The 232,219-nt window shown below is 39.5% G+C and overlaps 1 protein-coding gene and 1 long non-coding RNA gene across 2 annotated transcripts; both read right to left on the bottom strand.

Annotated features, from left to right (window-relative positions):
* Positions 1–2,989: 2,989 nt before the first annotated feature.
* On the bottom strand, positions 2,990–7,037 carry LOC113998649. Its single transcript, XR_005565673.1, has 3 exons — positions 6,957–7,037; positions 4,150–4,272; positions 2,990–3,090 (listed from the first exon to the last, which is right to left on the bottom strand). It is a non-coding gene; the product is annotated as an uncharacterized LOC113998649 (long non-coding RNA).
* Positions 7,038–36,939: 29,902 nt separating this feature from the next.
* On the bottom strand, positions 36,940–215,764 carry LOC113991089 (phospholipid-transporting ATPase IB). Its single transcript, XM_027727165.2, has 28 exons — positions 215,645–215,764; positions 181,096–181,240; positions 168,487–168,586; positions 167,790–167,888; positions 166,890–166,935; positions 163,861–163,901; positions 162,039–162,112; positions 158,219–158,288; positions 156,846–156,973; positions 155,725–155,836; positions 155,068–155,233; positions 152,563–152,690; positions 151,323–151,400; positions 149,258–149,346; positions 148,466–148,510; positions 147,082–147,157; positions 139,413–139,518; positions 137,967–138,049; positions 136,262–136,311; positions 134,109–134,178; positions 132,279–132,363; positions 130,895–131,034; positions 127,510–127,648; positions 120,273–120,337; positions 95,282–95,454; positions 45,579–45,762; positions 41,376–41,486; positions 36,940–37,068 (listed from the first exon to the last, which is right to left on the bottom strand). The coding sequence occupies exons 1-28, from the start codon at positions 215,721–215,723 to the stop codon at positions 36,940–36,942; spliced, it is 2,811 nt and encodes a 936-aa protein (XP_027582966.2). The 5' UTR covers positions 215,724–215,764.
* Between the last annotated feature and the right edge of the window lie 16,455 nt (positions 215,765–232,219).

The raw sequence follows: 232,219 nt of genomic DNA, 5'->3' as shown, positions 1-232,219 counted from the left end.
GTATGTGTGTCAATTTTTCTGTCAGTCTGTTCTGTACTTCTTATTGTCACCTCTAATAAAACTCATTACTTGTGTGCTTGTGACAAAAAAGCCAGTAAAACACCAACTGATTTGTGGTGAAAGAGAGCTGAATTAAGAAGAAAACTTTTATCTGTAAAGGACACATGTAACATCGAAAATATCTCACTGGAGGTTAATTCAGTAACAGAGCAGTATTCAGCCTCCACATACCCTTTCTCTAGTCAAGTGTGCACAAGGGTAAATACACGTTAATCTATCACGTGCAAGTGCCAACCTTGGCAATACTTCAAATGTCATTTCGTCTTCCTTAGCCCTTGCGGAATAAAACCGGAACACCACGAAAACAAACTAGACTGCCACACTAATGCCAAGTGAACTTAAACTCACAGGAGTTCAAGCATTACTCAAGCATGATAAGTACTGCTATTTTCACAGGTTTTAAGGCAACTGCTGGAGAAATACAAGCACAGCAGGGACGAAAAACACTTAAGATAAAACCCTGGACCTATTCCTAAACACATACTGCCTAGTACAGTGTGCTTATATTTTGACAGTACCATTTTGTTAGTTTTATTTGCAAAACTGAATCTGACATTCTTAAAGAAGGGTCATGTACTCCAGGATCAGTAAATTTTTAAGCCTATAAAGAAGCGTTTCAGACACCCTGACCTCTGTAGTGAAGACTCTGCCCAGCTTACAGATAAAAAATCCTCTATATTTAGTATGTGTAGTTAACCCAAGCTACCTGTTTTGTTTTTCTTCTACCATGGCTGCACGTGGCTGTCTCCAAAGAATTGACAGGCTGTGAGCATTTTCCAGAAATTGCTAGTTCTGTATCCCTGCTTGCTTTTCTCTTTTGAATGTTAACTACTAAGAAACAGCAGCAGATAGACCAGTCACAAACATTGTAACAGGAGTAAAGCCTGAGACAGCTTGGTTAGGAACTGGTTTGGTTTCTAGCCACAGGCATCTCTATCATCCCAACTCCTCCTGCAGTACATGGTGTGGTGTCAGGCATTTCCCACATCATTCACAAGTATATGTCAAGTTTTAAAAATTGTCATTTTGCTCTTTCCTCTGGTGTCAATGGAAAAGGTGAAGAACACTACAGAATTCAGTCCTCCATGCCTGTTGAACTCTATTGATGCCAAAAGTCTCAGTTTATTAAGAAAAAGGCATGCCCAAATATGTATCAATTTTGATAGAATAACCTGACATAATGACTTGGCTGTGCTCTAGTGTAACATCACAGTGCACATTTAAGGAACTGAATAAATTTTGCCCTAAGTCTCAATTTTTTTAAGGTTACATTTTAATGCAGTAAGTTAACATCTTCCCCCCCCCCCCAGTGATTTGCATGACCTTTCACTTTAGGAGGCTATGCAGTCCTGAAAGGAATGATATTTCTGTTAATGAGAATAGCAGGACACTCAGTGAACATTCATTTCTGAAACTATACAAGTGCTCAATCATGGACTATATGTACTTCATATTCTAAGGAACCTGACAGGTTTAAAACGTCCCACTGTGAATGGTACATTTTTGTCTCTAGCACTGAAATCCCTTTTGCACTTGGAAATGCAAAGAAACTTGAAAATTCAATATTCATTCTTCTTTGGAAAGCAAGCTAACAAACCTATTCGAAGGAACTCAAAATTAGCCTTTGAGCTGGTATTTCAGTCTTGTAATTTTAATTCGTGAAATGAAAAGTACATTATCTATTTAGGAACTGGAAAATATCTACAGAAGAATAAAACAAAACTTGTAATTTTCCTTAGCTGTTACTACTACAGATGTCAACCTAAAATTTCTGAAGTTGGATTTTAAGAGGAGCTATTCAAGATTAACATTTCTCATAAAAACAGTGAAAGAGAACAATAAAACACCTCAAATCAAAACAAAAACCACTCAACCATAAAAACTCCTCTCCCACAAAACTCAACCTTCTCCCAGCCCACATACAGAGGAAAGGGAAGTCCCTTCTTTATAGGGTCCATCAGACAGCATGTGAAGCTCCCACTGAGGATACGATACTGACATTTTACTCAGTGAGATAGAGAAACATGAACCTGACTCCCACAAGTATCTTTACCATCATGCCTCTGATGTAAGCATTCATCTTCCTTCCCTTTCCATTTCTTTCAACTCCTCCCCAATTAATCCGTCCTGGAGCTGAGAAGTTTTTCTTGAAATCAGTGTTTTCCAGGAAAGAGTTTCACTTTTGAAAAAATTGTTTGTTATTTTAGATAAATACTATCCCCTTCATCATCACCCCTAAATTCCTCATCTGATCTAGTCCTACTTCTTACTACAGTAAAAGAACAGATTTCCCACAGTTCTTCCCTCCCACACAACTATATTGTTAGGTAGGAACCATGTGGGATTTACTGGTCCCTGAAATACCATGTAGTTGCATTACCCTTCATTAAAAGCAAGACTTAATAACACTAATTTGTACAACAAAAAGTCTCATTTCCCTAATATCTCTGGCTCTTGATCTGGTTTACTTCCATTTCAGCCAATTCATTTTTTCCCCCACAAGACTTAAATAGTAGTGAAATCTCTCTTTCATCCTACTTTTTACAGTACTGTGTTATTGAATAGGAAAGGCTCAACAAGATATAAAGCAAATGGTTGTCAGGCAGCTGCTGTAAGAACATTATGCAGCTAGAAGTTGAGGTATCAACCCACTACTAAAAAAAAAAAAAAAAGGCATTTTATAAGACATTATTCAGTATTTGGGTAAAACTTTCTGCAAAGCAACAGGTTCATTTTTCACATATTAAAGTCACTATATGAACAATAACTATGTTAAATTAGAATAATTTCTGAAAGCCATTAGGTAACTGGCAAAGTTCAGCAGCTACAGACTACTAACTGTCTGTCAGCATTATTTTCTTGAGACTTGTTAAGACCCCCTGTTCTGCAAACACACTGGCTCTATAACGCTGAACATCAGTTACTGACATAAGAAATAAAGAAGCCCTTACCATGCTCCAGCACTTTCAGTGGAAACCAGAAAAGAATGATGGAATGGATAAGGGCATTGATGCAGTGACCCCAGAAAACCTGAGGGAAAACAAACCAAGCCATCAGTAAAGTCCAAAACTCTTGACCTCTCTCTAACTCCTAACAAACACTTCATTGTGTAGTTTAGCATCGGACAATGTTTGTCCTGAAGTGAAATACCTAAACTTCTGCAGGATCTATTTCCTCCTATAATTTCTGGTTTTTCACAAGAAAAACACTGGTCCAGTTTTATCATTTTATTCTACCAACTTAAAAGATAATAGGCAAGCACACTTGCAATTTAACATCTTTATCAAAATACAGCAGATGGACAGAGTCAACCTTCTTTAATTACCTCAAAGAGTGATTTTAAAAGATCGATTCAGTTTTCTTTTAATGCACAAATACTTTGTGCCCCATAGTTTTTAACTTCAAGATAACAGCAGCTCTGTACAAACTAGAACTTTACGTACTCTACAATTTTGCCTTCAGATAAATCAAACGCACAGTTTCCTTGATTCAGAAGTAAATTTAGATGTGTTTGTTTCGGAATAAAGATGGAATACCAAATGTTGGCATTTTCCAGCATTTAAATAGCAAAATGAAGTAAAAAGCGTTCTTCAAAAGTCAGAAGACCAAATAAACCAATTCAAATTTTATTTTCCAAAAGAACTACTGGAATGGAGGTATAGTAAAGCTGTGAAAAAGCACCCTAGCAGAGAGCATTATGAAAACACGTATATTAAATAAAATCCAGGTAATGTCATCCAGTTCCTTTGGAAGTGGTAAACCCATGACTTATCAGCAGTTGTGAATTGAAAAATCATACTTTGATAGAAATCTTACTTTGAATCAAAGTTTATGGATATTTCAGGACCAGTTTCAGTTGAAGCCACAGTAAAAATCCCTTATTTATAATACAATATTATTTTAAAATTTAATTTAAAAATTCTTGAAAATTAAAATGTTCTTGAAAAGAACTAGGAGACAGAACAATCTTAATCTTAGTGGCTAGCATAAACCAGAAGTAACAGTGGAAAACAAGTTATTTTCTAACAAGAAAAATCTAGAAAATAAGAATGCCCATAGTTGTTCTTAAAGAAACAGGCTTTCCCTTACCCTTGTGTTGAAACCATCTGCATTTTGAGTAATTTTGTATAGCTGTGGAAATCTAAGCATGCTATCTTGAGTACATGATCTTTCAAAAATTCCCAGAGTAAAGGGTGGCAGTGCTGTGAAAATCTGCAAGGAAAGCAAATACTAATTAAAAGCAGTTATTAGTTTTAAGTGGATCTCAGATAATATTTCATTATCTAGAAAACAGCAAAGTTCCCAGACTTCAGTGAAGACTCACTACTACCTAACATGTTATTTGACAATTTTAAGCAGTCCAAACAAGTCCAAACATGAATTTCAGAAATTCATAACTCTCAAACATTGACTTATGAACAAAAGAAACATGAAATAAAATTAGTATATTTAACCAATAAGCTCAAACCCAAGAAGTCAAGCATCATTATTTTCTGATGTAGCAGCTAATCTAGCAAGGGTCAAACACATCAGACTGCAAAGGAAAGACAAGTATTTTTACAAAATAGCCATGAGAATGGGTTCCAATACAGCTGCAGTTGTTGCCATAATTAAATATGTAATATATTTAATCAGAGTTAAGTTTACAGACAAAGCAAATGCGGAAATCACATTTTAAAAAAAAATCTACTGAAAAACAAAGGCCATTCTGCATTATGGTATTCTGGAGATTCCCCTGGCAGGCATGAAACGATAGGAACAAATTAACTGCAGTATATGTCTGGCTGTGCTATGGGCAGACTCCTAGATGACCAAGCCTCGGAAGCTTTCCAAGAGAGGCAGCAGGACGCTTTGCCAGAAGCAGAGTAAATTAGCCTCCACTGACTTTGACATTGCTGCTCTTAAAGTGTTTCCAGGATCTGAGGCAGCTCATTTAAAGCCAACTTGGGTATCCGTGTTTCTTGCAGTCTGCAGTGCAGGCACAGACTGAAAATAACACCACCATAGAAGTCTGAATACTAAACTCCATTCAATTCCTTGTACATTAACAGTTTATGTCAGAAACATCAGTACTAATCTTATACATACATATATTTTTAACAGTTTGAGAAATATTCTTGAGGTTAAGAAACAGCTTGGAGTTATGAACTGTTTCAAGTGTGCATGCATATCTGCAGAAGTTGGGTCGTGGTTCCCACCAGGAGCGAGCTGGCAGTCAGGGACAAAGAACAACACAGAGGAAGAGAGACGAGTGAGAATCGGTAATTACAACCCTAGATCCAGAGGGAATTGTGTGTCTTTTGCTCATAAAGTGATAAACCAGATGGTGAAAATGGCAGCAGGCTGGGGGTAGGGAACTGAAACAAAGACCACTGGTCCAATATATTCCAAAGAAGGCCATGTTCTCATACAGTTTTAATGTATTTCGCCAGGTTTCCTATGCTTATTGGGGCATTTACGTTCTCACTTGAAGTAAATCTTCTAATGGTTCTGTTTATGAAGGCAAACCTCCAATGTGAACCAGTACAAAATCAGGAATTACAATGCTACTATGATTTCATACACTTCATATTTTAATGAGACTACTAATGAAATAAAGGGTTAATCTGCACAGAACAGAATGACAGATCTAAAAGCACTTCAAAATCTAACCCCTTCAAACTGTGGAAGTCCCTAATAACCTACTAGCACTTGATTCTTCACGAGTCCACACAACCAGTTCTAATTTTAGAAAATACTAAGCTTACAAAACAAGGTTTAATTTCTACTTCACTGGTTATAGAAGATGAGTTTCATCCAGAAGCTTTAGGTAGGGTAGGTAAATTCATCAAATGAGGTTTAAAGATAATAGATGCAAATATCTAAATACAAATGACAGAGACTGAGTAACAGTCAGGAAATTAGGGTGAAGAGAATCAAGGGAATGATAAATCCTTGAATAAATATCTTCCACTAAGAGTATCAAATTTTATGGAATATGAGGGTTTGTGTCATCATTTTTAAAATTAATGTGACAGAAGTTAAGTGTTTCCATTAATACTACTCAGTGATAATTTGCTGGCTTTTTCTGTATTATCATATATTTGGAATGAGTTTCCTTAAAGAAAAAAATTAAATTTCCTCCCTGCAAAGAGAAATCCAAAGGATTCTCCAACAGTGACAGCGTCCTAATGACTTATATATCCATGCAGCAGGCCACTCACCGGTAACATTACAAAGGTAACACTGTCAAACACCAACACAGGTCTATGCTATGGAACTTGGTTTCAGAGATCTTTCAGACTTTAATTATTGTGATTGATTAAATAATATTATTGATTAAAGTAATATAGTCATAAGTTACAGTGTAGCACTCTGCAGACCATGGCAAAAATCAGAAATCACTCACAAACTGACACATCCTGTCCTTGGTTCAAGTGAAAAATGCTGGTTACACAGTGATGCTACTTCTCTTTCTGTGCCTAATGTAGCATGAGTCAACCCAAAGCATCTGCATGACACTTATATGAGCATCTAACTCTTATGGAGTCTGAGAGAAAAAAAATTACTCAAAACTCAAAGATTAGGACATTTTGAACATGAACTATCAGCAAAATATTTGGTAGAAAAGACTGAAGATGCTTTGAAAGAGGAAATCAAGTTCTATCTAAAAATCTGCAGAGTTTTATGCAGGTTACATTAGGCTAATCATCTATTTTCAAGGCATTCTCCTAAATTTATTTTTGTGATAAAAGCATCATTTTAAATTACTTTTTTCTTACCTCAAAGTGGATTCAAAATGATTTTTACAAATGAACTCACCTTCCCTGATATATGTCTTTGACAGGTACCTGTGAAAAATGGGACACAACAAAATAATATACAAGTCCCCAGCATTACCAAGTCAAAACACTTACCACGTTATACAGACCAATGCACCATCGCTCAAATAAGATCTGCCCAGAAAATCCATTAACGAAAGCAAACCAAAGCTGAAAAAGAGACAAGTTACAAAAAGCTTTAGATTACTACTGGAGTACATGTTTCCATTTACAGTAGAGAAGGATGTGGAATACAGACCACCATCTGGAGACAGCTGCTTGTCATGCTCTAAAAACAATTATCAGGAGTGCAAAGCAGTTACTCTCAAGTCTTACATTTTAAATACTGAGTGAGTACTTCTTGTTTCAAATAAAATACTCAGGTGATGGAGCAATTTGCTTTACTTGCATCACTACACTAAAAAAATAGATGGCCTCAAACTATTTCAAAATCCTTAACACTGGTAAATTAACATGCTTGAAGCCAGAAACCAATCTCATTTCCATTGTGGTCAGCAAAGACTAGAATTTTCAAGGTGTGTTTTGATGGATGCGCTGCTTGTGTCCTATTTTTACAGTCCCAGAACTGCAGTGATATCTGCTTGTCGGTCACATTATCATGATTATATGACAATTTTATTGTCTAAATAACGCAAACATAATTATTTAATAAACCACCAACTTAACAATCAAAATTGGAAGAAATTGCACAAAGAGGCTGGGGAGTCTCTATCCTTTTACAAGTTTACAGAACTTGCCCAATTGGGCAAGCCCTGAGCAATCTGGTTTGCATTTAATGTTCACCCTACATTAAACAAGAGGTTGGACTATATGGACTCCAAGTTGCCTTCAAACAGATTCTGTAATGCCACGATCCCAGGAAACAGCTGTAAGCTTCAGTGCACAGGTAAACTTTTCTGAGTGCTTCCTTGGACCCAACTTCCTTGAGCCTACTAATCTTGCTTAAGCACCTTTTTTAAGCACGAACTGCTTTACTGGGTTGGAACAAAGTTTCTCAGTCAGTGGGCATTGAAAGAAGCTTAGGAAAGAATACAATAAGAAGGGAAAAAAATTATCTTTTTGCAAGTAAATTGGGAACTGGAAGAATAATAGCAGCATATCCTGTGACACATTTCATAGAATCATAGAATCATAGAATCAGCTGGGTTGGAAGGGACCTCCGAGATCATCAAGTCCAACCCTTGATCCACTACCACTGCGGTTACTAGACCATGGCACTAAATGCCACATCCAGTCTCTTCTTAAAAACCTCCAGGGACAGAGAATCCACTACTTCCCTGGGCAGCCCATTCCAATGTCTGACCACCCTCTCTGTAAAGAAATTCTTTCTAATATCTAACCTAAACCTCCCCTGGCACGACTTGAGACCATGCCCTCTTGTCTTGCTGATGGTTGCCTGGGAGAAGAGACCAACCCCCACCTGGCTACAACCTCCTTTCAGGGACTTGTAGAGAGTGATGAGGTCTCCCCTGAGCCTCCTCTTCTCCAGGTTGAACAGCCCCAGTTCCCTCAGCCTCTCCTCATAGGACTTGTGCTCGAGTCCCTTCACCAGCCTTGTTGCTCTTCTCTGGACCTGCTCCAGCACCTCAATATCCTTCCTGAACTGAGGGGCCCAGAACTGGACACAGTACTCCAGGTGTGGCCTAACAAGCACTGAGTACAGGGGAAGAATCACTTCCCTGGACCTGCTGGCCACACTGTTCCTGATACAGGCCAGGATGCCATTGGTCTTCTTGGCCACCTGGGCACACTGCTGGCTCACGTTCAGCTTCCTGTCAATCCAAACTCCCAGGTCCCTTTCTGCCTGGCTGCTCTCCAGTCACTCTGTCCCCAGCCTATAGTGCTGCATGGGGTTCTTGTGGCCGAAGTGCAGGACCCAGCACTTGGCCTTGTTGAACCTCATCCCGTTGGAATCAGCCCAACTCTCCAACCTATCCAGGTCCCTCTGCAGAGCCCTCCTGCCTTCCAGCTGATTGACACTCCCCCCCAACTTAGTGTCATCTGCAAATTTGCTGATGATGGACTCAATCCCCTCATCTAGATCATCAATAAAGATATTAAACAGAATTGGGCCCAATACTGATCCCTGGGGGACACCCCTAGTGACCAGCCGCCAACTGGATGCAGCACTGTTCCCCACCACTCTCTGGGCCTGGCCCTCCAACCAGTTCCTGACCCAGCATAGGGTGCCTCTGTCCAAGCCGTGGGCTGCCAGCTTTTTCAGGAGTATGTTGTGGGAGACGGCATCAAAGGCCTTGCTGAAGTCCAGGTAGACACATCCACAGCCTTCCCCTCATCCACCAGGCGGGTCACCTGATCATAAAAGGAGATCAGGTTGGTCAGACAGGACCTGCCCTTCCTAAACCCGTGCTGGCTGGTTCTGATCCCTTGTCCATCCTGTAGGTGCTGTGTGATTGCACTGAGGATGATCTGCTCCATAACCTTGCCAGGCACTGAGGTCAGGCTGACGGGCCTGTAGTTTCCTGGGTCCTCCTTCCGGCCCTTTTTGTGGATTGGCGTGACATTCACCAACTTCCAATCATCTGGGACCTCCCCAGTGAGCCAGGACTGTTGATAGATGATGGAGAGAGGCTTGGCAAGCTCTTCTGCCAGCTCCCTCATCACTCTAGGATGGATCCCATCTGGTCCCATAGACTTGTGGGGATCCAAGCAGCTCAGTAGGTCACTAACTGTTTCCTTCTGGATTACAAGGGGGCTGTTCAGATTCTTGTCTCTTTCTACAAGCTCCAGAAGCCAGTTGTCCTCAGGACAACCTGTCTTACTGTTGAAAACTGAGACAAAGAAGGTGTTAAATACTTCAGCCTTTTCCTCATCTTTGATAACTATATTCCTGCCCATATCCGGTAAAGAATGGAGGTTTTCCTTGCCCCTCCTTTTGCTATTGATGTATCTGTAGAAGGACTTTTTGTTATCCTTCACAGAGGTGGCGAGATTCAGTTCAAGTTGTGCCATCGTCCCTCTAATTTTCTTTCTACATGACCTAACTATATTCCTAAACTGTTCCTGAGTAGCCAGCCTTTTTTTCCATAATTGGTAGGCTCTCTTCTTTACCCTAATTTCTTTCAAAATCTCCCTGTTCAGTCAGATCGGTCGTCTTCCTCGCCGGCTCGCCTTTTGGTACACTGGGACAGCCTGCTCCTGTGCTTTCAAAACTTGCTTCTTGAAGTACATCCATCCCTCCTGGACCCCTTTGTTTTCAAGGGCTGTTTCCCAGGGTACACTTTGAACCAATCTTCTGAATAGACCGAAATCTGCCCTCTGGAAGTCCAATGTAGAGGTTTTATTGATGGCCCTCCTTGCATCCCTGAGTATTGAAAACTCTATTATTTCATGATCACTGTGCCCCAGACGTCCACTGAGCACCACATCTCCCACCAGCCCCTCTCTGTGAACAGGAGGTCTAGCGGGGCTCCATCCCTGGTAGGCTCATTTACCAGCTGGAGCAGGAAATTATCCTCTGTACACTCTAGGAATCTCCTAGACTGCCTCTTCTCCGCTCTGTGGAGTTCCCAGCAGACATCCGGCAGGTTAAAGTCACAAGTTCACATCGCATGGGATGCACTAAGTATTACAGAGCAGTGAAGTGACAACCACACTTATTCCCTTCTCGCTCCCTGAGAGCCCATGACACTTACTGCCAGGTATCTTTTCTGTCACCATTCTGTCGTTCATATGGCAGCACTCTCCTACCAGCATTGTTTGTTCTCTGGCTCACTTGTGCAGTACTAGTGTCCTAGGAAAACACCTCAGATAGCATTTACTTAACTGTACGTTATCTGACCTTTTCTCTACTCCCACCCAAAGTGGATATAGAATAATTAGGAAAGAAGACAAGAGAAGAAAATGAGACTGCATCAAGACCTACCACTGTTTTCATAGATGCAATATCTAAACAGACTAGGACTCTTTAGCATGGGACAGAGGCAACTTAATTGAAGATTAAAATATTTACAACACTGGTAAGAATAACAAATAGTTGTCCAAACAGGCACTGCTGCAAGACATGAAATTAGCAGGCTACACAAAAGGAAAAAGTGAAACGTTTTCACACGATACATGGTTGATCTATGGAAATGCCTGCTAAATGATGCTGTGGATGCAAAAGGCAATTAGAAAAATATCACAGAAGGAAAGCTGGACACCAGATGAGTATGCCAGAGAACTATCACTGTTCACAAATCAGAGACCGGGTTAATTGAGGTCTTATTCTGACCCTCTACAGCTGTTCTTACAGCTATTATATTGCCATTCTTTTTTAAAATTAATCAGTTCTAATGCACTCTCAGTGTTCAAGTAAGAAGCAATTACACTGATCCCAACTCATCTGTTTATAGCTATGCCTTGCACAGTCGGTCAGCTATTTTAACTTATTTCCTACAATTTTTTAAACCTTCATCCGCTCTTTCTAGTAGGGAGTTCCTATTTATTTCACAATATAGTATTCTGAAGTTTGCACTTCTCCATACCTGCAGTTTGTAGTTTACAGTGCCCTTGTAAGCATTCTTAAGGGTCACCAGCTTCACTCCATTACCACTTAGTTGAAATGCACCAGCCTAGTATATACTAGCAAAATATTTCTTAGGTTTCCTAAAAACAGTGCCTCTTTCTTTCACGTTGTCAAGTACGCATTAAATTAAATAAGCATTTAAGCATTCACCTCATTAGCGCTGTCCAGAAAAAGGACAGAAGACACACTCTACACCCCAACTTTTTATCATCACTTCTACTGTATTGAAACCTTGAACGAATACTCTCTTAATCTTCCTCTAAGGATGCAATTCATGGCCCAAAGTAGCACATTGACCAGTGCACTCTCGCCCTTGCAGTGTTTCAGTCAGTTGTATAAATCAGCTCTTCAAATGAAACATATGAAAGATCTTTGGTAGAAAGCCTGAGGTCCCAAAAAGAAACCACAATTAATTTGGGGCTGTCAAGTTAGGAACTGGAGGGTTTCTTCTAGGAAGAATCAGAGCTTTAAAAAAGTATACTCCCAGATATTTAGCAATAATGACCTAGGCATTTATCATCTCCAGGCTCCTTGCAATTAATTGCAACGATGAACGAGGGTAGCAATTTCTAGAAACCATAAATAGCTCACAAATCAGAAGCCTGTCTGGCTTAGTCGGCAACCTCAGACTGTGCTCAGTTTTCTAGATCCCACCGGGCAAAGCAAACTTCAAAGGTTTGGTAGCAAATGATGAGGCCTTTTATAACATTGGCTCATGCTCCTTAGGAAACAATTGCTTTCTGAAACCATAGCCTCCCACAACTAGTCCTCCAGCAACAGACATTGCTGATTTTCCATCAAGAGGGGAAAACAAAGCAGCCAGACTTTCTGTAGCTGGCCCATGGCTAGAAGACAGGCCCTAAACCAGGTAAATCTAATATCTTAGATTCACATTTCCCAACAAAAATATTAGCAATACTGATAGAATCACATAAAACTTGGGAAAATCATAGCTGTTAAGACACCTTACAAAGCAGCAGACTATCAAAGTACAAGTGAAAAATACCCATTCAACAGCCCAATTCCTTCTACTCGAAAGGTACTACCCTACGACAACTGTGATGGAGAATTCATTAAAGACCCTGCTAAAATGACCTTGAGATGAGTCAATTACCATAGGAGAATAGATGTGTCTGACTGGGGTAAACAGATATCTGGCGTCACTATTTTTAGTCTTCTGCAGCATCTTTCAACACTGAAAGATATTTTCTATAGAGACGTTTTCTTCTTATTTCAAGGCTGATAGAACTTGGCTAGGGAAGAATTGACATTTAGGAAGTTCAGTGTTCTGCCATTTCCACAGTCCAATTTGAATTCTTCTTCTTTTGGCAGGATCCATACAGGTGAAAATTAGAATCACGAACATTCCCAACACTTATGTATGTCTGTGTGCACCAGGCTCCAAACAGAAGGCAAAAGCTTGGTTTTGCCACAAATTCACATTATCGAATGCCAATTGACAGAAAGACTGTGGGATACTGTCTTATACTTCCTCAATATCTTAGTGTCAAGAGGAAATCAGATACTCTGCATAAAATATATATTTTAAATTTTAACACTAGCCATAAACTGTCATGCACGGTTTAAGGACCAGCTGTTTGTAAAGAGAGTATGGTACACTTTAAGGTCAGCGAAGGGAAAAAACCCCTCCACTTCAATGTTCCTGTTAACAAAATGTACTAAATATATTTGAAGTTGCAACAACCCATGCTTGACTCAGACTCGGTAAGCTGGTAGGAAAACTTGCCAAGTCTGGCTGGCTTGCCAAGCTCCAGGGGTTTGCAAGGCTCAGCTCCAGTACTGCTATGAACAAATGGGCCCAAAGTTATTAAACCTCTTTTCTGGCTGGAAAAAAGAAATCTTTTCACTTTAACTATTACCTAGCTGCCAAAAAGCTGGAAAAACTTATTTGTAACTCAGCTACAAAATATATATTTTTCTCCCAAGGAAAAAGAAGTCCAATTTAAAAGTAAAGAGATTCAGACCTAAGGCTGAAATCTGGGTCAATATATTGCTGCGCTTTATTACAGCAGATATTGCAAAGATGTGAAACCAGTAGGTACTGTGCAAAAAGAAACTGGAACATGTTGCAAACTGAAAACTAGCCCATGGTTCCTGCCTTGAAGTGTGGTTGCACTCTTTAAATAAGAAACCCCACTGCTGAGGCACTTGATGCCAGCTGTGATGTGGGCACTTTGCCACTAGAGAAAGAGGAGAGGGGAATAAATCAGAGGTCAGCAAAAGCCAACAGATGGTAATACTTGGTTAATATTGACTTCAGCTGCAGGCATGCCAAAAGATCTCAAGGTAGAACAGCCCCACACTGCTGTTTTGAGCCACTCAGCCCATCCACCTGCTCTAGAGTATATTTTGAGAAAAGATCAAGTATTATTTTCAAAAAATATTCCCACTCGAGCAAGTTGGAATGCAATTTTAATTGCATTATTGCTTCATGCATAATTACTGCAAAATTAATGCCTGAAATAGTAGGAACTAATTTATTTAAGTGCTCTAAGGCACTGGGATAGCAAATCATCTATTCTAAACGTGTATATTTATGAAGTCTTGATAATAGACAGCTTAACGAGTACGAGAAGTGTTTTTGCAATTCTGCTAGAGGGCACAGAAAGCTAATGTAGTCAGGGTATCAACAATTGCCACAGGCACCAATTACAGCCAGACTGGATGCCTTTATTATTCAGAAATTAGTTAAATTCTCAAAATATCCTCTCTCAGCACACACACATTTTGCATGTTCTCTACCAAACAGGCTCATTTACAGTTTGCCCAATAAAGCAGGTTTGTGTGTCTCCTGTGTAGTTGATTAATAATGTATCCTGATTTAAAATCTCTCATTACAGATGTCGCTCTCAATGCCAGGCTCTTATTCCTGCCCAAATGCTCACAGCCTTAAAATAATCCCTTCATTAGAGAATGTACAGAACCAATTTTATAATTCAGGTAAAGTGTCTTGGTAATAAGATTTGACAGGGTAGGCATGGCTGCCTGAGACTCAGTCTTCATTTGCTGAGGAATATTTCTCTCACTCCTTTTATTCCCCCCAGTGTTTATTAACTCTTTGCTGAAAAGAGATTGATATTTTACAACTGAAAAGCATTTGCTCTAGGCCTGTACACCCCAAACAAGCACTTATTCAAGGTTAAAAATCATCTCCAGTCTTGTCTGCCAGCATTAAAAATTATTTTCAAAGCTTCATGCTGCTTTTGTCTCGTTAAAAAAACCCCTATGCATTGACTGCAATGTTTTGTCAGGTAGATACTAAAGAAGCCAAGATAACAGAGATTTCCCAGCTTTAAACACTGATTTATTAAATAAGCCTAAACAGCTATTATTTCTTCTGTTGCTGACTTCGTATGGTTTATATAGGAGAGATTTTATCAGCTTTGTCCTTCTCTGCTTATAGAAGAAGCATACGTAGAAAATTGTATTCCTTCTTTATACAAGTTGTTTGAGTGCTCCTCTAACCAATATCCTTTCCCAAAGCACAGGTAACACTCAACAGGAGATGCAAGCACAGAGCAGAATAGAAAAGAGGAAGGGGGCAAGAGGAGCCTCACCCCACACTTAAACACACTCACAATTCTTAAAGTTTAAAATCCATGGAATAATTCTGAAGACTTAAAAATTAAATAAGAAATAGCAAAGTTCTGTTTTTTTCCCTCAGTAGTTAAAGAATAATCATGCTGCTTGTCCTGGGAGTTTTGAGCATTGTGGAAAGATACCACACCTGCAGAAGACTACGCAGTATACATCAAAGGATCCTGCCACTAAGACGTAAGAAGTTTGACTCTTCCAGTAACACTTGGCCCCAATATGCTGATTAATGTGTTTAAAAAAAATCAAAAAAACATAGCAGGCCGTGCAAACGCCTTTTGTTGGGTGGTGGTTTACTTTTTTGTGTCCCTTGAGTGACACAAACATCTGATCAGAATGCCAAATTATGCTTTTAATGTTTACGTCACTGGTAAAATGAATGTGCAACCCGTTAGAACAAATTTAACAGAGCTGTAATCTAACATTTTGGGTTTTTCTTAAACCTTATGAAACAAAGCAGAGAAAAGGCAAGCTATTTCTCCAGCTCTTTTTGTATGAAGTATTCCAGGGACTTAATATTTGCCTAGCACACTAATTGCTGCAGAAGCAAGCCTATGATAACATGATAAGAAATGGCCTGCCTTGCCAAAGGGCAGGTGTACTTTCCAGAAACTTTGGTTGAACTTAGGAATCCCACAGAACACTCCCCTTCAACAAATAGAGTCAGCTCTTCCCAGTTTGTTTTTCATCCTTCCTTAAGTTTTCTGGAGTATCAAGAAAGCTGAGATTGCTACACTAAGATTGTCTGATTTATAAGGCAACAATCTTGAACTCACAGGATTCACACAGTGACTTTCCAAAACTCAAATTATACAACAACATGGCTCCGGACAGTTCAGTCAAGCCCTGTCAGGATGCAGAGTTTCAACATATCTGCACAGTCAAAGGGATCTAAAACCACAGCTAGAGCAAGGCTACCAGGACCGATGATGCTGGGAAATTGCTGATCATTTTCCAGTGCCCTGCTCTGGCTGGGAGTCAGACTGAGACAGCTGGAAGGTACTAGCTGAGAGGAAACAAGGCAGGAGCTTGTTGGCTACATCCTCCTCCTATCCCTGCTTGGGGAGCAAGGTGGGCTCAGCTGCTTGGTTACTAAGCTGGAAACATCATGCCATGAACTCCCAGTACCATCAGCCTTTCTTTACAAAGCAAACACTACTTGTAACACTCCTTTATTTAACAGCAAGAAAGCAACTATAAAGAAAGGTTTCCACTGACATGGAAGATGCGCTTATGCACACGAGAGTGACTGCAGGGTTGGAGTCAATTCAGTAGTGATAATTTTTGGGGAAGGGTGGGGGTGGAGGGGGGTTGTTTGGGGGTTTTTTTGCCTCCCAGATTTGCCTGATGAAATTCTTTAGTTGCCCTTGAGTACTAGCATATAATTGTGGAACTGAGAAGTACAATATGACTATTAATAGCTTATGGTATCTCCTCAGCACATAATCATGCCAGACTGGTCTTGCTACAACTTTCACAACTGTGTAAATGACTCACTTCACAAAAGAGAGCTAAGTGGTATCTTTAACCAATGATAAAGTAATAGAAGTGCTTTAGGTTTATTATTCTTAATTTGTTCTATAGTGCTGAAATAAACAGATAAAAAAAGATACAAGTTTAACTATTTACATTAATAGGTGAGAAAACATCAACAGTTTCAGGTAACTTATCCACCCAACATTTTGCTAAGCGCTTGGAATCCATTAAGAAAAAATATGTCTGAAAGCAAAAAAGGCAGCATTTGAAATAGAAGATTAGGGAACTGCTGAAGAAAGGATGCTACTACTATAAGCCAAGTAAGGGCAATGGAAAGAAAGTACAGAAACAGCTACAAAAAACACCAACCAATCTGATATTGGACATACAAGCAGAAGGAAAGCCAACAAAACACACAGTGCTCCATGAGTGAAGCCTGATAATGCCACAAGTCCAAAGAGATGCTAAACGCACCAAGGTTCTTGATACCTGGGATGTATACTAGGGCTCACTGCAGCCTGAATAAAACACATCATCACAGACTGTAACAACAAAATATTTCAACACCTCTCATACCAAAGCAGGAAAATACAGAACACAAATCTGGCCCTAGAAAAAACTACAGATAATGCAAAAAGATCCCCAACCCACCCCCCAATATTGTGTGTATCTGGTAAGGGGAGAGTAGAAATCTCAAAAAGCAGTACATAAATACCCAAATTAGAACTGTCTATCTCTGTGGAACACTGGTAGAATACACCTGGGTCTGACTCCAGCTGGAACTGGTCTTACAGTACCACACATTCTGCCACATATACGCACACACGTGCGATGAAGTGACTAACAAGCAGCCTGTTTCTCTCAAGTCACAGCATAATGTTTTCACATCCTGTTAGGTGAAACACAACACAATCCCAACCCCAGACCTCATTCCTGTAGTAACCCGGGATAGCATCGCAAGAACATAGGAACATGTAGGTTTTTTTGAATCTAGAAGCATTAACCCTTTAGGTGTAGAGGTTACCAGGAAGGAGCAAGATAGGTGTTGAATTAGAGAAAGGACCATGTAGAATGGTGTAATTCATTAAGAAAACGGTACTACTTTTGCTCTTAAGTTTGCTTCTTCTCGTAGCATTGTGTGGCTGGCAGTTTCCATTTAATCTATATGTTGCTTAATGAAGTAGTTACCAATCCATGTCCAAATGCATTCATTTGTACCTGTATATGGCACAAACGTCACTAGGATAAAGACTAATATGGAAATCAATATTCATTTAATGTAGCTAAAATACAGTTGTGTATTCTTATTTCTTTGATATGAACCTAGGCAATGTCTTAGAGTAAAAGGGATTATTTTAAAATTTCCAAGGACCAGATGCAATCCCAGAACTGACTGAATAAAGCTGATGGTGACCAAGACCCTGTCACTATTCAGCTCCTATCTTATAGGACATTTTACTTCAATTCTTTCTCTTCTTACTTTTCTTTGCACAAGTCCCTTATGTTACTGTTATAAAAGCAGGTTCACAGACTTTGCTTTTCTTGTCACCACATAAAGGAATCCTTCTGCAGAGCTGCTGAATTAAGCGTAATAGGAGCAGTTCTGTAGCAAGGTCATTTTAGGTCTGGAACTGCAGTCCCCTTAGGATTCCCTGTTATGGCTACATGAAGTGCCAGGTTCCCCTTGCAAGTCTGTTTTTTCCCTCCTTTCTCCCTATGAAATAAAATTCAGTCTCTCTAAGACCTTGATTTAAGCTACTTTTATCCAGGAAGTTTATATGAAGTTTTCTGACAGCTTGGAACCCAAAGAAAATAGCAAAATTAGCAACAGAAAAAAGTCAAATCACTACAGAAACTGCAGCTCATCTTCTGTCATACCGACAAGAGTAAACCTTCACAGGGGTAATCCCAGGAGCAGCCCATGTTTCTCATTACCCACAACTCTATTAGCATTTCAGCACAGAGACAACATTCTAGCCCAAAATTACCAGGGCACAGGATGCAATCTAAAAAGCTTCCCAGTACTTTTATTGCATTTGTTCCATTTCTAGTAATACAACCATTTTCTTGGTCAGTGGGAGTCTTAAAACAGACAGGACTTAGCATTTGCCTTTTTACATGGCTGCTTTTAAACATGCTACTCCTTCTCTTAAGGCTCCAAGACTAGTTCACAAAAGGTCTGTCCCCTGCTCTCTTTGCCTCTCCTCTCATGTAGAAAATATATACAATATTGATAACTTAAGTCTAAATTTATTTCTTTACATGCTGGCAAAAGCTAAAAGAACTGGGTCCTAAACATCTTTTGCCAAAATACGCAGCACATTGTAAACATGTGCAATCACTTCACTGGTAAATTACTCATTGATGTACTTCTCACTAAAGAAATAACGTTTGAACTTCTTTTGGAAAGCAATTAGCTTGCTTTCACTGTGATACATACAAAGAAATTCTTGGTAAGCCTTTAGAGCATTTGCTGTATCTTCTCTTATAGCTGTGTACAAAGAAAAATCAAAGTAGCTAGGAAAATACCTTAGATGAGAAAATGGGAGGCAGGGACATAGGTACAGAAAGCATCCATACCACGATTCACTTGATCTAGCTGCTGTACACATCCCTTCTAGTTCTTCAACAGTAGTTGTACTTCAGAACTAGATTCAGGTGCATAAAAGCACCTGAAGAATGCAGGAGGGCATAAATAGATGTGTTCTATTTGCAAGCCAAATGAACTGAATGCTGGGGAGATGCATATTTACACCCTCTTAATGAATTCTTGGGACAGAGAACTCTTCCGAACACAGCAGAGGTTCCAAAAGACATTCTTCTGTATGAAAACCAACTATTACATGAAAATTTGCCCAACTAAATCATAGTTATGGTTTTCCCTCTCTTGCATTCTCCCCTCATTCTAGATAGGAACAGCATACATCTTTAGTAAAGTAACTCTTCCTGGTGCAGAATGTTGCCATTTAACATCTGAGTGAAGACACAGTAAGACCTTTAAATAAAATAAAAAAAGAACCATCACAGCATATTATGTAAACTGAAGGCCTAGAAAATAAGAGTAATCAGCTGTATGGGGAAACTTCTGTTCAAGTCATATATGTCACGGATTCTTTCCTCCCTGGAAGCATGTATCAGTGTTCCTAAGATCCTGGTTACTGGGAAAGGGCTCAGCTCCCTGAAGGAGCATCTCAATTCCACAAAGAACTGCAAATGCTAACTTTGCATAAGAGTATCAAGACAGTCATATCTATTCAAACAAATGGCTCATCCCACCTCGGTGCCTATTTTTAACAGTGCATGCATGCATGCCAAGCCCTAGAGCAGGCCATGAACCACACGGTTTCCAGGTAATCACCCAGTATCTGGAAATATCCAGCTTTATGGATATGCTACATGCCTTGCCTGTGTAGTTACCTGCAACAGCTCTATGCCTTTGTGGCTTTCCTGTTTCCTCTTTAGCCCCTGCAACACAACACCTTTTGACAAGGAGTTTTAGGTAGGGTTCAAAACAATGAGCTCAAGGTGCAAGCCTTGATATGAATCAGAAGATAGTGCAGCAGCTGACAGGTTTATTTTTTAGGACCTATCTGGCTAAGAAGGAAAAGGAACATTGAACAGGACACCAGTGAGTCAAGTGAACTTGATGGATTGTCTTGAAATTTGTGGAGAGGCATCGACCAGCTGGTTAATTAGTAATATCGAATACTTTGGTGTAACAACAGATTTTTACCAACTCTACCTAGAAACTAGGGCTAGTGACCAATATATCTGAAACAGAGTGGTAACCCAGATCACCAACACATTTTTCGGGGCCAGGATGGGGGAAAAAATATTTGTCCTAAACAATGCTTCTAAGAGGTAAAAGAAGTAGCCTTTTAATCTAGGCATTAGAAAGATTATCCATTGGCAAAAGCATTTAAGCTATGAAATGCCTTTCACTGCATATGGCCCACAGCTCGTCTGAAAACAGTCACCCTCAACACACGTAGTCCTTTAAGCTATCTTGGTAGGCTTAGTACCCTCAAATATCCTCTTATCTTGCCCTATATCCACAACACGAGACCTCACTAATGCTATAAACACAAATCTCATTCTTTCCAGCACTTCTAAGTGTTTTTAAAAAAAAACCCACACAGTTGGCCTACTCAGAACAAGCACAAAGGGCCACAAGACAGTGAGCCCTCCAGGTGCTAGCACTGAGCAGCGTGGACACAAGCCAGTCCACATCTATAAGCCTGGTAGTCAGCTCTCTGGAAAAACTGAAAAACACAGCATAGCTATCGCTTCCTCAAAAGACACCAGAGACCCATCTGGAATTAAACAAAGCAAGTCACCCTTGTATTGCATGGGGCTCTCCCAGCCTCCAGTCTCTCAGGAGCACTTTCTCAGAAACAGTCGTTTCAACTCCAAATGGAATATCACAACAGACAGCAACTTAATGTTTTATTTAATACTATCTACCATACTGCAGCACAACAATCAACTCAGTTTTAAATGCAGGTTTTAAGTCTGTGGAACAAACTATCCAGGCTATCATTTCAGTTTAAATCAGGCTTAGAGTGCTCACAGAACATTTGGAACCAATTTAAGTGGATTTACTATCACATTGCAGTTAAACCACTGTAACTTCCTTGTGTAGACAAGCCCATATGACAGGCAAGAGAACATTTGTTTATAGTTTGGATAACTATATGAGGAGAAGGAGGATGTCAGAAATAGCCTTTGCTTCACTGTGAGGGGATTTCAGCTCTGAAGGTTGAAAGGTGGGGAAAAAGCTTATTATTTTGCTTGCACTGTTCAAATATTAGAAGAAACTTTAAACCACTTTACACTGGGATCTGTCTCAGTCACTCAATTTTAACAACTGAGAATGTACCACTACATACATACCACTTCTGGAGAAATACATCCAGAATATACATGTCAGACTTTCTACTCTCAGTAAACTTGGCATTTTTCAGGTAAATTATAAATAAAAGTAATGCTTTTAAAACAAAAAATTTCTTTTAATCTTGCTTAATCCCCAGAAACACTATCCAATCCATTTTCACTGCTATAATGTCAGCTCTTCAGATCAATTTAAGATGGCAAGAGGTTACTTACATCAGTGATCTTGCCATTTAGAAGCTGCCATTCACAGCTGGGGATTTTTTTTCCCTATCAGTGCTGAAAATAAAACACAGACAAAAAGCCCCAGCCTCAGAACCGCTGTCTGTATGACACTTGTAATTCCCGGACTGCAGTAGGCTGGAGGTCCTTTGTAAGGGGCTGACACGCAAACATTTAGCCCTCAGTGCCTTCAGTCATTCCTGGGGAAATATCCTCCATCTTTGTCTTACTAGTATCAGGTTATAGCATGAACACATGCTCCTTTTGCTCAGATACTACAATGTCCTAATTGAAGACTACTGTATATTTTCTTTTAGAGAGGAAGGGAATTTGACAAGTTAAGAAATATTTCCTAAAGTAAAAACTACAGCAGCTTAGGTTTAATCATCTGAATTACCTCACAATCAACATGCCCTCTTTTGTGTCCAAGTATTATTCATGCTTCTGAAACAGAGCACAAGTTATTTCAATTTTCAGCTGAAATCACCACCCTGATCCCAGAACTACAGTGCAACATTTTACATGTTTCCAGACTTCAAGTTCAGATACCAAGAAACAGACCTCACACAAGAAAACATGTAATTAGATTCTACAGAAGCTTCTCCCTTCTTCCCACTGTTAGAGATATGTCCAGAGATTTAAGGAAGTGAGGAGTTGCCAGGGCTACTGTTGAGTCCTTTTTCATGTAACAGGGTGCTTCTCTGAAGAAACCAGTTTATATGACTACTTTTGTGCATTGGGAACTAAGAACAAAGCACCTACACAACAAATAAAGGACATTCATTTGATATGGCAAGTTCACAGTATGACATAAATATGCATACTACTGAACTGTAAAATCAACTCATTCTCATGGATAAATCTGCAGGATAAATCGTATTTCAAACAAGATACTGTACTCAAAACTGCTGTGTTAGTTTTCCCAAAAAATTACCAGAAAAGTGAATATTGGTAGTTTCAGGTTTTAATTCCACTCAGCGTCAAGGTCTCTCACAAGAGGTGTTAACATGCAACCCATAGAAAAGTTGTTTTGCTTTGTATAGAAATTTAAAAACCTTTCAAGGTTATTTCTAATACAGCACAATGCTTCTTCTAAACACAGCACTAAATTTAGAGTTATAACCAACAATTCCAATGTCTTCCAAAGATTAACCGTATGCACTGAACCAAATCCAGTACCGCAAAATAATTTACACCTTGGCTAATTTAAAAAAAGCATACACACAAGTATGGCAGTAAAGCATATTGCATGCAACTTCTCAAGACCGAAGTGTTCCTACTTGCCATAGCCATTGAAGACATATTTCTCTTAGCCTGCTCTGCATGCATTGCCATCAACTTGGCAAAATTACAGATATTACAATGAATTCATTAAATTCCAGTATTCCAAAAAGCCACAAAAGACATTTGAGTCACAACAAAGCAAGTAGCTCATCTTTTCACAATTACATTTTTAGTAATTCCTCTTACGCTTACACTAGATTAAGACAAAACACAACCTTTGTCAAAACTGGTAACACATGAAATGATAACATACTTGATAACATACTTGAGACTACAGTATAGTAATGACCACGTTACTCATATTTATGGAAATCTTAAAATAATCTCTCAACTACACACAGCTTAGCTGTTGGTATTTGAAGGCAAAACCAAACCTTGCTCATGAAGACCTTCATCTATAGCAGTAGTTAATTAGATCACCTTCCTTGCTATCAAGAATTTTTTTAATATTAAGCTTCTAAAGCATTACTAACATCACTACTTTACAGTCAGCATCAAAATACAAAGGACAAGGAAACAGCAGTGTCTTCATCTCTGAAAAGGTGTGGGTTTTCTCCACCCTGGCACCTGTATTGCACAGAAATTCACCTGAGACAAAGAAACCAAAGAGAAGGCACCTTACCAGAAAAATTAAAAGCAGAACATGGACTTGAGATGGGTACCCTGTGAGAATTTGTGGGAAGAAGTCAAAAATACATTTGAAAAGTATGAGGGGGGAAAAATGTTAATGTATTTCAAATGGAAAAGGGCCCTGTGGTTAGCAGTGGTTGCTGAAGAGTGAACAGAACCTTTTGGCTTTTTTTTCTCCTTTGTTTTGTTTTTTTTAAATAAAACTGACTTATAAGCCTTCTGTAAAGAGTTCTATAGTTTAATAATTTAGCCCATGGATGATGCTTTATTAACGGCATGCTTCAGACGTTATCACCGGAAAACTGGATAGAAGCCCAGATGTCTGGTTTAAGACCATTTTTATTTCCTACATTTTCAAAACATTGCATGGGGCTTTAGCTGCATGACTTAGATGAACTTAATGAGAGTCATGCAGCTACGCCTACATATGCTGCTTTGAAAACAGAGACGCACTGGTTTGGGTTCTGCTTTTCTGAAGCTCTCCCTGCAGTGATTTAAAGGTGTTTTTTTCCTCTCAGTCTTTTCTCTAAAGGTCTTCTACGCTTCACCTCACCATGTCTGACAGATAAAGAGCTGAAAACTTTGGACACTTCATTTTTTAAAGACTCCAGTATTCAGATCTTGTGCGGTATCAAGAAAACAAACAGTAAACAGCCAGGCAATCAAATTCAGCCAATTGTGTGTATGTGCTCAATTTAACTGCAATGGGTTACTTCAAATCAGAACAATGCTGTGGGCACTGAGCAGTTAGAACTTGGTATTAACATATGTCATTTATTATGATCGATTCCTACTTACTGTAAATCCCTTTAATACCCACACATGATCAAACTTAATATAGGTTATCAGGTTCAAATCAAAACTTCAGTATATATATTGTATTACACACCACACATCTCGATTGGAAAGCCATGCCATAAATCATCAATTAAGAAAAAAGCAAACCATATATGATAACTTACAATCTATTTAATAAAACCATTTTGCTATGTGTCTGTTGAAAAGCTATAAGAATAATTTTACTGCATTTTCATATTTTCAAATAATTGAAAATACAGCTTTGCTTATTTTCTTTTATTTTCTTTAAGTATGAGTGTTAATCCTTCCCTTTCCGAGCTTATGAATTGCCTGTTTGAACAAGGGCCCATCTCAGTCAGCTGGCAATTTGCAAATCTGTCTTCAGGTCTGAACAGATCAAGCCTGAGAAAGAATCAGGACTTCACTCTAACCTCTCGATTCTGCAGTGACATGGCAATCAAAAACTAACGGGTAATACAAAGACTCACTTTTACATTTTCAGTACTCATATTTTATAGAAACAAATTATACAAGACACCATGTAAATACTCAACAACGTTATAACAAGTTCTGAGTAAAAGATCAAGCAACACAAGCAGAAGCACTTCAGGGAAGCCTATCTAGACTGGAAAACACATAAATAATGTGATGAAAGAAACATTATCTGTGGTAGGCCAGCATGAATAACTAGAACACAAACAACTGCAGAACAAGGGTGACTTTCCTTCATATAGGAAAGACATATAGGAAGACATTTGTACATCAACGCCAATGATGCCTAAGCTACGCTTCTGAACTGTGGTCATAAACAGTGTAATTATTACAAAAGCCATGAGCCCCTAGGAAACACCTTCCAGAAGTTTAGAGATCCTCCTGATCATGACCAGCAGTAACACGACAGAGACTACCACACGCACAACAATGACCTTACTTCCCTGTCGGATTTAGCCAAGATGCCATTTTCTTCAAGTTTCCTGCATTTCCTAAGACCCCTGGGCTCTAGAGAGACTCATTCTTACTAAAAATCCACACACAGTGCATCTTGTATCATCCCTAGTGACAATCTGTCATCCTTCAGGCATTCCCCAGCTGTCAGTTTTGAACATTATTGATTAAGTCCTTTAGTGCACTGAAACATATTATGGAATAAGCTAATATATTCTTATATTCAGGCGTATTAGGCTTTTATATTCTTTGCTAGAGAGATTGGGTGTAGGTAAATGTCCAGAAATAGGGCAGAAAGACAGGCAGACAAGCTTTGAGAGATGTGTCACCAGTGCACAGCACGGGTAAAGAAAATGTAAAGCAGGTATCAACATAATGGAGAAGTGACCACAAATGACTTGTTGATGCAAAAGAAGTTCTCATTCTAGGAAAGAAGGAAATAGGGAGATGGCCTAATTTTTAACTGTTTCCTACACCAAGTAACAACATTTTACACTCATACCACAGAGCAAACTGATTTGGCTGCATCAGATTAATTTTCCTAAGGCTACAGATATTTTTTAGAAGATTCTATTCATATCACAAAGTTCACAAAGTAATTCTTGTTTCAGATCTTGGGAAACCACCACCTCAAATTCAAATACTCAAAATATTAATTGCAGTATCCTTGTTCTACTCTATTCCTTTTAAGTTTTCATTAGCAACTGATTTCTTTTAAAGATGAGGGATATTGGGAATTACCAAGTCTGACACACTGCAACTATTCAGTCTCCTGCTGTACATACAATGGGGATTTCAAAATAGTTTGGGAAACAGGTTTAGGCAAGAGTAATGCAAATATAGAAATAGCTCCTCTTTGAGAAATACATCAAGGATACAAAGAGACGTGCATCTAAGGGAGTCAGTTCAAAATGCTTTTCAGGAAATAGCTGAAATTCACTTATAATTAATAGATAAGCTATTAATTCTCAAACGGAACTGTGCTGGACTTCCAGCTGTTTGAAATACTAAAAAGAAACCTGTAAGTTGGTTTTCATTTTGGTACTACTACAACTTGTACCTTTTTTTTTTGCCCTGCTCCTCTTCCCCAACATAGTAGAATAGCTGTGACTGACAACTTCTATAAAGGTACCTTTCTGCTTTACAGCATACACTAAACATTTTTATGACTGGTAAAACAAGACACCTTCAGGTGGTGCACATGCAAACATGCACATTCAATTCAGAAGGAAGCCTTTCATGGACTGGAAGGAAAAAAACCTGAGTGCTACAGAACAACATGTGCATTTCTAAGAAAATGCCTTAAACCTCTAATTCTTCCCTGATATAGTTGCAATTAGTCTCAGATGTTGCAGCAGCAAGCAGCTGAACAATGCTGGTATTACCCCAAATTATTTTTCAGGTATGGAACTTCCTGGAACGGTTTAGCAAAAGCAGATAATTAATTATTTTGGGGAACTGCTACAGGACCTGGGCACCCAGTGGAGGAAGTGTCCAACTCAAAATTTACGCCAGCTCCAGAAGTGTTGACAAGACTTGCTAATACTTTTTAAATTTTACTTTTTACAGTGTTATCACACAAGACTGATCTCAGTACCAAACTGCACAAGCCAAGGCCAGGAGAACTTCATATCTGCAATGGAAGCAGGAGCTATTTAAATGCAACATGCCGTTTTCTTAGGATATCATTATCTGTACACTGCTAAGCAGGAAGTCATCTTTCAAAACTGCTTTCTGAAATGAGACACATACTCACTACAGGAGTTGATGTGACTGATGCCAGTGGGGGAAGGGGAAATAACTGAAGCCTGGTAGGTGAAAGTCTGTTTATCCCCATTTACTAGAATTAAATAGTAATTGCTTCTGTTCAAACAAAAGACAGCAGACATTTCCTGCCCACCAGAGTGGCTTCCAGCTATATCTCCAAATGGAGAAATATGATAATTAATATTTTATCTATCTTCATTATTTTTAATGTCACAGCAGTGAGTACTGCTAGACTTGATATTACAGGAGTGTATGTAGCACCAATTTTCCTTACAAATGAGAAGTTTAACTAAGGGCCTGAACCCCAAGTAGAGTTTGTTGTATCCAGAATTTGTATAATTTACTACTGCTTTGGGGCTGCAATGCAAATCTGTAGATTTGCATCTTCATAAGAAAGGAATAAGAAATTTACTAATCAATCTCAAGTGAATACTAGTGTGGGTAAAGAGAGCACCTGGAACATCTCATGAGCATGATTCCCCACTGACACTGCAGTAAAATAAGTAGGAAGACAGATTGAGTCAACACAACCAAAACACCCACCCAAGAAACAACAGTCACCAACACTCAGATTATGATGCAGTCAGCTACATGGAGAGACAGGCAATGACCAGAGGAACTGTGTTGAGGTTCTCAAGAACAGAGCTCTCAGGAGATCATAATTTACTGATCTGACATGTTCTATAGGGAACAGTCGGACTAAAAAATAAAAAATGAACATCAAGCTTTTGGGCAGACAGTCCTTCGTGCTCATGAGTAGTTCCCAGGGAGTGTGGCTATCCTGATAGCAAGCAGAACTAAGTCTCATTCATTAGAAACCACGTATGCACTCGCAATGTATATAGGTACCAAAATCAGCATGCTAAAAGTTGCATTAGTCTACGTGTTATCCTTTTTAAAATATAAACAAGGTAATGACTTCATCAATGAAGAGACAACAGACCTTCACCTCAGGAAGGGAGGTTAATTTAAAGGGGAGAGCTTTGTGCCTATCCAAATGGCACCTCCTTTCCCCCTACAGCCAAACTGGGCTTTATAAAGCCCACAGAGACCCTTCACAGACCACCAGCACACACTCCCCTTTCTTCAGCAAGTCCAAGAATGGAGGGCTTGCCAGGCTTACTTGTAACTTTTTACATTCCCAAAAGGCAAATATATACGGATTTCCAATCCTAAGCCATATTTTAAAGTGTTCCCGTTTTTCCCCTCACGCCTTCCCTAAAATTCTTCTCAGCAGTATCAGTCAACTTGAAGAGAATGGCAACTCTCATGTCTCATATCCCTTGAAGCACTATCCTGGTTTTAGGTAACATTCCTCCTTGTTCCCCTAGATTTACCGCTACCACTTTCTTATTTCAACTCAGCATTAGTTAGAATCTGCTTAAAAAATTGTAGTAACTGCTTCCAAAGAACTAAAGTCTGCCAGAACTTTCATTGCTATCATTTTATCGTCCTCCATTGCAGAAATACCTTGTATTTTAGCACAAGCCAGCTCCTCCTTGTTGCCCAGATGGCCTAACACACATTCTTTAAGACTTCCACACACCTACAACGCCACAAATCACACACCATAAAATCCAGTAATTGTGCATATATTTTGCTAAAATTATGGTCTCTAATGCATCCCAGTTTTTGAGATATCACAGCTTTGTTATGCACATGAACAACATGGGGGGCATAGAGAAAGGGTTTTTTGTTCAGATGTGCCTTTGGGATCAACTACCATTTCTCAGCTTCTTTCTCTCTTACCTAGGTCTGTGTTTGGGATATCTTTGAGTTACAGATACCCAGGCAGCCCAAAAGGGGAAAATTGCTTGATTATAAGTCCCCAAGCAGTTATGCCATGTGATTACTACGGATATCGTGAACACCAATTCATGTCCTTTATTTGCTCTATCTCACAAAAATTTTTGTCTTTTCTGCAGATATACACATGCAAAAGCTCCCACCTTAGCTTACTAAAATAACATGCACATTTAAGTCTGACAAAAGTCTATAACTCTATGAGAAGAGCTGGTCATTCCTCTTGTCCAAGGACTCCCATGTACATCAGGAAGGTGAATTCTAACCTTAAAGAGCCTATCCTGCAGCTGTGCAAGCACTAATGCCTTGGCAAAGAAGGAGGGGAAAGAACACACTCCCAGGGAGAAATGATGACCAGACTGCCCTTTTAAATGGCAGTGCGTGTTAATGTCAGATTAAAGCACAGCCCAGTTGTGAATTCAAGTGATGGCGAAAGCACAGCCCAGCGATAGGTACAGCAACATCCATGACACAGCTGGAGGGATTTAGACTTTCTTAGGGAATTGGCACCTTGAAGGTGAGCACTGCACAAAGCTTCCAGTGGAGAAAGCTGATGGACTTTGGTGGTACCACACTGCAACTGCACAGTGTGGTACCACCAAAGCAGACTGCAGCAGGCAAACAAGGATTAACAATGCCAATATGGAAGTCACAGCTTGAAATTTCCTAAATATCGAGCACTTACATATTCAATAACAACAACAAAAAAACTCCCAAACAAACAACAAAAAAACCCAGGGAAAAGTAGGGAAACTCAATAGTCTATCCATACACTGTCCATTAATCAGGATGTATTAATGGGCGTAAACACATTTCTGAATAGTACAGAACCACATGTCATTTTTAAGTCTAATGAATAACAGCTGACACAAAGCACAGGTTGACTGTCATATTGCTTAGCTGCTCCAGACACCTGTCACACCTTGGCTACAAAAGGGAGAAAAGGTTAAGACACTGTTAGCAAACCCAAAAGAGAGACTCACTTTTCTACCAAAATTGAACTTGACAGGAACCATCATCACAAATAATGCTGAGAGGTTCATGCGTTACTAGCTACTGACACCTTATGCTTCTGCTGTTATTGAGCTGCCTACATATTTTAATCAGTTAACAGTAACAAAATCAATCTGCATTGTCATTTATTAATAAAGATGGCATTATTTGGGTTTGGATGAGAAAGGACAGCATTAGATTTCTTTTCTAACACACACAATATTTATACAGTCCATACAAAAATATATATACTTTCAATGAATCCTGCAGAAGCTAGATACAGTTAAGACTAATATATTCCATCTTCTCACTTTCCAAATGCACTCATGCAAAAGTAATTAAGGAAAGAAATCCAGCAAGAAGAAAGAAAGCAAAATAACTGTCACATTTAAAAGCTGGCAGACCAAGTTTTGACCTCCTTCGCTCTTCTGAAAGTATGAAGCCACCAGTGGTTCTCCATGTCTTTGTCTTGGAACAGAAATGGATTGTAACATACACCTAAAAATGCACCAAGAACACTTTGCTCTTATTTTTCCACAGAATGTGCCCCTGTGCCTTTTGGGGTGTAGTTTTGGGGTTTTAGCTTAAGCTAAAATCAGTGATTACTGATGTTTATATTCCACGTTCAAGTATACCCACAAATGTGTGTTAAAATAATGGTGGCCTCAACCTTTAAGTATTGGTCCTGAATCTCCTCTCCCTTGCCTGACATAGATCTCATTACAGTGAGCTGTGAATCCTGGTTAAGAAATATCAAAAAAATCCATTGGACCAGGATGCCCTTATTTCACAGCAGTTACACTCAAATTGCAACGGCTCATGAAAAGAATCAGGTTCAAAATAGCAAGGAAGAGGGGAAGTAACAAACAACATTATGAATTGTCATTAGAATATCAGGGGCAGGAGCTGCAACAGACTCAACTAAAAAGATTGTGTTCATCATGGCTAGGCTTTGCGAACGAAGATTTGGGAAGGGCTCTACCCACGTTTGCTACAAGCGCGCTTGTGGCTAAAAAGGCCAATGTGAGATAGACAAGTCCAGCTGCAAAAGGCACACCAGAAAGACTCCTTAGGTGCTATATTCTGCAAGACACGATTCTCTCTGCGTTGTCTTTTCTCCTCGAGAGTGATCCTGCGTGCGTTCTCAAAAGCATCAGCAGCGTTATAGATGGTGTGTCTCCAGGCCTCCCGATTGGAGGCCAGAGTAGACCAGTTATGATGATCAGTATGGCCGAGGCTGAGATGTTGTTTCAGGGAGTCCTTGTATCTTCTCTTCGGGGTTCCTCTCTTGTGGCAGCCAGTGTAACTCAGAAGTAATACTATCAATAGCATAATTTGCTATTTCTAGTGAATTTTAACATGTAAATGGTTTTGTTGAAAAGAGCAAGGAGATATAACAAGCAATTACATGCTCTCTAGAGAACATAATTAATCAAAAGCATATAAATAGTCATAGCTATCTGCATTGACTCAACATCTCAACAGAGAATGAGAAGATAACCTGTTTTGGACAGATAACTCAAAGCTGTTACAAAGCTGTGTGCTGTCACACAGGCCAGCGCCTCCTAATGCCAATTCAATTAATTCCCCCGTAGAAGGGAGTCTCTCAAGGGCACTGAGTGATAACAACTCTTTTTTTTTTTTTTGCTTCCAGCCAGAGAGCTCTAGCTCCTTACAGGGCAGATATCCCTTGGGTGAAATACAGTCAAATCAGTGAAGTAATTTTACAACAGAAGAGGCTGTAAAAGCACGTTTCCAAGTAACACCTATGCTGCTGCAGATTTACACTGCGGAATGATCATGGAGGATATGGTATACTTTTTACCTCTGACCCTGCTCTAATAAAAAAATTTGGCTCAAGACCTTGAACTCAAGCAAACAAACACTCCAAACCTATACTTTGGATTTTTTCCTTGACAAACACAAGATACATTTTATTTTAAATTCTGTGCATGCATTTAAACTAGGTTACAGATGCCTTTTATGCATCCCAAGATAAAACAATCTCTAGTGGTTAATTAGTGAAACTGGATAGAGGTATTTTTATCATTAGTGCTCATCCAACTGAAATGGCAAAATTATTTTCTAGCAGCATTTAAAAGTAGAATCTGTATTCAGTTGAATTTGTTCTCTGTCCTAGCTTCTTTGGGTCATGAGCATAAAAACCCAAGAAACCTCAAAATAATTAGGACTGGCTCAGTTCACAACACAGATACTGGAAAGAAGTTTTATATTCCAAAAATTTGGTGACCCTACATTCCTGAGCTAGCATTCAGAAGGTTTTTGGAGTTGTCTATGAAGCAGCATTAAGACACCAAAGGCTATGAATTCATCAGTTGTATGCATCTGTGCTACAAGGACCCATGAAAAATTTGACCTTTAGAAACATATACTCCAGTGGTGCCTCTAAAGATGCCAGAGAAATGCCCTTACCAAAAATTACAAGGGAGAAGTCATCACTGACACTGCTGTAGCACAGAAGCTCAGGTAAGGCTAGCTTTTTTGCTGAACTTGTCAAGACCAAAGAGACAAAGCATGAATAAAATGCTTCAAGATTATAAAACTGAACACAAAACAGAATGTTTCAGTGTTATGTTCAAGTTACTCACGCTCGAGAAAAACTAAGCCATAAAGCCTTACTGTACCACAAGCGAGCAGTTGGCAGTCAGGCAGACTTCAGTTCAGTCAAGCAAAACACAGCCCATGCAGACCAGCACACTTCTTGTGTGCACACAACAAACAGTATCCTAGCACATGGCTTGGGACAAATAAACTCATTTTATTTCTAAAGAACTGGCAGAGAAGTGGAAAATGCAGTGACTTCAGTAGGACTGCTCACAGGCAAGCCACCACACATTTTCAAATGTGGGCTCCAAGCTAAGTTCCCCATTGTGAAATTGCACAAAAGCATGACTTGTGAATCAGTATTACACCTTGTCTGCAACACTTCCAAACTCTGTCACTACCTAAAAATGCTTTACACAGACCTGTGCAAAAAGAACTGCAGCAAACCCCTCTTCACACCTAGGCTGAGCAATGTCTTTAAATACCAGGATAACTTCTGAGTTTAACTGCGGCAGATACAGCTAACTGAGTAGAAGTAATTCTGCTTTTCTCTCCCCTGGAAGACTCAAGTCTTCCAAGTTGTATTAAGTCACAGAATATGCACGTTTACAGAGCCATTTTAACTTGAGCGCCTCAAAGCTACACCGAAGAATTCGATTCACTGTTCCAATTTGTCAGCAGTCATTGGTGACAGGGCAAGTCCCCTTCAGCCTCCTTTGTAAGCATGTGTATTACCGTTTTCAAAAACACTGATCTCTTCTCTCAGGTGTCCTGCAATAGGACTCAAGGGAATGGCATGAAGCTGTGTCAGGGGATGTTTAGGCTGGATATAAGGAAAAGGTTCTTCACCCAGAGGGTGGTTGAGCACTGGAACAGAGCCCCAAGGTAAGTGGACACAGCACCAAGCCTGAGAGAGTTCAAATGCTTGGACAATGCTCTTGGGCATATGGTGTTGTCCTGTGCAGGGCCAGGAATTAGGACTTCGATGATCCTTGTGGGTCCCTTCCAGCTCAGGATACTCTATGATTCAATGAAAAGCAAGTAAATTGTTGTAGAAATGCATTTTGAACATTGCTATTTTAAGCAATGAGGTACAAGCAAAAATGGAAAAACCCTCACACCCTCAGCACAAGAGCCCCATAGCTTGTTTAACAAAAAAGGAAAACAGACAAAAAACCCTGCTCCATACATGCAAGATGCATAGGACCTTACTCTGCTCTCAGTTATTCCTATGCAAATGAATAATGTCTCTACTAAAGGAAGTTTATTTATACAAGTATAGGCCAAATATAAAGAAAACCAGTGCAGGCCCAAAGGTTGTATTTGTGAATAGCTGTATTACAACATATGCATCTATGTATCTATGGTGTTGGATTTTAAAAAAACTGCCTCAAAATTGTTCCCTTCAGTGCAGCAGAGCATACATTGCTAAACTCAGCATGAATGTGCTAAGCACAGGTAATTCCCTGATGAGGTTTATTTGCACTTTTAACATCAATACAAAGTTGAAATTTAGCCTGCTCTGTACCTACAAGTAATACAACATGCACTGAATTAGTCTACGTGAAAGGAGGATTCATTTCCCTTTATTTTTATTAAAACAATGGGTTATCCAATAATGAGGCAGAGCAGCCAATGTTTTTCGTGTCAATGTTCAAAGCCATAAGAGGAGTTACATTTTATACGGAAACTTTTAGCTTTTGGAAAGAGAGTGGGGCTCAAATTAAGAACAATGAACACTTGAATTCCAAAGCTGGTTTTGCAATGAAAAAAATCTAGGTTTGAATTTTCCTACCTTTCATAATAAAGGTTTAGTTTCCCTAGTAAAAGTTTCCTCACATTAGGTTATCTCCCTTCTAAACATGAACTTGCATTTTTATTAGTGACATAGTTAAACTGAAAAAACATTTACTGATAACAGGATTCTGGCTTTGATGAACACATTGCTCATGACGAACACACTGACTACATGTTTTACATTTAATGCTCTCAAATTTAGAGAACAGCATTATCATTGCTTTGTTATAAGCCCACCAAATGTGAATCTAAGATCTTTCACACCAGATTAAGCATACATTTTACCAAGGGGAAAAAAAAAAAAATCACTGTGCCTTTCATATACCTCTTATGCATATAAATGTACACAGTAAATTGATCGAGGCACTCTCAAACGTATTATGTGTCCAATAAAATGTCACAGTAGATCTCTTCTTGAAGTAATCTACTGTAGTATGTATTGAACCTGATGGGTGTTTCACCCAGAGATTTTCAGACCATGCTAAGGTTTATCATTTGATAATCATGCTGATTATCATTTATAATATTTGGAGTGTTGAAAAATTCCAGGTTGCATTGGTTGTAGGGTGTAATTAAGGCAGCATTCATAAATTCAGAGCAATGCTGATAGTTTCCATAACTTTTAAAAATGGTTGGAAAAAATTCAAATCCAGACGTTACATAGCTGGGTCAGTTTAGTTTTCAGAGAAGATGGAGTGCTCTCCAGTGATTCACTGTGCAGTGCATAGCACTAAAAAAGAGAGGCAAATTAGCATGGATTTATCTTTTTTAGTGACTCCTTGGAAACTCTTGGGGTTAACATGGTCAATTATGAAGCCAAAACCAAGAAGTCAATCATGGATTAAAGTTGGTGAGACTATCCTATACATAATGCTGAATTTCTTCAGAAATACAGAATTGTCAGTGGTAGTGATACAAACCAGGTACTGTAAAAAGAATTAGGGTATATTTTTAAGAACAAAAAGAAAAGCACTATCTGGACAATTTTTGGCCAACTGTTTTTACAATATTCCAAGAACGTTGGCAGGCTATTCGTAGTATCTGTTTCCTGTAACTATTGCTACTAAAGAATGTTTTCTTGAATTGGAGACTATGATTGGCTTTTTTGGTAGGTGGGAAGGGGATAACATTCTATGCTGCCCTAGGTCTTCTGCATTGTAAACCTGTCTGATAAACAGTGCAAGAGAAAAATAGGTACACCTGTCAGACCTGTTTTTCCACAAATTATCAAGAGCCAGTGCTGAGTCTCACATGCTTTTCTCCTCACACTGCATCCATTACTGTGCTTTCCATGTCTCCAAGTTCTGTGCTGTACCCTCTGTAAATACTCTGCACTTTTTGAACTGAACAATTAACATTACCCAAGCTAAGAGATTTGGATTCCTTTCCTTTCACATGTTTCAAAAACAAATGAGCAATAAGAACAGAAAAAAAGATTCTTTCATTTTCTGGATAGGATTAAGCCACCTCAACATAGACCTCTTAATACTGGTGCTTCAGACAGGTGATGGTCATCAGCAGGTCCTGTGACATACCTGCCAGTCCCATACTGCCCTCCATGAGCCCAGAGCATCCATAAATGTAATCTACATACATTTCTCTCAGGCACCTAATTTATACCTGATACCAATCTTAAGGACACTGAATCCCACCTTCTGCCTACCTGAAAGCACCTGTCTATGGAGGTTAACTTACTTATTCAGGATACACGTGCATTTGTGAGAATCCAAAGGCTAGATTCCCAAATGATGTAAAATGGAAGTCACATACACATTCGTCCTTTGCGTCATCATAATTAGAGCATTGTGCTAAGCTTACCACATGAACTGAGTATATGAACACAGAAGTAATGATTATTAAATGCCTATAGGCATTGGAAGTACTTGAACAGGCAACTGAATAATTTGAATAAATAAGTATGACAAGACAGCTAGCTGCCTGTATTTTTGTTATCCTTGTTAGAAAATTTTGCAACCAGATGTTCTTATCCTTAATTTAACACTGGGGGGAAACACTGCTCTCATCTCTTAAGAAAGTTGCTTTATATGACAACAATTATTGAGCTTCAGTCCTCAACTTACTGCAAAAATCCCCATGCTTGGTTTTCTATTGCCTGGCTGCAACCTCAGAGCGGCAAAGTCAATTGGAAACAGAAAGTACAGAGATGTAGGCAGAAGTCAGATCACATAAATCAGGGATAAGCACACCAAAGCATAAGAGCTGTATATTTTTTAGTAACATATCAGATACACTCATTTCTGCATACCATTTGGATAACAGAGTTAAAATTCCCATGTCTGCTTTCCATATTTTTAAAAATACCTGTTGTGATTGACAGGAAACCATGAAAACAGAAAAAACGAATGAAAGGTCTCAAGCACCAACATTTCATGTGTGCTTTTGCAGCCTGTGCTGTGAGCTCATCTGAAGTGGTGACCACTAAGTGTGTGGAGCACTTAACAGCTCTCATTGCCAGACCTTGCTGACTCACTAAACCACCACTTCTTTAAAAGCATGTTTATCTATAAATTGCGTTTACTCAGAGTTTTTGAAACTCAAAAATTCAACTCTAGAAGAGAAATTATGATCCTGGTATTTTCTTCTTATCTTGTTTGTTTAACACCGCTCACATATTAAGATTTCCCTTTCAGGATCCACAAAGAAAAGCTTTCTAATATTGCCTTACAATTCATCTCTGGATTCTTAAGGCAGAAATTAGAATAATGCAGCATCAAGTGATGGACACTATATTCTCCCCTTCCCACTTGTCATCCATTTCTCTGCCATTTCTCTTGCCATTCTCTTGTCATCCATTTCTGGCCCTCCACTGCCAGACCTTGACACTGGACCACCTATTCCGACCCCCAACTCATTCTACAATATATAATACAAAAGCACTTCATATCAGGCACATTTCAAAAAACCAACATGTTGCAGTGAAGTACTGAGCACACTTTTCCCGCACACTGTGTTGGCCTGAAAGCTATCTTCCATGTTACTGTTTCCACAGAACCATTCCCAAAGGTCTTAAACTCTTACCTGATATTTCTGATCTCATCTTTGATCTTGCCGTGTTTTACTTCTCCAAGAATGACATGAAAGCAATATTCCTGTGTTCTTTTACATTTGAAATCAGCTATATTTCAAAGCTCTGATACCATCAGGACAACTTTATGTCATCTGCAGTGAAATATATCTGCTTGACAGATGTGAAACAGCTCTTTCATTTCACTAGTCAGTTTAAAGCCAGGTACATAAGTAATTGAATGAAATGGTATTTTGTAAGGATACCCAGGTACTTGCCTGTCAAATCTTCAAAAGCCAAAACCTTGTCACTGACCTTCTGCCTCAGGATGATGCTGAATGGTTTGCTTTCCTCAGAAATGGCTTTAGTGTACAGCGTTACTGCAGCCAGACACGGGAAATATAGGAATGGACATCAAAGAGAGGGTTTTATATTTGTATTTCATCCCAGCAGCCATACTGGTAGCTTTCCATGTAGGTTCCCTTGCAACCAGCATGGCCAGTCAAGAGTGGGAAAGCAGCAGCAATTAATGTATCAATCAGCTCTGTGGATGGAAAGGTTTGATTTTGCACCCCTCTTGGTAAGTGACTCCCTAAGCAAGGGAACCTCAACTTAATACCCTAAAGCACCTCAACAATAGTGATATGCAAGTGCTCAGGCTAAGAAGCACATCAAAAGGACTTGCATTTCCAGGACCTGCTGCTCTTTCTGCTTTTTGTTTGTATTTCAATGAGTTTTGTATTTTCAAAAATCAAGGGGAGAAATCAAGAGAACAGCAGAAGGACAACGATGAAGAAATGCTAAGGGAGAGATCAGCCAGAGAAAGGAATGGAACACAGCTGTTAAGCCAAGCCAAAAATCTTCTCAGACTTCGTTGAGCTTTATTACTCTGATGACTTAAAATTCACCTCTTGAAAAATATTAGGAGGGCCTTATCAAGCAAGAGGGGAAATATATTCACCTCTGTTTCCCCTGCAATCACTAAACCACAAGGCTTCTGTTATACTACCTCTCCAGCTATATGAAATTGTCCCAATATGGGTGCACATTTTAGTCATCAAAGCAGCTGAAAACAGTTCCTGGGCCTGTCTCTCCACAAACAACAAGCCACTGCATGAAGGTAAGCACCACCCTAAACCCCGCAGCGTCTCTCAGGAGTAAAGCCCATGATGGCAGTTACCTGAGTATCCTTCCCACAAAACCCCAAAATCCATATTTCAACCCAGAACCTGAAGAAAAGCTGATAAAATTTAATGTTTCAGAGATGCAACACTTTGGATACCCTGGGTATAAGAGTGACAGGTGTCAAGATGAACTTCTAAGTGTATGAGGGGTTTTAGTATACCAACATTGGGATGCTAGGAAAGGAGACAGCAATGTTCTTCTCAAGCATTTATCGTTGTTTAATTAACTTAAGTTAATTAATGCATTAATCTTAATGCATGCCTCTGCAAGTTGTGTCCAGATGTTCTGTATGCTAAGCTGGAGCACCACCTCTTCCTTCTGGTGTTTGGATAGTATCAGGGAATAAAAGTTATGAAGAGCCCCAGTGCCTCACTGCTGCAAAATCCATTTATGTAAGGCTTACAATATCTATTCCTCAGGTGTTAAAATTTCATTGAAATAAAACAGATACAGTAACAAAGGTATAACTGACAGTCATATTCACAATGCGCTTTTTGATTCAACTGTATAAATATTTACTCAGTACAATCTTTCAGAAGATACGCTTAGAAAGTAGTTCATGTTCAAATCCCTGTTTCATTATGATGCTAAAAGAATATTCTCCGTACACCACACATCCAAGCAGAAAGTAAAGGTAGATATTAAATTTGTCCAGTGCTCTGGGAAACAATCAGGAATGCACCATATGCACAACTGTGCAACAGTGCAGAAGTGCACTTAAATTGAAAGATTTATTCCCTTGTGGAGCTTCTCTTTCATGAGCATCACTCCATACCACAGACTGATCAGCACTCCTGAGCCTCACAGCAGAACAACAAAACAACTCATCTTTCTTTGTGCAAAGCTAAGGAGGGAATTAAAGATCTCTCCTCTCTCCCTTGCATCCCCAGGATACCAAAACTGGTATCTCTTCGGTTTCCAGGCAATTTGGCTGGTTTTATACAGTTTTGGAGGGGAAGTTCCTTAAAGCTGCTAGTAAAGCAAACTCACCAGGGAAACTAAAACCAAATTGAGCTCTTCCCACTGCTGCAGGACTACAAGATTACTTCTGTCATTTTACCTCCTCCTTAAGTCTTAAATTTGTTCCCAACTTCTATGCAGTATAAGCACAGAAGGGTAACTGAGGTACAGGGCTGCATCTTGTAACATATTTTTCAGTGCTCAGGTGTTGATGGAACTGATCTTAGTCATGGATATCAGGAGACACAAAAGCTCTTTTGCCTCAGTACAGCCTGCAGAAAGAACTGAACACGGACTAAGACGGCGAAGAGAATATCTGACCCCACATTCTCAGAGCAGACTTGCACTGTATGTATCATACAGAGATATCTGGCTAATAAAATTCCTCCCTATGGTAAAATGATTCAGCTATCTCTGGCCAGAGGTCCCAGAGATGTTCACTTGTCTTCAACCCCTTGCACAGCTGCTCAGTGGGAAAGCATAATTTAGCCATACATTTAATGCAGAACTTAATTTACCTGTCAGACTACAGTAAATGAAGCAAAGACAAACAGTGTTACAATGGGCTAGAAGCAGGACTTGCACACTAATTTTCAAATGGAGAAAAGAATCATAGAAGGTAATCGTGAAGCTGTTAAGCATTTTCTGAACAATTCAGGGAAACCCCCAGCAATTGCCACGCTCAATAAGAAACCCACTAGAAAAGTAATTTAAAAAATTATTTATATTCCTTTTGCACAGTAACGAATATTATTGTCATCTCCAACAGCATGTAAAAAACCTTCCTAAAAACATGATGTGTGGGATAACTCTTGCAGTAGAATAATCTGTACTGAAATTTTAACAACCAACAGCTAATTCAGAAACAGCACAGGAAAAATGGAACAAGTCAGTGGAAAGTATTTGTTCTCTAAGAGTCTAACATCATGCACAAAAGCTGATGAAACCCTGACAGAGCCAGATACACACACACACTGACCATTACAGGACTTACTTAATAGCAAAACATTACTTACCCACTGTCTCCTGTAACTGATATAACTATCTGCCTAATTCTAAATGTTGCAATTTTCCTATCTGTCAACCTCATTCATGGCTGCTAAACTGTAGAAAGAAATAGAAAACCTAATATATATATACACACACACACAGACTTATATTGATAAAAGCGATGAACACTGTGGAAATTGCTGTACCAGATGATTACTTGATACTCAACTGACCAAACCACTGAGTTCAAGTTCCTCACGTGCTTCTAAGCAACAGCACATGATAAAAATCCCTTCCTGATACTTCTTAAATTCAAGACTATATTCTGCAGCATGAGAACTACACTCCTGTCTAAGCAGGCTGAAATGCAATGTATTAATGGCAATAACAGTATTCAGCTCTCTCTAAAATCCAGTTTCACTACTTGACATCTTCAGGCAATTAATTTGCAAAAGACAGTTAGTTACCTTTTAATTATGAAATCAAATAACCTGACTGATTTTATCATTTCACTGGCACTGTAGGGCAAAATTATGTCTTCTCTTTCCAAAAAACAAGGCAAACTAATTTCAATTCCAGCTAATCTACACTTTGTAACTTGGAAACAACAGTTATAATTTTGCCTGGTTTACTATTTGTCTATAGAGTTTTTCCCAATTCTATCAAACTTTTCATTTAAATTAGCCCCAAATTCAAGTTTTTATAAATATAAGGTCTACTTGAAATGTTTCCATGAATACAAAGATGCTTTCAATAAGAATATTTGTACAGAAGAAATTAACTTTGTCCCTGACATCTCATATCCCAGGCTTCACTGTACTGAAACCTTCATTTTTCCTTTTACAAATGTTACAAGATTACAGTCAACTAAATGTGAGGAGAGAAACTGAATTTTAAGTTCTTAAATATGGAAGAAAAAACCCATCATTTTAGCTCAATCCATTTGGATGAGTTCTGCTTTTTATAAGAGAGAATTTGAGCAGTAAGCACCAGTAAGACCCATCCATTTAGTTACTCTTACCTCAATAATATACAAAACCACATTTTTGTAGAAGCAATACAGAATGCATTTGGTAACTCGATTGTAACTCCAAGCACCATGGACCAACAACAGCTTCTCCAAGTAGGCAAACTGAAAGACAGAAAAGAAGTATTCACATATACGAAGAATTGTTAAAAAAAAAATTGGAATAAAGTAAATCCCTGCCCTCAGGAAAAAAAATCCTCAAATCAGATATGAAAGCTATTCAAGTGCAAACTTAAATAGCTTAGCAGTACATGCAAAAAACAACACGTAAACAGGTAGCATCCTTTCTGTAAGAAAACTTCTGAATGTTTTAAAGTGTTCTTCACTGGCTTGTATCAGCAAAAAGTCTTCGACTGGTATTCCATTCCTATAGTTCAACGGCTTACAAGGTTCAGAATCTCTTCTCTGTGTTAAAAGAACAGTCTAATAATTAGAACTGTCTTGAAATGATATAAAGTGCACAAGGGGGAACAAAAGTGGAAAAAAGATGCATAGAGTCATTTACAGAGAATAGATATTTACATTAGCATTTTCAGCATACAAAATGTATGTGATCATGTGTTATAGAAAGCACCTAAAATATTGTATAAGGGGCATATATATATATATGTAGAAAGGGGCATTTGCCAAAAACGGCAAGTAAATAAGTCTTGTACAAATGTGTACCTTTTAATGCTAGTTTGAACTACAGATACAGTTCAAACTCAACCTTTTTGAAAATGGAACTTTTATAGAACCAGTCTCATAATCCAGCCTGGGAAATGTATAATTTTCTACTGATGGTTTTGTTAGTCAATTTTTTTATGGCCTGAAGCATTCCTCCTTTGTCCAGCTCCCCAGTTGAAACTGGTGACTGTGTTTATTGTTTAGCACGTGTGTACCTGAAGGCATCTGGGACACTAAGGTGGGACCATTATTTTGCTTTGCTTCCTTTTCCACAAAGTGACTTCACAGGAAAAACTTGTCTGCCTAAATTTAGATTCTATATCATTTATTTTAACTAAAACTTATTTGAAACTGAAAGCTAAAGTAATGAGTTAGGACTGTCAAGAGAGAGCTCTGGTCCCATGCTTTCCAGCACTGAAATCACTGAACCACAAATCCTGTAAGGGCAGCCCCTCTCCCATGCATCAGCAACTCAGATTTGTTAGGATATGCCAGTAAAGAAGGAGAGAAAACAAAAATGAACCAAGCTTCATGGTTCAGTCTCTGCCCAACTTGAGCCAGGGCTGAAACTGGGAGACTCACAAGGGAGCAGCTGACCCATTAGACATCTAATACCTCAAGTTAATATGCAGGACAGCAACAACTTTCCTCATCAAAATCACTAACAAAACACATCAGAGGTGATGGGAAACTTGCCACTATGTCTTTAAAAGTCACTCCAAACCTCTTGTAGAGAGTAGCTGGACACACCCTGAAAACTTGTCTCCGCTGAAACTAAGGATTGGCCATTTTGGATGTAGTCTTCTCTGGAGCTCTCATGAAAATGAGTGCACTGCAGAACACAGCAAGGAAGGTACTCACAGCCTAAATAACGTGCTGAGCTTGCTCACACTGGTGAAGAGTTCCACTACGACATGGCAAAGAATTAAATTTGTTTTGACACTGAAATTATGCAAATGCACAGCTACTGGCACAGAGCAACAGTACAGACAAGGGCTCTACTACAACACTGCCCTTGTTTGGACACTCCTGTATTTAGAGAGTTTTAAATCAGCAGGAAACATTACGACCATCTGGCCAGCCTTCCTGTGAAACAGTTTGTGTAAGCTTTCACAGTCATCTCTATATCGACCCTAGCATAACTTCTTTCATACAGAGATTATCTTCTAGAAAGATACCTCCATCTTGACTGAAGGGTGTGCTGATGGCATGCTGGGGGGGTTTAAGACAGTGAAAATGCATCCTCAATACAAGCCAATTTTTCCAAAGAAGAAAACTGAAACAAGAACATTTGTTGAAAAAGGCAGCTTTCCTAATTAAGAAAAGGGAACAGTCCCTAGACACCAGATGTTCTCTGGATTAAGATGATAAAGCTAGTTACTGAGGAAAAAAGTTATTAAAGTCTATTACCGTCTCACTAAACAGTTAGATCATTTGATTTGGGAATTCTCTAAATAGAGATCACTGGTACAATTTCATTTAAAGGGAAAAGGATGATTCAAACAGATGCTCCTTGCACCTGTGGAAGCTATTTGGAGCGGAGTCAGACCTAAGTTGGCTTTTTATTTTTGTTTGGTTTATGCTTTGATTCTCCCTGGAATCCCGAATGAGCCTATATAGAGACTTTCTCTTCTATAAGTGCCTACTTCTGGCACCACTGCATTTGAAATACCATTTGAACATGAGATGCTACATTAGAGTGGTCGTCTTAAATTACTCAATAAGAACATACTCTGCCTTCAAGGCATGCACATACAGTAACACTTTAGTGGGAGTTATATGTCTTTGCTGAAAGAAACATACTCCACGGAGATCGAGTTTTTCTTTTGAACACTTCTTTTTTTAAGCCCACATTACCATACAGTATTAGTCTCCCTTACAAGAGGGATTTCTTTATATGTTTTCTAATCAGCAAAGCACTTCTACACAATCACAGAAAATACAGTTCCACAGTGTTTTAGTGATTTTTGAAAGGTACAATTCTGTGCTGGTGGGACCAGTTTTTATTTCATATTGAACTAAAAAGATTAATTCCTATGTTCAGTATCTCACTAACTGGACTTTAAACCAAAAGCAACTTCCACATTCTAACACTAAACCAAAATACAGGGGTTTTTGTTAATGCAGAAGCAACACATGAACATGGAATTACTTCTCCAGATTTAATGCTACTGCAACACAAAAGTAATTCAGTGTGTAGGGTCTTCCATGGATAACTCTCACTGCTTATGCTTAGTTATTAAAATAAAAGTAATAAATTATCTGAGGAAGTCAAAGTAAAGAACTTTCAATTAAATTATACAGCAGAAGCAACATATAATCCTCAGAAATTAAAAATGAAAAAGTCATTACAAGATACCATGGACAATGATTTTGGCAGTCCCTATAATGCTATACATTTGAAATAGGCAACTCTTTATGACAGAGTAAGTACTTGACAGAACTGCCTAAAATTCTCAAGATAAATTTGGTGAAAGGTCTCAGTTATTCAAACCTGATACTGCGTGTGCTTCATCTGACTGCAGCACAGAGCAGCAATTCGAGAGTGTCACTTTGCTTCTCAGCAGGGTTAACACAATAAACAGTTATGTGTGCAAACAGCACTTATCCAAACCTTTTTAAAACATCACCTGCTACTGAAACTATCAAAAGATGGTAGTATTTCATGTCACTTGGTAGAACAAATCTGCCTACACCCTGCCAGAAGGGAATATTAGCTGAAGTTCACAGATCACTGAAGAGACAGTGGATTGATCTCTCTTCCATCAGCTCCATCTGTTTTTGCCCTTCATCAGTCTCAAACACATACACAGAGCACTTCAGCTGTAAATAGTATTAAGAGGATGTCCAGCAACTGAAGCATCTCCTTCCTTTCTTCTGGTTTTTTTTAAAGTCTTTATTCTACATCTTGGTTTTTCAGTAATACAATAAAAAAGGCAAAAAGGCTTTTAACTCTCCTTTTTAGCTCAAGTAATCAGTGCTGAATTGGATGGAATAGTTTGGGAGCACTCACTCAAATAACAATCAAAATAACATACGTAAAATGAAAACACTGTACAGCCCTCTAGAACTGTGACCAATTCTTGGATGCATCACAGGAGTGAGTGGAATAAAAATAAAGGAGGAGACACCTCTAAGAACTGCCAAACAGCCAAACTCTTACACACCTGGTTATAAGCCCTACTCGTAGTAAGAGAAAAGAGCTTGCAACAAGACAGATAAGTTACTTAAAAGCATATTAACACAAGCACCACAGAAAGTGCTTCCCCCAATTACTCAAGAACCAAGATACTGCACAGCTATTAGGAGGAAGCTAAAACTTTGAAGAGAGGTAGAGCTTTGCCCTGAAGAATGCAAACCAATAACAAATTCCCAAAATATACCCAAAATATGTTTTAGACAGGTGCCTGGAAAAGGAAACAAGCAGAGATGCTTCTAGTTCGAAGGGGAGAAGAAGCCATCAAGCTCTACATTGCTGCACAGTGCATTTCTGACAAGATGATATGGCAGTTGCTCTTTTTTGCATCTGACCTGTGCAATGGCATAATCCGAGCAATTGGTTGCCTGCATGCCCTCATTGCCACTGATCCCCACTCCAACGTGAGCTGTCTGGATCATTCCTACGTCATTGGCACCATCCCCAATGGCAAGTGTTATGGCATTGACGTGTTTCTTGACCATGTCTACTATTTCGGACTTCTGTAGAGGAGATACTCTGAAAAGGAAAGAAAAAGGTGTCAGTTTCTCACATGCTAAGCTATGTGCCTTTCCCAAAAGGACAGCTGTAATCTACATTAAGAAATAATCAAAGGGCAGTTGCTGGGAAGTTTCTTTATTCAACAACTAACTACGCTTCAGAACTCGTGCCAAACTATTTCAGAAGGAAAAAGTAGCTTTAAAATAGTTTCACATTCCACTTGCTCGTATTTGATGCAAAAGAGACCAAACTGATACTAAAGATTTCAAAGTTTTGTTTTCCTTCCACAGTACCTCCTAATACTCTTTGACATACACCAGTGATGCTATATTGCAACACTGGAGAAGTGAGTTTCATCTTCAGCTATGACAGTTTCCAGATTAACGGTGCAGGCTTCCCTGTCTGCTATCAGCACTGCATCACTATCCAGGAGAAGAAAGACTACTAATACATACAGAGACATTTTCAATGGTTTGGTGAAAGGTACCGCAGGCTTACCTTATTATTAAACCAGTTCTGTTTAATCTCTTTATCAGTGATCTCAGTAAGGGGATCGAGGACACCCTCAGTCAGTTTGCAGACAACACCAAGTTCGGTGAGAGTGTTGATCTACTCAAAGGCAGGAAGGCTCTGCAGAGGGTTCTGGACAGGTTGGATTGATGGGTTGAGGCCAATTGTATGAGGCTCAACAAGGTCAAGCACTTTGTCCTGCACTTGGGCCACAACACCCCCTGCAGTGCTGCAAGCTGGGGGAAGAGTGCTGGAAAGCTGTCCAGCAAAAAAGGACTGGGGGTATTGGTTGACAATGGCTGAATAGGAGCAGCAGTGTGTCCAAGGGGACAAGGAGGCCAATGGCATCCTGGTTTGTACCACCAATAGTGTGGCCAGCAGGACCAGGGCAGTGATGGTTTCCCTGTACCCACCACTGGTGAGGCCACACCTTGAGTCCTGTGTTCAGTTTTGGGCTCCTCACCATGAAGACATTGAGGTGCTGGATAAAGTCCAGAGAAGGGCAATGAAGCTGGTGAAGGGGCTGGAGCACAAGTCTTAGAAGGAGTAGCTGGGGGAGCTGTGGTTTTTCAGCCTGGAGAAAAGGAGGTTTGTGGCAGGGTAACACACCCTGTCACTCTCTACAGTCATCACCAAGATGGTAGCAAGGTGGAGGTCTCCTGCACCAGGTAAAAAGTGATAATGACAGGAGGAAATGGCCTCAAGTTGTGTCAGGGAAGGTTTAGTTTGGATATTAGGAAAAATTTCTTCAGGGAAAGGGTTGACAAGCAAATGGTGGAGTCACCATCCCTGGAAGTATTTAAAAAGCACGTAGATGTGGCACTTAGAGCCATGGCTTAGTGGTGGACTTGTCAGTGTTACGATGATCTTGAAGGTCTCTTCTAACCTAAATGATTCTATTCCCTCCTCCAGCTTAGCTTCCCATTTGCCAGGCCATCTTTCCAATCTCATACTATGCACACAGAATCTATCAGAAAGCATAAGGCCACCTCCTAATCTCACACAGGTCTTGTGTGCTGGTGCAACTCTGACTTCAGTGATGATGTTACTCAATTCCAACTCAAAAACAAAAGGCTGACTCCATGACATCTGAATATTCTTATCAAATTCATTGGCAGTTACTTTAACCTGATCCTTCTCTCATTTTATATCAGTTTCAAGTCAACAAAAATTCACGGAATTCAAAAGAGTTGAGCTAGTCTAAACCACGCAAAAGTGGAAAAATACTCAGGACTAGATTTCTAAATTAAATAAGACACCCAAAATGCCCTTTTGTCATGGACAAGGTGGATCAGGTTACCAAATCATGAGGTATCGTGGAAATACCTATGCATAGATTAAACATTTCCATTCTAACCCTATCTGTACAAACAACTCTAATTCCTTTCCCCATCACTTTTACTTATAGTTCCAAATCATTTTATATTTCCTTAAATAAAGCTTTAGACAAAACTTCTCCACATCTCAAGTCAGTCACATATCACTCCAGAAAAAGAATGTAACTGATATCTAAAAGCTTTACTATTAAAATAAGGGGAGAACGGGGAGCTTGGGGAATAGGGGAGACAGAGGGTTTTTTACACGGCATTTTTTCTAGAGGCTATTTCCTGTGCGAGCAACTTACACAGTCCTTTAATACACCCAACTGGATTACTGCTGATCAAAAAAAGCAGAGCTATCTTGTTTAGCATTATGTTTTATGGCCTTGATTTTGTTTAGTAAATACCTAAATACATATTTTATTAGTAAATCACTCTTAAAATAACTTGATGGGTAATTTGGGGAAAAAGAAATTTGCTGGGCTGAAACTTCATATGTGAATTAAACCACCTGAGAAGCCTAGCAGCTGTCCTGTTCCTAAAAGCCGAATACAGGAAAAAGTTGACTGAGCCATAAAATTCACTTAATACCATTGGATAGATTTAGGAAGAACTCTGCTACCTGGCAGTGAAAACACTACTGGGCACTATAGAGGCCCAGTTAAATTACTAACACAAAACCCCAACGCACTTACCAACCTAGGGTGCATGAAAGGTGTTGGTTTGTAATTATAAAGAGTTCTATCATCCACACACTCTCCTCCCTCTCCCCCCAGTATTCACACAATAAAATACTGAAGTATGGAGCAAGGAGTCAAAGGGACTTCGAGCCACAAAACGTGCACTCCAGAGGGACATGGAGCCAGTTCTGCAAGGTTTGGATTGATAAGCACACAGACCCTCCTTACCAGCCCCAGGGACACCTCCAGTGCACAGGACCATATACATTTGGCAGTCCCCTCTTGCAATTATTCTTCACAGCAGAGTATTACGCATATCTGCTAACATCCTTTTCAGACATACACATCTCTCGGAAGCTCAGTTTCTGTTCACTCCTCAGTTATGTAGCAACAGAAATAGCTAAGAAGCTCCCTAGTTTCAAAAATGCTTAAAGGAGCATGGGAAGGAAAAAGGAACATGAACAGAACGTGAACAGCATCTCTGATTCTGTAGTTTAAACAGACACTTCAGACATGACCAAAATATGGCAGAGATGCTGAAGCTTGTTCCAGTGCAGTTTAGCTGGGACAGGTCAAGCAAGCTAACACAGCCTGTATTCACTCCTGTGCCTGCACTGTAGTTTTTAAGTGAACTTTGCCATTAATGACAATTGTGACAATGATTACTTGGCAAGTCAATGGAATGTCTCTATAGAAATGCATTTATCAACTACTACATAATGTACACAGAGTATGCTTTAACTGTCTTGACCAAATTAAATTTAATTATACCCACAGTTATATAACACTCAGTTAATGTTTAACATCCCTATTTGCCTAGTAAGACTAAACAAACTACCAGAAACACTACATATGCATTTTAAATGCCACAAATATTTATGCACTTGGTTTAAGAAGATGAAATCTAAGACAAGACTTCAGCACAAAGTGTTACTTCATTATAGTTGTTTCTTCTAAAAAGCAGCTTTTGAGTAAGCATCCTCTTTGACACTTTCCCCATCAAATACAGCCCACAACTCCAGAGAATACATTAACTACAGAAGTTGCAAATTGAGATGGCTACTGATTTCCTGAGGGGTTTTACACCCCTCCTCCTTCAACTCACTCTCTCAGCCTCCAAACCTCTTCTGCTCCTAATAATCTGTTTGGTACCAACGCACTGCATTAGATAACATTAATCCCCTTAGCCAGATGATCAGAGCTGTGGTTCAATTCTCCACATTTGGTAAGTTGTCTACATGAATGACTGAAGATTATAGCACAGGATACTATTAAAGTGCAGCTTCCCCCAGGTGATATCTTGGAAGGGGAGGAGGAATAGCCAAGTTCACAAAGATTGCAGACAAATGTATAAGTTCAAAGTAAAAAGTGCACGAAAAGAACTAACTATTTGGAAAAAAAAATTCTGCAGTGACAGGCAACTATTGGTACTTATCATTTGATGGAACATCCCTGGTTTTCACAGCAGAGCTCACTGTAGCAATATCAGGATATATGCCTTGCCTTGATATACACTCAAGTATGAATTAAGCTGTGAATAAAACATCAGTTGCATTCAAATCATCTGCTTATTCATGTACTCATTCACTGATCAGACAGCAATGCTTCTTATAAAGGTTCTTCAAGTGCAACTCAAGAGTTCACTGGAAATATTTGTTTATACTGAAGTTATTTTTATTACCTCTGCTGAAAAATATGTTTCCCAACAGATACAATCGACTTCTTGTAGACTGGTTGTCTCTTTTACACATACTCCAGGGAAAAAAAAGTCAAGTTTCAAGAACCACAACTGTAGCTGCCAGATTGAGTCTTCAGATTCTTGCTCAAACTGCTTCCCTGACAATCTGAATTTAACCTACTCAGGCTGCAGAGAGCCTGAGCTCAAGACTTCACCTTTATAAAGCGTTTAGCATTCAACATCTAGCTTTGCAATATAAAGTGTTCACGGATGATGGAAGGGATATATGAAGCTAAGTGTCAGCCATACAACAGTTCTGGTCCTCGCCCACCTCTGGGACTTTCTTCCAGTAGCCTTGCTCTTGAAAGAGTAAAAGCTAATACAGAAAAATAGAAGGTTCTCTTTGGACTCAAACCTGCTTAGTCTTTATCAGCACCTTTAACAGATTAAGACAGAAAGGAGCTTCCATCCTGAAGGGATGACTAATGCCTTCATACCACATCGTTTCATCTGGAATGGGACAGGTGGAAGCAAGAGAGGGCACAAAGAAGTATACCTTGTGAAGAAACTGGGAAAGAAGTACAGCCCAGAGACGGGGATTCTCAGGAAGATATGGACCTAACTATCCTTAGATCACTTAAATTCATACGGAAACAGTGGAAGGCGGCAAGGGGGCAAGTACTTTTCAGATAACGAAGTACTATATTGTTACTCTCAGTAAATACTTAAACGTCCCTCTTGAACTTAGAGGAAGCTCATGAAGAAACAGCACAGGGCACAGCACAGAGCAGTAACACAGATGGTTTCCACAGAGGATGTTTTAAGTGGCTTCCCACTGACTTCTGCAGAGCAGCGCCAAATGGCTTTAAACATTTAGTCTGCATTTACTTCTTGAGTACAAATGTTTATGAGCAAACTTCTTACCTGATATGTTTTGCCTGTTCAGAACAATTCTACTTAGACGGTTTAGTCTTAGGTAGTCCTGTAAGGAGCAAGGAGCTGGACTCTATCATCGTTATGGGTCCCTTCAAACTTGAGATATTCTGTGATTTGACTCAGCATTTTGCTGGGAGGTTTGGTCAGCCTTACTTTATTTTTTTAAGAGAGTTTAAACAAGATGAAAATCTTCCAATTTTTTTCATCATGAATACTTTATGGGACAACCAGAGTAATTAATAAATTCGGTCATAATACAGTGAAAGATTTCACCAAGAAAAAAACCAAACAAACCAAAACAAAACCAACAGCCCACCCCCTAAACCAACAGTGAAGTGATATTTTAAAAATAAGTATCAAACATTCTATTTAGAAACTCATTTCGGTACCAAAATTTTTTGAAACCCAAAAAGTAAGTAGAAGCAAAACATGCAAACATCCATTTTAACCCAGCAAAGCAATGCAATAGAGCTTTAATTTTTAAAGTACTTCAACTGATTTAAAACAATCAACTCCTTTACCACATACTTTCTGCAATCTGGCAAGGCAGCTATCCCTCTTATTCCCAGACTATATCTAATACACCAAGACAGATGCAGTCACACACGAGATGGGAAGGATGCAATCAGCACAAATAGCCCTATATCACATTGGTCAGCTACACACCACATGATACTGTCAAGCAAGAAGTGATGAACAGTTTCTTAATTCTGTTCCTTTGTGTATCTGTATTTATTGCAGTTACAGACACATGACAGCAACTGAAAATAATACTTTTCACACAAGGTCCTTAAACTACAGCTGCTTAAACTGCAGACATTTTGAAGTATACAGAACTAAACCACAGATCAGAAATAGAAATGCAGTATTTTGGAAAATAATTAGTTTTATTTATTGCATTCAAGTCTAAAGGACCAAATGAAGACAGGGTTCTGATAAAGAACTAGCAACTGCAACTATCAACTCTTTATAAAAAGAGACATGATCAATAAAGAACAAAACAAGTGAACTCTATTAGAATCCTTTTATCCGTAAGATATAGGCACAAAAAAGAGTAGGTTATAAGAGATCAGTTTATATCTAGCCCATCTTACAAGGACCATGAAGAGACAAGCTCTTCCACACCTAAGCAAGGCACAGTTTGACACTTAGTCTCAGCCACGTCCTCTGTTCTGTCTACATGTATTGGTTTTTTGGGGGACTTGTTTGTGTCCTCTCCACAAAAAAAAAAAAAAGAGACTAAAACATTTCTGTTGAAGACTGCATACATTCAACACCCCCAATTCAATACAAAATTAAAAATTAAGACATTCTCACCCATATTTTAAATTTTTAATGTTTATTTGTGCAAAGAGGAAGGCAAAAAAGGAAGCTGTTTCAAGTGCTACCTTCTTCAGCTTCCATGCTGTAATAGGTACAAACAAAGGCATTAATGTCTTTAACATGAAACGTGAATTTGATACTCTACTTCCTTGAAATGCCTTGTTAATGCAACACAAAAGGCCCTTAAGAGTCTACTCTTTATTGCAGTGAACATGATTTTACCCTATTCCATCAACAAATACACTAGTACTTCAAAAAGCTCAGTGACCTCATCTTCAGAAAAGGCAGATAAGAGACAGCCCAGAAAGCTGACAGCTATCAATACTGTCGCATAAGTGTATGCATTGGTTCCCAGAAAAATAAGCAAGATAAATTAACACACCACGAACAGTAATGCTCAGAAAGAAAGAAATGTTACAATGGCATCACATTTAGCAGTTCTTAAATACAGTGATTTATCCTGACATACACCAGGATGCAGATCTCAACCATGTGTCATCCAAACAAGGGTTAGGCTTGAATTGCAGTCATCATGCTCTTCAGATATCTTGGATAGACTTCTGTGAAACCCACACAGAAGAAAAGTGAACAAAAGCACAAACACATCCCACTGACTCAAAATGTGCATCACATCGAATGCTTTATATTTACTAATTGCTCTGAAATTCCTTCCCCTGCTGACAGCTTTCACAGGGGGTGGCTCTGGTGCAGTACAGAGAGCCAGCACAACTCCGGAGACAGCACTGAGTGAAATGATGGATAATTTAACGTCCGTAAAAAAGCACCAAGGGCACTTGATGCATCCAACTACATTTATGTGTTTTCAATGGAGACATCTCTATCTTCACTTATCATGCCACTTTTTTTTTTAATAGTCAATGGAAAGAAACAGACAGTTCTAGAGTGCAATTCATCTGGCTTTACACATGTACTTTCAGGTTGTAGTTCATCTCCTCTTAAAAATGCCCTTTTCAATAACTCATTTGCCATTCACAGTTACCACTGAAATGATCTCCAGAGGGCAAGGGTTAGGAAATAGTCTCTTTATAAGCAGGATTCAATGTATTAAACAGTGTGATATAATACACAACACTTCAGTGAACACAAGGTTAAATTTCAAGTCAGCATCTTCTTCCTCTTTGATATCCCTCCCTGCATGTTTCTGTCTTGACTGCCCTTCCTCCAGCCTGCTTTACAGAGCAATGGTTAAATAGAGAAAATCTAGTTTGGAAAACAAGTTATTTGCAAAGTGATGAGTTGGCATAAGCACAGTGTTGAATGAGAGACTATTTTGCATTTTTAACTATAATGGTCACTAGTGGCAACACATATAATACATTTTTAAAGTGAAATTAACGTATCAAATTGATTTTGGGCTTCCGTCACCCCAAGCTGATTAGGGCACATTCATTTCCATGCTAATCAGCCTGAGCAGCTCTCACACAACACAGAAATTGGCCTTTTTCTAAAGACAGAGTAAAAAAATTTCAATCAGCAAAACATACATATTAGTGCCTTTATAACCTTGAAGGCATGCACAGAGAGCAAGCACACGTGTTTCACAGAGCAGAGCAGTTTACAGAATTTTGCAATACACGGTGAGATTAAGTGACAATTAACACTATGTCCATTAATAAGCACATCAGCCCATTTATCAAGGCTCTGCCCTGCAGTAAAGCCAAAAGACCCAATGGAATCATGCAGAGCGAAACTCTGCATGATTTATTTTTCACCCCTTCTATGAAATGTTTCCTGGAATTTAATGTAAGAATACATATAAGCGATCAACTTGCAATTACATGTTACTGTTAAAAAGCCTAGGATTTCTGAATTACATGCTCCTGGAACAGATAAACAGACACAATCTGGAGCAGGGTATCTTAGTCAGTAATTATGGTCACAGGGCTGCAATCATGTGGAGGACCCACTATTCAAAGTGAAAGTACCTCATTGGTAAAAACATGAAATTTTCAATTTCAGAGTTACCAGTATACCTGAAAAATCAGGGTCATCATGTATCAGGGAAGAAAGGTGGGGTCCCAAAATTTTCATTACAACAACACCAAAATGCAAGTTATTTCCCATCCTTCCCTGAAGTTCAGTCTATTTAACAAGAACAAAACGCCTACAAGCAAAGTCCCTAAATCATTAACACTTAAAAAAAACAAAACCCTGAACTTCTACTTTCCATAATCTCTCCACAGCTGGGGAAGCTGAGTACCAGGGTGTTCCTACTAAGATTAGAAATAAAAATTCAGAAACAATTTTTATATAAAAAAGACAATGACAACTGAAAGTCTGACTGGGATCAGTTCAGTCTTGGTCAACTATTAAATCTGTGCTCTGTCCAAAGCCAGGTTAGGTATTAACTTACAGGAGAACATTCACAGCATTCTCACAACTCCCAAACACAAGATGGAAAAAAAGGATCTTGACATTAACCTCTAACGTCAGATTCAATACAAGCAATACTGCTCTAGAATATTACTGCTTTCTTTTTCCTCCTTCCCCTCCTCATGTTTTTCTTAACTAAGTCAGTTATACACTAAGTTCATGATTAAATCAAAGCATTAAAGTACAGCATATAGGGGTAAGGGGGTGCTTTTGTACTCATCAGCCACCACCTCTACTATAAGTTAATATGACCAAATTTACATCAAGAAGATATATTAACAGTATCTCTGCACATAGCCAGCCACTAACATGGCCATATTCTAGGGCACCTGTAACCCTCAAACATGGTTCAACATATCCATATCTTGTTTGAGGTGTGGAAATGTCCTGTGGCTTATGAAAACAACTTTGATTAATAGTAGCTGCCTCTGTAAAACAGAGGCAAAACAGAAAAACAGCAGAGTGAACACAACTATATTGGTCCCCTGCACCTCTGTTTGTCAAGCACCTTTCAAGTGTGAGGACTCTGTTGCAGAGAAGAGCACATGAACTAAAGCCATATACGCTGTCACATGAAGCCTAAGTACACCACTTGCTGTAACAATGTTGGCAACTGTTGGGCAAGAAGAGGCCAACCTAGTCCGGTCTCACCTCTGCCAAGCTGCTTGAGCGGACTGTCCCCAGAAGTTTGTGCAAGCATTTTGGTGCAGTCCAGGTAGAGTCAGAGAGTACTTCAACAGCACAGTACTTACACACAGTCCAGTGTTCATGCTTGCTTCTTACTGCTCTTATTAACAGTGTATATATGCACAGCCTGAAGTGCCTTCCACACAAGGAGAAGCCTCACAAAACACAATTTCCTCTGTTTTCCCAAACTTTCACTGATTTTAGAATTATGCCTTGTCATAGTTTGAAATTGGCCCCCCCCCCGAGAGTTCAGGGGCTCAGAGGTGATTGGGTGCCAGGGCAGTGTTCCCTGGAGAGCCAATCGCCACTCATGTTGTTCGCTTCTGCTGAAAAATCATATATACACAGCACCAGAAGCTGCTGGCAGTGTTCTTTTTCTGTTGGTGTCTGCTGGGTGTAGGTGGAGAAGGCCAGGGGGTGGCTGGGCTCCTTCTTTCCCCCTTCAGGGGGGAAGGGGAGCCCTGCAGCCCCCAACTCTGCCCAGGCCAGAGTTAGAGGCAGCATTTAGAGTGTTTGTGAGGGACGCAACTCACAGCACCTGAGGTAAGAGGAGAGAGGCAGGCTTTGCAGCCAAGCCCTCTCCCCCCTCCTTTCTGCAGTTAAGCTGTGGAGGGGGGCTTCTTTTCTTTCCCTCCACTGTAAAGTGCAGGAGAGGCTCAGCATTGAAGCTGAGCCAAGAGACAGGTCGGAAGAGGAGGCCCGGCGCTCGGGAGAAGAATCCCAGGCAAAACTGGAGACAGGTCAAGAGCTTGGGAGTTGCCCTGCTGAAGCTGACCGGGGGCAGCCGAAAACTGGCTCAGAGGATGCTTGATAAGCTGCAGCAGCCTACGAGGTATGAGACTGAGAGAGATCACACAGCAGACCAAGGAGAAAGGACTCAAAGCTACTTTCTTGGACTTCATGAGGAGGAAAAACTGCAGCAAACAGCTGAAGATTGTTAGGGAGTGTTCAGGGGTCCAGAACACTCCCACGAGAGAAAGACTGCGTTACCCAGCAGCCTTGAAAGGCTCTTCCTGGACTAAAGTTAAAGGGAGGGGCTTAAAAAGACTGATAGAAATGTAATATATATATAGTTGCCTTTAGTTTGTGTAGTATTTATTTGTGTAAATAAATGTATATACTTCCCCTGTAGAAGCCTCTGGCCTGAACGTTTCTCTCCGGTGCTGGATAAATTGTGGGAAGGGGTGGGGGAAGCCTGGAAATTGGATTTTGGATTTTTGTGGTGGCTCAAACCACCACAGTTAAGAATACAGAACTAGGAGACAAGTCTTCAGAATGTCAGACATTTGCATCTTTACAGAAAGGATGCAAAATGCTGCAGTTCCGGTTTGATAACACACATGCCCATGTCTCACAGGACATGCTTAGTTAATACTAAGTAATTGCTGCCAGGATAGATCGTGCTTTCCACCACCCCTTCTATATAAGGGAATAAAGACAGACATATGAACAATTATACATAAGGAGCTTTGAAAGAGCATAGAGAAAATAGGTGCATTTAAGTTAATCTTTTCCTGAAAGCTAGCAGAAGGACATTGCCTAAAGGACCTTCTTTCCTGGAGAGAAAACCAGCTTTGAAACATTTCAGTGGGCATTATAACGAGCCCTTTCCTATTAACTAGTGGTCTTTTAAGGTGAACTGTTGGGCAAATGAGAGGCAGCATGAAGTACCAGTGCATTACCGGGGACAGAGAAGAGCAGATTTCTTCCACATACACTTCTGTACCATATATACTCTTAGAAGAGAAGTGTCCTCTCACTGCTACAATGATTTTTAAGCACTGGCCTGCTTCAGACCATTAGTGCCAAAGTAATGCTGAATTTGAGTATATCCAAGTCATTAGTGCCAAGGAAATTTGAAGTATCAGACAGAGCTACCTTATTATTGCTAATGTAACACTTAGATTACCCATAGCCTCGGCTACAACTGGAAGAGCTGAATGAGCCAGACCACATGAAACATCTCGTTAAAAAGATATCATGGAAATTGAGACAAAAAAGGAATTGCTAGAAGTCAAAGTGTATTCACTGACACTCTTCATGATTCAAACCAGATTAGAAGTAAAACACCTGGGAGGAAAAACAATGAGTTGCCCAGTGCTGAAAAACAGTCTCTAAAGGAAATATGAAAGCAGCTTTTTTGAGTTAGATAGGATACTCTCCACATGTACCAGAGCATATCAGTAAGGCTAAGTTGATGCTTTCCTTTTTAAACCCAGCCATGAAAAGCAAGACATTTTACAGTAATTTCTGTTTAGAGAAAGGCTTATAGCTGATGCATGCTCACCTGACTCCATAATACAGCTTTTATAGCAGCATGTAGTCAACTGTCAATTTACACAGTAAATTTTAGTCTATCTTTTTGTTACAAGCTAAGACTTGGAAGCTTAAGTTCACTTACATCTGTTTACTAGATATCAAAAGTTGATAATTTTATATATTTTACATACTGTCAAAATTCAAATAACAGCAATTCATTTTTAAATACAACACACCAAAAAATCCTATAGCCAAACAGGTATTGAGGTAAAAAGTGAATCTCACGTTCAAATATGAACTGGTAACTGGAAAGCAAGATCTTAAGACACACTGCAGAAGCTGAACACAGATGTGATAATGCGAAAAGCGCTCATGCTCAACAGACTCAGACATACAACAAATGCCTTCTACAAGCTAGTCTACACTGCAGGTTACAAGGTACATAGATACCATCTTCAAATAGACTGTGCCGGAGAGCCTGGGGGGGAAGAGATGGAGGCAATGCACAAGGGACTGATCTCAAGCCTCTTAAAATCAGATGTCCCAATTGTTTTAGTGACGGCAACTGTGTATGGGAATCCACCATAAGAGTTCTCATGGCACAGTTTGTACTCTAACCACCAAAGAAGCCATCAGCACACATCTTCTAGGCACTGTATTTTCTTAAACTAAGTTTTAAAAAGTGATTACACTTTGTATACATCTACACAGTTCTATACAGCCTATTTCTCCAAATAGGTTGGAGTAGCCTTGCCAGAAGTTTGCTGGCAGTGATGTGCAAGGTATAATCAAAGGTTTCTACCACAAGATTCCAGGAGGCCACAGCAACTGTAATCTAACTTGAAACTGTGCAAAACACTCATTTCATGAAGATGGAGAGAGATTTTATGAGCAACTCTCCCAGAAGTATAACAGAAAAACATCAAGATCACAAACTACTAATAGTCTTACACTCACACTTGATTGTGACTTAAAAATCAAAGCTAACAATTTCAATTACAAAAAAACTTCTATAAAAACAGACTAAATGCCAAAAGTAAATTACTAAATCTTCTGAATGTAAAAAAAATTCCGAACTATTTACATGAAACAAAATAACTGCTTACTCTCTCCATGCACTCAAGTATAATAGTACTGTAGAGACCCTGATATTTAGTTTTTAGGAGCACAGATTTTATTCATATTCACATTGTTCATATCCAGTACAAATAATACCCCAAACACAAGCCAACACGTTAAAGCAAGGCACAGCAATTAGCCCAAGTGAGGATCCAAACATTTTAACATATTTGAGACATAACTAATACAACATTCTTTGTACAGAATATAGTTCACAGGAACAAGGTCAAATATTCAGTGTCCAACTGGCAATGATCAGAGGTACCATGAGATTCCATCCTGCTCAACATCATCAGTAACCCAGATGCTGACAAAAGGGATATCCCTCAGCAAGTCCACAGATGATGCTGAACTAGGGGGACTAAATTACAAAAAATCAAAGGGCTTTTATTGAAAGGAACCTGCAGAAATTCAGGGACTGAGCCAACATCCTCATGGAGTTCAGACAGAGAAAGGCAAAGCTCAACATCTCAGAGAAGAATAACCCCATGTACCAGTGCAGGCTTGGAAATGGTCATCCCATAACGTGGTTATGGCGGGCATCAGGTTCAATGTGAGTCAAAAGTGCACAATTAGTGTGACTGAGAGACATCACATACTAGGTAGTGACTCAGGACACAAGAGTGACCAGGATAAAGATACAAGTTATTATCAGCCCTCTCCTCAGCACAGGTGAGGCAAAATCTATAGTACATCCAGGTTTTGAGCCCAAGTTGGAAAGAGGGGAGAGAAAGTTAGAGTCCAGCAGAGAATTCCTAAGATGGTCAGGGGTCTAAAATATATAACCTGTAAGAGGAGGTCGTGTCACTTGGGCTTGTGCTGTTAAGAGGCAGTTTAACAACAAGAGTTGCTAAACCACTACTGCATAACTACTGAAAAATCAGGGTCGTCGTGTATCAAGGAAGAAAGGTGAGTTACCTCAAGTCTCCTGTTGCATCAAAAATGAAACAAGGGCGAATGGCCACAGATTGCAAACAGGGACAGTTAGGAGGGATATTATGGATGTTTCATAAAGGTGTCGAGCAATGGAAAAGGTTTGCCAGAAAGGTTGCAGAACCTCTGTCCAAAAGCTCAACTACAAGAATTTATGGCAAACATGATTGTAGATGACAACCCTGCCTTGAGTGACAGGTTGGACTAGGTCTCCAGAGGTCTCTTCCACCTAGACTGTTCTACACCTGAAGTCTCAGTTTAATGGCAATGGAGGCACTTCCCTAGTAACAAATTGAAATGGTCCCTGAAGAGGGTTCCCATGTGGTTATGTCAACAGCAAGGCCTGGATTTCAAACAAGTACACTTAGCACACATGCTGCCTTGTGTGCTAAAGGTCTCCAGTGAGCCAGCATAACTGGGCACTGCAGTAGAGAAGTGACCTCATCTCCTTCCCCTACACGTAGTCATCATCCCATGTTATTGGAGTATCTTCCCCAGGTAAACAGTCCTCTCCTTCTAGCCTTGCCTTTTTCTCATCCATCAGCACTTCAAACTCTTCTCACCATCACATCATCCCCTTTCTTTTGCGCGAATAACCCACTGGTACTGAAGTTATATAAATAACCTTGTGCATAATTTCCTTACTTGAAATTTTTGTATTTTAACAGTGGATACATCAGACTTGGCAACTTTTAAGTTAACAGCTCTTTGGGTAGACACTATAAAATTTCTTGGTTATTTTTATGCCACAGACTTTTCAGTTAAAAAATACATCTGGCATAAAAGCCAATCCATCAAAAGAAATAAACATATCTCCTGAGAAAGCTAGACAGCCAGTGTAGACTCAACAGAAACTACTCTGATCCAGCAAAAAAGTTCCACGTGGGAAAGACTGCTTCCAAGAAGGTCAGCTCTCAAAGACTTAGATCTTTAGCTCTCCACGTTACTATTTCCAAATCCAGCAAAAATTAACATTTTCATCTCATTAGTTCATAATGTCTGATCATACCGTACTTCTCAGAGAAATACCCTGTAGTAATAGACATTTCTAGTTTCTTTCCCTCACCTTTGCTAGATAAAAAGAAAGTGAGACCTAGACCTAATTCTCCTAATTTAAGAAACTGAGCAGGAATAAGTAGTAGAACTGAAAACTGACCATTAGCCTGATTTCTCTAATACAGTTGCTATGAAAGTTAAACATATATATTAGAGTTGGAATCTTCCTAAATGCTATGTCACATATATTTGCAAAGAAGTTTGACCAAAGACAGAGGTTTTAAGAAAAACCTTTTTCAGCTGTACTGGACGATAATTATCACAGTCAATGCTAATTTCTACAATAAGATTTCCCAGCCTTTTATATCTGAGACACACTTTTATTCTTCTCTGTCCCTTCCTGAGCTTGACTACTTATCTGTGACATTTATAAAACAGCATAAGTAGGACATTAGGAAAGCCACAGATGGCTTTAAGTGGCTCTTTACCCAATTTAGTAGCTGACAGTAATTACTACAAACCCAGTCAAAAAATTAATCCTTCCATTGAATTTAATGAGGCTTGAATAAGGTCCGGATGATTAGTCAGAACTCAGTTCTCCCAGTAAGTTCACCTTAAAAAGTTTCCGAGGCACAAATTATGAATATTTAGCAACTGGCTTTGCATTACTACTCCCAGTACATCGTGAAGCAGTAAATAAAGAAATCAACTCTGTTGTGCATGCTAACAAATGAATGAATCAAGCAAACCACCACAAAAGCCACTGAGTCCTCTCCCCATCTGTAGCCTTCACACAGTTGCAAAAGACTAAACGAATTAAAATTTCAAAAAGAGGAGGGAAACTGGAATAATTGCTAGTACAAACAGGCTCGCTTTCAAATATATGTGGGTCAACAGCTCAAAGCAGCCACGGTCATACTGTTTACTCTCCTTTTGACATAAAAGCCTTTTCCTCGATGAACAGCTCTTAATACAGAAATATCTAAATGTATGCTAATGCCCAACAGAGCAGTAACTTCCTTTGATTGATTCAACAGTACCGAAAGTACCAGGAAAAAAGATCAAACCAAGTATTATACAAACAACCCATGTCTTCAATATGGTATGTGTCAGCATGAAAGCTGAAAGGAGTTGAACAAGCCAGCTACTAATGTCTTGCTTGGTTCTGAAAGTGGCAGCGTTCTTAAGTGCTTGCAGATAAAAGTGTTCTTCTCAAGTTGTGACATCAATTTACAGAGCTCTGTAATATAATGAAAGTGCTTTGATTTAACATGATTTATGAAGCAAAGGCACTTCTGGTGTCTTCAGAGAAAGCATAGGAATTTACAATAAACACAAGATAATTAACCAATTTTGCAGCCAGTTACTCTCCTGAAATCATAATTAGAGAAAACAAACATGACCTCTCTCTTCACTTTTTATGCTGCTTAAAATTCCTTCTTCTGTCTTCCATTTCACTAACTCACCTTTCCTTCAACATCCTTTCACCAGAGAGCTTCCAGTGACAAACTCCTCTGGCATAACTTTAGTGAAGACATTTTCAACTTTCCGCTAGTCCTAATACCCCGTTTCTTCACAAAGCTGCTGTAGTGTTTACAGAAGAACACTAAGACACACACAAAAATAAATCTGAACCAATGGTGTACGACTCTTTCAAGTGTGTCACAAGTAGTACAAACTCTGGCTACAATGCATTACGTTTTACCCTCCCAGGTTCAGCACAATCTCTTTTTTTTTCCCTCCTCTGTGATGGGTACTCTATAATTTGAAGTTATTTAACTGACCATGTCCCAGATGCATGAAAAACAAAAGATTAAACAAATTGTTTCTTTAGGTACTGACAGATGACTAAGTCTCCTTCTGTGGACAGGGATAAAGTTAGACAAGATGAAGACATTTACCTCTCCGAATAACTGGTGGAAGAAATAACAGGAACAGTGTTTAGAAACCAAGATCCACAGAAAGATATTAAAGCTCTTAGAGAGTATCCAAAAGAGGGCAACAAAGATGGTGAAGGGCCTTGAGGGGAAGCCGTATGAGGAGCAGCTGAGGTCACTGGGTCTGTTCAGCCTGGAGAAGAGGAGACTGAGGGGAGACCTCATTGCAGTCTACAACTTCCTTATGAGGGGAAGAAGAGGGACAGGCACTGATCTCTTCTCTCTGGTGACCAGTGACAGGACACAAGGGAATGGTCTGAAGTTGTGTCAGGGGAGGTTTAGGTTAGATACCAGAAAAAGGTTCTTTCCCCAGAGCATGGTTGGGTACTGGAACAGACTCCCCAGGGAAGTGGTCACAGCACAAAGCCTGACAGAGTTCAAGAAACATTTAGACAATGCTCTCAGGCACATGGTGTGACTCTTGGGGATGGTCCTGTGAAGGGCTAAGAGTTGGACTCAATCCTTGTGGGTCCCTTCCAACTCAGCATACTTTCTGACCGTGTGATTCTTCAAGTGGCACAGCAGGAGATGGGTGGTATACCTTACCTAAACCTGATCTCAGGGGCAAAAAAACAGCTATGGTTTTAAACTCCCACAGTCTAAAGAGGACACTTAGCTCTTCATGTGGTACTTTCAATATACATACCAAAGCTAGTCCCTAAAAGAATTTACACATATGGAGGCCTGTTTCATGCATCTCAGACAAATTCAGGCATGATAGCTACTCATCTGTCTCAGTCCTGGCCTTACGTTGGACGTGACTATCTAGAAGCCATATGTTTACATACCTTCAACACATCAATAAGGAAATTGCTCAGCTGTGTCCAAAAAGGCAACAACTTTATAAATCCACAAAATATAAACAACAACACTCCCCATTATGCAAACACATAAATCCACTGCATATCAACATTTTTGGCAGGCAGCTCTTCTCTCTCAATCACATAAAAAGAAGTCAAAAAAAAAACCAAACAGGAGGCAGGGAAGAAAAAAAATGTTAAAGTCCTTTCAAACAAGGACCCTCTATCTGAAAAAGGCAACTAAAGGTCGATATCCTGGAGGCGTACTTGATGGGGAGGAAGGGGAGAAGAAAAGTAGCCAGGGTATGATTATCCATAATGTCTTCAAATGCAGAACTTGATGGCATCCAAAGAAATTACCGGGCAGATTTAAAAGCAAAAGGAAATATTTCCTCTGCACAGTTCATAACACATTCTGCCCAGCTTGAGATTATAGACAAATATCTAATTGAGATTAGAGTTTAAACACACTCAGAAAGAAAGATTTAAAAATTATGAACAAAAAACAGTTGATGAAGAATTATGAAAACAAGATGAAGACACAGCTGCTGGCAACAGAAGTTTCATTCACTACCTATACACACATTCCCAAGGCAGTGACTACTGGTCACTGTTTGAAATAAACTGGGTTAGACTGGGTCTGGTCCAAGACTGACCACTGCAATTAATAAAGGAAAACAGGTTTAAGATCATTAGCTGACAACTAGAGCAAATATAAGTTTCTATATGGTTTTACCACTAGTCAAAGAACAGTTATCATGGCTGGGCTTCGCGAACGAAGATTTGGGAAAGAACAGTTATACTGCATTATTATCCATTAAGTTTGGAGATAGCCTACTAAAAACCTCTTGGAAAAGAAAAGCTATGATCCAGTTCACCTAATTCTAGAACTGCCGTGAACTGGATAACAATTTGTGCAGTGAAACATAATACACTGTCATGAACAGCCTGCCTTTCTACAAGTTTTTCACCACTGACAGCATATAAAAATTTGAAAAAATTGCAGAATAGTTCAGACATCCAAGAAATTCTGAAAAGTTTCAGTATTTATGACCATTGAGAATTCAAGTTTATTTTTCTACTCTCATTGCCTATGTCTTTCTGAGAAGGGAGGTGTTCACAAAAGAGAAAAGCCAACCTTTTAATGAACATTATGGATTCATCTGCTATGATCTTACCCCAGATTTTGCCTTTTCTGTATCTGGCAGAGTCTAAGTGAGTCATTACACTTCTGTAATAACAGACTTCGTGTTGCAGGGTCCCTTTCACTATTGTTCTGTTCTAGGTTTAAGTAACTCTTCAGTTTTTGTAAATGGCATACCTGAAGGCTGCAGCAACCTTTAAGAATCAAATCTTACGACAGGATAATACAGATCTTCACAAAAATATCCCAAGATAACAATTTCTAATTGAATAATCAGTTGCAAAGAAAATGAAAGGATCTAATTTCATTTCAGTGTGTGCATACCACAGTTTCTTCTTTACTTTACCTGTGAGAGACAAAAAGAACATGCAACAGCAATGGCATGTTTTAGAATATTCAGCTTTTAACACACTTTAATCATTAGTACTGAGGAAATCCTCTACAGATATGAGAAGCACAGGAAAAAAATAAGAAAGCACAGCTACTACTGTTCCTAAAATGTCAGACAGCTAACAAGGAGAATCAACTTTTTCCACACACTTCAGTATTTACTGATATATCTGTTCCTTTGCTTCTTTGGTGGCAGTTGTCTTAAATGCCTAATTGAGCTAATGCACTTTGAGAAGGCAAAGCAAACAGGAAACACAAAGGGATAGAGAGGTCCCAAGGAGCTCTCACCAGGAAAGGATAACAAAGATCTAATTACATCAAGATTCCCCCTCCCCACACAAGGACTCAGACACCATGTACACGCAAGTAGACACTCAGTATTTCTCCTTAACCATTCTTGAGTCATCCTTTAAGATAAAAAGCCATCTCAAAATCGGCAAAAACATTAAACCAGTATTTTTCCAAAGTATATTCATCTCAGCTAATGTCTTTATACTTACTTGAAGTGAACGTGAACAGCAAATGCATGTGCTCACATGATCAGATGGAGAGGAGTCACCACTTACAGGAAAGAAGAATGAGAGGGCAGAAGTTTTGGTACTACAAAGCAGAGGATAATCAGAACACGTGGCCCTGCAAGTGTCTCAATATTAACTGTACTACAGGTGTTTTATAACAAAATGTTGGGCACCACTGCAGAACTGAAAGACTCTGAGATCAGTCTAGCTACACTGGTTTGGGTGATTGCATCCACTCATCACTCTGTTTGAATAGATGTCAAAGGGCTCTTCAATCCATAGAGGATACAACAAAATTTGCATCAGACAAACTAGCTTTTCCTCCTTTGCTAGTGTTTTGCTTGACGGAAGGTCCTCAGCCTTATTACCAACGTTCTAAACAGAGAATACTTGCTGGAAACAACCAATTATTCAATTGAAGGATATTTTTCTTATGCTACACATATTTACTAAAAGGCAAAAGAACCTGAGAGAAGCTTTGTTTTCAACACAGCACTACAAAAGGCAGCCAAAGTTTACTGCTTCCCAAACATAGGAAATAAATACTCTTCTCAGTGTTCCAGAATCCCAAGGAAGCCTCCAGCTGTGAAATAAGGCAACTTGATGAGTTCTGCAAGAAATGTACCAATTAACACACATTTCATCAAGTACAACATTAACATGTTGAGGATCAGTTTTGTCCAGATAATTTTTCTCCTGTTCCTGAAAGAGATCTCTGAAGTTTCCTCAAACCAAGCTGTCAGCACAAAAGAAGACCTTCTAAAAGGGCAATACATCTAATGCCACAGCAAGCCTATAAACTGCTTTGGCACATCCATGTTCCAGTGACGTTTGATGTCTCCTGAAATCCCATTCCACTCCCACTACAAGTTCTTACTATTGAAAACAAAGAAATTGATAGAAATCAAAGTTTCTCTCAAAGTTTAAGTAAAGGAAACCACACCAGTCTCAAAGGGATTAAAATATGGAGAAGTCAGTTTGATCCAGAGAATGGAATGATCACAAAAGAAAGTGATTATTCCCACTGTAAAGTTTACACCAGATTTTGGCTGGATTCCTGCTCACATTTCTTTAATTATGCCTGTATAAACAGAACTATTACACATCCAAATCAGTATCATCTATAATTTAGGAAAAAGATGTCTGGAAAAAAAAAAATTTCTCGTTAATGAAACAGTATTTTACAAAGGGTCACTGAAAGAATGCAAAGTCATCTCCACCAAGCAGCTGAACCTCACAGAGCTGCAGGGTTCGGTGAGAATGACCTAAGCTCCAAGCACGTTAATACAGAGTCAGTTTCCTTCTCAGCATCCTGTCAATACCACCAGGGGCTGGTCTTATTTCATTTACATATGCCATAAAAATCTTTCCTGGAAAAGAATATTATATTACCGCATGTAGATTTTTAACCAGGAAGCTGAACTTGAGGACAGCACTCATGAGACTCAGCTCTTTAAAAAAAAACAACAAACCCCCCCCCCCCAAAAAAAAAAAAAAAAAAAAAAACCCAGACCAAAAAAGGATATCTTCCAGGGAAGGAAAAAGGAATAAAGCAGCCATTAAGTTAGCAGACATTTCTTCTGCACTTTTTTTTTTAAAACATTTTCTGTTCATAAAGACAGTAAATATCTGCACCAAGGGGAAAGAAAATATGCATTAGTGTAGCAGTGCCATCTGTTTATTCTGGTACATGAATGAATAAGTTAACACCAGCATTCCTTACTGCACCAGTGTCCTGTCAGACAGCTGCTCTGCCAGGAGCCTCCACTCTCAATGTCTGCAAAAGCTAAGCATGATATCCCAGCCAGTTTAGTCCTTGGGCCCCTCCTGGAAGATCCTGTTAATTATGCCAAGGTCTGTTAAAGTTATGTACAGAGTTCTCTTAATACGTGTCTACTCAGCCAAGACTACTAGCCCTCCAATACTTTTGGTTTGTCAGGTCTCCAAATGAAACAAATGAAAACCACTGGAGAGATACCAAGTGTCCCCACACTCCTTCAGGAATGGATTTAACACTACTGAATTACCCAACAAAATGCTGTAAAGAAATATAGGCTTTCTGTTTCCTAATGCACAGTATGACTGGATGCCCATAATGCCTGTTTGGACACAATTACTCTCCCATATGCTCTTGACACTACCATCTACAACAGTGATTTATGCAGTTGGTGTCAAGAAGTTCATTATCTCCACAGATGGAGCAGCAGGCTTTCAGACTACTAGAAGCCTATGCCCCAGGGCTGAAGCGGACACAAGAAGCTGAAGAGTTGAGAAAAGTACAGCATGATATGAAAGGAAAAGGAAAGCAAAGGGAAAGGCCAAAGAAGGTGAGAAAGTAGGCACTGGAAGCCTCTAAGATACACATACCCAAAGCAGGAACTGAAACATCTACAGTTCCCACTGTTCAGGAAAAACTCAAAGACAAGCTGAGGGGCCTTTGTGAGAAGGAAAAGAAGAAAAAACAGGGAAAGGGGGAGAAAAGGAACAAACTACTAAAAGGTCATGACATGAGACATTGCAGGATTTAAACACAGACTGAAGCTATTTCCTGTTTTAAAACCAAGAGAAAGTATTGATTAGTATCAAGGAGACTGATTTAGGATAACATAAATCACACTTCGCAAGAGCTGAAATGTCAAGAATCTTGTAGCTTTTAGAAAAGGATGGGGTTTTGGTTTTTTGGTGTGTATCCCCCCTCAGTAATAGCTAACTAATTTAGACTAATGCAGTAGCAGAAAACAACGTGTAGGTTGTTTTTTTTCCCCATGAGAAAGAACATGGGATCTTGGTAGCAAAGATAATTTAAGAGAGACTTTTGGATCACAGTGAGTGCAAAGTCAGTTTTCAGTGAAATGGAAAAAAAAACAACCCCAAAACACACATCTTTTCCAGGCAAGAAGTGCCTCCATTTTACATGTTTGGGTTTTTTTTTAATTTAGATCCATTTTTATGTGAAAAAAAATTAAACACAAATGGCTTTGCATTGAAAGTTTTTAACACTTGTTTTTATCCCTGAGTTCATATGGTTGTTTGCTTTGTGTTCCTTTCCCTGAGTTTTCGAAAGAACATGCTACCTATTGTCCACCTTTCATCTCTTCCAGTCCTGTCCATAAAACAATGCTAGTGCCCACTTACTCCAGCATAATTAATTTCTTCTGACTTAAGAGCACTGAAGTACTTATAAAGACTTTCCTTAATCACTCTAAGTCACCACCACACATTTAACAACTGCATCCTTTCAGTCCCATGTATTTGCCACATCATCCTTACGCATACACGTAGAGATAGATGAGTTTTGTCTACTATGACTACCCCTCATCAATTTAAGAAGAATTTGATCACTATCTGCTACTATGGAGTTACAGAAACAAACAACTGAAATGGCCCAAAGTAGTCACAGATTTGAGCAATATCTAGTGCTCCAAGAGAATAAAACAAAGCTGTACTTGCACATTCTAGCTTGGTCTCCAGTCTGATACATGACAGCAGTTAGGTCTCCTCAGACAAGTCCTTCCTCTGTTATTTACACTGTGCAAAACACTGGCCTTGAGCCAGTGTGTTCACAGGCTTCCTTGCAGCTGACTGAAGTGTCTTTTATTCACTCCAGTTCATGGCCTGACACACACCACTTCCATCAATGCATCTGTGATTATCTCACTGTTTTTATCTTTCAGTGCTTCAATATTACACACCTTATTAAGCTGTTACACTCTACCAGCTAACACAGACTATCAAACTGTACTCCAGGTAATGGGCTTTAACACAGTCTGTATGAACTCCCCTAGTCTCACAAATAGAGGGATCTTCCTGAAGGAGTTCTGCTTTCCCTTAACATTACATAGTTTTGATAAGCCAAGTGACATTTATGAACACACTTGACAAGAACCCTGTTCACACACACAGCTCCACAGCTCCTTCCTTTAATCACTGCCATGCATCCAACCCACTCATGTTGCCTTCTGATCTACTGTGCCTATAAACATCTTTTGTCTTCACTTTGTAGCAGAAATGAGGTGTGGGTGTGTCGCAAAGATCTAGTTGTAGAAGCATGCTCCTGTGCTGCGTGCTTACCCCCACACTATAAACCCTACTATACCCCCTACTATAAACCTACGAAATGTGGAGGTCTGACCTGCACATCACCTCTTAAGCCCTGCGGTCTGCTTTTCCTTCTCATTTGCCTCTAATACTTTGCCTAAAAACTTGAGTTCAACAAGCTTTTCAGACTCAAGTCAAGCCACAGGTGAACACCCATAACTTACAGACACCGTGAATCCACACATCTTAAAGCAGTGTGGAGAGAATGCTGCAATTTGCAGATTAGGTGGAGTTGGGAGAAGGACAAGAGTTACATTAGACCAGGGAGATTTAAGTTGGATGGAAGTTCTCTTAGAACAGAAACATTACAAAGAGATCTGGAGATCTAAAAAGGGCAAGTTTCCAATTCCTTAAGTACTTCGGTTCCAGAAGTCTTCATACCTTCATTTTCTATTCCAGAAAGCAAAAAGTTCTGGTAAAGCAATGCTTGTTCCTTGCAATAGGATATTCTTGGTTCTTAACTAACAAAAACCCAACCAACCAAACAAAAAAACCCCAATCCAAACAAAATCCAAAAAACAACCAACCAAAAGCTTCAAAGTACTTATGATCCCTGCTTTCCCCACTGACAACCTTCTTACGTTTTTTCAAGAATTAAAACCCTTAAAACAGATTCACTTTGTTCTCCACTTCTCATGCAGATATTTTTCACACTCATTTGAATGTGCGGCTCTCTTAATATTTCAACTAGTCCTTCTGTTCTTCTGACTAATGGACTTTTGTTGTAAAAAAAAAAATAATTTGAAATCTCTATTAGAAATCTTTAGACAATTTCAAGGTCATGTAAGTGTCCTTACATAATCTTTCAGCATGATGACCATCTTTCATTTTTATACAAATACAATAGAGAATCCAAAGCAACTGCTCCACTGAAACACTGCCTGGTTCAAAGTCTAAAGTTTCATCCAGCCCATCAGCCAGGCTCGATGCCCTTAAACTGTAGCATACCAAATATACTTTTTTCCCTGCCTTGTGATGATTATTTTGTTTTAATTTCTTTTATTGACTTGTCTGCTTCACAACTTTTCATCTCCACCTTTATGCAAGGGTTTGATGCACCAGTTATAAGGAACACTTCCCCAGTGGCCTGAAATACATCTCTTTATTTGCAGTATTTCTGCTCAGTTGCATAAATTCTTATCAGCAGCATTTAAACCTTCAAAACAGCTTGAAAGAGCCACCTGATAGCATCTACCTGCAGCTACTGGGCCTTTCATGAAGCAGTCTTTCAAAAAGCATGTTGGACGGCTACCCAGTCCAACCTCGCACTATCCCAAAACACCAAAGAGCACAGCAGAATCATCTGGTCAAGCCACATCTATGTTAAGACTCACCCAAGCAGGACTGGAGAAAGAAATGGTGAAGACTTGGTAGAGGCCCACTTCACTGCCTGCACACACAACCTCCCTCCAAATCCCACCTGTTACATGTGATAGGAAGAAATTCATTAAACTAGAAAGTGCTGGGAAACGTATTCTAAAAGTGGTCCTATGCTGTAAAACTGTGATCAGGGCTGGGTCCATGGAGCACCCTGCTAGACTTCCTTCCATCTCCAATGAGACAATTCAAAGGACCAAGACACGTAGACTAATTTCTAATGCCTCCTCGCCTCAGAAGAATATTATCTTTTAACTGTTTACGGACCTGTCTTGATCTTCATTGACTAACTCAATCTAATTATCACATAATTAGATAAAGCATAAAGCAAAATAGGAACTTATTATTTTCTAAAACCTAAGAAAAAAACCACCCACAGTTATTCCAAAAGCTGGTAAACATTTCGGCCAGAAGGGGAAGTAATGGGGTGGGGGGGGGGGGGACACACACGACAGATATTGTAATTAACCAAGAGCAAAACCTTCATAAGCAGAGCAATTTCACAGTATAGGTACCAGAAGACTCAATGGAGTAACCAAAGACTCACGTTTACCCGTACAATTAATTAGAAAAGTATTAGGAAGAAAACAGTAGCCAGCTTAGCATGGGCTGTCTTTTGCTTGTGCTTTCAAACCTGCTATCCATATTTGTAGCCAGCTGTTACTATACCATAACATTCCCCTGCTAAATCTCAGAGAGGACTGCTTTGCATGTCACCGTTTGAGAATTGTCTCAGACAGGTGTCAGTTCTCACATTTCTCAACATCTGAAGCTGGCACTGAGCATCTCTCCGCCTTGCCTGGGCCACCTCCTCTCCCCTTGCTGGTGGGACCTTCTCTGTCTGAGAATGCAAGTGTCACATTAAGGCCAAAAGATGCATTAAACTGATTTGTGCAAATTGCTCAAATTAGGAGAGAAGACACATCTGCTGAGGGCTATTTTCCTCAAGATAACAGAACAGTGTTTACTCTCTGGTAATAATCTAATTCCATCTTAGCCATCTCTTAAGCACAGATGCTGTTTTGCTTTTGCTATTTAACTCAAGACTGCAGTGCTGGATGGGAGGAAGGTGTCTTTTGGGGGTTGGATTTTGGCAGGCCTAAGGACAGTGGAAGTAAGGGAGGCTGGAACTGCAGCTTGTGCTTCAATTTCACTGTTTTCACTGCAAATTGCAATTTTTAGGTGAAAGAAAACCATCTGCCCGCTATTCCTTGTCATTGCTACAATAAAATTCAAGCGAGTGTTCTGCATTTCATTCTGCAGCGTACAGCTGCCCCTGCTGCATGTAAAGGGGATTCAGTGTCTTACCAAAAAAATCCATGCAGACTTGACGATTCTTTCTCCTTGCAGGTAAAAGAAAAGCCATATGCTTTTTCATTATACTATAAGCAAAGATATTTTCACTATCCTGAATGAACAGGTAAAAGCACAGTTGCTTACAAAGAACTGTGAATAACTTGTAGAAAGATTTTCTATAACCCTCCTGTAACTCAATACAACAGGACAGTCAATTTCAGTAATACGTAGGAATAGTAGGAAGGCAGAAATTTTATGTCACATTCTGTTTTATTAGTTTACACAGGTTTTCATTACAAAAATATTAATTTGCTATGAATAAAGTTGCACCAAACAAAAATTATTCCATTATTAGAACCCACAATGCAAAATCATCTTTGGCAGCTCTCAAAGCACTTGTATACAAACAATTTCAGGAACTCAGCCAATACTACAATAGAACATGATGAATTCATCATCATCCATTGGAAGATAACATGAAGCCCTTAAGGTCCACTTACACTGAAAAAAACCCCTAGATCCATTTATTTTAATTCCCAGACATAATGGAATAGTAGTACAGTTAAATCCAAAAAACACACAATGTAACTTTGGAAATAAATATCATGCAAACAGCAAGTATTCTCAAAGATGACACTTTCTTGCAGTTTTTCCTTTGAAAAGCTATTAAGTGAACTATTATCTTTCAAATGGATGAGCACTAAATAAAGTCTCTAAGATCGTTCAAGATGGTTAAAGCAGTCAATTGTCTATTACAAAGATTGTAGTTGTGCCCAATCATTAGCACAGAAACAGGCTCAAGCCTGAAGATAATAAGCATCCCAAAAACAAGTTCCCTTGGTTTTAGAGGAGTGTTCCAAAGGCATCAAGTATCATGCTGAATCTGACCTCAGAGATAAAATGTCATCACCATCTGAAGGTATTCCTGCTTTCAATGCTTATGTTTCAATTGTTGCCTTAAATTTTCTTCAATAAAGCACAAACTTAATTTAAAATCCTAATCCTACACTGCATCAAGCACTCATCATCTAACAGGCAGCATTTAGCACCTCACAGAAGCCAATTGCAAATAGAATTTTATTAGGGAGTCTTTAAACCACATGTACAGCCAAACTTATAACCCCAGATGGCACAATTTTGCACTTGGCAGAAAAAGGAGAACGAAGTGGAAAACACTGAAAAATACTGGGAAGAACAAGGAAGGGCAAAAGAACAACACATACCCACCAGGCAATTTCTGCTTTTTCCTTCCTTCTTCTGCTGACATGGCTTAAAACAGGAAGGGGTTTTACTGCTCTATAATAGCTCAAGTCCCTTGTTAAGACAACCATTCAGGCAGCCTTTTCCCCAGCACATTACCGCACAAACTGAGCACTACCCCCATGTCATCAAGTGAAAGCAAGTGAGAGGCAGAGCCTCAGATGTTTCTAGCAGCTTTATAATTGCAAAGATCAAGGAAATTTGAAACATTCCCATGGAGGACACAACTGCCCTTTCTGAGCCGACATTCCACTCTGATTTGTAGTAGTGGAGCAGTAGAAAAACAAATGTTCGCTTACTCCTCATATTTGTGTGATATCAGTTACCTTTAGGGAACCACCTTAATCAGTGTCCTCTAGACCCTGGCATCTGTCAGTAGTATCTGCAAATCCGTGTCTGAGTTTATGTATCAGTGGCTGCATTCACACTGGAGTGCAAGCTCGTTCTTGAGTTTATGAAAAACTGCCCATCTCTACCGTATCTTAAAGCTACATATGGCAAAGACAAACCTTAATAAAGCAACAGTTCCTTTACAATCTTTTAAATCACTTCGGTAAGTCACAGCTTTCTGACATCAAACCTCTTGGAAAACAGCTTTATAAAACTTCTAAAACTGAGTAGGTGCTCCTGTTCAAATATGTTTGGAAAATACAGCTGGATTGCTAGCATTAAACAAGAAAACACACAAGCAACCTGATGTTTTAAGTGATTATTCATCAGGGTTGATTTCAAGGAAGATTTGCATTTGTTTCTTCTACAAAGAAGCTATTTAGTACATAATTATTTGGAAAGACATGGCACTTCAGGGAAAAAATTATCAGTTCAGCTCAGAGATCCTAAGAAAACAAATGAATAAAAGCCAGTACATGGTCAGTAGGAAGGGAGAGTCTAATGCTCACCTGTAAAACCATTTTCAGATAAATACTATGTCTGGCAATTCAGTATATATGTTGAGGCTGCCATCCTCAGAGAATCAGGGAGCTATTGCAGCTGACTTCCAGAGAGGATTTATGCCAGGAGCTCCAGGGAATAATTCATGTAAATTAATTCCTCAAGAACTGGCTAATAAGACAAATATTAGGATACTTTAAATTGTCTTCAATGTTATCTTCCTTAACCGCACTCATTCCCAAATGTTAAGACTAAAACAGGGTCATTCAAGCCTTCTACTCATAGTGCTGTACTGAAAATTTTCTAGTATACTTCATAACAAAAAGTTTCCTTAACATGTTGTCTGACAGCTATGCACACCACTCAACTAGCAGTACAATTGAGGAAGAAATGACAGCTTCTTAACTTTTAAAGGGTTACTTAATTATTTCTCTTCCGACTGTCACAGACAGTAGCAGCATAATTTGATCCTATCAGGGTCTAAATGTTACATGTAAGTTGTGAGACAGTACACAGGAAATAAGACCATTCCAGCCATTTTTCATTTTTTGTCAGGACTTGGGAGTAGCCTTCTCAGAAAAAACACTCCTTCTCTTGACTTCTAACTACTCATCCAGCTCCTTACAGAACAGAGCTCCTCTCCCCAAAGGCACTCTGGTACAAGCTGTGAACAGTACTTGCAATCTTCTAGTAGCAATTTCATGCCCAGTTCCAACATTTCCTCTTTTACATGAGACATTATTTTTTTTCTAAACTGACTATTCCACATGTAGTATATCCTTCACCCTAAAGGTTCTTTGCATTAGGTTTTTTTTCAATTGAACTTCTGTAGTTTTTCAATTCCGTATACAGGGATAGCCTCTACACCACTTAAATTATTGCTCCTTTTGGTACAAGAGAGGGAACACAGAGACACCATGAAACTTAATTTTAAAATTCTGTTATGCTACTTTTCTTCCATGCTGCACAAGTAGCATGAAGACTGTAAAAAACACATAAAGAAAGCAAAACTCCTTAAATAAGTTGCTTAAAAGAAAAAAAGACGTGCTCCCACGCATTAGCAGTAGACTGGCTGTTCAGGAGCATTCAACTTTCCTAATTCCAGACAGCGATACCATTTGTTAGAGAGAAGTGGTTAGGGAAATCAAGTTTAAAAAGGCATTCACCAGTGGATTGCTGCCAAATGCCTATCAAAAGCTAATCAATTTAATCAATGATAGGTCTGGGTTAAATGAATTTACAAGTTAGTTCAGATTGTCTAAGTGAAATGTTACTATAAAAAGAGCTTTTTCCCTACCTGTGATAAGTTCTGAAGCTACTGATACTCAAAATTATCTACTAACACACCAAAATTCCAGTCATCACCAAAACAAACACAGTTCTCAATTTACAACTTGTGATTTATTAGTCAGCAAAACCCAGCCAACAGATCAGATTGTAATCACAAAACTGATAATCCATTTACTACAGACAGAGTATTTATTCTGCATCAAGCCCTGAAAAGGTGTCTGTTGTGCTAATAGGAATTAACAGTTCAGAGGAAAATGCACACATCACAGCAGAGGTGAGTCTGCAGAGAACTTTCCTTACAGTGAGATATTTGAGGAGTTTAGTAATTTTAAAGCATCAAAGTCCAGTCAGTTAACAGTCTTTATATAATGGGACAAGTTCTCTTTGCTATGGTATAAGGTGACTGTTTTTTTTTCTTGACTAGCAAAAGTCACAGGAGAGTCACTAGTTGGTAAAGTTGGGTAAGATTTGTTCTTTCTAGGAACAGTAAATATAAGAAGTTACTAGAAAGACTCATTTAAGGCTGCGGTAGATCCACTATTTAAAAGTATATTCTATCCAAGAGGTTTTCCCATTCAGTTATCCAATTCAGTAATTACTCGTCACCTCAATATTGTGCATAAAAAGAATGAACAATATTTTGACAATAAACCCATGTTTAAACCTCACTTATTTTTTCCCTTCAACTTCACAGGAAGATTTTTATTGGGCCAAAAATCTCATTCTACAAGTCAAGGAAAATGGTGTTGTCTGTTCTCCATGTCTCAGAGAAACGCTGTCTACTATACAACCCACACTTCATGTTTCCCCTGTTGCTTCCATCACAGGAAGTGCAAGTACATCCACGACAGACCTCAGACTGTAGAAACTAGACCTCCCATATAGATCTCCCATATACTCCACACTGCTGTACGAGATTGTTCCAATCTTTTTTTTAAACTCTTGCCCACTTGAATAGTGTATAAGCCACATACAGAACTGTGAAAGCCTTTGCAAGAACTGCTTGTTTGCTCATCATGAAGAGGTTACTAAGCTGTAGCCTGGGATACTCCAGTTCAAATCTACTCTGCATTCTCAAGATGAATCCATACTTCATGCCTGCACATCTGAAAACGAAACAGGAGCCTCTACTCCAACCCTCATCATCTTCCATCAGCTACTGCAATTATTTTTACTTTTACAAATCCCCCTTTCTCACACAACAATATAAAATGCTGCTTCCAAGAGATCAGCATTCACCATCAAACTCTGATCTCCATTAAGTCTTAATTTCCAGTGTTCTTCCAGGCTTGCCTAATATATATCTTAAAAGCCAAGTGGCCTATCCTTTACTTCAGCAGTTCACCACTCATCTCTTAAGTTCCCCAAATACCACTTTTTCTGAGCTTACTCTCTTTTTGCTCTCTGTATTTGCCATAAGCATCTCTGTAGGCATTCCATCCTCCAGATTTTCCCTTTCAGTGCAACAACCCCTCTGTGACAAAATACACAGAAAATATTAATGATTAAGCATCCAGTAACTAGGGTTCACAATGACAATCGGAGTCATCCTGTGACAACTACAAGCAGCACAAAACCCATCATATATACTGCTGTTTTTTCAAGGACTGGCTTCTTGGCAGTTTATGAACTGCCTGATGCAAGATTTCCTCTGCTGGAGCCCACTCAAGTTCCACCCTTTGCTAGCTGAAAGTTTTTTCCCTTCTTCAGTACTGGCAAAACTCAGTATCGCAGCATTTCTGAAAATTATTGGACAGTTTTTCAAATGCAAGACATGATGAGATACTCAGAGCCAATGGTAAGGCACACTGATGACATTAGGACTTAACTCAAACCAGGAATTTGAAAGGTTTAATAGGAATAAATCCTCAAAATACTTGAATGATTTGACAGAGAAAGTGGAAGGCTTTGGAAAAAATCCATATAAAGTCATTTTTCGAAAGAGTAATAGCAAATGTTAAGTACTTTGTGTCCTGTTTGTCTGTCTTAATTATCTACATTAAATCAAGCAGAATATATCAGTGGACATTTTGGAGAAAACTGTCAAATGTTTTCTATTAGGGAGTTTAAACCTACCTTTACAATGAGCACGACTAATTGTAAAATGGCTAACATTGGATTTCCTCAGTATTACATGTTTTATTTATGTCACTTATAAAACAATGCATTTCCCAAGTTGTAATAATATCAAGCATCAGTTACAACAGCAACTAGTAAAATGTTTTTGGCAAGACTGACAAATATAGCACTAGTAGATCCAGAACTGCTCTGTTCCCTGAAAGCTAATGAAGTTCTGAATCAGGATCTATTGAAAATATATCAGTGCTCTTGACTCCACACAGCAGTGCACAGAAAACAACACTGAAAACCTACTTCTTGCCTACACAGCTAAAGTGTGTTATAATGTAAAAATACACTGGAGATCATTCATCTGCTTCTCTGAAATAACCCCCAGGCACTGTACACACACATACACAGACTAGGGAAGGCGGAACAATTGGCCTTTCCCCACTCCTCCAGTGAGTGCCCTACAAACAGAATAGGAGAAAAAGAACTTGGTTCATTGAGCCATTGAATATTTTGAAACAGTAGTTTGCATAAACGCTGAGTAACAATAGGCTCAACCGCAGCTTAGCTCAGAGTATAAACTGTGATAACTACGTCTTTGTGAAAGAAACTTTTAAAAATGAGTTTGGTTTCTGAAGTATTAAATGCCCTCATTTGTTTTGAATCCTAAGGGATGTGGCCCCTCAGCATCTTTGCAGAATCAGGCTGCCGTTTAGAGAAGCCCGGTCTTATGAACAATAGCCTCTGATTTGTTACAGTATTTATGACCTAATTTTAATTTCTACCCATAGTCTTTGGTATTAATCAAAATTCAACACTAATTACAGCTGCCAAAGCACGTCTCTTAACTCGTACAGCCGAGCCAGGTAAAACATGCTGAACAAATTTCTCCCACATAAAAAAAGATGCCAGCTCTCTTTCTTCACTAAAACACGCAAGATATTTTAGCCTGTTTTTATACTGTCTTCTAAGACTTAACCACTCCATACTTTGTACTCCATGTTTTCTTTCCATCTGAACTTGCAAAAAATCCCCATTTAATATCAAATGCTGATTTTAACTGATGAGCTATTTCACCTTCTCCTTTAAATCACTAAGACACTCGCTCTAACTGAGCCTGATACTTATCCTACAAACACTGCTCTCTGTCTTTCAGCTCAAATTACTGCCACATCTACTATTTCTGCTTCAGCAAGTTTCTAGTCAATGCAATATTTAGGCCAATGAAGTTGGGGATTTTTTCCCAAGTTTTACAAGGAATTGCTTCCAAATGGCTTCCTGAAATATTCGTCACATTAAGTATTTCTCTACCTGCAAAACAATACTGTAATTTAATTTTTTTAGGAGGAGATAGTATGCTTTTTCATTTACAGAGACCAGCAGTTCACCTGTCACAGCTCTATTATTTTCAAGTCTACTACAGATGTACCTTCCAGTGCTGGTGTTAATATTTTATGTAAGGATGGGTGCAGAATTAACCCTGAGGACTCTTACTGTAAGTCAATATACGTACAGGGAGCCAATTTATTCGCAGCAGACATTGGCGATAGCCACAGCCTGGTTACAGAAGCCTAGACTTCACACTATGCAGTTCATCCTGTTGAAGAAGCTGGTGGCAGTTGCAGATCAACTACTTTCAGCACCTAAGCCATCTAGATATTTTATTAATTTCACAGTCAAACAACAGTTTGTTCCTGTACTTTAAGATATGGGTGCTGCGTTTGTTTTTCCTATCTGTTGCCATCATCAGCCTTTCAAAACCCACTTGTTAATTTTGTAAATTGGGTAGCTATATTTGAAAATAAAGTTACTCTTAATTTACAGATGTCCTTTCATTATTATGGTGGAATACAAATTCCCACCTACGTATCTGCAGCATCAATCCATTGCCTGAATCCATCCTGTAACAAACAACATGTTAATACAGCCTCTCACTGTGCAAATCCTGTAGAACAGGCATCATCACACACATAACTCTGATTTCACAAAGAGCTGAGGAAGGTTAGGTGTCTCAAGTCTCCATAGCAAACTGGGAGCACAAATCATGTATTCAGACTTCCAAAACAAGCACTACAGATGCAGAGCCATCCCGTTACTTCTACTGGTGAAAGGCAAGAAGCTGAAACAGATTCTCAGCTCACTGTCTCCTTCCTGAGAAGGCATTTCTGCCTCTGTATTCCCTGCTTCTGCAACCTGTCAACTTCAGCATTGCAACTTGACTTTCATATCATTGTTGAGATGCTTTTTTTAATTATGGTGTGACTAAGCCACATGCAGACAACACCCTGTGTTAAATTGGAAGAGACATGACAATTTAAATTGACTTAAGAGTCAAATCCATGTGATCCATAGGCCTATATAATGCATTACACTATATAATGTATATACAGCCTTCATGCTACTAGCACTTAATGTTTGACATTCCAACAGGATCTTCTCATATCACCAGGAGATATAGTCCCAAAGCTTAGATTTCACTGCTAAAGAGTCCCAGGTAAGACATTCGTGTCACTGTCGCCACTGCATGAAAGCTCACAGTATAGGAATTCCTAACAAATCATACTAGAGACCATCTTTGGAAGAGTTACTTAGCGCTAATACCTCTTCCTATCCTCTCCCTGCCTTACATTTGAAAGAGACGAGAGAGGAATTATCAACAGTTTGTAGGCAAACAGTTCGTACGTTTCTTTAAAACCACTAGAACGCAGAGGAACAGAAGTCCTCTTCTGTTCAGAAGCTTTCCACTCAATAAAATTCCCCATTTGTCTTTCCTTTTCTAGACTTCTTTCCTCTTGCTAATCAGTGCCAGCCTCCAATTAGAACTGACAATAGAAGAAAGTCTTTTTACGATCTTCAGTCATCACTACATAAAACACCATACTGGACTCCATTCTGCACTCAGTTCCTTCTTTTTCTCAAAAAGAAAACTTAAAGTAAGTTTACTGGTTTTAATCCTTTTCTTGTTCTCAGGCCAAAACCAAAATTCTTTCCAACCCATTCTGGACCTGGAGTGAGAATACTGAGCATGAGCTGGGCTTGTTTGCTGCACCTTCAGCTAAATTACTGCTGCCACCACTGTTCCTGCTCCCTACCATCTCGTAAAATATTGGCTTCTGCTGTACATATCCAATAAAGAAAAAAAAATTAATTTTCCCCTAAACACAGCAAACTGGCAACAAGATCACAGATCAGCCTGTCTGCCTGGTATGCAAGACTAAAATCCAAAAATGAACTGAAGGCCCAATGTAAAGAAGGTGAAAGGCATATGGGGAAAAAGGAAATGCAAACAGTGGTTGTAGAAGAGGAAAATCAGATATGAAAAGGAGACCATGATTGTGAAAGATGTGGTTTCTAAAAATCTAGATACTGCTGTCTTGTTACACTGCTGTATACGTATAAAATGGCTGCACACCTTAAAACATCAGCACAAATTAGAGAACCCATGCCAGAATACCACGATAAAAATGCCCCTGTTCTTTAAACACAAAAACACAGGCAAACTAGTAGGGAGGAATCAGGTGTCACACATTAAACAAATAGATTTGGAACAGTATAAAAACTCCAGTGTAAGCTGACAGTATCCCTTTCCCTCTTGCACTGTCTACTCTCCAAGCTCCTTGCTGTGACCCCAGCAGCTTATATTTTTCAGCAAAGCTCTTCAGGCTCACTGCAATTCCCTCTATGTTAAGAGGGCCCAGGAAAATTCACACTGCTGTGAAGAAACTGAAATGACAGACCTGCCTCCATCACACCATGGGACACCTAGGACTGAGAGAAAACCTCTTTTCTGTTTTCACAAACTCCATCTAACCCTAGCATGCCAAGGAACCGAAAATGTTGCTGCCAGTCACTGAAAGAGCAACAAGTCTGACCCCTTGTACCACTGTGGGTGCTCCACATGACCGATCTTTTAAGTGAAGGACTGCAGAGACCAAGAACTGGCTTTACCCCAAGAGATGCCTACAAAAAAGCCAGAAGTCTGGAACATTTCTTCCCCTTCTCAGCACAGCTGTGAACTGCACACTGGGAGCCAACCTTTGATAAGAGGCACAAATACCACTAAAAAAGAGCTCTGAATCAGTGGAGCTTTTTATATACTGTAATAGATCCCAACTGTATCAAAAGATTAATATTGACCTCTCAGGACTAAGGATATGGTATTGGGTCCAGGATATATGCTTTTAAAAGGTCCCTAAATGCTTATTCATCTAATAAACCACAAAAGCTCTAAAGAAGCTGCTGCCATCTGTTTACTGGACTTGGACATTTCTATATGATCCTCTCCCTCCCCCCACCAACTGGATACAAAAGAAGAAACTAAAACCAGAAAAATTAAAACTAGGACTGCATTCTTTAGTCACAAGATTTCTCTTGAGTACTGAAAAGATCTCCAAAACTTTGCAATGTGTGGTACAACAAGTTGCATTGTGGGCAGATTTGAAGCTTTAACTCTACATTTCCTTAATTCTGTCACGTAAATCAGACTCAATTTCTTTTGCATATAGTTCTTTTCAGTTTAATGTGAATTCATTTACTATTTGCAATTTGAAATAAAAATATTTGTTTTAACCCAACAATTCGAAAGTAGTGGTTGAGGAGGAAAGAATAGTTAAATGACAGCTTTCCTTTGATCCTCAGGTCTTCACAGTTAAGACGGGGAGGGACCCACTAACCACATCACAGATTAGGTACTGAACACATTTTGTCCACATCATAGAAAATATTAGTCTTTTGGATAAGCAAAGCAACTAATTTAATGATACCAACAGTAACTAGAACAGGTTTATAAGAAATCAAATAATTGTTTAAGGAGTTCTTTGATTCTCTGTTTTCGAACAAAATCAGGCACGGTGCTTGCTTTGGGGAAGGCTACAGCTACCCTGTTATGCTTCAAGGGCCTCCAGCCACTGGCTATTATGTACAAAAATGACCTCCACCTTCACCCTTTACTTGAGTTTAGACTATCATCTCAGACTGAGGTAGTCTACACTCTCCAGTCCCATCATGTTAACTGCTTTAAAAGCTCAGATACAGACCCAAGTAAGCGGCAGTGGGCACTGACGCCCAAGCAGCACACAGTATCGGAAGGGTAACTCCTCCCCAGCCAAGGACATGAGTTAAACAGTCTTTTCTCTGCAGGGAATACCCTGATGGCCAATTAGAATCCACAGCATTAAGCATTCATATACTTCCTGGTTAAACATTAGAAAACAGGATTCAATTTCTTAAAGTACATGGTTTTCTCATAGCCCAGGATCTCCACAAGCACAGCACGTTCACTGCAGTGCATTGGACAGCAACCGCTGGGTCCACCAGCCTCCACTGGGGCATGCCCTGCATGTTTACAAGGTATGCCAGCCCAAATGGGATGCCTGTACTCTGTCCATATTGATTGCCAGGTTAGCCACAACATGAAAAAAACCATAAAATTAAGTGGTCACAGGAAGGAAAAAAATACCTGCAGCTTCTCATCCATACAACCAACGTGAACCTTGCATATACTTGTAGACACACACCAGCTTCTTATAAACCAGAAAATCATGCAGTCATCTGTTTCAAAAATAGTCATGCAATATTTACTCTCTAAATGTGAAGGTACTTCGTATTTTAAAACTCTAAAAATAAAGTTCAAAATGTGAATAATAGTCACCTTGTCCTGGGGAGAAGAAAATTTCTCAAAGTCCCTAAAGCAATGCCAGACAACAAGGTACTGAACCTTTCACAGACAGTTTTAAGAACAGTATTCAGTAGTTTTGAAATTACTTCACCACATCTTTGACTTACTGTCCTTTAACTGTATGCTACTGCCACTAATATTTTTTTTTCATTTTGTTATCTGCAGTGTATCACAGGTACACACAGTGACCACACACTGGAAGAGACTGTCCAGGGAGGTTGTGCATTCTCCCTCAGAGATATCAAGATCCATTTGGATGCAATCCTGTGCCACGTGCTCTAGGATAACCCTGCTTGAGCAGGGAGATTAGACCAAATAACTCATTATGTTCCCTTTCAGCCTGACCTATGTGGTGATTCTACAATTCTGTATCACCTCAAGTCCATTGTTAGAAGCAGACACAGCCAAAACAGTTGAACAGGGTTTTAGCTGACCAGGTACAGCAGGACAGTCTCCCAGAACAACTCTGTTGTTGTCAACAAGCATGAAAGTGGGCTTCTTAGACCTTTTTTTCTTAAATCACCACTGTTTACTTCACCCATTCAACCAGCCAGACAAAAACAGCAAATCCCATGAATGTGCTAAGAACTCCTGAGCTCAGCAATTAAAGTAAAAACATTCATTAGATTCTTACACTTGGGCAGAATAAAACCTAGTTCTATGTTGCCTTTAAAAGCCTACCCTAACAAAACATCCCTGAACAGCTTAGATTTCCAGCCCACACATGTTGGTTATCAAAAGAAACAGACATGAGAAACAATGAAGGAGAAAGCTTGCACATATTTCTTCCTTAGACTCCTAAAACCAGCTGTACTGGAAAAACGAAGCTAAGTTAGCCACTCAGAACCAGTGGAAGGACAGTCACAAGCACCACGGGTTAAAAGCAATCACGTTCCCTTGAAGGGAACTGCTTACAAGTGTTGCTTGATTTTTTTCCTTCCAAGATGCAATCAGAACTTCTTAACGAACAGTAATGCAGCTACATCTTGCACAGTAACAAAAAAATCCAGCAACTGCTTGATGCCCTGGAGGTTGTCCTTAATTCTAAGTTTAACTCAGTCACATTCTTAATCAACATTCAAAAGTCTACAAAGACCTGATCTGAGCAGCAGAAAACCCTGTAGTACAGCTACTTTCCATTTATAAAAATCACAGCCAAGTTAGGTCTCAAAATATGTCTATATCAAGTGTGACAACTTTATGATTTTTGCCAGTTTTTGTCAGCTACTCTTGTCATTTTTAAGGATGCTCATTGGGGGATGGGAGAACAACACACACAAAAGTCCCACAAATAGCCCTCAAAAGAGCCAAGACATGCACACACATCTGATCTGCAGGCAATGATCTCAACATCATTAGTTTAGTCTTGGACACACTCATATCACTATGGCACTGTATAGAGCCACTGCATCTCCTGAACGAAATCACTGACCCATCATTCCAAGAGACCCATCACACAATGCATGGATTTGGACGATCTGTCTGTACAACCCAGTACCTCACCTGGAGGATGAGGAATGTAAGGTAGAAAGTTTTAGAGAACCTTGGCCCTTTTGGGGCCCTTTCGGAGCCCTTTTGGATATATTGGACACCAAATATATCATATGCAAAAATGACCTTCCACCTTCTGAGTACAGACACTTCTGAGCTTAACGTTTCACCAAATGAAAGACTAAAACCAAGAGAGAGTACAGAGAGTACTGAACCAGGGCAAATGGTTCTACATACATAACAGAGCCACCTTCCTTGAACTGCAGAAACATTCTTAAGACCTTCCAGCCTCCACAGAGACTGTCAAATCCTGCTTCTCCACTCAGGAGGATCAGTTCAGCCAGCAACCTCTGAATGTTCAGCACATCCTTCTCAAGAATAAGAAGCTATTTTGCAGAAAGATGCATTTGAGTTCCCAAACAGATGTCTTCAGCCCAGCTATATGCAGTTAGTAGCTTGTCTTCATTTTGAGACACTAACACATGATGTCACAAGTTTTTTTTGTTAATTTTTAAGACTTCTTGGTTCTCCCTTATTAGGGCCCACAAGTAATAGCTCTTTCAAGATTACATGTAGGTAGATAACCACAGGTAACATCCAACACAGGTTCAGACATTCTGATCAAAGTGTGATATGGAGCAATTTAAAATAAGTGACATGGAAAACAGTAAGATAAGGGGGTTATGAAGGAGCAAGATATTAAAAACATTATAATTTTCAATGCCTATCACTGTATCATCTGTTCTAGACACTATGGGAGAAGCAAGTTTAAAAGAGAAGAAAACTTCATGCAACACACATGCCAAAAGGAGATATCAAAGCAGCCTTCCCAAAATAGGCTGGAGTTATTTAAACCTCTTTTCTCAGAGAAAACACAAGAAGAGCCTACTGGTAAATGCAGAAAATAAATCTCTATCATTTTAATCTTGCCAGTTGTGTTCAGAACACATTCTCAAGCTTAATGGTAGTTCTGCTACAGCAGAAAATGAGTTTTTCGCCAAGTTTTGGAGTATATTTTTGCAAGTCCTCGCACATTTGCTAGATTACCTTTTCTTAGAAGTACTAAGGAGAATGACTAGCACAGGGAGAAAGATTTTTCTTTTTTAAAAGGATGAGTTTAGTATTGCTCTGCATAAGCAGGTGAACATACCTTACAGAAGATTCCGCAAAGAATGATTTCTGCTCTCTGTGGGCAACTGTACAAAGGAAAGTCTAACCCCTCCCAAAAGCTATCACACCACAAACACAGGTATTTTGCTAAATGGCTTCCAATGAGGCAGCCTTGATTGCCCTGCAGAATATGGTGGGATTTACTCATATAGTTAAAGAAAAGTCAAGTCTATAGATCTACATATTTCAAGCACATAAGCAGGCCAAAAACTGCATAACCCACTGGAACCAGTGCCTCTTCACTCTTCTACTCATGAACAAACTCAAATAGTTTGCTTCCTATTCTAGCCTGTTGAATCAAATCAGGTTAACTCTATTTTCCTCAAGCACAGTTTTGTTTTTATTGTCACAACTTCAGAGATATGAACAGCAGAGAAATATGTCTAAGTCTAGCCATTCTCTTCAGTGGAAGGTCAGATTTTTCCAAATATCTAGTACTGATTCAGCCGTGCTCCTACTGAACTCAGACATACTCTAGAGACAGCTTCTACCAACACTAAGCACTTTTGGAAAGCCTGACCAGACCTATTTCACCAGTTCAGTGTCCTGCATATTACTACAGTGCACTAAAGCCCAGAGTTCTCATCAAGGCAATTCCCAGCAGTACTAAGAAGCTTACAGAACAGACTGTTCCTGCCTCTGTAATTTTATAGCTTGTACTTTTAACAATGGAAAACACAATATTTAGGTGGACCTGTGGGACAGAGCACAAGACTCCGCTGAATCTTATGAAAGGAGTAATATCATAGTTGTTTTGAGTCTTGTTTCTGAATGCAGTGCAGCACCATGTATTCTTTAGAAGCCTCTGTCCTCTGTAAATTCAAGCATCAGGGTATTAGTGAAATTCAAATATTTCGAAGACAAAAATAAGGATTTCCATAAAAGCAAGGCGTATTCTCAAATCCTCTCCTAGGAGAAGTTTTGAGATCTTTTATAACTACCCAATATTCAGAGAAGGAAATTCAGACTAGTAAGCACTGAACAAGATGAGGTTACCTATTCCCTCGTAACATTCTACAAGCCATTACAAGAAAACAGAAAAGGTGAAATATTTCTTTGCCACTGTAACCTGGTAAGCAAGGAATTAAGGAACTTTTCTACACAGTCAGAAGCCTTTACAAACCAGCTGCAAGACTGCAGAAAGGTACCAGACCCTTGGCCTCCATCCAGCCTCATGGACCAGCAGGGAATTCCTTAAGAGGAAACATTCAGTCACTCCCTGGCAGATAACATACTGTTCCAGGAACTCAGGAAAAGGGTATTTGGTGCAGCAAACAAGAAGCAGTTAGAGAAAGGGATGACTGTGTCAAGAGTCTAATTGTGCCAGAACGCCCAAACAGGAAAAAAATTGCATAACTGAGGTCTAATGGAGAATTGGAATATCTGACACAACTTGGATTTGTGAAGAAGCTTCTAGCTGAGACAGGTCAGTGAGTTGCAGTTAAGCCTACACAACATCCTAATTAGAAACTGTTCTTATGAAATATAAAAAGTGTATACACCAACGAATGTTTTTGTACGTTCTGTTAGAGGCCATATATTATATATGCCCAGAGTCGATATGCACCACCCCCTAACTGTAAAAAACCCAAAAGACAAACGCATACAAAACAAACAACCCCTCCTCCAAAAAAAAAAAAAGTCCAAAACACAAACCCCTACACATTTTCATTAAAGAGAGTGGTGATAACACATACTTCCAAAATTATTTTTACAAAACAGAAGCCTAAAATGAAGTGATGCAAATAGTTCAAGGTGGGTTTCACAAGTACGACCTTGGTGTACTACCTCTGGATTAAAATGTGGAGACCTTTGGTATTCATACTGTCACCCTCAACAGCTTTGCATAGGAAGTGAAGAATATTATATTCAGTAAAGAAGGCAGAAGGAATTTCAGTGAGAAGGAAGTAATTGTTCAAGTTGGAACTGTACCAAAACACAGGGGTTAACACACTAACACTTGTGGAAAGAAAAATATACCAGTACTATGAATTTCTCATGGAACAGAAGGTATTCCAAACCACAGTTTTATCTTTCTTCTAAAACAGCATACATTCCAGCAGCACAGTGTTTTCTCATGTGCAGTATCTATGGAATGTTTATTTTCCAATTTGGGAAGTGTAGGGCTAAACATAGCACTGCTGGATGCTCCTGCTCAGAAACTGAAGAGACTAGTAGCAATTTGGACAAGGTGCTGCAGTGTGGTGAAAAAAATGATACCGATACCATTTGGAACTGTTTGCGAGTATTACCACCCCATTGCTCAAGACAGAAATTTCTCTTGCTTTTTATGAAATACATCAAGTGAAATGCTAAGATTTTGGTCACCTAAATACTAGGCTTACAACACAAAAAGGCAACAAATGAACTTAAAAAATAACAACTAAGGTAAACAGCACTTGGAGGAGAAACTTGCTAAGTTTTTATCAGGACATGAAATATAGAAAATGTGCCTTTCCTCGAACTTTTTCCAAATACGTGCTGATAACTGAATTTGCCAGTAAAAACAGTAACAGAAAGAGGAAGTTCAGGTGAAGTAGAATATTTCACGAACAGATTTTTCATTCGTACTCACACTTATGAGCATGAGAATTCACTCAGCTGGTCATCCCGTATAAACAATCTCAACACTAGAACAGATACCCAATACGAACTGAAGTACACAAGTGTCAAAAGCACAAATTTAGTCAATTAACTATTTTTCTTAATTAAATTCAAAAAAGCAAATATTTTACCAAATTGTGAATGGCAGTGGAAACTGGAACACTGGTTCAACTTAGAGATCACTTTCTCTGAATTATTTCCTCATCTAAAGTACATGGCAAGAAACACAAAATAATTCTAAGTATAGTCACAATCACATTAATGGGAGACAGTTAAGCGATAAGAAATGCTTGGCCATATAGCAGGAATCATTTAAGTTCAGGCTGTCAGACAACTGAATAGTTACCCAAGGGAAAGAATGAAACGTGCTTCACCTGTGTCTTTTAAAAAGAAACAGTCAAAACAGTATTAATTGTTGTTCATTGTTTATATATTTAATGTAAATAAAGATAATCCTAGGGAAGTGAACAAGTGATTCGTGGATGTTTGACTTAATAAGCATGTACTGCCTTACGAAATACTACCCTGAGTCTGGGATGTTTACCAATGCATCTAATCAAGTCATATTTTGGAGAAACACTAATGCGCTCAAGATTAGAGTCAAGTCTTGGCTTTTTGACTTGTCAGTTGACCAGACAAATGACTTAAAACAATAGTAATTTTTTTACCCTTTAAACACTAGCTATGTATTTGAATTATTTAAACTATGAGAGTGACGTTCAGGAGCTGTCAAAGCTCAGGACACTGATTAACAAGAACAAACAGAAGCCAGAACATTCAGCAGAAACTCACTCTGTCACTCAAAAGGCAAAACAATTACTAAAATTTCTAAGATCAACCTCTCCTGAAGTTGGCCCACATTAGCTTTCCAACACAGAATTGGTGGTGTTTTGCAAGTTTACTTAGCTCTTGCAAAGTAGCCAACAGGTTTTTAAGAAAAGTAACCATAAAATCCCGAGATCACTTTACACATCCCTACATACACACTGGACAGTTTAGGCAATCATTTCTAATCATCTGTGTATTCTTTATTCAGGAGTGCAAAGAGTACCACAATCCTGCAACCCCAAACCTTCCTCCCACTTCAATTATCTACAAATTTTAAAGCTGTCAGAATGGTTCTTCCCTCCTGGTTTTCAAAGTCATGAGATGAATATTGCTGTCATGAGTAGTCAAAAATAGAACAAGAGAATTAGCATTGATAATTTAGTAGGTGACAGATGAGAGGAAACAAATGTACATACAGCAAAGTGTAACACATCCATGATTTTCTTTGGGACCAATTAATATTAGAATTGGCTTGCATACTCAATCATAATTCCACTGCTCATGAAAATGGGGATCTTATCTAATGAAAGCCAACAAGACACTTTTTTGATTTAATAAATAAGTACATTCTGAACTACAGCACAGAACAATCATTTTGTCAAATACTAACACCAGCAACAATATGAGACTTAGGGGCATAAATATTTGAGTATTCCAGATGTTCATTTTGTGAGCTGTATTATTAATGTCTCCTCCAAATGATGACGGAAGACCAGAAGCACCTAAGCTATGGCCTTACAACTCAGACTGCTAAGACAACTTCACCCATCTCTTCTCAGTACTTACCTGATGAAGTGACACTAGCAATTAGCAACAGGTACTCTTCACAAGTCACTTCTTTCCTTCCCTTATCCAGCCTCCTGTTTGCAGTTCATTAAAGCCCTTCCAACACCCAAGCAGGCACACTCTAGTCAAAGGGTATGTTCATTCCAGAATATGTAGTGTCTGTTCTCAAAGCGATGCTTGTGGGCTCATGTCCTTACCCTTGCATACTACATACACTAGCAATGCAGATGGAAAAACAGGGGAGTTTGTTGTTGCTGGTGGGTTGTTTAAAGAACAACCATTTTCTCATCTTGTTTACTTCTTTACTCAGTTCCCAACCATTATTGCTACAGCTCAAGGTACTGAAAGCAACAGTTTGTGCCACTATCACCTAACAAAGTTGGTGAGGTTGGGCAGAAGCCCTCCAGTCAGTATTCAGATACTGGGCAACAACTGCACACACCTTTCACACCTAAAAGCAAGCAAAATCATGATGATGTAGTAGCTATGAGATGGCAAGAGCCCCTGTGGAAATAGCAGAGAGCCACAGACATTGGTGTTGCTAGATTTCCTAAGTTTCTGCTCATGCTACACCACTTTATAGATATCTCCGCAGAACAGGACATCTGATGAAAGTATAGTAGGAAAGTTAAAGTTGACAGATTTTACAGCAATTGAGACATTTTTCTTGGTTTTCCTATTGCCTGAAATGCCACGTACAAGGGCATCAACTCATTCACTCAGATGAAAAGCTGCAGGATCTAAGTCTATGTTTGGAAGAGTATTACTCCACTGAAACAACATTCTAGCACCATCACCTCAAGCAGTATTGCAGAAATGGTCAGTAATACAAGAGAAAAAAGAAACAATGTTAAGGCAGCCCAATGACAGATGTGGTCCCAGCCTTATGCTACACACCACTCTGGAGATGCTTGGTTTGTTCTGCTTACATCTGTAAGAGAAATTAAATGACCACCTCTACTGTCCAACCATTATATTTAAGTACAGAAGTACTTACAAACTGCTTGGAATTATTTAACATCTAAAATGCTGGTTAATTGCTTCTTCCTGATGCAAGTCTTGTTAATATGGCATTAAACCCATACAAAGGCAGACTCACTGTCACCTGTAGAAAAGTTCTATTAAACAACAAAAAAAGTTCCCAAAGCATAGTCATAAAAAAGTATTTCTGAAACACCACACATTTCAATTACAAATATTTCAAGGCAGGCCCCTCAGTAGAGAATTAAATATGCTGCCATAGCACGCAAGTTATAGACTTTGCTGCTACTTTTATATTCAAAGCCAAAAACAGCAATCTGCTGTACAAACTAGCTAGTGTAAAAACACTAGAAGAATGATAACACTACATTTTGTTATTAAAAAAATAATGTCACTTCTATGTAAGCCTTAACATTTAGTTCTCTCACAAAACATCAATATAAACAGGTCCTTTAAGGAACATTTGAAAACCTGAGATAGGCAATCAACAGTTCAGATCTCATAAATGAAGTCAGGAGTTCAAGTGCCCTCAAAACAACATTTACTTCCACTGAAAAGTAAGTTCTGCTTGCCCTTGACATACTAACATCCCAGTCAGTATGAAGGAAGATAATAAGATCTGTCAGTTTCTGGAAAAACTTTTAACAAACAAGGCTTTTTCTTAAAGAGTTGTTTGATTTGATTTTGCCTGCTTTACCAAGTCTCCCAAGGGGTATATTTTTCTCCACTGTGTCAGTGGCCTGATAGAAATCCTATAACAGTGGAAGACTTAACCCTATCACAAGATACCATCTCTCCCTCTTAATGCAAAATGGAGCCAGGTTTACTACAGTTTCATTTTAAGAGATTACCCCTGAGAATCAAGTTCAGCTACAGTTTATGCCTAAAGTCCAGTAAATGAATATACAGTGTATCTTAAGTATATTTAAAAAAAAAAAATTGAATGGCAAAATGCAGCTGAAACTCCCCAGAGGAGATGAAAATGTTTTAGTAAATTTATGAAATATTAAGTGTCACAAATTTATGCAATGTTAAGAATAGCAAAACAACTCCTCCTAGAGTGGTTAAACATCATACCACTAAGTTAAACACCCAGATCCCCCTCCCAATTAACATTTTTGTTTGAAGACTAACTATTTAATTTGAAATTTCCTCTTGCTATGCCAATTACATTTTAAAACTTTTTCCTGTGAAATTTAAGTGCACTATCTTATTTTACGCACAAACAACCCAGAGTAGAAAAAAAAATAAATGTTTTTCTTGCCTCAGTACCAAGCACCTGGCAAGTAAATGGAAGGTTCCTGCAAAGCCTTAAAGGTTATTAAAAGCATTCCTCCTTTTCCCTGGGGACTTAAAACTCAGTTATTTTCATTCCTCCTTTTAAGCCTATGAAATGACATCATCTTTTCCCCTTTGATTTATACTTTATAGTATTTTTTCCGCATTGTTCCTCAATTTGCTAATTCAGTAATAAATAAAACTCCTGTTGTTTCCCATAATGAAATAATAAGAGAGGAAATGCCCAGTATTGCATGTTTCTTTACAAAACAGGATCATTCATTATCTTAATTACATATATTCTGTGCATAATTTTAATAATTTGCAATTTATTATTTGTTTCAGCTACATAGGTCTTTGACTTAACTTGTCAAATCTTTGAAAAATAAACTAACAAACTGCCTTGGAAGGATCTCTACCAAAGCACTGTGATAGAGTACAAAAGTAAGAGTTTTCTATTTGCTCATGGTTTATTAACTTCCCCACAAATAGAGCATAAGTCTACACTCAGGGTCAATTCCCTTCCTGGGCACGTGGTGCTCTCTAAACCCAAGGTAACTTTACACCAACCCTCTTACTGAACCTACATCTGGGCCTGTTGCATTCAAAAGATTGCTGCAATTATGTTACTTCCCTCTTGTAAAACACTATTGTTCACTCCCATGAAACAGCTGCAAAAGTAAGACCCTCTGTTCTAACACTTAAAGCCCTCTCCCTTTAGGACCCTCCCCAAATTTAAAAGAAATTATCAATCAGTAGTAGCAAAAGAATTGGTATTAAAAACCCGGTTTAACAAAGTCATTGAAGTTGACAACCATTCAGAACAGGACTAGGAGGACAAAAAGCATTGCCTGGAAAAAATGAGACACCTGTCCCCAGTTGCAGAAGCCTAGAATTACCCACATATAGAAGAGACTGCTGGAAATGCCCCTGGCTAAAGCAGGATCAGCTAGAGCAGGTTGTCCAGCACCACATCATCCAGTCGAATTTTCCATGTCTCAAAGAACAGAGACTCCACAACCCCTCTGGGAAACCCATTCCAGTGCTGGACCACACTCCCAGTAAAACAGTAGGGTTTTGCTTGTGTTGAGACAGACATCGATGTGGTTTAATTTGTCTGCTGCATTTTGTCCTGTCACTGAGTGCTACAGAGATGAGCCTGTCTCCTGCATCTTCATTCACTGTTATTATATATTCATACAAATTGATACACTGAGTATCAGAGAGTACAAACTGATACCCTCTGAGCCTTCTCTAGGTTGAACACTTCCAATTCTCTCAGCCTCTCCTCATATGCTCTATGAGGAGATGCTGATGCTCTAGCCCCTGTATCATTTTTGTGGTTCCTGCACTGGACTCCATTTAAATGGACACCATTAAACCTGTTTGCATCTTCTATTAAGGATCCCAGAACAGGACACAGCATTCCAGATGTGACCTCACCAATGCCAAGTGGAGAAGGAGGATCACCTCCCTCAGTTTTTGGAAATGCTCTTTACCCTGCAGCCCAGGGTACTGCTGACCTTTTTTTGCCACCAGGATTCATGCTGGCTCATGGTCAGCTTGTCCACCCAGACCCGAAGATCCTTCTGGACAAAGGTGCTTTCTAGCTTAGCAACACCCACAGTTTGCTGGTGCAAGGCGCTGTAACTCCCAAGGCACAAGACTTTGCATCTCCACTTCTTGAGCTTCATAAGATTTCTCTGCTCAATTCTTCAGCCTGTCAAGGTCCCTCAGCATGGCAGCACAGCCACCGGTTTATTAGCCACTCCTCACAGCTTTGTATCATCTATAAACTTGCTGAGGGCATCCTCCATCTCATCATCGGGTCATTAATGAAGATGCTGAACAGCACTAGCCCCAGTACTGTGCCCTGCAGTACAGTAGTCCAGGAGACATCTGGAAAGAAGCTAGTCAGACAGAAGCCCATGGGTTTACCTACTTTAGGTGCATGGACAGCAATTGCTTTTGCCATGTCATACTTGTATGATAGTATACACATAAAGATAAGTAAGGCTGCAAAACAGTAGTGCAAGGTCTCCATACAGTCATTCCCCACAGAGCAGGTCTTGCTTCTGGATGCAGATAAAACTTCCTGTCTGCCTAAATCAACAGTTCCTTCTAGGTCACAGTTTTCCCGAGATACCAGGAACGAGCACAAATACATATACAGTCTTCAAAGCTGCACGATCTTTCCAAGTTAAAAATTATGCAGCCCTCCTGCCATAAAATAAAACAGGTCAACTTTTGGTTTTCATTTTTGTATTTCTAGGAAGGCTCTAATTTCCTTCTTCTGAAGTAGTCATGACATAGGATCACATCTGTGTACAGCTAAATCCACAAAAGGCAATAAATTCTGTTGTGACATCGTAAAGCAAGCATAAGTCTAACATTTAAATAGGGCAAATTGCACTGTTACCCACATGCTCACATAACATAAAATTTTAAGTCAAGACAAATTCATCCAGAGACCTTCTCTAGAGCTGAACTGAACAGTAACACAAACTTTTTGCTTACAAATGACTACATCCATACTATTCCTCCTCATCAGTGTCTACTATAATCAGGCAATCAGGCACAATGTTTTCTCATGATCTTTCATCAGTTCATAAAAGAGATCGAACTCAATTGGGACTGAATGTGGCAGGAGGAACTGCATTATTCGATAACAATTTTAGTGGAGGACTTGCTTCCTCCTCCATAGGAGCAAGGAAGACACTAATAAGCAACCTGCTTCATAGCAGGGTGCATAGTAATAGGTTGAACTTCACAGGCTTCACACCCATTTTGTTACTTGAAAAAGTCACAGAAATTTCTTACCTGCAACAAATGACTGCTTTACAGGAGAGTGCCAAGTCCAGAAAGCTCTGCCTGACTTCAAATGAAAGGGCATACTTCAGTGTGTGGCCATCAATAATCAGGGCAATATCATTTTCCTTGCCCAGTGACTCCCCCAGACTGGTACAATGTTGAGTCAGAGAGGCTCTTGTTGCCTGAAGAATAAACAGAAAGAAATCATGTTTCTTCATAATATAAGAATAGTGCATCCAAACTACAGCAAGGCATCTCCAGACTATGCAAAAGAGCTCAGTATACGTGCACGCAAATCAGCAGAGACATAAATTTGTGTTTTTACAGGACCTCGTGCATAAATATTGATTTGTCACAAATCAGCAAAAGTTGCCTCCACTTGCTTAGGAAACCATGTCTTGTTTCAGTGCAGACTCCAGCATCTCCACTACACAGTCCTGTATGATGCATGTGCCCACAGTACTTGGCATACATCCTTTTCAACTGTAGCACAAATGAATTAACTTTTCTGGGCCAAACAGGTGGGAGGAGGATCAGGCCACTTTCACACAAAGTGGAGAGAAAAGGGGGGGGGGAGGGAAAGAGGGAAAGTTGCTTTGCAATTCATTTTCTCTCACCCCACTCACTGATACAGTAGTCAAAACAAACTCACTCTGATTCACAAGAAAACTAGCCCCAAACTGGAGAAAAATTTACAGATTAAGTTAATGAGTATGACAGACTGCCCAATTCAGCCCTTTCAGACTCAGACTACCTTTTGCACCTTCTTCATTACAAGAATGACCACATTATTCCCTGTTTCCCCATTAAAATGTGAGGGATTAGATTTATGATTTCATGACTGTACCTGAAAATTTAACACAAAGTAGATGACTGTGCTTAAACCATTAGAGACCAATGCTGGGAAAACAAGAGTATGTCTTCAGGGAAAAAAGCTGTTTTATCTAGTTCAACAGTACTATGGTGAACTTGCCACCGGCTGCTGCATGAGAGGAGCCCCAAAGAGAAGATACAAGGACTCCCTGAAACATCATCTCAGCCTTGGCCATATTGATCAACATAACTGGTCTACTCTGGCCTCCAGAAAGGAGGCCTGGAGACACACCATCTATAACACTGCTGCTTCTTTTGAGAACGCAGGCAGGATCACTCTCGAGGAGAAAAGACAATGCAGAAAGAATTGTGCCTTGCAGAATTTACCACCTAAGGAGTCTTTCTGCTGTGCCTTTTGCAACCAGACATGCCTGTCTCGTATTGGCCTTTTTAGCCACCAGCGCACTTGTAACAAACGTGGGTAGAGCCCTTCCCAAATCTTCGTTCGCAAAGCCCAGTCATGATTCTATAAGGAATACAGTTTTGGTAATGTTATCAATAATAAAATTTTATTCCAAGAACTCCCACCCCTGGAAACTTAGAGTATCATTTCTTTGTCTTTACTGCTTCCTCTCAGTGTTGCTCAAACATTTTTCTTGCTCTCAAATGCAGAATTAGCCCCCATCCTTTTCCTGAAGGCACCCACAGGATTAAAAGCTCCACTGACTATTTGAAACCAAGGGAGTCAGTCCTTGCCCTTATTTCCTGTCTAGCACTTTGGGCACTTCAAGGGAAACACCCTCATTTTTCACCTGATCCAAAGAAGTATGAAGGGCCACAGCCTAACCACTCTCTCCCACAGCAGCAGAGGAGAACCCTGAGGGCAAGTTTAGGAGGGTTATTCAATATCCATCATCAGTTGCTCAAAAGAAAAAGTCACATGGCAACAGCAAGACTAATAAAAGGTAACGTTGCTCATCAGATGAGATTACTACTATGTCCACAGCTTATTATCATAGCTATGCACAAGCCTCATCCAATTCATGCCCCAGTCATGGAACTTATTCATCTTATATATGATTAGTAACAAGGTTAATAATACCTCAAAAGGCTATAAATTAAGAATTACAAATTGGGCACTTAATCTAATCAGCATTTTGTAAAACTCTTAATATACTCATCTATACACCGGGCTAAATTACAACCTAATAGTTTATACAGTAAAAAAGCATGAATTATTATTTCTGTTTCTTCCAACTACTTACAAATGCTATGTTTTAAAAACAAAAACAAACTACTGCTCCTGTAGGCCACTGCAATTAAGAAGAATAAACTAGACCTCAAACTCCCTGGGTATACATATAATGAAGACTTTCTAAGTAAGCAGAGGAACAAACATTCAGAAACCACGGGCAACTATATCCTTTTGTGGGCAACTCATTACTGGAAACTAGAGTAGAAATCTCTGCTTTGATACCTAGCTTTTACTCTGTGTTTGACATCAAGGGATAAGTTTCTTCAAGTCACATCAAGCAAAACTAAATAAATCCTTTACTAAAACAAGCATGGTGGAGTAGAAATCACAGTAATCTTAAGAAAGTATCTGGATAAACTCAGGCCTGTGGAATACCCCTGCCTTTTTACTGAGTACCCATCAAGTATAAAGGGAAAGTCTGTCAGGAGTTTTGACAAAAACGGAGTATTAGAAGCAAATATTACAAGCATCTCACTTAGCCATAATAAACTTTGTTTTCCTTCCCTCAAGATTTTCTTTAGACATACAGAGCATCCAGTTGCTCTGGGGAAGCCTAGAAAGGTCCCTGTCAATCAGACCTTATTGTACTGGCATGTGAATTTCCAACAAATACTAAAAATACACAGTTTTAAGTAAAAGTCAGAAGGCGCAAAAACTGAAAAGTCCATTGGTTTTGTAGCCCTGATTCAGTGGGCTATTCCAATAAACATGGACACTTCATTAGCCAGGAGAAGACATGTGCACCTGCTTAAGCTGTCTGTTCAATCAGAGCAACACCATCAGTTTAGAGCTTCACTATGGCCTAAATACTCATAAGACCACTGAGCTTCAGAGCACAAACATGAAAAAAAAAATCAATCACAGAACTCAAACTGAAGAAGATAAGGAAATTAGGTTTTAATTTATTTTTATTCTACTTTTGCACATTTGACATGATTGGGGGCCTTGTTTCTAAAAGTATGAACAAGTCTGACAAATGCATTTACGGGAAATTATTATCGTCTCTGTGCTTGGTTTAAATTCAAGACATGGTGCTATATTCCATAATCAACTCATCTCACCTGCTTTTCCTGTTTGTTTTTCCATTTCCATTTTAACAAGTCATAACCACAAATACAAACCTTGAACAGAGCATTTACTTGCATTACCGCCTTAAAATAAACTTTCAGATCTAATTGTTCTCTGTGTGCATAGTTTCCATCCAGAACACCAAGTAACATTATTAGTACCCTATTATAAATCTTCATAGCATAGTATAATTTGTTGACAGGCAGAAAACAAAAACATCCTGAAGCAGAATTTGTGGGGTCTTTTCTCTGGACTGCACTCTCAGGGTCTTTAACAAACCTTCTGATGGCATGCCTGTATAATCTCACTTTCTAAAACCTCAGAAAAAACCCTGCTGAGCCCAACTCTGTATCTGAATTACGAAACTGGCTAACAAAGTTTGGGATTTCCCAGGTTATTATTTTGTAGGTTGACAGAGCAAACACTAATACTTTTCACATGATGCTTAAAGTCAATTGGAAAGTCAATGCAATCAGAGTGAACTTAATCAGAGCTCTGCTGACTTCACTAAAAACAAGAGCAAACTCCTCATACTGTAATAAAAAACATTAGGAACATTACTATATAGGTTATATAACTTAATCTTTAGTGGGATTTTTTGTGTGTGCCTTGGGGTGGGTTTTTTGTAGTTGCTGGGTTTTTTGTTTAGTGGAGACTGCCCAATCCCTCCCACGAGAGCTTGCGAAGTGTGCACACTACAGCAAGAAATGTCAGTGTGTGAGGCAATTCAATATCCAACACAGAACCCAGTAGCAGACAGTTGCCAGGAAAAAAAAAGGACCAAAAAAATCAAACAAAACTAAGTCAGTAGGACTTGCAAAAACTGGGTGCAAAAGACTCCAGCAGGATAACAGCCATTCCCTAAGCTTACCTTACAAAAAAGCTGATGCCCAGAGAAGAACTGGACAATTATTATAAGATGATCAGCTCCAAACCACCTCTTCTCCTTCCTCCCCTGCATTTCCCCAGGAAGGCTCACAAAGTCACTGAGATGACAGTGAGAGACAGAAACAACAGAAATCTGGGCAGCCACTACACTCAGGTTTCGTCATAAGCATACAGTGATACACGGCCCACAAGGCAAAAGATCTTGGGAAGAGAACATGGCAAGTAGCATCACGTAGGCAAGGAGGCCTCTTCAGCTGAAGAGAGCCACTCACCCCTGGATCTGTGACCTCTAATAGACATATCCCCATAAGGTCAAAATCAGCCTTTCATTCTGGCCTTCCTGTGCATCTACATTTCATGCACCCTCCATGCGTGGCCATTCCTCCATCTCAGAAGACCTAACATGACTCTCACAGAACAAGCTCCTGCAGTAAGACATATTAGCTTATAGTTAAACTAACTTCTAAGTTTAAGTCAACTGTATACACTACTTGCTTCTATATTTATGTAAAAAGTACTGCTAGCTACAGCAGTTTAAAGAATTTTCCAAGTTAACTTCTTCCATCATCCTATAATTAATTTCCAAACCACTAAGTCTGATACGAGATTTAAATTGCACAATCTGCTCACTCATTGAAGTGCACTGCAGTGCCAGCTCAACTTATTTTAACAATCCAAGGATTTACGTTTTATGGCTTCTGTTTTCCTTCCTATGCATTGATAATCTGAATAGTAACATGTAACCATTTTTTTTTTCCGTGCTAAAAAAAGTAGTTTCAACTCAAAATATCAGCCATGCCCCCTGCTCCCCAGTGTTAAATCAAATTAAATGGAAAATCTTCCAAGGATAGCTTAAGAATTAAGCAAGGACTCCACTGCATAACCGCATTCAAGATAACACTAGCCAATCCTACTTCATGGAAGATTTTCCACTACATATTAATTGCAACCTAAAAGCTTCACCACATGTTAGGTGAAGGCTTTGACTTCAATCTGCCTAGTTACTGTGCTAGAGAGATCTGTCAAGACATCTGGCAGAAGCAAATTTACAGGAGAATAGGAATAATCAACATAAAGGCAAGAAAAAACCTAATGTTTAAACCAAAGTTGGTAAAACACTGCGTAACACCTGTTGGGCAGAAGAGTCACTGGAAGTGCTTTCTACAATAAACAGAACATTTGCAAGAGCTAACCTTGAAACCTGTCTTGAAATCAAGAAAGAAATACCACTTCTTGAACTGATCTTCACTTTTGCCCATCTTCCAAGTCTGGTACCAAACATGACTAGGACAGCAAACTACTTCAATTTCCAAAAGCAAATAGGCAAATTACAAAGACCTAGTTTGAGTCTAGAGTGCAAAGCATATTGCCACAAAGCCTAGTGAAGATGACCTCATGTGTACAGCAAGAGTTCAGCTGCAGGACTTGTTCTCATTTTCTTCTGCTCCCTCTTTTTTGTGATTCCCACAATTGATTAGTCTTCAAGCAGTTGGTTTTTTAACTGTTTCTGTGTACTTTCAGAACTAGGCTGTGGATGGAAATACCAATCCAAACAAAGTTGTGCTAGGTGCACTATGTCAGCTGTTTACATGAACTGATAAAAAAGCCATGGCTTTTGGCCAACTAAATGGAAAATCAAAAATATCAGCAGAATTGGAAATATCAAGTTACTAATACGAGGATATGCATGGCCTAATACGATCAACCTTACAATGACATGGAACTCCACATTCAACTTACAAAAACTTGCAGAGAAGCATTTGCATACTTTCTCAACAAAGGCAATTCTCAAGAGCATCCACAAATCTATTCTGGCTTTCATATACCCTTAAAGCCATAAGACAATACCAAAACCAAAAAACAAAACAAAATCAAACTTGACAGCAGTATGGACATTATTCTTGCTACGTAGCATGACAAATGAGGCAATATATGTTGAACAGAGCAGGTTATATTCCAGTGCCATACTTTCCTGCCTTCTGGTTTTTTCACTACAGCACAACACTTAACTCACATTCAGCTTATGACCCACCTACTCCTTTTCTGCTCCCTATCTTGTGTGGGTGACTGTGCATTAACATGATCGTGCACATTTCCTTTTATTCTATAGCTTCTTTTAGAAGATACCAGAATAAAGGACTAGAAATGCAGGAATGTGCCATCCCATGCTCATACAAGTACTGAGTGACATGAGGAGCTTGGAAGTGTCTCATAAGATGACCCTATCTGAAAGAGCAGCAGTAATACTGGGACTTGTGAGCTATGGGATTACAGCAGAAAACCCAAGAGGAGAAAATACACTAAGATGACTCATGGAAAAGAAAGTTATGTACCAAAATTCCTCAATAATATGCAAGGAAAAACTATACACTGCCATATGAAAATCCATCACCTCTAAGGTTCCTGTAAAGCCAGAAGTAGAAATATTAGCAGGGAGGTTGTTTTTTTACTAACTCACTGAAAACAGCACTATGGAGAGATGCCTCTGAAAATTACACATTTCTAAAACTGAATTTTAAGAGTACATCCATTCCTTAGTTTTATAGGAAGAGGAGACTATAAAGACACTCTCTAGAGTTGAGAGTCAAGAGAATCTTTGAAAGATGAACAGTAATGGAATGTCAATAGTTCACTACTTCACATTTTAAAAGAAATAGCATGAGCATCTCCCAGTTTAGGAAGCTTTTAAAATACAGGATGCACTGCAAATTCAACCTGTACACACAAAACCATTCAGCAAATGGATCATGGAAGGTCAGATCCCAGATGAATACCTTCAATTTACTCTTTTAAGTAAGATAAAAATTTAAGAAAAAAAACAAACAAGCTCATCAACAGCTGTTGCTCAGTACTACTGCAGTGCTTAGCCTGTGTCACATGCTGATTTCAAGAGATACAGAAGAGCACACAGTGTGACTGCTCCAATGACACTTCACACTAATCAGCACTAACTTGATTTTATAAGTCCCAATCAATTACTTGACTTCATCACTTTGAAGTAATTCTCCAAAGAAAGACTGACAGGAATAACCAAGTGCCCCCTATTCCCTCTCTAATATAAAGCAAGCATGCTTTTGACAGAACTTCAGCCTGAACTAATTATAAGACGTTTGATCTCAGATTCCAGTGACAGAAATGCCAAAATAGCTTAATATTCTCCAAGCCTGGTGGGAACAGGACCACGTATGTACAATCGTTGGAAAATAGTCTATTCTAAACCATTTCTGCAGGTGCCATGTAGAAAACCTGCCATTTCTAAATCATTCCTAACAAGATTACAAAGCCCCTGGAAGAGTCAAATGAACTCTGAGTAGTATGAGTGGGTAATTCTTCCAAAAGATGTTATTATGGCCTTCCCACAAGAGTCTGAAGTTGATCAAGCAGCATCTGCATTTCTCTTATGGAAGTATTTAATAAGCCCAGATACCACAGTTACACAACGCCAGCAATATGCCATCTGTTCATCCAAACCCATTTGTGATACTAAGCTCACTGTGGTGTTTAAAGAATCACAACATATAAAATACTAAGCAAATATTGTTAAACAGAAAGTGTAAATATCATTAAAAACATAAGGCAAGACAAGAACTCATTCCTAAAATACGCCAACCAAATGACTCACTGATTCTACACAGCAGAACTTGCTTGTTTAATAGCACTATGATTCTGCTTGATAAATAGTATCTCCTACCATGCCAAGAAAAACATTGTATGGAGGACCCAGAGACATTAGATAGCCTCATTCAGATCATTTTCATAGCTTTGAATTTAACTTCAACCTGAAATTCCTTCACAGTTAGCCAAGTAATTTAAAACGTCTATATACCAAGAGTTCTTAATCTGCATAGCAAGTCTCAGGTTATCACATATTCAGACCAAATCTTGCCTTGATATTAGATAAACAGATCATATCAATATTTCTGTCTCCAGGGGCAGCTGAAAGTCCAGATGAATTCGACCATCAAGAGCTATAAAACATGCTGTAGATGATTACTCTAGGATGTTTTCAATTCTGTAACAAATTGATTATGCAGGAGTCAGGGAACTTTGTTAAATAGGGAAGAAAATATACCCTGAAGGAACATCTATCCTATCATCAGTACGTCAATCTCCAAGCATGTTCCACATAGTTTAAAAAGAAAAATGGAACAGACCTTTTTACAAGCTTTGTCTGATCACAGAAAAATCATCTCCAAATGTCTCAGTCAGATATACCATCTCAAACACATATCCTGTATAAAGTGTTGCAGGTACTTCAAGATCACGGTAAGGAGGAGCATCAAACAGCTGACCATTTGAAGACTATGTGGTTAAATGCTCAAACAAACTTAAAGCTTGGTTATCAGATGGCTGCATGCTAAACTGAAGCTCTCAGTAAAGAGAAGCAGTGCCTGTATTAAGGAGAGTTGGGGGCTTCAGGGGGAGAAGGAGAGAAGAATTAGGAGGAAAGAGAGGTTTTCGCCAAATTAAGAAGTAAAACTGATTTGTTCAAGATTACACTAACTAGTCATCTCTTATCTTGCAGATTAAATATCATGGCAGTGTGTGCCGCCAGGAATGGTGGTACTAGTGTTTTAACCTTCTGAAACAAAATCTGCAGTTTCCTGCAGCATTAATTTTTCCTCAGATTAAAGAGAAAGATGCTGATTATAGCAGTGGCATCTTAAAAATGTGAATCTTGACTTGAAGCGTTCACTAAAATACTGATTTCTTAAAAAAAAAAAGAAATCAAGGAAAGTTTCAAAACTCTCAGCATTCTCAGACCAAAGAACTGACATCCTAAGTAGTTATCCAGTACAACATGGTTGCCAAAGGCACCATCTTAAAAGCCATGAGCCTTTTGCAATCCTTTGAGTTCTCAGAGGGTAAAGCTTGCAGCATAAGAAACAATGGTAGAAACAAGTGAAGTCAAAGAGACGATTCATCAAATGTTCTTCAAATGCTATGAAAGACAATACCACATTTTTTCAGTGTGGCATTTTTTAATATTTCTAACTTTACCAAGAAACATCTGTATCCTGGGAAAACCAAGGATTTCAAAGAATATAGACAAAACCCTGTTCTCTTCACACTAATAACAGCATTAGGCTTATTACATGACTTTCATTTACTCCACAACTGCTCTATGTAGGTCAATCTGTGCATTGCTTTCAATACATATTAGATGTTTGACTACAGAACAGTTTAAAAAAAAAGCTTGTTCTGGACACTTGCACACCTGCATGATTACTAAAAGTAACTGCACTCTGCAAAGAGGAAGCAGTCTGTAAGTTTTGCTAACAAGCTAGAATGACTCAGTGTCTTTATATTTTGATATTTCAGCTTTATGAAATTAGTTCATTCAACAGAATAGGCTTTTTATTTCCTTCCACTTTGTCAAAGAAGTCCCAATTACTTTTCCTCTTTCAAATATAACAGTCAACCTTTTCCACAGCAGAAGCAAGCTTTTGTTTAGACCTCCAAGGAAGTTACATTTCTGCAAAGTAATTTCTCAAAGATAAAAATCAACCTTTCAGATCAAGAAAACAGTACAACCTTTTGTTTTAGATCATGATGATGTAGGATTCTCTGTTACAGTGTCTGAACCACATGCTTCTGTGTTTTGTTAATACACTCAGATGCCCACAAACAGCTAAGGACTTTTCAGCCAAGAAAATGACTCTGTTTTGTGGACATACAAGTCAGCCTGTAATATACTCCCCTCAAAGTAAAAAAAAAAAAAAAAAAGCAGGAGGGGAGTTATTTTTCCTTATATAGCATCATAGAATGGTTTGGGTTGGAAAAGACTTTAAAGACCCTCTAGTTCCAACCCCCTGCCATAGACCAGGTGGCTCAGAACTCCATCCGGCCTGGCCTTGAACACTTCCAGTGATGGAGCATCCACAACTTCTCTGGACAAACTGTTGCAGTGCCTCACCACCCTCACAGTAAAGAATTTTTTCTTAATATCTAATGTAAACCCACTCTTTCAGTTTGAAGCCATTCCCCCTTGTCCAGTCACTGCATGCTCTTGTAGGAGGTCCCTCTCCATCTTGCTTGTAGGCTCCCCTCAGGGAGGCCACAATTAGGTCACCCCTAATAGAGTGATAGGGTGCTTTAAAGAACTAGATCTCTGCTACAGATGCTTTTTCATATGTTTATATCCCTATCTGTGTATGGGGTTTTTATACACATGAAGCAGTGCATGCATATATTATGATTGATATATATAAAATATAGCTATCCCGATTCAATGAAATCAGAACAAACTTTCCTTAGAGAAATAACAGCCAACAATGCAGCCAAGGCTACACTAAAGGAGTTTTATCATTGTTAGCAACTAAGGAATCCATGTTGATATTAACGTATAAAAGACTGAACACTAGTCAAAATTAAATAGAGACTAGATGACAGAACTCATCTTTTCTCCAAAACTATATCATGCACAGGAAACACAATATTGAGTAGACTGATTTGTACAATAATTTGTACAACATGCTCTTCTAATGTTGTGCTTACCTTGTCGGTACAGACATAAGCACGTTTCAGAAATGCACTAAGAAAAAAATTTCATATTTTCAAGTCATATTACATAGGCAGTCTGGAAAAGAAAAGGTTTTGGTTTTACCTTTTCACCTAAGGTAATGTCAATTTGTAAGACATCACGATAAAGTTGGAAGGACAGAATTTTCCTCTCAACAGACTAATAAAATTTAAATAGGGCTAGGGAAAGCTATAGCTTCAATTATTTTCAGTCTTCCACTCTCAATTTCCTCTCCAAAATCCCCCTTGAAAAAACCCCAACCGCTATTAGCATCTGTGCAGTTAATAGTTCAGTTGCATGCTAGTGTAAGTAACAGAGGCCATACCACTGTCAGAGTTCATAGCCAAAGTTATTCCCGCACTTAAGTAAAAGGAAACTGCTTTGAGAATTAAGCCAAACAGCAAACTATAAACTCTAAGCTACTCAAGACAGACTCAGACATGCAACAAGCCAACTTGTCATGTTAGTCTTCCTTTCAAGTGCTTGTGTACTATCAAATCTGGTTCTCCAGGCGAAGCAGAGCAAGTTCCAGAGTGAGTGATTAGCACAGGCAAGCTCTGTAATAAAACTGACTTTTAAGAAGCAGATTGCTTTTAACCCAAGTTGTTTGCTTAAAGCTCTGGTTTTGATTTAGACACAATACAGGTATTGAACAGAAATATGAGAGAACTTACAGTTCTTGAAATACCCTTTGAGATTTTACTTCTACCTTTACAGCATGACAAGCATCAGAAGTTACTCATGCTCCTTGGACTATGTATTTTTCCTTTTTACCCATGGTTCACCAGGCAAATAAAGCAACACACAAAGGTGTTGCCAGAAGGATCTGATATAAGCTGTACTCCCATGATCTTATCTCTTCCTCAACAGCCTCCCAGAAATGGGGAACATGCACACTCATTGATTCCATCCAACTGGGATCACTTTGACTTCTTAAAGAATTAGGTCAGGCTTCCTGCCCTTTGGCAAGCTGCTCAGGAGTAGGCAGGCTATCTTAGACACTTCACTCCTGGCCTCAGTCCCATCTGTGCCCTCTCAGGACTTCTAACAAAACAAGAGCCCAGCAAGCAGACAGCAAGGCAGCCTTCTCCTGCCTGTGCCAGTTCCTTCAGTAAGCAACTACAAATAAGGCACTTAAGCCTGACCATGCTTCTGTTTAAGACAAAACAGCACCCAAATTGCCCCACAAGGGCAGATAAAGGATGTGGAACACCTTGAACAAGGAAAACACCAAGCATGCCCTAAAGGACAAGGGCCTGGACACTCCCACACCTGGGAAACACAGACTGTCAGAGGAAGAAGTAGAGACGGGAACACTGGAACAGCAAAGATGTAGGGAAACTGAATTTTCCCTCATGTCTCAAAACTAAAAGTGAGAGCTCTATAGCTTTTCATCCAAGCAAGAGGACAGCAGCAGATCTAAAAACGTTTACCTTGGACTACAGTTTTTTAAATCCATAAATTACAGCGTGAAAGTACAGGTACACACAGGGAAGGAGAGAAATGCTACTGAGTAACACAAGCAAGATACAAGGAAACATTGCTGCTAGGTCAGCAGAGATCTTTACTATCCGAACAGTTCTAGACCTACAGATCAAATAACTCTCATTCAGTAATTGAAGGAAAGGGATAGGAGAGCTATCCAGAACACTAGCACTGGCACAGCACATAAATTAAGAAAACTAAAGAAGTCAGTGTCATAATATCAAGACTGCAGAAATCCAGATAGTTATATACTTGTCCAGCTGATACAAGACCCATAACAGAACTATCTGCAAAGCATTAGACCATGAAATGAGAAAAGCATGGCAGAATTACCCAAACAGTTGTATGCAAGCCAGCCTGTTGAATCTACTTACTAGTTTTGCTCAAATAAAATTAGTCAGGATGCAAACTCTTCCGTTGTAATTTGATTACCAAATTAGTACTACACAACAATAACATCAGATAAATACCATAAGATTGTCCAGCTTTAACAACTTTGTCAGAAAAGGTCTACAAACAGATTTTCTAGTAGAGTTCTACCAAGATCAATTAATGCTTGATGTTGTTTACCTTCATAACACCAAAAGAAATGCAAGTTTTCTGTCTTGCAATCCAAGCTTAGCAGATTAGAGTGATGAAAGGATGAAAACTGCTGCCCAAAGAAGTTGTGGAAGCTGCATCCCCAGACATATTCAAGGCCAGGTTGGATGGGGCCCTGATCAACCTGATGTAGGGAATGGCACCCCTGCCCACTGCAGAAGGGGTTGAAACTAGATCATCTTTAACGTCGCTTCCAACTCAGACCATTCTACAATTCTACGAAAAATAAAGAGGTCTGAAAAAGAAAATATAAGCAAGCTTTGCTGCCATATTACTTCAACTGGCAGCACATGTGTGAGCAAACTAGATGTGGCACAAATCCAAACCCACCCTCCTGTCTTTAGTTCCACCCTTTCAACAGGGCACAAGGCAGGCAGCTCCTCCAGCCCATCCATTGCCATATGGTACATGACAACCAGCAGCAAGGTACAACCTCCACTCACCTCCCGAAGTCTCAGAAGGGCTACCTGAGTGTATGGTGGACTACCAGCTGACCACAGGTAGTCCACAAGCTGCAATACAATTGTCACTTTTCATACTGATTTTTACTTCAATTCCAAGTCAAATTAATTTAATTTATTTTATAAAAAGGGTCTCCTACTATACCACAGCTTCAACTGCTCAAAAGAGAGTGGGTTTAATGATAAAGCTGAATGGCTGGAGGCTTCTGAAGACCCTGAAGCCTATACAGAGGGTTTTAAAAACATGAATATAACATAACATGAAAACATGATAAAACATGAAAAGCTAAGGGTTTACAAGAAATGACAGTACAGGGCACCAAGATTTTTCTGAATATCAGTCAGTAGCCTGAGATTATTTTATGCTACTTGACTCTCTTAAATAGCATTACCTTGTCAGCATAGGCTATATCCTTAGGAAAGGGTGATGTGCATGAAGAAGCACACATCTCCTGACTGCAGCTTCAGAGAGGCACTGCATGGTCACGGTCTGGCCCTGACACGTCCTTATGTAGCGGTGGAAAAGGATAAAAGCAGGAATGAGGGCAACTTTGCCACTGGCCTCCTTGAAGATCAAAGGAAGGAAATGCCTCCACTCAACTGTTCCCTAGGCAGCAGTCCTAGTAATTTTGTTAACTAAGACTATTTGAAAAAAATATAGTAAAGTCTTCAGCATTCTGAGCACCTCCAAGTTGCACAGGAATAGAAAAATGGCCTTCACTAAACAAGTCCTATTTAATATTACGTAAAATTACACTAAAACGCCATCTGCCCTTGCCATCACAGCCTTTAATGTTTAAGGCAGTTTCTTGTTCATCCGTAGTTCAGCCAGCACTGAAATTCCAGACAAACGGCACATTTGAAAGACTACACGTGTTCAGTTGACAATTTAGTGTCTTCGTACTTTCAAAGCTACACAGGAGACAACAATCCCAGGTAGTATGTTTGAGAGGAATGAAAATGAGATATATTTGCTTGTTTCAGTGACTGAATTATTTATCCAAGGACCATTTTGTAAGAGCTGTCCTGATGCTGGACTAAGGTTAGCTTTCAAGGAACCTCATACAACTACTTTAATAATCTTGAAGTTCTGATATTGATAAGAATCTGCAGGAGAGCTCTCAAACAAATAATTACTCACTGAAATAGTCTTAATATTATATAACCTTAATATCATGTAAAAATTGGTTTCAGCAATTTAGTATTTTAGATCTAATACAAAATCCACAAAAGCCTTCTCCAAGTCACCAAATGCTTCACCTGAAGCAATTGATTCTCACAAGAATCAGAAATAACAAAAATAATGTTTATCCCAGCAGTTTTTTAGACCGTATGCAAGACCTCTGAAACTCAGATGCTGAGCCCCCATTTATCCCAACCTCTCAAGTCTCCAAATACTGCATTCCTCCTAAAGCTTACTTCATTAGCTGACAAGGTGATCGTGTTCACACACTAATAAAGTCTACACTAATGTACTGTTTCAAAAGACAGCACCATAATGATTTTCAGAGCTCTAATTCCATTGCAAAGAAACACACAGTTAAGGCAACTATTCACAACTTTAAGAACAAAATATTGATTCTGACATCACACAGGCTGCCTTTCTGACTACGTAAATTGCAATCATACCATGTGGGAACTAGGTATTTAGCCACAACCGATTTGGACATTGAAATTAGTTAAGGCAGAACACCATCTTTTGGAAGACACTAGCAGAGTTGAACAACAAAGAGTTTACCTTTAAATAACATGCAGCAGTAATTATCCTGAGCTTGGTCAGTGGTCTTGTTACAAATACATCTGTACATTGCTGCTTCAAGCTTCCTTCAGGCCCTAGTTAACCTTTGCTCATAAATAATGATGTGTTCCAAAAATGCTTAATGGAAAAGAAAATTGTAACCAGCCAACTGTACACAAGAACCCAAACTCAAGATTACTGAAACTGCATTTATTAGGCAGCAGACACGGTCTTAAAATCACACTGGCCATTTTCACAGCACAATGTATTCTATGTCTTGTTCAATGTCTTACTAGAACATTAAAAAAAAAAAATTTCCTATTTTAGTCCATGTTATTTAGTCCTTAAAATATGCAGTTTACTATAGTTCATATTAGTACCAGGCTTCTGTTAAGTACCTATGTAACAAGCTTCTATCCATTTTTAAAAAAATTATCTTAGAATATCAATGAGAGCAACAATAACAGCATGTAAATTAACAGCCAAAACCCAAGTGAGGAATCAGGCACTTTTTTGGAAGATGCATCTGTGACTGATAAATAGAGGCACTCCAAGATTTTATGTTCAGTGAGTAGGCAATGCAAGGCAGTTAGGTCAGTAAACAGTCAAGGTAACTAATTCCCAGTGCAGAGATTAAGGCAGTCTGAGTAGGAGTGCTTCGTCACTTATAAAATTAAGAGATGTCCTAGATCCATGCTTAGTCCTACATGACTACCATTATTTTGAATAATATTTAGCTTGAGAATTTCCTGTAAGTGACCACCACAAAAAGTTACATTGAAGCTCTATGTTGCTCTTGGGAGGTTAGTAACTCTACTACGGTTCTGTACAAGAGCTACAGCAGCAACTTTTTATTTCCTTGAGCACGGCACCTTGAGCTCCTAGTATTCTTGGCAAACATACTTTCTAACACTTTTTGCCAGAACTATCCCTCTGATTTGCAGATTTCCTTAACTGAAGGGCTGTGTGGCTCCTAGGTGCTGCACAACCGTGAATCAAATTATTTGTCACAAGGTATACTTTATTTGTAACCTCAAGTAGCTAAAGAATTTCCATTTCTTAAGAAGTTTCACATACTTCCTTCATACAAACAAAAAAACCCAAAAAACCCCAAACACACTAAACAACCATCTGTTGCCTTTTCTCCCTCCAAAACCATCACATTCAATTTCTCCACTGTCCTTACTTGACTTCTCCAAAATACTTTGTCCACCTACAATAAAAGTTCCAATAAAACTGCTAATGTTGAGTAAGGAACCACAGAGGAAAGTGCATCTTTTTTTAGCTACTCTATACTCTGCCAGACTCCCACAAATAACTCATTCTATTCCCTTCCTTCCTCTAAAAGAGACTTGCTTATTCCTTGCAGATTTAAAAGAAAAATACATTTAAACTGACATGCATTTGTTGGCAATTGCCACTGCTAGGAATGACTGCATGGCATAATGCGTCTAGAGGTCACAGGGCAGCCCATACCTAGATGCTAGTTCTGCTTAACTTGAACTGCTCTATATTATAAAGTAGGGCTTTACAACAGCATTTCACATAAGTTCAGACTCATCTCTGCATTCAAATCTGGCAAAGTCTTAACACTGCTGATCAATAGTCCTTACAGCTTAAACGAATATTCTATTCCCATATACAGCTGGTGAACACTGACATGTCCTGGGCATCCACAGGTAGCTCAGGAAGCAAGAACAGCTCTGTTCATGTCTCACTGCACTGTTCATGTCTCACTGCTTTAGTCTAATTCTAGGAAGAACTGGAAACAAATCTTATTGACACACTATAACTGTTGCTCAGCAGAGATACTGCTACCCGCTCAACTGAGAAGCTGGTCACAACACCTGATTTGCTTTTATCCTGATGGCTTCCAGCACTTTTACTTTTTTTTTTAAAAAGCCAAGAATATAAAGATGCTCTGTAAGAAAGCCCCAGGCAGGCTTCTGTTTTCTAGTCAAACAAACACCATTCCCTGAAGTGAACACTAACTTTCAAAGACTTCTTTTTCCCTGAGTTTTAAAAACACACCAGCTAGTTCCCTATCAGTTTACCCTATACATCTGAAGTTTTTATTGAAGTTTATCTAATAAATATGATACCCACTTCAATTACTAAAAATAATTTTAATAAGAAAACTCCTGAAAATCATCAAGATCATGTTTCCTTTTTAAAATTAAACCGCCAGAGTAATTTCCCTAAAGATTTAGTTATACAATAGATTTATTTTATTAATATTTACTAAACCTATTAACTCTGTCTACTGAACTGTAGAGTTTGTCTGTCAAGCCCTGGATAGAACTATAAATCCCTTGAGAACTTGATAATATTAAACCTACTATAGACAGACCAATTAAGTTTTAATAACTTGAAAAGAAAGTACAAGTTTTCAAAAAAATCAGCTAGTTGTGAACCCATCCCCCCTTTCCTTATGTTATCTACAGATAAGTTCTGAAATTTTAATTCTATAATTAAGACAAATTATTACCATACCAACCCAGATCTTACAAAGCCCCTTCACTACTAATTGGTTTTATTAATCCACATTTTCCCAAAGTTCTACAGACTACTAAACTCTGTATCCGAACATACATGCTATGCTGACCTTCCCCCCCCCCCTCCAAAGACATAGAGTTCTTGAAGCCAGATGACCTTGGTCACCATTAGCCATGTAAATGGTCCCCAGTTATACTACAGAATTTGATACCATGTCTTTCTATAAATAGCTGTATTTCAGTGAATACTACACTTTAGCTACAAGAACTTGAATTAATAACGGACACCAAATTTCTCAATCTTTCAAATCAGAGGAAAGCTTCATTGTGATGTGTCAGTTTTGCTGGCCACAGAAAATGGACAAAGATTTTACATCCAGCTTTCCACTAAGTACTCACTGTCATTTCTCAGTCTTCTAGTGCAATTTGGATATTGTCAACCTACTATCAATATGATCCCAGGCTGAAAAACACTTGAATATACAGCTGTCTCAGGGGTCACTTTCTCTTTTCCGGAGCGTCACAGCAGATCAGAGCTGAATGCAGGCTGCACGTATTAGCCTGAAGAGGAAGCAAGTGCTTAAATCTGGAAAGTTTGTATGAACATTAATTTCTACTCTCCAGTCACTGTTTCATATGCTAGCAGAGGCCCCAAATCAGAATATTCCACAGCTGAACAGTTCTTGTCTCAGAGAAAAGATGTGCTCCCAAGATTAATCTGAAGGATGTTAATGCCTATGGCCATACGTCAAACAAGAGGGACATGCAGGTAGAACTGAACACCCAGATTACCTTTCTAGGATGAAGTTAGTTATACTTAATGTTACAGATAACAAGTAAGAAAAAGTAAAACCATCGTGAATTGAACAATGCTCTTGACCTGACCAGAAACAAACACAAAAGGATCCAAAGGCACATGTATTTAACAAACAAGCATATTAGCAAAATGATGGACTAGATAACCTAAAATTTCTGAGGGCTTTGTTATGTGAATTGCCATACTGGATCACTTATGCCTCTTTCATCATAGTGAGACAGGAGGTAGAACACAGCTGTGTAAGTGAATGGCTAAGTTCACTGAGGAATTTGATTGTTTTCCTAAACTAGCCTATTTCTGGATAGAAGCAAAAAGGTTCACCCAAGAGGAGCACAAGACTCAAGCTGAATGAACTGAAGAGATTACACCAATTCTAAACTTATGAGGCAATTTCTCTATAAGTCTTATTAACATGACCATAACCCTGGTGTCCATCAGGAATGCTAGGACACTCTTACCTTGCCTGGCTAGCTTGAAAAACCAGAGTGCATGACAAGCATACATACATACAACCACAACCCAGCATGATGGAAGCTTCAGGAGGGCATAAGAATCACCTCAGCTCTGATGAGCACCCATTCCAAAAGGTCTCCAAAAGAATATTACACTCTGACACTTCAGAACTGTGATTTTAGGCCTGTTTAGAACACAGGTTTTGATAATTTAGGATTTGGGAATTAGTTGAAAATTCAAGATATCCAAGTCACTTTTATCTTGAAGCTATGGCAAGGAGATCACACTCATTACTTAGTTTTGTAGAAGATAAGCTGATTAAAACACTTAGAAATATGAAAGAGAAACACTGATCCTCCAGCATCACTACCTCAGTTAAATTACTCGAGATACTGAAGTGTGAAAATGCACCTTAACACATTTTTCAGTTAAAAAAAAGAAAAGCATATAACATTGTGGCAAAGGTAGGCAAGAACCCTACAAGTCTCTAAAAGATTCCTCTGATCAGTTCCACTCTATGTAGAAGGTTAAAAAGCAGAAGGAACACATACTTAGTCAGGTATTAAAGTCATACAGTTAGAGAACTGTTTAATTGTAGTTTCTGACAGACTGATCAACCCAGAGAAATTCTATAGGACTCCTTCTAGCTTCAACCAGATGTAAAAACATCTTTTTTTCTTCATTTCCATGTGAAGGAGATGTATTCCTTTATGTGACTGATGGGCAGGCTTGGAGTAATCAAGCTTCAGCTGCAAGAATGATCCTCTAATTACCATGAAAAAGCAAATAATCTTCAGAAAAGGATTTAACAAACTAGTAGTAAGTCAGTATTATGGGAACCAAAAAAGTAAGACCACAGATATTCATATGTCTATTTTCTGAATATATGATTCAGAATATATGATACATACCCTAACTGTTACCCTGAAACAGTTAGTTCTCCACTACCTTCATTAAGTTAACACTGCAGATAAATAAATCCTATTGCTTTAGGCTGGCTCTGCACCAAGAAAGGAACACTGCTTATTCTTAAAACCTGCACATAAACTTTCACAAACAAGAGACTCCCCTTCAATAAAAGCAGAAGATCAGATACAAAAGTATCTTGAGAGGAGGACTATTTAGTTCTTACCCTTCATCACAAAAGATAAATCTGAATTCTTTTTACAGATGTGCACTATTAGCCATGTCAATCAAGAGGATCATTATCCAAAACTCATCTACCTACACATGACACCAGCTTAGCCTTATTCCCCTCAAAACACACCATCATGATTTAATATCAGCAAAAACTGCATTTTCTGGTAGCTTCTCATTTAACAAAATCCATTTAACACTTCATTATGCATCCTTATGTTTCCGTCCTTTCTTGTGCTTAATAGAAATAAGCATTATCAGTATGCTGCAAAGAATTCCATCTTCAAAGCACACAGATACTTCCTTCACCATCCAGCTGAAGCCATTATTATATTGTTACCTACACAACAGAAAATAGATCTGGATAATACTCAGGATCATCTGCTGATACAAGCCTTCACATATGTGAAGATCATTAGAAGTTTTAAGAGAAATAGGGTTTGTTCCAAGTCATTTTCTTCTAACATATGAGAACTCTTATAAACAAGACAGCAAATTTTAGATGGAATTCAGGGAACACACACTCTTCCCTCTCCATTTCTATGTAATATGATCTATTCTGTCCTATAGCATGGACAAGGCATTAACCCCCTAAATACCTGTAGCTTAAATCTGCAAGATCTTTTCTGGCTTTTGTTGGAAACCACCACTCATAAAACAAGATATGAAAGTAAAAGTCACTTTGAAAAGAGTGTGTTTGCTTTTTTAAAAGCCTCCCCCACTCCCAAAATTTCAGCTATGGAAAGAAGAGTTATTTAGTAACCTTCTCTTAGGACTCCTAAAGGTCCTTGTATTCCTTCAGGTCCAAGTACCTCCACTTCATCCACATCAACTATCACAGTGCCAGAAAACACCAAGAGAAAAAACAGCCACAGATAAGGGAGAACAGCCATTAATGAATTCTGAAAAGCAAAAGCAGGATGAAACAAAAATACCAGCCCAACTCATTCACCACTCACAGCTCAAACCTATTAGTATTACTTCCTGAAAAAATGGTAATCTAACACTTAAGTTACAGAGTCCTGTGTGTATTTAAACCTACAGGTCCGGGTAACACCTATATTCTTTCATTTCTAATTCTACACAGCACACTCAAATCAAAGCAGCTTTTCACACTAAGAGCTGTATATTTTCCACATCCATACAACTAACTTTCTATGCAGATTAGCAAGTACCTGGAGTTATGAAAGATCCTATTTGTTCCTCAAAAACAAACAAGAAAAACACTAAACCCCTTCTACCTAACATTTTTGAAGACTTATCTGACTACTAGACACTGTTCCTTATGTAACCACTTACTGGCTTGATAGCTATTTCTAGATTAAGAAAAATAGAAATTTGACCAATAAGAAAAGCTTGGTACAATAGAGAAATGTATTCTTTTCCTAATTAGCTTCCTTGGCAAATCCCCAGTGTCCACATAAGAGGTGATTACTATTCCAGGTTGACTGGCAACTACTGAAGTAACTTACTAGCCACAAGTCACTAGAGGACCACGGCAGATGCTTCTCTGAAGGAGAGCTGATGCTTGGCTAAAACTGAGCTTGCCTGCACTTATCAGTTTTCCTTGGTCAAAGCATGTGGGCAGATGATAACAAGAGAGACAAAAATCCCAGTTTCCTCCCTAGTGCAACACACAAGATGTAACCTTCAAAGCATCTACAAGGTATTAGTAGTACACAGCTTGTTCGCATCTTCGCAGCCATATCTGCATCCCTTATTATCTTTTAGTATGACTGAAGTACACATGATACCAATGCTTTGGAGCATTTGGAGTACTAGGTAACTCTGGTTTTAGTCTGAAAAGCTGACAATAACTTTACCCCCATTTTTTGGGAGCAATCAGCATGACATCACTGATAAGGCACAGATGTCCTCTCTCCTGCAAAAGAACCAGGATCCCAAAAGCAACAGAAGCCAACTTCTGCTTATACCTTTAGTCATATCTGATTAACAGATACCAGTATTGAGGGTTCTTACACTGGAGTGTCAATTTGCTGTGGGTTACACATCCGTGTATAACGCCAGATGATGACTGTCAGTCCAGGGTACATCAGTTCTGCAGAACACACTCACTGTGCAGCTCCATTTACATCAACAAAATTACTTTATAGCAAAATACTACCTACAGGTTCAGAACTGTGTCCCTCCAGTGTTGCCCTTCCACTACTATTAAATACAACCCCATGTGATAAGCAATTGATACAGCTCCCAGCTCTTCTTTCTACAGGACTGATGGGGAGGAACACACCCAACATTCCTTGGCTGTAATATCCAGTAGATGGGGTCTCTCTGAATCACCTGATTTCCCTTCTTCAGCTACCCCTCTCACAACTCAAATTCTAAGAGATGCCAATGAAAGAAATTTTTCCAGGTTAAGAGCTGCACAGTAAGACTTTATGGTGTTCCAATTTAATTAAGCAGAAATTGAGTCCAAGAATTACATTCAAAGTAAATCTAGTGCTCAAAATATTCTCATTTCAAAAACCTTTATTAGGAAAAGAAAAAAACAAGTGAGTATATGTATGCATCCAGTTAAGTCTATAAGGGATAGACATTTGCAGATTATTATGCTAAGTTTCTAGAATTCAGCTGAATCAAGCTAGGGATTAGTCTTTTCTATTCCCAGGAGTTCCCTGAAGAGAACAGAAATGATTGATTTTTCTCCTGAAGCGCATGACTTCGAAAAAATTTTGCTCTCAAAACCAAGGCAAGACAGTTGTTCGATCACATCTCACCTGCTACTGCATGCCAAGGAGCAGAAGCGGGGGGGAAAAGTCACACAGGGACTGCACAAAGGGGTAAGTGTATCAATATTTAAAGGCTCTAAGTTCAACCTGGATCTTGTAAAAACTCATTTTTAGTATTAATGGATTTCAGAGGTGGAATATATTAAATATAATGCTACAGAATTCCAGTGTGAGAATCTTCTAGAGATAGATTTTAAGCTTGGTTGAACAGGAGTCAAAATTTCTGTTACAGGTGTAACACAAAATAAATATTACTATGGAGATCCCACACTGAAAAATTGGCAGTAAGTAGCTAGGGACACCTTAGAATTAAAAGAACTAGCAGCAATTATCAACAAATCACAAGTCTCCTATTCAGACTTAAAAAAATTCAATTCTACATTCAGAAGGGCAACAAGAGTACTTTGGTGAATAACATATTTACTTTAGTTTGAAAACAATACTGATTTAATACAAAGCATTTCTGATGAACCAGTTTAGAAGCTCCACAAGTTTGTGCTCATGTTTTTGAGAACATACGCTATCTGAGCTAAAGCAGCAGTCACCTGCAATATTAGGTATGTCTTCATGGTGTATCATGTAATCATCCATTTTCTTCACTTAAAACACCATTGACTATATACCAGTAAGGGGTTTTTTCTCCTCATCTGACATGCCATGGTCCTCAATTTTTTTTTTTTCATAGAATCATAGAAGGGTTAGAGTTGTAAGAGACCTTAAAGATCATCATCTAGTTCCAATCACCCTGCCACAGGCAGGGACACTCCATAACCCCAGGTTGCTCAAAGCCCCATTCAGCCAGGTCTCGAACACCTCCAGGGATGGGGCATCCACAGTTTTTCTGGGCAACCTCTTCCAGTGTCACACCACCCTAGTAAAAGAATTTCTTCCTAATACCTAATCTAAAACTACCCTTTTAAAGCATAAGGCCATTCCCCCTCGTCCTATCACTCAATACCCTTGTAAGAGGTCCCTCTCTCCAGCCTTCTTGCAGGTCCCCTTTAGATACTGGAAGGTGCTATAAGGTCTCCCCAGAGCCTTCCCTTCTCAAGGCTGAACAGCCCAAACCCTCTCAGCCTGTCTTCCTAGGAGAGGCACTCCAGACCCCAACTTAGTAGCCCTCCTCTGGACTCACTCCAACACGATCACATGTTGGGAGCCCACAGGGCTGAACATAGCACTCCAAGTGGGGTCTCATGAGAGCAGAGTAGGGGGGAAGAATCACCTCCCTTAACCTGCTAGCTGTGATTCTTTTCATGCAGTCCAGGATGCAGCTGGTTTTCTGGGCTGCAGCCACATATTGCTGGGTGATACTGAGCTTTTTGTCTAAACACCCCCAAGTCTTTCTCCTCGGGGCTGCTCTCAACCCATTCTCCTCCCAGCCTCTACTTGTGCTTGGGACTGCATCAACCCAGGTGCAGGACCTTGCACTCAGTCTTACTGAACTTCACCAAGTTCACACAGGCCCACCTCTCAAGCCTGTGTAGGTCCCTCAGGATGGCACCCCCTCTCTCCAGTGCAGCGACTGTACCACACAGCTTGGTGTCATCAAACTTGCCAAGGGTCAAGTTCATGTTCTGAAAGCTTTCTTTATTTATGTTTACTGATAAATTTCCAATACTCTTTACAGCCAGATTCTGTAACCAAACATTTCTACACATTAAATTATTGGAATCATATCAAGGCAACTGGAAAACAACACTTATCAGGTGGTAACTTTGCCACAATAGTATGACCCACTTCCACCAGATTTGCAGGTATCCAGTAACTCATTTGACACTCAGATGCAGGCTTTCCATCTCCCATGCAGTCAAGCACAATGAACTGCCAACTCTAAATGCAACTGTCAGATGCTGCCTATTATAGAACCTTTCATCTGTTCTACAAATACCTCTAATAGAAATCAAAGTGATATCAAATACTGATATTGACATTGAAACACACAGAACAGGAAAAGATCTTCTGGGAAGATTCATGTATAAGTGTATGATTTTTCTAGTTAATTTTTACACATAGATGAGGAGCATGGCTATCATTTATCGGCAATTTTTGATTTAAGGTTTTAAAAGCTACTGTATATAGGCAAGTTCACAATGCTGTTTGCTCAAGCCTCGGTTTGGTTACAGCTGTTCCATACAATACTGAAGATAGCTTATTACATTGAAATTACTTACTTAGCTTATTTTTTGTTTTTTCTTTCTTCAAACATGTTACTTCTATATCCATACCTTAAAGCCTAATTATATTCCTGCTGGCATGCTACATGTTTTTCCAGTTTGCACCAGAAGTAAACCCATGAACCTCATAGGTTTCTTGTTCTGAGACTTCAGTTTGATTTCTACAGCTTGTGACTGAAGACCTCAGGAGTACATTTTGCACAACACACCTGTGCATTAATTGTTTATCTTGCTATCCTAAGGGTAAGCAGGAGAAATTCAGTGAGAAAGCTCAACAACTTTCCATCTCGTTAATAACACCTCCTTCTGTCAAGACTTATACCAGAATTTGCTTACTTACATCTAGTGATTCTTCATTGACCAGGATGAGAGACATACTCTGTGAAATGAGTCTGCAAGAGTACCCTGCAAGAGAGAAAAAAAAAACAACACACAAGGATTTACTTTTTGGAAGACTATCTAAGGTTGAGCTCAACCTTGAGATAAGCATCTATAGATCAGATGACAATTTACTTTTTGAGCAGTTACTCCTATCAGACAGACTGCTGGAAACACTGGTGCATAGGACACACACCAAAATGACAATTTTACTAGCAACACAGGCTGAGTTTTATCTGCACTTTCAAATACATCACTTGAGATATTTTAATTAAAGAAAGCACCATGTGAACTAGATGAATCAAATACAGCCTACAGCCCTACAGCAAAAGTTATTTTATTTTTTCATCTACACTGGAGGCAGAATTGCCTTCCACGCACTACAGGAACAGATCTGAATGCACAGTTGCAACTGTGCCAGATGACCAGAAGTGCACACATGGATTAGTTGGTGCTACCCAGTCCCCTTAGCCCACACTTGGGCTTACATAAGCATTTTTTACTCTGGAGAGTTCAGTGTGGAAGGTTCTGAGCATCATTAAAAACTACAGATCAATGACATACACAGAGGCCCTACTAAGTCCTATAGGAACCAGGTAACTGTAGTAGCTTATTCTTAGTGTAGGACTGGGACACGAAAGAACAAGAAAGAGCAAGTTGCCATAGTCTGGAGCAGCAGTCAGAAGGCAGTTCTGCACAATTGCCAGGACACCAAAACGGAAAATGAAAATTCTCAAGACAAAAAAACAAACAAACAAAAAAAAACCCACAAAACAAAACAAAACAAAAAAAAACACAAAAAAACCAAAACCTCTCTTACATCCATAAAACTATAAGCATTTGCAGAATAAACAGTTTAATTCCCACTCATATTAATGGCAAGAGGCAAATGCAAACTTGCATCAGACAATCTCACTGCTTTATCCTAAAAGTTCACTTGCACATACAAGTTCACTTGGGGTTGACACAGTCATGTATGCTTAATAAAACAGCAGAGAATGAATTTATTTGAAGCACACACCTTTTATTGCTCATCTAAATTACACAGTAAAAAGAAATACAATAGAATTGTTTTGTATTTCTACTGTGTCTTTGTATAGAAATGAATTACAGCAAGTTTAAGAAATTGCTGTCAAATAAAATGAGATCTTAGGAAGTCTCTTTTCTCGTACGGAGATTGGAGGCTATTGCACTGTAAGAGTAATGTCCCAGTGAGGAACCACTGCAAGGTTGACTGATTCAAAAGCATAACAGTACAGTCAATGTAAAAAGATGAAGTGCCTCTTTCCATATCTTACAACAGCAACAGAACAACTGAGGCATGACATTTTCTATGGGATTCTTGGTTCCTTAGGAAGGCCATACTGGTTCATCAATTGCAATGCAAATCATTTCCTCAGGCTACAAAGTTTTTATAATTGGGCTAGTTTTGTAGGCATAATCCTGGGTTAACATGCCTGCATGAGTGACTTCTGTCAAGAAAGCAAATCCCTTGTTTTCCTTTGTGGAAGACATGCTTACATCACACAGCCAGGCACTCTCAGGCAGCAGGTTTGATTACCTGCATAAGCTTAGTTTGTCCTCCATTTTCACAGCTGTGTAGACTATGACTATCAAGTGCAACCTTGCAAATACATTTTCATCTTAGTTGTGTTAACGAGCCAAGGTTTACTTTCTGCTTCAGAGAACAATACAGAATGACATTGAACTCATACACACCTGTTGGGAAAAGGATGAAATATATTCTAATGAAATGCAGCCTATAGCATGAAAGCTTTGCAGACAGCCTCTGATTCTGCCTGGGAACAAGTCTTAGGTGGTAGTACAGATTGAGCAACAAACCTCCAGCAGGTATAGACAAAACACTGACTTTTTTCTCAAGTCAGTTTGCCATTTTAAAAAGTTAGTCCCAGGCTGAAAACTCACTTCCTTATTTTTATTGAGAAGAAAAAGAGAGTAGTACAAATTTAGGCACTTCCTTCCATACCAGGGTTATTCTTTCCCCAGGCAATGGCAACAGTCTTGTACAGTAGTGTGTTATAAACTCAGCATAACTAATTCAAAAAGATTTTCTAGTAGTGTTTGATTAGAATAGCAGCTGCAATAGCAAGCTGTAATTTCTAAACCACTGTTTCACTTTACCTCTTTCAAAATGAGCAAGATGCCATTCTACAAGTCAAGCAGGAAGAAAAAAAAGATACTGTGGAAAACAGAGTTGCTCTGCTGTGCATCTTGGAAGTTATGGATTCAGAAGAACTTACCCTGCAATTGAGGCTATTTTGCATCTTTCTATCACATTAAAACAGGAAGACCAAGATCGGAATAGGAGAATGTAAGCCAAGCCTAACAAGGGTTTATAGAAGACCTATACATTATATACAATTCCAGGCTAAGATGATATTAAAATCTAGCACTAGTATAAAGCAAAGTGGCTGGCAACTGTGAGACTACCAGTAACAATCTTAGACATCTGCAGTAATATTTTAAAGTTTTATAATAGTTTTATAATAGTTATTACTGGCAATACTAATACAGCAAGCAAAAATACATTCTCTAACGTATGTACATAGTTTCCTCAATGCTTCTGAGTAGAGTAAGATCAGCTGCTGGTTCCAAGCCAGATATAAAATGTCAATTCACACCTGCAAGTTGATATCTAGCTCTGTAATTTAAAAGTCTGATTAAGAGTCCACAAAGCAGATGAATCAGGTACTTCTGGGACTTACTTCAAGTGTCCTGGGAGAAAGACTGCTTTAACCAGAGTTCAGGATCATATCCTACAGGCACATTCGTACTGCAGGCATACAGGATCCAGCATCTAAGGCAAGAATGATTATCCTCGGTGTTCAGAGAGGGTACATATGACCTGCTCAAACTTGCATAGGGATATAGGCAAGTGTGCTGGCATTGCTTCAGTTTCCTCAACTGAAAAAAAGCACAGCTCATCAAGAAGTGTTCTCACCTCTGAATTGGAAAGATATGGGTCTGATGGATGTACTGTTAGATGAGTAAGGAATTTGGCTGGACACCTGCATCCAAAGAGTTGCAGTCAATGGTTCAACACCCATGGAGTTACACTCAGTGGTGCAGGGGTCAGTTCTGGGACTGATACCACTCAGTATCTTCTCCAGTGACATGCTATGGGATCAAGTTCACTCTGAGAAAGTCTTCAGACAAGACAGAGCTGAACTGTGCAGTTGATACACTCAAGGGAAGCGATGCCACCAGGAGGCACTTGGATTGGCTTGAGCAGTAGGCCTGTGAAACAGAATGAAGCTCCACAAGTGCAAGGCAAGTGCAAGGTCCTGCACTTTGCTGCAGCAATCCCAAATATCAATCAGGGCAGACTTGGGGATGAATGGATTGAAAGCAGCCCTACTGAGAAGTACCTGGGGATACTGAGTGATGAAAAATTGAACACGAGACCCCACCTGTAGTATTGCATCCAGCCCTGGGGCTCCCAGCACAAGACAGACATGGACCTGTTAGTGTGGGTGCAGAGGAGGGCCACAAAAACAATCAAAAGGCTAAAACACCTCTCCTATGAAAACAGGCTGAGAGTTGGGGTTGTTCAGCCCGGAGAAGAAAAGGCTCTGGGAAGACCTTTCAATACATAAAGGGAGCTTCTACGAAAGACTGAGTATGACTTTTTACCAAGGCTTGTAGTGGCCAGGCAAAAGCCAATCATTTGAAACTGAAAGAGTTTCAGACTGCACATGAGGAAGACATATTTTATGATGGGGTGGTGAGAGTGGAACAGATTGCCCAGACAAGTTGTGGATGCCCCATCCCTGCAAGTGTTTGAGACCAGGCTGGATAGAGCTTTAAGCAACCTGATCTAGTTAAACATGTTCTGACCACAGCAGGAGGATTGGACTAGGTCTTCAAAAGGTCCCTTCCAACCCCAAACCCTTCTATGATTTTAAGGCAGTGCTCATAGCTATGAATGCACACACTAGGTAAGAGCACTCAGCTCAACTGCAGAGACTGATTCATTGTTCAGGGGAGGGATACCGTTGAGAAAATACTGTATTCCCATTCCCAGAAAACAAATCTGTTCCTAAAGAAGTTAATGACTGCAAATAGAGCAGTTCTGATTTTTTGTAAGTCTGCTGAGCACCAGGATGGTAGTAAACAGAAATCTGTCATGGGTGTTTTTGTCTCACTGAAAGACAATGAAGATCCAGAGTCTGCAGACTGATTGAAGGAAAAGGATGAAGCTACAAGAACACTTAACCCTTCTAGGAGTTGTTAGCAGGTCATGCTCAAAGATGTTTCTGAACCTGGAGCTCCCATTTTCTAGAGGTAGAGAGTTCAAATGGTTGATCAGCATTAAAGCTTATAATGAACACCCTCCTCACCTGCAAAATTATTGATTGGCACATGGCTGAGTAGAAAGAATACAGCCACCCCACAATAAGGTCAACTACTACTTTCCAGAGAAGTCAAAAATGCAATCAGGAGACAGACATATGCAAATTCTGAAAAACAAAGAATCAAGAGGAAGCTGGAAGAACAAAAGTACTCCAGCTCCTTGATACACCTGCCAAGAGCTCAAATATACCTCAATACACACACACATCCATACAGCAAGCAAGACTCCATAAGGATAGCCTCCATACACAATGAGAAAGTGAAAATACTTTTTACTCCCCAAATAGCATATTTACACCTGAAAAACAGTGCACACGTGGGTTGTTTTTTAAGTTTGATGTTTATTACTGTCTTTTAATGAGTTACATACAAAAACTGGAAGGTTGCCACATATTTATACTTTCAAGCTAACTTGAACATGAAGTTTATCAGAGTTTTAGTACCAAACTGTACATTAAACAAAGTGATAATTTAGAAGTTTTTCATAGAGATGCTTATTCTCCTCAGATTACTATAATAAAAGAAACAACAAACCAACAGTTTTAAAGAGAAGCTAAAAATTCGTCTCCATCAGAAAAAGCTCATTTACTTGTGTTCGAGCTACCTGCTGTTGGTTAATATAGCAACTTATTTGAGGTACTTATGCCAAAATCTGTAGATACCTTTTTTTCAGTAGTCAAAAGATGATGCTTCCCTCCTCTCATTGACTACTGCTTGTAAAGAAAGCAAAATCTGCATATAGTGATTGAAACCGATAATTAGCTTTTAAATCAATTCTCTACTTAAGCCATCCACCTTATTTCTTCTACAACTGTAACAGTTAATTTCATCTCTTGGTACCAACTTCAACATACAAAGACTTACGAAAGTTGATCTGGTTTTGAGAAGTACACAAAAATTCTAGTCAGTCAAACAGACTACATTCTGAAATTTCACTAAGCCAACCGAAACAGAAAAAAAAAGGAAAAAAAGAAAACAAAACAAACCAGACAAAAAAATTAAAATGCCTGAAATTTTGTTAAAGGTAATTAAAGTTCAGTTACAGAGCATCAATATTAAGAGAATCTTGAAGTCAACATGAGCTTGAGAAAGCAATGTATGCTGTTTATGTTCCCCTTAACCTACACCTAAACAGACTAATTGGCAAATCTGAATGCAACTGTGGAACCTTAGCAGCATAGGTTGCCTCCTGTTACAGGAGACATTTCTTTAGCCTTCTTGAGCTCATCTTGACTTCAGGACTCTCTATTTATATGAATAAGGGGACAACTTAAGCTTTTTACATTTAGAACTGCATGCAGACAGGTCTGGGAGTATTTCAGACTACTCCTGGCAGAACTGTGATGGTCTGTAACTGAACCTACTTATGTGAGATGTCAGATCACCACAGAGTGCTATTTTGTCTTCTGGGCAGACTTACTATGACAGGGAGAAAAGTCATCAAAAAGAATGCAAGAGCATCATGGTATTATATTGCCAAAGATGCTACTTTTGGGAGGTATGGGATGGTATGGTAGGAGATGTGCTTACATCGGGATATATTCCTTTCCCAAGCCTTTACTACTAAGTTAAGACCTGAGTAGCCACTCCCTAGGAGACTACTAGCATTGCATGAAGCATAATGGCAGCATAGGCACAGCTCAGAAATTTTAACCATGGCTGCATTTTGTGATGGTACAAGGTATTGCTACCCAGGTTACCCACCTTCTCAGCATCCCCACTGAGAAAAGGGCTGAAAGATTTGAGTTTTGAGTGTTTACTAGACCTACTTGTGTGGCATATCCAATGCAAGATTAGCATGGTAGCAGAAGTGCTAGAGAGCACAGCACCTAATTGCAATAGGATGGAAATTACAATGTGAACCTCCAGTTCAGTCCACCCTTACAGTAAAATCTTAGTATTGGATAGGTGTTGGGAATATTAACCATTATCAGACACATTTATGACCTAAGAAGAAATGTAATGTTTAAGGGTTGCTTCTAATAATAAACCTAAACTTACAAATGCTTAAAACTCTCCAGTTTTATGCTGCAAAAACAGGTAACCAGATAAACACCTATGTCTTAATTAGGTTACCACTGTACTCCATCAGTACGGAAGCACACTTGTCTAATAAACACTTGAATTTGTACTTTCTTTTCACATCATGGTACACTGGGGGTTTTTTGCATTACAAAGGGCGTAGCCTGTAAGCCAGGATGCATCAGGGTTGAGACAAAGATATCTGGATTATACCTCAATAAAACAACCCATACTGATCTCCATACACACACACACTCAATAGCGAGCATCAGCAGCAAGACACTTCCGCTAACAATCACAACGTACTAACAGATGTACCATCAGGGTCAATTATTCAAGTTTCCACCCTCTTTCACAGACACAGTTTGCAAGAACCTGTAATCTACACACTTTGCATTATCATATTTCTCATCATATCCCAAACTCTATTAAAGCCTACAAAAGGCAGCCAGTAAGAAAAAAGAAACTCTAAACCAGTTTCATACAATGTACAGAATGTCAGAAACATTAGTCTGGTTAGGCTGTTCGGTTTCCATCAGAAAGCAGAGTTACATATATTCACTCAATAAAAGAACTGCACCTAATCAAGAGTAGAAATGTCCCTTTTGCCTTAAAAACCAAAACATTTGAATACAGCCCAACACTCATAGTGAAGATTTCACTAAAAACCCCCTTCTCCAAAGTCATGCCCTGCTACAGAGGAACCATCCTATATGAAGCAGGCCTGATTTTGTTTAAAATCCCACATAGCATGTAACCTGCTATGTATCAGACAAATTCAGAGTAACCAGAAGGATGGATACCTATATTGAGAGCTGTTTCCTGTTTGTCACCCGTCAAAATCCATATCTTAATTTCTGCCTTTATTAGTGTGGCTATTGTTTCTGGAACACCTGCTTGCAGGCGGTCTTCAATGGCTGTAGCTCCAAGAAGCAGCAAATCCTGGAAAAAAAAAAAAAAAGAATTTGAGGGATTGTTTTCTGAAGATAAACCTCTGTGTGGAACACACTCAAAACAGAATTAAGACAGCATGTTGCCTCTCGTTAATACTGCATTTTGACAAGCAATTTATACTACACTAAATTTCTGGTGTGGCTATTCTACTTCCTCTGCACACAATTCACATTTCAAGAGGTACAGAATGGAACAGAGTGTTTCTGATCAGAAAGATGGCAACATTTCAAGAATAATTAATTGAAGTTTTAAAACTCAAAGCTAACCTATGGATGAACGTATATACTGGAGCATTCACTAATCCATAGCAACATGATGAGTGGTCACAGTTTATGTATTTAAGCTCACAAAACAAGTCATTTGGCATCACATCATTTAAACTAATTTCTGTCCATAAAATGTACATACAGACTGGATACAATCACTAAAAGAAAAAATTATTGCAACTATTTATGGATATAATCACTACATTTAAGTAATACAAGTGGTATGAACATTAATCAATCCAAGTATCTCTAGTCAACGTACAGATGTCTGCCAGAAAAAAAACATGCTTCATATAATGAATTTAAAACTACAGAGTTTGCCATATTCTTATGCAATTCTACAGTAATTTCTTGAAGACATATGGCTACCTTAGAGAAAAAAAAGTGAGGCAGAAAAAACAGCTAAGAAATAAATCTTGTCAAATGGTACGGTCTACTCAAATTTTACCTTTAAAAGCATAATAATGATTCCTTAGACATGCAAAGATCTTCAATCTAACATAAATTGATATAAATTGAGTTTAGGTATACTGTATCACTTCAGTAATTATACAGAAAAAGTAACAGCTTCTATTCTTGGTAGAGACTAAAATTATTCAGAAATGAAGACAGATGAAGTGAACAGAAGTAGTTAGGAAAGTTACTGTTGTTCAGCCTGGAGATGATGAGGCTCCAGGGTGACCTTATTGTGGCCTTTCTATATAAAAAGTGTGCTTATATGAAATACGGAGAAAGACAGTTGAAGTGGCAGGATAAAAGGTGATGCTTCTAAACTGAAAAAGATGAGGGTGGTGAGACACTGAATAGGTTGCGAAGAGAAGAGGTGGACGACCCATTCTTGGAAGTGTTCCAGGCCAGGTTGGGTAGAAATTTGAGGAACCTGGTTTACTGAAATGTGTCCCTGTCCATGGCGGAGGGAGGGTTAGAACTAGATGATCTTGAAAGGCCCCTTTGAACCCAAACCCTTCTATGATACCATGAAGAGGGCATTAAAGCAGCTTCTGCTTGTATGAATCTACAGATGCCTAAATTACAGAAGAGCAAATTAGTATTCATAGAGGCGTGTAAGTTGGCATTAGTTGCAGGTCTTGATAAAGCTTCATTTTTGTTATGAGATATTCAGCTGGTAAAGATAGCAGAATCAGCTCATGCAAGTTCTCATGCTTTAGTACCCTATAGCCTCCCAATGAAACATTAAGCCCTACAAATGCTCTCAGTATTGCTACAAACAGAATCCAAGTGTGCAATTGTACATTGTCTTTTTTTCCCCAAAAGAGCTAAACATGACAGCACAGGGATCAGCATGGCTGAGCTACCTGAGCAGGGGAGTTACTATTGCGCTCACCAAAGCCCTCTCAACCAGCGTACAACTGGGGAAGGAAGCCAGTTCAAATTGGTCTCTGCATGTGCACTTGTACTGTGATCCAGCCATTTCAACACTCACACTGACAAAGTAGCTCTCTTGCTCTCAATTTGAGCTCTTAGATGAAAAAAAAAGAAAAACAACAAACATTAGCCTGTTAAAATACATTGTATTTTATGTCACAGCCACAAGCCAGTTTATCTGGAAATACCCTGTTCCTTGGTATGAGCAGCAAGCAAGCAATAACAGGAAAGGCATACAGTGGATAGTTCTTGCCAATATGGTACCAAGTCCAAAGCTCCAATTCTAAAACCCATGTGTGGGTTCCCCTTTTTTCAAGATACTGAATTGTGAAAAAAGGTGGAAGGTAGATGACCAAAAATGATCTAAGGTTTGAGAACACACTTTAAAGTTAAGTTAAAGCCACGTTCATGTTTCACCTCAGTGACAACAGAGGAATACAAGAGCACAGCGCAAGAAGCAGAACACTGAAAGGAGCTACCCAGAATTAAGGATTAGACAGCCACTGTTACTGACACACTGTAACGCAAAAGAAGATTTTTAGGCATTACTCTGAAAACAAAGACTCAATCTTCAGCTCTTGCTGAAAGAGTTCTTGGAGCTTTTCTGTTACCCTGTGACAGTTAACTCCCATCCTAGTCTCAACCTCCTCACGGATGTCCCATCCCTGGAAGTATTCAAGGCCAGTTTGGATTGAACTCTGAGCAACCTGGTCTAGTGAAAGGTGTCCCTGCCCATCACAGGAGGTTGGAACTCAATGACCTTTAAGGTCCCTTCCAAACCAGGCCATTCTATGATTCTGCCCCAATAAAAAAGAGTGCTCCAGAACTTAAGCAGCATTTTTAATATTAATTTTAAAATAAATTGAAGTTCAAAGCACGTTTTAAAGAAACCACTAAATAAAATGAGAGTGAAATACCCGGAGCAAGGGGGAAGAGCGTGAACACCTGTAGGTGAGGAGTGCGACTACCAGCATTTCAGAAAGCAGCAAGACCAACAAGGCTAGGAGAAACACTGGCCCCTAGTGTTGGCACTTTAACATTTAATTCTATGTGGGATCAGCGTTTCAAATTGCTTCTCCAATACCTGCCTTTCCCTTCCAAAATTAAGGGCTCTGCAATTTTCATGGAGTGCAGTTTATCCACCTTTTTTCAGTCCATGCAACTACAGGCTTTGGTAAGGACTTCATTGTGCCTACAATGAAGCCTTCAGAACACCTGAACTGTGACTGCTGTATGAAAAGCAGTGCATTTCTTCATATACTAGTACATGGGAATTTGGTGCAACACAACGATTTTTATACATTAGCTTTATCAAGTTACAAAAATCTTACACAAAAAAGGAAGATAAAAAAATGTGTGTGAAAGGCTTTTATAAGTAGAAATTATTTTTTTTTTATCCATAAGTTTGTCTCAGACTTACAAATTAAAACTTGAGAGATCTATGGACTGAACAGGTTGCCATCTAAGAACATCTTTTCAGTTTCTCATCTACTAAATTAACAGTTTATTGTATAAAGCCCAAATTCCACTGAAAAATACACATCTGAGGAAACCTGCATCTAATCAAAGAAGTATGTTTCACCTTTTCAATGATCTCGTAGCACTCCTCCAGCTTCTGAGTTCTGTCTTTCAGAACTGTACTGGATTCATTGTAGACATTCAACCACTCTCTGTAAGACTTCTCTGATAGATCTGCATAAGCAATGCACAATGTCCTCAGACCTATGAAACATAAGGTAGCCATTACCCACAGTAAAATTACACTGAGTATCAGTAAATCATTAATGCCCTAATGAACACTAAATTCCAACCCTCTCACTGGAACAACAGGAGCTATTAACACAGACTGCTAAACTCTGGATTCCACAAAAATCTCCCTCGACATTCTTAAAGCACTTAAATTTCCACAAATGTAAACCAAAAGTCTGGCTCATTTCATTACTAATGTTGGTGCAAATCAAGAGTCTAATGGGTAAAAACTTAGATGTCTCCAGTCCCTGATTTTCACTATTGCAATCTAGCCATACTTGACCAACAAAAGTGTCATCTTTAACCTTCTAAGTGAGCATGAAAACAAGTCTTGCTTTCATGTATTTTTAAGATCAAATTAAAAAACTGGCTACATACTGTGATTGGAGATGTTACTTCGTCAAACATACCACATCATCCATTTTTTTTTTAGCAAGACCGATTTATCCTTCAGTGTATAAATCTAACTCACATTAATAATGGGAGTTAGACATGTATGATATAGTGAATAGGGTCCGTGAAGTATGAAAATCAATTTATTACACCACTGACAAAAATTTACATAGAGAAGTAATAATTTTTTTTCCTAGCATGAATCAAGCAGAAATGCGCGTGTGCCATTAAATACAAAAATTTCTTTACTGGGAACGTGGGAGTCTGCAAAAAATACATATTTAAAAGCTGAATGATGTTTTCAGATTTAGGAAGAAAACCACTGGTTCATGGTTTTACTACAGCACAAGTATCTTATGCTACTGCAGCAGAGGGAACAAAACCAAGTGCTTCCCTGTGAACAGAGGTGTTACATCAGCCAAAGGCCGTACAGACCATTTCAGGTCATCTTTGATGTCTTGATCTACAAGGCTTCCCAGCATGTTCAGATTATCACTCTGCTTTGTAAAGCCAGGGACTTTGGCATTCAACTTTTACAACTCTAACTCCAGTGCAGTTGAGTTATTCTGGGCAATACAACTTATACCCTTTCATCATGGACACAGAGAACACCATCTTTTCCACTTCCCTACTGAAATCACACAGAAGCAGGGTAAAAACCTCTCTAGTCTTAAAGTCATCTTACAGTTTTTAAATTGCTGATTACACACTTCTTGATTTATCTTCATAATCATCTCATTTGACACTGCTTATCTTAGACAATGTAGAAGATGCTGCAAGTAATTTGATAAAACTGAATTCTCAGTGCATGCTGTTTCTCTTACCTTCTGTTGCGAAGTATTCAAGATGGCACAGTGTTTGCTCCATATACTGGGAATCTTTTGAAAGCCTCTCAAAAATTACATTATCCTATTAAAACCAAATTCATTACAACAGAGTAAGTCTACATATGAAGTTTCCATTTGTGTATTTACAAGCTCAAGTGAAGCAACCTTCATGGACTTGCTAATATCAAAACCAAGACTATATTTAAAAGTAATACATTTGGGTTTTAGAGATTCTGATTTGATTAAGTCATTTAGGTTGTGCCCAGTGGCAGGAATACTGCATCCACTTTAAATAATGAAGACAGAAGTACACTCTGCCCTTCTCCCCTCTTTCCATAAAGAGGTCACCATTATTGGGCAGTACAAAACATTTCTCTCTAAGTTCTAAGACAATCTATTGATTTCAGAGAGTAACTGTCTGGTCTTAAGTTCAGTACATACTGTACTTGCATGCAGAAGAAGAGTTTCCCGCAATCCTTTCTAGAAAAGATTCCCATTGATGTTAAAAATTAAGGGGCAGAAACACTGATCTCATTCTACTGCAAAATTCTCTCAGAAGCAACCTTCCTCCTGCAACAGCTCTCTTCATCACTAAATCAAAGGACAATTGAAAAGGCTAAAAGCTGCAATCAAAATACAGCACCATCGTATCTAGAGTCTCTGGATTTTATTCTGCAACTACCAGAACAAGTTGTTACAAACATGTAAAATACAGAAACCCTACTTTTACTCATACATATGCTCTTAAGCTAAGTAAACAGGCCTACATCTAGCATTGATTAGAGACAGGCATACAAACCAACTTACTATGGAAGCGACAGGACAGAGGATGACTACCAGAATGTGCAAAAGTTAATGCAAAACAGGCAGTTAACTTACATCTCAGATGAGTGGCAGATGCAGCAGACAAACCACCAGATTACACTAATCACTGCAACACTTTTGCTCTGTCAGTACATCTAGGGCTGCTCATATGGAAGACAATATGAAATTTTGTACTACAAACTCTCCTGTTCTCCATCCCCTCCAGTGCCACACTCCAAAAAACAGTGTGAATTCAGGCATAGCATGAACAACGAGCAGTTGCAAGTCTGTGTGGTCCTACTAGACATGCAACTGTAAATTACTGCACAATGGTAGTGGTCTTAACACACTTTCATCACTCCAGCATGAAGCCAGCACATCTTTATCAAATCAGGGGAGGTAAACTGAAGCAATAGAGCAACGCACTCAGATCTATATGTCAGGACAAAATCAAGTAAACTAGATCCTTAGAGGTCAAAAATACTTCTTCCCTGTTGAAAAAAAGCCAGGTCCATAATTTTCCACTGACATTAGAATGACTCTCTGGCTGTGGACAATGATAGTTTTGCAGACTTTGTACTGTGGTAGGTTATTGCTCTTGTCAGTGGAGACAGAAACACAACATGGAGCAAGTCATGATGACAAACAGCAGGTGCAGAGGTGCAAGAGAGTCAGACCAACAGCCAACCACTTGAGAACAGATTTGAATATTATAAATTCAGACAACAGCATTTAGTCCAGCTCCTAAACTCCCACAGCACAGCTGGGTGAAATCTTGACTTTGCTGAAGTAAAGGGTACTGCTCCCATTAGTTTCAGGATTTTAACTGGGCAGTAGAAAGCCTAGCAATCTTCCTGCCTGCAAAAGGAGTCAGAGGAAGAATGGCAGCTCTCTTAAATCACTTGGCCTTAAACAGAAAGCTAACAGGTATTATGTATGAGACATGAAATGCCAACATCAGCCACAGCTGTTGAAACAATAACTGGTACTGTTAATTCTCCATTAGGCAGCATAATTACTTACAGCCCCTTTGCAGTAGAGACGTAGTTGTCCTGCTGGAGTTCGAACAATCACTGACATTCTCTTCCTGTTGCTAGAGAAAAAAAAATATTTGCTTTCATTAGTCAAAGCGATCAAGAGTAATTCCTGTTCTAGCCAGTGAATTTTCTCACATGTGTTCAGTGCATCTGAGATATGATGCGATATAAGAGTAGTAACTTAAGATCACACAACCCTTGACAGCAAGGAGAGAAACACTAAATTGCCCATTTCCAGCTTCAGCCCTATGGCTCCTGTTGCCAAGCACTTAACCAGAACACAGACTTACACTCAAATGTAAGCAAGAAAAAGGCAAGATAGGATAAAATGCTCTGGAAAAAATGGGAGCTACATTTACTTTCAACTTTTTCTTATTCCTCTAGCAAAATTTTCTCTAGAAACAGAATCATTAAGGTTGGATGTATCTATTATATGTGTAACAGACTTTGAAACAACCATCCACTGTCAAGGGCAGTTATTTAACTTCCTAACTCAAAAGAAAGCAGAAACATCATAGAATGGAATTATGGTATAGACCAGTTCTTGGCCTCCCCATAGGTTTTTTATATAGGTCTACTCAGACCTAGATAGCTGCAATTATGTAGAAGGAAGCCAAACATCCTGTGCAAGGTTGCTTATCAAGACAGTCAAGCCTGGCATGTATCTTAAAAATAACATAAAGGTGGACAGTAGCATACTGTACATAGACATTTAACATGGGAGCATAGGCAAGGATAGTTTGTTTTTAAAGATAATTTTTGGCATTTTACTTAGTAATCTCTCCCTTAAAAGATGCACTAAAAAAACACAACACAACTTGTAAGAGGCAGACACAAGCAAATCAACTCTCATCAAGGAAACCCTAGGAACGTGTGGTTTTGTATAAACATTTGCCTTAGCAAAAGGACAATTTTTTGCCAATGTGAACAAACAGATCAGAGCGTAGAGTAATCCTCCTTCTCCTCTTGAAGTTGCTCTGGGAGATCTAGTCTCTTTTCAGAGGTCAAGAGCAACGTGTAAGTACGCAAGCTCTTGGCACGTATCATAAGATAAAACAATCCCTTCTGAGACTTTCTAAAGAGGGGGTAGAAGGGCAGCAATTAGCTGTGGCCAGAATTTCTGCAATGTGCTAATGACACTGGGAAACTTCCATATGCTTCTTGAAATCTCATTGTAGGAACTTCCTTGCTGGTCACGTGGGAAGTTGCTACACGCAGGGGAAAAGTAAGATAGCTTTTTTCTGCTGCAAGCAGGCTACAGTTATTCCTGTTATAGACATCAGGGTACTGTGGTCAGCTTGTCAAAAACCCCCAAAGACTCTTTAGTGTCTTTTTAGATACTTTCCACAAGTAGCTTATGTAGCTACATTATGTAGTAGGAAAGGGCAAAGTAGTCAAGAATAACCTTCAAAGCAAGCCAGCACACAAGAAAAGCTGCCTACCCTAATATCCCCCACCTTTAGTTTTACATAGTCCTTTTGAGCAAGACCAGCCAATTCAAAGACAGCAGAGGACAAGAGTTCAAGGCTTTAATGCACAGTAAGAGTAGAAAAAGAAAAAACAAAAAACACCAAAAAAGACTGCTGACTAGCACCATCCAAACTGACATAACTTTTATCAACTGAAAAACGAAAATCATCTCCAGTGATTTAGGGATCCAATTCATCAAACAAAGCTTCTCGATACGCAAGCAATGCCCATCCTAATGGGCCTGACATGCTTGCAATGTTTATATTTTCATAGCTGGAGTGGTTGTTAAGAAGGGGCACCTCCAGTTGCAGTTTCCATCTACTCAAAACCAAGTAATTTACAGAAGATCTATAAAAGCGTGATCTCAAAGTATGTTCTTCAAGAAGACAAGTAACACATAAGGATATCCACACGTTACAGCAAAACACTTCCACAGCAGCAACTTTTCAATAAATTGAGATGCAGTGGCAAGAAAGAGTTTCGTGCTCACATGCCAACAGCCACCAGCTCTGTACTCGTCCTACATCAGAAATGAGAAGATGAAGGGGCAGAACAAGAACTAATGAAGTTCTGCTTTTCTACTGCATCAGTTGTATCTTTTTATCTCAATAACACATTTACAAGAATGGTATTCTCATGCTGCATTTGGTATATTAGAGGAAAACTCACCTGGAAAACTCCAGCACATTAAGAATTTCAAAGGTTTTCTCCTTCCCCAGCTACAAAACAAAGCACGTACTATTATAAGTACAATCCACATTGTGTTCTTACACGTGCAAACATGCAAGCTGGTCAGGTGTCTCTCACACAACCCAGTAAAAATAACTAAATATGGCAATGGCTCCCTCTGCTGGTTAAAGTACACAGAGCCCAATTTAATGAACTTCCTTCAACATTCAGTACTGTGGCATCCTTCATTTACTATTGCTACACCATTACAACGGAATCAATATCTTACTCCAAAACTATAGGCATGCTCTGAAACATAAGTTGCATATTTAGTTCTTAACAGCCATCAACAGGCTGTGAGTGTTTTTCCAAGTTAAAATAAAGATGCTCTCCAGATTTGGTGTTAAAATAACCTTTGACTGAACTCCCTAAGCATTTCTTTTACTTGAATTTACAAGAACATTAATTACATTTTTCGTGGCAAAAAAAAAAGCTAACTGAGGAGAAATTCCTCTTATCACCAACAGCTCTCTGCTAGGGTTGAGCATGAACCACCTGAAGAAAGAGTAAGATTTCAAAACACCTGCCATACTTGTTATATAACAGACACAAGGAGTAGTAGGAATTACTGGAGCCTCAAAACTTCAGTGGTATTTGTAGCATGTGGTTAAAGAAAGTGCTGCAGTAAAATCTAATTGTAGTATAGACTTATGTCCTGTCCTACAAGGCACATTTCAATTCAGCAATATCCCCAAGACCAAAAGGCATCTCTGACCCACGTTACATGTGCTGCCACTGACATCGGCAATGAGGAGGGACAGGAACCTCTGGGACTGACAGCTTTTATTGTTGGCTGTAGACTGACCATGCTCCTAACTTGGTACTGGGAGTATAAAGCCAGGTCAGGTAGGCCTGGCTCTTCCTGCAAAGAACAGAAGCACCTAGACAGCTCTAGATGACTGCTCATCCTAAATTCTTCCCCTTAAATTAAGAAGTAATTTCTGAGAAATTGTTAAAAGTTTGTGACAAGTCCTAGAAGATGTGTTTTAAGTGCTCATCTTGGCAGTGTACCAAGGAATTTGCAAGTGAACACACCCAAGAGGAAGGACAAAAATACATCCATCATTTGTAAAAAGCACCCTACCAGCTGCATCTGTATAAATCTGGAGCCACTTTAGCTTAGACTGCAACTTGAGTCTGAACGTAGCCCATGAGTTTGAGACTGTCTGTGTCAACTGTAACCCACTAACTACACATCCCTGCATATAGAGCTTGTTAAGTAGATACATCCTCTTAAGAAGATGCGGAACATCTTACTCAGAAGAAAAAAAATTCCTTTTAATACAAGAAATGAAACACTTAGAAGAATTGTAACCACTAAACACAATAGTCAGCCAGAGACATGAATTTGCTTCTGAGTGTGAGTGTTCCCATCTGTGCTTCCCAGACAAGGAAAATATTTTTCAGGCACAACTGCTGTTATTTCCCATGTAAGCTTGCAACTTCCTATTGCCCATGCCACACAGAAGGGTAAAGGACTTTGCATCTTCAGATAGATTAAAACCATTTTGCCTCGTGTGCAAAAGCCTTTTTTGCATGTAAGCACCACAAGGACCCTGGAAAGGGGCCCTCACAGGAGCCACACAGGACACGTTTATGCTCTGCATGAGCTTGGCAGCCTGTGCCACGCGCATCTACCACTTACCGCATCAATGATAACTGAATGCGGAGTCCGTCCTGTGAAGACATAACCAAGTTTTTTTGCTCCTTTCACTAATGCCCCTTCATCTGCCAAAACAAACAAACAAAAAGCTTAAATTTCATCTGGTATGTAAGAGAGGCCTCCAAAACCCATATTAAAATATGTCAGACTGCCAAAACAGAAGTCCCCTTTCCTATATACTGTCCTGTGTACAGTTGCTAGAGTAGCTCTGCACACCCTTACACAAAAAGGTTCAATGCTTAGTTCTACAAAGGCCATGTAATATCAACTACACGAACTTTGTACTCAATCCATATAAAATATCCTGTAACTACTGAAGCATTAAACTCTGTTCTTTGGAGAAGTCATACTTTTCTACAGGAAAAAGGGAAAATACCTGTTCTGAAAGAAGATCAAAGCCTATGTTGTTACTCCAAATTCCTACAATATGCCTTTAATCCATTTTCTGCTGTAAAGGCACTAAGTTCACATGCTATAGAAATACAGCATTGCCTTCTGGAGACTAAAATGAGCAGTGTCATTAGGAGCTCAAATAACAGAGCTGAAACCAGAGCCAACACTTGTACCTCCAGTAGGTACCTAAAGAGCCTCATTAAGAAGCAAGTGCCATTAAGCACAAGCACCACACATGTGAATTTAGTGCCCAGTTTAAGCAACCCTAATGTCTCTACAGTACTGTTAGTCTCCTCATGGTTCATCACACTGTCCAGAGCTTCCTTACATGGGCTCTTCACCCTACTTTTCAGACACACTATTAAGACGTAAATGAGAAATGATACTGCTTCCTCACTCAAAACACCACTACAGCAATTCCAAAAATATCTTCACTAACAGAGATAAAACTGATGGAGAGCAGGGTCATGCTGTTCTGCATTCTGGCCATGCCTATACTCTTCAATACCTCTGTGTTAACTTAAAGGAGAAAAAAATGTGTCAAGGGCAGGCCTGAATGTGGCCAGGACTTTGCTATTGGTTATATCATGTCATGTATCAGCACTTGGTTGCTCCCTATTTTGCTTTACGCAGATACTACTGGATCAAGAAAGACAGTCTGTACTTATGCCAAATAAAGCAAGTAGTTGTTAATGTAGAAACAAATAATTACTTCCATGAATCAGCTCTATAGACTCCAAGTTTTACTTTTGCTTTTCATCACTGCAGAAAGGCCAGAGTAGAAGGTCTCATGAGAGCAGAAGGCATCATGAGCCCAGCCTATCTCTAAAGAAACATCATGAACACTGTAGTTTCATAGGAGACATTCAAAAGCAGCATGTACTGATGACAGGAGATGCCAGACCTACTGCTACCATCATGGGGGACATCATGCTTTCAAAATCAATGATCTTCACAGAAATTTATGGACCTCCCTTCCATCTACCTTCTACTCCTTCAACTCCTTCCCTCCCAAAAAAGAAAGCAACAATTAACCTGGAGAGGAGGCCTGGTAGATGATTGTATTTCCTTGTCTCTCAGGAACAACAGTATGACACACGGCTAGCAGCGTGAGGAACTCCTGTATGTGTACAGCTGTGGGCTAGACAAGACACCAGAAGAGTGAGGTTTAGCATTACACACAGACTGAAGCATCTATTCACTAAACTGAGAAGACCACAGAGGTATCACAGACCAAAAAAAAAAAAAAAACAAAACATTCTGTTCTCTACTTACAGCAGATCAAGACAGCAGAGTTTAGGGTCAGCATTGATGAATTAAGAGTGTTAACGATAAAGACCTCACTTAAGCTGAAGAGAGGTGTGAAGCCAGAATATTCCCCCACCTCCCCAAATATAAAAGCATTAGTTCTGTAGCACCCCAAGCTTCATATAGGTGAAGACATCTGCCACAAGCTGATGACAATCGAGCAACAGGAAATATTACTACAGCAGCTTCTAAAAGAGTGACAGTAACCACATCAGAATTAAACTTGATGCAATTGCTCCATTAGCAATGAACATCCAGAGCTGACAGCAGCTGAATAGCCAGTAGAAGGCAACATCATGTGCCCTTCCACAGAAATACAGCATCCAGCCAAGCATAAAATTAATCAATGGTCCCTACACATTTAGCATCATGAGAACATAGAATATAAAACACTGTTCACAGCCAGCCCCAAGTGCTTAGATAGACACCAGGTCTGCAACTCAGCAAAGATGCTACAGCACTTCAACCACAGGCCTGTGATAGCCAACTCTGGCAACTGCAGTTATAGCGATTTGAAATTGAGTCCCCCACCCCTCTCTTCTCTCTTCCCTCTTCTCCATTCCTGCCTCTGGCACAGTATTTATAGTCTCAGCAGTCAGAAATGGTACTCAGCTGCCCAGCTCAAAACCAGACACAACTAATTCATTTCAGCTGAAGTGAACACATGGTTCCCCTTCCCCAACTCTGCTGTAACCATAACATCCACACTTGGTAGCATCAGTGTCTTCTGTCACAGCAGCCATTTGCTCAGTGACTGAGTCAGACACGAACTTAGTAGTTTTACCTTTGCAGAAAGCCTTACTTGACTTTGGAAGCTAGATGATATTTTTATGTGCAAAAATTCTGTGAGAGTTTATAAAGTTTTTATTGGCAATATCAAGGTTTAATGAGTAGGAAGTAAATTACTATAAAAGCCACAAAACCATGTCAGCTGGCATACACTATGTCAACATGTGTAAAAAAGTAAGAGTATTAGAAAAGAGTGGAATAAGAAAACTGAATATCGTAGACCTATACCCTTGTTTTACTTCATCTACTTTGTCATGAAGATTTTCAAAGTAACTGTTTCACACAGGACCTTTATCTTTGCATATTGAAACCTCCAAATTGTACGGTAACATGCCACTAAAATAACAGCAGTTGTAACTTGTGACATGCTGAGGGTGCAGAGGCTATGTTCAAGAAAATGAACATGTGGAATATAATCAGAGAGTAATGTGTAAAATGTTAAGTCCACAGCAAATTACAATCAGGAGGTTACTGCTTCTATTTGCTTTCGCTGGAAATAATGGCAAGTTTTATCTCCATCTCAAAATTCAGAGCCTGCCAAATTCTCATTTCAGGATCTATTGCTACAGACCTTCAATGCGCTTCTTACACTTTAATCACCCAGCCCCTTAACGTGCTTTCACAGTATGCATTCTATCAGCTGGAAACAACTCGTCTCCAGTAATGACATGGATTTTAATTCTTCCTATGTACATATTTATGTTTTCAAGTTAGCAACATAATTTGCTGCTGCGTTGATACTTTCACAGCTCACAATGTATTACAGGGCAACCTTCCAATTCTATTGCAACAGATCACCAGAGTCCCAGCTTATCACAAAAGCTCCTCCACACAGCTGTCACTTGTTTCCTTTCTATATTGTTCCAATACTAACAATATTTGTTGCACAGGCATGAATCAGGGTAGAGCGTTCAAATTTTCAGATCTGTGAACAGAAGATTCATTAATGGGTTCTGTGGTAACATATCCCTTCCAACATACCAAGTTTAACCCCAGCACAGGACAGAAGTCCCACAGATTAACTGATTCTACCTTATTATTTATATTCCTCTATTAACTCTCTGATATTTTAGTAGTCAAATTCTTACTGATGGTCTCGGAGACATTTCTTGCCTGCTCATTTGTTAAGGTCAACCTTATTTCTTTCCACCCGATTTTTTCCACCTCTGTTTATCTGTAGCTGGAACAAAGTTGGCATATTTTAGTCTCTTTTTCATCAGACAATCGGTAGTTCTCATTTTAAACGCCTTTTCCCCCTCATTTTTCTCCTTATGTGGCAACAGCTCTGGGTAAAAGCCATTGCTTCTTTCTCTGGTTTTGGTGTTGTTTTTTTTTCCAAAGGTCCATGAAAAAATTCGTGTACAAGCACCTATACCAGGGATACACCCCAGTGGCTAAATTATTTTGCTTACTGCCCCTACAAGTTAAGAACCACATACATATTGAAACAATCCCCTATTTCTGAAAGCAGTTTCTGGATTGTTATCTATAAAGCATTATCCTCCATGACTTTGTAAACACTGATCTTGGTGCTTTTCTTCAGGTGTTTATTACGCCATACTCTTTTGTGGAGTTTTCCAAAAGCACTATATGCCTTTGCTAACCTGTTGTCTATCTCTCCGTCGATCTTACCATCTGAGGAGATGAGGCTACCGAGGTAATTAAACTGCTGGACTGATTTGAGCTCTGATTTGCCAATGGTGATGTGGGGATGATGGGGGACTTCCTGAGGTGCAGGTTGATGGAGGACCTCTGTCTTCTTTAAGCTGACTTCCAGCCCAAAGAGCTCAGCAGCATCTGCAAAGCAGGATGTTAAATGCTGCAGGGCAGCTTCTGTGTGGGCAACAAGGGCGGCGTCATCAGCATAAAGTAGCTCCCGGACAAGTCGACTCTCTTATATGGCTCCGAATCATGGGTCATCTACCGCCACCACCTGCGTCTCTTAGAACGCTTCCATCAACGCTGCCTCCGCACAATCCTAAACATCCACTGGTCAGACTATGTGACCAATACATCTGTTCTAGAGCAAGCAGCTATCACAAGTATCGAGGCCATGCTGATGAGAACACAGCTGCGATGGGCAGGGCACGTCTCCAGGATGAAGGACCACCGCCTCCCTAAGATCTTGCTTTACGGTGAACTTGCCACTGGCTGCCGCATGAGAGGAGCCCCGAAGAAAAGATACAAGGACTCCCTGAAACAACATCTCAGCCTCGGCCATATTGATCTTCATCACTGGTCTACTCTGGCCTCAAATCGGGAGGCCTGGAGACACACCATCTGTAACGCTGCTGTCTCCTTTGAGAACACACGCAGGATCACTCTTGAGGAAAAAAGGCAACGCAGAAAGAACCGTATATTGCAGAATACACCATCTAAGGAATCTTTCTGCTGTGCCTTTTGCAATCGGATATGTCTGTCACGTATTGGCCTCATAAGCCACCAGCGTGCCTGTAGCAAATGCGGATAGAGCCTTCCCAGATCTTCGTTCGCGAAGCCCAGCCATGATCCTCCATGAAAGCAAAGTTTAGCTATCTAGAAGGCACAGCAATATCCATTATCAAGCAAGGCACAGACCACTGGTCATGAAGCTTCATCACAACTTTTTATCCCTTCCTTGCTCCCTTATTCAGAGGAACAAAACACTGAGCCAAACCTCCATTTTTCAGGGAGCAAACTGTACTCTGCAGAGCTACATAACTGCACATATATCACAGAAGTCCTTATCTTGACCTTGTCACTCTGAAGACAAACTACTTTTCTCTAGCCAGCTGATAAAATTACAAGGAAGTTGCATGTGAAGTTAAAGATTTTTCACCTCTCTTTTTACTTGTAGCAGTAGGAGATCAGTGCCTCCGTTCATAATATCTCCAGATGAGCAGGACTGACATTTTTTTGAGAAAATGGTCTAGAAATGGCCAATGGGATATTAAAGCACAGTCTAACAACTTGAGCTTACTCCTTCAAAGAAGGACATGGCAAATTCTGCCAAGGACAACTACAAAAATACTTATGTACTTGATTACCAAGGAGAATTATGACTCACCATCTTAAAAAGATGTTAACTTCCTACTGTTTAGTTCACTAAAATATCTGGAGAGCAGTGTGAGGATCCAGCCGTGTTGGGCACATGGAACAAAGAAGCCGGTAAAACCAAAGAGGACCAGGATATTTCAGGCACAGACTCAAAGAGAACATTAACCAGTGTTTGAATATCAAGAGAATTAAATGCAAGTTCATCTTGTCCAAAACCATTGAAATATGACCTATAATTAAAGATACTGTCTTATACTTGAACAACAGTAGCAAAGTCCCACACATAGTAAGAACAAAAGCAGACAAATGAAAAATATTTCTCACTAAGCTCTAATAATTTAGTTGTGAGCTATAAAATGACAAGTTTGCACAGTTTTCCAGCAACAGTTACTTTCCAAACTAAAGCCTCCCAGATCTCACTACCTAAACATACTTTTGGCACTACTGTATTCCAAATTCCAGTTTTTCATCCCAGTTAGTAGTGATATACTTTTCTGGTTCTGCTTTCCTAAGGAATTAAGAATCAGCTGATGATAGCTGCCATTTCAGAAAAGCCTGATCAGATAACAGCCTCAGTTTCCACACACTTCCAAAAACAAGTAGACATATTAGCAAGGTCTAAACAAACACTTTCAGTGTAGTAAAGGCTACACATGAACACAACAGTTGTCTGTTCTGCCAAGCCAGCTGCTAAACTACTCATAACACATACTCACTGAATCAATTTATGCATTTGCAGCTACACTTTCCTGCTTCTTGGCCAAGAGAGAATTTGGGGGCCATTGAACAAAGCTCTTGTGCAAATTGGAATTCATAGATGAAGTTCAGAGAGAATTTGGGGAGATGCAGGAGTCCAAGATGAGATCCAAGTCTATAGTTCCTTCACTTCTTGACCTCCTTCCCTGCTCTCCTATCATCAGGTAAAACATAACCCCACATCAAACAGGTTTGCATCTCCATAGCACATATGCAACTAGCAAGCACCAAGATAAAGACTACCCTAGTGTATTCACCAAACATTCATTTTCATCTTAGAAAACAACTGATCTTTTCTTACTAAACTAAGAGTTTATGCCATTTTCTCTATACAGAGAAGACAGCATCATTCAGAGTTCATCCAAAAGAACCAGTTCCAAAGAAAAAGCACAGGCAGACAAACCTAGGTACTTTCTTTCATGTTAAAATCCCAGAGCAGGCAAGAGAAACTTCCATATGTTTTCAAGACAAGTTATTTTTCCTTGGAACATTTCCTATGGGGCAATAATTCTTGAACTGCTATTCAAGAGTGAACTTGGCTATCAGTCAGTCCTTACACACCAGTGGCCCAGAAGAGCTATGAAATCTAGAGGTGACACAGGATGCTAAAAATCTTCCTAGCAGATGGAAGACAGTCTCGGAAGTATAAGTACATAATTTTTTATTTTCAACCTGGAAAGAAAATTACTTGGCACTGAGACAGCTCTAAACTAACACTTGTGACTGGACTGAAAAAAACCCTAAAATCTTCAAGACCAGAGCAATGAGCACTTAAGAGTTTGTAGATATCACACCTAAAGCTTCAGCTGCAAAAGGTCAAATGTTTAAAGGGTATTAATTGCCCAACTAAGTACAGTACCACCTAGCCCCACTAGGCAGCTTATGCTAGAACACTTTAGTTTTATCACCTCAGTTCACTAAATGAGGAGAAATTGTCAGACATCTGCAAATGGCATCTGCAGCTACCTATTAGCTATGAAAAATAAGACACTATGCAGTTTGACAGAAAGAAGCAGCTTATGCACATTAGCAGCTCACCAAATGCAAAAAAGCTACAAAGACCCTTCCCTCTACCACTATCATGGAATTCAGCCCTAATCTCACTGACACAGTCTGACAAATACACCTGAATGTGCCAAGCAAACTGTCAGATGTAGCCCTTGCATTCCCACATCTTGTGCTAAATCACCATCCATTCCTCCAGTACAGTCAGGCTCTGAAGGACATCTTTGGCCTACACAAGGCACATTTTCAGTCTTACTAGCCAGAAGTTTCCCCAGTGTCTGTGTGCTCAGCCCAACAGTCAGCTGTGCAATGACAACAGTATTTATCCATTTAAGTTCCCACCCAAAAGGAAGCTTGATACATAAGGCTCAGCATGTAAAGAACAAAGACTTCTGAGCTGTCTAGACTAAGTGACACCTAAGGAAGCTACCAAAATTCTTTATCTGCCTGTTACAACAGCAAATATTTCTTCTATCTCCCAAAGTACAAACTCTACACAGAGAAGATCAGACAATTAAATAGCCCAAAAATAAGGGGTCATCTCTAGGCTAGATGAGAAATTTCATCTCACAACTCATTTGATCTATGTCCCTTCTGCTGAGTCTATTAAAATATACCAGAGCACTTATCTATACAGCAGTCAGCAAGAGCGCAAGCAAGCTTTATCTGCAGCCTACTCCTAAGCCTGAACGAATACCCGGAGTCAGCAACTGCCACAAGCCATAACTGTAGCCATAAATGAACAAACAGGACAAAAAGGAACAGGATGATATCCAAGTCTTAGCTGCAAGTGATGTCCAGTGGAAAACCCTTCCAGTGAACATGATTACAAAAGCCACATAGGAAACCAGTGCACTGTACTGGGAGGGTCACCTTGACGTACATTAGAGCACAGGAGCCATCTTTAGCTCCATCACCATGAGGAATACGTAGTGCCACATCAAGTAACTAAGAATTCATTTAGGTATTTACACCATGCTGCATTTCAAGTTCTTAAGTACTGTACAGCAGAAAACAAAGCTTTCCTGCAGACAAACAGTATGTTGTAACTACATTTGAGATGCTCATAACTAAAGTTAACTAGCCCAGTCACAGAAGTTATATTGTCAGCTGGTGTAGTTTGTGCTTGCCAGTGCTCAGATCCCATACTGAGAGACAGCCTGCAGAGAACAAGGGTCATGCTTTCTGCAAGTGTTTGAATTGTCTGGTGTCCAGTCAGACACCTCATAGCCACATGACTTCTGAATAAACAATGAACGGACACCCTAAAGACTAGAACCCTTTAGGACTCAACCACTTAGGTTAAAATTACTAATCACTAAGCCTCAAGCTAAGCTTAGATTTGCAATTAAGTCTCATCCCTTACATCCTTTACATAACTGAAATTCCAAACGTTTGCAATACTTAAAGCAAGGCTCATACCAGAACCACCTTCTGGTGGTTACTGTTAAAAACAATATTTTAACAGGACAGATGTTTGAACAGTCAGTAGTTTTTCTTTTAAACAATTATAATTTCTATCATTACTTGCTACAAAAACATTATCTTCCATATATGACAGCATATATGAAGCTGTTCTAGTGGTAGCTGGTATCCATATCGATGTCACTGCTTCTTTAATTCAATAGTAAGACAAGTGGGTAGAAAGACGTTGGAGGGAGCTATTTTGATTCCTTTTTATCCCCTCTGTGCTTGCATGACACACTCATGGAGCAGACTTCATCACACAAATAGATTTGTTCCGCATTCAATTCCAGACAGGCCTAGAATAGGGCATTTAAGAGGCACGATATTCAAAGAGTAGACTTACATGATCATTTTCAATGTTTTGCAGCAGCCTTGGGTCATCAAATTCACATGATTCACTCGTGGAAGGAGGTAGCTGGCTGCAGAGCAAAACAAGTATATTCAAACAAGTGGCAACATTGCCAATCTTAATACTTCAACTATTTTCTCAGGAAGCAAGTTTAAAAAACAAAATAAGACTCCAGTGCCCTTGAAAGTATTGTGAAAAGATCATGTAAGTAATGCAGAAAGTGCTAAAAATGAGCAGCAGCAAGAAACGGTTATCGTTGACAGTGTATTTGAGAAGATTCAAGTGTCAATGCACCTCCTGGGACAGATGTTGCAAAAACAGTTTTAAGCACACTTGAAATAAATGGATTTCAAGGCAATTTGCTTATAAAACAGATCAAAAGTTCAATATCCCTAAGCTCCCTCCCTAGTCAGAGTTCTGTTTCACAAGTTGACCCTGGAGGATTTTAAGTCTGAGTAGTCCATATAAGTACCTGAAAGAACCTTCCACAGAACTGACTAGAAAAAAAAATGTACAGGGAAAGAAAAGAAACAGCAATATATTCGAAGAAAAGAGGCACCAATAGAAACTACATCTCAGCAGATGTAGCAACCTATCATGGTATCACCTTCCTAAAAGATGATAACAAAAACGATTTGTGTCAGTGGAGAAGCCCAGTTTAGCTCATAAGCAAGTGCTCTTCTAACAGCATTCAGTGTTTACCTGTTTTCTTGGGTGGAAACTCACTTCTTGCCTATATTTGCCATTCAACTCCATGTCAGTCCTCCCTGGCTCTTCCCCCTTTTCCTGATAATCAAAATGTGCTACACTGACACCTCTGTTACAACCCCAGGTTTTCACTCGTTCCTATAGAATGGGACAGATCCATTACCTCTATTCATTAAAGTCCTGAATAAAAAGGAGTAGGATTCTTTTGACATGATACACCTATATATTAAGCTCTCTCCAAGTTTAATTACTAAAACATAGCATTTTAACAAAGAAGTCCCTTTTCTTCCCCTTGTCATGTCTGAACTTAGTGATTAAAAAGAGTAACATCTGGTCTCTAGCTAGGGGGTAAGGTTAGTGCAAAGCAGTTTACTTTTAACTTGACTGTCTACATTTATAAATAAGCACTGCATTAGCATCAAAGCCACCCCAGCCGCTGCCTATTCCTCACCCCCTCCACACACCATCTCTTTATGCAGAGAAGATCCATCACCACCCACCAGCTCTGCATTAGGCTCCCACTGAAAGACCATTTTACTCAAACACATTGCTCCCTTGAGATTCTTCCAGAAAAGACTTTATATAGTCTTCCAAGACTTTCTTGGAAAGTCTTTATATAGATTGTACCCACTTTGCTATACAGAGCACAAACATCCTGGAATATATTTACCTGAAGTCTTCTGAGGAGCGTTCTCTTTCCAGCTCAGGAAAGTGACTGAGGGGTAGAAAAAGAAAAGAACATTTATTCCACTTTGGTAACCAAAAAAAAAAAAAAAAAAAAAAAAAATCAATGAGTCATTACACAAAAACATATGCTGGAACCATAGGTTCAGCTGTTCATACATCTGAATCAAGTTTTCTGCCTCTTGAGATATCTAATTTAGTTAGCATGAATTTCAAAGGTTAACTTGCACAGAAAACTTAAGACTACCCATTTAAAACTAAGCAAATACAAAGATTTAGTATTCAAGACTCAAAAGGCCAAGTGCTAAGGAGTACTGGCATGACTCAAAGGGATCCTTTAGACAGAAGTAGAACAAAACCGTGAAGAAGGTATACCTATACAAGGAATATTAAACTCTACAATTAGAGCTACATGATTCTAACAAAATCCTGATTCATCCGAACAAGTCACAGAAACATGACTAATAATTGCTACCCTTGGGCTGCAACTTCTTCCCTCTTGAAAGGTCAGAGGTTATTTAGCACTTCTGCTTTTGTTTAAATTATGATCAGGTAAGTTAGGAAGTAAGTTGCCTTTACTTCAAGTAAAGTACTCCACAGGTTTGACTTTCATAATTTGTGCTGCAGGACATGAAAATGAAAACTATTAATTAAGACCACAAAATACACTAAAACACAAACTGAAGAACAGAATGTTCTAATCCTTTTCCAGTATAAAATTCTGTACCAGTAGTAAGCACACATTAAGCTAGAGAGTTTCTAAAAGTGTCATACCTACCCGTATGTCACTCCAGCAATACTACATTTCTTAAAGTTCATGATATTGCATGTTAGAGTGCCTGTTTTATCAGAAAACAGGTATTTCACCTGGAAGAAAAAAAAAAGTCTAGTTTTCAACTTGTAAAGTTACAAAACTTAAAGGGGAGAACAGATTAAGAAATATATTACTCAATGTCACAATATTGCCCAATGTAGGCTTATTACAGGTTGGTTTGTCTACCAGGTCTACAGAAAAATAATCAGACAAGTTGTTTAATGGCATTAATTCTTCTTGATTTCTAAATGTAGAGAATCTCAAATAGTAGGTATCGATTGACAAGGCTCCAGAGTGGTCAATACAAATGTTTTGTGCCAGTTGACATTCAACAAATCTGTCAGCTGTACTGAAGTCAAAGAGCAAGACTGGAAATTAAAACAAAGACTATTAAGACTGTTGAAAGGTCAATACAAAGAAATGCCATGTTCCAAAGATCACTGAGAACGCGTTTGGGGTGCTTTTACCCCCATAAGCAGTAAAGTGCAAGAAATATGCTAGGGTAAGTTCAACTGGTAACCTGTAGTCAAACAAAAGCTGCTTTTTCTGGTATCCAGTCATAAACAGTCCTCAAGTGCAAGACACAAAGCCACAGTCAGCACTGCCCAAACTAATAACCCCTTAATGGAACTAGTGACTTTCAGGTAGAACTTGGAGGCCACCCCAACACAGCAACATGACATCTTGGAGCATGAGCAGATTCAAGGTTCCCACCTGCAGTGGGCTACAATAGACCAAAAATAATTGCAAGTTAAATACCACCATCGTATCTCTGTACCACGTATGATTTTCAACCAGCAACACTGATGCTAGCATAGGAGTTACACAATTTAAAGACCAAAATATTTTGCCTGGAGCCAGAACAAGCTTTTCCTCAATAAATGCAATTCAGTTCAAGACAGTGCACTACACTACTAATTAGGTGATCCTTTAGCTGTGCTCCACACTGCTGCTTGAATACAGCATTGGAAATGGAGTTTATGTGAGTTAGAAGTTAAAGTGGGTACCCAAACATCTGAGGAACTTCAAGCCACTAGTAATTCTACACAAAACAAAAATTTTAAAGGCATCTGTGAACAGGTAATTCAATTAATGAATCAAAAAACTCAGTCTAGTTACACAGAATCACTAGTAAGTAATTTCTGAAAATAACATATGGGCCAGGAATATACATTATGCCACATATCTTCACTTCAGACAAAAATAGTGCCATAATTTAGAGGTTAAGTTCACATCAAAGTAATCTGAATACAAATCAAATTTTAGCATTCCAAAGAAAAAGACCAATCAGCTTAAACAGGAAGAACATTGACTCCCACTCTGCTGAGCAGCACAAAAAAATTATGTACATTAAATGTATAAACATTGTCTTCAATACCAAATCACACAATTACTAAGTTCATGAGGTTCAGTTAAAGATCTATGACTGATGATCAAGGAAAAAAGCTAGGATTTCTCAATGGTACTACAAAATTCCAATAGCAACATCGTATTTTCCAGTACACTTGTTTTGGGAAGCCCTTCTATTTTGAAGAAATGTCATTTGCAGAATAAACAAATCTACAACAACTACAAGTTGTTGAAAAACTAGATTCTTGAAGGAGCACAGTATAAATTATGAATAGAATTGTATTGTTTTAACCTCCATCTCCTGTGAAGCAAACAGAAACATCAAGAACTAAGAACACAGGCTGAGGTTGTTGGCCTCCTCTTAAGCCAAGCTTAGTCCTATACATTCTGTTCTGGTATACACAGTCACAAATGCAGATCATCTCCCCAACACCCTCGAGGAAAAAAAAGTCAGCTTAGAGTGAACAGTTTCAGTTCCCAAGCATAAAACTGCCTGTGTTAAATTTAATCCTACAATATCTCATCATTTTACTTGTAAGACTCAGACTAATGACAAACATGTCCCATTAACCTGAGCCACGGGGCAACAGAGTAAAGCAGACTTGTACAGCTTGCTCTCATACCTTCCATCTTGCCAGAATAAATCACAAACATGACACTGAAGAAAATATTGTCTTACCTGCCCAAGTTCCTCATTAAGGTTTGAGGTTCTGGCCATTGCAGGTGTATCTGTCTCAGGGTAATACATATCTATGTCCTGAAATGAGAGCAAAATTAGACCTATATTATTAAAATTAAACACTGAAATACTCATTATTCTTTTAGTCAGTTCCAATTTGTTTTAACTGTCTTAATGTCATTAGTGGAGGTTCTGAAGGCTTGACACAAACATCATCCCAGGATGAATATGGGTGCCTCCTTTCCAAAGCATGCCTCCATACTACATGTACATGAGAAAAGCCAGATTTAACTAAAGATAGTTAACAAACTAGAGATGCAATGGAAAAAAAAAAACCACAGTACAGTAGGAAGTTTTAACAGGCATTAGCCATGCTAACCAAGTCTTCAATTACAACAATTAGTTGCTTTAGCCACACTGATGCCTGAAAAGACAATCTGAATGGCTTCATGAAATTAATTCCTTCTGTTACTACATTTTATTGGGAGTAAAAAAACCCAGCTGCTACACAAACCAAAGCAACTTCTCAGAAAAGCGTCTCTCCTACATCATAAGCAGCTCAGGGAACAGACATATGAGATCTCATTTACTTGTATTCTTAGGAACCTACTATATTACTGAAAGTTTAAGGATTAACGCATACCAGCACAAGGTATTCCTCTTGGTTTTGTTCAGCTTAAGAGACATCACTACAGTATTTTTGGTCCACAAATAGAGAAAGACATTTCTGAAGTCAAAGCTTGCCTGAACAGAGCAAGATCACTGTTTGGTTGCATAAGGCACCACCAACTTCTCTCCCTACAAAAATACGATCCATACCACAGAATTTAAAAAAACCAAACCACAACAACCACCAAAAAAACCAAAAAGCAATACCACACCTTCAAACAAGTCTAGTCTTTCCCTCTGCTGTGGCTGAGAGGAGATATAAGGTACTGAAGAGTTTTCAAAAGATAACTACTGAACATGAGTCAGCACAGAGACCTCCTTCAACAAGACCTGACACTTCTTTCTCATCCTAAAGGCCTACAAGTCATCGTTTGCACAGGGGATATTCTTATGACTAAATCTTTTAATTCCTGTGAAACACAGAACTGATACAGAATAAATCCTTTGAGCTTTCCCCTGCCTTTCCCAGAAGTTGCATCAGAAAATTAATTAAAAGTCTCAAAGATGTTGTGTTATTTTTTTTTTAAATGTCAACATCCAGAACTGAGATACATTCATTCTTGTTACTTACCCAATTTATAAAAAGAGCCTGAGTAAACTTGACAACTTCCAATGTCACCAGAAGGCTGATTGGAATAAGGTTGTTGTACAAGATTATAAATGTCAGCAGGTTGTATCCAAAGTTGACAGACAGCATTTCTGTGGACCGAAAGACAAAGGATATGAGCAGACACAAGTCTGAGTGGTCTAGGGACAGTATAGGAGCAATCATCTTTATGCAGTTGGCCTAGTCAGATTTAGCAGTGCTAAAATAATCAGCAAGTGTGTTGACATCTACTATAAGGGCCTTTTTAATATTGATTTTAATAGTATATATATAAAACACCCACAGAACACATGCCTGAATACACAGCATATTATGCCAGGTGAAGAAGGGCAAGATTTGTGAGTCTATATATTAAAGAACAGAACGCTTTCTGAAAAACTTTTGCTAAACAGATGGCGAGAAGTACAATATTTCCCACCATAACCCAAATTTAGACATTTATCTGATGTGTCAACTGCCCAATTAAGAGCCACCAATATCACTAGTAACATAACTATCTTTCAGAAAGTGCCTACTTGTCTCAGTGGAGTTAGGAAACAAAAAATAAACACTAAAATTAATTCTAAAGTCTGACATCATTGTCAGAATTGAGAAGTTACCCACACTAAAGAAATCTAACAGAACAACCGATTGCTGAACAGACATCTAGTAAATGAACTAAGGCATCCTGCTTAAGCAAAGAAGCTGTTATTAATGGTGACAACATTGGGCAGGTTGCCTGAGTAAGTTTGCCATCACAACTGGTCCTAAAAGGGAAAAGAAAGCATTTACAGACAGCCAGCAGGAATGCACAAGGCTCAGCAGAGACACAGGATGAAAGGTCCTGTTCATGGTGCTGCCCAGAGCCTCTCTTTACAACCAAAGTCTCCACATTTGTATGCTCTTCACTTTCCCAGAAGCTTAGGGAGGCACTACAGTCAGCACACAGAACATCCAGCACAATGGGGTCAGAGCTCAGGGTTTTCAGTATTACAAGTTAATTAAAGGTCAGGGGAGACTAAAAAGAGGAGACAGAACCCAGAGAAAATTGCTGAAGCCTAGTGAAGATCAGTCTGGACACAGGCACCTCCAAGTGTGAGTACAGTCTAATTCCATATCTTTGGTAAGTTTACAGTAAGTCAAAACTTGCTTGGTATTGAAACACTTTCCAATACAATTCTTACAGATTAGACATTTAACAAAAAATTAATCTACCTGCATAACCTCAAAAAGTGTCTTTCCTGTGTGTGGTAGTTATAGAAGTAATAGAAATTGTGCATTCAATTTACAAAAAGGCATCTATACAGACTATTATGTCATCCTAGTTTATTTCAAGTTGAACAGGTTTTATATTACAAGAGTTCATTTACAAGTTCAAGAGTATTACAAGAGTTCATTTAATTCACCTTTTCCAGTATTGCTCCCGCCACTGGAAGGCACAAATTTAAACTTACTCATTAAAAAACAAAGGGGAGGACAGGGAAGAAACTCCAAAAGTTGCTGACACCACTAGTAGAAGACAATACAACTACAAAAACCCAGAGTCAAAAATGAGGCATTTCCATGCTCTTCCTATGGGATTTTTTTCATTACTAACACAACTGCAATTCTTAAAACTGCACAATATACACTTGCCATCTGTTTTGCAATCATCGGCAGACAAGCCATTTGCAGTTTGTGATAATTGTTTTAAAATCTGCATCTAAAGATGCTTGTAACAACATTTTATAGCTAATGTAACCTCCCCAAAATGGACGTCTATTGGAGAGCGCTTCATTCTTCATGTCTGTCTTTGACACTGAACTAATAAGTTCAAGGACTAGGAACGAAAACAAACAAAACCCTTCAAATAAACACACTAAAATATCAGTTTTCTCACAACAAAATAACAGGAGTCAAAGACAGAAACTTTATCCAATAAATAACAATCCTAACCATTTAGCATTTAAGTTTTCTATAAAAGAGCAGATCAGCATTTCTGACTGAAAAAAGTTAGAGAAATCCTTTGCATCTGTATAGAAGCATCAAGTTGAAGGCAGCATCATCAGACTGATACTGTCTATCATGCAGTCAGACACATGTAAGGCAGCAGTATGTGACCTCCTCTGAGAATAAATTTGGGTATGATAATATGGGTATGGTCGATTTGTGTATGGTATCTCCACAGAGATGAAAGAATGGAAACACCAGATATCCAGTAATAATTCTTGCCCCTCTTCTGTTTTTGCCCTGTTCCCTGGGTGGTAGAGCCCAGTGATATTTACCTAACCTTTAGAAGGTTTTATTAACAGAAGCCTCACTGGCAAGTTCACTTACACCAGCCCATTCTCAAAAAAAAAAAAAAAAAAAAAAAAAGGTCAGCAAAAAGCTAGCAAAGAGGTTTTGTTTCTTCTTTTTCTATTTCTTATTTTATGCATTCATTTAATGAAGCTAAGAGCCTGGCTGGCCCTACAGTCTGATACATCCCTGGCTCAATGCCTGCATACTCACTGTTGGAGCCAAGGTACCAGACGACTTCGCCATGTGTTCTGTTCCATAATAAGGCACCTACAGAACTCACAAGGGCCATTACCAGAAGAATACAGAACAAAACCAGGATCTGCATGTTGGTCACTTTCTCCACGTTTGATCTCTTCAGAGGTGCTTTGGTTGAATTCTAAACAGCAGCAGAAAAAGAAAAAAGAGCCTGGCAATGGCTTATACAAGATAAAATTGCAGAGGCAAACTCAGTCTTTATTTTCAGAGTCATTAAAGCACTTCCTGTCCATCTACTGTTGGTCAGCAGCAGTGAGCAACACATACATATTGCTGGTCTCTCCCTGCCATTAGGGCAATAGTAGTATTAACCTAATCAACTTCACGGTCTTTACTATGTCCTCAGCTGTTAAATTTCAGTTTTAAATGTCATCCAGCTACCAGATAAATCAAGATGAAAGTTAGTTCTTACATATTCAACTGCTTTCAAATACTTCAGTGTTTACATACATGCACATGCAAACTCAAATACAACAGTACCTTTGTATTCCTCAAGGCCTCCAGGTCTTTAACAGCTATAATGAGTCAAAGTATTTCATAAAATCCAACCAATAACAAGGAGAATACAGGAAAGATGACCAGCTTATATTTAAATCTCCTTAAAAACTTTACCTGCATGAGTTTTGTATCATGTCCTGTATACACAACAATACCCAAGACCCATTGAGTGTTTCTCAGTTGTGCACCCCTCAGCAAGATTTGGTCTGGCCCAACAGGAACTGGGCTGCAAAGCAAGAAGTATATCTTTCAATTCTTGGTAACACTAAGGACAGTAATTCTACTTTCAGACTTACACCTCAGTGAGAGGGGGGGAGCGGAAAAAAGAGGAGAAAGTAATATAATGACCTAAGATTGTCCGCACAACTGAAGAAAGCACTGAAACCTCTCTACTTCCTGCTAAAGCACAGTAGGGCAAAGCTGATACAAGGGAGCTGTTCTAATTACCCAAAACTTGAGAACTTACGTCGCAGACATAAGCCTGTCTTGCACTTGACCTTGGCTACTACTTTCTTTCTCACATCAAGGACAGAGAAGCATCACACTTGCAAAGAGACTATCTACTCCAAGCACACTGTATCACATACACCAATACACAACCATTTGGGAAAAACTGTATTACCCACATGATTTTCAAGTCAGATGCAAATGATGATCTGCTATTCTTCCATCTGTCACTACACAGCTGAGTTGCCCAAAGAATACAGGTTTTGTGAAGGTAAAGAGGTACAGCCAAATGAAACCTGTATGTTCCTACCGACCTTTCAAAATCTGTGAATTCAAGTACTAAGTACTTTTCTTTCAACAGCTGCAACAAATGAAAGTCACACTGATAAAGCCTCCAGATTCTGGGATCATTTTTCTCTATAGACCTGACCTCGGTGCAGCCTTTGGCTCTAGCTGGAAGGGACAGGTTTCTATTTCCTCTGTGTATCTTGTGTAACAAGACAGCCCTAAAAAACCCTACCATTTCCCTGACTCCTTCTCTTTACATGTACCTTTTTTTAAAAAAAATTCACCATAATTACAAAGAAACCAAGACTTCCATAACAACCAGAAGGCTCCATACAAAGACAGAATTATGTTATCTTATACTGGCAGATGCTCTGATTAACTATTATTAACTATGACTCTTCCAGAGCAAAAACATGCATGTGCTCACTGTAACAGACTAAAAGAACACAGCAAACATTTTTCCAAACCAAGTGACTTTGGCTTTGTTGTCAAGTTAATACCTTTGGCCATCTAAGCGCAAGTTTCCAGTGAAGTCATAAAGATGACGGTTGGGTCCTTCACATTCTATCCTCCCAGATACTTTCATCAATTCTTCCCTGGACTGGAGACTAGCAGTTTGAGACAAGCCCTGCAAAGACCAAATCAAAAGAGATCGTCAAAAATTGTTATTAGAAGGCAACTTAGGAAAATGGTGCAAGGAAGATTTATTACGGACACATACGAACCTGCTAACAAGATCGACTTAAACTCTCTATACAAGATAGTTATATTTACCTACATGATCTCTTTAACCAAGAAAAAAGTTCCATCCACAAAGCACAAAGTTGCACACAAGCAACTTCAAACCATATCAAGGAGGTAGACGAGAAGCAGTATAAACAGACCTGGCTTTTCTCTCAAAGTATAGCTCCACTAATGTGTTATTGCTGCTAAATATAGTCATTGCTAAGTGTAGTCTCTTGGGTCACTGCAGCCATTATGCTCCATTCCTGCTCAAGGTTAATGATTCACCTGCCATGCAAGTGTAATCTAATGTATTGGTACTCCATCTCAGAGTACATGTACAGTGCTCCACTGCTTTTCACCTATGAACAGAGGGATCCATTTCATGTTTCTTTTGCCAGAATTTGACTGCAGCACTGCAAGCCAGAGCAAGGCCATATTTTTGTATTTTAATCATGCGTCCTGAAGCAAGTAAGATCTTACAGAAACTCAAGACCTGACTTTTTAGGCAGAACTGCAACGGTAAATCACATTTCTACAAATGCAGAAAAGAGATAGCAAATATACAGATTTTTAAAAACAAATAATCTGTGTTTCAAAATCTGAATCTAATTTTTTTAATGAAAAAAAGAAGATTCTTAACTATTTCTAAAGATTATAATCAACAGTGTTGATTATAATCAAATTAAAAAGATCCAAATACATTCCACTACTTACTGCAAAGAGATAAATTAACTTAAAACATATAAAAGGTCCTTCTCAGCTTCTGCCTCTGCATAATGCTCCTAGAACGGCACTTGTGACAGAAGAAACTGCACCTCTCATCACAAGCACTGCTGATATTCTTTTTTATGTACAGGACTTAAATCCCACTTACTGGACCTTTGGCAAAACATAACAGAGGTCTGTTTGTCTTTGAGGGCTTAAAATACTTGCTCCAGATTAGTTTCTGTACACTTGTATATGATGCACTGTTGCTTGGGTTTGTATCTGTTGAAAAGGCAGCTTACAGCCACCTGAAAAGAGATCCCTTTTTAAAAAAAAAAACAAACGTACTGGTATTGTCATCAGTTAAGGTAGATGCTGCTTTGTAGCTAATATTAAATACCTAAATGAAAAAAAATCAAATATAAAATTCAATTTGTTTTACCTGTCGTATTTTAAGATTCGTCTCCCCATCGAGGTTAGCTGTTTCAATATAGCACATGGCTTGTGGTTCGCTGGAAGGAGCATGAAATTTTCAATATTAAAACTCAGTACTTTTTGTATACTGCTTTTGTACTAATACAGTTCACAAGAGACTTTTCCAATACACTGCAGAAGACAGAAAACCATATTGGTGGTATCCAACCATGAAAGAGTCAGTTGAAAGTACATATTTAACAGAGATGTCTTTGGATAGGAACAGGGTAATACACCAAAGTACAGAGAAAGACAAGTCTAAATCAGAGGGTTAATAAGAATTTAACAAGTCATAATAAACTTAGATGCCTGAAGTGGATTATTTTGAATTGCAATCCATAAAATTGTTTCAGATTGCAAGAACCATAGACAAAATACCACGTGTATGGAATATAAAAGGGATATATTGGAATGAAGAGAGTAATGCTCTCTGCTATTGAATTCTGTCTGTGAGTTGAACACACAAAAGACCATGTCTGCAAGGTCACCTTAAAGTTGAGGGGCTTGTGGAGGTTCATCTGAAGTCAGTGCTAAAACAGCTTTTTTTTGAGCATCAGAAAAAGGTTCATTGAGATTAAGATTGAGGGCTATGATCTGCATCTTCCAAAGATGTTTCTGCCCTTAGTGATAGCAGTACAAATATTCCTCAAAGAGCTGAATTTTCCACTAGTTAAGCTCTTATCTACATCTAACATGAAGGGGCTCTGCATGAGTAGCACCTCTGATAAGGAAGGGTACTTCTACCAGTTCTTTACTTGACATACCGCTCAAGATTTAAAAATTTTGTATGGAACCACCAAAACTATTTTTCTGCCAGTTGTCTTCTCAGGTTGCTAAGGAATATCAGTTTCCCATATGGATTCAAACAAGTGCTTCTTCAGCATATCACTTCCCATATTCTTGATACATTACTAGTTTTCTTCCAAAGTAACAAACTGTTTTAACAGCAAAAGTACTCAATCAGCAGAAGAGTCAGTAATAAAGGCTCCTTAGGACAAAAATAATTAAGAAATGGATAGGTACATTTGTAACACAGTAAGAAACTAGATTATTCTCTCCATATTTTTCTTTTTAAAAAGAGTCTGTTCTTTGTCTCCTCCTATATGGGTAACCTGAATCTGAACCCAAGAAAGACACTGATGAAGTCCAGCTTGATTCCAATTTTGCCTCTGCCAAACACCTTATCTACTACAACTGACGTGCTTAGGTCAGGAGGTAGACCTTCTGCAATACAGTTCCTCTCACTTCTACAGAAATGTGGAATTGTTTCCATACAAAGTTGCATTTGGATTCAAATGGTTTTTTCCTTCATGTAAATTTATTCTTTACATAAAATTCATTTGATGTCACCTTTTTTTCCTATGTGGAAAAAGAGCCAAGATAAAAAACAGTTGTTTGTTTCACCTCTGACAATCAGCTCAGACACAGAAGATCAACACACAAGCATAAGATTCAAATCCTTCAGAGCATGCAGAGCTTTCTGGTGAACTGAGGACACTTAGTACCGTCATTTAAAGGAATCATGAGAATAATACCAATTGTAAAGCAGCATTGCCATAGAAATTGCTATTTGTATCAAGCAAAGCTTCTCCCAAATTAACATGCCTTGGGTTAAATTCTCTAATTATTATGTGGTTATTAATGACAGCAGGTTAGCAGAACTGAACAGTAGACTAATGTAGAACAAAAAGCTGACACACACAAGAAATATATCAGAGGGGTTTTTTAGTGTAACATATTAGAGAAGTTCTTAAGTAGAATATTCCTCATTGCTGAAATAGAAAACTACTGATGTCAAAGTTTAGCTTCACTGCATATTAAGGTTGACAACTGCTTATTTGAAGTTTGGTGTTTGTTTTAAAAAAATACAATACTGTGTACCATGGAATGAAGATGTCTCTATCCTTCATCATGTGACAATTTAAGAAGACTGAGCTTCTACATATAGCTTTGAAAAAAATGAAACCTCTCAGAAACAGTATAGACAAGAAGAATGGAGCAGAAAATAGAGAAGTTTGAAAAACAAGTTCCTTTAAAAGTTAGGTTAGGTAAGAGAACTGTAACCTACAGACTAGAGCGACCTACAGTCACTGCTGAAAAGCACACAGACAGGAGAAAATTATGGAGAACAGCAAGGTGTAATAAGGTTCACCTATTAGAAACATGTTTAAGAACAGGCACTGTGCTACTGTCTGCTATTACCATCACAATATTGTGTGATATTGTCTTATGTTTAAACTTCATCTGTCTAAGCAGACTATGGTCTTGATTTGGCTTGAAGTTGTTCTACACAATACAGAATCTAGATCAGAAGCCAAGTACCGCTCAAATGCTTTTAGGAACTAAGAGACCTAGACAAATTAGGGGCCTAGGCAACCACCAACCATATGAAGTTTAACTATGGTAAGTGCCAGATTCTACTCCTGGGACAGAGCAACCCTGGATGTATGTACAGACTGGGGAATGAGACACTGGCAAGCAGTGCCATGGAAAGGGACCCCGGAGTCCTGGTCAATAACAAGTTAACCATGAGTCAGCAGTGCCCTGGCAACTGTGCCTGGTGGGGGGGAGGGGGGGCATCAGGCAAAGCATCACCAGCCAGTAAAAAAGGAGGTGATTGTCCAGCTCTGCTCTGCACCGGTGAAGCCACACCTCAAATCCTGCGTGCAGTTTAGGACGCCACAAGATAAGAAAGATATAAAGATATTAGAGAGTGTTCAAAGGAGGGCAACAAAGATGGTGAAGGGTCTTGAGGGGAAGCTGTATGAGGAGCAGCTGAGGACACTTAGCTTGCTCAGCCTGGAGAGGAAAAGATTGAAGGGAGACCTCACTGTGGTCTACAACTTCCCCACAAGAGGAAGCAGAGGGGCAGGCACTGATCTCTTCTCCCTGGTGACCAACGACAGGACCCAAGGCAAAAGCATGAATCTGTGTCAGGGAAGATTTAGGTTAGCTATTACAGAAACATTCTTCACCCACTGAAGAGGGTGACTGGACACTGGAACAGGCTTCCCAGGGAAGTGGCCACAGCACCAGCCCTGCCAGAGTTCAAGAAGCATTTGAACAATGCTCTCAGGCACATGGTGTGATTCTTGGTGTGTCCTACCCAGGACCTGGATTTCTATGATTCTTGTGAGTGCCTTCCAATTCAGGATATTCTAAGACCAAGCTTCATTTGTCAGCATATCTGAATGAAAAGTTGTCTCGTACTTCAAACTAAACCAAGCAAGACTCAACAGGCTACTATTTGCTACCATGTCAGAGATTGGCCATATGTGCGTTGTATCCAAGACAAGGGGTAAACAAGTCAAAAAGTTATTTTGTTATTTGATGCCAACAACACTAGCCTTTTAGATTTATAATTTAAAGAGAAAGCATTCCTAGGGGGAAGGAAAATATGCTGAACACTCAGTGGAATTAACTGGAAGGAAACTTAAGCTTTCTTAATTAAGTGGAGGGATTCTCAGAAGGCCATAGAGCCAATGACTGCATGAAGCTTGTGTAAAGGACCTTCAGTCTTCCAACAAACTCATCAATACATAGTATTAGGTACCTGTAATTCACAAAGTGAAGTCTTGAAGAAGCCTTCTTTTTGAAGAGCCTATCTACAATGATACATGAATCATTGCCTAGTAAAGCAGTGTTTTGACATTACTGAAATTTCATTTTAGATGTGGAGTAGAATTAGTGCCATCTGATGTCTGGTTTTATTAATAACAAATACAGAGACTTAAGTCCTCTGCACCTCAGTTCATCAGACACATCATTTCCACACCCATTCTGGATACCTGGTAGATATAATGATCATGTCTGCTGGAAGATGTTGCCCATTGGTGACCTTCACAATATCGCCTACTGCTACCTGTGGTCAGGAGTACAGTAGCATGGAAAAGAAAAACAAACAGTTTGCTTGTCTGGAATGTTAGTTTGTTATTTTCTTTCACCCAGTCAGAAGAACAGCATCATGCACAGAACAGCTAGAGACAGTGCTTCTGAAAGTCAGAGTACTTTTCACTGCAATTGTTAACTTCTGTGGCTTATATTTAATAAAACTTAGTTTTTTCTTTAATTCTGCCATTATCCAAATTTAAGGGTTTTTCTTTAGTCTTATTTAACATACCGAAAACGTCGTCACTAGGGGAAAAAAAAATCCATCTTTAAACTTCACCTCAAATATCAAGAGTTTCTTCTACTCATACTCTATATTACTTACCCACCCAATCCTCACTATCATTTTCCTTTAATTCTCCATAGATGCACTGCTTGTACTAGCCACTAGCAAGTAGTATCATCTCTACAGGTATATAACATAATCCAGTTCTTCCCTGACATAGTTACAAGACATATGCAGAGTTCAGAACTCTAGAATACTGAAGGCCCAACACTTTACACCACCTTTAATTAGTCACATGCATGGGACTTTCATTCTAAAAAGAATCAAGTAGCACTCTCAAAACAGTAAAACAGGTTTGCCTGATGAGCATCAGGCTGCTTGGTGCCAATGCACTGCTGCAAGTCTGAAATGGGCTTAAAATACTTCTAAGACATTAATTTTTACAAATTGAAACAGATGGCATGTTTGAACAAGCAGATTCATTAGTTTTACTCTGTTCCCACTGAAAATAAATTTCCTATCAATTTCAGCACAAAAAAAAAAAAAATCAGAAGTCTGATTAAAGTGATCAAAGTGGTTAGCACAGAACTGTTATTCCCTAACAATAAATGCAGGCCTGGACAATATGCAGATACAGTCACAGGTCGATTCAGGAAGTGCTCAATGCTATTTAAAAAAAACCAGATTCCCGACTTAGCTTTAAGATAAATTTACCATCTTTTCTACAAAAATAGGACATGGAACTGCATGAACAGGAACCAACACAAGCCACCACAAGCCCTGGCAATCTTTAGTTTCTACTATAGCCTAACACTTCAGCAGGATTGCTTTTAGGTGTCCTGAGACTGATGTCATTTCCCAGAGGTTTTAACAGGGGGCATGTTCTCCTCAACTATTAGCTAAGAGGGCTAATTTTTTCCTTTAAAAGGCATTAAGAGCCACAATTAGATCAATATATCCTAAGGCATTTCAGCAACTTCCAAGTCCTAGAGACAAAGCTCACCAGATCCTTGCAGAGGGCTTCACAGAACATGGGTCCCAAGTGCCTCAGTAGCAGCAGAGCTTGTGTTCCTTATTTGAACAAGCAGCTTACTAATTAGTCTCAAAACCTGGGAACCTTTTAGCACAGGCAGCAAAGTAAGACTCTTTTAGATTTGCAGGGGAGGTCCAGTATTGCAGTGAAAGTTACTCTTCTAGATGTTGACTACAAACAAAATACTCTTTACAGTTTACATATTAACTACACAAGCAAAACCACAATGGTTCATTAGCATTTGACTGTAACATAGTATTAGGTTTTAAAGATGGGTACTCAGGTGACTTGCTCAGGGCGATTTTGGCTACTGCAACAGAATGGATCCCTCCCACCAGCCCCACCCCAAGAGACAGAGAACTCTCACATCCTGCACATTAATTCTAAGCCTCCGAATTCGTTTTGGCAAGAGTAATTCTTCAACAGCTACTTTTATTACCTCCCATCCCCAGGTTTTATTTACCTCTTTCCACATAATGTTCTGCCACATCCCATTTCTTAGAACTGGAAAGAAAGTTTAAAGTTATATTATAGAATAAATGGCCACAATTCAGACAAATTTCAAAACAACTATATCAGCAGTAGCAAACACTGACCAGAACAGGAACTAACATACAGATCAGAACTGTACTTTTCAGAAGCTGAGACAATACTTTTGCCTACAGCTGTAGGCACATGAATCCAAGAACAAGGAAGAATCTACCCTTCATATTTATATAATTTTTATCCCCTGCTAGACAACAGTTGATGGTCTGATTTCTTCTTGGTATCATTTCACACTAACCTGCAGACGGGCAGCATTGTTTCTTGTGGGAAGTGACCTTCCTTAAAACAAAGAGCATTACTGCCCACTGTCAACAAGTATTAGGAAGCATCTGTGAATGACTTACCACAGCATTTTCGCTTCTCATCTTATTTCTGGCATTTTATTCATAATATTTTGACTCTGACACATCCACCTTCACTACCATTACCAATTGCCCATGTAAGGTTGAATCTTAAACGTCAAGCAGGCTCAAAGCCCTGCTGAAAACAAATGACCAAATTCAGCAGAAGGAAAATCCCAGCTGTTGAAGTTCACATTGAAATTTTTGGGTTGCAATGTTGCACTTTCTACTGTGCTTAACTCCAAAGGACAGAAAAGGACAGGTCTGCTCTAGAATACTTACAGGATAAAATTGATAAATTATTCATTGTCAAAAGGTACCTGGTTAAAATAATGAAGGACAAATACCTAAAAAGACTGTTCCAACTCAAAAATAATTTCAATATAAACCTTCTAAGACTTTCTAAGACTAAAACGCAGTGTACTGGTGTTCCAGATCTAGGACTTAATGCTGTCACTCACACCTAGACATGTAGGGCTATTTCAAGTGCAGCTCCTGAAGGGCAAGCATCTCCCATCAGACTTGTGCCACAGTTTGCTAGCCCTGTGTGTGTCTACTATTTAAGTGCACCCCATATAGCATTAAATGCTCATGACTTAGTTCTGTTATTTGACAATGGGAGGACCAATACATCAGAACGGTTATTCCTGAGCCCTCTACATCTATGCAATGTGCTGCTCAGGGGCTTCATCTGATTACAACTAGTCTGGTTCGATTCAACATCGTCTCCATATACAAACACATGAAGCCACCAAAGATATGAAACACTGGCTCAGAGCCTAACAGGCTCCATCTCCTAATGGAAACTTACAGTGCTCACCTAGAGCAGAACTTTCAGTTTAGTTTGCTCCGAAGCGAATTTAATTCCTACATACCGAAGCCACTCTACAAAGCAAACCAATGTTTTCCATGGTAAATTTAATACAGTAAAGCCTTTTGAAGATACACCACTGCTCTAAAAAACCAAACATGAAGATAAATTAAAATCCTACATAAATGCTGCCGAAATAAGCAATTGGCCTTTACAGGCAGCGGAGCTCAGGACACAGCCAAGCAGAGAGCAGGTGTCTACTTTTCAGTGAGCTCGACTGCTCTCTGTACTGAATGCATTGATTAGACATCACTCGGCTATAAGAGGAACCTAAAGGCACACAGAGAACCTAAATTTAATTCATCTTAATCCCACTCTGAACGTAAATTAGCTTTTCATTCTGATAATACACGCTTCAAGGATGAGCTCTTTAGCCTTCCTCTTAAGAAGTACAAGGATATGGTTTTAAGTATCAGATGGAAAATTTATTTTGAGTATTCAAATGTAAAAAATAAAACCTGAACTAAAGTAATTTTTCAAGTGCTTAGTTCAGCTTAGCTCCATTAGAATACTTTGTTTTCTTTAAGGTTGTCTCTCCGCAGTAACTGTGATAAACTTTCCTTGAAGTGTTTGTTATCAGGTGTTCTCTAGCTACAAATTAATTACAACTGGCTCTCTAACCTTAGAAAGGACCATCTTTCTTATTACCTATAACAAGGCCTGTTATGCTACACGAACTTAATTGCCAATTTGCAATGACTAATAAATACAGTGTTTGAAACAAGTTTCAAGTGTATACAGCACTTGAAACATTTCGTAGAGACTCTTGTAGAGAAATTACCTCGGAGAACTGGTAAAGCAATGCTTTTTGATGAAGATACAAACGTAATGATCAACCCAAATTTTCAAGCACCAAATTCACTTCGAGTAACAGGTAATAATGTTTGCAGGACTATCTGAAGCATAGAGCTAGCAGGTTGTTCACTTCCCCATGTGTTCCTCTATCTTTTTGATACTTCAGGTATATGTGTTTGGGAGGAAGGGGCTCTACTCAGAGTTCAAATCCCTGTGTTCCTGTTTCCCCTGCAGATCTGCACAAAGGAACAGAAGAGAAGCTGTCCAACGTGGGAACATGGACCTGCCCTATGGCATGGGCTGATCACAGGGTGGCCATTGATAAGCTCTACCTATTTTCTGTACAGGTTTTCGGTTAAGGGAGATGAAGAAAATCAAAGTGATGTCTTCAGGTACAGAGTGCCAATGACAGTTAATACATTAGGGATACTCACAGGCATTCAGTAGATATCAGTGTTAAAATTTATTTCAGTAACACTTCAGGAAAGCAAAGCTACAAAATTCCCAGACTTCTTATGTTTTATGGACAGCAGCACTTACAAAAATGACTTAAAATTCTTTTGACACCAACTTGTAGTGTTTCAGGGGGTTGTTGGCTTTTTTTTTTTTTGGGTGGGGAGGGAAGGATGGAGTCTGGCAGAGAAGAAAATTGCTTGATTTTCTCAGAGGACCTGAGAACTATATACCTTTGGACAACCTTGACATTACATGAACTTATAAATTCTAATAATCCCCCCAATGCCTCACCCTTAAGTGTCAGACAATGATCAGCCTAAAACATTCTGCAAAGTGAAATCCTAACATATCCTAAAATACAGGTAATTACCAAGTCCACAAGACATGCATTTCCCACCATCAGGACTGTTAAAACAACAGAATTGTTCAAAAGTAAGTATTCACTATTTGCACTTTAAGTATTTAAAGAGTGTTTAGTCTTACCTATTGTTTTCTTTTTATTCACTGCACTGTCTGCCTTATGCCTTTTCTGCAAGGAAACAAAACATTTATTACACCTCATTACACTTCATTACAAATTCCAAAACCATTAGAGCTAAAACAAGACAAACTGAGAGACTATACATTGGGTCATTTCTGCCTTTATATTTTTGTTATTGGTTTGCTTTTGGTTTTGTTTTGTTGTTGTTGGGGTTTTTTTTAAGCCACACAGATCATCCAAGTCTACGTGGTTTATAAAACAGTGTAATGTAACTTCAAACAGAGTATCCACGTTGGAAGTCAGGCTCAAACCTGACTTCCAATGGCAAAAAAGTATGTCTCAAATCAGTTTTTTGGAAGAAAAAAGGAACAATAAGGAGCACTATATTTAGATAGCAGTTGAACTACACATTCTATGTGCTGTTGTTTAGACTGATACCTAAATAATTTTATTCATCAGTACTTCGCAAGCAAAAAGACCTTTTTCTGATAAATGGTATCCAAGCATGTTAGTGCAGATTTTCCCCAAAACAGGATGCTCTGTGCTGAGGTTGCTTGCTTCGCCCCTGCCCGCATTTTCCAGACCATCTAAAAAGGCTACATATTTGTCAGGACTCCAGTATCACACACTCAGCGTCTTTCTAATAAAAGCATGAATAAGCAAATTTGAAGAGGTAAAAACTAGCATCCTGATTTCTACTGTTTTCTTTTTCATCATGTGTAATGAAAATATTTATCTCAGTGGGCTACAGAAATTCTAGTCAAGTTCAGAGCTTTGGAAGTCAAAAGGATCTTTTGCTGCTGTTAAGCGATGACTCAAGACTACAGAGATGCATGGCCTTATGGCATTTAATAGCTTTTTTTTTGAAACATTAGCACAGCCTTCCCCATAACCATACTCACGTAGTCTTCTATGATTTCTTTGATGCCAGCAACTGTTAAAATAAATAGCAATGGCACCAAGGTGGTATACCTTCCTGTTGGAGAGACATCTGGAATTTGCTGTGAACAGAGGGAAAAGAGATACCCATTTTATATTTGTATTTAAAATTAATTTCCAGTAAATTAGAATTTTCTGTAAAGCTCTCAGAAGAGAGAACACAGAGCTTTCTGATTTGTTCCTGACTGCCACCCAATTTCAGTGGGCAAACTAGCTTAAGGTCTCAGTAGGTTTGAAGAAACGATACCATACAGTTACAAGATACAGTTGCTGTAACCTGCCTTTTATTCTATTTCTCTTCTCTTCACAAGAAAAGTATTCAAATGATGCAATTCACATGGAAGCAGGGATAACCCGAACTATCTAAACAGCAGTTTCACAAGAATTCACACATTCTTTTCTCACTATGGTCAATAGTTCCATGTTTTATGACAATACTTATTTTTACTTCATAAGAAAAAAAAAGGAGCTTGACTTTAAAAACTACTTCAAAAAGAGTATCTAAATTGTCTTCCAATTTCAATTACCTAACACATACCTAATTAATATGACTATTAAAATATGTTTAAGAATTTATTTGCAGTTAAGAATAATAACTGAAATAACTTGTATTGCCTTACTATTTCAATTTATAAACAAGACAAAGCAATAAAACAATACCTGCAATAAGGCAATGAAGAGGAAGAATGCATTTGCAGCTTTTCTTATCTGCTCATACAGGAATCGAGGTAGAAATGTCACCACACTGTACTTGGCTGTGCTGCAGGTTAGAAAATTTTCATCTTAGTACTTCATCAGAATATCACAGATCATGACTAAAAAGCTGGAAGTAGTCTTCTAAAAGCCAGCGTTAGAAAGTAATTCAAAGATAACAAAGTCAAGGCATATTTAGAACACGGAGGAAATAAGTTGTTTCTGTTATGATAAAGAGCTGTACCAAACAAAAGAGCTATCACAGACCCAAGAGGCTGACAGTTCCGCTTTCATCATTAGTACCTCTATTATCAGATGAACTAACAGAGAATTTACAATCTATACAAACTTCAGCACCATGAACAGGCAATCATTCATCTCAGTTACAAGCACTTGATCAGGTACTTACCCTTCATCAAAACATGGAATTTAAGTGTTGGAGGAGACAAAGTCAAAAATGAGAGAAACTCTACAGTGCCATTTTTAAAATGCCTCACTTCCTAGTTCAGAACCACTCTACACTCAGCTACAAATAATCCTTCAGAACAATACTCAGTTTTTCAGATTAATTTTTTCTGGCTTTTTTCCCCTATATTTTACATATATAAATATTGTAACAAACATATATATGTAACACTAAAACATAACTACTATTTCTTCTACCTTAAAACAAAAACATACTACACTAGACTTAATCATCTGTGTCATCTATGTAATTTCTTGTACTCTTCACATCAAATCCACAATGGGCATGAATACAGCTTCAGAAAAAAAGTCTCCAAGATGATATGATGATGATTTAACCATTCCATTTTCAAATTAAAGTAAGCCACCCATGCTGTCAAGTTACCAAAACAAACCTAAAAGAGATTAAGATTCTTGATCTTGCAAAGTCCTCACTCTGAACACATTACTTACAACCCATTTATCTACACACCTTTTCGAGACAGTGCAAGGAAACTCACCATACTGCAGAACCTGTCTGAGCTGTGCAAGTGACCAAGTCTATCCAGTAGCACACAGTGTTCCATTACACAAGGAAAAAAATATTTTTAGAGTAGAAAGTACAACTCTACCCTACTTTTCCCCATCCAATTAGCACTGAACATTCCTCCACTATAACTACTGGGCATCAGCATGAGTTGGAGTTTTAACAGCTGAGCACTTGCAGCTCCATATGCCTTGCAAAGGCCAGACAATCAGTGACAGGAGTTTTGAGGTATTATTTTGTTTGGTTGTCTTGGTTTCAGATTTGGGTTTTTTTGGGGTTTTTTGTTTGTATTTGGTTTTGGTTTTTAAAGAAGTCTTGTGTTTCCAAGGAACAAGGATCATTAAGTTATTCTCTTCAAGAAAGAAAGAGAAATTGTTTCCCAGTTGCTGTTTTACTGAAGCTTCCTAGAAATGCCAAGAGCACCTTTCCATTATGCCTGGTCCTTTCTCTACCACCAATAAACCTTCCAGGTCAACCAACATCCACAGCATTACTATTCAGAAATCATGAAGGACTAGTATAACCAAATGCTTTAGCTACAGGATCTGCCTTTCACAATGGATTGCTATGCATAAAACTCTTACTACAACCCACAAGCAGCTAAGGTCAGTGGGGTTCTCTTACCTTTGTATGTATGAGGTTAGAGAACTACATTCTCCGAGACAACTTATTTTCTTTAACCATTTTCCTTTTCCTCTTATCTTTCCCATCCCCAACTCCAAGACATCTAATGAGACACTGCTGCATCTTCCAAAATCAAGCAGTAATGAGATACAAGCAGAATTGGTGGGGCAAGTGAAAAAAAAAATCAAGATCAACCAAAAATAAAACCAGTTAAGATACATCTATCACTTAGTTTTTTCTTCAAGCACCTACAAATCCCTAATTCATTCCCCAAATTCATGGAAATCAGATATTACTTTAACTGGATGTCTTATAAAAGGAAACATGACAGCATTTCTATCACTACAGCCTACAGACTTCGTATTGCTACAACCACTCAGCAGAATCATGTATTATACATATAATCAAATACCCAGTGTGATATTTTACAGAAATTTCAGGTGGCTGGACTTCAACATAGATCCTATTAACTAAGCCAACTGAGTGAAATCATGCATCCAGGCTTAAAGCATGTAACATAGTCCAGTTATATAAATGACATTACTTCCTTGAAGTACTTGTTAATTTCTTCCAACTGTAAGTATTTTTTGTCTCATGTGTAATAACCTTCCTTTAACACAGGACATAATTAAACACATCTCAGAATTACCCTGTGACTTAAAAATACGGGTTAATCAAGTTAACAGTTTAGACCTAAAAGTGAACAGCCCAAGAAGGACTAATGAAAAAAATCAAGCATTGGCAGATATTATATCAGAAGAGTATTCCTCTGGATATCCGATTGCTGTGACTAAACTAAAGGAAAAATTTTTCTGACTGCAACCAAGCTGCAACATTTATTAAGAACATTCTACCACATACCAACTTCACGGTTAGCTGGTCCAAACACAATTCTTACTCTAACAGTTGTGTTAATGCCAACACAATAAGGCTCTTTTTAAAGTTTTGTACATCCTAAGTCACTCTATGTTTTCTGTTGCTGAAGTAACACAACAGATGACTACAGAAAATATATACCACTGTAATTACAGATGGGTACATTCCGCTGTTACCATACAGTAACCATGTGTATGTATAAAAAGCAGGTACATATTATTCAAAAACAAAACTTCCTACCAAAAGCTAATAGTCTAAGCTGGGCAGGAGCATTCAATTGATTTGGCTCTGAAGAACAGTACTTAAAAGGACAAATACAATTCTTAAAAATAATATAAAAAAGCTTTGTGCTCCCTCCCAACAGACAGATGCATTGTAGATGACTTCAGAATAATCAAAGCTCAGGAAAACTAAAATCTACAGGTGAATAGTTAAAAAAAAAAAAAAAAAATCAATCAGCTCACTCATACCAGAGTTTTGGTCACTAAAGATAAATATCTGCACAGGCTAGCCCAAATTAGAGCCATCTTGTTTTCAAAGTGGCTGGTACCCAAATCCAAGAATAGTAGGTCTGCAGTTCACAGAACAGGTTGTGGCAGGGAGGGTGAGGGGAGCAATGGAGGAAACCAAACAACAAACTGGTGTTTCCCGAAGCAACAGCTGTTAACTATGCAAACCTTGCTTAACCAAACAAATGTAACATTTAAACAGGTGTGCAAACATTAGAAGAGACATCTCCTCTATACCTGCAACCTAATTTGTGTAAGTCAAGCTTCAAGTTATACCACTGGGCAAGTCGGGAGAAACAGTACCAAATCCTGTTAAACAAATGAGTTTGGATACACATGAGTACAGCTGGCCCCACTCTTTTTAGGCCAGCACAGAGATTTTTCTCAAAGTAATCACTATATAATTTGGAAAAAGTTGGTGTCATTCACATACTTAAACCTACTACCATATTACTTAAGTATTACTTAGTTATTTTAATAACACTCAAATGAAAAGCAGCAAAAAGTGCACTGAGAACTCAGTAGTAGTTTTCCAGCATACTTCCTCCATTCTTTCATATGCAATTTTTGCACAATCACTTCCGCTGTTGCTATTTTCCCTGTGTCTCAAAAACATTTTATAAAGTCAAGTTTCACTTTACTGAATAATCCCTGAAGAGGAAAAGTTTGTCAGTAATCGAAGCAGAGCAGTTATGTCCTTGAGACACATATGTGTGCTGGCAATGTGCAGCTGAACACAGCTCTGCATTTCCACAGTCAGCCATCTAAAGCACTTCCAACCCTTCCTTTAGAATGACAACTCTTGAGATGAACTTCACCTTCAGGATAACCATGATTAAGAAAACAGAACCTCCTTGAGACACATGTGGTCCCATTTCCAGGGGTGATAAGTACAGCAAACTTTTCCTAGGCAGTACTCACCCATAGCTACTCATGCCACAGTTCACACACTTGAAATACTCTCCAGAGCTTAAGAATGAATACTGCTTGGTGTTGGTGATTTTAATACAATTTGCAGAAACACTTACTAAGAAAGCCTGGCACAGACATCTGAACCACAGCAAAGGGGTTGGGTAACTAAAGTGCATGTTACAGACTTGAACTCTTCTCTCACCAAACAGGCTTTGTTTCCATTAACACGTACAAAAGATCAGATCCCCTGTAACAGAGGAGGAAGAAAAAAAAAACAACCCAACACCCAAAAAATCCAAGACGATCTGCTTGAATTAAGAGCTCAAACACTGTCTTCAGTGCAATGCTGTGGGCATGCTAAGGTCCTGCCAGGCACATGACACTTAATAGCAAGTCTGACATCAGCATCTGAGGTTCTGCTACAAGTCTCAGAAGCAGTGTGACACAAGCTACCTCCAGGCAGTCACCATTGCTGCAGGAGGCACAGCAGCAAGCTTTACACATTTCAAGTGATATTAACAGAAAAAACAACATTCAGTTACTACTCTGAGTATAGAGAAAGCCCATTCATAGGAACATCTCACCAACAAACAATGTTGCCATGCAGAATACTGAGGAGGTTGCTCTAAATCCAAGTGCTATGATCAAAGCCCTTTACATGTGCCTGACAGTGAAAGGTCATCTACCTCCTTGCCCATACAGAAAGTGGTATATTTTCATAAAGAAATTTGCTAAAGAGACATAAAAATCAACTGTTTACAAATTTCCCAAAGAAAATATCACGAAGGCTTATAAGAAGCAATTATGATATGCCTATTAAGTGATTATTCGTTGACTGGAAATAAGGTCCTAAAAAACCAGTGTCAGTTTTTATAACAGGCAGCAATTTCTGCCTGAACCAATGCAGCCCCCAATTCAATTGAAGGGTTTTGTCAGATGAATCCTCAAGCCTATAGTTCCTACAGAGGAAGATTCCAGCCAGCAGAGGTTTCACTGCTCTGTTTATAGCCCGTACACTTCCATCAGCTAAGAAAAGGGTATGCGGTGCTTCAGTACTCCAGACAATTTCAGACCGACTCTGAGCTTGGGTCAGAACAGAGGAGTGTGAAAGGAGCAAAACTTGCTCTAGCACAGTAAAAAGCGCGACTACTTGAATACTACAAGACATATTGCTTAAAGCTTGACAGAGCAAGACAAAGAACCAAGAGTTCTTTAGAGTACACATTAGAGTGTCTGTCATCCAGCTCTGCAATGACCACTGTCCATAGACCAAGTGCCTGTTTTGTTTCCATCTTTCCCTGCACTCCCGTACAGTTTCTCCATAATTGCTAAGACATCTTATATAGAGAAGTTCATGTATTGTTGTGATGGGTTGATGTTGGCTGGACGCCAGGTGCCCACCAAGCCGCTCTATCACTCCCCTTCCCAGCCGGACAGGGGAGAGAGAATAGGATGGAAAACACTCATGGGTTAAGGTAAGGCAGTTTACTAAAGCAAAAGCAAAAGTTTGCATGTGCACAAGCAAAGAGGAAAATCACAAGGTTTATTCTATTCTCATCGGCAGCAATGTCTGACCACTTCCTGGGAAGCAGGGCTTCAGCACGCATAGCAGCTTCTCGGGAGGCAGACACTGCAAGCAATGAATGTCCCCTCCCTTCCTCCTCCTTTCCTTATCTTTTATACCTGAGCTGACATCATATGGTATGGAATATCCCTTTGATTAGTTTGGGTCAGCTGGCCTACTTGTGTCCCCTCCCAGGATCCTTCCCAGGGGGAAGGAAGGAATGTTGAGAGACTGTGCTGGTGGCTATGCCTATACTGCTCAGCAGTAGCCAAAATACTGGTGTGTTATCAACACCTTTCTAGCTAACAATGCAAAGCACAGCACTGTGACTGCAATAACCAATGTAATTGATGTCACCCAAGTAGGTACTACTTCCACTAGAAAAGCCTCCTACAATAATGGTCATGGCAGCTTTAATATAGAGCAGGCACTACCATAACTGCTTACACTCAGTTTAACCTAGAAACCATGACTGCGTGGTCACATTTAATAGAAGCAGTAGCACTTTTGCTTCCAAATCCTGTACCCTGGAGACTTTTCCTAAGGCATGCAAATAGAAAAGGCCTTTCCATTTATTCTCTAGTCATGAAATCCCTACAGGAATGGGACCAGATTCCTGGCTATTTTTCAGTAACAAATACATTAAAGGAAGACTGTTTAGAAACAGTACCAAAAGCTCTGAAGGCATGATACTATTTCAGCATACTTGTCAGGTCATCACTACAGAAATACACCCTTGCTTTTCAGTAGCCCTGCTGGCAAATAGAACTCAATAAAAATAGAGCTGACCAGAACAGTTAACCTCGAAATACTACTGTCTAATAAAGTCAGTTCAGTATCACATTTAGTTACTATGCAAACAGAAGATAGCCTTCACTAAAACACACAGCATCAACGTGTGAAGATGACTGAAAAAAAATATCAAACAAGTCACATAAGCTGACTGACTAAAAGCCAGTGCTAACTTCAGGTTTTAAAGCCATTTTTTAACACCACAACTTAAGCAGCTTTTATTTTAGTGACAAGCAGAGGGCTGGTAGAAGAGATTAATATTTAGTCCTGAGAGAAATGTGATTATCTTTACAATCCAGAGAAGCTAAGTGGAATGCAGTTATTACAGTCCTTAAGCTCTATTTAGATCCACTTAAGAGAATGTCTTGCTTTCCTACCTTTCTCTGCAGACCACTAGTAGTCAGTGAAGTCCATAGCACAGACTCGACTAACTGTGATTTATTATACTTGCCACCTCTAAGTCCTGAAACACACCTGCTTTGACTCCACCCTTATTCAAACCTCACAGACAATCACCAAAAACATTTAGTTTCTTCTTGTTCACCTATTTCTCTGGACGGAGATCACCAACAGTGGAGGAATACATAAAAAAAGCAGAGTCACAGGAGAAAAAAAACTCACTACTGAATACGGGCCAGTATTTAGTCAACAAATACGTGTGAAAACAGTTTTGTTTGTATTAAGTCAGACTCCATTTAAGTTTTGGCTCCAGAGTCTGAAAGTCACTTAAATGGTGACTTTATCTAAGAAGAGGAAGAAGGGTACCCAGTTTAAATCCCCTGCTGTGTTGCTACTGCTGATTTATGAACTTTATCATGCCAAAAAAATCCAAAACAATTTCAAGAGACCAGAGAGCTCAGCATGCAGCAGGTGGAAGAGCACTAGAACTCCCACATCTGAGGTTTTTTTCATCCAGACATTTCATCTATGCAAAATTCAACAATTTAACTGTCAAGGGGTTCAGGCCATAGGAGTAGCCCACTAAGACCAAAAATGCAGCAACTTCAAATATATCAATACAATTCAGAAACACAACAGGCATACAATACCAATTACTTTTAGTGAGTTTTAATGGCTAAAAGAATCATTCTATAGCTGTAGTCCAGACTTTTTCATTGTGACAGACTGCAGTATCAGCAACAGCTGCACTGCAAGAAACAAGTTTTTGCTTATTTACAAGAGTATGTAACACTGGTTTGTTTTTTTTTTTCAGTTAAGAACAGTATCTACCTAGAATTGAAAAGAGTTAGAGGATTATTTTAACACAGGACTAGACTTGTACCATTCAGAATACAATAATACATCCCTTCTTTGAACAATTTCAAAATGCTGTTCTGCAGTCAGGTAAGCAGTCTGTTCACATGACAACAGAAGAGATTTCCAAATGTAATACAAACACAGGAACACAAACGGCCGGGGCCTGAACTCTACCAAGAATAAATAGAAGTAGGGGCAGTTTTACCTAAAGAGCACAGGTACATTTTAGTGCAAGATGAACACACTGTGCAAATACTAAGTGCACACTAAGTGCAAATAAATTCAGGTAGTGCAGACAAATGTAATAAATTCAGGTAGTGCAGACAAATGTGGATTAGCATCCACATTTTCAAACACAGATCATAGTGAACGCTATTCAGGTTACAAGGGTCAATACTAATTGCCTAGTGATACCAGCGACTCGTATTTCAGCAGCAGGGACTCATTAAGCACAGTGAGAACCTCCCCACATATTCAAAAAGCATTAATGCTTCTGAATCACAAGTGGCTTCTACAGTACCTATTCAGAAGTCAATAAAGCAATGCACTTTTCTTCATTTAATGCAACACATGGAATAAAGGAAGAATATAGATTGTGTCTACAGTTTTGTCACAAGCAAGCTTCCTGCAGACATGGATGGGACAGTCTGGGATTACACAGAAGACTGTTTTATACAGGACTTGTGATGCTACTAGAAGTCTTGCTACAGTCTTCAGTGCTAAATTCCCCAGTGGAAGTGCTTCTGCCTTATGAGACAAGAAATTTTTTCTCACCTGTTTACTTGAGTCTTAAGATCCCATAAAATTTAAAAGTAAACACCAAAGGCTTTTTGATCATTACCTGTTTTAACAAAATTTAACTTTTGCCTGTATGGAAGAAAATTTCTGAACCGAGAATTTTCAGGATATCAGAATGCAACTTTTGGGACCTCCCTAACAGATCAAGCCACCAAATTCTGCTTAGATAAGAAGCTTTCAAATAAGACTTTTAGATTCAAGATCCACTAAAAACAAGTCAAATTTTGCCCTTCCTGACTGCTGCCCTGCCTCAACCTCTCACTCATGTCACAAACTGAGGCTGGAGTCCTGATTCAGATGCAAATCGGATTTGCACCAGGATGCACTACCAGGCCTGGAGCAGAAGAATATCACCTAGAGCAACATTTACAAGAGCAACTCCAATGTACTTAGAAAATTCAGAGACAATTTCCAGTGTTCTTAAAGTTATCTCAGCACACTTGTTCTTCCTGGATCAATAAACCAGAAGTCCAACTTCTTTTGCATCAGTATTAACATACGCAACAAGTGAGGGGATCAAATCACTTAACCAGATTTTTACTGTATGCACTAGAAGAAAGTTTCAGTACTGTTATACATTCAGCACAAGCCACTGATGTCAGAGTAGATTCTTGTACTACTACACAACATCCAGGAACTGTATTTACATGAAAGCAAAATTTATAGAACATTCTCACTTTAAGTAAAATATCCAATCTTCACCAAATATACATTTGGAAAAGTATTCATGCCATTTCTTCGGGGATTTCAGAAGTATTGACACAGCATTCAAGCCCCTGTCATCACACCCCACCTGTACTCCTCTGGTTTTACAAGGCAATAGGGAAGCTTGTTTCTGAACTTGTGGTGGGTTGACCTTGGCTTGACACTTGGTGCTCCCTGATTTATTCTATCACTCCTCTCCTCAGCAGGCCAAGTGGAGAAAATAAGATGGAAAAAACTCATGTGCCAAGATAAAGGCAGTTTAATAAAGCAAAAGCAAAGGTCATTGCAAGAAACAAAGAACAACAAAAATCTTACTCCCTACTTTCCATCAGCAGGCGACGTCCAGCCACTTCCCAGGACGTAGGGCTTCGGTAAGCATAGAGATTGCTCCAGAACACAAGTGTCACAGTAAGTGGCATAGACCTGTGTACAGAATGTCTGGGAATTTTCCCAACATAAATGTTTCATTTCTCACTGAACTTAAAGTACAGAAATGCTCTGATTAAACAGACAAAAGTAAGTTATGTGAATTGAACATGTTAAAATAAGTACTAGTTAGTTTTCATAAAAACATACTTAATACCACAAGCACAGCTGCACTGGACAAAGCCATGACATTTGTTCATTTTTTTACATATTTCAAAGCTTCTAAAATGCTTCAGCTGAAAAGAGAACATAAGTTACTTTTTATTAAAAGGTCTAAAGAGTAACACATATACAGAGTTTTTCCAAACTGAACACAGCAGGGTTGAAAGCTTCTGATGCAGGCAGAAAAGGTGTTCCTACAGAAGGGAGAAGTGCTGCTGCAGTATAATAAAGAACATTGACAGCCATATACATGTGCATGTCAGTGGCCAAGCTAAATCCAGCCTACAACACACAGCACTATGTTTTGAAGTAGATCATGACAAAGTTCCAAGAACACAAAAAGAATTAGTCATTTCTCTACAAGTCCTCATAATCTCATTTATGCCAGAAAACCTGGGTAAGAGAAAAGGCTTCTTCCTTCTACATCCTCACACTTCAAGACTTCTGGAAGTGTTAATGCCAACTTGCCATCCACTTAACTTCTGCAATATCACCATATACTATTTAGAAGTGGTATTAGGGAATTATCCATATTTCTTGTCCAAAATTAAAAAATATTGGTATTTATCACTTTGTCTTTTTACTCCCACAAACACTGGAATTCACTTTTAACAGTGCGTCTCTACCCAAAAGTTCAGAAGCTCAAGATGTTCTAAACATCTTACACAAAAAGCCATATCACTAACCTACCTTACTTCACAGTCTGCACCTCCATTGCTTGTTGTATTTTTCTTTGTTTTGAGCAAGCTATTTCACACTATCCTTAATTTTGAAAACTTTCTATGAAAGCTCACAAATTCCCATTGTTATTCAGAGAATACAAGATGACTACCAAAAATATGACAGTCACAACTCACATGATTTAAAACAAGCTGTTTTATCCTCTTCTTCAGTTTAATTTACCACAAGCCTTCACACAGAGGTGTTTACCTGCTTACACAGCACCTTGCTCTGTGGTACACTAATGCTTCCTATGGAGACAATACATCTGCAAATCCAACAGTCCAGAAAAATCCAGTGCTGAATGAGTTTCTGAAGCTGAACACAGTAAGAAAGTCTGAAGGCAATACAGAACTGCAGCTCCTCAAGAGTAACTCCAATATACTTAGGTGAGTAAATAAACAACCATTCATACTCCACACAAGGCCCCCTTACTCAGATATTACCAGCTCAAGTCACCTTTGCCTTCAGTCCCACTGGGCTGAGGGAAGAAAGCTAACCCAGAGGATGGAAGGAGCACAGGCAATGCCTGTCACCCTTTCAGAAGTCAGATCAAAGCTTTCTTACTAAGCAGCAGCAAATTATTATAAAATTAACTTGATTTCCAAGTGACTCTAAGGAGCTAAGATTCCTAATCAGGTAATGAAGACATGTCTACTTTGCCACTACAGTACCTGTATTTTGTCCTATCCCTCACACACAAATAGTCCTCATGACTCAGAATGCCTCTCATGAAGCAAAGATGCAAAAAGGTATTGAGAAGCTTGCGCAGCTATTTGGGGATGGCTTCCAGACAGCAAGTAAGGCACAACTGATCTTTGGTAATAGCACTGTCAGGAAGAAGTTCTTGGTAGCACAGTCACATGCTACTTTTCCATAAGATTTAGCCAGATCAGAACAGAATCCCTTCAGGAAAACCTAAACTACAGATTCTGTCAACCCTCTATTCCCTGCTTTTCCCCTCTCTAAGTCAGGAAAAGCACAAATAGTCTATCCGCAAGAAATGGTCAAAGTAATTTCTGAATTAATGAAGTGAAAATAAAGCAGTGAAAGAAAACGTTCGACATCCAGTATTGCTACCTATGTAGGATAAGGAAGACACTAAGAAAATCTGTCATTTTAACTGCTCCTAAACCATAGGCTTTCCCAGAAGACTATACAGCAAGTCAAAGTTGATGAGAAAACTAAGTATAAATAAGTTGCTGTGCTGGCCAGAACACAAGCATCCAGAGAATATTCTTAGAATTATCCTTGATAATGCACACAATAGAACAGTTAATGGAAATCATCACTTCAGCAGGATATAAAATTTCTCTTTTCAAAAAGGCACTCATTGTGTAAACTGTCCTATGAACAATAACCCAAACATCTGCACTAACAAACAGATGATAAATAACACTCCTCCTTATTCATGGCGGGAGCCATCTGTTCATCTAGCTAATCCAGCTAACCCCAGGCAAGTGTGGCGAGCACAGCCACCACAACTTGCTGATTTTACACATCTTCATACTCCGTGTTTCAGTGCATGTTATTTGTGTTTCCAAACTGCAGTAACATGGCATTAACCATACCACTAGAAGTCTTAAACACACACACCTACAATGAAAGACTCCAAACACCAAAGAAAATTACCTCTGGTCTTCAATTAAAGAACACAAGTGGACTACAGCCTTTCATGCATGGGGATGCCAGACTGACCACAGAAACTACATCCTCATCCTGTTAGACATATGTTTCTTTTCTTCCTTGCTATTCTATACAATTTTTTTTATGCTTAGTCTACTTGTTCTTTCAACTGAATGCAACTTTTTAAGAGAACACTTTATGGAGTTTACACAGTGGATTCTATCCAAAATTCCCACTAAATTTCCATGGGTTAGCCCTTGCATACAGGAATACTTGAGCAGGTCCTGTTATTCCGAAATTCAGTGGCTTTCCTTAAGTGCAGATCTTTTCATGCATCTTACCCATGCAGCTCCATCAGCTCCCTACTCTCACTACCGTTAACTCCAGCACCTCACTCCCTTGCTGCCGCCGGATTCCCTTGTGCGGTGGCAAGACCCTGGTGCCCCCTGTACCAAACAAACCCGCCTGCTTCGGCAGAGACACATTTTACTGTGCTGAAACCTGGTGTGGGCAGGGTCGGGAGGAGAAGGAGAGGGACCAGAGCCCTCCCTGCCCACGGCTGCGGGGTGTGCGGGTTGCCGCCCGGAAAGGGAGAAGCGGGGACCGCTCCGTACCTGACCCAGTTGTCGCGGAACTTGCTCTGCTGGGGCTGGTTCAAGTAAATGGTGCGGGCTGGTGCCTCGTCCAGATCCGCCGCGGACGTGGCTCCGGACATCTCATCATCCGCCTTCTTATAGCCCGATGTTGAACAGACCGGTCCTGCAGGGAGAGCGCGGAGAGGAGGCGGTCAGCGAGGAGCCGCACCTACCGGGGCCGGGCCGGCAGCTCTCGAGGCGGGGGCCGCGGCCGGCGGGGCCGCACGGCGCCGCGGGGAAGGGCCGCGGGTGGGCGGTGAGCGGCGGTGAGCGGCGGCGAGCGCGCCCTGCCCGGTGTTTACCACGGCGGCTGCTGGTAAATAATGGCCGGGCAGGGAGGGGGCAGCGTGGCCGTCGCAGGGAGCTGCCGGCGGGGACAGCCCGGGGCCCGCGCCCCCCGCCCCGCGGGGATGGGCCGCGCCCCGCCCCGGCAGCACCGCCCCCGCGCCCGCCTGGGCCAGCGCCAGCCCCGCTCCCGCCGGGAGTCGGCCGGTGGCCCTCCCGCGGCCGGTATCCCCCGCCTTCCAGCCTTGTAGGCTCCGGCGAAGGGGAAGCGGGGGGGGACGGGGCAGCCAGCACCCACCGCACCGCCGCGGGGCTCCCGGTCCGTTCCGCTCCTTGGCGCTGCCTGCCCGCGGGCAGCGCATCCCGGGCGGCCGAGCCCGGAACCGCGCTCAGGGAGCGGCGCATCATCCCCGCCGGACCTCGCCCAGGCCCCCGCGGCGGAACCGAGCGGCCTTCCGCCCGCACCGTACGGGGTGGCCACGGCCGGGGCTGGCTTGGGAGTCCGTACTCAAAGACAAGACTCAGTTTTAGACTGAAATGAGAAAAAGACTGTCTTGCTTTACACTTACAGTTTCAAAGCTTCGACTTGAGGCTTCTTCAGCTTATTTTCATCTCCAGCTGCTCTGGAGTGAATTGAGTTCTATAAGCATTGTTTAGCTTTGCATTAAAGGAATGGAAAAACATGAGGGAAAGGAGCCAGCTATTTCCTCTGTCAAGCCTCAAAACATTAGCAACGTTGTGGAGACAGGTTTATTGCTTTCCCCTTCCATTCTAAGCCACGGAGATAGTTTGACTTACTTGAGCTGTAAATATATTAGATAAGAATATCAGTTTATTCAATAAGCCATAGATTTACAAGTTAGCAGAGGTGGCTCTAGAGAAGAGTAAGACTACTTGTTTTGTAATAATCTATTAAAGGTGTTATGTTAGGGTTATTTGAAAAGTTCATTCAAAGGTTAACATTTAGAAGCAACTGCTGTAAAGCCAAATCTATTTCTGATTTTTGTATAAATTCAAAATCATACTGCAAAAGAAGCTGATCTGATCAGATAGTGGCTAAAAAGGACTCTTGCAATGAATAGGAGAGCTCCCTGAAATTACGTCCTCCTTAACTAAAGCTTGAGAGAAAACCTTCCATCCTACACAGCCTTAATATATTGAGCACTTAAGTACTAGTACTGTGTGAAAACTTGTTCCATTTAAACACAATATAGTTCTAAGCTAACACCTTACTCATCCCAGACTTTCTCAGTGATTGATTCTTTATTGCTAGTGCAAACATGCTCTATATCTCCTCTAGCTGTCAGCCACTGGAGGGCAACGTTACCCATTCATAGTAGGATACAGTCAAGCACGCAAACTTTGTGGTGCTAGTAGCCGGCCAATAAAGGTAATGTAATTAACACACTGATGTGCTTTCAACTTGCCAAAGGCAAGCGTTGCACACTGTGAATTCATACTTTGGAGACATTAAGCTGACTTGTAAGTATGAGGCTAATTAATTGATAACTCATTTCAGTTGAAACTAATTCAGAGAGCAAAAATATGCCAACCGGATCATTTTTATATTGTGAAAAAGGACATAAATTCAGAAAGTGAAATATGAGGACTATACACTATGCAAGGCAATGCCATTATGATACTATATTAGGTTATTCAGCCTAAAGAAGCTTGCCACAACAGCTCAACCTTGCTGAGTATTCTCCCCTTCAAAAAAACCAGAACTAAGAGCACTACTGGATACTTGTTGTCCTTTCCCATTGATTCCATGTTGCGTAACTGCAAAGGAGATCAAACAACACTCTTAAGAGCATTAAGTGCAAGGAAGCTTTCATCTGTTTTCCTAGTCAGGCTCCAAAACAGAAGCACAATTATTCTAGAAAAACATGCTGTAAAAATTGCTGGTTTTTTCCAAAGACCTTATTTGTTTTGTTTTTCATATATCCCTCTGATGCTTGAAGTTATCCTGATGACTAGTTCTCCTCTCCACAAAGTATTATGAAGCTGTCCCACAACTTTAAGGATTAACTGAGTCAATACAGCTGATAAAGTTCAGAGTTATTTAGGTTTATTTAACACACTATGCTCTTGGCTACTTTCTCCAAGACAGGTACTGCAAGGAAAATTTGCCTTACTCTTTGAATGCACTGAAATATTTTCAAAGCAGACTTGTGAGTGTGTAGAAACAGCTGCAAAAAGGTTTTTGTTTCTCAAAGTGGCTCAAGTCAGCTGCTTCAACTCTAAGTGGAATAACGCTCATTTTGGAAGATTATCCAGTAATCCTGCCCATCAGGAATGCCTTTCACCTCCCTCCCCTGTTACTAAGCAGATCACACTAAAAAGCCTCAGACAGCGACCTTTACTAGTGGCTGTAGATGCTTTCCTTTCCCTGCACTTACAAAAGTTAAGGAGCTCTGAGCTTCTGGGGGGTTCTGGTGGGCAGCAGTCCCAGGGGTTACACCACCTTCAGAAAGCATCCCCTTCAAGGACACCTGACCACGTGTAGACAATCACTTCAGCCATGCAAAAGCAACTTCACCTCTGTTCCTTGTTTCAGAAAAGCTATGGATAAATAAAGCAGACTTGACCACCTTCTACAGTGGTAGAACTTAAAACTGAAGTCTCAGCAGTTTTTATTCATAGTAGTGTTTACTTCCCTAATCCACAGGAATTAGACTCACTGACTTCATTTTAGGGCACACCAACTTTCCACTCTGGAAAGGTGTCTCTCCCACAAGACCTGCATATTTTCTGTTATTTACCCATGGATTTGCAACTCTGCTATGCAATTTATCTTGTATAAAACTATTCATGCTTTAATTAGTAGTAATATTAATAGTAGACCGTTGTCCCTTACAGCCTCTTCATTTCACATGCTTAGCTACATCAAATTTTGGATGTTTAACTACATCGATTTTAAGTCTGTATCATAGAATTGTTTAGGTTGGAAAAGACCTTTAGGATCATCAAGTCCAACCATAAACCCAGCACTGACAAGTCCACCACTAAACCATGTCCTGAAGCACCACTTTTACATGTTTTTTAAACATCTTCAGGGATGGTAACTCAACTGCTTAGATCCTTGCAGAGTTTCAGCATCGTCCAACGTACCTTGCTTCAATTCTGAGGCATAAGACACTTAGTGCAGGTAATACTGTGTCACACTGCGCTTTAAAAGTTCAATGAGTGAGGCCTGAGTTATAAACTCCCTTTTATAAAGCCCATTCATTTCTTCAAGGCTCTTAGTTCACACTATTTAACAAATTTATTTTCTAAAAAAAGATAGGATTAAAGCTTGACAAAAATAAGGAGATTTTATAGCTTTCTCTCATCATAAGAGAAATCAGACTTGATGCCCTGACAAATTCACATGGCATTTATTATCACTTGAAAAGCAATGAATTATGGCTTAATACTCTTACCAGGCCTGCAAAGATGACAGTTTCCATGTGTATCTGTCTCCTCAGTGTCTGCTCAGTAATAATCATAGCTTCTGTACGGTTAATAAATAAAGTGTTGTGAATTCTGTAGTGTTTTTAAAGATGAGTTCCTTGGGATGCTTGCCAACTGTCAGAAGTCACAAGAGAACTCATGCTGAAATTATCACTTTTCTCTTAAGAAGATTAGCCAGCTAGTTACTACTTCTAGCTTGGTGATGTGCTTAATTGCTCTAACACAGGTTCCATTTCTAAGAAAGAGCGATAATTGAGCAATTAAGCCCCTCACCACGACAGCAGAACCACTGAGAGACAGCAGTTTGTACATGAGAAGTTCACCAAACAGGCTTCTTCGTGTCATTTAGAACCTAAAGCAACATTAAGAGTGTTTATAGCCAGGAATCATCATACTGATTCTGCACACTCTTTCCAGGAGTAGGATCTAGTACAAGAAAGGACACTGAGCTAAAGAAGCTGCCCCACTAGAGCAGAGTTGGTCTCAGTCTCCAGCAGTCCTTTCTCACTGTGAGAACTCTGCAATTCTAAGCTTATACAATCACAAGTCTAAGTAGAGAGTCCTCTGTATGCCTCCAACTGTAGTAAGTTTTGAATAAAGAGACATAAGAAAGACTGCTTTCCTCAGAGCGAGAGAGCCTCACCACAAGCCTCCAAACTGTCATTTACTGAACACATGGCATTTTTGTTATAGGTTAAGCCTCAAAGAAGGAGTTAGCAAGGTGAACACCTGAGAAGGTAAGAGCCATATTTAGGGAAGTGGCAGACAAGTTTTCTCTGCACTGAAATACAAAGTTAGTTCTTAACAAGCCACCTAGCTTTGGTAACACCATTACTTTCTTGAGATAACATTTTTTTCACAGGATTCCTGTCACAAACTGAATATTGAAGAGGACACCAAATGAGGAGTTCTGCAGTTGAGAATTGTCAACAAGTTGATATATTGAACAGTGACTTTGAAGCTTGGCTGAGTGAGCTGAAACCATTCTTTCTTACACTATTTCATTATCTGCCTTCACTGTTCAACAGAAATGCACTTGAACGTTAATCTAAAAGTGCATAAGGTAGAAGTTCAAAGAGATAGAGCAAAGCATGCTCTCAACAGAAGATGCAGGGCATGAACGTGGCCACCAGGTCCTCTGGGAAAGCTTTGTTCCCACTAGGACTGGAATATCTAAACCTTATGTTACAACCAGTTCATGTGAAAAAACCTGACAATGCTATGGCTTTAATTTTTAAGAATTTAGAAAACTTCTACAGTGTTCCATAGTGTAAAATTGTAGGCAAACATTCTGACAATACTCATGTCTGAAGAAAGGAAGTTGTGGAAGAATTCACAGTGGAGCTTTTATTTTCTAGCTCTTCTATTATCAAAAGTACTTTTAAACATGCTTCCTCCATCACAGATAAGTCCTGCAAAGTAAGATGTCTTTAGATCACCTACATGCAAATAACCAGGGTTCATAATAGCAACAGCCTGGAAGTTAATACCACAGTTGCAAGACATCTCTCATTTCTCTGTAAAAAACACCATGGATGTTATTAAAACATATCTTTCAGGAACTTAAAGCTTTCAGCAGGTACAGTTAAGAAGTTTGGTATCCAATTAACTTTGATCATGAAAATATGAACAATCTTGTCAGTTTTAATAGGCAGTTATAAAACTTTCCTCAGCTTTCCCAAGACAGTTCCTTGTGGTTGGAGGCTAACCAGAACCTCTGTTTACTAAAAACAATCTTTTATACATGATAGTAACAAGTGTAAGATTTTCACAGTAATGGAAAAGTTGACTGGGAAAAAGGAGCAAAGTACTTTATATTTTCAGCTGTGACTTCACTAATACTGAGTTTCTGATCTAGTAGTGTCTAATCAGCTTAGATGGTAAAGAGTTACCTAAAAACATAATGGTGTCAGTTCTGCTAACGTGAGTGCTAAGCATAAGTAGTTAAAGTCTTTTAGACTTGAATACTAACATTCAGGGCTTCAGTCTAGGATAACAAGGAGGCCATGGCAAATTCTAGTGACAGAAGGCAGTTGTTAGCTATAACATACACAATATATGAGAACACATGTACCCAACCTTCAGAGTATCATCAGGAAACGTTTGTGATGCTGGATGCAAAAGCTATCCCTTCATATCTGTCATTCCAGGCAGTAGGAACCCTACAATGGGGCTCGTACACTAAGAAGCTGAAATACTTGCCACCATGCAACATTAATAAAGTGGACAACAAATCAGTACAGTTAGTATGTGAAATGCTATTGCAGATATCTAAGTGACTACTCAGCCAGACCAAGCCCCTCTGCAGGAAGACACATAAGCAGTATTATATACAGTCCCAGGGAAGGTACTGTTTTTCTTACAGACTAGAGACAATATAAAACAGAAAAGGTGGAAGTGAACTCAGTTCTGACTCTGTAACTCATGGGTTCATTCTCCAAATACCTGTAGTTGCTGGTTTGGGTTTTCAGGGGTTTGGTTTTGTTTGGGTTTTTTTAAGCAGTTGCATATTCCAGAAAAACTATGAGGATACTGAGCAAAACAATATCAGGTTGGAGTTCTTCACACTAGAATTTATTCTTAAAAGTTAACCTCAATTTGTGTCTGTCAACAGCTAAAGCTAAAGTAAAAAAAACTTGTGTTCAGCTAAAGCAACTCAAGATTGCTATGGACAGTCCTACTACAAATCAAACTTGGGACAGGGAATCTTAAAGCTCTCAGATAACTTCCCTGTTCAAATCAGAACACGGAAAGTCATCCATACCTTTATAGCAGATCTTTTATAAATGCACAGAAGGAAATCAGTTTTGTAAGTTTATTTTCACAGAATTATTTTCTGTGCAAGATATAGACCAATAAACAAAGCAAGAGTCAGATGAAGATGTCTCAGTTGAAGACAGTAGCCCCAAAAGGATATTAGAGTAAATGAATCTTCAGAAGCACAAGAGGAGACAACCGGACAAACAAACCTTATTTTCTGGATTCCAGGACGCAAGGAGGAAGTTGTCATCCATCAAGTTAACACAGAAATTGCAGAGAAAATTAAACAGACACAGGTCTATAACTTAGCTCTTTTTCTCTTTATAGCTATGCAATGTGTGTATATTATCAAAATTAACAAGACTAAGAAGGGTATTGATGGGCAGAAAAGTTATCAAATGTGATAATGCTCATGGATTTCACAAGTTTTAAGAAACTCAAGAGTAGTTACCTGCAAGAGTAAGTAACTCCTAAGAGAAGCTGCCACATAGAAAGAGCTTCTATCAAGCTTCTCTCTGGAAAAGAAGCTATCACGTTAGAAAGAGATCACTTGTCAGCCTACTCTGAGACCAGTTTGGGGGATAATTTCATTTAGTCAGTCAACAACACAAGACAGGTGAGTGGCTTCTAATTTGGGCTTGCTTACTTTGAAGCCTGGATTGCTACATTGCAGTTTACAAGTGTCAGTCCTTAAGAGAAGCATTAATCCAGCCTTCAGGAACATACAAGTGTTAAATATCCTACAGTGCAAACACCTAACAGTGCACCTCAGGGATCACTGCAAAGACTGCTGCTATAAAAACAGAACTCAGCTAAGCTAAAAGAAAAGCTTGGATGTAGTCGTCAGTCCAAGGAAGACCAATTCACTGGTATCATGTAACTACAGAAGAACTGCAGTGTTATAATAGATACAGAGATACAGTATAGGTGGATCAGTAGGTCATAGCTGATTGATCAATTGTGTTAACTGACCCACAGCATCAGTAGCTCTCGCTTAACTAGAACTGCACACACTTATGACAAACTTCTTGTAGCCTTAGCTGATACAAAAGCAACTGTTGAGACTAAAGAAATCAGGAGAACATTTGCTTGGCCCTGTTAATGTTAATGTTAAGCCTAAAAGGAATAGTACATGCTTTGTGCATGCTCTGTTTATCTCAGATTTAAACTAAGTTTGACAACACTGAAAATGGTCTTTCTGAATAATCTTAAATTACTAACTAGAAAGTTCTTAACTCTAAGACATTCAAGGCACAAAACACTGCTTGTTTTGAGGAGCAGCCTCCAATTGAAAATGGAATTGCATGCCAGAGACAGCTGGAGCCTGGATGTTGATCCATACGCCCAAGTTCATTTGAATGAAGCAGCTAAATGTTGTCACAAACAAAACAGATTTCTAGCAGAATGCTAGAGACACTTCAGAGAACTAAACACCAGCAGCCTCAGGGGTTTACAGTTTCACAGAAACTGTATATAGAGAAGATTCAGAGGCACTGTCATGCAAAATATTGCGTATTTCAAGAGACAGGACAGAACTCTTAGTGAGGCAAGGGATAAGAAGCAGGTCCATCCAATAAAATTCACTTCCCTCTGTATGAACAGCAGACAGTCACACTGTTCAAAGCAAAAATGAGTTGGCAGAATACTCAGGTAGGGGAAAGCAAAGGTGCCTAGGGCTGCCTGTGGTATGTGTTAAGGTCTCCTTCATCCATTTCTTTTGCATCTTGGAATGACAAAATAAAGGTCTGATGTTTCTATTCCCTCTAATAATCCTCACATGCAGCCTTGGTGAGACCACAAGAGGAACAGCACTTGGCCTAAAATAGCTCTTCTCCATCTCCCAAGTAATTTTGTACCTTCTCACTTAATGTCAAAAACAAGCAGCTTGTGCTGATAATGCTGACCTAATAACACTGCACATGATCTATTCTTATTCTGCCTCAAGCTTCATAGCCACAGCTGTCAGCTAAATTCCGAGGTTGAACCTGTATCACTAGTAAGTGAAAAAGATAATTCCTTCTTCCTGTGCCCCAGCTTCCAGACTAAGTTTACAAAAACATTAGGGGCACTAATAATTGACACCAGTTAAAACAAGTGGCTTGTTAGTTTTAAGTTCCCATATTGCATTGAACAAAAATGGTGTTGCTAGAAGCTTCACTCCTATTCTGCTCTTTCCTTCTGTTCTCCAAACTCACTTGTGTATTTGCTAGGAGTTTGTCACCATAACTTGGACTTCAAGCAGGTTTTTTTTGGTATCCACAACACATGTCTGATTTATAAGAACCAATGATACATCTGAGGCCTGAAAAAATAAATTTCAGGCAGCATATGAATTAGATCTAATAGCCTGACACAAAGTTGAATACTCAGCTTCAGCAGCTACTGTTCGACACCAAAATTCAACAGAATTTTAAACAGGCAAGAAGTACTGCAGCTCCAGTAAGCTCGAGGAACCTCCCAAGCTGCCACTGAAACCCCCAAGTTTAAATCCCAACACTTCACGTGCAATAGGTTTTCTCAAAGCTGTTCAGACTTCTCAAACTCAGATTTAACTCTGAAAGCTACCTATGAGTGCCATATGCTCCAGGTTTCCAACAACTTAGCAAATACTATAACAACACCAAAGCATCCTAAAAGATGTGTCATCAATTTTTTTTCCAACAAACAGCATATGTCTTGAACAAGCCCCACAAGAAGCAGCACCAAGGCAGCTTTAAAGGAGGTAATGGAGGCATTGGTTCAGCAAGAAGTCAATATACCAGGCACTGCTTCTGTGTGCTATGTTTGGGGTAACATGGTTTTAAGACTCTGGAGAACAACGTTTCTGCTCACCTGTAGGTAATGTCACATGTCAACATTTCACTGCTTTTTTCACAAATTATTTTTTTTTTAATTCCTGGATTAGCATGGCCTACCAGCTGTTAATTGAGTTCAAAACACATGCACACATTAGAAAACACTGAACAAGTCTTCAGCATTTGAAACAGTGCGGAGGGTACTGGATTTAGTGCTACTCATTTAACATAACTTAGAAGCATTTTTATGGACAAGGCAACAGGGCAAATGCAGATGAATTGGGCAAATATGTAAAAACACATTGTGTTCATTCTGCACACACTTTCAGCCTCTGAAATAAAAGCAACTGTGTCTTTAAGTTTATTTTGAATTTTCAGCTCAAAAAAAAAATCTTTCTATACAAAGGGAAAAAATTAAAACACTGAAACCATTTAACAATGTAAAACTGTAATTCTACTCCCTTCTTCCAGTCTCATTAATTGCAGTTCCTTCAATGCATTAGATTTGATTGTTAAAATAGTTTTTAAAAAGTGAACATAAGGTGGCAGAAGCTACAGCTAAATTGGACTCTTACACTTCAAACAAAAAAAAGCATCTCTCCTGTCAGTAATCCCACTGCTCAAGGAAGATCCTGAAATTCTAGTACTTTTGTCAGATACAGTTGGATAACCATGACTAGTAATCCCATTTTGGGCCATAAACATAACTATCAGGTACATGTATCTGTTACGTGATTAGTGAAATATTTCAAAAACAGCCACCAGAAATCTCCTTAGCACAACTGACAGTCACAGCTAATCCTCAGAAGAAAGCAGTTACAGCCTTCTCTCCTCCCACCTTTGAGGCCTGTTTCCCTGTATTAATATTGGTTGAAGCTAAAAATATCCTTGGCACATCATAATTCTATTAGCATTCTGACACCCAAGTGCTTTTTTCCTTTCTGTAATGCATCTGCTCTGCAACAATTTACCAACAGCTTTAAGCATATCAGCTGCAAGCACAGCTGAACTTGATTTCTAAGAGACCAATTTAAACAAGAAAAATAAATGTTTTTTCATTTATATGCTTATTATTTAAAGCTATCTGTTGTCTTCTGCTAAAAGCCCAGAGGCCTGTAACATTGGCTTGTAGCCAACACTAGATTAGAAAGATTTACTGAATACATAGTGACCTTTTGCTCTAAAGTGTTCCCAAAGCTGTTGTTCTTAATTCTGTCCACCCCCAGTTCAGTGTAATGCACAACAAAAGCAGCTGCCCATTGTACAGTTACCTAGAGAGAAGCATCTCTTCCAGCGATGGCACAGAGACATGATGTTCGTTCCTTCTTGCACTGGCTGCATGGAGATGAAAACAGCAGTAGTCCTTCAAAGATCTCTACAGCATTAGCAGGTCTCAAAGCTGATTAAAGTGATCCCCATGGTAATCTGTGAAATATATGTTTGCACTTTCAAACTGCTCTGCATTGGATTCACAGAAGGCAAGTGTGCAGTAGGTGTCTGCGTATACCCATGAACAAAGAGACAGCTGTGGCTTTCACTGAAACATTTTAATGCGTTTCAACAAAAAAAAAAAAAAGAAAAAGGGAAATTCAGCATTGTATTTCAGCACTTGAAACAATGACCTGCCCAGTTCCTCAACTGTTGACACACACACACCCTCCCCACTAGGTTTCAAAGCACAATTTCTCAAGTGAAATCCTAATACAAAGACACAGTAGAACTCAAGTTCTGTTCCTACCAGAGCCAGTATCTGTGAGGTTACAGGTCATTATACCTGCAGAAGTGAATGGGTCTCTAAGGGTTATTTTTAATTTACTTTCCCTTGCCTGTGAGCAAGGTTAATAGCAAAGTATTTTGGCTGTCAAATGAAAAGGTTAAAAACTATTTCAGCTATCACTTCAGCTAATAAAAAACCCTCTCCTTTAAGAAAGGAAATAATAGTTTTCATTTGCTTTTCACCTGTAGTAACCCCATGAGTATGTGTCTCTCTTTAGAGTCACATGTACTTATGTCAGATGCACCTTGGATAACCATGACTAGTAATCTTATTTGTGGGCCACATATATCACTATCAAGCACTAAGAACTGTTTTCCAGGGTCCTTCCTCCCCGGCAGTCTGTCTCCCCTTCTTCCCACTACCCCACTCCAAATTATTTGCTTGCTTTTTGGATAGGGAATAGAAAACTTAAAACCTCAGAAGACAGTCATAGGAGGAGGTAAGGATTCAGCTTTTTGAACTGTATCAGAAGCAACCATGCCAGCAAAGTATTAGATCTGTAGAATAGTTCCCTGTGGCCATAGGCCTACTTGAGTGGTGCATCTGCTATTTTTAGCAAGGGAGTAGAGCTATGCTAGGACAGCTGTGTTCTCTGAGAAAGCCAGACCACATTAGCAAGGAAAGAAGACAGGAACCACCACTGGCTGTTAAGTACCAACTGCACCTTGGCCAGTTCAGTCTTTCTGAAGCTACCAGCACACTAGCATTACACCATCAGCTTGGGGGTTTAGTTCTGTTCATGCCTGTGCAAAGCCAGACTCCACACATGAGAGGTATATCAAGCCCATCTCTTTCATGAACACAAAGCTGCATGGAGCAGAAAATCAGACATGACCTGACAACTGGCACCAGTAAGGCTGGCAAGAGATAATCACGTAAGGGATATCAAATAATTATGAGCAACATAATGACAGGAAACCATGGAAGACACTGCTAGCTACAAGTAAGTGCTTTTTCCTCAGGAGAGGAAGGTAGCTCAAAATTTTAGGTGCTCTTATCCTGCTTTCATTAGGGAAGCATGTTGCATAATGCATGAGGAAAACATCTGAGAACAATGCTTGAGAACATTATCTATTCCCTACACAGAGAATCCATGAGTAGATAGTATTGTATCCGCTTTTCCTCCGCATACAGTTGTACTTTAACTTCCTTACTAAAAAATGGTAGAGAGCTTTTCCTTCTGCAGGGAGTAAGAGATTTGTGCTCCTCAAAGACTACTCTGTAGAGAAGTTTAAGCTGTTTAACACTTAGAGTTCAGATTTCCAGCCACTCCTCTGCCCACACCCTCAAATACATGATCACTTCACTATGTGCTGAACAGCTGTAGCACCTTCGTTCCACACAAAGTGACTACTTGACTGTGTATCTACCAGGTGGTGGCCAGCAAGGCACCTTCCCTAAGCACAGTCAGTGGGACGGGCAAAGAGAAATGCAGCACAGCACTGGAAACCAGCACAATGCCCACAGCCACAAGCAGAGCTCAGAATCCTGCAAGTTGTTAAAAAAATAAATTTCGCCCAATTAATAACTTGCAATAAAGCAAATATCTCTTCATTCTTTGTACTTCAGAATGGAAAGCCAGTCAATACGTCGGACAAGTTTCTGGCAAGCCAATAAGAAGGACTAAAAGCCAGAAACCAAACACCACAACTGGCTTAAGTGCATTTGTTCCTACCCTAGTGACTCCATGAGTACCGGCCACAAACCACACTAATTAGCAATTACTCAAGTCTTGTAGCAGCTAATGATTTCTCAAATCTGGAATGTACTTCTTTACAGTTATATTATATTTGTTATATAACTATTTGGATTCTTAGTACCTTACAGCAGAAATAGGACATTTTGTTTAAATATTAAGTTAGAAAGCCCACATTTGAATAATTTCAAAATGGATTTGGTATCACGAAAATTCATGGGATTTTTGTTGGGATAAACTGACAAGTTCTCCACTCATTACACCTCATCATCCCACCCAATATTAGTTTAACTTCTATTTCACTCTAAGATGTTAAAAAGCTTTAGCATGTCAACTCCAAACAGATTGGTGGGGGTAGCATCTACTCCCTTCTGTCTGAGGCTGCTGAATATTCAGAATGGTTGAATACTAAAAAATAGCATCAGTTTCTCACACAGTGTATTCAAATGATTTAAGATAATTGTACTGTTGTATCAAACCCCACTAGTTCAAGCTCTGTTTTCCTAGTAAGGAAATCAACTTTACAAATGCAGGTAGCAAACAGGGTAGTAACTGCTACTATCACTTGCATTTAAGAGTATTTTCCAGCCAAGAGTTAAGGCATAACCAATTTCTGTTTATTGTTCATAGTTGGATGTTGTTTAAGTTCAGAAACCTGCTCTTTGCCCTCCTCCAGTATTCATGCTTTTAAGATTTATATAAAGCATCTTTTTTCAAAGAGTCCTGAAGTAAAACTTGAATTGAGCACCAGTTTTACTCTTTCGTGATGACAAACATTAACAGATGTGCATAGAACTGCCTGCAGCCTCATGAAAACTATTCTTCTAACAGGCATTTGTTAATAATGAAACAGTAGCTGTAGGTTCTCTTTTAAATATATTTCCCTAGCTTGTATAATCAAAGAGTCAGGTTCCCTACCATAGACTGGGAAGGGAATTAATTCTCAGAGCAGCTCAGCAGCTAGGGAGACCTCGAATAATTTAGTATTTGAGAATGTAACCTCAAATAATTTAGTAAGAGAATTTTCAGTTTTTATCAGATCATCTCCAAGCTGTTGATAGCATGCCGTATATCAGGAAATAGTAAACACATGTATACAAACACATGCAGTACAAACAAGAAAAAAAATCAATTTCCAGCCTCTTACTCTGGGCTATAATGTTGTTTGAGTAAGATTAAGGTCTCTTAATCTTGATGAGATTAGTGATGAGTCAGCTAATTCACGTTGATGGAATTTTAATGGCAAAAAGTATAACAATTTTGATTTCATTATTGTGCACCAAAGTCCATCCTGCCATAAGATCTACAGAGGACTCAGCTTTTTACATATCTATTCTGTTTATTTAAATAAATATTAAAATCAGTAAATCTGAGCTTCATCACAATCTATTAATCCTCTAAAGGATACCTTCCCATATTCCCCTCTCTGAAAAAAATTACTTCAAATACTTCCTTTTCAAAAGGCAAAGGGAAGAAAGGAAATTCCAAGTGTTTTTTCCAGAGCAAAATGAGAGCCTGAAAAAACAGCCAGGTTATGCTACCTTCTGCTTTGTGAGGCATCCTTTGACTAGCAGTAAAGGTATTTTGTCACATCCACTAGCAGTCTTTTGTTTCAGATTAGTCTTACAGCAACCAATAAGTTTCAAATCTAAAGAAAAAATAATTTACTGCAGCTTGGAGAAGTTTTGTAGTTTGAATAACTTAGTCTTCCAAGTTGCTGACTTCTCTTGTAAGAAATCCAGCAAGGTACTAAAACATTAATTCATTTCAAGAATGACTTCAAGCCTCAATCTCAAGGCTAATAGCAAAGAAGTACACCAAATCCCACAACAGAGTGAGTATTGTGGCCTGAAGCCCCCACAGCTTGTCTGAAAGAAAAGCATCTTGCTGAAGTATGATTTTTCATTACTATTTACAAAAGTGCACCATAAAACTAGGCAAGCTCTAAGGATAAGAATGATGTACACCTACCACCAAATTTGTGCTGCTTGCTTACTACTCACTACATAAACATGCATGCTTAGAGGCTTCTTATGGGACAGCTCTAAACACTGTCCCATCTACACACACTCAAGTGCAGCTATCATCTTAAAAAAATGCATTTTCTAAGACACCTAGCATGCAAAGGAAGAGAGAACAAGTTTTCAATAAAGCTACATTTCTTCCTAGATTAGCTTGGTACTACCTTTAGCCAGTGCCCTTGATGTTTACAAAGTGCTTTTCTTTCTGGAAACTATTATTTATCAAGCAATCACAGTCAAAATTAAAGCACAAATCATACATTTTATCGTTACAGAAGAGGATAACAGTCACTCATATTCCCAAGCTAGTGGCTAGAAAAAGAGGCGTCTTCCAGTATTCAAACGTAGGAGACGCAGGATCCTACTGTAAACATGCCTTCTGCAACGTTGCCAACATATGATATGACAAAACATAGGAGCTAATTGCACCTCTGAAGCTACTTCTGTACTTGTACAGCAAAAGCACCCCTGCCATGTATATTAGGAATACAGCATTGTCAGTCAAAGTAATCTATGACTTCTATGAAGACATTCAAGACTACCAGAGAACAGTTCTTCAAACGCTGATTTACAAACACTACTAGGGGAAAAAACCTTGCAGCAGGAACAGATTAGTTCTTAGATTTTACTAGCAGGACAACCAACTTCTCACTCACTGTCACTGGATCTCCTTTCCAGTTAACATGAAATCCAATGCACAGAAACCCAGCCTTTAAATAAATAGGAGTAATGTCTCTTATACATCTGTTATCTAAAGATAATACTAAATAATCATAGTGAACTATTTTCAATTTTATGAACTAATACTCTTCCACTTAGCTTGTGTTCTATTAACTTGGACCACCAAAACAAACTAAAGTAGCACGACTATTAATAGATAATCCTTGCAATCCAGTTAGCAATGCCTTTGTCTCACTTATCAATGCACTTCCTTCCACATTAAATGGCTTTCTACTTTAAAAAACCAAAATATTGATGTCAATAAAGAAGATTAAATACTTGCAAACAATGTAATACTATCAATAAAGAGAACAGGCATTTTTGTTTCATCCTTTTACTCTTAATATCATTTTGGGTAAACACCAACAAAAGACAAATATTCATTATGTTAAGATAATTCTATTTGCTGTAAGTAGCCTGAAGCCACTACAGCTTCTTGCATTTATTTGCACTTACATTAAGTCTGCATTAAAAGTGCTATAGAGTTGATTTAGCTATTTTTTTCTTTCTAGAGGCAAGAATGTTAGATCTCTAATAGGGAAAATAAAAACATTTAACAAGATCTTGGATCACAGGATAAAGCAAAGAAATGCATTCCTCATACCCTGTGCCTGAGACTGCTGCCTTCTAACAGGCCAGACAAGAACCCATTTACCAGTTGAAACACGTACAAAAAATGCCTCATAAAAGAAAAGGCCACACATCCACTAATCCAAAAGCAAACTGCATCACTTACCAATTCTTGCCTAACAAAGCCCTATGGCCTAATTTCTGGCCTTTGGCCAAAGTCTAACTGAGAAGTTAAAGATTCAAAGATGATACACTCTAGTTACAAGCACAGAGACTAAGCACAGAGACTAAGCACAGCCCTCTTCCCTATAGGTTCTCAAGACAGATTTAATGCAGCCCCAACACTCTTCTCATGAAAGTTGTTCTAATGATTAATGGATCCATAGCAACTCCCTTATGAGCAATCCTCATTACATACCAAAACACATTGGGTTTAAAACAAACAAATGAACAAACAAAACAAAACACAAAAAACAAACAAACAAAACCAAACAAAAACCAAACTAACCCCTCCCACACACACACAAACCCAACCAAAACCAGACAAAAATCAAAACAAGCAAACAAAACAAAACCAAAAAAAACCACAAAGGAATCCATAGCAGGCAGACAGGCTATATGGTAGAGGTAGCTCTGTTCTGGCAACTAAGATAAGCAGTCTGGTGAGTCTTGGGGAAAGCTGGCTTCAGCTACCACAGGGAGATCTAGAATAGCTCTAACAAAATCCAAAGTTGCATCAGATGAAGATCCAGTACTGTGCATCTTCTGTCATCATTCAACTTCAGTTTCCACCACCCACTCTAACTAGACTTGCCTGAAACCTGTAAGCCCTATGAATTATTTACACAGTACCCCTGCTCTAGACATCCAGGGCATTAGCAGGTACCCTCATAACTTCAGTGCTGATCAAGAGGCAGCAGGAGAGGAAGAGGAAAGGCAGCATGCAAAATACACCACTATACTAATAGCACAGTAGTCACTGTTCAGACTTGGTTAATGAACTAGGCTGCAGATAATTCATTGGATTTGTCAAAGCCAGTTTAGACCAGGCATTTGTTCACTAGGCAGCACTGTGCAGCAGCTATGAGATATATGGACACAATTGCTCCTACCCTTAATGGGGTAAGGTGAGGGTCTTGTAGCTAAAAGCAACAGGCATGATCAGTAGAGTTGCTAACCTGCCTTCAGCCTACAGCAGTCAGATTAGCAGTAAGACAAGCCCACTGCTTTATTAAATTGTAAGAGTTCTGGAAAAACAATTTATTCAGGAGGTCATGTTCATTCTCATGTCTGTACGCATGTGTACAGGTATTGTGGAAGAGTTCAGTAGAAAGAAAGCACACATTTGTAAAGCACTGTTTCTTCAGTGCATCTCATCTGTTATACAGACACCAGAATGAATATTTTTCCCTGACCAGATATGAGTTGATAACAGTATTGAGGCAAATTTTAACAATTAAGAACAAAACACAGCAGAAGATAGCTCTATTGCCAACCAATCCAGTGATAGTCCCTCTACATTTTGTGATGGATCCCACTGCAAAAGCACAGCAAATTCAACACCATGTCTTCATCTCACCACTGCCAACTTCTGCCACTGGAAAGGGTTCAACCAGCAGCAAGCCAGCCATGTCTTACTGAACCCCATTTCCTCACTAGTGCTGCTGACAGCTTCAACATCCTGAATGCTGACCTGTGCTATGGCATTGTAAGAGAACGGTCCTGCAGGTGGAGCCATCTTTGAAACAGTGGGGCTCCCCCTCAGCACCTTTGAGGGCAACTCTCAACTCACCTTTACCAAATTCCCCAGATGTCTCTCACCTTTTACATCCACATTTGTCCAAAACAGAAACATAACATCCCCGAACCCATGAGTCCATACTCTAGAGGATGTTAGCAGAACACCAGCCTTCAGGAATTTATTTAAGTATATGACCACGTGGGCATACCCTGAGCACACCTATATGCCACACAAGACAGCTGATATTGCCTTTACAAGGAGACATCTAACTACAGGGTAGGAAACTAAGGTTAAAACAAACTCCCTTGAATCCCAGGGTTTCAAATCCATATATCCCTTCCTCTGCAAGAGGGAAGAAAGACTACTAAGTCTGATCATCAAGGACTGACTGATGGATACAGCCAGTCTTTCCTCCCAGCATTTCTTCAAACCACTTCTCTACTTTATAGCGATGTTACACGTAATGCAGAAGACAACAGGGAAGGATCACCTGGAGGAAGGAGTGACAAGGCTGCTGCAGAAGCAAGGCCTAAATTTATCTCATCCTGGCTCTGTCAGATGAAGGTCCTACTATTTGGTACAGGCATAAGCATCCAACTACTGCCTTAGATACTCAGACATGCCTTTGAATTGGCACAAAGCAGATACTGTCTGCATCACAGAGCACTTCCACTGCTTGCACAAGCCACCAAAATGAGCCTACCCAAAAGGGTAATCCAGCATCATACTACAAGTTCTAAGGATTGAATGTTAAACTAAGAACAGCACATAACCAATCAACTATATCCTTACTACTCTGTTATTTCTGGTTTTCTCCAAATATGCTTAACAAAGAACCAAGTAGATATGAAACAAATGATGAAGAGAAAATGAAGTTATAATTTATTCTCACTGAGGCAACTTTTTTTTTTAATAGAAGTCATACCGCACTGTTTATAAAGTACTTAGCAAATCAGATAGAAAATATGACTGTATGGTACCATTACAGAACATACCAGGTACCAAGCCACGCAGGCTTATGTGGATTATGTGGCTTATTGTATTCATTAAAGGTTCACTACAACTGTTAGTGGGACTGTTAATGGAAGCATTCAAGAGAGGAAATTGGCAACCAATTCATTCTCTCTAATTGCAGTATACTTTCAGCTGTGTCAAGCAGCATCCAAATGCCTTGCACAAAACAGTATCTTTTGTAACTGCCTAGTGCAGTAACTAATAAAATTAGTCTATCATGTTCTTATTTAACTCTTGGTGTTTTTTCTAATGTAATACCTACTAATTACATTGAAGTCTGACATAATGCAAGAAGAAAGTTAATACTGTCTTGTTAATCAGACAGACTATTTTAGTCCTCCACCTTCAGAACAAGAACTGTTCAGCAATCCCACATGGTGAAGGGCACACTTCACATCCATGTAGAAGACTGCACTGAAGCCCAGAGCTATGAGTGAAACCCACGCAGACCCATCACACTCCTTCAGTGAGAGAAACAAGAAATACCATCCCCAGTGCAGAGTGGACAACAGAGTTGACTGTTACCAGCAGGAAGACAATAAACCTCATGCTAACTATTTTCAGAGCTCTAGGAATAATAGATACATGGCAGAGGGATTCCACAGTCCTATATCACAATCACAACACAGGACATATGCAGAGAGGTAGCACATTCCTAAGATGCATTTTCTGTCTCTAACAGACATTTTCTTCCTTTTAAGGCACCTTCAAACGAGAGTAAATATGCTGGTGCAAGAATTAGCAGCCCTCCTCACCACATGGCAGTTTCCAGAGGACGTGGAATGCTAGACTGAAACCACCACCTCCCCAAGAGAAGAGTTACAGCAAGGGAGTGGAGGAATGGGTGTCTGCACTTCAGGTTTCTTACATTTGGACCCAAAAGAATAGTTCCTGTACTCTGAGCCTTGAGCACCAGGTGTAGAATCTAGTGCAGAACCTCTAATATTGATTACAACTGATCTGTACCACCAAGGACTACCAAAACCAGAACACAGAACAGTTATGATTAGGGCAGCTTAACAAAGACATTCATCTGCACAAAGCTCAAAACAGACTTGTGAACTTAATGAATATCTTTGGTATAGGACAAGTTTATTTTCAGTTTAATGATGTATAAACAGACTTGCAAAAAAGAAAACTCAACAGCAGTTCTATATTTAACCAAGGACAAGAGAAAAGCTGCCATCACACTCCTCTGCCTGTTCCCTGAAGGAAGAGAGCACTAGTCACAGATAAGAGAAGCTTACAGGTTTGCAGTATCAGCCAGTCTTATCTCTGCTCTGCAGCCTCAGTCAGAAGACCAGATCAAGGATGAGAATAAAGCTTATTGAGGTAGAAATTCATGTGGATTCTTCCTTTTCCCTTTGAAGCATATTATATCAAAAATATAATTGCCAGTTATTTCAATGCTGCAGCCACCTGCTACTGTTATGCTGAAGTCCTGAACTATAGCATAGCTGGACACATTTTCCCCAATAAAGCATTTTTATTTAAAAAATCCCAACATAAAAAGCCTTCTTATGCTGGTTGTTCTTCCTGGAACAGCTACCTTGTCAGGAGCATCTGTACTGTATGAGTTTTAAAAATATTCTTTCCTCTTCCCTCCACCCCCCTCACCAAAAGAGAGGTAATAGTCTTAGTGGCTTGACCTCTAAGAGATATATTATGGTGTTTCCACAGATTTTTCTGGGAAGCCTATACATCAGCCCCTGAACTGCTGGAGACTGTTGACAATGAATTTGATTTAGGCAGAGTTATGCTGACTGGACCAGCTGGGGCTGTGACCATATAGGTCTCCTGCTACGGTTCACACAGGGCTTGTCATTGCTGAAACATTAAATGACTGTTTTCCATCAGATTAGGATTCATCTTGACCTATTGCATCACTTCTGAGGTTTAAGTACATTTGTACTGTATCCATCTGTCACTTTTGAGACACTCCAGTACCTGCCTGCAATAGGCAGAGCTTTATTGCAATTGCTTCTAGAATGAGCAAAGACAAGAATCACAGACCTTTTCAATATTTAATTATCTAGTATTGCATAGGCTGCTGTGAATTTAGAGGAAATTAAGCTTATGACTCATATGCTAGTACTGGAGGAGTTTTTCATTAAAAAGTAGCCCTAGGGAGGAAAGGAAGAAAAAAAAAAAAAAGACGAAACCAGCCAACCACTGCTGAAAGCTGAATATCAACAGCTGGCTGACTCAATTTCCAATGACAGTGCATCCATCCAGGTACAGCAAGCACTGGTGTCTGATAAAACTAAGAAAGTCTTATCAGCTAGATGTCAGTCACTCTTCTCTCTCCTTATATTCAGGGCAAGGAATGGCTGAAGACACAAAACTGGTGCTAAACTCTTCAGGAGAGAGTTTCAGATAATCCTGACCTATAGCCATTCCTGGATTATATACAGGTTGGTCAAGTATCTTCATGAAAGTGGAGACACCTTGTGAAAGGGAAGTAGTCACTCCCATCCCCAGTATGTTTCACTTTTTTTTTTTTTTAAATAAAACATCAAAGCAAACACTCAGTTCTCTGAAATAACTACTGGGGACAAGTTTCATACAGCTATTTTTCATGAAAGCCTAAAAGCCTCATTTCTCTTCACAGACTATTACAGAAGATATTTAGTCATATAGGAGCAGAAGCCCCCAACTGGTAAGCATTAGTTTGTTATATCATGTTTAGAGGTTGTTAGAAATATTACTACCACAGTATTCCCCCACAGCTGTTCTATTTTGCTGTGAGTAGTAGAACTTCTCAATGGAGAGAAATCCCTTCCACTCAGTCACTATCTTAATACTGAGCTCGTTGTTAAAACAACAGTTCCTCATCACTGATAAGCCTTACATCCTAATAAATTTGAAGTCTCACACATTAAGGATACATTTCATTTTTAACATAACTCCTACCACGCAGCTTTTGAGAGCCACCACTGTAGGTGCTCACAGCACACAGTTTAAGTGCATATGACAACAGGAACACATGATTAGAGGAAGGAATTATTCTGATATAGATGTATAATTGTCTGTTGTCCAAACTTAAGTTTTAGCTACACTTTTACCAAGCAATATCTAATCACAGATAAAAGAACAAAACCATTACAGTAAAAAGCAGACATGGGTTTTGTTTGCTACTAGACCCTTACATGACTGATGTATAAACCTATCTATCAGGAAAACAGGCTTTCAGCTTTTCCACATAGAAAATTGAAGAAGACATAAGGATAGTCACTATTGACCTCAAAGCATTAGAGTTGAAGGCATTAAAAATAAATTTTTTTAACAAGTGCAACCTTTCCTCCTTTCAAAAAAACTCACCTGACTGAAATTCAAAGCTACAAGAAAGGTTATAACTTATCCTACCAAAATCTCTATAGACATGACCTTCTACTACCTTTCTCCTCTTTTAAAGTCTTCTTATCAGTGCATTATCTTGTCTCACCCACAAATTATGAATCTGGGGCTCATTAGTGTAAACAGAGCTGTAATAATTGCCATCAGGTAGAACTTGTTATTATCTAGTTAAGACTGCTTTCTGGTGAGGAGTTCAGCACAACCTATTCAGTTTGACTGGTCACTATGTTACCCTACCTGAATGAGTTTTTAGACAACTTATGTTTACTGTTTCTTTTTTAAGTGCTGGTATTACTACAACTATCTTTTACAGCTTATTTTTAAATTTATTTTTGATAGTATGCATCTTAAATCCTGTATAAACAACCAGAAAAAGTTATTGTAATTTTTTCCTCACATTTTAAAGCTTAATTCTTCTTAATTGACTTACTATTTGAGTGATCTTTCACAGTTTCTCTTATTGTAAACTGATTTTCCTTTTTACAGGTGCATATAATAGGAAAACTCCTCAAATATCTCTTCCTATCTTTCGGTGTATGAGATAATTCTAAAGCATCTATTTCTGCTTTGACCTTAGTTTTAGCTACTTGCTTTTCTTCTGTTAATCCAATTCTATTTTTGGCTATAGCCTCAGTCACAGCATAGTCTTCCAGTTGAAGCACTGCCAATCTTCTTAATGTAGGACTTCCCTTCCCCCTTCTTCAGGTTGTTAATCACTCTTCTTAAATTTTAGTCTATAAAAATAATATGTCAATTTCCTTATTAGAATTATTTATATTAGTGTAGAATCACTGTTAATAAACCATTTAAACAATAAAAAATAATGCCAAAAACCTACAGAAATATGGCTTATAAAATTCCCTTGTAACAATAAACCTTTATAAGAAATACAGGATTAAATAAGAGGTCATGTTCTGTTTGGTTTTTCCCAGAATATCCATGTGGACTTAGTTTCGTGAGGTCTGACACCACCAAAGCCAGATGGCAACTATGGAAAAAATGTAACTCTAATGGCTGTAAACTTACTTGACTAAAGAAATATATTTGTACACCTCCTTCTGTTTTCCTACACCACATAAATACTGTGTAGCTGCCTGTAATCTTCATATGCCCTATGAAGTAGATAACTAAAGTTATTCCCTTTCTCTGGAAACACTGATTACAAAATACTTGGAGCTGAAGTGAGACAGCTTTAGCTCCCCACAAAGACAGAAGCTACCACATCACTGTTGTCCTTCTCTACCTCAGTAAATTTTGTTTATCCTAAGGCTTCTCCTTAGGATACTGCTATTTTATTACTGAATGCTAGTTTGTGTACTAATTCTGATGGAAATAAAATATATGGTTGTTTACAGTTGCTGAGTCCCAAATTAATGACAGTATATGCTCCAATAGTACCATCTGCCCTGATTAGACATGAACTGGGACATAGAAATATAAATCCTACCATCTCATCAGTGGGCAAAACTGTTCTGATTTGATTTGCAGCCTGTAACAGTGATGCAGAAATTCAGCAAGATGTTTGTGTGTGAAGTGCTGGGTGTCTTACAAGGGACTTTAATTTAAAAAAAAAGGGGGGAGAACTTCTGGCAGGAAGAAGGTATAAGATTAACTCTTGCTTTGGTTGTTGGGATTTGTCTACATAGAAGATGACACTGATAAAAGAGTTTAATGTCTCTGTAAACAACAGCAATCCTAGCAGGAATGGCAAGTACACACACCCTGGGACTTTGGCTGCCTAATGAAGCAAAAAGGACCAAAAGGAGTACTAAATTATTTAAATCCTATGCTATTTAGCAATGACACAAAATTGCACTGTCTCAACAAAATCGTATCAGATTTATTATTGCAGCTATTTTATTCCCATTTTTCTCTCTTTTGGGCTTTGGCAGAAAGCCCTCAAATAAAATGGTTTACGTAATCAGCTAGCTGGCCAAAACTTCAACAAAACCATCCACTGTCGAGGACTGCAGAATCTTCTTATTCAGAGCCCAGTCTTTCCTGATGGTAAAAGTTTAGGACTGTTAAGGTCTCTCTGCAGTCCAGGCTGGGAACACTTACTGCTCTCTCTCCCATGCCATGCCAGACACGGTCTTTTCCATCTAACTTGAACTACCATAGCCAACATGGCTAAGCACACTTAAGGGAGATAGCACTACAGCTCCCATGATCCCTTGCTACAATAGCATGGAGTATGGAGTCAGTGATGGAAATGGACAACAATTTAAATGGCAGGTGTGTCTGTGAGCCAAAGTAAGACTTCCATGTCGGCTGTTTTCAATGGAGATCCTGCAACTAAAAAGAGACCTTCTTGGGCCTACTCTAGGATCTTGGATTTTGCACACCTCCTATGAGACACTCTGTCAGAAAAGAGGGAATGGTAATGGGGCAATAGTGTGTATGGAAAATGCTGGGTTCACAGTCCCAACTAACAGAAATCCATGACAGAAGGGCTACCTGGAATGCACTAGGGAAAGCTACATCTATATTGTTGGGCAATTTTAGCGACAGCATACATCTCACAGTAGGAAGCTCTTGATAAACTGGCATTAGCAATGCTGGAAGACACGTGCCATCCTACCTCTTGAGTAGGTAATGCATAGAACTCCCTTGTGGTTTGGTTGCCAGCTGTATCCAAAGGCTGCCCATGTTCCAGAAGCAAAAAAAAAAGAAACCTGGAATTCAGGATGTCAGAAAACATAGTCCAGGAAGCAGAACACTCTCAGAGTTTATATCTCTCTCAAGCTTTGTAGTGTGGCTGAGATGCCTAAAGGACGGGATGTCATCCAGAGGGACATGGACAAGCTTGAGAAGTGGGCCCATGGGAACCTCATGACATTCAACAAAGCCAAGCCCAAGGTGCTGCATCTGGGTCAGGGCAATGCCCAGTACCAATACAGGCTGGGGGATGAACAGACTGAGAACAGCCCTGAGGAGAAGGACTTGGGAGTGCTGGAGGATGAGAAGCTGGATATGACCCAGCAAGGTGCACTCACAGCCCAGAAAGACAATTGTGTCCTGGGCTGCATCAATAGCAGTGTGGACAGTAGATTGAGGGAGGTGATTCTGCCCTTCTGCTCTGCTCTGGTGAGACCCCACCTTGAGTGCTGCATCCAGCTGTGGGGTCCCCAGCACAGGAAGGACATTGACCTGCTATAGTAAGTCCAGAGGAGGGCCACCAAGATGATCAGAGAGATGGAACACACCTTTCCTATGAGGAAAGGCTGAGAGAATTGGGATTGTTCAGCCTGGAGAAGGTTCAGCCTGGGGACATGTTATTCCAGCCTTTCAGTATTTGAAGGGTGCCTACAAGAAAGATGGGGACCAATATTTAGTAGAGCCTGTTTCTATGGGCAAATATTTTGGATCTTTTCAGCCACTCCTTTCTCTTTCTGAAGACTGATCACCCCCTTTTTTTACCCTAATGAAGACCTGTAGGGTTTAAAAACTTTTTAAAGACCAGATAAGTAAATTTCAGATTTGTAGATAAGATCACTTCAGTCAAAACCAGGGGGTATAAACCTTTTTGCTTACTGAAGATTGTGGGAAAACTTCAGCAGAGGTCAAGATTTTAGTTAAGGAGTGAAGAGTGAATAGTCCTCAATCTCCAGGTAGTGCAGGCTTAGGATTAGTTTGGCTGAGGGCAGGGTTTGGAAGGAAAAGGCTAGCACTCTCTCCTCCCTTCTGTCTGCTAAGCTCTCATGAAAGCTCCTTTTACCTCCTATGTCCAAGCAGATAAATGGCACAAAGTTGGCTTCCAGATGTACACTTGTATCAGTGAAACTCTAGGAAAAAGATCTGACTGTTAATCTGTAAAGCAGGAGTAGTCCCCTCACCAGTCTAGGGAATCCCTGCATACTTTAATTCCCCTGTCTTTCTGTCCCTCTTGAAAACAAGGCACCGGGATGGATGTCAGTGTATTTCAGTTTAGTAGCCATGGGACCACTGAAGTAGTAACTATGGTGAGCCTTTCCAGTGATGCAGAAATGTTGAGTAAATGTCAACGATTTTAGATTAAAGTTTCCAAGTTAAATCCTGATTCCCAGATGTGTAACTGATATGACAAGTGCAGATGTAGCCTCCGTATCTGTTTCAGAGTTATGATGGCTGAGGTTGACTTTGTACATACTCTTTTAGTATCTTTTGTCTCCCATTTACAAATAAACTGCATCTATTAAGTTAAGGTGACATTTGCTTAGAGTACTTAAAGGCACAGAAAAGTCTGGGGTATTTGTTTCATATATCCTTTGTATAAGCATTGCATTGAATGTTCCTAGATCTCACAGGCACGGGATCTTAGATTGCTTTTACTGTGTTTTGTACGAATAGGCAGAACAGTGCTGGGTCAACAGGAGTGACACATGAACCCTCCTTCTGTTCAAAGTAGCAAATTCATCAGGGTGATGTTATTGTAAGGAGATAAACACTTCTGTTTTCACTCTTCCTGACTACCTGCTTATTTGATGAAATCAAATAAATGCGTTTGGTCATCTGCATTCAAGAGATTAGGAATAAAAAATCAAGAGCTTGCAGTCAGTGTTAAATAAGATATAAGGCTGCCTTCTCTGCTTTATAGAATGTATACATTAAATTCAGTTGTGTTAATCCTGATTTACAAGTCTAAAAGAAGGTAGGTTCATCAGACCAAACCCTTGGTTAAACAATCCGACACACTTTGTTGGATCTGTTATGAATTATGAGTCTGACACAACCACGGCTCTTACCATTTTAGTCCAATGGAAGACAAGTTCTCATTTATCTGCTCTTTGCACTGATACCCCAATGCAAAAATTTCCAAATGGCTAATTAGAACTAGAAATAACAAAAATATTCTATGTAAGGCTGAATAGCCGTGGAAATGTAGTGAAAAATCCACAGTATGTTTCATGATTCTTCATCACAACATGGAGAGTATTGAGACTAATGTACTGACACTTCATGTTCTTTTTAATTTAGGTTTAGTGCTCACCACAAGGATAACTACACCTCTAGCTGGGGTTTCTTCTAAGGGAAACCTGCTCTGAATGTCACATAAATGGATGTATGTGGCATTGTAACTGTATGGATTCTGTCGCTTCTCTGACAAATGCAAGTAGGTAGTTTGACTGGGTCACTCATTAAAATTTGTATCATGTCAACTTTGCCTTATTGTGCCTTGGCTTGAAATACAAAACTCTGCATCTTCTGTTTTCAGGTATGCTTGCTCCATTCGAGCTTCCAGTAATTGTATATTAAAAAATGTCCAGAATCAAGAATTACTGCCATGGTAAGACATGGGTCTCAACCAGTGGTCTGAGACCCTGGAACTTCCAAAGAGGCAGGCATCTATCCATTCTTGGGGCTGGAAAGAAACTGCCCAGGAACCTTTCTAGTAGGTAGGATTCATTATGAAAAGGTGGCAATAATGCTAATCAAAAATCTGAGAGCTTTCCTAAGAAATACTGGAATAACTTCAAATAAGACATTTTCAATCTTGATAATTCTTTTTTTTTTATTTTGCACTAAAAAAAATCAAATTTTATAAAATTTAACCTTTTTTTTTCTCAATCATCAACCATGTCAGTGATTTTTCCTTAGTTAACCTTTGAGTTTACCTTTAAGCTTTAGAGTTATCTAAAGCTCTCAGATGTCATGTCTTACCTACCCGCAAGTGCTCCAAAAGGCTGAGCTAGAAAAGATAAGAGACTGAAAGGAAAATATTTGTGTCAATAAAAAGGCCTGCTACACGTAAGGGCTGTCCCAGAAGCAGAAAGCTGTTGCTGCAGAGATATTCATCTGCCTTTTTGAAGTCTAATATATTGTTCTGCTCTTCCAGCTATATGTTCAAGACTGACTTTGTGATTAACTATCCCTTAAAAGAACATGTTGGCAATCAGGCTCTACAGACACTGTCTGTAACAGATATTCTGATATTTGTGCTATTACAGACTAATTAAAATGTGCCACAATGCAACATGGTACAAGAAAATAAATATGAAACACGTATCTGTCATAGTACTAAAGCTAACATGGGTGCTTAGAATATTGCTTCACAAGTAGCAAATCGGCTCTCTGAGACTCAAAGATTATTTGAAGGGTATACTTGACAGCTCAAAGAAGAATGGTCAAAGGGAAATGAACCAGCTCAGAGTACCGCCATGTAGCAAGTCTACAGAGTATCACTTGACAACTTTCTAGAAGAGCAGAAATGGATAACATGGTTGTTTATAGCAGGGCTTCACTACAATAAAAATGCTTTGTGCATTACTAACTAATTAAGGAGTGATCAGTTTGAGATGCTGACATCAATTTTCAGATGATCATCCAAAATGCCATGCAGAGTCAATGGGAGCTATCAGCTTGGAACTTCTTGAGGAGGGAAGAAGGGTTAATTATTTAAAAAAAAAAAAAAAAAAAAAAAAACCAGGAATGCTTGAGAGTAACATCATTTCTGAAGCCATAGATTTCCACGTAAAAAATACACCAACAGAGTTGGCAGAGATCAAGATTGTATTCAAACCTTATGGCAATGAAAATGCAATATACCAAACGACAATTCTTTCTATACCCAGTAAGTTTCATTCGGGAAGTATACCCAGCAATTTTATCATCTTGACAATATTCTAGGACCCTGAACAGACAAGCAGTTTTCCTTGCAATCATTTTACTGTTAGATATTTTCATCCTACATGGAATTACAACAGCATTCCTGCCAAATCACACTAGCAGGGCAGTGCTTTTAGGTCTACCCAGAAAATGAAAACAGTGACTTAATCAGCACAGGGAGGTACACTAAAAGCAGATACTGCTAGGGAACTAAAATCTGAAACAAAAGTCCTGTGGAGAGAGAGTGGAGCAGAGAAGGAATAAAATAGTTCCTGTATATAGACAGTACATATAGAGAGTACATATGTCTGTCTGCAATGGATTTATGAATAGTCAAATAGTATAACATAAGACAGTTCATATAGTGACTATACAGTGGAGTGGAATTTTTTTATTTTTATTAAATACATTCATTTAATTTAATCTTAAGAACTCAATTTAATCTTAGTTAAATCTCTTATCTTCCCAACCAACTTCTGAATAACTGTATTCTTCATCATCTGAGTGGTTTGATCTTTAATGGATTTATTCATGATTTCACCTCCCCCATCACAATAAGGCAAAAAAATGTTTCTTTTGCCACACTACTTAGGACCTTTTCTATTTACAAAGTTGCTCCACAGTAACTGTGCACACATCATCTTTTTCTAATTCAGTGTCGTAAGCAGAGGTATTTTAAATTCCCTCCTATCCTAATGCAAACTGACTCTCATCACAGCCAACAAGCTTTAAGTGAATTACCCAAGACAGCAGAACATCAAGTTGGCCTCCAGTTAGCCCTGTCACTGTCACCACCTCACTTTACAGCTGAGCAAGATCTCACACTGATTGAGAAGACTCCCCTTTGTGCTACTATAGAAACGTAGTAACATAAAACATGGGGTTTATTGTGAGCTCTTTGTCAAAAGGCATAATTGTCACTGGTGTTTATGTAAATAGGACTGGGCCTTTGATGTGATTGAGTGAGCTGCACATTATAATATGTTACGTGCCAGTTAAACATGGATGAAAAGAAACAGGAGCTCCGTCACACTTACACAAAATTACCACCACGCAGTTCAAGTGTGCATAAACAAACACGTACTAAAGTAGTCTATTTAGTAGTAACTTCTGACATGAAACAAGTAGAAGTTTAGTCTTCACCTGGAAAAGTTTCTCATCACATTCTCAGGGTAGAATTTCTGTGTGCCAATGCTATGGTTGCAATTGTCTTCCTAAATGTTTCAATAACTCTTGATAATGTTCACGGGCAGTTAAAGCATTTGCCGAGGAAGTACACCCCTCTGTTTACAGGTCTACCGTCACTACTCCTGCCAGGTACATTTCTCACGCAGAATAGGGCTTTTGTTCTTAGTTAAAAAATTTAAATGTTAGTATTTTAGGAATTTTTTAGCTCAGCACTTTGCTGACCCCCTCCATAGGGTATGCTTGTTTAAAAATGCAGTCAGGACAACTGCTAATCCTCCTGCAAAATAGGATGTAGATATCCCGTGAGTAGATATGACTCAAATGAGCTTCAAGGTGAAAGCTTCTAGCCTTCACTGTGTTTCTTACACCATCTAAACCTGTCCTCCACAATACCAAATCGCACCTTATTTGAAGCATCAACAGCCATACGTAATTAATGCAAAGCTGATTAACTATTTCACCTGTAGCTCCTGTGCATTTTACATATATCTATAGGAATTATGTCTAACCTGTAATGGCTGTAAATGGCTACAGATAGAATCAAATAATCATAGAATCATTAAGGTTGGAAAAGACCTCTAAGATCATCAAGTCCAACCTTTGACGGAATACCACCATGCCCACTAAACCATATCACAAAGTGCCACGTCTACTTGTTTTTTGAACACTTCCAGGGATGGTGACCCAACCGCTTCTCTGAGGAGCCTGTTCCAATGCTTAACCATTTTTTTCTCAAAGATAGAAGCTTTGAGCAAAATACATGGCCTGTGTGATGTTATAACTGCTCTGTATGACACTTCTCAACAGTAGCAACCATGGTAATGATATCACAGCACAAAAATAGCCCAAAGAAGTTCTTTCATAGACATTCTTCCAACAAAAGAAAGAGATGGATTCTTTGGAAAGAAGTGATTCTAAGAGATAGTCACTGTTCTTAAGACCAAAACGACAGCATAAACCATAAGCAAGTATTTCACAGGAAATGTAGATGGCAAACATACAAAAGGAGCATTGTCTCATATCATGTAATGATGTTTATATTTCAGATCCTCATAAACTGAGAGAAGATTCTATTGCTGCCTTTACACTGAAAATATTTCTTCTTGCTGATGTGTATCATTGAGCAGTTGAAAAAGACCACAGTAAATAACATCAAGATCATTTGTACCTTTAATCCATTATAAAGTTGGAATTCGATTTTTTTCCCTAAAATAAAAATGCCATTGTATATTCATCCAATGCCTTATTGACAGTTGCTTATTTTTAGTGATTTTAAGGAGGCAGGAAGGAGAAGAAAAAGTTAGTCTTTGATGTCTGTGGTTCCAACAGTAAGGAGTTGGAGACTTCTTTGAGAATAATTTAAATCTAATCAATTTAGCTCAGCTGGTACAACATTACAGCAATAAAAAGGTTTACCTGTACAAAGAAAAAAAAAATCGATTAATGAGCAAATGCATAAAAAAGAACAGGACTGATCATTTGAGTGGCAGGAGGTGACTTTCCATCTCTAAATTCTCCTTTTCACATCATCTGCTTTTCTGGAAAGTGCTTCATACCAGTGCTAAGTTTAAAACTTTACCAAATATACCAATTACATTTTATACTGTATGAGTGTAGAAAATCTGAGATGAAAAGATATCATTAGACACAGAGGTAGTGTTCTTGACTAAAGAAGAATGTCTATAAGCTACTAAAATACTTCACATAGTATGAAAATAAATTTCAGTGACTCAAACTAAAACCTAATACTTTAAGATTACCAAAACTCTCTCAAAAGTAAACAGAACTAGCAAACAAACTACAAGTCTTTAAAGCAGGGAAGATCTTCTGTTCTAAAAAGGAAAGAAGGTAGAACATTCTGATACATAGGTGCCAAGAAAATCCTGGTGCATAGAGATAGGGTTACCTGATCCTAACTAGGGATCACAAAAGAGTGACCAGTTCCCCCTCCACACCATTCAGCTCAGAAGGGTCTTTGCAATGCCACCACACAACCACATCTGTACTGCTTTTCAGTGGCTCAGTCTCCAAATGTATGCTTTTACAGTTGGGTTCACACAGCCCAAAGCCCCTCACTTGAACCTGTTTGGCCCACATAGACAGCAGGTCTGCACACCAAGCCACAGCATGCTGTAGCAAACAGAGTTCCTGCCTTTCTGTTCCCTGTTGGCATTCAGACTCTACAGGCTGATAGTGAGCCACATCAGCACTGATCCAGGTGACCATGTAATCATCTAATGTCTAATGTTGACACAAGCAAGGCAATGGGAATACACAGGAATGGGGAAGGTAGGACTTTCTTTCTGGGTGGCAGAGAGATTGGCTCTGTTGTTCTAAGCCATCAGTTTGCTCAGTGTCCTAAACCAACTACAATCATATCCTTTAATAATTCTATGTAGTAAGTCACACAAACCTCTATTATGTAATTTTTTAGGCGTTATATATACCTACACTAAATATTACTCTTGTCATCCTTAAAAATACTCTAGATAGGAAATATATTGTTCAATAGCTAGGAAGCAGTGATCATAATGCTAAACAGCAACCCCATCTTTCTTCAAAGTATGATCTAATTTGGATTGTATTTATGTGAAATGAAGAGAACATGTAAAAGTCGGAAGCTGTGTATAGATAAGTCCCAGAGAGAAGATCTGGGCGCCTCAAGCACACAGAGCATAACTGAGGCACAACTTAACCACCCAGATCCACAAGTACAATGGTGGATTGCAGGTGACCAAGCTCTGGAACAAATTGCTCAGAGAGATTGTGGAGTCTCCCTCACTGAAGATATTTAGGAACCATCTGGACACAATCCTGTGCCATGTGCTCTAGGATGGCCCTGCTTGAGCAGGGAGGTTGGACCAGATGACCAGCTATGGTCCCTTCCAACCTGATCCATTCTGTGAGTCTGAGTCTGTGATTTACAGAAGTTAAACCTTAAATTCCTTATGTATCCCACATTCAAGCTAAACACTCTCCAAGTGCCAAGCATCCAATATCCAAAGGGAACCTCGGTTTGGATTCCAAATTTTAGGTCACAAACAGATCTGTCAAACTCCAGCTCTGGAAAAGGAGCCTCCCTGTAAGAGGATAGGGTTTCAGATTGGACTGCAGAAGTCAACACAACCCCAAACACTGGAAAGTGGAATCTGCTTAACTGCAACTGTTTCATCTGAATGGCTTAGGCTGAAGATAAGTAAAGCTGGTAATGTGCTAAATCCTACTCTGAAACCTTACCATTTCCTATGAGCTGTCATTACACATCTCTTTGCTTAGTATCCCACTTACTTCAGCAGCTATGCAGAAGTCCTTGAAGTTCTGTCCTTATTACCAAGGAGTGAGGCCAAACAGGGAAATATTACTGGAGTGACCAGGCTGTGCAGAGGAGCCAAAGGAAAGGTGGTTTCTCCTTCAAGTTAGCACTAGCCTGGTTCCATGAGCTGAACAGCCACAAGTGGCTGGAGGACATCTTCAAGTACAGTGCCATCCAAAAGCCATCCAGCAAATGCTCTCCAAGGTGCTCTGAGATTTCACCCAAAGTAGAGGTGATCAGGAAATGTGCTTCAAAAGCACATTCCTTATTGAAACAAAAAGTGCTAAAGCAGCATTATACTGCACCCTTACTCACCGCAGAGATCGTACTAAGCACCTAAATATTTTGCACAGGAAGTGGTGTCTGTAAGTCACTGACAATGTCACCAATGCTTCATCTATCCCTAAGTACAACATACCACAACTAAATTCTGAATGCACCTTAGTCCTACAGAAGTAAGTCAAAGTCCTTTGGGACCAGAATTCTACCTTCAAAGTATTCCATTTTTGTGTATTTTCTTATGAGCTAGTTGAAAAACATTTTCCTACGTGAACCTCTTAAGAAACCTTATCATTTACCTCTCTGCAGGCTCACTGCAGTGCCTGATGCTCTTCCCACTCCAGAACACAGGACAGAGGACCCTGACCAGCCAGGTGGGGTGTGGGGCACCCCTGCCTCCCCTCCACCAGCCATACTGTCCTCTGAGCAGATGCCCAACCAGAAATTTCCCTGTCAAAAACCATCAGAACCAAGAGAAAGAAGGGGGGCACATTGCCCCCTCCGGACTGTTCCCGCGTGGAGTGTGGATGCCGGGAGGGCCCTAGGGGGTCCCGATGGGATGGATGGATGGATGGATGGATGGATGGATGGATGGATGGATGGATGGATGGGTGGGTGGACAGATGGACGGACGGACGGGACGACGGAAGGTGGTGCAGTGGCTAGGGAGGCCCCACGGGGTGCAGTGCCGGGCCGGAGCCTGGAGGCGGGGGCCGGGTGCGCGGTGCCCTTGTGGCGGGGGCGGCGGGCGGGCAGCGCCGGCCTGCGAGCACCTCCATCCCGACCGGAGACCCCGAGGGCGGGGGCGGCACTGCGGGATTCCCAAAGGCCCCGGCGAGGGGGCGGCGGCGGGGCCGGGCGGCCGCGCCATGGAGGCGCCGGCTGCCTTCCTTCCCTCGGCGCGCCTGCCTTCCTCCGCCGCGGCGCCTCCTCCCCGCGCCGCTCCCGCCCGCCTCGCCTCGCTCTTTCCTCACCGGCCGAGGAGTGGATCTTGGAGGACTTCCGCCGCAGGGACATCTTCAGCGCGGTGTCCAGGCCGGCCCTGTTCGGCATGGTGTGGCCGGCCGGGGCGGGCTGGCCATGGGCCCCCCCGCACGCAGACGCCGCGCTGCGGCCGCCGGCACCGCCGCGCCCGGGCTGCGGGGGCGGGCGAGGCGCTGAGCCCGGGCCGGGCCCCGCTCCCCGCCGGGCTGGGGGTCCCCTCCCGGGGAGCCTCCGTGCGCCTAGTGTGAGCCATTGCAGACGGCACGATAAAGTCAGGGTTTTGTGGGTTCTTTTGAGGTGTCTGTCTGGAACTAGGATTTTACTAGACATTTTAGGAGTATAAAGAATCCCAGCGAAGCCCCCGCTGGGATCAGGATCCTTAGCCGGGATTCTTTGATCCAGTTACAAGGGCATCTTTCATCACTGTGGCATGCCGCCAGCCTCATTACAAAAGATATCGTTCCTCCTCAAAATGTCTGGTAAATCAAAGATAAAAAAAGAAATAGAGGAAATATTAATCAATACAGCACTTAACTCTTACAGCGCATCAGCTTTCTGTGCAAAACATTTGCAACCATGAGAATTTACCTGCCAAGGACAGGCAAAGAGGAAATGTAAGTGAATAGGGAAAAAAAATAACTAAAAAGTTGCCTCAGTCTCTACATTCATCGGTCTTAACCAGGCATAGCTAGCAGTGATTGCCATGTCTTAATGGGTTACCTTCTCTACCAAGTGAGCTTCAAGGTAGCATAGTTTAAATGAGGCAGAAGCTCCCGTGAGATGAGGATATACTGAATTTTGGGAAGACCTACTGCATAAGAAATGGTCCTCGGTACCTTGAAGGTCTGTGAAAAACGGCCCTGAATCTGTGTCTAAACCACTCTACCATACAGAGTTGGCTAGCATACAACAATAGGGAATGTGGGTGGTATTTCAAAGGTCATAAATAATGCAAAACTGCTGAATCTCGCTGTACTTTGATGTCCTCATAATACGGAAACTGATACTTTCCAGCTACAGCTTCACTAAATGTTGCGAATAGAATTTTGGTTGTCAAATCACTTTGTGCTTCATAAATACAAAGTAGTCTAGAAATTTGGCATTTTACACTAACGGCTCTGAGTGCATCATCGCCCACCTGAAGATGTTTGCTTTGGGACTGGACTGCTGCAGACAGACATTTCTTGCCTATGAGAAACTATTACTTGTGGATTTTATCACTCTGGGAGAAGGCTGGTGCAAGAGCTTGTGTGAATGAAATCATCCAGTAAGGGCAATGCTGAATGCTGGCGTTCCTGCATGCCTTTCCCATTTTAAGTCCATGACATGGAGTTGATTATTGTCATGAACATCATTTTCTCCATCAGCTTACTCTTTCTCCTCTCCACAAATTATTTTCTGTTGCAGTCAGTGTCTTTGCCCCAGTAGGAATTGCCTGGATAACAGAATATCAGTTCACATATATTCTTGGGTAGTAGACAAAAATAAAATGAAGTTCACTTTGGGTTTGAGCTGCCAGATCAAAGTCAAAGAAAGTGCTCCAAAAAAAGGACCAAAAAAGAATGGCAACTCCTGGTTTCATGTTTACTTTTTTAATCAGAAATTAGCTGTGAGGTGAACTGTGTTTACAGGACGCTAAAAGTATTGTCAAACTGTAAGCTGTCAACCCTGTCAACCTGTGAGCCCGTAGCAGCTAAGTGCACTCATTCCTTCACCTGTACTGCACTTGCTTTCACCTCTGCACACTCAATGTTCTCGAAGAGTGCTCCAGATAGCACATCATCTGCCTTGCATTTACACAGGCTACTCACTTGTAAACTTAACTACTTGAGCACTTTGAAGAGATTTAATTACCCAACCCACACTTACCTCCACAAGCCTGAGATGTGTCCCTGTGGAAGGAAGCTCCCTGAACATTAATGAGCAGGCATTTCTGTAAAGCGTAATGGCATGGAAGAAAGAAATCACATCTTTGCCCCTGCATAGACTGAAAGTCTCAGAGGGCCTGCCTGCAATGTCTGTCTCAAGTCACAAATTGCTATAATCGTACACTGCAGTCTAACGGGAAGCTGAGGGGAGAAGGTGGACTGCAAAAGTGTCTAAGGAAACCAAGCGTGCAGGATAATCTTGGTACCTGAGAAAGGACCTGGATCCTGCTCAGCAGGCTTAAGAGTGGGGCCCGCAGGAAAACTAAGTGTACAGTCCAGAGGTGAACTCATGTTGGTTATGTTTCTGAAAGCTCACGTTCATTAGTAACAACTGACAAGCTGCAGGTGAGCCCTGAGCTTTCAGAAAAGAGGCTGATTGTTCTGCTGTGCAGGACTCACCCTTGTCATTGTGTTCTGCAATGCCTGTCTTTGTCGTAGCGCTGATGTGCACTAAATTGTGTATTATTGGACCATGAGTCAGGGCAGTATTATTCCCTGGGGTCTGTCATAATGGATCCATGTTTTGAATGATGTACCAAAAACAAAAGGAGTTGGTATTTTTCAAATTAGAATGTGATGACTTTTCTAGTATTTATAGCAATGTACTTTCAAAGAGCTCAGTATGCATAATAATTATTTCAGTGTAATAAATAAAGCAAAGGCAGGAAGAATGGTCCTGTAGTTAATGTGCCAGACTGGGAGACAGGATATCTTTATGGTATTTCTGACTGTGCCAGATGCCGTCTGGGACCTTGGAGAGATTGTTAAGCCCAAATTTCCAAAAGATGCATTCTCTGCTACAATTATTAATGTTATGCAAAGAGTTTGGTTCTGGGGGAAAAGAAAAAGGGAGCACACCATTCTCAGTCTAATCAAAGAACTATTAGGTGAAAGCTAATTAATACAGAAAAGAAAAAAGAAAGAAATTAAAAAATGCTACTACTACTTAAACAAAAGAAAAAAATTAGGAATAATAATGCAGTTCATTTCTTTGTAGGCACACTCTTCCTGTCTGTCCTTTTTTTGGTGTTGTGCTTACCCTCCCACTGCCCCTCTAGGGTCGACACTGCCAGCTTTTGTCAAGCAGTGGGTGTTGGGGCTGTGGCTGGTCATCCGTGTGTTCCCAACAAGTTCTTTGCTGAGAAAAGCAAAGAACTAATAAGGGGCTATTTTATGGGAGTTTTAAAATCCCTTTATACCTTACTCTTTCTTCATTTGTCTACAGCTCCACTTTAATCCAATTGCATTATATGTGATGCCATTTATGTATGTTACATACTTGTTCTTTGTGTAATCCCTAAACTGTTTTTGTCCAGTTCTCAAGTCTGCACTGCTTTAGCTGACTACTGGAGAGCTCTTTATAGCCCCAAGTTCTCCAGTGCCAAGGCTGTCCCCCTTTTTTTATCATCCTATACCTGCTCTACAGTGTCCTGTGAGCCCACTCTCAGGGGACCCTGCTGTCATACCAGGCCTGTATTTCTCTACATCTTATGTTATTATGTTATATATCATTATGTTAGTCATAAGCCTGTGGCCTCCTTCCAGCAGTGGTGGTGTTAGGCTACAGGATGAGAGTAAGCGCATGCAAGTTCTGCATGTCTAAATCTGCTTGTGTTAAAAAACAAAACAAAACAAAACAACATAATAGATTCTCTTGGTCTTAAATCTTTGTGCTGTGGTACTTTGCCCTTGCTTACATGCATAGGATCAAAACGAGCATGATGCAGATAATATGCTGAGATACATAGGAGGTATCTGTCATGACATTTTTAAAAAGGTTATATATATAAAAAAAAAGTCAAAAAGCCAGGACCTGCTGTTTCTAGATTGATAGAGAAAGTGTGCTTGTCATCACTCAGCTTAAGAAAATAAGTAAAACAATTTATGGATCTTCTTCGCAGAGATGCTGATCTCTACAGACCAATACAGGACGTGACTATTAATATGTGAACATGTGTCAATGCATGTATGATTCATCTGTAATCTCTTAAAGGAGCCAGAGTCTCCTATATTTTATAGAGCAGAAGGGGCTTGGCTTAACAATACATTCCTCCTAGTTACCCATAACCCACAGATTTAACCTGAAGATGGAAAAAAATATGATGAATTGCACATTGAAGGGGTGCATGGTAGAGGTGTGGCAGGATGAAGGAAGTGTAAACCATTACCTGTCAATGCAATGGGGGAAAAAAGATCAAAGATTGGGAAATGTTGGTATCTTCATTTTTAAAGTGCTGATCAAAGCTCATTCAAGGCTATACAGTTCTTTCTTCTTATTTCCAGTGGAAATTTTCCGTCCAATGGAAGACAATCAGCATCAGGCACGCCAAGGTTTCCCAGATGACTTTTGAATAATGACACATAAATAAAATTACAGTGAGTAGAATAATTACATTGATATGTTGAAAACTGAAATTTATACTAATTTTGTAGCAGGAAGTGATCTGTGATTTGCCTGAAAAATATTGAAAAATGTAAAAATACCACCCCCTTCTATATTAACCCTAGCAAAAACAGTGAAACTAAATAGAGAAAAATAATGTATTTTTTCTAGAACTTATTATGACGACTTCTTCATATCTGCAAGGTAGTTCAGGAAAAATACATCAGTGTTATTACTTTACCAGAATACTCCAAGTTTGTATGGTTATAAAGACACATTCAAAATACAGTAACCTAAATTAGAACAATTAATTTTTATTCCATGATAATGGTATCAACAGAAAGAATTAATTGGAAAACTATGTGTAGAACAACCCTTATAAATGCTTTGCACAGAAAGGACGTGCAGTACAGTCAACTGTAGTTCAGACATTCCTCCAGCTTATACTGAGCCAAGTTAGTAATAGCTAGTAATGAAGCAAAAAAAATATTCATAAACAAAGAAGAATAATATTGAGGAAATTAAAAGCTTAATGAAGAAATCATAGAATCATACAATGGCTTAGCTTGAAGGCGACCTTGAAGATCATCTAGTTTCAACACCCCTTCCACTAGACCAAGTTGCTCAGAGCCCCTTCCAATGTGGCCTTGAACACTTCCAGGGATGGGGTATCCTCACTTTCTCTGGGTAACGGGTTCCAGTGCCTTACCACCTTCACAGTAAACAATTTCTTCCTGATATTTGATTTAAACCTGCCCTTTTTCAGTTTAAAGCTATTACACCTTGTCCTTTCACTACATGTGCTGGTACAAAGTCCCTCCCCAGCTCTCTGGTTAGCTCCATTCAGGTCCTGGAGGGTGCTGTAAGGTCTCCCCAGACCCTTCTCTTCTCCAGGTTGAACAGTCCCTGCTCTCTCGGCCTGTCTTCATAGGAAACATTTAAGATTGATTTTCCGAACGTAAATAGTTCTCAAAATGTATGAGGTGCATTTTCATTATTTTGATTCACTTCCCTGTCCCACAGCTAGGTTGCTGGCTAATGTGAGTCCAATATTCTTTGGTTTTGTAATCAATGAGATTGGTGCAAAGGGGATCCAAGGCAGGCATATCATACTGCCACACTGATTTGGTGGCACTCACTTTGTACAGTTGTAAACAAATGCAGAAAAGCAAAAGTTGGTCCCAAGTAGGTGTGCTCAGAAAGACTGAAAAGAACCTTGAGAGAACTGACACACTTGTTAAGATTGAACTATATTCTGCAGCATGTGTAAATATTCCACAATATGCTTTGAACCAGCTATTACATCCAGGCCGCCATATGATTGGAAATAATAGAGTTCAGTATATAGTGTATCTGTGACTTACATGTTATTCAAAATATTTTGATACCAGAAAAAAATAGTGTCATGTACAGCACAGAATAAGAAGAAGAAAAAAAAAAAGACAAAACCCCACTGAAATATAATTTAGTATAGCAGAGAGTTTTATATATATATATACATACATACACACACACACACATAGTATATAAAACAGATGACCGGAAAGAACCCAACAAGGAAGATGGAGATGGACTTCTTACAAGAGTGTGTAGTGAGTGACTGGACACGGGGGAATGGATTCAAACTAAAAGAGCATAGGTTTAGATTAGGTATTAGAAGGACATTCTTTGTTGTGAAGGTGGTAAGGCACTGGAACAGGTTGCCCAGAGAAGTTGTGGATGCCCCATTCCTGAAGGTGTTCAAGGCCAGGCTGGATGGGGCTCTGAGCAACTTGGTCTAGTGAAAGGTGTCTCTGCCCAAGGCAGGGGCATTGGAATTAGATGGCCTTTAAGGTCCTTTCCAACCGAAATTATTCTGTGGTTCTATGATCTTGTGTACTCTAGGGACCAGCACTCACAGCTGTCCTTGTTTGCAGTGTTTTGGTGGACTAGGATAAAAGGCTCATTGCTCTCTGCCCTGCTGCTTTTCAGAAAACATGTCCGACTCATGTCCTGCAAACTGAGGTTTCTTCCTTTGCTGGGAGCCATTCCTGCAGGCTGGAAACCTGCTTCCTAGACACTGGTCTCCAGGAAGCTTACAGAGGGGTAGTGTCATCACCTCCATTTCCCCAGGGCAGAGGAGGCAGAGGGAGCGGCGCTGGCTTCGGTTGAGCCATCTGGAGAAACAAAGCTACGACGGGAGAGCGGAACACAGGGCCCCTGCCCTGGGGAACGCCGTGTTCCCAGCGCGGGCGGACACCAGGGAGGGAGCCGACGGGACCCGCTCCAGCACCTCGGAGAGCTCCCGGCACCGGGCACCGGGACGGGCTCCACGCCTGGAGGTGCCGCCTCTCCAGGGCAACAGCGGGAGTAAAACACCCGTCAATGCACTTCGCAGCTGGTTTTTCTCGAGTTTATTTAAACTTGAGTTAATTAATTTTGTTTCAGAATTAGCATTCATTTATCTGATCGTCCCGCTAGTATTTCCATGCCCCGAAAAACAAAGGGCGCTGGCGCAACGTCCCAGGAGCGCCAGCCCTGCAGAGCACGAAGGGAAAGCGTTTTGTCCCAAATCCTTTCTTTCCCCCCTCCCTGTTAGAAGCAGCTGGGGCTCGGCGAGAGGAGCAGCTTGTCTCCCCTCGCTTCCTGGTGCACGGTGCTAGCCACTCCCCCAGTGCCTAGAGGTCCAGAGAAGCTGACTTTAATCACATCTCCCCCCATCTCCCCCACCTCAGGCCTCATTGTGATCTGAGAAATGCTCATTAGGCCCCAGCCATGACGAACTGCACCTGGACTAAGTCCCTCTTGAGCTTATCAGAAACACTGTCCGTTCTCAGGAACTAGTGTTTTCTAATGAGCATGTGTATTTTAAGGAACAGCCTTGGAAACTTATTTTTCTTGCCTGAATAACAACACAAGTGGAATAATATTTCTGTTGCCAAACCTTCAAAGAAAGTTACTGACTCAAATTGTGGCCAGTATGAAAAATTACTATGACTAAAGCCCACTGTCTAACGACCCTATAAACAGTGGTCCAAAGTGAGATCTTTTTGAGCTTTCAGTTGCCAGAAGATAAGGGGCTAATATGTATGTCTCAAACACTGATAACCAGATGGCTGTGGAGCAAACCAAGGACTGTTAGTAATAACAGACAAGAATAACAGACAAGTAATAACCAAGGACTACTGATATTAACATGCCAGGAGAAAGAACAAGTTTTGGTCAGAGAAGGGTAGCCAGGTGGATATAGGGCAGCATTTTTCTGTTAGAAAGAACCACAACACAGTACAGTCCAAGTGCCAGAATGATTGGCAGGAAGAAGACATGGACTATATGGTGGGATTAGGACCATCAAAGACCCCTGAAGCCCTCTGACCCATTTCCAGAAAAGCCTAAATGAATGGACTGCACATGATAACTAATTAGCACAGAAAGTGAGAAACCAACCAAAAAAGGTTGCTACGTACAAAAAGGTACCCCTCCCAGCTTGGGTGGTACCTCCAGACCCTGGACATCTCATCAGCTAGACTGACACAGCTGAACTGCCATTTATCAGCAGAATCAATGGTGAAACCAGGATTTGCATCCCCTCAGCTGGGCCAGTGGTGAAAGCAGGATTGGCATCCCATCAACTGGATCAACACTGGAGTAAGGGCTAGCGATCCCTTTTTATCTCTCTTTTTCTTTTCCTCTCCTTTTCTCTTTTCCTTTCCTTAATTCATCTCTCCCTTTTTAATTAGCCTCTTTAATTTCTCTTTTCCCTTCCACCCTACTCCTTTATCCAACCCCCACTGCCGTGTCCCTATATAGCAGATCAGGGGCTAACATACCAATTTCCATGCAAAGTCTGTAATTTACTAATAAAACTCTCTGATTGTTTGCAGACCCTCTGACTTTTGTCGTTCCTTTCGACCAATGAGCATTTTCGAATCTGAAGTGCTTCCTTCTCCTTAAGGAAGGGTCGTCTCCCAGTGCCCCGTTGCCGGTCACCTTCCCCTTCGGAGGCAGGTCTGTGCTCCAGGACGCACTGCCGAGCCAGCACTTGCTCCTTGTTGACTGGCGCCCTCTCCTGCTGTGCGACATATTTTCCTCTCGGACGCTGGGAGTTTCATGTGAATTCAACGGATCCAGGCAGCGCAAGGGATACGCCATGGGCTGCTGAGGAACCCTGCGCTGGGGCTCTGGACATGCTTTTGCCCTCAGCGTGCTTCTGTCCAAAACAGACCGGCTCATTCAAATTGTTCTGCCTTCCCTAATTCTACCACCATCAAAGTGAGAATTAATCTCATCCCGGTACTTTCTTTTTTGGGGTCTCAAATTGCATTACTCTCAGGGGCATCTCACAAGGAGTGCAGGGGAGTGTAGTGGTTTGAACCTTGTTCTCCCCAGAGGCTAAGAGAAGTGGTAGACCCCAAGGGGTGGAAACCCCTGGAAGTTTTGAAGTTCTGCCCAATGGACGCTCCTGCAGAAATGTAAACATATCACAACCAGACCGGAAAAGAAGAGTTGTAGTTTGGTTGTTGTAGGAGAGGTGGCCATGTTGTAGAGCCACGAGGAAGGGGCTCTGAGCCCCTTGGGGCCTCTGGCCCCCTCCCAGCCTCTGGCTGGGGGCTGCAGGGACCTGGAACAGCATAAAGCTGGGCTAGGTGCCTGTAGTTATGCCGGGAGATGTTTTCTCCATGGGCGCAGAGCAGCAGCCGACACTGACCAGAGAAACGGTGGCAGAGAGCCAGAGATAAGACCTGAACTGAAGGAGCAGCAGGAGCAACATGCAGCACCAGAGAAAGGACTCCTGGAAGGAGAGCCGAGGAAAGGAGAGCCAGCAACTGAGAGCTACAGAGTTCTTGGGGGTAAGACTGTACCACACTCCCCCAAAACTCCCTTGAGATCCCTCTTGGAGAAGAGGGACATGGACTCCTATTTTGGAGAGCAGTTTTAGACATGCAGCACCGGAGAGAGAGGAGCTGAGAAGCTCGGAGCGTCCCGCAGCTGGACCGGGACGGCCAGATGGAATGTGGGGGGGGCGACCTTGGCTTCCCCCCCCTTGCACTGCTGCCACGGTGGCAGCCTGAGAGACAGGGCACAGAGGCCCTGCAAGGAGCTTGAATCTCCTGGAGATACCAGACCGTCACGAAGACCCCCCTGTGTCTTCGTGATATGACGTGGTGATACGACCTTGTCTGGGGTTACGAAGACCACGGAAGACCCCTCGGTTGTGAGGCGATGGGGCCGGGGGAGCTTGAATACCTCCCTCGTGGATGCTGGCAGAAAGCCAGCTATCAGCTGCTGCATGCATGAGAAGAAGAAACCTGCTGCCTCAGAGGATGCTGCTGTTTAAGGACTGGAAGGGATCTGTCCTTCTTTCCCTCCTGGACTTTTATTTGGAGGAGAGAAGAGATCTGATCCATTGTAAATACATATGTCATGGTAGAGATAGTTTGTGATCATGTGTATAATGTGATATGGTATTTATTTGTACAGTCATTGTAATATATTCCCTTTTCCCCACTTTGGAGTCTGGTGTGTTTTGTCTGGAAAAACCCATCTCACATTAGGTTGAGATGTGGGAGGGGGAATGGAGCTAGGGAATTGGATGTTGGAGCTATCTCAAACCATGACAGGGAGTCATGAGTGAAATCATCTGGGAGGCCAGAGTCATCATTTGAGATTCAAGTCCAAGGGAAAAAAAATTAAAAATTGGAGTCTGTGGACTTGGAGATGCCTTAAAAAAAGGGATGGGGAGGCGTGCTAAATTTTACAGACCTTTTGCTGAAATAACCCTGAACCTGGGTTTTTACTTCAATCCTACATGGAACAAAAAATGTGAAGAAAAGCAAAATAAGAAAATGGAATTTTAACAGTCCAAACAGGAAAAAAAGCATCAGCTGTAACAATATTGGAGATAGCCCCCAACTGCAGTGTTTATGCAATGCTAAAGTAGTTCAACAGAAGGACCTAAATCCAGATATGCAACAATTCTGATGTAAACATTACACTATGATGCTTACATTTTTTCCTTATGAATACATATTTTTTTCCTGTAGCATTCAATTCAAAGTACGTGTATATGTGTGTATGTGCAGAGACAAACTACTGGGCTAGGTAAGGACTAATATGATCCTTTAAAATCACTGTGTGTGTATTAAAGTTAACTGCTACACATATGCAGATTAACTACACACTAACTCTGTGCTCATACACATATTGGCAACTCCTGTTCTTTCAGCGTTTATATATATATCCTGTTAACATGGAACAAATGCAATAAATTGCATGCAAAATGTGTTTAAAAACCAGTAAAAGGAATAGTACCAGCAGCCAAAGTGCCCTATTCATGCATTACTCACTCAGATAAGGGCAAGACCTCTGTATTAAAATAGCAACACGGTATGCTTTCTTGGGCACGCATGCCTGAAGGTAAAAGATGAACCATTATTAATGTAGCTCAAATGTGTGTGAACTGCAAAAATAGCTCACCGGCTCTGTAAGGTACGTCAAATGCTCAGCATAGCAGATCCAATGCTGTGTAAGGAAATACATTACAGTGGAACAGGCCTAGATGAAGGCTTAGTACTAAAGATGAGATGGAAAGGTTTAACATAAAATTTAAGTGCTTTTCTTGGAAATAGAAGCAATATACTATATCTGACCCACTTTACTTCAGGACAAGAACCCCAAGTGTGGGTTATAAATGCCTGAAGCCAGGCCCTTATAAAGGATTGCTTAAAATAATGGGACGAAATGATCCCACATATCCTATTATAGCTGTTCAACCTGTGGATGAAAACCAAAGCTTTGTTTGTTTTTGGTTTATTGCGTATATGTTTCATTTTTGCACTTCAGGCAATTTACATTACGCTACAGATAAATTTAGTGGTGGGATAAACACCTTCTGGGTTAAGTGTGAATGCTAAGGAGCAACTTGCACTGAGCTGGTATCTGGTGAACCTGCTCCAGGTCTGGTTCAGACTAGTCAAAGTTCAGCATAAGTCCAGAGGAAAAAAAGAAATAGGAGAAATTTTGCTTTGAGGTACCCTGTGCATCCAAAAGGTGGGCTAACCCCATTCCTGCTGTAAACATGAGCAGGCTGAGGGAAGTCTGCAGGATGCTGGGCAGTACTTGCCTGTTGATCGTTTCTGTGTGCAGGCTGAAATCGTATTAGCTGCACAGCATCTCAGGAGAGCTAATTATATTTTTAATTTTAAAGACTGATCTCTGAGTGCTGCATTGTCAGTTTGGCCATGTCTGTTGTTCTGAATGTTGCTCTGATCAAAGCTGGGTATGCACAGCTCCACAGTTAAAACCACAGTATATGACTGGATAACAACAGTCCTGAGCTTTCTGCCATTTGCCCCCCTCTCTCCCTTGAAATCCTGCCGACTGCACTGATGTATATGGTCAGTGCACTCAAAAGGAGAGTCAGGTCTCAAAGTCTCTTCAGGAACTGGTAAATCCTACAACCCCCAATCAACTTAGTGACTCTTTTCAGGGGTGTATACTGTGAAAGAAATACTCCTTAAATTTTTGATGGGATGAGGAGACTGGCAAGAGTACTAGCATTTGTGAAATGAAAATCCAGAAAATTTCTGGACTGGTTGTCTGAAGACCCCATCTAGCTCTTTTTCCTGATGTGGTGGTCTACAGCAGACAGTTACCACAACATTGACCATGTTGGTCACCATTCATGACCTGTAGGTTCTCAGCTGACTCCTCATCCACCCCGACACTGAATTCATGCATTCTGCTGCTCTCACACACAAAGGACAGCTTTTCCCCATCACTGTCCTGGGCTGTCCTTCCTAAAGAGCTTGTATCCATCCAGTGCAGCACACCAGTCGTAAGAGCTATCCCACCAGGTCTCTGTGATCCTGGTTGGATCACAGCCTTCTAACTGCACACAGACATCTGATTCCCCCTGCTTGTTCCCCATGCTGTCTGCACTGGTCTACAGTCACTTGAGATGCTGATTTCCTAGAGAAAGTAAAACATCTGCTCCACCATACTGGCCTGTAGGACCTTATTTGTATGAACACACCTGGAGTGACCCTGCTTCAACTCTCTTCTGTTAACAGGTTTCTCTTGCCCACACTGCCCTGCACACTCTGCTTATCAAGTTCTTCCACCACTTCCTCACTTGGTTGCAGGATGTCCTGTCCTTTCCCACATCATTCCTAGTTGGCCTGGTAGAGTTGGTTTCCTCACCAGGTTGGTTGGGCTCTGATCAGTCACTTGGTAGTTACTACATGACTGCACTGAGTTACTCCAGTGGGAGCTTGACAAGGGGAAACAGCATCTGCTTTTAAAAGCAGAATAGTTATTTCCCATCAAGGCAAAAACATGAAGTGGTAGGACATAACCTGCTATAATTTACTGTTTCCTTTTATATTTCCAAATTTGCACATGTTGCTAATTGTTTTGTCAATAACTGCAGAGAACTGTCCTCTCTCACACATGCCTCTGGTTCCTTTCTTTATGTACTGATATATTTACTTTTCACATTAATCAACAGTCTTATATTACTAGAACTAGGCTGTGCACCTCTGCTTGGCTGTACAAATTCAGCCGTATTTATCCCAGATCCAAGACAGACCTTATTGTCATATTTATATCGACATAACCAGGTCTGTGGCTTAACAAGATACTTGATGCCAAAACCAGCCTGATAACCTATCCTACACATTCCAGTCAAACTATCATATTTCATGTTCCATTCTCCATTTGGCTATTGTTTTTAGATGAAAAGGCCACACTTATGATTCAGTTGTATATCAGACAACAACCCCTCTAGGTAACTAATTCCCTCCCTGTATTTCTAAAGATCTAAAACCATGAATAGAATGACCCCTTGACACTGAGTCAAGCCAAGAGAAGTTGTGCAACCTCTCTTGGCGATGCTTCTGCATAAGTCCTAACTTCTTCCATTATTTTGTTGAGTTCATATTAGCATGTCTGACAAACTTTTTGGGCCACAGCACTGTGAATATATGTTGTATATCTTGCTTTTCTCAGTTCTCTGCTCCTGCTTTTCTGGTTTATGGTGCAGTATAAAGCAAACATCACTATTATGGTACAAATATGCCACAGACCTATTGAAACACAAAACCAGGATGATGCCCTTGTATTAGTTTTGGAGCTATTCTGGGACACTTGGTGCTTAATAAACCCTGCAAGTCAGACTGAAAACCAGGAAGAGTGATGCCCCTATTATCCCAAATCTCTCTCCCTTTCTAGTCACGATTCACATGAACTTTTCAGTAGTGCCACAGGAAAGTACTTTGTGGAAATAGTCTGTTCCTAAGATGAAGGAATGAAAATGGTTACAGGTGTATAAAGAGACATAATGAAAATGGAAGGGAAGCAAAAGGAAGTTGGAAAGAGTCTAAAGAACAGGATGAAATTAAAACATTTCTGCTCACTTTGCAGTTATTTGGCAACACAGGAATCCATTTCTATGTCATATATTATTAAAGAAGATACTATTAGAGAGACATACAGGGACATAATATCAGCTAGAAAGTTGCTGATAGCATAATACATGCAAAAAAAGGAAAAACCTATTAACTCAGCCTAATATTTCTTTATATCTTTGCCAGGGCCCTGTCCAAGGCAGCTCTCTGGGTCATTTTTCACATTAAGGCTTTCTAGAGGCTCTGAGTTAGTGCTACCAGTTTAACTGAGTTAAACATTTCATTTTAAATAAACTGTTATTTTTAAAACTTCTGCCCACATTCTGCTATTTACTTCCCTAAAAATAAATCACTTTTTCCCAATGTCACCAATAACATGTCACTTCTTCCAAAGAAGCAGCCAGCCTGATGCCAGTACCAATAGCTGTGCCCCCTGGAGCAGGAGCTGACCAGGACATATCCCAGTTTTGTAATGCTCCACTTCCCAAGTTACTTTCAGTGTTTAATATATCTCAGTTTAAACTGAAACCAGGCACTAATTTGCATTTGGTTTCTAGGAAAGATGAGAAAATAAAGCCCAGGAGCTGGACCAGCTGGGTGGCCAAGTTGGCCGAGTACCTGGTGCTAGCTTCTCTGACCCCTCAATCTCAGAGATTAAACAGTTTATCTTCACTCTTAGGACCTGTGTCACACATGCACATCCCGTTGCTAATTCCTTCAGCAGAACAGAAGCCTCCAGGACTCTCCTGAGACCTTCCGAACACAGCCATGCAGGTTTTAGCCTGCCCAGTCTCATGCTGGTTCTGCACCCAAACTCAGGCCTCAAAGCTGCTGAAGACAATTCCTCTCCTTCACTCTCCTGCCCAACATTTCCCATAGAGTTGCTCCCAGCTGCCTTAGGAAGTCAATCAGTTTCTCATTGCCTCTAATTTCTCATGATCTTCCTGTCTACCACATGAATAGGGTGAAAGGTTTGATCCAGGCTAGACCACCTTCTCAGCACATTTAGGAATAGCCAGAACTCAGCACCAGGCAGCTTTCTGCTGCAGGCCAGGTAAGCCAATATATGGTAACACCTACTTTCCAGTATACATTTTTATAGCAATAAGAGCTAACTTCACATCAATTGACAGGCAGGAATTGCACAGATAACCACATCATCACACGTGGTTTAAATCAAAACCCCAAGAGGTGCAGAATCAGTCCAACAGGTGAATCCCTCATGCAACAGCTGATGCCAGAAATGGTGCAAGAACAGTGAGTGTGTGGACCTACCACCACATATAGGTTACAAATTCCACATTAGATACATCAAGACAGTAACTACAGGAGAGCCCAAATTTTTTTTGAGGTTTCTTGTACAGAGTATGACGTTAGGATTCCATAGCCTAACTTAATAAACCTGGTTGGGAAGTACCTAGCTTCTGCTGCCTTCCGTGCAAGCCAGTTATCCAGAAGCAGGTGAGATGTGTTCATGAAATGGAGCTCAGAGAGGGTGACAAATACAGTTCTACAGCAGCTAGAAGTGTTACTTTGGAAAGGAAGAAAAACATGCTAATAAGAGCTGTTAGAACAACCCAAGAATTTCCCTGGGAGAAAACTTCAAACTGGGGGGTTTAAGTGAAGTAAATGTAAAATATCGATGAGAAGATGTAGATTATGCTGAAATTTCAAGAGGAATGAATGCAGTGGATTATTGGATCATTTGCATCTTAATGAGAGAGAAAAATAAAGATTTACAAGGGGAGGGAAGAAAAAAAAGAACATAAACCTGTGGCATTCCAGAATTTGAACACTAGGCTTTGGTATTTCTTTTTGTGGGAAAGGATTAAATAAAATTCAGCTACAAATATTGAAAATCTCTGAACTTCAATAGCACGTCAAAAACCTGTATCTTGGATAGTACAGGAAATGTTGATCTTTGTTATAAGTAACAAATGGGAATCAAAAATTTATGTATTTAATCAATTTTCCAGACATTTGTACTTTTAACACATTTGTTTACAGAAGTACTTTAAAAACAAATCTACCCTGGAATGTTAACTGTTTAAACTTGATTGACTGACATTGCAGAAATGAAGTTACTAATAGCTGAGTGATCTCAATGTTATTCATACACACTTCCTTTAGTGTCTGACCACAGGTTATTCTAGTGATAGACTGCAACACAAACTCCACCTTGCTCTTGATGATGAATGTGATGCACAAATATATCTTGATGCCTTTCTAATTTTATAGACAAAGCTGGGTAGACCAAGTGTCTTAATCATTGTGCTGATTTACTTATCAGAGATTTTCTTTTAATGAAAAGTAGTAACATAACAAAGCTGCCCTATGAAGGAGGATACAGATAAAGGCTGTGGCACCTTTACTGGGCATATATGAAGAGTAAGCAACTGTTACTCCTCTCTTCAGCCCTTTTACATGTTATTAGCTCACCTAGTCAGATGCAATTCAGGGACAACTAAGGGAACTTAATAATTAACAAACAAGTTTAATTCTGTCAGTGCTACACTTAGATTTCAAGTTCTTTTCAAAAAGTATCAGCTTAAGGATAATTAACATATTTATTTTCTGAAATTCTTCATATATTTACCCCTAGTCCCTGTTTATTAAAAAAAGAAGTCTCACAAATCTGCTGATTTAGAAGTAACATCTTCTAAATCGAGGTTTGACCATTTATTTCTAGATACTTAAATACCTGTGCTATGTGACATATTTGTAAGCAATCAGAAGAAAGAAATAAGTGATCGAATCCACAAATGTCACAGAATTATTGGGATATTAAATGCTAGGACAAATCGCAAGAGGTAAGGTGCCCAGGATGATTAAAGGACAGAGGAAATTTGATTTGCACGACACACAAAA

Source organism: Pipra filicauda, unplaced genomic scaffold (assembly GCF_003945595.2).
Source record: "Pipra filicauda isolate LSUMZ 115617 unplaced genomic scaffold, ASM394559v2 scaffold50_size3627746_pilon, whole genome shotgun sequence".
In the NCBI taxonomy this organism is placed as follows: Eukaryota; Metazoa; Chordata; class Aves; order Passeriformes; family Pipridae; genus Pipra; species Pipra filicauda.
The sequence above is the reverse complement of the archived record's forward strand: the minus strand, read 5'-3'. Positions and strand labels throughout refer to the sequence as shown.

Excerpts from the sequence above, each read along its gene's own strand:
- LOC113991089 (XM_027727165.2), bottom strand. The coding sequence starts at position 215,723 with ATGCCGAACAGGGCCGGCCTGGACACCGCGCTGAAGATGTCCCTGCGG. Across the intron at positions 163,902-166,889 it reads GAATAAAAAGAAAACAATAG|TTCTAAGAAATGGGATGTGG; the intron begins GTAAGACTAAAC and ends CTTTCTTTCCAG. Across the intron at positions 155,837-156,845 it reads TTGCGCTTAGATGGCCAAAG|CCCAGTTCCTGTTGGGCCAG; the intron begins GTATTAACTTGA and ends CTTGCTTTGCAG.